Raw genomic sequence first — 288,358 nt, 5'->3', positions numbered from 1 at the left:
GTTGCGATTCCCAGTGAGAAATCTTCTCCCCAGTCATGCCTGCTGCATCTATTCAGTTTTAACTTCCTGTGATTCAGAAAGGCGCATGGGATCCAAGGTCATAGCCTGGAGCCCCCTCAGAAAATGAACACACTGTGGTTTACGGATGGTCCATTCCAGAGGTACAGGGCACCTGGGGGCAGGTATAGAACTTGACATGGCTGGTCAGTCCTGGGAGGGCAGTGTCCTGGGTGGCTCGTGAAGAATAACGAGTAGCGAGGGGGACCTTCTATTCTGGGAAGATGGGTGAGGTAGACTTTTGAGGAACACATATCAAGGGTTAGGAGAGGAGTCTGGACAGTGGTCAACTTACCCTAGACGAGGAGCCGCGGGTAAGTTCTGAGAAGTTCAACCTCTCCGGCCACTTCCACTTTTTGGAGGTCAACAGTTATCCTCCTGAGAAGGCGTACAAATGAAGCCAAATATTCTTGCAGCTGCCCTGATCACCTGTCATGAAAAACAAGAGGGTGGCATGGGCTTGAAGAGCACAGAAGCGCTTCAGTTTCAGCTTGCGCTGCTAGAATACAAAAGCAGAGGCCAGGTGACTTAAAAACAGCAGACATTTATTCTTCACAGCTCTGCAGCCTGAGAAGTCCCAAGTCAAGGTGATGATAGATTTGGTTTCTGATGTGGGTGCACTTCCTAGTTTGCAGGCTGTATTCTCACAGGGTGGAGAGACAGCAAGCTCTCTGGTCTCTTCGGCACTAATTCCATCATGAAGCCCCATCCTCACGGCTGTCTAAACCCAACTACCTCCCAAGACCCCATCTTCAAACACCATCACCCCGGGTGGGGGTAAGGCTTCACCCTTCAGATTTGGGTGGAGTACATAAGTCAATCTAGAGCAGGTGGGCAGAAGAACAGCCTTTCCAAAGACGTCCGTGTCCTTATCCCGAGAAGCTGCAAATATGTTACCTTACAGAGCAAGAGGGGCTTTGCTGGCAAGGTTAAATTTAAGGACGCTGAGCTGGGGAGATTATTCTGGATTATTGGGGTGAGCCCAGTTTATCTGTGTGCATCTTGAAAAGTTGAGAACCTTTCCTGGTTCTCAGTCAGAAAATTCAACGTGGCTACAGAAGAGTAGTTGCAGACGTGAAACATTGCCAGCTTTTGAGTTAAAGGAAGGAGACCATGACCCAAGGAATATAGAGAGACGGGAGAAGCTAGAAAAGGCAAGTAAACAGACTGCGCGATGGAACTTCCAGAAGAGAACATATCCCCAATGATATCTTTGTGTTTGTTTTCGTTTGTTGTTTCGGCAGCCCCTTTGACATGCCAGGGATGAACCTGCACCACAGCTGGGACCAGAGACTCAGCAGTGACAACGCCAGATCCTTAATCCTCTGAGCCACGAGGGGAACCCCACCCCCGCCACGACACCTTGATTTTTAACCTGGTAAGTGAGATCATGGTGGATTTCTAACCCACATAACTGCAATAAACCAAATTTGTGTTCTGCTCTGTTTTGCTTTTCGCTTTTTAGGGCCACACTCAAGGCATATGGAGATTCCCAGGCTAGGGGGCAAATTGGAGGTATAGCTGCCGGCCTACACCACAGCCACAGCCATGCAGGATCCAAGCCATGTCTTTGACCTACACCACAGCTCACAGCAACAAGGGATCCTTAACCCACTGAGCGAGGCCAGGGATCGAACCCACCTCCTCATGGATACTAACTGGGTTCATTACCACTGAGCCACAGCTCCCAAATGTGTGTTGTTTTAAGCCACTAAAGTTGTGGTAAATTGCTCCATCAGCAATAGAATAAAAATACAAGAGAATTTATGGGAGTCCAGAGTCTTAATATTTCAAGAGAATTTTGGGGGCTCCAGGAACTCATCCAACCCCATTCACCCAGAGCTGTTTTTAAAGGCCTTGTATTTTGGTGGGTGGGGACACGGAAATGGAAAGAGTGGTTTGTTTTAACGCTGATGTCATGATAAGGCATTATTCCTGCTAACATGGCCAGGATCCGGGAATTTAACACAGGAGCTTGGCCAGGGAAGGAAAGCAGCTACGATTCAGGAACTCCTTGCTAGGAAGGGACTAAAGAATTTATCCTTACACTTATACCCAAACCTTCAGAGGAGAGTGTGTAGAGACCCCCTTCCAGGCTCCCCTAACATGAATAGCTGGACCTTGGCAACTGGGGAGAGTTGATGGGGGTTGAAAATGAAAGACAATCTATTCTCCTGTGGAGACTACAGTGACACTGGGCAGACCAGCCACAAACACCAGAGAAATCTGAATTCAATTTGAATTCCCAGTTTGGCTCATGACAGTCAGCATTTCTCAAGTGCTTCTTAGTCAGGTACATAGTTAGTTTGAAAAGTATCCATTAGGGGAGTTCCTGTTGGGGCTCAGCCAGTAACAAACCTGACTAGTATCTACAAGGATGAGGGTTAGATCCTGGCCTCATTCAGTGGGTTAAGGATCTGGAGTTGCCATGAGCTGTGGTGTAGGTCGAAGACTCAGCTCGGATCCAGCATTTCGGGGCTATGGTGTAGGCTGGCAGCTACAGCTCCATTTCGACCCCTGGCCTGGGAACTTCCATATGGTGCACGTGCGGTCCTAAAAAAAAAAGTATCCATTAATATCCTTTGCCCATTTTTACCAGGTTATAGTCCTTACTGAGTTTAAGAGTTCTGTTCACGTATTCTTTGTTGGAGAACTTTAGACGTTTTAATAGATGTGCAGTGCTATTTCACTGTAATTTTCAATTGCATTTCTCCAATGATTAATGATGTTGATTATCTTGTATGTGCTTATTTACCATATACACATTTTGGTAAAATTTGTCAATTCCTATGTATCCTCTGTGTGTGTGTGTGTGTGTGTGTGTGTGTTATTTACTTTCATTTTTGTGGAGTATTTTGAAATCTAATTCTTTTGTTTTTACCTGATTGAAGCACTCAATGAAAAAAAAGTTTCCACCCTAAGAAAAGTTTTCTTCTATATTTTCATCTAGAAATTTTACAATTCTAGCTTTTATGCTTAGGTGATTGACACATTTTACATTAATTAATTGTACGGTGTTAATTTAGGGTTGAGTATTTTTTATGTGAATATTTATTGTTCCAACTCTATTTGTTAGCAAGACTATCATTTCCCTCAATGAATTATCTTGTCATTTTTGTTGCATCATAGAGGCAGGGGTGGGGAATGGACTCTCTACTCTGTTCATTGATCTATGTATAAACTTTCTCACTATCATATGTATTTTTTCAATATAACCTAATCATGGGATTATTAAAACTGCTAGTGTACGTCTCCCATCATTTTCTAAATGTGTTAATCATCCAGGACCAGATGGCTTCACAGGCGAATTCTACCAAACATTTAGAGAAGGGCTAACACCTATCCTTCTGAAACTACTTCAAACAATTGCAGAGGAAGGGATACTCCCAAACTCATTCTATGAGACCACCATCACCCTGATACCAAAACCAGACAAAGATTCCACAAAAAAAGAAAACTACAGGCCAATTTCACTGATGAACATCAATGCAAAAATGCTCAACAAAATACTAGCAAACCGCATCCAACAATACATTAAAAGGATTGTACATCATGATCAAGTGGCATTTATCCCAGGGATGCAAGGGTTCTTCAATATCCACAAATCCATCAGTGTGATACACCACATTAACAAACTGAAGAATAAAAACCATATGATCCTCTTAATAGATGTGGAAAAAGCCTTTGAAAAATCCAACACCCATTTCTGATAAAAACTCTTCAGAAAGTGGGCAGAGAGGGAACCTACCTCAACATGATAAAAGCCATGTACGACCAACCCACAGCGAACATCATTCTCAATGGTGAAAAGATGAAAGAATTCCCGCTGAGATCAGGAACAAGACAAGGATGTCCGCTCTCACCACTACTCTTCAACATAGTTCTGGAAGTCCTAGCCACAGCAATCAGAGAAGTAAAAGAGATAAAAGGAATCCAGATTGGAAAGGAAGAAGTAAAACTATCCCTATTTGCAGATGACATGATACTATACCTAGAGAATCGTAAAGACTCTACCAGAAAACTATTAGAGCTTATCCACGAATTTGACAAAGTCACAAGATACAAAATTAATACACAGAAATCAACGGCATTTCCATACATTAACAATGAAAGATCATAAAGAGAAATTAGGGAAGCAATCCCATTTACCATCACATCTAAAAGAATAAAATACCTAGGAGTAAACCTACCTAAAGAGACAAAAGACCTGTACTCTGAAAACTATAAGACACTGATGAAAGAAATCAAAGATGACACAAATAGATGGAAAGATAAACCATGCTTGTGGATTGGAAGAGTTAATATTATCAAAATTACTATACTACCTAAAGCAATCTACAGATTCAATGCAATCCCTATCAAATTACCAAGGACATTTTTCACAGAACTCAAACAAAATATTTTAAAGTTTGTTTGGAAGCACAAAGACCCAGAATAGCCAAAGACATCCTGAAAAACAAAAACGGAGCTGGAGGAATCAGACTCCCAGACTTCAGACTATACTACAAAGCAACAATCATCAAAACCACATGGTACTGGCCAAAGACAGAAATATAGATCAGTGGAACATGATAGAAAGCCCAGAATTAAACCCACGCACCTACTGTCAACTAATCTATGACAAAGGAGACAAGAATATACAATGGAGAAAAGCCAGCCTCTTCAACAAGTGGTGCTGGGAAAACTGGACAGCCGCATGGAAAAGAATGAAATTAGAACACTCCCTAACACCATACACAAACATCAACTCAAAATGGATTAAAGACATAGATATAAGACCAGACACTATAAAACTCTTAGAGGAAAACATAGGCCAAACACTCTCTGACATAAACAACAGCAACAACTTCTCAGATCCACCTATCAGAGTATTGACAATAAAAACAAAAATAAACAAATGGGATCTAATCAAACTTAAGTTTCTGCACAGCAAAGGAAACCCTAAACAACACGAAAAGACAACCCACAGAATGGGAGAAAATCTTTGCAAATGAATCGACTTACAAGGGATTAATCTCCAAAATTTATAAACACCTTCTGCAGCTCAATACCAAAAAAACAAACAACCCCATCAAAAAATGGGCAGAAGATCTAAACAGACAGTTCTCCAAAGAAGACATACAGATGGCCGAGAAACACATGAAAAGATGTTCAGCGTCACTCATTATTAGAGACATGCAAATCAAAACCACGATGAGGTACCACCTTACACCAGCCAGAATGGCCATCATCAAAAAGTCTACAAACAGTAAGTGCTGGAGAGGGTGTGGAGAAAAAGGAACCCTAGTACACTGTTGGTGGGATTGTCAATTGATGCAACCACTGTGGAAAACAGTATGGCGATGCCTCAGAAAACTAAACATAGAACTACCATTTGTACCATTTGATCCAGCAATCCCACTCCTGGGCATCTATCCAGAGAAAACCATGACTTGCAAAGACACAGGTACTCCAATGTTCATTGCAGCACTATTTACAATAGCCAAAACATGGAAACAAGCTAAATGTCCATCGACAGAGGAGTGGATCAAGAAGACGTGGTACATATACACAATGGAATATTACTCAGCCATTAAAAAGAATGAAATACCGGCATTTTTAGCAACATGGATGGACCCAGAAACTATCATGCTAAGTGAAGTCAGCCATACAATGAGACACCAACATCAAATGCTTTCACTAACATGTGGAATCTGAAAAAAGAACAGACTGAACTTCTTTGCAGAACAGATGCTGACTCACAGACTTTGAAAAACTTATGGTCTCTGGAGGAGACAGTTTGGGGGATGGGGGGATGTGCTTGGGCTGAGGGATGGAAATCCTGTGAAATCAGATTGTTATGATCATTATACAACTACAGATGTGATAAATTCATTTGAGTAATTTAAAATAAATAAATAAATGAAAAAAAAAATGCCCTTTAGAAAAACAAAGTCTATTCAGCAAGCATTGCTGGGAAACCTGGACAGCTGCATGCAAAGCAATGAAACTAGAACACACCCTCACACCATGCACAAAAATAAACTCAAAATGGCTGAAAGACTTAAATATACGACAGGACACCATCAAACTCCTAGAAGAAAACATAGGCAAAACACTCTCTGACATCAACATCATGAATATTTTCTCAGGGCAGTCTCCCAAAGCAATCGAAATTAGAGCAAAAATAAACCCATGGGACCTCATCAAACTGAAAAGCTTTTGCACAGCAAAGGAAACCCAAAAGAAAACAAAAAGACAACTTACAGAATGGGAGAAAATAGTTTCAAATGATGCAACCGACAAGGGCTTAATCTCTAGAATATATAAGCAACTTATACAACTCAACAGCAAAAAAACCAATCAATCAATGGAAAAATGGGCAAAAGACCTGAATAGACATTTCTCCAAAGAAGATATACAGATGGCCAACAAACACATGAAAAAATGCTCAACATCGCTGATTATAAGAGAAATGCAAATCAAAACTACCATGAGATATCACCTCACACCAGTCAGAATGGCCATCATTAATAAATCCACAAATAACAAGTGCTGGAGGGGCTATGGAGAAAAGGGAACCCTCCTGCACTGTTGGTGGGAATGTAAACTGGTACAGCCACTATGGAGACCAGTTTGGAGATAACCTTAGAAATCTATACATAGAACTTCCATATGACCCCGCAATCCCACTCTTGGGCATCTATCCGGACAAAACTCTCCTTAAAAGAGACACGTGCACCCGCATGTTCGTTGCAGCACTAGTCACAATAGCCAGGACATGGAAACAACCCAAATGTCCATCGACAGATGATTGGATTCGGAAGAGGTGGTATATATACACAATGGAATACTACTCAGCCATAAAAAAGAATGACATCATGCCACTTGCAGCAACATGGATGGAACTAGAGAATCTCATACTGAGTGAAATGAGCCAGAAAGACAAAGACAAATACCATATGATATCACTTATAACTGGAATCTAATATCCAGCACAAATGAACATCTCCTCAGAAAAGAAAATCATGGACTTGGAGAAGAGACTTGTGGCTGCCTGATGGGAGGGGGAGGGAGTGGGAGGGATCGGGAGCTTGGGCTTATCAGACACAACTTAGAATAGATTTACAAGGAGATCCTGCTGAATAGCATTGAGAACTTTGTCTAGATACTCATGTTGCAACAGAAGGGTGGGGGAAAAAATGTAATTGTAATGTATACATGTAAGGATAACTTGATCCCCTTGCTGTACAGTGGGAAAAAAAAAAATTATTAAAAAAAAAAGTTAAATATAAAATTATATGATCTAGCAAAAAAAAAAAAAAAAAATGCCTTTAAAGGTTTTAATCTATTGTCTGTCAAGCTAAAATTTCATATGTCTGTTATTGATTTTTGTGAATGGCTCGAGGTAAGGGATTCAAATTTTACTTTTTTCATCTTAATAATCAATCCCCCAATACTGTTTTTCAAGTAATTCATGCATAAATTCACAAATGACCTGTAATGCCACCTTTAATATACATTAATTTTTCTAGTATGCATGATTAAATGTGAATTAGTACTTTCTTCCTAAAAATAAATAAATAAATGTCTTAATCAAAGTATTCACATTATCATGTAAATATTAACATAACCTCATAAGTTTCCTCAAAAATTCATGGTAGGGTTTTCATTACTATTATATTAAAATATGAACCTTTTGTGGAATTTGCCAATCAATGATAGCATACATTCCAATTTATTTAAATCGACTTGGTTTCTTGCAACAAAATTTTGTAGGTACATGGATATAGGTCTTGCACATATTCTTGCTAAAATGCCCACTAACTGTTTTGTGGTTTGGATAATATTTTTGTTTTTGGTTTTTTTTTTTTTGAGGCTGTACCCATGGCATAGAGAAGGTCCAGGGCCAGGAACTGAATCTGAACCCCAGCTGGATCATTTAACCCACTGCTCAGGGATCAAACCTGCACCTCCACAGCAACCCAAGCTGCTGTAGTTGGATTCTTAACCCGCTGAGCCACAGTGGGAACTTAAATATTTTTATTCTCTTTGATCTTTAAAATTTCATTACTTTTTTTATGTTAGACATTTTATTAAGTATGCAGTGGTATCTTTTTCTTTTTTTAGCTTTTTAGGGCCGCACTTTCTGCATATGGAGGTTCCCAGGCTAGGGGGTCAAAGCAGAGCTGTAGCTGCTGGCCTACACCACAGTCACAGCAATGCCAGATCTGAGCCTCATCTGCAACATACACCACAGTTCATGGCAATGCCAGATCCTTACTTAAACAACTGAGCAAGGCCAGGGACTGAATTTGCATTTTTATGGATACTAGTCAGATTCATTTCCTCAGTGCCTCAACCTAAACTTCCCTCTTTGTGCTTTTAATTTGCATTTCTCCAAGGACGAATTAGTTAAGCCCTTTTTACATGCTTATTTACCGTATGCAGAATTTCTTTTGTAAAGTAGATGTTCAATCTTTTTGCCAATTTTGGAATTGGTTACCCATTTTCTTGTTGAAATTTCAGAGTTCTTTATGTATTCAAGATATAGTTCTTTAATAGCTATGTGATCTTCCTGTAATCTGTGGCTTGCCCTTTTTGTTTTTAATTGTAACACCCCCTTTTATTTTTATTTATTTATTTATTTCGCCATGCCTGTGACATGCAGAAGTTCACAGGCCAAATCTCAAACCTAAGCCACAGCAGTGAAAGTTCTTAACCAGCAGACAACATCTAGTCCTTAACAGGGAACTCCTAAAAGCAAGTTCTTTTTTTTTTTTTAAATGGCCACAGGGATTGAATCTGAGCCACAGCAGCTGCTGGAACACTCAATCTTTTAACCCATTGGGCTGGCAGGGGATCGAACCGTGCCTCCACTACAGTCAGATTCTTAACTCACTGCATCATAGCAGGAACTCCTGCAGCTTGCCTTTTGTTCGTTTAACAGTGTCTTTCAAATAGCGTAATTTAAAATTTAATGAAGTCCAATGTTTCAAAGAGATCTTTGGGATTTTTTTTTTTTTTTTTTTGGCTTTGGTGCCTGTGGCTCAGGGTGAAAGGCTAGGATCAAGGTGCAAACCTGAACTACAGTCATCGCAAGACTCAACTGTGAGACGGTATGCCTCCAGCTAACGTACCTGGCTCTTGGCAGATTTCAGTGTTTTGCCTGGAGACCCTCTTCGCCTGCCTCACAGCGCGGCAGCTGGCTTCCCCTAGAACAAGAGAGCTAGCGGGGGTCAAACGTTTGCCCAAGAAGGTAGATGCAGTCTTTAGCACCTAATCACAGCAAATGGCATCCCATTACTCTGAGACATTTTACGCCTCAGGACTGCGTCATTAAATCCAGTGCACACTTACATGGAAGAGTATACACATACGCATGCGCACCAAGAGGCAGGAAAAGATGGAGGATATCTTAGAAGCTGTTTACTGCAGTTAGGCCCCTGGCACCTAAAATTCACAATTCTTCCAAAGACAAAATAGTCTCATCCCCTCCCAAGGTCTCCCAAACTCTCGTCTCATTAAAGGAGCTCAGAAATCCAGAATCTTATCATCTAGATCAGGCCCAGGTATGGAGGAAGCATCTCTGGGGGAGTTCCTTTTTGTTGTTCTTATGGCCACACCTGCATTATATGAAAGTCCTCAGGGTGGGAGTCATTCAGAGCTGCAGCTGCTGGCCTATGCCACAGCCACGGCAACACTGGATCTGAGCAGTATCTGCAGCCGCCGCAGCATGCGGCAAAGCCATTTCCTTGAGCCACTGAGCAGGCCAGGGATTGAACCTGCACCCTCATAGAGATGTCAGGTCTTTAACGCATTGAGCCACAAGGGGAGCTCCTGGTGCAGTTCCTTTTGCAAATCACTAGAATCATCCCATTTCATGGAGGGAGCAGAGATCCCAACTACCTGTAGAGCCCTGCATCAGGTCCTGGGAAGGCTCTGGCTAAGTCCTGTGGAAGGTCCCACAAATATCTAATGCCAGTTAGGAAGCTCCCAGGTCCTAGATGAGGCCAATTTTATGCAACATTAATGGCTTCATCTCCATCCTAAGAACGTCCAGGACCTTTCAGACCCTCATTGGAAGATCATGCACAGGTCAATGATCAATGCTCAGGGCTCCCACCCCAAACCACAGGGTTGGCCACGCCCAAGGTATTACCAAAGCCAATCCATGCCTCATTATAGGATGAGGAGAGAAACAGGCTTCCACTTATCTAAGTCTTCGAGGCCTCAACTAGCTCCTCTGGTCTGCACTACAGCTTGTTGACTTTCTAAAAGGCCTCAGGTCTCCTTGACCCCTGGAGACCGTGTGTGCAGGAGTCATAAGAGAGCACAAGTCAAGGAAGGAAATGTGCAGATTGAATCAAGGACTTCATGAGAGGGCAATTACGGGTCAGGAAGAAGCCGCCATGCCTTCAGACTCTGGATACACATTGGTCTATAATCGGAACATCAGCTTCTTCCCAGTCCTGGGAAGGCCCAAGGCCAAGCAGTCACTTGGCCAGAGGGCAGTCAGGTCAGGCACTGGTGCCCCTGTTCTCCTCCAGGGCTCTCCTCTGTGACCCCAGGCCATAACATTCCCCAAGCCCTTCTCTGTACACAGCAGGAGATCACTCACTTCGGAATTAAATCCACTGCATCAGGCACACTTCTGGAACCCTCAAAGTCCCCAGGGTATTTTGGAGATAGGGTTTGGCAGGTTGGGCCTTGACTAGCTCATCTAATTTACCATGATGACTCCTGAACTCCCAAAGTGAGTGCTTCCGGCCTCAAGCTATATAGTCCCCCAAAGGCCCTCTGAGAACAGGAGACCAAGAAGAGGGATACTGGGCCATTGGGATTCAGAGGAAAACCAGGTCCGAGGCAACACAGGAAGCTCTCTCCCTGCCCTGCTCCACAGACCTGACGATTACCCCATGAGCCACAGCCCTGTCCCTGCTTTGGACCAGGAGGCAGGCTTATAGGCTCACCAGAGAAAAAGTGTCAAGCTTCCAATGGCATCCATGAGGCAAGACTCTATTCTTTAAACTGCACCCACATTTCAAGACCATCTCCCTTATGTGGCTAAGACCTCGTGGGATTTAGGTGTCAAACGTAACAGTTAACCCTCCAAACAGGCCAGAGCTTCTCCCCATCTCCCGATCCCAGACGGCTCATGGGTTCCACAATCTTGAGAGATTCACAAGATCCAAATTTCCTTTCCCCAGAGCAGGCTGGATCTGGCACCTAGTCTAGCTTGAGGTTTTATACTCTCAGAGGGGTAAAGACACGGAACGTACTTGAGAATGAGGGGGGAAAAAGAGCCGAAGTGTGACTTGCAGGTGAAGAAGAATTCAAGAGGTAGAGCAAATGGAACAAAGAGGCAGAGAGGAGATTAACTTGGTTATTCTTTTATTCTATTGTATTGATGAGTGAACATCCTAAATGCACTACTCTGTGAAATGACACAAAACAAAGCAAATGCCCAAAGGCTGATAAGAATTCAGGTGCTTAGTGAGCTCCGACAGCTGGAGGAGGAATGGTGGGATTAGCAAGAATGGTGTGTTTGCAATGACTAGTGGGCCTGGGAGTCTTAAGGTATTTGGGGATGATGGGCTTGGGGGAGTTTTATGAGCCTGGAGACTAGGACAACGCACCAGCTGGGTGAGGTGGGGTGAAATGCAAGAGGCTCTCGTTTATGTAGTTTCACTGACACAGACCAGGTAGAGAGGGCAGTAGGAGCCAGTCCTGGACAAGTGATTGAACTCAATGTTTTTGGGCAAATGGGGCTTCCTCGTGGGGCAGGAATTCAGAAAAGCAGCAACTTGTGTTTGTTTTGAAATCTACCTACAAAGTAGAGTTCAAAGTACAGCTAAGTCAGTCCCCAACTGCTCTCCATTAGGGCAGTTTACCCCAATCAGAGAAGAGAAGCAAGGAGTTCCCACCATGGCACAGTGAATTAAGAATCCAACTGCAGCAGCTCAGGCCGCTGCAGAGATGCAGGTTTCATCTTCGGCCCGGTGCAGTGGGTTAAAGGATTCCATATTGCTGCAGCTGCAGTAATATATACCAGCTGCGACTCTATTCAGTCCCTGGCCCCAAACCTTCCATATGCCATGGGTGCAGCCAAAAAATTAAAAGATAGAGAAGAGACTATTTGAGAAGAGGAAACAGAATCTTAGTCAATCCATGGAGCCAAGAGATGGAAACGTGTTGAAAGGGAGGTGGCAGGGAACAGGGAAAAAAAACAGATCGTGCAGACAACAGCAATGGAATCAGAAAGGGGGGTACGGGGAACATGGTAAAGGAATTGGGAACAGTGATGGGCACTTGGGAGGGGCGTGCAGAGTCTGTGAGGGAAGGCAGGGAGGGAGAAGAGAAGCAGAGAGCAAGGCACACGGAGGAGCCCGTAGGCAACATGGAGAGGAAATAAGCCATAGTCCTGGAGCTGCAGGGTCAGCTTTGGGGGCTGCTCCTGGTGCAAGTTCATGCCACCTGTCATCAACCATGAAGCTCAGTTTTGCTATAAAAGCAGCACCTGCCAGGAATCCATATGGCAAGTATTGAGATTCAGGTAACTTGAAATACAGATAACTTTGAGGGAACACACGGTACAACATTAGAACCAGAACAATGAGTCCAGACAGCCTGTAAAAGAACACAGTGTGGGTCACAGGGCTCCGTTCCAGAAGCTCAGGGCCCACTGAGGCAGGTAAAGAATCCTCAAGGACCTCCCACTGTAGAGCACAGCAGAAGACCTTATGTGAGAGACAATGTGTGACCAGACCCACATAGGGGAACCAGTTAGAGGGATTCAGGCAGGACAAGGAGCCTGGCATGTGTCACGTAGCCCACATGAAGAAAACTTTGCTGGGGATTCCTGCCTCAAGGCTGGTCTCACGCAGAATCAGTGATGTAGCTAATGAGAAGACAGCAAATGTCCTCACGAAGCTTCTGATCGTCTGTGACAGAGAAGGCATGAAATGGGACAGAAAAGTTTCTGTGTGATGCGGGGGGTGGGGGTGAGGGGGCGAGTCTTGGAGGCCTGAGTCCCACCTGGCTCCCTCAACCACAGGAGAAGGGGATAAGGTGTGTGTATGGAAAGGGGGGTGGGTTTACAAGTAGGAGGAAGCACTGAAGACTATACCTTCCTGATGATGAACGCATGAAAGAGCGAGTCAGGGACCCCGCTGACACCCCCACCCACACCGTGTCCAGAAAATGGGAAAGACACACAGATCCTAGACGCCTGCAACAAGTTTCCACAAGGCATCAAAGAGAATGCAGCCAAACTCAAACTAAGATCAAATCCAGGACATGCTCTTCCCACCTCGGACGCCTCCAGGCAGGACCTTCCTCTCCGCCCACCCCACCCCCCTCTAGGTCAAGTGCCCCAGCTTTACCTCACCTGCCCAGCTTTACCTCTGGTCCTCAGCTTTGCGCCACAGGCCCAGCCTCACCCCAACTTTACTTCACGTGCCCAGCCAAAAGCAGGACCCTCACCCGCAGCCCAGCCCCCCGCTTTACCTCGCAAGAACCCTGCTTTGTGGCCCTTTCCCAGTCTGGCTCACAGCAGTTTCCCAGTCTTTACGTCACCTGACCCTGCTTTACGGCACTTTTCCGGGCTTCGTTTACATCCGGTTCACAAATTGAATGTCACCTGGCCCTGCTTTCTGTCGGCTCCCCAGGCTCTATGACACGTGATTCGGTTTTATGTTACCGTCCCCAGACTTTTTGTCACGTGATCCTTCTTTTTTTTTTTTTTTTTTTCTGTCTTTTTTGTTGTTGTTGTTATTGTTGCCATCTCTTGGGCCGCTCCCGCAGCATATGGAGGTTCCCAGGCTAGGGGTTGAATCGGAGCTGTAGCCACCGGCCTACACCAGAGCCACAGCAACGCGGGATCCGGGCCGCGTCTGCAACCCACACCACAGCTCATGGCAACGCCGGATCGCTAACCCACTGAGCAAGGGCAGGGATCGAACCCGCAACCTCATGGTTCCTAGTCGGATTCGTTAACCACTGCGCCACAACGGGAACTCCCACGTGATCCTTCTTTACCTCATCCTGCTTTAGGTCCGACCTTGCTTTAAGTTAGTGCCCCCACGTTTTTCTTTTCTTTTTTTTTCCTTTTTTTAAAGCTTCATTGAAGTATAGTTGATTCACAACGTCGTGCCACCCCAGGCCTTTTTTTACGTCAGTCACCTGCTTGGCCTTACCTCAGGTTTGCAGGCCTTTCATCATGCGATCTGGTTTTAACATCAGGTCCTTAAATAGGGAGAAACCTAATCTGACTTCATATTTATTACATGTCATCTTTCGCTTTAACTTTTTATGACAAGTTAATCACTAAAGGGATGTTGCCTGTAGCCTAAAATATATACGCTGGCCCATCTGCAGGAACCTGCCCACCCCATGCCTGAATGTCAAACTAAAATACCTTTTTTCAGCTCACAGGAAACATTCTGAGCCAGCCCACCTGTGTTTGGGAGTCTGGCCGAAATGAAGACAACTTCGCAAAACTCATGGTATTTTTTATTTTACTTCCTCAACTCCCTTTTTCTTTGTTCTCTAAAAGAAACTAATGGAGTTCCCTTCGTGGCTCAGAGGTAAGGATCTGGCACTGCTGTGGCTGTGGTGTAGGCAGGCAGATGTAGCTGGGATTCTACCCCTAGCCTAGGAACTTCCATATGCTGCAGATGTGGCAAAGAAAGAAAGAAGGAGGGAAGGAAGAGGGGGGAGGGAGGCAAAGAAAGGAAGGAAGAAAGAAAGAGAGAGAAAGAAACTATTCTCCAAACCCCAGTAAGATGGTTCTCTAGGACACTGGCCCATCATCTTCAACTCCCACTTTCTGAATAAAGTCATTATTCCTTACCCCAACACCTCAACTCCCAATTTATCAGCCTGTCAGCAAGTAGAACACGTTTGAACCGGGTACCAAGCCTATGACTAAGAAACAGATGAGGGAGTTCCCTTCGTGGCGCAGTGGTTAACGAATCCGACTAGGAACCATGAGGTTGCGGGTTCGATCCCTGCCCTTGCTCAGTGGGTTAACGATCCGGCGTTGCCGTGAGCTGTGGTGTAGGTTGCAGACGCGGTTCGGATCCCGCGTTGCTGTGGCTCTGGCGTAGGCCGGTGGCTACAGCTCCGATTCAACCCCTGGCCTGGGAACCTCCATATGCCCTGGGAGCGGCCCAAGAAATAGCAGCAACAACAACAAAAGACAAAAAAAAAAAAAAGAAACAGACGATATTCTATTGTAATAGTGTGTGGCCATAATATATGTTAGGAGCAGAAGACAGATGATCCTTTCTGAATTGTGCACTCAACTATTCCACAACCTTGCAATTAGAATTGTTTTGTGAGGAGTTCCTTTGTGGCTCAGTGGGTTATGAACCCGACTAGTATCCATGAAGATGTTGGGTTCGATCCCTGGCCTCACTCAATGGGTTAAGGGTCCGGCGTTGCCGTGTGCTGTGGTATAGGTCGCAGATATGGCTCAGATCCCATGGGCGTAGGTCAGCAGCTGAAGTTCCAGTTCGACCCCTAGCCTGGGGCTTACATACAGAGGTGCAACTCTAAAAAGAAAAAAAAAAAAAGAGAATTGTTCTGTGAAAGAGCAGGGAAAAATATGAAATTCCAGGAGTAACAGGAGTCAGAGGGGAGCTGCCTTATGGGGCAGCAGTCTAAAAGGAAACCCGGGGAAAACCTGTTCTACAGGAGGGAGAGGGAGAAAAGAATAGTGGAAACATGTTATTTCAAGATTGAAACATCTCCCCCCAGCATATCAGCCTCTCCCACCAGCAGAGCAGGCTTTACCAGCTGTTCTGACCACCTTCATGCCGCCACCTGCTGTTTCCCCTACATATGGGCCTTAAGCAGAAGTTTCTATGTTAACACCCAGGGCACAGAGACCTGGTTTGGCATCACCATCTATGACCTGACGGGGCACTCAATTTGGACCAAGAGCAACTTCGGAGTTGCACATTTTCCTTGTGCTGATGTCCCATAGGAGGCCTTAATGCAAACGGCTAACCAGCTGAGTTTCTGTGGATGCACAATCCAGTCTCAACTTCCGACTTGCTTAACTGGAAATACCATAACCTTGCTTCCTGAGAAGACCCCCTCTGAATGACTAAACTTTTTACTTCTATCTTTGCCAACAACCATTCCGTTTGAGCAGATGCTCACATTCCTATGAATACACTGCTTACTGGGGATGAAAGGTGGATGGTCACTGCCAAGACCAGAGAGGAAGCACACTGGCTCCACCTAGTGGATCCAGTGGATCTCCAGAAGCGAATCTGGCAGTTTCTACTGCAGTGTCTAACGGGGATCCTAATAATGGAGGCATGCCACATCTTGAGCCTTACAGAAAGTGTGCCTGAGTCTGTCTTCAAAAGGGGGTACCTAGGCAAAAGAATTTAAACAAAATTCAAGAGATAGAACAAAAACACCCAGTGAGGATCCAAAAGAGGCTCTAGAAAGAATGTATCAAGCTCATAGGCCCTTCAGGGATGCAGAGCCTCAGGCCCCTGGGAATATAAGATGGTAAATATGACTTTCCTTTGGCAAAGTGTCCCTGATATAAGAAGAAAATTATAAAAGTTAGATGGTGCATTGAGAATCATCCCTTCTCTATTTGTAGCTGTTGTTTTTATTTTATTTTATTTTATTTTGATGGCATCCACAGCATGTGGAAGTTCTCAGGCCAGGAATCAAACCCATGCCACAGCAGGGACAACACCTGATCCTCAACCCACTGAGCAACCAGAGAACTGCAGTAGATGTTGCTTTGAAAGTGTTCAACAACCGGGAACCATGCATGACAGGAGAACGAAGATGCGAAACAGAATGCGCCTTTTCCGGCAGCAGCACTGGACTCCCGACTCCCGGAAGGCAAGTAACCGGAAGAGACGGAAGAGACGTGAGCCACCACTGGGGAGGGAGCAATGTGCTTATGTAAGAAGGCAGGGGACTGGAAAAAAGACTGCCCTAGGCTAAAACACAGGAAGGAAAACAATAAACAAGCTGGGAGATTCTCCGTATAAAAGAAAGAGAGGAACAAGAACACTCCGATGGGAAATGAAGAGGCCTGTGGGCTCCCTTGGACTTGAGGCGTCCAGTTCCAGTTTCCCCACAGGAGCCCCGGGGCAACTGTGACAGTGGGGAGCAAGTTGGTTGACTTTCTAATAGATACGCGTGCAACATGTTCTGTGGTAAACACCAAGGTGGCACAGAAAACATCCCCGTCCAGCCTAGTTATGGGACTCTGGAGAAGTGTAAAATTCTTTGGTCTTAACCAACACAAGAATGCCAACTAGAGGACCTCACCTTGAAACACAGTTTCTTACATATGCCAGAGTGTCCAATCCCTCTTTGGGGATGGGACTTCCTTTGTAAATTAAATGCTCAAGTAACATTTTTGTTGGGGGGGAGCTTACCTGTGGGAGTCAAGTGGAGGGCGGGGCAGCACGTTGGACTGGAGGGTGAAGACAGAAAGGACGGGGCGGGGGGGGGGGAGCATTAAGGGGGGGCCAGGCTATGGGGCCTGGGTTCCCTCCCCAGAGTCCCCTCCTTGAGACACCTTGGGCCCTGGAGGCACTGATTTCCTGAGGAGGGGCAGGTTCGGGAAATTTCAACTATAAATTATAAATCCTAAGTATAAACATCATAAATGTATATATAAATCAACTACACTTTCAATAAAAAATAAAAATTTTAAAGAAGCCAATTTGATACAGGCACTGACAGATGATTCACCCTGTAAACAGATGATGTAAACTAACCGTATCAGTAAATGCAGTACCAGTATGTAAATGTATTTCCTTTTCCTTTTTTGAGTTTCCTAGTAACATTTTCTTTTCTCTAGCTTATAAAAATACAATATATAATACATATAACATGCAAGATACTTATTAGTCACATGTTTATGTTAAAAATAAGGATTCTAGACAACAGTAGGCTATTAGAAATTAAGGTGGTTTTTTGTGCTTTTTTTGTTTTGCTTTTTTTAGGGCTGCATCCATGGCATATGGAGGTTCCCAGGCTAGGAGTTGAATCGGAGCTGTAGCCGCTGGCCTACACCACAGCCACAGCAATGTGGGATCCAAGCTGCATCTGGGACCTCTACCTCAGCTCATGGCAACGCCAGATCCTTAACCCACCAAGCGAGCCCAGGGATGGAACCTTCAACCATATGGTTCCTAGTTGGATTCATTTCCGCTGCGCCATGACGGGAACTCCAGGCATTAAGTTTTTGTGGAGACAAAAGTTATGTGATTTTCAATGGCAGGGGAAGCCGTGGAGCCACTAATCCTGAGTTGTTCAAGAGTCAACTGCCTTGTTTTCACCTATAGTGGGTAATTACCTAGTGCAGGGAGAGGAGAAATATACATGTTTATTGTCTCATAAAATGATTTTTGTCTAAAACCTCACCATCCCAGCACCCTCACTAGACTGTCTCAGGGGCTCAGAGCACAAAGCATAACAACACAATAGACGGTCAAAAGGGACATGAAAAGATGCACAACATCACTAATAATTAGAGAAAGGCAGATCAACATTGCAGGGAGGTAACACCTCACACCAGTCAGAATGGGCAAATCATCAAAACGTCTACAGGAGTTCCCCGGTGGCTCAGCAGGTTAAGGACCCAGTGTTGTCACTACTCTGGCATGGGTTTGATCCTTGGCCCCCAAGGTGGGTGTGGCCAAAACAAACAAAAAACAGATTCAAGTGTTCCCGCCATGGCTCAGCAGAAACGAATCTGACTGGCATCCATGAGAACGAAGGTTCTATCCCTGGCTTTGCTCAGTGGATTAAGGATCCTGCCCCTTGCCATGAGCTGTGGTGTAGGTAGCAGAAGCAGCTTGGATCTCACGTTGCTGTGGCTGTGGCTTAGGCGAGCAGCTACAGCTCCGATTCTAACGCCAGCCTGGGAACCTCCATATGCCCGGAATTCGGCCCTAAAAAAGACAACAAATAAACAAACCAAAATTCCTAAATTTAAATGGGAATCCTGCAGTGGATGTAGCTGGAGGGGGGGGGGTCCAACTACACCAATCCTCGGGGGTTTGCCCTGCTGGGCCCCTCTGGCTGACAGAGGGAAAGGGTGAGAAGCTACAGACCAAGAGAGAGCAAAGTGGGAGCGACACAGATGGGAGAGGGAGAAAAAGGGAGATACCTAAGGAGAGAAAGCTAAAGAACGATTGAGAGAGACAAATGCCTAGAGAAAAAGACACAGACGAAAAGAGCTGACGAGATAAGGACGGAGAGCACACAGATTCAGAGAGGGAGAGACAGAGGTGGAGACAGCAAAGAGGCATCCAAACACAGGGGGAGAAAGAGACCCAGAGACAGGGAGTCGCAGGTAGAGGCATTCCGAGCAAAGGAGAATCCAGGGCATGTGCGTCCACACCTGCGCTCCCCCCCACACTAAAATTGTCAGCGAGGACCACCTCATGGCATTCAGGTTAAGAAGATCCATTCCAGTTCCCATTTGGGCGCAGCGGAAACGAATCCCACTAGGAACCCTGAGGTTGCGGTTCCACCCCTGGCCTCGCTTAGTGGGTTAAGGATCCGGGATGCAGTGAGCTGTGGTGTAGGTCGCAGACGCTCTGGGATTCCACGTTGCTGTGGCTGTGGTGTAGGGCCGGCAGCTGTAGCTCCGATTCAACCCCTAGCCTGGGAAGCTCCATACGCCGTAAAAAGAAAAAAAAGAAGAAGATCCATCCTGCCCCTGCATTTCTCTTTCCAAGCTAGTATCTCCAGGGGGGGCGGGAACCGGCGGGCTTCGCGCTCTACCCATGCGCAGCCAATGATGGTGAGCTGGGGAGGGAGGGGCATTTTCCTCAACCAACGAGTAATCAGCAGCGTCCCAAAGCCACGCCCCTCAAGCACCCCACAGAGGCGGGTGCTCTGGATCACATAGCTCCGCCCACAGAGTCCTAGCTTCGGAAATGAGGTCAGCTAGGCCTTTTGCCCTGGTCAGCCTACACATGGCCTTCGCAAACTCACCGCTCCGCGCCATGAGCATGTCCACGGCTCGCGCTTCCCTTTTCCCGGAGGACGCCAAGTCGAACACCCAGACACCCACGAATACTTCCTACTTCTGAGAGGCCCGCCTCTCGCCCTAGCAGCTGAGTCCCATAGGCTAGCCGGCCTGCGCACGGCACTCCGATTGGAAAAGGCGACTACCCGCCGAGCACTTTCTCTCTGTTCAGAATCCACTCCACCCTCATCGCCCTGCCTTTCCTGGTGGATAAGGGAGGGTGAAGTTGACTAGATACTGGCACATCTATAGATCCGGTGCGGGTACCTACCGTGACTTAGGCTGAAAACCTCCTCCAGTGAGGAGAGGAATAGGTTCGAGCCTTCGATTGGGTCCTGAGGAATGTCAGTCAAAGGATAGGCGGGTGCAATAGCAATCTGAGGCACAGTATTGGTGGAGATACGAGACGGACAACCTGAGAGCGGAACAGGGGGAGGGGTCCGGCTTTTCTTGATTGGGCCATAAAGGAGGCAGTGCCACCCTGGGTACTCCGGATTGGCTGAGCATGAACCGCGCCCCCTTCTCGCCTGAAGCCTTCAGTACGAGAAGAGGGCCCGGCTCGCCCCAGTTGGCTGCCCGTGCCAGTGGGGTGAGAACGAGTGCAGACCGGGCTCTGGGGTCCCGGCCAGAGACAACGTAGATCCAGGAGTGGCGCGCGCCATCTCAACGGTGAGGGAACACGAGTGGGAGACGAGAGAGAGAGAGGGGTCGGGAGCCCCAGGGAGCAAATAAACCTTCGCGACCGGAAGTGCCTTCCGAGCGCAGGCGGACCCGGAAGTGTGGCAAGACTGCAGCCACACCCGGAAGTGTGATTCTCCCGCAGCTACGGGAAGTAATGATACCTGGCCAATTGAGATACGGAGTTAAAACAGGTGTTTCTGTATCTTTATTTCCTAAGGCTCGGTAGAGCCTCCCTATTCGGAAAGTGTTGGAGGTTGCAAGAATGTGGTCATGTGTTTGAAATTCTCATCCTGTTAAAAGCCAGGGGAAAACGAACCCCAGGAGTGTGTGCAAGGGGGCCGGGCTCAGTAAAAGCTTTTTAGAAGTTTCTTTTGATGCAGGTTACCCTCCATTCCCCTCCCCAACAGGGATGTTCAGATGGAGGCCGGAGGAGACATTGCTGCCCCAGCCCCCGGGGACGCGGAGGACTTGGAGGACACGCGGTTCCCCAGTGAGGAAGCTAGAGATGGTGGAGGGGTTCAAGAGGACCCGCCCGATCCTGGAGATGGAAGCGTGGAGGAAACAGGTATGCATTCCCTTCATTAGGGTCATGGAAGGAATCCCTAGGGGGTGTTTTCGTTGGGGGAGACCTACAGGGGATCAGAAAGGAGGAGTCTTTTGGGACCCAGGGGAGTAGTTTAAACCATACCTTAGGTCAGCGGGAAGTCATTGCGGACTCACGTTGTGGTTTAAATCATTGAGTAAAGAGGAAATCATTGGGTATCAATGGATGTTCACTGGGGAGCCGGTGTAAATTTAGATCATTGAAAAATCAGAAAGGAATCATTTGGGGCCAGAGCGGGCCACTGGGGATATAGGATGTTTAAGTCAGTGAGTGACCAAAATAAAGTTAATAGACTCAAAGGGGAACTATTTAGAAATCAATGTTTTGGGAGGTTAGGGTGTTTTTAAAGTCGTTGAGGTGGGGAGTTCCCGTCGTGGCTCAGCGTTAAAGAACCTGACTAGTATCCATGAGGACACAGGTTCAATCCATCCCAGGCCCGCTCAGTGGGTTAGGGATCTGGTGTTTCTGTGAGCTGTGGTGTAGGTCGCAGATGAGGCTCAGATCCGGTGTTTCTGTGGCGTAGGCTGGCAGCTGCAGCTCCAATTCAACCCCTGTCCTGGGAACTTCGATATGTAATGGGTGTGGCCCTGAAAAACTGAAGAAATAAATAAAGCCACTGAGGTGGGAAGGAGGATCAGTGGGGGAGCCAATGAGTACTCAGAGTATTTATGTCATTGAGGAGTTGGTAGTAGTTGTTGAAGGGAGTCTTTAAAGAACCAGACCTTAGTTGATGTTAACAGTGATCAGTGGACATCAGTGAAATTATTTGAAGGAGTTCCCGTCGTGGCGCAGTGGTTAACGAATCCGACTAGAAACCATGAGGTTGCGGGTTGGTCCCTGCCCTTGCTCAGTGAGTTAACGATCCGGCGTTGCCGTGAGCTGTGGTGTAGGTTGCAGATGCAGCTCGGATCCCGCGTTGCTGTGGCTCTGGCGTAGGTTAGTGGCTACAGCTCCGATTCGACCCCTTGCCTGGGAACCTCCATATGCCGCGGGAGCGGCCCTAGAAAAGGCAAAAAAAAAAAAAGACAAAAAAAGAAATTATTTGAAGAGTGAGAGGACCAAGAGGAAGATCCTGGAAGACCCTGTTGTATGTGTAAAGATACAGACTAGAGGATCATCTGGGGTCATTGGGGCGTGAGTGCTCCCTGACCATCTTAGAATTAGTGGATGTTCGTGGGGTCATTGGGAAAGATCAGTGGACATCACTGAAAATTAATCATTGGGGGGGCATCTTTGAGAACTTGGGAGGTATCGGCAAATATTGGAGAAGGTAATCGGAACTGTCAATGAGAGACTATGAGGTCTTTGGAATTTTGTGGGAAAACTGTTGATACATAGTTGCCAATGGATAATGATGGTTATCATTGGGAATATGTGGACATCAACTAAAATGGGAGGGTAGTCAGTAGAGGGCAGCAAAATTGTGGATTTCATTGGTGAATGGCTCAGATTTGATCCCTGGCTGGGGAACTTCCATATGCTGTAGATGTGGCTGAAAAAAGAAAAAGAAAAAAAAAGTGAAGGTCATGTAAGAACAGGATATTTAACGTGAGGTCACTGGAATGTTAGTGAACATCAGTGAGAGTGAATAGGGGATTAAGATGTGAGTGTTAGTGGATAATCAAGATAAAGATGCTGATAATCATGCAGAGGTATTGGGATGCTTTGAAGGCTTGGGAATGGCAGTTATTGAAAGGGAAATAATTGGTCTGTAGGGATAGAGAGGGTTAGATAATGACAGGGAGATGGGATTATTGGGGTGTTGGGGATCATTGAAACCTAAGTGTTACTGGGCATCATTGAGGAGTAGAGGAGACCCAGGAAGTCTGGGTCAGTGCCACGGGTCTTGGCAGGACCAGAGGGATTTGGTAGGTGTGCGGATACAGGAATGGGAATCCACAGGCAGATGACTTACCAGGGGCTCCCTTTCAGGATCCGAGACCAAGGACCAGCCACCCAGCCTGCCGCTCCCGTCAGAGGCTCCATCATGCCCCTATGGGTTCTGGGGTCCTGCAGCCTCTGAGAGTTGTCCCATGGGTGGCCCTGAGAGTGGCTCAGGGGCCCAGGGCGGGGACCCCAGTGACGAGGACTGGCGCAGCAAGAGGAAGCACGTGTTTGTGCTGAGTGAAGCCGGGAAGCCCATCTACTCTCGGTACGGTAGCGTGGAGGCACTGTCAACAACCATGGGCGTGATGACAGCCCTCGTGTCTTTTGTGCAGAGTGCAGGAGATGCCATTCGTGCCATCTATGCTGGTGAGCAAAGGGGAGGAAGCAGAACAGGTGATGGTGCCTGGGAGTGTGGCTGGCTGTCTGGCAGTGGGTCTCTCTGGGCTGCCCCGGGGGCCTATCCACCTAGTTAGGAATGAATGATTCAGTGTGTGTAGATGCTGGCCAGATGTCAGTCTGTCCAAGAGGTACATTGTCTGTTTCCCCTGCTGCGTTCTGAGGATTAACTGACTGGAATCTAAGTAACTGCTTGCTTGTTGCCTCAGAGCGTGCCTTTCGGGGTTGGGTGGCTCAGATGGCTGTCTTTCTAGCTCTGTTGGTCCATGCTCTATCTTCCTCATTCCATGCTGGATGCCTGATTCCTTGACGGTCCCATCATGTCTCTGCGAATGTCCAAACTCGCCCAGCATGTCCTCATTCTAGTCCTGGTGTCCCTAGAGTGACTGTGTGGTCTTGGACCAGGAGTGTGTGCCTTTCAGGGGAAGCAGGGAGGAGCACCACCTGACCCCCTCCTGCCACCATTGACCCGTCTCTACCCCCGCCCCATCCTTTCCCTCCCCCAGAGGACCACAAGCTGGTGTTCCTACAGCAGGGCCCACTGCTGCTGGTGGCAGTGTCAAGGACTCCTCAGTCAGCCGCCCAGCTGCGGGGGGAGCTGCTGGCGGTGCACGCACAGATCGTGAGCACTCTGACACGCGCCAGCGTGGCCCGCATCTTCGCGCGCAAGCAGAACTACGACCTGCGCCGCCTGCTGGCCGGCTCCGAGCGCACCCTGGACCGGCTTCTGGACAGTGTGGAGCGAGACCCCGGTGCGCTGCTCCTGGGCGCCGTGCGCTGCGTGCCTCTGGCTCGCCCGCTGCGGGATGCTCTGGGCGCGCTGCTCCGACGTTGCACAGCTCCTGGCCTGGCGCTCTCGGTGCTGGCGGTTGGCGGTCGCCTGGTGACCGCAGCCCAGGAGCGGACTGTGCTGGCCGAGTGCCGGCTGGACCCAGCTGACCTGCAGTTGCTGCTGGACTGGGTGGGGGCCCCGGCCTTTGCTGCAGGCGAGGCATGGGCACCGGTGTGCCTGCCCCGCTTCAATCCCGATGGTTTCTTCTATGCCTACGTGGCCCGTCTCGACGCCATGCCTGTCTGCCTGCTGCTGCTTGGCACCGACCCTGAGGCCTTCCATGACATGGCCACCTGCCGGCGCCTGGTTGAAGATGGCATGCACTCCCTTGGGGCCATGCGTGCCCTCCGGGAGGCTGCCAGCTTCTCCGATGCCCCATCAGCCAATGCCTCTGCCTACAGTGTGCAGGCTGTGGGGGCACCTGGCCTCCGGCACTTCCTCTATAAGCCGCTGGACATCCCCGACCATCACCGCCAGCTGCCCCAGTTTACCAGGTGAGCCCCGACCCTGTGGGCAAGTGGCCGGGTGGGAAGGTTTATCTAACGGGAGAGTTCAGCGACTCCTAGACATGATTCTGGGGAGAGAGCCAGCCAGGCTCTAGAAAGATGCGGTAGAATGGGTCTCTGCCAGATGGAGAAAGCTCAGCCATCAACCTCAAGACATCCTCTGTTCTAATGGGGAGGTTAGACCCTGGCAGTCCTCCAGGCTAATGGAGGAGGCTCAACTCCCTAACTTCACTGAACTCCCTAGACCAAGGGTAGATAGGCCAGCCAAGAAAGCCCTAGACTGACCTTGTCCCCACCTGCATCCATCACTGCAGTCCTGAGCTAGAAGCCCCGTACAGCAGAGAGGAAGAGCGCCAGCGCCTGTCGGACCTGTACCACCGCCTGCACGCCCGCCTCCATAACACCTCCCGGCCTCTGCGCCTCATTTACCACGTGGCAGAGAAGGAGACGCTGCTGGCCTGGGTGAGTTGGGTAGGGCTCTGAGGGGAGTTAATCCTCTACTTCTAGCCTTCTTTCCCTCCCTGTATGCCCTCTAGCCACAACAGCCTCCTTTAAGCACACCGTGCCTTTTGCCTGGCTGTGGCTTTGCCTCCAACAGTGGCCCTGCCACGCCACTTGTCTTTGAAACCCATTAAGTGGTAAAACCTTTAAGTCCCATCATTCTGTTGACTGTTCTCTCAGGAGCCACCAGTAGAGTGTCTTTGACCTTTGTGAGGTCCCATTAACAGCCATCAGGATGCCTGCAGATTTCCCATGAGCCCTGCCCGCATGTGGGCAGGTACCAGTTGACCTTTGATTCTGTGAGTCCCCAGCACTCTTGCGCACTACAGGCTTGGTCCCGTACTGTGCCTTCCACCTGGTGTGTCCTTCCTTGGGGTCTCTTCAGGGCTCCTGTCCACATTTCCCATGGCTCTATTGAAAGGCCAGCAGCAGTTCAGGGAGTTTGTTCATAGTAACTCCACTGCAAGGGGCATCTTCCCCTAGATTCTGTCATTTAGAGCACTTTTATTAAATCATTTATTACATATCTGTTATGCATCAGACATTGTTCTAGACTGAGAATTGTATTTAATTTAAAAAGTCTTCTAGGAGTTCCTGCTGTGGTGCAAGGAGATTGGTGATGTCTCTGCAGCGCTGGGATGCTGGTTCCATCCCCAGCTGACACTGGGTTGAGGACTGTGTTGCCACAGCTGCAGCATAGGTCGCAACTGTGGCTCAGATCTGATCCTTGGCCAGGGAACTCCACTTGCCATGGGGCAGCCAAAAAAAAAATTTTTTTTAACTTTCATTCACAAACAATTTTAGACTTAGAAAGAAGTTGCAAAAAATTGTTTTAAATAGGTGTTTCACCCAGTTTCTCCAGATGTTAACGTGACCACAGGAACTCATCAAAATCAGGGAATTAACATAAGTGTAATTATGTCTTATCCACAGAGTTCATTCTAACTTCAACAGTTGTCCCACCGATGTCCTTTTTCTGGCCCAGAATCCAGTCCAGGATCACACGTTAGATTTATTTACTGTGTCTCCCTTGTCTCCTTTATTCTGGAACATTTCCTCATGACTCATGAGTCTTTTTTTTGTCTTTCATGATGCTGGCAATTCTAGAAAGCACCAGCCAGTTAGCTTGTAGAGTGTCTCTCAAGTTGGGTTTTTTGAATATTTTATCAGGACTAAATTGAGGTCATGCATTTTGGGCAGATGTATCATGGATGTATCCTTTTCTTCTTCGTATAAGAAGGACCCCTTTTTTTTTGCTGCTCCCATAGCATGCCAAAGTTCCTGGCCAGGGATCAAACCCTAGCCACAGCTGTAACCAGAGCTACAGCGGTGACAACAGCGGATCCTTAACCCACTGAGCCTTCAGGAAACTCCTGTGTCCCGCTGTTGTGAACTTTAATCATTAACGTGCTATCTGCCAGGTTACTTCACTTTAGTCTTTTCGTCCTTTGTAATCAATAAATAGCTTGTGGTCATTATGTCAGGTTCTCTTTTTCACCGTATTTTCATGCGCTAATTTCAATATCCATTAATGATTCTTACCTACAACAGTTGTTTCTCTGGTATTTACCAGATGTTGATCTAACATCATTGTAACGTCTCCATTGATTAGTTGAGATTCCACTGTGTGGAAGAACTTTTTCTGCTATTTGTTGAATTTCAAATTTTATAGCCTCGCCTGAACTTTTCTTGAATTCAGTGGGCTAAATTCTTTTCCTGTCATTTATTTTTGTGCTCAGATTGTCTCTGATTTCGCCAGTGGGAGCTGTGATTTAGCCGTACTGGCCCCTGTGTCTTTTTGACGCATCCACATGCCTACGTGAGCGCTTCTTACTTTCTGGCACCAGATCTTCCAAGCTCAGATTCTTCTTTCTCTGTGCCAGTCCTGAAATTGACCATCTGTCCAATGAGCCCTTGGACCGTGTAGTGGAGGGTGGTCTTGCACAACCAAGATAGGGTAGGCCCAGGATCTTAAATCGGGTGATCAGGAGATGGAAGGGAAGGTTGCAGGCCATGTGGGTATCTGGAGGAAGAGTATATGCCTGGCAGAGGGAAAGGACTGTGCAGATGCCATGAAGTGAGGCTGAGCCTGCTTTTATTGAAGCACAGTGGGGATAGGCTAGAATGGCTGGAACAGAGGGAGCAAGGAGAGCAGAAAGAGGTAGTGTGGAAAGATGCTGGTGACCTAGTCAGGTTAAGCCTCTCAGGTTGGTATAAAGATTAAATTGAATTAATCCTCATAGTATGTCTAGGCTACAGATGATAAAAAGCAAAGGTGTGTGGAGCCTAGAACAGGACTTTGTACACAACAATTGCTCATTAAATGTTGAGCATTGTAGGAATTTCCTGGTGGCTTAATGGGTAAAGGATCTGATGCTGTCGTTGCTGTGGCTCGGGTTCAGTTCCTAGCCTGGGAACTCCTGCATGCCTCGGACACGCCCGCTCCTCCCCCCAAAATGTGAAGCATTGTTGTTGTTATCCCCCGTCCACAGATGAGCAAACTGAGGTTCAGAATGTGTGTTCACACACACCACCAGCATCACCCAATTGAAGCCATTAGAGCTAACTGATCCCTTGAGCCACTCATGATAACAGTCATACAGCTTACCTGCTTTTTAGCCCAGTGACCAGGCAGCACCAGGTAGGAGCTGCTGCCAGGTGAATCTTCCAAACTGGAGACAGGTGTGGGGCTAGCGTTGGGTGGACAGCCTTGGGCATGGCCAGCTCCAGCCCCACTGACTCTGTCTCCTCTTAATCCCCCAGGTGACCTCCAAATTTGAGTTGTATACCTGCCTCAGCCCCCTGGTGACCAAGGCGGGTGCCATCCTCGTAGTGACCAAACTCCTGCGTTGGGTGAAGAAAGAGGAGGATCGGCTCTTCATTCGTTACCCACCCAAGTACTCGACACCCCCAGCAGCCCCAGCTGCCTCTACAGACCAAGCTTCCCATAACGGCTTGTTCACTGGACCTTGAGAGGCAGAGCTCCCAGACTGGGCCGTGTGGGGAACCACCACCTTCGGCTTTTACCTTATCTCCAAGGAGCAGGGTGTGGGGGTTAGTGGTGGTGGTGTGTCCCCGTCTTCCTGGGCAATGGAGCAAGATCCGAAGGGCTGCCCGCAAATGATGGGTGGCAGCCTGACTGCACACAGGCGAGAGGCTGCTTCCTCAGCCCCCTCACGCCCTTCCACCTCTGGGAGACTCCTAAGCCTCCCTCTTCCCCTCCCTCTGCCTTGCCTCACCGCATCCACTTGATGTTGCAGCCTCTGTCAGGGAAGAAAAACTGCACCTAACGGGCCCCAAACCCACGCCCACAAGGACATCCCTTTGCCTTTCATGTACTTCGTTTTTACCCAGTCAAAAACGACCCCATCAGTGTTGGCTGCAGCTGCTGTGATGAGAGGTGGCTGAGATCCAGAATTTTTACACAGGGACACTTAGCTTCCACAGCTCATTCTACTCATGCGTATCATGGAGATAACCTCTCAGAGGCTGTTACAGGAGGATGTGTGAGAGAGCAGGGACTTGAACCCTTGTAGAACACCACACAGCACATGCCCGTTTGTGCCAGACTTTCACAACCGGCACAACACAAGCAACCTAGAGAGGGAGACCGCCCCCTGGTTTCTCTGGGGGCGCACAGCCCTTGCTCCGCAACCATGAAGATGCTAGCTCAGCCCTTCTCTTCGCGCACCTGAAGTCAGGGGCCTCGTGGGGGAACGTGCGCTGTAAGGTGCACTCTACGCATGCGCACTAACTGCCACTCAAGCTCAGTGCGGACCACTTCCGGGAGCTGAAACCTTGCGCCGCAACCTGGTCAACCAATGAGCAGAGGCGCACTGGACGCATGCGCGCTGTACAACTTTCCCACTGCCCTTCTGTGTGTTTTTGTTTTTTTAAAACCAATCCTCACCCAAAGCGCAGGCGCACCAGCCTTGCCCTAGAAATGGCCATGGCCGGGGAGTTGGAGCATGTGGACCTGGGGCCGCCAGAAGTCGTGGAGGAGGTTGAGGAGGCTGAAGGTACTGGGGGCACTTGGGCGTCTGGCGGCCAGGGCGGAAGGGAAGGAGCTTTGTCTCCTTAAAATAATGAAATATTGATCGCAGTACCGAAAAAAAGTACAATTGTAAGCCTTTTATAGAAAAAAAATGCTGTTTGAAAAAGTGAAGATAACGTGTTTTCTCACCATCTAGATTAACTGTTGGAAGTTTTTTGGCTCTATTGTTTACATATTTTAAAGTAAACAGTAGACTAAACACTTAAGTCTGCATCCCTTCAAACAGAAAAGGGGTGGATGTTCTCACAAAATCCACTCAGCTGCTGCCACATCTAAGAAAATTAACGTAATTCCCTAACCGCATTTCACACGCAACTCGCAACTCGTATCACACTTTGCATGGACTCTTAGATCTCAGTCGTGAATGGCCACTCCCACAGGAACCTTCTTTGCTCCAAGGTATTTTTGTTGATATTGATACACCACACCCCAGTGAGAGGAAAAATAAAAGTTGGAAATTACAGTCTAGCCGAAAGAAGAAAATCTCCCAAGCCAGTGACCCACTGCTATGCCACTAGAGTTGTGGGGGTCTTTTGTTTTTGTTTCTGTTTTGCTTTTTAGGGCTGCACCTTCCACATATGGAAGTTCCTAGGCTAGGGGTTAATTGGAACTTCACCTGCTGGCCTACGCTAGAGCCACAGCAACGCCAGATCTCAGCCACGTGTGTGACCTTCACCACAGCTCATGGCAACACTGGATCCTTAACCCACTGAGGGAGGCCAGGGATTGAACCTGCGTTCTCATGGATACTAGTCAAGTTTGTTTCCACTGAGTCACAATGGGTACTCCCTAACATTGTTAATTTTAGAAAATTTCAGAATATACCAAAGCACAGAAAAGAGCATGATGAATGCCCATGTACCCATCACTCTGCTTCAACAGTTGTTGACTCTGCCCTCCTTTTCTCTCCCTCTGACCCCCCCTACTTCACACTTATTCATAAATGCACTGAATTGCATCATTCCAGATAATTATAGTTATATATTTGTGTATTGTCTGTCCTAGGATGTGAGCTTCAGGCGGGCAGATCATCGATTGCCATTTTCCCAGCACCTAAAACAATGCCCGGTTGGCATATAGTAGATGCTCAGTAATTTTCTTTTTTTATTGTATGAATAATGAGATAACTAACACTGAGAGCTCTCCTAGATTATGGCTTCACATTAAGTGCCAGCTTTCAACAAGAAATAAGAAAGATGCCAATAGAACTCCTTTAATAAACTATACTATAGGTACCATTTTGCTGAGAAAGAAAAAAAGAAAAGAAAAACCTTATTATCAGTTTTTTTTTTTTTTTTTTAAGAAGTTATGATTTACTTCACCAGCAATGGAGACAATTGAAAAGCATATCAGGTTACCGTTTCTAAACCTTTGAGGAGTTCCCTTCGTGGCTCAGCGGTTAACGAACCCGACTAGGATCCATGAGGATGTAGGTTCGATCCCTGGCCTTGCTCAGTGGGTTAAGGATCCAGCAGTGAGCTGTGGTGTAGGTTGCAGATGCAGCTCAGATCCCACATGGCTGTGGCTGTGGTGTAGGCTGGTGGCTACAGCTCCAATTGGACCCCTAGCCTGGGAACCTCTATATGTGGTGGGTATGGCTTTAAAATAGCTAAAAAAATAATCATAATTAAAATAAAATAAATCTTTGAAATTGGCCTTAGAAAGGAAGGGGTATCTGCTACTGATTACTCACAGAACAAACTTATTTTGCCTCAACAGCAGAAGTGGCTAGGAAAGGCTTTACTAAAGGAAGTTTTGCAGATTTTTTTTCTTTTTTTCCCAAGCTAGGGTTCAAATGGGAGCTGCAGCTGCCGGCCTGCACCACAGACAGCCACAGCAACCGCAGCCTCATGGATACTAGTCCCGTTCATTGCTGCTGAGCCATGATGGGCACTCCCATGGCAGAATACTTTTCACATCTCAAATGCTATTTCATATCTTTAGTCACCATACTTGGTAATCAGAATACACAGATTTGTGATCCAGGCATCGGCATTGGAATGTTGACCTAAGCAAAACACAGGAGCAGTCCCAGAAGTGGCGAAATTTAGGTATATCCACGCACTTTGAAATGCCTGTGTAGTGGACATTTGCTTTTCTTAAGAGGCAGGAAGAAATAATTATTTTACTTTAATTAGCTAAAATTAATTTTAAAAGGCTAAGATCGGGATTCATTGACACAGTACGCTTTAAGAGATAATATTCTTAGGAGAGACCAGCAAGTTGGGGTTAAAGAAAGAGGCAGTTCGACTGTGATCCTGAATGTGTTGCACAGAAAAACGTCTGAAGTCTCAGAGGCCCGTCTGGTGACTCTAAACAAGGGACTTGGATTTGGGGGACTGAGCAGAGGTGGAAGCATTTTTTAAAAGGAAAATGTAAGTAGTACGAAATAACTAAAAAATAAGAGGAAAAAATATTGAATGGCATCCGAGGATCATACATGAATATTGGTCAGTATTAACATCTCGGGAGTTCCCAGGTGGCTCAGCAGGTTCAGAACCTGGTGTTTTCACTGCTGTGGCTCAGGTTCCATCCCTGGCCTGGGAATTTTTGTATGCAGCCAAAAGAAGAAAAAAATTAACATCTCGATTTTGATGGTTATCCAGCAGTTACCTGGTAGAGTCCCCTCATAAATAGGAACTATACATTGGAATATTAGTAAATAATGGATCATGATGCCTGTGATTTATGTGCAGAAATGTTCATTAATTGGAATTCTGGTACAAGGGCAAATAGTACTGTGGCCTATTTCTACAACTTTTATGTACACCTGAAATTATTTCACAATAAAATGTTTCAAAGGGGCTCATGCTCTATAGTCTGTTTTGTCATGCTGATTTTTTTTAAACATTTTGTCAAGATGTTAGTTGGACTATTTAAAAGATTTACTACAGAGCTAAAGACAGAGCCTCGATTCAAAATGAGACCTATCTGTTCCAAAACACAGTATTTTGTGTCATTAATTCCAAAATTAAAGTGTCTTCATAATCTAAAGTTTGTACTATACTCCTATATTTGAGCATATAAGAAAGTTATATAATTTATAAGCATTTTCTCTTTTTTTTGCTTTTTTTTTTTTTTCTTTTTAGGGCCATACCCTCGGCAAATGGAGGTTCCCAGGCTAGGGGTTGAATCAGAGCTACAGCTGCCAGTCTACACCACAGCCACAGCAGTGCCAGGTCTGAGCCACGTCTGTGACCTATACCACAGTTCACAGCAACGCTGGATCCGTAACCCACTGAGCAAGGCCAGGGATCACAGGTTCATCTTTTGGATGCTAGTCAGATTCGTTAACCACTGAGCCACGATGGGAACTCCAGCATTTTCTAAATATTGTTTATAACGTTCTCGCAGAGAAAGCCTGCCATTTATAATTGATTTATACTTGTGTAGGTTTAGCTTTATCGAAATTGCTCAAAATTAGAAGATTGACTGATCACTCATGATCTTAACCTTGTGACTGGGACTAGAAATGCGGTAGGGAGGGAAAACGCAGGTGGAATTTTCGCAGAATGGTTACACAAGCCAGCTGTAAGACATTTGGGGACAATTGGGAAACCACACTTACGCTATATTTGATGATATGAATGATGCAGTGATTAGTGATGATTGCTAATTTTGTTGGCGTGACTGCGGATTTGAGTCATCTAAGAAAATGTCCTCTAGTAGTTGAGACTCTGAATGAAGTATCTAGGGATGAAATGTCATGAAGTCTGGGGCTTGCTTGAAAATATTTGAGCACAATGAAAATAGAGGAAGCAAATACAAATGGATATTAATGATTGTCAAATCTGGGCAATGAGCAAGCAAGAGTTCATCAGGTGTCCTCTCTACTGTCATGTGCATTTGGAAATTTTCATAACATTAAAAACAAAACAAGTGATCACAGACACCTCCCTTTGTTATGAGATTTAATTTTTTTTTTGTTCCGTTCCAAATATCCAGAGTACTAGATATTTGTATTTTAAAGACTTTAAGCCTCCAGAGGAGACGTACAAATCTATTACTGATGATACTAGAGAAAGGTAGTGTGATTTAGAGTCAAGGAGAGAAGGGAAAATTTCTTTTGCTTCTTTTTTTTTTCTATTTTGGCCACATGCATGGCGTATGGAAGTTCCCAGGCCAGGGATCGAATCCTTTCTGCCCCAAAGACCAACGAATCCTTAACCTGCTGACCCATGAGGGAACACCAGAAGTTTCATTTTAGCCTCACATATTTCTGCAGTGTTTGAATGTTTGTAGAATGTTACTTGAGTAAGTGAAAATTAAAGTAATCCATGAGATCATTTTACCAAGTTCTCCGTGCCTTCACCAAGCTTGGATGAGGGGCTGTTGGTAAGAAGAGACTTTTACTTTTTTATTCCATGTTCTTCTACATTTGTTTACTAAGTAATTTAGAAATGCAAAGACAGAATTAAATTAATACATACTAATTTGTAAAAAGGTCTCAGGCAAAACAAAAAGGTGTAAATAAAGTGAATATGCCACCAAACATTTCAACAAAATTTAATAAGCCCAGATTAAGAACCCCCAACTTACAACATGAGTTTTAATGGCTGCAAAGATTTTACCTATGAATGTGCTGTAATCAACGAAGGCATCTTTAAATTGCTTCCATTTTTTACGATTATGAACAATGAAACAATCTTGCCTACCATCCTTGTTTCCTTAAAATCGATGCCCAGAGGTGGAATTTCTGATCTAGAGAGGTTGAGTACATTTTTGATACTTACTATCAGAAGGTTTGAAATGAGGTAGTGTTTTTGCCTATCAGATTGGCAAAAGTGACAAAACATATTTGGCTGGTAGGAGTCTGAGGAAGGAGTCTCTTGTGGGCCTTTTAGGAATTCATTCTAATATATTCCTGTGCATGCACGAAGAAGACTGTACGAGGATGTTCCCTGGGTCGAACTGTGTTCCCCCAAAATTCATGTGTACCAGAACCTCAAAATATGACCTTATTTAAAAATAGAGTCTTTTAAACAAAACCGGTTAAGATTAGGTTGTCCTGAATAAGGGTATACCCTAAGCGAATGACTGGGGTCCATATAAGAGGGGAATTTGGACATGCAAGGATAAAATTGCAGGTGAAGCACCGACACGCAACAGAAGGACCCAGTTGGTGATACTTTGTTATGGCTTCTCAAGAAAACCAATAGAGATGATCACTGTGGCATTGTTTGTAACAGTAAAAGAAGGAAAGAAAGGAAGCAACCTAAAAATCCATCAGTAGGGGACTGCTTAAAAGGGTTATTAGTCCCGGAGTTCCCGTGGCGATGCAGCAGAAACAAATCCAGCTACTGTCCATGAGACTATGGGTTTGATCCCGGGCCTCACTCAGTAGGTTAAGGATCTGGCATTGCTTTGAGCTGTGGTGTAGGTCGCAGACATGGCTCACATCCCTTGTTGCTCTGGCTGTGGTGTAGACAGGCAGCTGTAGCTCTGATTCAATCCCTTGTCTGGGAACTTCCATGTGCCATTAGGGCGGCCCTAAAAAAAAAAAAAGGAAAAAAAAAAAAGGATTATTTGTCTGTATCGTAAAGTGAAACGTACAAGCTGTGAAATGCCATTTAGGACATGACACCACTCATGTGCGAACTGGATGATCCGCACGTGGACACAAATAGCTTGTAACCTTGCAGAGGGGGATTAAGGAGCATAGTCTACCTGGACACAAATAGCTTGTAACCTTGCAGAGGGGCATTAAGGAGCATAGTCTCCGGGAGGGGCTTTCCTCTGTATGTACAGTGGGTAAGCATTTCTCAACTTACTTTTTTTTTTTTTTTTTTTTTTTGTCTTTTGTCTTTTTGTTGTTGTTGCTATTTCTTGGGCCGCTCCCGCGGCATATGGAGGTTCCCAGGCAAGGGGTCAAATCGGAGCTGTAGCCACTGGCCTACGCCAGAGACACAGCAACGCGGGATCCGAGCTGCATCTGCAACCTACACCACAGCTCACGGCAACGCCGGATCGTTAACCCACTGAGCAAGGGCAGGGACCGAACCCGCAACCTCATGGTTCCTAGTCGGATTCGTTAACCACTGCGCCACGACGGGAACTCCTCAACTTACTTTTTGTCTGTCCTATGTGTTTTGTGAACTGCCTTTTATTTTCGCTTAGTTTTTCTTGGAGAGCAATGGGTCACTGCGCGTTGCCCCTTTATCGTTGATTTCAAGAGTTTAAGATGTTGGCATTTTCCCTGTGATTTTGTTGTTGTTATAATTTCAAAAGTTAACACAGGATCATGCTAGAGAGTACATAGACGTGGAGTTCCCACTGTGCCACAGTAGGATCAGCCGCATCTCTGGAGCCCTGGGATGCAAGTTTGATCCTAAGCCCAGCCCAGAGGGTTAAGGATCCAGCATTGCCACAGCTGCAGTGTAGGTCTCAACTGTGGCTTGGATCTGAATTCCATATGCCTCAGGGCAGCCAAAAAAGGAGAAAAAAAAAAAAGTACAAAATGGTATATGTGACAAAATTGTGTTTGAATCAAGATCCAAATAAGGTCTCTTGCTACAATTAATTGTTATATGTCTCAAGTCTCTTTCTTTTTAAAATAAATTTTATTGTAGTTGACTTACAAAGTTGTGTTAGTTTCAGGGGTACATCAAAGTAAATCAGTTATACCTATATCCATTCCTTTTCAGATTCTTTTCCCAGGTAGGTTATTACACATATGGTAGTATGTATATGTCAATCCCAGCCACCTCATGTATCACCCCACGTTTCTCCTTTGGTAACCAAAAATTTGTTTTCAAAATCTTTGAGTCTCTTTCTATTTTATACATTCTTTTGTATCATTTTTTGTTAAATTCCACATATTAGGGATTTCATGTGATATTTGTCTTTCTCTTTCTGACTTACTCCATTAAGTATGATAATTTCTGGGTCTCTCCATGTTGCTGCAAACGCCGTTATTTCGTTCTTTTTTATGGTTAAAGTAATATTCCATTGTGTATATGTACCACATCTTCTTTATCCACTCCTCTGTTGGTGGACATCTGGGTTGCTTCCATGCCTTGGCTATTGTAAATTGTGCTGCCGTGAACATTGGGGTGCTTGTATCTTTTCAAATTATAGTTTCCTCCAGATAGATGCCCAGGAAGCCATATGGTGCATCATATGTTCTATATTTAATTTTTTAAGGAACCTCCACACTGTTCCCTTAGTGGTTGTACCAATTTACATTCCCACCAACAGTGTAAGAGCGTTCCCTTTTCTCCACGTCCTCTCCAGCATTTATTGTTTGTAGACTTTTTGATGATGCCCATTCTGACTGGTGTGAGGTGATAGTTTTTATTTGCATTTCTCTAATAATTAGTGATGTTGAGCATCTTTTTATGCCCTTTCTAGTCATCTGTCTGTCTGTCTTCAGAGAAGTGTCTGTTTAGATCTTCTGACCATTTTTAAATTTTTTTAATATTGAGCTGCATGAGATGTTTGAATAATTCATAGATTAATCCCTCATTGGTCACTTCATTTACAAAGATTTTCTTCCCTTCTGTGAGTTGTCTTTTCATTTGTTTATGGTTCCCTTGCTGTGCAAAAGATTTTAAGCTTAATTAGGTCCTGTTTTTTTATTTTTGGTTTTATGTTTTTATTTTATTTTTGTCTTTTTAGGGCCAGACCCACAGCATATGGAGGTTCCCAGGCTATGTGTCCAATTGGAGCCATAGCTGCCGGCCTACACCACAGCCACAGCAATGTCAGATCCTTAACCCACCGAGCGAGGCCAGGGATCGAACCCACAACCCCATGGTTCCTAGTCGGATTCATTTCCACTGTGCCATGATGGGAACTCCCTATTTTTGCTTTTATTTTTATTATTCTAGGAGGTGGGTCAAAAGATATTGCTTTTATTTAGTCATAGAGTGTTCTGCCTATGTTTTCCTTTAAGAGTTTTACAGTATCTGTCTTATGTTCAGGTCTTTAATCCATTTGGAGTTTATTTTTGTGTTTGGTGTTAGAGAGTGTTCTAATTTCATCCTCTTGCATGTAGCTGTCCAGTTTTCCCAGCAGCACTTATTGAAGAGACTGTCTTTTCTCCATTGTATATTCTTGGCTCCCTTGCTGTAGATTAATTGACCATAAGTGTGTGTATTTGTCTGGGCTGTGTATGCTCTTCCACTGATGTATATGTCTGTTTTTGTGCCAGTACCATGCCATTTTGATGACTAGCTTTGTGGTATAGTCTGAAGTGCCTCAAATCTCTTTTAATCTGTAGAGTTTCCTCTCTCTCTCTTTTCCTTCTTTGCAATTTATTTGTCAAAGAAACCAAGTTGTCCCACGCTGTCACCTGGAGTCTGGAGGATGCTGATTTCATTCTCACGGTGTCATTTAACATGTTTTCCTGTCTCGTATGGTTCCTCTGAATTGGTGTTTAGATATGGAAACCTGATTACTTGATAAGAGTCCCCACCCTTTTTGGGGTGTTGGGGTGAGGGAGTAAAATCCTTCACAGGTTGTGTTGTGTTCTTCCATCAGGAGACTCCGAATATCCAGTTGTCTTGTGTGGATGTTAGCAGCCATTAGTGAACCATTTCCTAGACCCTTCAGTTCTTTAAGAATTTGCACATTGTGGCCTATCATGATTTTAAAGAAATTCATATGATATCGTTCTGTCCTAGTGCATTGGTTAAAACTTCGTGCTGATTTTGAACAGCAGCAGCAAAAGAACATCCCCTTCTCTCACCTTGGGATTTCGTTAAGGGGATGACTGTGGTGTTCCATGACCTTTCAGGGAAAACTGACCTGTAGGAGTTCTTGATTCATCGGGCACACACCATCAGGGGTCCTGCTTGGACCCTGCTCTGGCTGGAAATCTGCCCCCCAGCCTATCCTTGGCTCAGCCCAGGGGTGTCCTCAGAACCCACTGAGGCTTTTTCCCTCCGTTCCCAGAAAAGTTTGGACCTTTCCTCAGTCCCGTCTCACTCTCATGGCATGCTGTAATTCTGGTTTTCATCTCCACAGGTCAGACCAAGTCTTTAAAGAAGACCGAAGACTTACTGGAAATGGTGAAAAAGCTGCAGAAAGGTCACGTGTCTCCTTATGTCTGAGGCTTAGCCTGAGGTTTGGGATACAGGAAGATGTTCAAACTTAGCCCCCTCAACTCACAACCTTGGGAAATTATCCCATTGTGCTTTTTCCCTCTTATACAATTTAATTCTTTAAACACAAAACACAGCTTCAAAATTCAAGAAGTATAAGAGGATGGAAACCCAATTCTCCAGTATCATTATGCATATATGTGCACACGCATGCACACACACACACACACAAATCATTCATTCCCTGATCTACAGGCCAGCAGCAACTATTTTTAAATTCTTAGGTATTTTTATAGAGATTAAAAAAAATACATTCTTGAGTATCTATTCTTTGTCCCCCCCACCCCACTTTTTTAGGGTTGCACTCATGGCATATGGAGGTTCCCAGGCTGGGGGTCGAATCGGAGCCACAGCTGTCAGCCTATGCCACAACCACAGCAACACCGCTGGATTCTTAACCCACTGAGCAAGGCTAGGGATTGAGCCCTCATCTTCATTGAGCTTAAGCAGGTTCTTTAACCTCTGAGCCATGAAGGCAACTCCTGTCTCCTCTTTTATATACAGAAGGCAGATGGCAATGCAAACAGCTTTGCACTTTGCTTTGTTTATTGATGGGAGACTGGGAGCCTGCCTGCATCCAATGCCCACAGCAGGGCTGGGGCAGAATACCAGCTAGATTTGAGGTTGGATCCCCACTCCCCGCCCCAGTCCATCATTTATTATTTATTATTTGCAAATAAATAGGAATTTCCCCTTCCCCCAACTCTGTGGTCACATACAAAAGTGTATTGGACCAGCTGCATAGGCTAAACTGGGTAGAGAAATTGCAAGATTAAAAATGCAGAGCGACCCTGACCAGCTCCAGTAAAACAGACCCCAGGGATTTGTGTCATAATCAGCACCTTGGAGAGTACCTAGTCTCCTGGAAGTCACCAGAACTGGAGTTGGCAGCCTCTGAAAATCCAGAATTTGAGCTTAACTCTGGAATGCCTTAGTGGTTGGTGGTGAGGGCAGGGTTGGGAGGGTCTCACTCTGTGCTTCCAGCCTTGAAGAGAGACGAGGGGAAGGCTTCCCCATACAGAGCACTGAAATTTGGACTGTGAGAAGTTAGAGACGACACCCTAAAGAGACAGTGATCATTGGAAACGGTGATGGCTGTCAAAATGAAAGTGGCACTTCCCCATATCTCACATGAGGCCAACACAGAGTCCAGGTAGACAGATGGGACAACCCAGCCTGCCAGGCTTTTCATAGGATGGGGCAGGCAGAAGATCTCCCACCGCATTCAGAATTATGTGTAGAAGCCTGAGCGATCTGCCACCCCTGCTTCCCCACATTACCTACTGCTCCTCTCCACTAGATCACTAGACACACGCCAGCCCTACCAGACCCCTTAACCGCATATTTTGGGCATGTGCCTTACTCACTCCCACTGCAGGGGCTTTATACTCATTGTCCTTCTGGCTGGCATGTCCCCCCATCCCACCCCACAGAGCAATAGGTCTCCCTTCCCTCCCTTGGTTTGGGGCCTCTCCACATCTCAAGAAGCACCTTCTACCCTTTCATTCTTCAGCCCTTGCTTCACATTATTTTCCTCCATAGCATGTACTGCTACCAGCATTGACATCGGGAATCTCTGTTCAATGTCCTTGTCTCCCAGGCAGAATACACGCCCTGCCAGGGTTTCTTACAGAACCTGGCACACAGCCCACACTCAATACATGCTGACTGATAGCAACAGTCACAGTGCCCACACCCACCTGCCTCCTTCTGCCTTGGACAGCCAGGCAGGTGCCTTCTTTGCCTCAATCTTTCTTTCTTTCTGCAGAGGGAAGCCTGGAGCCACAAATTGAAGACCTGATTAACCGGATTAATGAGCTTCAACAAGGTAAAGTTTGGGACCTAAGATGGCCAGCTGGCCAAGAAGGACCTGGGCTTTGAAAGCCTCCACTTCCTCATCTGTAAGACCCAGGCCCCTGCAGGGTGTCCGACGATGAGTGTGCAGTGTCACGGTCTGTGCAGGAATAGCAATCCTAGAGGCTGCCCTCACAGTGTGTCTTCTTCCCTTCTTTGGCCCAGCAAAGAAGAAATCCAGCGAGGAACTAGGAGAAGCCCACGCTGTCTGGAAGGCCCTGCATAGGGAACTGGACTCCCGTAAGTGGGACCAGAAGAGGGACCCAGAGATCTCATGCCCAAGTGTTGACGGTCCTGTGCGCAGCCCAGGGTCTTTGTTCCCTCCACCTGCGAGGCCCATAATCCCCTTCGCCTCTTGCTCTCTCAGTGACCTTTCAGCTCTCAGCTGAAACTTGACCCAAACAGGTCTGCCTTGATGGACCCCTTTAAAAATAGTACACCCGCTTCTCTCCCTGGCTCGATTCATTTTTTTCACAGCCTTAATTTCTACTTGACGTGGTATGTCTCCTAGTCTCCACCCTCAGTATAAACCCTGCGAGTTCTAACAAGGGAGCCCTGCAGTCTTTCACTCCTTCAGCACTTGGAGGGCATGTGGGCCCCGAGGGGGAGAAGCTGGATCAGGAGGGGCCCCAGCGGGAGATGGGTGCAGGGTTGATGAGAAGATGCTTCCCCTCCCCTGAGGCTGTACCATACCATCTTTGGGACCATGGGCCTTGCCTTTGCATCAAGTTGCAGTCAGGGCACAGGATAAGGCCCCTGGAGGCTCAAAATGTCACTATGTTTTCCAGTGAATGGAGAGAAAGTGCATCTAGAGGAGATTTTGAGCAAAAAGCAAGGTATTTACCAGCTGCTTCATCTTCTTTATTCTACCCCATCACCCCACGAAAGCCTGAAGTTCCCAGCCAGCCAGAGGAATCTCCCTGAAACCTGAGTCAGGGCGCTCCCCTCTCTGCTCAGCTCTCTGCCTTGGCTGCCATCTGACTTGGAGTAAACACTCGTGTGCCCTCGGTGCCCGCCAGCGCCCCGTGTGATATGGGCCCTGGCTTCCACCCAGCCCTGACTCCTCAAGAGCGCTCACAAAGCCCCTTGGTTCCTCTCCCTGCAGAGGCGCTGCGGATCCTGCAGCTGCACTGCCAAAGGAAGGAAGGTGAGGCTCAGAGGTAAGAGGTCCTGCCCAGCTCTTCCTCGCCTTCTTCCCCAGGCTGAAGGAAGAGGAGGCAAGAGTTAAGGAAAATAAATCTTGGACACACGCTCCTCATTCCCCCTTTCTATAAACATCAGGTAGCTAGACGCAGACATTCTTGTGCATCTTTGATATCAAGTGGTGGTGTTAAGATGAACTCATTTAATCATTCATCGCCGATTTCTTTACCAAATAAATTTCATCCACTGGTTTTAGTCTATGTCTTCCAGCTCTTCAACCATCCATTCATTTGTTTATCTGCCTGTTTATTTATGCCCCCAGCCACCCATTTACCCACCCATCCATCTACCCACTCATCCACCCACTCTCCCATTCATCCAGCCATACATCTGTGCAACTGTCTTAACTCTTCAGACAGCCATTATCTGTCCAGCCTTCCATCGAATCACCTTCCACCCATCCAATCATTTGTTCCATCTTCTGCCTTTCCCGTCACCCATTTAACCATTCATTTCTTTATCCAACCATCCTTCTAGACAGCTATCTACCCTTCTGACAATATTGCCTTTATTTCTCCATCCGTCCATCATTTCTCCACTTTTCATTTCTCTAATCAGACATCATCTCTCCAGTCTACCACTCACCCATCCAATTCACTATCCATCCAGCCATCTATGTCTTCATCCTTTGAACCTTTACTTAACACTTTCTTGTGACCAGTGGTCTCAAGACTTTAATAATGTGGGAGGGAGTTCCTGATGTGCCTCAGCGGAAACAAATCTGAAATCTGAAACAAATCTCAGGTTCGATCCTTGGCCTCGCTCAGGGGTTAAGGATCCAGCATTGCCCTGAGCTGTGGTGTAGGTCACAGATGCAGCTTGGAACTGGTGTTGCTGTGGCTGTGGTGTAGGCCAACGGCTACAGCTCTGATATAACCCCTAGCCTGGGAACCTCCATATGCCTCGAGTGCAGCCCTAAAAAGACAAAAGAAAAAAAAAAAGCAAAGCAAAGAAAATGTGGGGAAACCTGATGATAGTTAACGTGTATATATGCTTGATAACACTCCCACCACTGTGTGATGAGCAGTTTCTGTTCAGTGATCACCTAATCCTCACAATGGCAATACCACCATTTTACATATGAGGAAACTGAGACCCAGGGAGGTTAAATAAGCGTGTCCATGATCACAGAGGAATAGCAGCTCCACGCTTCAGCCCGGGAATTAGAATGTATGATGCTAAACTACTGTACCTTCACACAGGTTCCTTGGGGAGGCATGGTTTGATGGGGGACAGAGTGGACAGGGTGGAGTATCAGAGAGGCCTATGAAGGTTCACGCTTGGTCGAAAGAAAGGAGGATGATGAGGCTGTGCACAGACTCCCAGCCCCACTCGTGTTGGAAGGAGTGGTGGCTCCTTCAGAGCATTTAACTGAGTGAGGCTTTCTTTCCTTTCCCAGGAAGTACATGTTGGCGGAGCACGCAGATCAAATTTCTATCCATAACTCTCAGATCGCAGAGAGTCAAGGACAGAGGAAGCTGGGGTAACCCTGGGGTCAAGGGCATGGAGTAGCATGCTGTGGGGAATGGGAGTGGGGCTGGCATGAGGGAGAGTTTGTTGGAAAGGGAGCTGTTGGAAGCACGGCTTAGAGGATAAAGCCCCTAAAGGGACTTCTGGCAGAGGGAGCACCAGGCAGAGATCTGAAGGCCTGGGTGTGAGCAACCTCCAGCCTGGGCCTGGCTGGTGTCCATCCTAGCACGTGTTTTCTCATTCCTGGATATTGGCCCCTAGGTGGCACGTGGAACTGCTGGAGGCTTCGAGAGGCCAGCACAAGGACCTCTGGGAATTCCACGTGAGCCATTATCATTGCCTCAACCAAAGCCACACCTCCCCTCCCCAACCAGAGCCAGGGTCTCTGTCGACTGGCCAGGGTCCACCTACTGCTCAGGCCCAGGGCCAAGGGGTAGTCCTTGACTCTCTTCCTCTCACCCCTTCAACTCAGTCCTTCAGCTTCTACCTTAAACCTGGCCACCTCTACCCACCCCACCCACTACCACCCCCAGCATCTGTTACCCAGACTGTTACAGCTGCCATCGCAGGTCTTACTTACCTCCTGCTCGCCTAGAGAGTGCTCATCTTCCAGTGGCAAATGGGTTCTCTCAACCAAACATGGTCAGGTCATTCTTCTGTTCAATCAATGTCTCTGAATGTGTCCAGCAGCATTCCACACTGGCCAAGTGTCTTCTGTCCCCAAGCTGATTGGGGGCAGGGGGAGGCATACCCCGACTAAACAGGAACATAAGTAGGTAGAACATGTAATGCCAGTGGGAAAGTCCTCTCTGAGCAGGTGACATCTGAACACGGACACGAAGGACGTAAGTGAGGGAGCCGTGCAGGTGTATCTGAGTGCAAATGTCTCTGGGGGGCTGACCTGTGCCTGGAGTATTTGAGAAGGAGCAAATGGTGGGGCTGGGGCAGGCAGGGGGTGTGAGAAGGAGGGAAAAGATGAGGTTTTAGAGGTACACGGGGATGTGAGGTGTGATTGAGGGGCAAGCAGCTCTGCCGGAGCCAAGCCACAGCAGAAGCTGCACACTGAATTGATGGATAGCTGAATTAATGAACACCCTAATTCAGATGAGAACTTTCGGAGAGGCGCAAAGGAGGAGAGGCCCCCAGGAGGCATCTGAACGAACAGGGCTCCTCTCTTTCCTCGCAGATGCTGAAGCAGCGATTGGCCTGGGAGATCCGTGCCCTGCAGAGCAGCAAGGAGCAGCTGCTCACCGAAGGTGGGAGTCCCGCGCGCGTTGCGGCGGAGCTGGGGTGCCCGCGGGATCTCCCGGCCCCGCCCCTGACGCCCCGCCCACCCACAGAGAGGCAGGCGCGGGCGAAGCTGGAGGAGGTGGAGCAGCGGCTGCGCTCGCCGCCCGAGGTCCCGGGCGCCTCGGCAGAGAAGGACGGGTGAGACTGGAAACCAAGAGGGGAAGAACCCGAAGTGCCCCAGGCCCAGCACCTCCCAGAGAGGCGGGGTCAAGCGGGGGGGAGGAGTCCCTGTGGGCGGGGCTCTCGCCTCCTGGGCCTCCCTGGAGTGGCTTCCTCTCTGCCCCGCACCACACTCCCGCTCTCCCCTCCTCTACTCCTTCTCCGCAGGCTGAAGGCGGAGCTGGAGAAACTCGGGGGCAGGTCCCCGCCCAGGCCCAGAGCACCCCAGAAGTCGGAGCCAGCAAATGAAAGGTAGAGCTCAGGATGCTGGCAGGACAGGCCGCGAAGAGCGGGCGGGATGTCCCCGGAATCCCTCAGGGGGTGGGGGGTGGTGAGCAGGTGCGGGGCGTCCTCGGGGGGTGGGGACAGGGAAAAGGCGGCACGGGGCAGCGTGGACGGGCACCAGGGTCCCGCAGCCTGATTTCCGGCCCCTACAGGCCGGCCGGCAATTCCCCAGTGGGAGCGACCTGGCACTACCGGCGGAGCTGGCCCTGACGCCCCCCTAGGTCAGTAGGACCCACCGGCCCTCCCTTTCTTCAAGGCCCGCCCGGAAATAAAGGCGACGTTTACGGACTGCCCTGCACCTCTCCGGCTGAGTCTGTGCTCCGGGAACCATCGGGGACCGCCGGGAACCATCGGGGACCGGGTGGTTCCTTTCCGCTCTCCCAGGGAAGGGGTGGGGCCTCGGCGGACTCCGCCCACTAGTCCCTCGGCGATCTCAAAGTTTCTGGCCGTTCAATGACTGGGTGTCAAAGCCACCGCATCTCCATGGCCTCATCTCGGGTTCCTGGGCCATATATTTTCCCCTCCAGTAAGGGCCGGAGGGGTATGTTAAAAACCCGCTGCAGGTGCTGTCAGTTTCCTGTGGTCGGAAGTAAAATCTCAGGCTTCCAGAGCCCTTGAAGTCTCTGCAGACTCCCTCAGAGGGCAGCCTACCTGGCCCACCCCGCACTCCCTCACACGTTTGCTTTGTTAGCTTCTAGCCTCGCGGCTGATTTTCCACCCTTGTCCAAACACCTTGTCATCTCAGGTGCTCTGTCCTCCTCAAGGGTGCCCTTACCCTAGCCTCCTCCGACTGCAGGTCTGTTGTTAAATCAGTCAGCTGCTCAAGACGCTGGCTTGGGGCACCCCATTCCAAAGAGTGTCTTGCTGCTTACTAAGGCTTTACAAGCATCTGCTGAATGTCTGCTTCAATACCAGGCACTGTTGGAGGCCTTGCATTTTAAATAGCACAGTCAGGGAAGATAAAGCGGAGGCCAAGGTGCCTGAGCAGGAAAGTGAGGGGGCAGGTGAGGGACCTACCAGGTAGTAACCATGTAGGTATATGGTGGAAGGTGTCCTGGGCAGAGGGAACGGTGCATGCAAAGGCTCTGAGGGGGGCCGAGTTTGCTATGTTTGAAGAGCATCTGCAGGAGGCCAGAGGAGTGGAGCAGAGTGAGGTGAAGAGGGATGGGAGATAATATCAGAGAATGCCTTGGGGACACAATCAAGATGGTCCTTGTCTATCTAGTCTGTTCTCCTAAGAACAGGATCTGGCACACACCGAGCACTCAGCAAATGTCAGCTCTTGGTTATTCTGATGATGATGCGTTATTGTTCCCAATCCATCTGTGAAGGAAACTCAGGTGTGTGAATCACTTTATAATCTGTCAAGTATTTCATAAATGGTTTATATCATTTATTATTATTATTCCCGGGCCTCAGATGAGGAATACCAGGGTATATATTTCTCTTAGAACAGAGAGTTTTGTGCAGTAAATGCTAGCTATCATTTATTATCCTCATGACTCTTCTTGTTATTCCCAATTTAGAGATGAGGAAAATTGAGGCAGTGAAAGTATACAGGAAGCCTACAATAAATGTTGGGTCTCATCATTGTTGCTCTTATTATCCCAAGTCCACAGGCAAGGCCCAGGAAGCTTTATTCCCTGGGCCATGGCTCCTACCAGATTCAGTTGACCCCAGGCCTGGGTCCCCACCGCACTGACACTGCCTGTGTGCCTTAGACCAGCCCCCAGGGATCTTTATGAAACTTAAATATCTTCTTCTCTGTATCACACAAATGGGGACAGCCTGGATATTCCACTGACATCGCTTTTCTCCCAAGATTTAAATCCTGGCTTCCCTGCATATTGTGTGACCTCGGGCAAGTTGCTTAACGTCTCCAAAACTCAATTACGTGATTTGCAAAATGGTGACGCCAACTGCACAGAACCTCTTATAAATCTGGCCAGCTCTTCACTCCTTTCTGAAACCTCTGACCCTTGCCTAAGCCGAATTGTCCCTCATGTGAACACAGTGCTGTACACAAAGAGATGGTTGATACACAGGACTGCTCTCCCAGACTGACCCAACCTACTTTGTATCCCTGGGTTCTAGAGAAAGGCCTGAAAGCAAACACTTTGTTTCCACTTAGGTAATTTTGCACGTGTGTGAAATCACCCAGAAATGCCTTCAATCTGAAGGCTACTGCTGATTAATTCATTGTTTCCCTGTGCTGATCATTCTTATTCTTTTTAAAACTTTTTTTTGGCCAGGCATGCAGCGTGTGAAAGCTCCTGGGCCAGGGATAGAACCTTCACCACAGCAGCAGCCTAAGCCACATCAGTGACAACACCAGGTCCTTAACGTGCTGGGTCACTAGGGAACTCTGTGACTCTGATTGTTCTTTTTTTAAAGCCACACCTGCAGCATATGGAGGTTCACAAGCCAGTTAGTTCCTGACAGAGTCTGGGAGAATCCTACCCTGTGCTACAGTGGATATATTAAAAACGGTCCGTTTGAGGATGCCTCGTGCATTAATAGATAGTGATATAGTATTGGGGGAGGCAAGGGACTTTTCTAGATGGAGGGAGACTGCAGAACAGCCAAATAATATATTGAATTTAAAAAAATGAGTCCTTAAGGATACTCATATAGAAAGGAAAGAGGAAAAGGAATATGCTCTTTTTTTTTTTTTTTTTTTTTTTTTTTTTTTGGTTTTTCGGGCCGCACACAAGGCATGTGGAGGTTCCCAGGCTAGGGGTCAAATTGGAGCTACAGCTGCTGGCCTTCACTACAGCCACGTCAGATCCGAGCCACATCTGCGACCTACACCACAGCTCGTGGCAATGCCAGATCCTTAACCCACTGAGCAAGGCCAGGGATCAAACCCACAACCTCATGGTTCCTACTCGGATTCATTGCTGTTGCGCCATGACCAGAACTCCAAGCTCTTTTATTTTATTTTTTTTTTTACTGGAGAAGGACTGAATAAATGAGGAGACACAGAAAGTAATGCTAAAGAAGGGTGTGCCTTTATAATTACGAGATCAAAAGGCGACCACCTGAGTCCTTGGCCCCCTCCCGCCGCCCCATGTTTCTCTACAGCATCTTGTAAATGGATAGCTTACCAAAGTTAAAAGTCCACCATGGCCACTCTAATTCAAGGTTATATTGATAAGTTTAACCTGCTATTTCATCCTTAAAGTGAAATTGTATTCACCTGAGGCCTCGCAGGGGCTCTGCTCCAGCTTAAGTCAGATCCACTCTTGACCCCAGACTAGATCCTGACAATGTCAGATGTGAGCAGTTTTTCAGAGGCAGGCCAGCAAAAACAATGCTCACAGGGTCAGAAAGCTCATAAGGCAAAAACTTTGGACCCAGGACCCAAGACCGAGAGGACCAGCCCAGTGCCTCCAGAGGCAGCAGGAGAAGCGCGAGGACAAGGGACTCAGCAGGTACCTTTCCTGGTTGCTCAGGCTCTTGGGGGCTGTGGAGTCTCTTTCCAGTCCCCCTCTGACACCAGAGCTGTTCAAAGATTAAACCGGTGTGTATTAAAAATTCTAAGAACAAAAGTTGATTGGAATCAGGGAGCATTCAGTGTATCAGGGGGAGAGAAACTCTGAGAAGCTGCACAAAATGAAGGACTTTTGTGAGCAGGAGGGAGCGGGAGCAAGGGAGTTTTCTTAGTCGAAAGGCATGGTTTTTGCAGAGTTACTTTCCTGGAGGGGCGGCAGGACCATCAGGGGCTTCTGATAGACTTATTTAAGGTTCCACTTCTGGGAGAACTGCTGCTGTTTGTCTCGGTTTGGTGACGTGGGGCTTAGGATAAGCTCCTGTGTTTTGGGGTCTGTGTCTTGTTTTTACCAAGGGCTGAGGCCCTGTCTTTATCTTTGTTGGAAAGAGAGGGTGGAGGTGACATTCCGGGCACTGAAATGGCAGATGCAAACTTTGTTTTCATGTCCGTGTGTGCTCAGACCTTGTGAGAAGTACAGCTGGTCGATGTTTGCTTTTTTCCTGCACCCGAAGTAAGTTCGTGTTAACCATCAATACTGAAAACACTGCTTTTGGTTCAAAGGCGCCCAGGAGTTCCTGTCGTAGCTCAGAGGGAACAAACCCGACTAATATCCATGAGGGCGTGGGTTCGATCCCTGGCCACCCCCTCAGTGGGTTAAGGATCCTGCACGGCCCTGAGCTGTGGTGTAGGTCGCAGTCTCTGTCTGGATCTGGTGTTGCCGTGGCAAAGGCTGGCAGCTACAGCTCCTATCAGACTGCTAACCTGGGAACTTCCACATACCTCTGGTTGGGCACTAAAAAGACAAACAAAACAACAAATCAAATGTTGTAACTTTTTTTTTTTAAGAAATATGTGGGCATATATAAATAAATATTTCTTGAACAGTGCACCAATCAAAAGAGTATTATCACATGTGAAGGATATCTTAATTTCCTCAAGCTGCTGTCCCACAAGCTGGGTTGCTGTAAACTACAGACATTTACTCTTCAGGTTTCAGGAAGTAGGAAGGAGAGAGCTCTCTCTGAAGAGAATCTGTTCCATGCTTGTCTTTTAGCCTCTGGAGTTAAGATAGGTTCCTGGGCGCATCGTGCTAAAAGGCTGGGCTCAGCTGGGAGTGAGAATCTGTTAATTTACCTCCTCATTTCCTTAAACAAATTTAGGAGTCGCTTTTGAATGGATACGTGGCAGCAGATGCATGTTAGATGAAATTTTTAGAAACTGACATTATTTTCTTTGGTCAACTTCCTGTTAACTCTGGATGGCTTTGTTCTTATGCACATTGTTTAGTGAAAGAATAGAGGGAAAGAAGGAAAGGGGAGGGGTGGGAGAGGGGCAGGCAAAGGCAGGCGGAGAAATCTTGAGTTTTCCTTCCCAAAGGAAGGATTAGTCCGTAAGCAGTGAGCTGGGTCCACAGATCAGGGAGGGGCCCTGGCTTACTCAGGTTCTCTGACCCCATCCACCCTATGCCTGGACTTAAGAAGCTCTTCGGGGGAACTTGGAGGACGTTACAAAACCAGAGCAGGTCGGAGTTGCACCTCCACCCTGGGTTCTGAACTAGGAACTGGGAAGGAGCTCAGTCTTATCAAATGTTCAGATACAAGGATTTGAGGAAGGATAGAGGAAGGAAGAATAACTTGTAAATTTTTGCAGAGCATTTTTTAACACGGTGGAGTTTACATGGTAATAAAGTGCTTTTATGCAGTCATGAACTCAGTAAATTCCCCATACTAATGTCAATTAAAGAGGTAGGTGTGGCACAAACAATGAGCTTCCCCTTGTAGTGGCAGGATCCAGCGATCCCAGGCCAGTGGCTTCTTGTTTGGGGGCAGGGCCTGTCGCCATAGAGACAGATAGATGGGCTGCCACCTGGTGGTGCGAGTGTGCGATGTGGCACAGCTGACTTCCAGGGAGGGCTCGTTTCCTCTGAGCAGTGAGAGCAGTGAGGGAAGGGCCATTTACAGTGAGATGGGCCACAGGCTGAGCTGTGATAGGTTAGTATAGTAATAAGATGATACATTTGGACAAAGCAGAGTGAGAAAAAAATTCCTCTAGACCAAGGAAACTGGGTGCTCAAGAACGGGAAAAATGAAAGTGTGATTTGGGGCAGATTTCAAAAACGTAAAATACAATGCAGAAATGAAGGCAGAATAGAGGGGAAATCAGTGTGTTTCTCTCCTCTTGAGTCAAGGTCATGACCCTGCTGTCCCCAGTCTGACACCCGTGCTGTTTTCATAGCGAGTGTGGTAATTCATTTGAGTTGTTGCGAGGGCTAGATAGTTGAGCTAAACACACACGTCCTAACCCAATTAGACCAAAGCTCCAACGTTCTCATCCTTCTGGGTCATTTTATCTCACTGAGATGTGTGCATGGCTCATTTGGCTGCTCAATATCCAAGTCAGGTTTGTACTTGCATTTATTCAAGAGCCCCCATTGCCCCCTCAGCACAGGCTCCTGACAAGGAGTCCCTGGAGGGTCCTGGGGCCGAGGTGGGGGAGGGGGTGACATGGAAATGGCTCAATCGGTGGCTCTTTGGTGGGAGCAGGAAGGGAGCGTTGAGCACAGTGGGAAGCAGGGCCCAGGAGGCCAGGTTGTTTGTATTTTATCATCTCCTCGCGAGTCTCTGGAGCAGAGGAGTGGTCGTGAGCAGAACCACTTTGAAAAGTTCGCCTGAGCAGCAGCCGAAAGGAGGAAAGTTGGTATCAGAAGCGAATCTGATAGTTTAGGAGGAGGCAGCAGGTGCCTGACCCAGGGAGCAGGAAGAGGAGGAAAGAGGTGACAGTATTGAGATGTAAAGAACAGGGGGTGGCAGGTCAATTCGAACCCCTCCTTTGAGACGCTGTGAAGTGCAAACATCTAGTCATTGCGTTACTTTCGTGGTTGGCGTCCGGAAAGAACGTGCTGTTCCCCTTTGGGGGAAGAGTGTTGGGGTGGCTGTTGCTGTCGTGCCCTTGGTCTGGTGGGGCATTCACAGCGCCTGACCCAGCTGGTATTTGGGAGAGTGTAGCCCCTGCAGAGGGATGGGCTCAAGCCCTTGCCTTCCCACCTGTACCTGGGGCTTCACAGCGCACCCTCCTGGTCCCCTGATGCGAGTGCACAGGAGGATGGCAGTGCTGAGTGGGCGCGGCCTCCGTGGGGATTAAGGGGTTTCTGAGAAGCACCCAGCACAGTGTCTGACCCACGGGAAGGGCTCCTGCTTACTGGCTCCTGTGCACACTGGTCAAGGCACACGTTTCCTAAGCTCTGATCCCCAAGCTCGGTGAGCACGGCAAGGGGTGTGCGTCCTGCTGGCCAGGGTCTGCCTGAGGGTATCATGTTCTTAAATATTGGGCTCGCGATTATTTTTACAATGGGACCTATTAAGTTTGTTTTCTTAAGAACTAAATCGGTATGCATTGCCCCTTTTCAGCGAATAAAAAATTCGCTTTGAACTGTGTTTTGAGTAAAAGGAAATCTTCCACACAATGGACTATAAGTTGAAGTGATAGAACACACTTCAGAATTTATACTAGATAGCAGGCGTGTTCTTCGGCTTTCTGAAGGTGTGAAATTGCAGTTAATTGCTTTGTTCTCAGTTTTAAAGAGCAAAAGAGTTCATAAAAATTAGACTCAAGTGGCAGTTTGCGAAGGCTCTAAAACCTCTCAATGTATTTTTCATTGCCAGGATGTAGTTCTTTTGAATGTTGATTATTCCCATGAATTTTAAAATATTTTCAAATGCCCTACAGGCACTAAACAGATGAAAATTATCTCTGAATTCTCTTTGAGTAGAGCTGTGTCAATGAGAAGGCTAGTATCTTTGGTTTCCTATAGCACATGCATCCTTTATCTAGATAGATTGCTTAAAAATAGAGGGTTTTGCAATGAAAATGTAAATAATGAAGTTATTACATCCTAACTATATGTAATAAGTAAATTGTCAAAAATTTCATCACATACTATGTCTATGTGTATGTTTGTATATATATATATGGGTATATACCTATTTATGGAGAGAAAGTCTGTTCTCTTCATATCTGGCAGCTATTTGTTCATTAGAAATATCAATCATTAAGAGACAGCATGATCTACTTGTGTATGTGTTTAGTACTCTACTGTCGTTCAAGTAAGAATACAGTAAATATGCTGGAATTCCCCTGGAATTCCCTTGGGGCACAGTGGTTAAAGATCTGGCATTGTCACTGCAGCGGCTTGGATCAGTGCTGTGTCTGGAGTTTAATCCCTGGCCTGGGAACTTCCACATGCTGCAAGCATGACCAAAAAAAAAAAAAAAAAAAAAAAGATACAATAAATAAGCATCACTTTTGTCCTTGCCACCAAAACCCAACACTAATAACCCAATGAAAACCACAATTATCTGAGATAAATATAATTCTTTGGGACAACCCAGCACCAAAAAATTAAGATTTTTCAAGGCACTAACTCAATCTTACCATGTTTTATTGTCATCATTTTTAATTTTTTTTTTTTAATTTTTTTTTTTGTCTTTTCTAGGGCCGCTCCCGCGGCATATGGGGTTCCCAGGCTAGGGGTCAAATTGGAGCTGCAGCTGCTGGCCTACACCACAGCCACAGCCACACCAGATCTGAGCCACATCTGCAACCTACACCACAGCTCACGGCACCGCTGGATCCTTAACCCACTGATCGAGGCCAGGGATCGAACCCACACCCTCATGGTTCCTGGTCGGATTCATTAACCACTGAGCCACGATGGGAACTCCTGTCATCATTTTTTTAGACAGGCTTTTTTTCTGTTAAGAGCATTTATGTTTAACAGTATGATCAGATTCCTTGTTTTAATGGCCACAAGTTCAGCAGATAATAGGAGCAAAGCTACCCAATCAAGGCATGAATAGAGCAGTTGTACTAACTCAGTCCCAATCCTGTGCCCTGGGAGGCCGTGGGGCAGGTATTAAATTTTGTTTCAATTGTTACCAAGAATCCCGTTTTCCTCTGGGCACCTCAAATCTCACCATCTCCTACCCAAGCAATTAGAAATCATCCTTGAAAGCACACTTTGGAGAAAAGAAAATCCATTGCATAGTTTGTTTCTGAAGCTTAATGTAATTTAAGCTTAGGTTTTGTCTTTGGAAAATTACACCAGGAAAACATGTATTTCAGATGACCTTGAACATTCTAATGTCTGTGCCACGACAACTAGGACTTTGCACCGGGAAGGGACCAGGACTTGGGTTCTGAACATGGCCTTGGAGTTCCAGCGTGACTGGGAAGACAGCTACCTTGCTGGGCTGCTCTGTGTTCTTTTCATGAGGTTTCCTTGGCAAATAAATGGCTGGAGAAAATGGTTTGTAAATTTAGAATACTCTGCAAGGAGTAGTAATTTGCATAATTTCAAACTCTTGGAGGAGACATCTTGTAAACTGCACCTAAGTGTGATCCATCATCATCTATTTATCGTGTCAGTACTAAAATGATGAATGATGCTTGCTGGTGTAGATGTAAAAATGAACCTTTCCATCACAGAGCAGACATATCTGAAAGTACAGCGGGAGTCATCACTGTTGGATGAGACCCTTTTTATTTTTTATTATCTTATTTTTGTCTTTTTAGGGCTGCACCCACGGCATATAGAGGCTCCCAGGCTAGGGGTCCAATTGGAGGTATAGCTGCTGGCCTGCACCACAGCCACAGCCATGCCAGATCCAAGCCATGTGTGCAACTTACACTGCAGCTCATGGCAATGCAGGATCCTTAACCCATGGAGCGAGGCCAGGGATGGGACATCGTGCATCCTCATGGATGCTAGTCAGATTCCTTTGTGCTGAGCCATGGTGGGAACTCGATGAGATTCTTTGTAGAAGCCAGGTTGAGACAGCTGGTTTTCTTTTCCTGTAATTCCTTGCTTTTGGGTTTAAAGTAAATGACCCTTTAGAGGATACACTGTATACAGGAAAATCAAAAGACGGTTGTATTACGTGATCCCTAAAATCCTTCAAAAGAAAGTTCTTTGTAACAAAATACCTTCCCCGTCGAAAAATACCTTCCGCATCAACCTCCAGAGTTTCTACGTGTAGTGAATGCGTGTAGTGTCATATTCTTTATCTTCTTGGACTTGTAACATCTAAGTGACTGTGTGGCCTCCTAAATAATTGAACTGCTCGCTTTTCGCACTTTCAGGGACTGGGTGGCTGACGTGTGTGAGAGCTGTGCCCTTTTCTGATTTTCATCAGATTCTTGGCAAAACAACTTTATTTTACTCCACCCTCATATTTTTATTGCGTCCATCATCCAAAACAAAAACTACTTAAATGAAAACTCTGTACTTGAAAGGTTCTGTTCTTTCTCAGTATAGTATCTAAAACTATTCCATTTCCTTAAATCAAAATATATAAATGTATATGATATAAATGCTTAGGATAAGGAAGGAAGAAAGAAGGATGGTGAAATAAATAGGACAGCTCTCAGGTTTCCCTGACACCAGAAACACCTGTCTTACTTGCTAATGTGCACAGATAGGTTTGGTCCAGCTTCATCTGCCATCCTCTGCCCCACGGCAGCCAAGATGATGTGTGATCCTTCCTGAGAATAAGAACTGGGACCCATGGTGGGGTGAGCGTAAAGGGGTGGGATATCCCCCCTGTTTTAATAAGGTAGGAATGGCTTGTGACCTCTCCTCCTATTCCCTAAAACCTCATGTTGAACCACTGAGGACGCAGGAAAGTTGTTTCTTTTAATTAATTAACTTATTTATTTTTGTCAATTTATTGTCAAATTTATTGTCCTCACCCGTGGCATATGGAGGTTCCAAGGCTAGGGGTTGAATCAGAGCTGTAGCCACCAGTCTATACCACAGCCACAGCAATGCCAGATCTGAGCCATGCCTGCGACCTTCACCACAGCTCACAGCAATGCGAGATCCTTAACCCACTGAGTGAGGCCAGGGATTGAACCGGCAACCTCATGGTTCCTAGTTGGATTCATTTCTGCTGTGCCATGATGGGAACTCGGGAAAGGTGCCTTAATCAGAAAGGCTGGCAATCTGGGGAGAAGGTGGACTCATGTCCAGAGAACTCTGAAGATTCCACTGAACCATATGGTAATTTTTAAATGGAAAAGGGGAAAGAATCTCAGTGAATCATCAGTTGTTGGCTTCTGCATCATCCCTTTTTTTTTCTTGCTTTTTAGGGCCTCATACAAGGCATATGGAAGTTCCCAGCCTAGGGGTCAAATCAGAGCTGTAGCTGCCAGCCTACGCCACAGCCACAGCAACGTGGGATCTGAACTGCGTCTGTGACCTACACCACAGCTCACGGCACTGTCAGAGCCTTAATCCCCTGAGCAAGGCCAGAGATTGAACCCTAGTCCTCATGGATGCCAGTCGGATTCATATCCATTGTGTCACAACAGGAGCTCCTTCTGCATCATTGTTGATTGTTTGCAGTCTTGCCGACTTTTCAGATATTATCTTGCCTGTATGATCTCTGTCCACCTGCCGGATAGGATTGGCTAAGGGAGCTGTGGAGAGTAGAGAGCTAGTCATTCTTCAATTATTTAATTTTTCATTCTTATTTTTTCTGTCTAGGAAAAGAATCAACAGGTTAGGCAAGGTTGTGCGTTCAGGAGAGCCTAAGTCTGGAGTTAGGATAAACTGCCTAGGGATCTCATTCCTATCATTTCATTCTTGTAAAGTTAGAGGGGAAGAGAAATGGGCCAACAGGAAGCGTGTAAAAGAGCTGCTTTGAATTGCCCACTGTCAAACATCATTGCATTTTTCCCTGGGATTCGGGGTGAAGGTCCCTCTTAAGTACCTTCTTCAGGATGTTGGAGGGCACCATATTTTCAGCGTGGAAGATGTCGCCGTGGCTCCGGTAGCATTTCTTTCCTGACATTTTTAGTTGTCTGCCTACATACACGGGCAGAACCAAGCTACAACTATTTTCATGCTCACAAAGATACAGATTATTATGGGCAATGATGTTAATCTCCTTCTCCTGGGGCCACTTCTTGGAATTGTGCCGGCCATAGCATCCTCCAGCGCGTGTCAAGGCCACCGGTCATCATCCAGTTAGCTTTTTTCCCTCTGGGGGTAGTTAGAGTATCTGTAAAACAAGCCAGGAATGTGAATCAGACACGGAGTCTGCGATTCCATTGTCCTAATCCTTAACTGCTCTTCTGTGACTCTGCGAGGCCTGAGAGACTTGAGCTTTTCTATACAAAAGAGGCAGGAGACAGAGAAAGGCTGTTGTCCTTGGGGACCCTGCAGGGTTCTGCTTGGTTTGGTTATCAAATCCAAGTGTGTGTGCTGGACACACAATGAGGCCAAACTGAAATGTCAGAGTTTGGAAGAGAGAAAGGTTTATTGAAGGGCCAAGCAAGGAGAGTCTGTGGCTGGTGCTGGAGCGTCCTGCCCTTTTCCACCTTTCTCTGTCTGCTTCCAGGGCACTTAGCACCCCAAAATGTGTGGTTTCCTGTCATTCTGGAGGTTCATCTGCCCATGGACCCCACTGTGAATGCAGTACATGGTTTTCTGCCATCTGGCCCCACCTCCCCTTTCTCTGCTCATACCTAGCTAGCTATCGGCTCTTACACACTTAATTGACTTTTAGTTAAACTAGGTAGAATAAAAGTATTATATTGAAGGCTGATAATCCTAAAGACATGCATATTTTAATCAAATCAAGAAACTTAAAACTACCTTTTACTTAAGATTGTCTTAAGTCATCTGAGTTTCTAAAACATTTGGGTTAGTTTCTGTATTTTGGGGAGAATACTTGATTTATATAGACAATCGTTTATCTTTTATCCAATTAAATGGAGCCCTTTACAAGTTAATTTTAGTAACACCATCCAGAGGTGCAAAAAAAAAAAATCACCCATTTTGTAACATACACACATAAACATAGATGAAAACATATCTCCTACAGCTTTTGTTGGAAAATTTTAGCCATAAGGCAGATATAATAACGCAAAACTGACTATTTTTTAAAAAGTTTTGTTGTAAATTGTTTCTGGCAGATGGAATGAGTTAAGGTTATCTGCTCAGATGGCTAAAGCTTTTTATTAATACTTGTTGAATAGAAACTTTTTTTGTCACTTAATCTTCAAATAGCCTCCCCCCCACTTTTTTTCATTCTGATAAGCGTTAACTTCCTGAAGTTTGCATTTCAAAGAGTTGACCTAGATAAGGGCAATTGGAGAAAGAATGCTAAATCCTCCAAACAGGACATTTCCCCCCTAAGGCCAGAATTTTTACAATATCTACAAGCCTTTGCGATGATTAAGGCCAGTTTGGGGATTAGTAAAAAGACAGATGGGCATTGAATTGCTCCCAGAGCTTGCATTTCTGTTATTGTAAACACACTGTCAGGCAAAGACAGCTGCTTTTAATTCTTGGGTTGCAACCTGGAGGACTTCAAAAGCCCCACCCTTCCCATTCCAACTATATCGTCTTCAAGTTGCTTCTCGTATCTTCAAAAGGTTCCCAAGTTCGGAGTTCTCACTGTGTGCAGTGGGTTAATGACCTGGCTTGTGTCTGTGTAGGTCACAACTCCAGCTGGGATTTGATCCCTGACCGGGAAATTTCCATATGCTGTGGGTACGGCTGAAAAAGAAAGAAAGAAAGAAAGAAAGGAAAAAAAGATTCCCACATTCTAGATTTAGAGCTTATCTTTGGAATTTCCCCCCTGCTTCCCATACATTTAGCCTATGAGATTCCATCAGGCCCTTCTGCCAGTTTTCCTAGGATCACATCTGCAGGCTCCAGAGTGAGTAGGGTGTAAAGTAGCTCTGATGTCTTTTAGAATTTGCCAAGGCTTTCCATTAATTTTAATTTTAGTCTCCCCTCTGGTAACAGTTTACCAGAGAATTCCTTGGAGTCCCGTCAATTCTGAGTGGCCCATACGGTATCATGGGGCTGTGCATGTGGGTTGGAAAAAGAATGTTCCGGCACAGCCAGGTGAAGGAAAAAAGTGGTTTCTTGAGATAAGAGATGCTGCTAGCACATCAGGATGACTTCCTGATATTTAGGGAGAGCTGACCCCAAGCATCTGATCCTGTCTGTTTTTATAGCCCAGGGAGAGTGGAGAGGGCTCAGGATACACCTGCTGACCTGCTGATTGGTTGGGGAAAGAGGGGTCTTACGATACACTTGCTGGTTGGTTGGGGGCATGTAAGGGCCTATAGGGGCAGGGTGAGGAGTGGCCACATAGGGTTCCTAGTAGGGAGCAGGAAGGAGTAGGCCAGGCAGCTCAAGGTGGGGGAAGGGGACAGGACAGTGAGATGGGTGGGGCAATGGTAAGGGTCTGATAATTCTTGTCTTGGCCAGAGGCTTTGATTTTTATCTCCTTGAAGGGGCCTTGAAGTCCCATAAGTGGGAGCCCTCCTGTGAGGGCAGATACAGGGTTGTATGTAAGGCTACCAACTTGGTGGACTTTTGTTTACGGTCTTACAGTTTCTTCAAAGTGGAGAAGCCATTCAGATGGAGGATTCCTTGACTCTGAGTCCTCAGGTAAAGGAGGATAGAGGAGTATAATCGGAGTCATGTAAGTCTTTGTCTTTTAAGCACCTCTCGTGTCTTGAGTTTTTACTGGCCTTTTTGCAGTGAATCTTTTTTTCTTTTTGTCTTTTCAGGGCCGCACTCGTGGCATGTAGAGGTTTGCCTCTTCACTGTTTGACTAACTTGACATCGTATAATAATTTCTAGGTCCGTCCATGTTGCTGCGAATGCCATTATTTCATTCTTTTTTACGACCAATATTCCATTGTTTACATATACCACATCTTCTTGATCCACTCCTCTGTCGATGGACATTTAGGTTGCTTCCATGTCTTGGTTCTTGTATAGAGTGCTGCAATAAACATTGGGGTATATATATTTTTTGAGTCATGGTTGTTTAGATAGATGCTCAGGAGTGGGATGTTGGGATTATACGGTAGTTCTATTTTTAGTTTTTTGAGAAACCTCCATACTGTTTTCCATAGTGGTTGCGCTAATTTACATTCCCACCAACGGTATAAGAGGGTTCCCTTTTTGCCTCACCTCCAGCATTTATTGAGCAAGGCATTTTTAAAAGCCAGGTGAGGGGAGTTCCTGCTGTAGTACAGTGGGATCAGTGGCATTTCTGGAGCACTGGGACATAGGTTCAATCCCTGGCCCAGTACAGTGTTAAGGATCTGGCATTGTTGCGGCTGTGGCAGAGGGTGCAACTGCAGCTCAGATCTGATCCCTGGCCCTGGAAGTCCATATGCTTGTGGGGTGGCCAATAAATAAAAAAGCAAAAAAGAAGAACCACCACAAAAAGCTAGGTGTGGAGGAGGGGGGGTTGCTAGATAGGTGATCAGCTTGTGCACAATTTGCTGATTGGCCGATGGTACATTAACAGGACAGTATGACAGGGGTTAGTTAGCATTATCAGTCCTTGGGCTCTTGGTCATCAAATAGTTAACATCTTCCATTTGGTGGGCAGGGCAGTTCACATTTGTAAAACAACTCAGGAAATGTATACCTGTTGTCTAGGTACTTCAGAGAGAAGCTAAAGCAGAACATACAGGGCAAAGGACCTGCCCCAGGAAGGGCCCATAGGCTCCTGCTTGGTTACGCTTCTAGGACCACAGTTCTTAGATATAAAAGAAGCAGTTGTGCCAGATGTGTTCCATTCTTCGGAACTTGAGGATCCTGTTTTTTCTTTGAAGCTTAAGTCTCTTCTAAGACAAATGAATACCCAAGAGGGATACGCCTCTGAGTTGGGAATTGTGGGGGCTTGTCACTGTACCTCATGGCATGGAAGTTTTCATGAGGCTGGCCAGTAACCTAGTCTGAATCCAACCCATTCCATGACTGACTTGTGGCAACTGCTATAAGAGCTGTTCGGTGCTTGATCCATGCCCACGAGTTTTGTGGCTTGGCCTTCCAAGAGTCCCACTGACGATAGATTTCCTATTCCTATAGCTCATGTGCACACAAACAGAAATCAACAGTAACCAAGGAAACAGAACAGTGGACACCAGCAATAATGAAGGAGATGGTACTATGGACTGGCCAAGAGGGGTCCCACGTGCTCACCACCAGAGGTTCCCAAAGTGGAAGCATTGACTCAATCAGCAGAAGCCAACACACAAGGACTGTGGACCAACCAAAGGCTGGGGATGTTGCCGACACTTGGCCTCAGTCCCCCAGTGCCAAATAGAAATGCAGAGACAGGATTTGGGGTGAATTAGAAAAGAATAGCTTTTATTGCTTTGCCAGGCCGAGGAGGCCACAGCAGGCTCATGCCCTTAAGACTCTGCCCTCCTTTGGGAGAAAACAGAAAAGGATCTTATAGTTTGGAAGTGGAAAATAGGGCTACAGATAAGGATCAGGATAGATGCGAAGTTGTATTCTTCTTCAAAGACGTCAGGTGGTCCCAGGAAGGGTTCTGGTGGTACATGAGGTTAATGGTACCTTGATCTCTTCTCTGGAATGAAGACTACGGCATAAAGTTGTTCACATTTTCCATCTGTTGGAGGTATTGGTTCTGCAGAAGAGCTCAAAAGTACTGTTAGGTGTATCCCCTGAGGTGGAACCAGGACCCCCAAGGCTGCATTACTGTTTCCTGACTGCTCGTTCCTTGTCTCTGCATCTCCTCCCTTCCCCCATTAGCCATCATTTGAACCTGCCCTTTGGAATTCAGGGAAGGCCATGGAGGCGGAATGAAGCCAATTTCTCATCAACAAGAAAGGGAGGACACAAAAAGGATTTTGTTCCCAGGAACCCCACAGATTCCTGCCGGGTTTCAGGACTTGAGTTCTGGGTACCACTCTCTGCCAGCGCCCGCTGACCTGCTAAGCACTGGACTAGGATTGCATACTCACTGAGGGATAAGGACTGGTGCTATGTTGAGTCACCTGTCAATCTAGACTGCCCCTTAACCCTGGACTGTAAAGTGAAATCAGCAACTCAACACACCAAGAGCGGAGCTCAGCTCAGAGAACATACCTGCAGCCCTTGAAGGCTGCAAAAAAGATGGAGCGTTCAAAAGGCTCACTGGGACCAATGTCTGTATTTCTTATTGCTGTCAAAAACATGGGCAGTCTCCAGATCCATCACTGCTGCTAAACTGTTAAAAAACAATTCAAATGAATATGTTTAAAGATCTTATTGGGAGTTCCCATTGCGGTTCAGTGGGGTTAAGAACCTGACACAGTGTCCGTGAGGATGGAGGTTTGAGCCCTGGCCTCTCTCATTGGGTTAAGGGTCCGGCATTGCCAAAAGTTATGGCATAGGTCACAAATGTGGCTCGTATTTGGCACTGCTGTGGCTGTGGTGTAGGCAGGCACCTGCAACTGTGATTTGACCCCTAGCCTGGTAACTTCCGTATGTCATGGGTGCAGCCATTTAAAAAAAAAAAAAGAAAAAAAGGATCTTACTGACTTAATTCAGTGATTCTTGAGTCAAGTTACATCTAGTCTAACAGATAGAAAGGAGCTGTACAAAATGAGAGACATTTATGGGCGGAAGGGAGTGGGAACAACGTAGTTATACTAGACAAAAAGGCTGATGGATAATCTCAAGGTTATTTTGCTTTAGGGGATGGCAGAGGTGTCTCAGTGATTACCTAACCAGTTGCTTATCAGGCAATTCCTGATTGACTGGTTCAAGGGTCCATTTCTGGGAGAGCTAAAACTGTAATTAAATTTCAGTTGGGTGATGTGGGGCTTAGGGTGGGCAACTCTCAGCTTGTTGTCTTATTTTTACAATCGTGTGGTGAGTAAGGATCACGGTCCATTTGACTTAACTCTTCCAAGTTCAGTGATTCACCTTGCATTTGCACATTATTAGTCACTGGGAAATAACAGAAAACGTTTTAGACAGACTGGAGGGAAACAAGACCTAACACAGCCCACAGTAGCAAACACAAAACAGACACTTGTGGGGCAGGAAGGATAATTTTTCTTTTACTCTAGTTTCTTTGCTGAGATACCCCCTGTAATAAAAGATGAGAAAAACAAGGAGAAGCTTAATAACTTGTACGCCTCCCTCATGCATGGGGGATAAACTGAGTAATTCCTCAAAATGGCCCAGGCCACCACCTGAAATAGCATCTCCAGCTAAAGGCAAAAGAGGAGGAGGCCGGTTATGGGAGAGGACCAGGAGAAGCACAGTAAACAAGAGTGAGGTTGTGCAGACTTAAGTCCTTGCCTTCTGCACTGATGAGAGTTTGTAGACATGTAGAGTCATTGTTCTCTTCCTGGTACAGAGAGGGGTGTATCTCACGTGTACAAATGGAGATGTCCCTTATACATGTAAACGCGTCTGACAAAAGGATACGTTCTACTCAGTTTTTAGAGCATCTCCTATGGCTGCCATTTCTTAAAAAAAAAAAAAAAAAACAGCCAGTTGATAAAGGATCCGACATTGTCACTGCTGTAGCTCAGGTCACTGCTATGGCATGGGTTTGATCCCTGGCCTGGGAACTTCTGAATGCCTTGGGGTGAACATTAAAAAAATAGCTGAAAATAATCAACAGGCCAAAGACGCATATTTTTGAGGTGGTATGTTTTGTTCCACTTCACTCTCAGGAGGAAGTGGTGCTGATGGGAAGAGTATCTGGCGAGGAATCAGGTGTTTCCTTTTCTAACTCACTCAGTCCTGGTTCATGGGGTGACCTTGACCGGGAGAGATGAGTAAAACAAGATCTTCTGCCAACCTGGAAAACCTCTCCACAAAAAATAGAAGAGGAAGACAGATTTATTATTAAATAAGCATTAAACTAGAATGTAATGGAGTTCCTGTTCTGGCTCGGATATTAACTAATCTGACTAGCATCCATGAGGACGCAGGTTTGATCCCTGGCCTTGCACAGTAGGTTAAGGATCTGGTGTTGCCACGAGCAGTGCTATAGGTCAAAGACGTGGCTTGGATTCTGTGTTGCTGTGGCTGTGGCGTAGGTCAGCAGCTACAGCTCCGATTCGACCCCTAGCCTGGGAACCTCCATATGCCGTGGGTGTGGCCCTAAAGGGCAAAAAATAAACACACAAACTGCAATGTGATGACCATCCCAGGCAATCTGCTGAAGGACAGATAAAAGTGGATAGACAGTAACTTGTCCTCAGTGGCAGGTTTGGCAGCACCCTGTGTCCCACAGAGGTCATCCTAAATTCATTTGGTAATTGGAGTGATCATCTGTGTTAGCTGATTGGATTTATGCAAAGGAGAATCAAATTATGGTTGGTCATTCTGGAACAAGACACCTGCCAAATCAGTAAAAAAAAGTTTATTCTTTTGAGTGGGTTCTACACAGTTCTGATCAATGAAGGATGTGTCTTAAAAGCACTATTTCCTAAAGAAAATCATGGACTTGGAGAAGAGACTTGTGGCTGCCTGATGGGAGGGGGACGGAGTGGGAGGGATCGGGAGCTTGGGCTTATCAGACACAACTTAGAATAGATTTACAAGGAGATCCTGCTGAATAGCATTGAGAACTTTGTCTAGATACTCATGTTGCAACAGAAGAAAGGGTGGGGGAAAAAATGTAATTGTAATGTATACATGTAAGGATAACCTGACCCCCTTTCTGTACAGTGGGAAAATAAAAAAAATATATTAAAGAAAAAATGCAAAAAAAAAAAAAAGCACTATTTCCTGTACTTCACGGGTGGAAAACAGAAACCACAGCGTTAAAGTGTCATAATCAGAGGAAGATGAGTATATGAAAACTCTGAAAACAGAAGCCACAACCAACCCTATCATAACATAACTGTGAATAATATATATTCTGGCTGAAAGACCAGAGTCAGCATATAGAAAATTTAGAAGTTCCTGTGAAAGGGATCTGGATGACACTGTATAACAACTTTTATTAACCCTTTAAAACCATACATGTGCTTCTTTAAACATATTGCATGACTCCGGTGTACAGAACAAGGAGCTCATGATTCTGCTGGTTTACTGCTGCTCGAGGCATTTTGCAAAACGCGGATAAACTCAGTTCAAGATGGACACTAACAAAATGAAGTCTATCCAATTAAGGAGAAGTGTGATGAAGATTTTGAAATCTCTGTCGTGAGACCTGAGGCTGAAGAACCTAAGAATTTACTCTGAAGAACATGGACACCTAAATCCTGAAAGTTTATTCTGAAGACAGGCCATGTAAAAAAGGAACCAGTGCCAGAAATGAGGTCTTGCTGACGAATACCGTCCAACAGTAGAATCGGCAGAAACCTTGGTTAGTGACGGCTCCCTCATCAGAAGTAATCAAACAGGTTAGGCAGTCGGTGATGAGCATGCCGATTTGTGCAGTGGTTGGGAGGTTAAGGTAAAAGACCAGCTTGGGGTGTGGAGGACTGGAGGTAGAAGGTGGAAAGGGGGTTAATAAGTGAAAAATACCTGGTATGTTATCGGCTATTTTGGATCGTCTGTTTCAGTGTTTAAAGAACTTTAAAAACTTTCTTCTCAAAGTGTAGAGCGGCTTCATTGCCATCCCCAACAACAGCAAAGTACTCGCATAACCCTAACGTTTCAGAATCATGCCTCTTCCACACAGCCTTCAAAGTCCAGAAGGAAAGCTAGGAACACATGCCAATTTGCAAAGGGCATTGGCAGAGCTCTTCTAGGGGAAGAGGTGCCCAAGAGCATGTTTTGAAGAAATTTGGGGTTCCTCTGCCGGCCAGATGGCTTTTCCTTTTTGTTTTCACGCCCTCTAAAAGCCCGCTTTGGGGCTCCCGGTGAAAAGACCCAGGCCTTGTAATTTCCAGCTTAGAACTTTGAACACAGTAGATGTGCAAAATGTGACTCGAGCCAGGAGATGGCAGCATCCACCTAGAGATGCATTAACCATCCACGTTGCGCTCACAACACTTGGAATGCATATAATGAACACTAGAGGGCGCTATGCTCCCACCGCCAGTCGGAGACCGGTCCTCCCAAGCTTCCACCCCACAATGGCCTCACTTCCCCTCCGCTGTCTAGAGAGAGAGACACCCCCTCCCACACACACACATTTCTAAGCTGAGACAGGACTAGTAAATTACCAAATCTCAGTGTTCAGAGGGAGCTGTCATCTCTCGTTCACCTATTCTTTTACACTTTGGCAATTACAGGAAGTGTTCTACAGTGAACACCGGTTTCAGTGGCAGGATTTATTAGGCTCCAGGGTCAACAAGGGCACCAGATGGAAACAACAGCAATAAAGAACTTGGACTAACTGTATGCCTTTGTGTGGCGACTGTATTTATCAAATGGGATTTTGGATATATACACAGTTTAATTGGGGGAGTAAAGCAGCTTTATCTCTTTTTAAACTCTGGACAGCTGATTCTCGGTGTTGATTCTTAGTCACTTCTGCATTGTCGTAAACTCCCTAGTGTCGGAAAAGAGATTCGATCCCCACTTTACCCGATGGCGATCACTCTGTTTTTTCCTACTGCTTTCCTACAACACTGGACCAGCAAGACATTCTCAGAGCTCTATGCAAAGAATTGAGTGTCATTTGTCCCTTTTCCAAAGACAGTTCGGTTAAATTTCAACAAAGACGTTTGCCAAGTGCTAAATAGAAAGTTTCTGCCAAAGGGAAGTTCTCGTTCAGTGGAATGTCGTGTGGGATTCTGGCTTCACATGATCATTCAGGAGTGTGGCCTCATACACAGTGTCCTGTGATCACAATATCACCTGAAAGGCCCAATTACCTTTAAGTTTTTGTCTTTTTTTTTTTTTTTTGCTATTTCTTGGGCCGCTCCTGCGGCATATGGAGGTTCCCAGGCGAAGGGTTGAATCGGAGCTGTAGCCTCCAGCCTACGCCAGAGCCACAGCAATGCCGGATCCGAGCCGCGTCTGCAACCTACACCACAGCTTACGGCAACGCCGGATCCTTAACCCACTGAGCAAGGGCAGGGACCGAACCCGCGACCTCATGGTTTCTAGTTGGATTCGTCAACCACTGCGCCACGACGGGAACTCCCCCATTTTAAGTTTTAAAACAAGGCTAAAAGAAAATTGCTTTGCTTGTGTACTAAAATGTTGACCAATGAAAGCAACTCCATATTCTCAAGTCAAGGTGAGTTGTGAATGAACACTGACCCAGATGTATTTTCCACTAAGGCTACTAAGCAGGGCAAGGTCATTATAATCCCCACAATGCATCCATTCGGTAAATCAGTAGTACTATAACACGGCATTAATAAAAGAATAACATTCTTTCTTTCTTTTTTTGTCTTTTTAAGACCGCACCTGTGTGGCATGTGGAGGTTCCCAGCCAGGCTAGCGATGGGAGCTGTCGTCGATGGTCTACACCACAGCCACAGCAATGCCAGATCTGAGCCACATCCGTGACCTGTACGACAGTTCATGGCAATGCTGGATCATTTAACCCACTGAGCAAGGCCAGGAATCAAGCCTGCGTCCTCATGGATACTAGTCAGATTCATTTCCGCTGAGCCACAGTGGGAACTCCCAAGAATAACATTGTAAGCAATGGATGCAGTTAATTTTCCTCTACTTTGCCTTGGTCACACCACTCCTGGTGGTGCCAAGTTCTTGTTGGAACATTGTGGCCAGAGGGAAAGTACCAAGAGAAGAGAGGCTATAGAGTTCTCTGGGCCAGACCCACCTAGGTCCTCAGCTATTTCTTCTAATGTAGGCTGAGGAAGAGATGCTGAATGCAGCATAGCACCTGTACTCAAATATGCAAACATGAAGGGCGTGTTTTGGGAGCTCTTGGTGAGCAGATGTAAGCCCACATACAGAAGAGGGACACAGAGCAAAGTGTAACCCTTTTGCAGAACCCTGTCAGGAGTTGCCTGGTGATCTAAAGGTTAGGATTTGAGGCTTTCACTGCTCCGGCCCAGAATCCATCCCTGGTCTGGGAACTGTGATCCTACATCAAGCTGCTGCACAGGGCAGCCAAAAGGAAAGAAAAAACAAACAAAAAAACCCACCACCGTCACACCTATCACCTGCACTGTTGTGCAGTGGTCTAGGTGGTCTGGTGATGGCATCAGGAAACACTTGATGGAGTGATGAGACACACAGCAGAAAATTCTTTCCACACATGGCATGTGCTAAACCCAAGCTCAGAGCCAGGCAATCGCTGAGGCAGGCTCTGTGCTCGCCTCGTCAGCCTTCAGTCTGATGCAAACATAGGCATTACAACCATAAAGATGGGAAATGTGGAGTTCCCATTGTGGCGCAGTGGTTAATGAATCCGACTAGGAACCATGAGGTTGCGAGTTCGGTTCCTGCCCTTGCTCAGTGGGTTAGGATCCGGCGTTGCCGTGAGCTGTGGTGTAGGTTGCAGACGCAGCTTGGATCCCGCGTTGCTGTGGCTCTGGCGTAGGCCGGCAGCTACAGCTCCGATTAGACCCCTAGCCTGGGAACCCCATATGCTGCGGGAGCGGCCCAAGAAATAGCAAAAAGACAAAAAAAAAAAAAAAAAAAGATGGGAAATGTACTGTAATAGAGGGAAGAACAGGATGCTGAGGACCCCTCAGAGAAACACCTAACCCCATCTCGGGCAGCTGGAGATAGGTTGTCTACTTAGAGACCTGAATAGTAAATAAGAGTTATTTGGATAAAGAGAGTGGGAAAAAGAGGGGAATTTCCCATGGAAATAATCCAACTTCCACGGAATTTCCTATGGCTTTCTATAGGTGTGTGAACCTTTCCAAGTCACCAAGGAAAAGGTCTTATTTTGTCTCTTGTAACCGAACAAACCACCTCAAGATGTTGTGTCTTGAAACATGCCCGTTTACCTGCTCCTTGTTGTGCAGTTCGGGCTGGGCTCAGAGGGATGGTTCTTTTCCTGGCTTGTCTGGGACCGAAAGGGGGCTGCTGTCATCTGTTAGCTCGGCTGGGGTGGGTGGTCCAGGGATAGTTGGTGCCGGTAGTCTCTGGGGAGCGCTTGCGGCTTGAGGTCTTCTCCATGTGGCTCCACTGCCTTCAGGAGGACCGACTGAGCTGCTTATATGGTGAGCTCAGGCCGGCATTTTCCAGGGAGCACAAGAGGTCATTCCGAAGCATCTTGGAAACTGGGTTGTAGAATTCACATAGTGTTACTTCCACCACATTCTACTGGCTGAAGCCAATTGTGAGGCTAAAGAAGGAGCCAGAATTCTACTTTTGATGGGAGTCATTGTAAAATACTGACCATGTTTTTCTTAGAGTTGATTGATCCTGTTGTGCCAATTTCTGCTGTACAGCAAAGTGACCAGTTGTACATACATACACACACACGTATACATAATACACACACACACACACACATTCTTTTTCACATAGTATCTTCCATCATGTAGACCATTTTAGATTTTTTTTAATTTTTAAATTTTTTATTAATTTTTGGCCGCCCCGTGGCATATGGAGCGCCCAGGTCAGGGATCAGATCCGAGTTAAGCTGCAGCTGCGGCAGTGCCAGATCTTTAACCCACTGTGCCACATCCCAGCCCTCCCAAGACGATCCTGTTTCACCGCAGCAGGAGCTGCATGTTGACCGTGTTTTTAACTGACCACCTTCATAGTGAGAAAACCCAAACCAGAGTTGATTAACGGTGACTGCAGAAGGGTGAAATTTGAGCTCTGTCTTTAAGGATGAGTAGGATTTTATGGAGCAGAGGAGAGGCGAGCACAGCGTGGCAGGGATAGCTGGAAAAGGAGCATGGCTGGACTGTTGGGAGAGGTTCACAGGGTTGGGCGTCAGACTCAGGGGAGCAACTTCGGGAACAGCCCCAGCAGGGGAGTTGTGCTGTGTCCCACAAGGCACTGGGTTACCTGCGGAGTGATCAATAAATATTGATCCTATTGGGAGGGGCCTGAGATCATGAAGGGCCTTGTCTGATCAGTGTGGGAGCTCAGCTAGGTAACGTTTACATCAGGAGACTTAGACAGTCTTGTTTTGTACGGTCTGCAGTATCCAGTGACAGACACTGTGAAGCAGCCTCAGAATGACTTCATTCCTATCCATTTGGGCAGAACCTTGAGGACTAATACTTGCTGTGTCTCCTGGTTGGATGATTTCTGTGAGTCCTGCGTCCTTGTTTTGGTCACGTGACTCCACTAGGTGTAGAGGAGAGAGGCTCTTTTCTCACCTGCCTGCAAAACCTCCACTGGATTCCTCATGGACACTGACACCATTGCCTCTGGTGACCATCACGAAAGTGCGTGGACTTCAGTCCATGAGGGTAGCAGCCATCTCCACCAACACACACCTGCTGACACTTGGCTCTCCACAGGATTTCTTCTCTCCTGTTTATCTTTAGTTGGTCAGGAGAAGGTGTTTTATTGCTGAACAGCCAGTGAGAGGAAGAATTGAAGTGCAGTCAACTTTTTGGCAAGGCCAACAAGAGAGGTGACTCAGATCAGCGGAGGTCATGCAATAGCCAAAGGATCTAAGCCCCCGGGGATGGATTGCCAGCATTTCCTCACATTTTTGGTTGCTCTGTGGGCAGGAACAAAGTGTGATTTAAAATTCAAGGGCAAGGTTTGAGCAAACCCTTCTGTCATTTTGAGGTGGGCTGGCAACCACCTAGCCTTTATGCTCAGAAAGTCTTTTGAAAATCAAGCAGAGGCATGTTTTCGAAGCAGTGTCAGGCATAAGCAGTATCTTCCGTTTCCTAAGTATACCCTTTTGTCCCCTTAAACCCTAAGGGGCATCTTTAGAAATACAACCTTGAGAATCCAGCTGTACTCCACAGTTATCAGTTGGAATTTATGTTTGATCAACCTCAGTGCTGGCAAAAACTACTCCTTTGTTTTGCTTTGGGGAGAAGTAGAGTCTCTTCGAGGTGGGAGGAGTAAAAAACCTGTTGATTCAACGCATTTTGTGTTAGATTAGTTAGACTCTATAAAATGACATGCCCCCGAGTTGCAGGTTGCCTATGTTTTGCTAAGATAGGAAGGATTCCCCAAGGGACAGCCAGGCCTGGGGTTAATTATGCTGAAGGGTGAATTCATCACTAAATCTTTTTTTTTTTTTTTTTTAACCAACAAAGACAAATTACCTCATATGTTTTAAAAGGCACTAAAAAAAATTAGGTGAGTGAATTTAACATCCAGCCAACACATGAACCCAGAGTCAGCAAATGGCAGCCTGCCAGAGAGACTCCTCACTGTTGGTTTGTACGGACAAAGATGAGAACAGACAGCCATCATCGGGCACACCGTTCACCAGAGCTTTCACATACGATCATCTCCGCTGCAGTCATTCAGGGGGAGGTGGTATTTTTACCTTCATGGGGAAGCGCGGACATGATGAGCCTCAGAACCGAGGCAGCGAGAGAGCGTGGGTCTTACAGTCATGCGGCTCTTCGTTCTGATCCCGTCTCTACCTCCCATTCGCTGCAAGCATGACATTGAGCAGATCTTCAAATGTCTTGGGTACTGAGTTTCATCTTTTATCTTTTTCATTTTTTTCAAAGTTTCATTGACGTTAAGGTGGTTTACAAAGGTGTGATAATTTCTGGAGTACAACAAGGTGATTCCGTTATACACACACAGGAGTTTCCGTCATGGCTCAGTGACCTGGACAAGGATCCATGAGGACGTGGGTTCCATCCGTAGTCTCGCTCAGGGGGTTAAGAATCCAGTGTTGCCATGAGCTGTGGTGTAGTTCGCAGATGTGGCTTGGATCTGGCATGGCTGTGGCTGTGGTGTAGGCTGCAGCTCTGATTCGACCCCTAGCCTGGGAAGTTCCATATGCCATGAGTGTTGCCCTAAAAAGACAAAAAAAAAAAAAAAAAAGAAAAGTTACACATGTGCACCTATCCATTCTTTTTAGGATTCTTTTCCCACGTAGATGATCACAGAATACTGAGTAGAGTCCCCTGCGCAATACAACAGGTCCCTGTTGACCAGTCCGTATGCAATCATGTGCATCGGCTGATCTCACACCCTCCATCCGTCTCCCTGTACCTTTCCCCTTCGGTAGCCGTCAAGTTTGTTTTCAAAGTCTGTGAGTCCGTTTTGTCAGTAAGTTCATTTGTATCATTATTTTAGATTCCACATAGAAGTGATAGCATCTGATGTTTGTCTTTCTCTGCCTGGCTTAGTTCGCTTAGTACGAGACTCTCTATGTCCATCCTTATCATTACAATGGGGATGTTAATACCGACCTCACAGGGTTGTGACAGAATTCAGTCACCTTACCTGCTCACACACACAGCACACACAGCTCAAAAGTGTCTGTCAAGTGGTTAATAAACAGTGGACCCTGGGGGCTCTTTGTGTTCAAATGCAAGCTCTGTTCTCTACCAAAGGGCATAGATTGATGAAGGAGTTTAGCTTTTCTGGGCCATATTTCCTTATTTAAAAAACGTGGGCGGGAGTTCCCGTCGTGGCGCAGTGGTTAACGAATCCGACTAGGAACCATGAGGTTGCGGGTTCGGTCCCTGCCCTTGCTCAGTGGGTTAAGGATCCGGTGTTGCCGTGAGCTGTGGTGTAGGTTGCAGACGCGGCTCAGATCCCGCGTTGCTGTGGCTCTGGTGTAGGCTGGTGGCTACAGCTCTGATTCAACCCCTAGCCTGGGAACCTCCATATGCCTCGGGAGCGGCCCAAGAAATAGCAACAACAACAACAACAACAACAACAACAAAAAGACCAAAGACAAAAAATAAAAAAATAAAAAAATAAAAAACGTGGGCGGTCAGAACAACTGTCCCACCATGGTTTGTTGAGATGCTCAAAGCTGATGCTAGTAGGTCAGTGCAATAATAATCATCCAGATGACGAAGGTGATGAAGATCATGGTGGTGGCTCTCACGGCCCTCACGCGATTTGTCCAGAGTCCAATAGCGCGCAGCTCCAGAGCCAGAGCCCCCCCTTAGGCATCGCGCCTTCAGGGTTTAAGTTCTTCTGTTGGGAGACGGGAACACCAAATTCAGGACCAGGATGGGAAACGGTTTGAAATCCCAAGAGAAGAGATTTCTTGGTGGTAGAAGAGAGTTGAGCACCTTTGAGGAGACAGCGAAAGTGTGGAAGGGCTGGGCTAATGCTCTCCTTATGGCCAGGCTGGGCGCTCTCTGGCTTTGGTTACGCAGGCCCAGTGATGAGGTTACGTTGCTAGCCCTATATCGCCTCTGTAGCCTGTGTAAAGTTTGTGTTGGTCGTGGGACTGCATGACGGAGCTCCTGGATCTGGGGTGGGGTCTTCAGCTCAAGTCCGACAGAAGGATCTCTCCCGTGGTCATGAGGAAACCATAATTCTTTTATTATTCCTCCCTTGGCCCCTATGGCTTCCTCCTTCCAGGGAAGTATCTGAGGGTAGAATTTTATAACTGCGGTAAAATGTCTCATCCAGTATCACTCAGTCATTCGCTCACTTTCTGTGTATTGCTACTTGCCTGAGGTCACACAGCCAGTACATTAGCTTTTCCGACTTTGGTAATCATTTCACTCTGCCAACATCAGCTGCATTTGATGTTTCTTTAGTTTCAGCTCAGGTACAAATGGGGGTGCTCTCTTTGTGGATTTGGGGTCCCATATGTCAATCCCAAACCATGTGTAATAGACACCCGAGGAGTCTATTCTTCCAGAGCTGCATGAGTAAAATACCCACCCATCCGTGCCTGCGCCAAGAGGATGATAACGTGAAAAATCTAAAAATGCATTTTACCACGTCCTATTGATCCACACCTATTGGGTTATTATTTTTAATTTTTTTTTCACTGTTCCCTGGGCAGCCTTTTCTTTTGAACTCTGTCCCATTTGTCTCACCCAAATGGAAAGAAAAACTTGGAACCAGATACCTTTCATTGCCTTCTGGGTAGCTGAGCCAAATCAGAGTGTTGGTCTGGAAATCAGAAAGTTTGGATTCTGGAGTTCTCTTTGTGGCTCAGCGGGTTAAGCGGGTTAACCCCACATAGGAGTTCCCCTCATGGCGCAGTGGTTAACGAATCCGACTAGGAACCATGAGGTTGCAGGTTCGCTCCCTGGCCTTGCTCAGTGGGTTAACGATCCGGCGTTGCCGTGAGCTGTGGTGTAGGTTGCAGACGCGGCTCGGATCCCGCGTTGCTGTGGCTCTGGTGTAGGCCGGTGGCTACAGCTCCGATTAGACCCCTAGCCTGGGAACCTCCATATTGCTGCGGAAGCGGCCCAAAGAAATAGCAATAAGACAAAAAACAAACAAACAAACAAAAAAACCAAAAAAAAAAAAAAAAGAACCCCACATAGTGTTCATGAGGATGTGGGTTTGATCCCTGGCCTCGCTCATTGGGTTAAGGATCTGGCATTGCCATGGCTATGGCATAGGCCTCAGACATAGCTCTGATTTGACCCCTAGCCTGGGAACTGCCACATCCTGCAAGTGTGGCCATTAAAAAAAAAAAAATTTTTTTTGGATTCCAATTCTGCCTGTGCCAGGAACTTGACCCTGATGTAGGGCAAGTCACCTGTCCACTCAAATCCTGAAGTTCTCCATCTTGAAGGTGGAGGGAGTTGAGCTAGATTAGAGTGGTCTCTGTTTTCTCACCGCATGAAATGTATGTTTTCCCCTAGAGATACAGTATATCTGAAACCCGCTTTTTTTTTTTTTTTTCTTCTGGCCATGCTCACAGTATATGGAAATACCATAGCTGGGGATTGAACTCGTGGCGCAGCTGTGACCATGCCGGATCTTTAACTGCTAGGCGACCAGGGAACTCCTAAAGCTTACTTTTGATCCAGCAGTCCCAGTTTGTCTCTGCAGCCTTCTGCAGTAACTGTCTGATCCTGTATGGTTTGCATTAGGCTCCCTGCACCAAAAAGCATTAGCCGGGATGGGAACGGCGCAAGACGCTCTGGCTCCTTTAAAAAGGAGCTGCAACGATGTCATCTTTATTCTTGGAGAAAATGCTCTCTCTGTCTCTTAGGACAGCCTGTGTCCACTAGATCAATCGCCTGGAATAGGGCTGGAAGTGTTTCTTTTCTCTTTTTCATATTACAACAAGTGCAGTAATACAAACCCTAATTTCAGTTATGTGAAGGATTTTACTTAAATCCACAAAAGCAATGAGAACCAGACCTGGGCTTGCCAGGAGGGCCAGACACAACGGCTTAGATCAAGGCATGAGGATAAGCTTCAGTTTTGAGACTAAAGATTGTTCTTTCTTTTGTGGCTCTGTCAGGCTCTTAACATCACTTAAGCATAATTAAATGGGGGGGACTGATTCCTGTGAACATGCACCCGGGCTTCAATTTCTCCAAAACTGTGCTTTCAAGGAGCTCAGATTCCCTGAACTATTGAGCACGAAATTGTTTCCCCAGAAAAGGCCTCGTGTGCTGATTCCGAGGTTACTTACTCTGTCCCCTCCCTGCTCCAGAGGCCATCAGCTAATTAAGACCTGGTTATGACTTGTCTGGATCACCCCAGTAACTGCCAGTGGGAGGTCTTTGTACACTTTCAAGTAATGGAGCATCAAAAAACCAGGGCTATGTCTCGATGGCCCTGTGACTTTCCTGCCCTGTGACCACAGGCCAAGCGTCTAACTTCTCTGGGCTCTGCTCAGGCTCCTTTTCTGTCCACTGGGGGGGAATGATCCCTGCAAAGAACCCCTCCAAGGGGCAGCTGGGCTGGGAACTTCTTCCTCCTTCCCTAGTTTGCTCTCTAATCGCTGTGGGACATCTTGACTTTTTCTCGCTGTCCATTGTCCTCCGGTGTCTTAGAGACCTGGCAAAGGCCACCCCCTCTGCTGGCAACACCCTTGCTCTTCTGCTTGGCAAACATGCAGTCGTCCTTCCAGACTCAAATCAGGTGTGTTTTTCTCCCCAGGTCGTTTTTCTTGACATTCCGGATGAGGTTTCCCTTCTCCGTGATCCCCTCTGACATTTTGTATTTACGTTTGTTGCAGCCCTTAGGAAACCCAAAGGCCCCACCCCAGGATGCTCACAGACCTGTGCCAGGTGTGTCATGCTCTTCCACAGTTGTGTGTTTCCAGCATCCCAAACTCCTTGGGGGCAGTTAATGCTATTCTGGGCATTTCATAGTTGGTGCATGCAAGTGAGAAATAGATCTCCTTTTTACAGAGCAGGGCTGGAGAAGGTCTTACTAGAAGGTTGAGTGAAGGAAAAAATCTTGGTGATGTTCTGCCATGAGCCAGGATACTCGACATACTCTCCTTCATGCGGCCTCTTTGAATTCTGGTGATATGCCAACAGTATAATTTGAAAGAGGAAAAAATGGAATCTCAGAGAGTTTAAGTGACTTACTCTGTCAGTTGGATCCTTTGGGAAGGAGACACTGAGGTGGAATGAGTAGTTCAAATGGTTCAGTGTGTGTGTGTGTGTGTCTGTGTGATGTATGTGAAAGAGAGAGTTGGGGTGGGCAGGGGCTTTGACAAAGTGTGGGCCAATTCAACAGGCAGCGCCAGAGAAGTGATGGCTCATCAGAGATGCCCCACGTTGAGCAGAAATTGTCATCCTTCAGTATCCCCACTGTGCTCAGACGCTGCTGTTAGTAACGAGGGTCCTGCCGCTGGAAGTGCTCAGCTAACTTTGCTCCCTGACATATTGAGTCTAGATGTCCCAGCAAAGCCATCATCTGAAAGTGGGTCATTCTGAACTTTTTTTTTTTTTTTTAACTACACCACTCTTTTGAAATTTAAGGGGCCTCCTATTATATATCCTGAAATAAAGTTTCAAAAATCAACTGTATAGCCAAGATCAGCACAATACTAACATAAATACGACACTGGAGTTTAAAATCCTATGTAAAACAAGATACAAGATGACCTGCTCTTTGATAATCTTGCTTCCACTGCTCTGTTTCCTCTTTCTTCAAACTGTCTTGGCAAGACCTACAGGGATCATATAATATACAGAATGATTAAAAGTTATTAAAACTCCAGATGTTTGAACCTACTGATTAAGCAACTGTGTGGATATCCAAGTCACTTCACAGGGCTCTGATGGCCGCCAAGTGTTGTAACCCTGGGCTGCAAAGGAAAGGGATTTATACATGCTGGAATGCGTTTCGTGCTTCCTCTACCAGGGCTCGATTGAAGCCAAGTCTTGATTTAACCATGACCTCATCTTCATCACAAACATCCTGGGACTGCAAGCTTCCCACCACCTCTATCCATGGCCACTGGAGGGCCATCAAAATGTACTGGCATGTGACCCATTACAGTATGAACTCTCTGGAGTATTCAGAAATACAAATCAATTCAAAGCCTTCCTCTAATCCACTGTTCTAAAAGAGCTGCAGAATATGGTGGCAACTAGAGAGAGTGAGATGGGTTCAGCTTTCCCTCGGATGATTCTGTTACTCAGTATGGTAAAGCCAGGTCTGGAGATGGCACTGATGGTGATGTCTCAATCACTCTACTTCTCAGAACCCAACCTAGAGTGAGTAAGTACCTTTGTGGGCGGAGGCCAGAATCATTACGTTATGACGGATCTGCCTGAGGTCATCCCAAGAGAACGAGCATATTAGTGGAAGACCCTAGAATCTTGAACCCCATCCAAGTCTACACTGACCTTAAAACCTCGTCCTAAGGTCGTCAGTTGTTTAGTGGGCAAGACAAGCCTAAAACCCAGTCCAATAGTCCATTACTGGGAGTCAGGGAACTCTTCAAATCAACATGCTGGTGGCTAGCTCACCTGGTGGTGAGCTTTCCTTCCCTGAAGACAGTCAAGCAGAAGAAGGAAGGTGATGAGTCAAGTAGGCTGTAGATAAGAGTCTTGAAGAGGGAAGGACGTGGGAATCCGTAGATTTTCTTGCAACGCATTTGAAAGCCAACCTCTCATAAAGGGAGACACAGACAATCCAGTAGGAAAAAAAAAAACCCACTATAGTTCAAGGCTAATATCATATCTGCCAACACCTTTCTTCAGATCATGCTCTAGCATCTAGGCATTTATGTTCTAACTCACAGATCCCTTCATTGATAAAATCCCCTCATTGATATAATCAGCAACAATTTTCTGGTTCTCTGTGAGCCACCCTAACTACACAATTTTTTCAATCAGCTTGTCCCCTTCCCCTTTGGATCCCATCCCTTCCCATTCCCCTTCTTAGCTCAGAGCATGACATAAACTTGGATGTCAGCAATATTAACTGTTTATTACAGCATAACAAATCACCCTGCCCCCCCCTCAACACTGAGGCTAACAATCGTATGCATGTATTACCCCACAGGAATTCAGAAGTGGTGAGCTGTGTGGTTCTGGTTCGAGGTCTCTGATGAGGTTACAGGGCAGGTCTCAGTAATCTCAACGCTGGCATGGGCTGAGAAACCTGCTTCCAGGATGGCTCATTCACAGGGTTATGTTCGGTGTCAGGAGGCCTCTGGCAGTCGTTACGGGGCTTCTCCATGGGCTGCTTGAATATCACTACAACCTGGTGAGGGACTTTCTCAGAGCATGAACTCCAAGAGGGACCAGGACAGACAGATGAGATATTATATGGCCCAGCCTTGGAAGCACACATGATCATTTGGGAAGCATGTCAAAGGTTACACAGGTTGGTTCTTTTGGGTAGGAGAGGGGACTACAGTAGGGCATGGATACCAGGGGATTGAGATCACTGGGGGCTTTCTTGGAGGCTGGCTGCCCCTCTCATAACTGAACATGCTGCTGCTTTTGCCTCGGTGGCCTTCGCTTCTTCCCTACCTGGTCCTCTTCTAACCGTCCTTCTAAAGCAGCTCAAACCCCATCACATTTGAGGAGTCTTCTCAGAATCCATTATACTCAACGACAGTTTTTCTTTTCTCTTTTCCCATAGCACTTGGTATGTGCTGCTATGATATCTCCTAAAAAGATGCATTTTATTGTAAAGCACAACTTTCTCTCTCCATGAAGAGATGTAGAAAGGATAGGGCCAAGAGGTAGGAAAAGAAAGGGCCCTATCTTATCCAGTGTTTCTAATATCAAATTAACTTTTGGCACATAATAGGTATTTATGGACTATGTCAATGAATTAATACCATTTTCTTTATCTTATCATCTGTAACCTACGTTCAGGGGCCCAAATTAATATTAATGACTGTAAAGTACAAAATATCACCTAAGACAGAGTAAAAGGCACCAAGTGTTATTTTTTTAATTTAATCCTAAACCTAAGTATAATTTTAATAAGAAACAACTTTCTGTAGGGGAAAGTTGAGATACAGTGGAAGTCAACTTTTAAAGAAGAAAAAATTTTAAGATTCCATTGTCCAAATGTCTCCTTCTGCAAATGGGAGACATTGAGGCCTGGTTTTAAAACATATTTTTCATGGCAGAAACTAGAAAAGAGGGAGGGCTAACCTTGATCAAAATGGAATTAAATCATTTGAGTAGATTTGGTCAAGAGGGACAAGAAAGAGCAGATATTAACTTCCAAATGTTAAGACTCAGGTAATGTGTATGTATGTGTGTGTATTTATAGGTATATATACATATATATACATATACATATATGTGAATCATTTTGCTGTATAGCAGAAAGTAACACATTGTAAATCAACTATACTTGAATTAAAAAAATTTTACTGTCCTACTTTCAAAGATATGAAAATTCAAGCAACATCAATATATAATTTATCATTTCCCTCATTTAATTTTTTTGAAAAAACTTTAATGGCTTCATAGTATTTAATCAAATAAATATATCTTACTTTGTTTAATCATCCTTTTAATGGTAAACATTTAAATAAGAAAGAACAAACAAACCAACAAACCAAAGACTCAGGCATTTCGTGCCAGGCGTAGATATAGACAGAGAAATCTTGGAGGAGCCCACACCACCTCTCCTCTGAGCTCCAGTGTTCTCCGTTCTTGAGGCAGAATCCTCACTTCCAGATGGAGGTGGTTTTCCTGTGAAGGAAGAAAAGTAAAAGCAGTGGCAGAGGCTTGCTTAGCAAGTACCGAAGGTCAATATTGAAGCCAATATCGATGTGAGCTTTCAGATGTTTTGGGGTGAGAAGAAGGAGAACAGGTATTTGTGGAGCCAGAGAACTCTAGTGTGTTGTCATACCAAACCCACCAATCAGGTGTAGGCAGGCCATTTGCTGCTAGCATGATAGCAACAGTGACGTGCATACATGCAGAAAGTTTTCGGTATGAGTTTTCCAACAAGCTCCCCGAGGACCACTTTTCCCATCCTCATTGTGTCCCCTGTCACCGCAGCCATTAATATTCAGCACAGATGTTTTCAATCTTTGCTTGTTGAACCCACCCAGAGCAGATAAATAAATTTCTTCAGCAATCACACTTTCTCCCCACTTACACAATAGGCTGAAGTCATTCTTAGATTTTCAGTGAGAATGGAAACCATCAAAAAATTATGGAAGATTCAAGGGCTTGGAAGAGGCCTTACATGACTCATCTACAATATTGTTGGAGTTGGATCAGTGGTTCCCAGCCCTGCTGCATGTAAAAATAACGTGGGTCACTTAGAGCTCTATCCCAAATCATTAGAATCAGAATCTCTGGAGGTGAGGACTGCACATAATCTTTTTTTTAAAATTTTTTCCTTCATTTTCATCCGCATTAATTAATGTACATTCAAAGTTGTGTTCTCAAGACCTAATGATATCCTGGGTTCAGGAAGGTATGAGAATAAATGAAGTTCATGCAGAATTAATGCAGAGTAAACCTAAACCTCAGATTTCTTGGCTTCCAGTGTAGTCTTTTGGTGTACCATAGCATGCACGTATTAATTAATGCACTTGGTAATGTCTACTTATCCAATTCAGGGAATAGAGATGGTAAATCTTGAGATCTCTTTCTTTAACTAAAGCTCACACCTTCAAAATCCTTAGAACTTCTTTGCAGAACAGATACTGACTCAGAGACTTTGAAAAACCTAATGGTTTCCAAATGAGACAGGTTGGGGGGTGGGGGGATGCGCTGGGGCTTTGGGATGGAAATGCTATAAAATTGGGTTGTGATGATTGTTGTACAACTATAAATGGAAAAAAATTCATTGAGTAATTTAAAAAAATGTCTGTTGCTCAAAGTGGTCTATAGATTTATTGCAACCCCTGTCCAAACTCAGAACTCTATTTCCCCCCATGGAAATAGAAAAAAAAATCCTAATATTCCTATGGATGACTGAAACCCCCAAAGAACCAAATCAATCTTGAGGAAAAAGAACAAAGCTGGTGTCATCAGTTTCTGACTTCAAATCTCAAAACCATAGTAATCTCCACTGGTCAAGTTCAAATTTGCTGCTTCTTACATTTGCCTTCTCAAACGGGCTTCTTAAATCCCTCTAGCAAGTTTTTTTTCCATTTCAGTTAGTGAACTTTTTAAACTTCAGAAGTTTTGTTTTTTAAATAATTTCCATCTCTTTATTCACTTTCTGTGTTGGGCACATTGTTCACACACTTTACCATGACTGTTAAACTTTTCTTCAGTTTATACATGATTTTCTTTGATTTTTAAAATATTTGAAATAGCTGATGTAACGGTTTCCTAAGGCTAATATCCAAGCTTCCTCATGGAAAGGAAAGGGAAAGAAAGGAAAAGAAAAGAAACTTCCCTCTTTGATATTTGTTTCTCTACCCTTGCTTCCCTTCAACAATGCGTCTATTCATGTTTACTCTCAAGATTGTTAGGCAGGTGTTTTTCCTATTTTATCCAATATTCATCTAACTGAGAGTTTGTTTTTTTTCCTTTTGTCTTTTTTAAGACTGCACCTGCCGCATATGGAGGTTCCCAGGCTAGGGGTCTTGTCGGAGTTGTTGGTGCTGGCCTGCGCCAGAGCCACAGCAATGCCAGAGCCAAGCCTTATCTGTGGCATACACCACAACTCACAGCAACGTCAGATCCTTAACCCACTGAGCGAGGTCAGGGATCGAACCCGAAACCTCATGGTTCCTAGTCGGATTCATTTCCACTGCACCACAACGGGAACTCCAAGAGTTGGTCTTGAGGAGACTTATACCATCATCCTGTTAAGTGGAAGTCACAGGGCAATTTTTAAACAAATCTTATTACTGGCTTTTTTTTTTTTTCAGGCCCTTATCTTTCCTAAGTGAAAAGATTGTATTACCTGCGACAGACCTGTATTCTAAAGCCAGTAATATCATGTTTTGCTCTGTGGTCTTAAGAGAATTATTTACCTTTTTTTTTTTCGGTCTTTTTGCCTTTTCTAGGGCTGCACCCACAGCATATGGAGGTTCCCAGGCTAGGGGTTTAATCAGAGCTGTAGCCACCGGCCTACGCCAGAGCCACAGCAACGTGGGATCCGAGCCACATCTGTGACCTGCACCACAGCTCATGGCAACGCTGGATCCTTAACCCACTGAGCAAGGCCAGGGATCGAACCCTCAACCTCATGGTTCCTAGTCGGATTCGTTAACCACTGAGCCATGACGGGAACTCAGAATTATTTACCTTTATTGAACCTCAGTTTCCTCATCCTTAAAAGGGAGGAAAGGGTAACAAGGGATCTGATGTGAGAATTAAAGGAGAGGTTGCAGAAACAGAGCCTAGAACAATACCTGACACACAATTGGGGCTTAGTAATTATCAGTCTATTTGCCTCTGTGCAGCAGTAAAGGCTTTGGAAAGGAATTGAGCTAACTGGTGATGATGATCTGGCTACTGAAATTGAAGGCAGTAAAACCAATATCTGAATTAACTGGGCTGATAAGATTATCTAGATCACTGCCAAAGCTCCCTGCACATTTGTACTGGGAACACTGAGACACCTAAACCTGGAACATGATCTTCCAAAGAGCAGTTCTATACAGGGAAACTCTGAAAGACTCTTTGTGCTCGGAAACAATACCCAGAGTGTGCCTTCCAGATTGACAGTGTGGTAAAGAAACACATTAATCTTCCCCCCAATCCTATTTCACGTCTTCCGGACATTGCAGAGGGGAGATGGGTGGAAACAATTGATCCATTGAGACTTGCAGGCTGACCTCCAACTCAGACCTCTACCTGGGTGAGGAAATTTGGATGGAGAACAAGTGTTTTGGCTTCAGCCAAAGGTGGTTTCCTGCTCCCTGACTGAGCCTGGCTGTGGTTCAGTTATGAGATCTGGCGAGCAAGGCTGTCACTGGAAAAGACGTTAAAAGTGCCCACCCAGTCAGGATTTAATTAATAATCACACAGGAACCAACTTCCTCCCACTCTGGGAAAAGGAGGAGTTGGGCAGCTGGCCATTCCCAGGCTGCCAGCCTTCAGTCTTTTGAGAGCCTCGGCCGTGCACCTGTGCCAGGAGGCTGGCAGCAGAGGGTCAGATGATCGAGGGCCCCAAGAAAACTCGGCCATGGATAAGCCTGCTTCTCAAATTATTTCCTGGAAAGCTCCAAAATCATAAAACTCTGCTTTCACCCTTCAAATCTCCTTTGCTCTTGCACAAGATTCTTTTGCCGTCTTTCACTGTTCTGCCTTCCTTTTCTTGTCGTTTTTATAGGTACCATTTGTTGAGTATTGCAATGGGCCAGGCACTCCTATTTAGTGTATAATACTTGTTAAGCATTCAAACAATTCTAGTTACTGTAGTCACTTCTGACTAGGTCAGTTGCTAATGAATGAAAGACGTATGGCTTGAGGGTCTGCATGTGGTTGCGTGGGGGAGTAAATTTCTAATGGTTTTCTGTGCTTGCAGGCAAATTGGGTGATGGCAGCAAGCACATGACCTTAAGAAAAGAAATGTGGGTTCTGGCTTTGGGAGTAAAATCATATCACAGACTGGTAGACAAGAAACTGACTAAGAGTTCCAAGCATTTATGGATAGAACACCATGGAGCTTCCACTAAGATGATACACTTTTTTCTGCTCAGTGCTCATTACGGTTGTGATTTTGTGCTTGTTGATGAGATGTTTGGTTAATAGCTTTCCTATCTGTGAGTATTAGCCCAAAGAGTGCAGAAATCTTTTTCTCTACAACCTTGCAGTATCCAGCACTACTAATTTTGTTGAATAAATGATTCGTTCCCTGTTCCTGGATGATGAAATGAAGGCTCCAAGAACTAAAGTGACATTGCCACTAACCAGAGGAATCCTTAGAGGGAATTCAGGTTGTGGAATTTAACTTTTGTGTGCATGCAGATTCTTTGCTCTTAATCAATGTAATAGTGTCTCTACAAAGCTAATGCTATCATACAAAATGTCTTTGAGACTTGGCTTGTTATTAAAAAGTAAGAGTTAATAATGCTTTCACATGTTATTTTAAGATTCAGATAACTACAGGAATTCAGGTTAATATACAGAACATACCAAGTATGTCCCTTGCACACAGCAAATGGGCATTAATGTTATTATTGCCGTTGTGATCACATCATCATTGCTTCTCCCTGCTGCTCCTACTCAAGCATCTACTTACATTGTTCTTTTTGGTTTTCCAAGGAGGTCCCAGGAAAATTTTATGAAAATCAACCCAACATTTAAATTTCATCAAATCACTCTTAAAACATTTTTTCAAAATCTGTTTTATAGAACTCACATGACATTAAAGAACACTGTCTCAAGTACCTTTCCCCATATGTACCTTTTTTTAAATGTGTGGGGCAGAAAGAAGGGAGTACAATCAAATTAATTTTCCTTCCCTCCACCCTCTCCAGCTCCATCCTTATCATTTTTTTTTTGGTCCCTTTGAGATGGAGGTGGGTAGTAATGCCAGATGGAGTTGTTCCTGCCAACCTCTTAAGGAGCAGAATGAAGAAATAAGGCAAAATGCCAGTGGTAGCCCCATCTCCCCTGTTTTCTGCAATCAGATTTCAGAACTTTAACAGTGCTTCCCACCTTACTCTTGCCAAACAGAATCAGACTAGCTCCTGATGGGTCCTTATCCTCCAGTGACCTCACAATAAAATGAAGGGTTTACTTCCAATCCACTTAATTTCCCCATATGTTCCGGTCAGGGGCCAGGAGGGTTTAACTCTGATTGTTTCAATTGTTCTATGTTCATTAACAGATCAAACACAGTAAATCAAACTACTCTTTCAGTTGAGCATATATGGCTGTGTTAAATATATTTATTCATGATATCTTTCAGGTCAAAATGTGCTTACTATCTGTGTCGTAAATATTGGTACCATGAACGTTTCTCCTTTTTGAAAGTGTATAGGGAATCCACTTAGGAAATCTTTAAAACAAATGTTAGTGTTGAGCTTATCCTTTTCATCTCCATCAAGTTAAATAATCGCAAATGAAAAACTTTAGCAACAACTGATCGAATGCTCTCTTTCTGGCCCCACAGAGTTCTCTTTTGTAGATGATTTAAATTCTGTAGTGAAAGTGCTATTTAGTTTTCTGAATCCCTAACTAGACTGCAAGTTTAAAGAGGCAGGGACTGTGTCTGTCCTGTTTCTCTGTGTATCCATGCAAGAAATGGTGGGTAATGATAATACCCTATTAAATAAGATGAAAAAAATCTCCCTACAGTGGGAAAATAATAAAAAAAAATAAATAAAAGTAATAGAGTAAAAAAAAAAAAAAAATCTCCCTACCCACATGGACCTTACATTCTAATTGTATCTTCAGTACCAAGGACAGTGGCTGAAAATTACCATTCTATGGTTGCGTGAGATAGGAAATGGATGATTGAAGTTGCCCTTTCTGTAATCAAATTTGTTTGGGGGGCATTGCTGAACCAAGCAAATTTCCCCAATGTGGGTATGAACAGTGCAAGAAGCATTAGGGCCACACAGAAAAGTTCTAATGTGACCATATGTGTGAGCAAAGACAGCCCTCATTTTAAGCATGTTCTTGTTTAAACAGAATTTTCTATCTCAGTAAAGAGATAGAATCTACATGCCATAAAGTTGATCCATTCAAAGGGTCCAATCCAATGCATTTCTGTACACTTATGAAGTTTTGGGACCTTCAACTTCCTTCATAACTCATGCATTCATTCCTCAATTTCACATTCATCCCACTCAACATTTGATAATGCTGAGTTTCAGCCTGTATTATTGTCAGTGTCATACAATGCAAAGTAGGGTCATGAAGATTGAAGATGTGGGGGGGTCCCCTTCTAAAGTAATATAGTCACCCAATTCTCATTAAGCAGAGAGGAGCCCACTTGCAAATTAATGCATAGAAATTATGAACTGGAAGAGAACTTAGTTATTTCATTCTTCTTCCTCACAAATGTAGAAACTGAAACCGAAATGCTAATGTAAGGGCCTTTCCTAAAATTACCCAGCGACTTAATGATTTAGTCCAGGTTAAACGCAGATGCCAAATTTTCATTTAAGTATTCTTTTCACCGTATTATAAATATTTTATTTTTCCATTGATAAGCAAATGCTTTTATTGATATTTACTCTGGAGACTCTAGACGATTTTATTGAGTATTGTATTTCAAATAGAAACCAAAAAAGAAACAATGCTGAGTTCATACAATATCTATGATACGAACTTAAGTCCCCCTTCCCCAAAAGAAGAATCCTGGGACCAGAAGAACCATAAAAATGTTGTCATACTTCCTCTACCTATGACAAAGGAGACCCCATTGAAAGTACCAAATTTTAAAAATACCTGACCCACTTCCTTTTCTTTTTTCTTTTTTTTTTTTTTTGCTATTTCTTTGGGCCGCTCCCATGGCATATGGAGGTTCCCAGGCTAGGGGTCTAATCGGAGCTGTAGCCACCAGCCTACGCCAGAGCCACAGCAACTCGGGATCCGAGCCGCCTCTGCAACCTACACCACAGCTCATGGCAACGCCGGATCGTTAACCCACTGAGCAAGGGCAGGGACCGAACCCGCAACCTCATGGTTCCTAGTCGGATTCGTTAACCACTGCGCCGCGACGGGAACTCCCGCCCACTTTCTTTTCAAAACACTGGTATTTTCAGGGTTGGGAATCAAACCTGTGCTGGATCCTTAACTAAGCTGCTGCACCACAGCAGGAACTCCAAGAACTCCATGTCTTTTTAGGGCCACACCCACGGCATTTGGAGGTTCCCAGGCTAGGGATCCAACTGGAGCTGTAGCCATCGGGTTATGCCAGAGCCACAGAACCTAGCCACACCTGTGACCTACACCACAGCTCAGGGCAATGCTGAATCCCTAACCTACTGAGCAAGGCCAGGGATCGAACCCACATCCCCATGGTCACTAGTCAGGTTTGTTAACTGCTGAGCCATGACAGGAACTCCAGAATGAATATATTTTAGATAGCAAAGATGGAGGGAAAAAAATGTTGGTTTAGGCAGAGCACACTACAAGAGGGTACATGTGTGACTGTACGTCAGAGAGACTTTTAGTGTGAAAACAAATACTAACCTCCATGAAAATGTGAAAAGTTTGCTTCCTCAGCAGGCCTATCTGCAAGTAATAACAGCTCTGGACAATGTGGGCATCATAACAAAGGCAGATGTTTGCTGAATACAATAACAATTATTCCTTCATTGTTGTAAAATGATGCAAATATATAAATAGACATGTTCCTTTTTAATATCTGGAACCAGTCTTAAGAACAAAAACCTGTAAATTAATAAAAACTAGCCCTTAAACAAGAAAAATCAGAAGCCCAGAATAGCACAAACCATGAAATTAACTTGTTTCTTCTTTAGCATGGCTCCAAAGCATCCTTCTAATAGCTCTTCCCTCTATTATCAAAGATGTTGTCTGTTTTGCCTTCTTTTGGGCAGAAGCTAAAGTTACCATTTTCACTCAGTTAACTCTGCCAATGCATTTCTGAAAATGTGTAAGGAAGTGAGAATTGGGGTAATTCATAAAAATGATTGATTCACCTTTTGGCACCTATGACTGGGTGGGAAAGAGGACAGAAGGCTTCATTCCGTCTTGGTTCTGGATCTCAGGAATACCACTCTTTTCCTGCACTGTGGGTTTCTTTACACACAAACACACAAAAGAAGCCTCAGTTAGTAGATGCAAGTTACTACTTTTAGAATGGATAAGCAATGAGGTCCTACTGTACAGCCCAGGGAACTCTATCCAGTCCCTTTAGAGCAAGGTGGAAGACAATGAGAAAAAGAATGTCTATATACATATATGACTGGGTCACTATGCTGTACAGCAGAAATTGACACAACACTGTAAATTGACTGTACTTTAATAGAAATAAAAATAAAATAGAAGCCTCAGGAATGATTTGCCAGAAGACATTTTCTGATGGGGATTTCACTGGCTTCTCTACTGTATGCCCTCCCACTTATAAAGAATTAAAAAGCAGTACACTAGCTCTTGCATGTGGGTACATGACTGAGAGAAATGGTCAACCTCTCTCTATCCTACTGTTCCATTGCCCACCAAACCCCTCTGTACGCTACTGACATGCTTGGCAATGAATGAGAAGAGAAAGGTGAGCAGGGAACTTGTCCCTGCTCGTGTATCCTTTTCTTGACCCATCAAGGACTGTCACAAGAATTTCCCAGGTGAAATACACATGCAAGGAGTGAGAGTAAGCCAGTGGCCCTCCATTCTTAGCTGAGTTTGGCCCAGAACATTGCAGAGCTGTGCCAGAGGGCATGGTACCTAGGGGCTTCCTTTGCCTGCACAAGACAGACAGACACAAGGCACTTCTTTATTTGACCAGTGGTTCCCAAACCAGCTGTCCTTAAACTTGAAGGCCTTTTAAAATAGAAATGTCCAGGTCTTACCTCCAGGTTACTTAAATTCCTAGAATAGGACCTGGGAAGTTTATGTGTAAGATATCCTTAGGTGATGATAATGTTGCCGATTATTTAGAGACTAGTATCCCAAGAATTAGTCTAGATACAACTTGCCTTTCAAAGGGAATGGGGCAGGGGATGGAGGACCTTCTTTCTAAGAGATGGGAGATACTAGGCTCGCTTCTAGCATGTGAAGCAGGAGTCTGCAAGAATGGTAGACTCCCTAGGCCTTCTGCCAAGACGGGGCCGCTCCATCCTTCCTGTGTTCCGGCCACAGGAAAGAAGAGAAGGGAGGAATCAGGAAGAGAAAAACAAGTCTGGGCTTTGTCCTCAGCAGGAACAGCTCCTGGCCCTGGGTCATCATCAAAGACCGTCTCCTCCAGGGCTCTGACTGTCAACACAGCAAAAGTGCCACTCTTTGAACTGCACACCAGTTTCAGAAAGTCCGTTAGTCACAGGGATGGAGGATTCTAGGGTACCACATGCTGATGCAAAGTAGTGCTTTCCAACACCAGGTAATGGCAGGTGATGGCCTCACCTGTATGGGGCAGGGAAGGCTAAATCAGGAGGCCCAGGCCATGTAAGGAAGAAGAGGGGGGGGGGTAGAAAGAAACAGGGGAGCTAAGGGGAAATGCCCTATAGGATTTCTTTTTCCTAGAGCTTGGTGCCTCTTTCTCTTCCCAGTTAGCATGCTGGGAACAATCAGTGGGCATCCCTGGTCCTTGCCACCAACCACCAATTGCTCACATTACTTCTCACTACCCGATGATCTGGTTATGAACTCACCCGTTTCCGTTAGGAAACAAGAGTTGAGGAAAACACTTCGAAATACTTTACAAGGATCTCTCATAATGTTCAAAGAGAATGCCAGTTGTGTGCATGGGTGAGGCAGTTGGCTCTTGCTTTGCAGAAACTAACAAATAACTGGCTGCATTTAGAAAAACACGTTCTGGATATTTCTCCTAATGGCTTCTCTCTACACAAAAATTTGTTGAACAGAAGTCACTTAGGACTCTCACTGTCTAACCTCATCAGCACAGGTACAATTAAATGGATATAATTTGCCTTTGTTATGTATAGATATGAATCGGCATTCAAGACAAAAATAATCCTATTGACAGAAAATTTTATCTTAGGCTTAGTGATGCTGAACTGAGTATTCCTGAGGAATGAGGAACAGCTTATTCTCATTGAAAATTTTATTTATTTATTTATTTATTTATTTATTCTTTCTATGGCTGCCCCTGTGGCATATGGAAGTTTCTACAGCTAGGGGTCAAATTGAAGCTGCAGTTACTGGCCTACACCACGGCCACAGCAACACCAAATCCCAGCCACATCTTCGACCTACACTGCAGCTTGTGGCAATGCTTAACCCCCTGAATGAGGCCAGGAATGGAACCAACATCTTCATGGGAGACCACGTGGGTCCTTAATTTGCTGAGCCACAATCGGAACTCCTTTACTGACCCCCCCGCCCCACCACCTTGGGCTGTGTCCACAGCCCATGGAAGTTCCTGGGCTGGGGAACGAATTCATGCCATAGCAGTGACAGTGTTGGATCTTTAACCTGCCACCAGGGAAATCATATATATATATATGTTTGTTTTGTTTTGTTTTTGCTTTTTTTAGGGCTATACCCGCAGCACATGGAGGTTGCCAAGCCAGGGGTCTAATCAGAGCTGTAGCTGCCGGCCTACGCCACGGCCACGGCAGTGCCAGATCTGAGCCGCATCTGCAGCCTACACCACAGCTGACGGCAACGCCGGATCCTTAACCCACTGAGCAAGGCTAGGGATCAAACCCGCAACCTCATGGTTCCCAGTTGGATTCATTTTCGCTGTGCCACAATGGGAACTCGTATATTTTATTTTTAAAGTTAATTTTTTGGTGTCTTTTTATACTTGTCTGTACTTTTTATTTTTTATTATAGTTGATTTATAATGTTATGCTGATTTCTGCTGTATAGCAAAATGACTCCGTTATTCATATAAATAAATTCTTTTAAAAATATTCTTTTCTATCATGATTTATCCCAGGAGAATCAATATAGTTTCCTGTGCCATACAGTATGAATTTGCTGTTGATTCATTCTAAATGTAATAGCTTGCATCTACTAACCCCAAATGCCCAGTCTGCCCCTTCCTTCTTCCTCCCCTTTGGCAACCACAAGTCTGTTCTCTTTGTCTCTGAATCTGTCTTCATTTTGTTGATAGGTTCATTCGTGTTGTAGTTTAGATTCCACATATAAGTGATATCATATGATATTTATCTTTCCTTTTCTGACTTCATTTAGTATAATAATCTCTCATTGCATCTGTGTTGCTGCAAATGGCATTATTTCATTCATTTTTATGGCTAAGTAATATTTCATTGTATATATGGACAACGTGTTCTTAATTCATTCATCTGTTAATGGCCGGTTAAGTTGGTTCCATGTCTTGGCTTTTGTGAATAGTGCTGCTATGAACATAGGGGTGCGTATACCTTTTAGAATTACAGTTTTGTCTGGATATCTGCTCAGGAGTGGGATTATTGGATCATATCATAATTCTGTTTTTAGTTCCTTTTTCTCCAAACACTCTCTAGCATTTGTTATTTGTAGACTTATTAATGATGGCCATTCTGATCAGTGTGAGGTGAAACCTCATTGTAATTTTTTATTTGCATGGCTCTAATAATAGTGATGCTTAGCTTCTTTTCATGTGCCTACTGACCATCCATATGTCTTTGGAGAAATGTTTATTTAGGTCTTGTGCCCTTTTTGGATGGGGTTTTTTTTTCTTCTGTTGCTACAATTTATTTAAATGTTAATCCTATTTAGTAGGCTTTTATTTGCTTTGTTTTTGGGAAATAATACATATTTTCTAGTTACCAGAGTTATAACAAGTTTACTTTTTAATCAGTATTTTCTTTAGATTACATCATTTTTAGTTGAAAGATACATTTATTTTTTATTTTTTGAATAGATACATTTAAATCAATTTGTTTTTTTGTTTGTTTGTTTTTGCCTCAGCATCAGTTGCAACTTAAGATCTTATGGAAAAGATAAGGTAAGGCAGACAAAACATGGAATCTACATAATTTTTTTTTTTTTTTTTTTTTTTTGCTTTATAGGGCTGCATTTGCAGCATATGGAGGTTCCCAAGCTAGGGGTCAAATCGGAGCTACAGATGCCGGCCTACACCACAGCCACAGCCACAGTCACGCCGGATCCCAGCTGTGTCTGCAGCCTACACCACAGCTCACGGCAACACCAGATCCTTCGCCCACTGAGCAAGGCCAGGGATGGAATATGCAGCCTCATGCTTCCTCATGATTCATTTCTGCTGCGCCACAGTGGGAACTCCCCTGCATAAATATTTTTTTGGTCTCTAAAATAAACCCATGTAGGACGTTAGCAAGAAGACTTCTACATTGCTTTTGGCAATAATGGCTTTTATATGCTGTTAATTCCATAAACCATTTATTTCTTTTCTTTTTTGGCCATGCCTGAGGCATATGAAAGTTCCCAGGCCAGGGATCAAACCTATGTCACAGCAGTGACCTGAGCCACAGCAATGAAAATGTCAAGTCCTTGACTGCTGGGTTACCAGGGAACTCCCCATAAACCATTTCTTTCTTTCTTTCTTTCTTTTTTTTTTTTTTTTTTGGTCTTTTTTCTAGGGCTGTACCTGCAGCATATGGAGATTCCCAGGCTAGGGGTTGAATTGGAGCTGTAGCCACCAGCCTACGCCAGAGCCACAGCAATGCGGGATCCAAGCCACATCTGCAACCTACACCACAGCTCACGGCAACGCCGGATCCTTAACCCACTGAGCGAGGCCAGGGATCTAACCCGCAACCTCATGGTTCCTAGTCGGATTTGTTAACCACTGAACCACAATGGGAACTCTTCCCATAAACCATTTCTTAAATGATACACGCTACTGTGACATTATCCTTTTCCACAGCTGGTAATACAGCATCCATGCCAAGTGCTGTTTGTCACTCTCTCTCTTCATCCTCACGGACTTGGCATTGTTGGCTCCCGACACTGAGGTCTGTTGCCCAGGAGACAGTACCCTCCCCGAGAGAGGCAGTTATTGGAGAATAAAGACAGTATGCAACAAGTGTTAAAGTATTTTCTATTGAAAAGACGGGCTAAACGGGAATGTACTGCCTCCCGTCCCAGTTCCCCACCTTAAATTATCCCGGCTCTGCCCTCAATTCTTCGTTAATTCATTTACTGTCAGACTCTCTTCTTATGCAGCTCAGGGGCCTTAATAGAATTCTGAGGCCTAGATGGCCTTCTCTCTCTTTAAAAAATCGTTCCCAGGTGATAATAACTTTTAAAGCCCGACAGACCTGGCTTGGAGTCCTCTTCCGTCGCTAATGTTCATGTGCTCTTGGGCCAAATATGCGGATCTCTGTGAATCCAGTCCTCACGTGCAAAGGGATGATAATAGCATCTTCCTAACTAGGCTGCTGTGAGGATTAGCTGCGATAACGTATGGCTGCTTTTATTAATAACACTTTATTCCCAAAAGGTCGAAAGTAGAAAGGTCCCTCTTCTGCCATCTACTCCATTTTCCATTATTAACCATAATTTCTTTGTTATGTCTGCCAAATAGCAATCGTTTACTTAAAAGTTCTCCTCGACATATTTTAAAGTTATGCTGACACACACATAACATATGCAGAAAAAAATACTGATTATTGTTTATTTGGACTTATGTTGACCAGGCAGTTTTATTTTCCTCTGGTCTGAAGATTCAAAATTTGGAAAAGCTAAGAACAATTCTCTCTTTAATTTATTAGTTTCTTTTCCTTCCCCCTCTCCTTTCCCTCCCCACTTTTTTTTTTCCTGCAAAAAGATTTTCAAGGAGGAAAAAACGGAAAGAGATAGAAAACCAATTACATTTATAGTGGGTTTATCTAAATAACTTGGATGACTGTCATAAATAAATGATTACATGACCACTGAGAGTAGAAAAAAATAATTCAGTGTCTTCATAAAATGATAAATGTCATGTATTTCATCCCAGAATTTGGTGGTTTATAATTTTCTTCTAAATAAGAAAAATTATTAATATATTTCCCCAAACCTTTCTCAACTTTTTGAGAAATTACTCTGAGATTCTGTATTTTTTTTTTTTTTTTCTTTTTTAGGGCCACACTTACGGCATATGGAGGTTCCCAGGCTATGGGTCGAATCGGAGCTATAGCTGCTGGCCTTTGCCATAGCCACACCAATGTGGGATCTGAGCCGAGTCTGTGACCTGCGCCACAGCTCATGGCAAAACTGGATCCCCAACCCACTGATTGAGGCTAGACATCGAACCCTCATCCTCATGGATACTGGTCAGTTTCATTTCCGCTGAGCCATGACGGGAACTCCACTCTTTGAGATTCCTTTTTTTTTTTCCTTTTTGTCTTTATGTCTTTTGAGGGCCATACCAGCTGCATATGGAGGTTCCCAGGCTAAGGGTCTAATTGGAGCTCTAGCCACCAGCCTATACCACAGCCACAGCAACGCCTTGTCTTCAACTGACACCATAGCTCATGGCAACACCGGATCCTTAACCCACCGTTCGAGGCCAGGAATCGAACCTGCAACCTTATAGTTCCTAGTCAGATTCATTAACCACTGTGCCATGATGGGAACTCCCTCTTTAAGATGCCTAATCAACATTTATATACACTTTAATCCACTGGGTAATAGCTAGCTTCTCACTGATTTATTCAAGAACTTAACAAGTTTCAAAGACAAAGAAACAGCATTTTATTATAAAACTTATAAAATAATTAAATATTACACATATATTTTGACTTTTCTCTATAATCCATGGTTTTATTCAACATTTTCCTCAGAATTAATATCACTTAGGGAAGCAAGTGAAACACATAAGAATAGGCTATTAATTAATAAATTAATTTTTCCATAAAATAATAAAATGATAATTATATAAGGAAACAAAGAACTTGCAATTTATCAGAGGGACAAAGGGACGTGATGCAGAACTTTTTTTTTTTTTAAATGACAATTTGGCCACTACTCTAGGCCAAGCCAAGGAGACAGAGAGAATATTCTAATCATTATTTCTGAGATTTGAGAATGCATGATTTCAGTTAGTATGGAACAAAGGATGCTCTAAATTTAACCAACCACTGTCTCGTTGGTTGTGCTGAGCTGGCAAATCCCTGTTTGAATTGAGACTTTTAAAGTAGTAAAATTGGGTTACATTCATCAAAGAAATTGAGGAATAGAGTAGAATTATATAAATATGCCCTTTATAACCACATTTCACAAAAACTACAGAAGGACACAGTCTTGCAAGTTACTTTGGTTTTGGCAAAATAGTGTGGTGTTTTTCCAATTGAGAACAATTTTAAGCTCATTAGTGCCTACCAGCAGCTGGCTTCTGAGGACTGAAAATACCATCTGAAAGATCATAAAGCACTCTTACTGCTTAAAGGGTTGAGGCATATTATGATTTATTAATATTCACATAGTAAGAAAACATGAATTTTTCTACTACCACTGATTCTTTTCTTATTAACTAAATCTTAGGGCAAATTTAAACATGTCAGCTGGTAGCAGAAAACCACAAGTGGCCTTTAATTTTCCAAGCATCTCTGATAATATGTGGGGAGCCTTATAAATGCTGGTCTCCTCTCTTTCAAAACAAGGCTATTCTGCTATTTAGCTCCTCTTGGATTTTTACTGGAAATGAACATCTCCCAAATTCCGATTCCCAAAGAAGGGACTTGAGGCTCCTGTGTACTTGTTCAGCTAGCACCAAAAATTATGAGGTCGATTCCTGTGTAGGGCACCAATGTTTGCCTTCCATATGAGTTTTGTATTTTGTTTCTTTTCTCCAGAATGTGAATTGCAATTAAATAGATGTCTTAACTAGACTGTGTTGCCCTGTTTTCAGAATATTCCTTGGAACACTTTTCCAATTGTGAATTTTGGTCTTGGAGACTCTCTATAAGCAGAATATACTTTAAACAAAATAATACAGAACACACGCACGCACACACACACACACACACACCCAAATAAACAGGACATGAAGCTTGCTAGTCCAGCAGCAAGCACAGTCACGAGCACCATTTGGCATCTGTATAACTCCTGGTTTGCAGTGTCCACAGTTTTTGGTCAAACTGTGAGCTCCAAGGAACAGTTAGGCAGCATGTTTGATCCACATTTCATTGCTCCAAGTCTCAGTCTTTGACTTGAAGTCTTAAATGACCTTTTCAAAACAGATGTGGTGGTCATAGAACCCTCTGACGTTTTCAGGGGGAGGGTCCGTCCCGGCGTTGACCAGAGTCTCACTTTGTCAAAACTGAAATTTGTTTTGTCTCATCGCGAGTCATCACTTCTTTCATGTAACAGTGCAAATCAAAGCTGTTGCCTTTTTGTTTTATGTTTTTGTGAGTCAGATGTGTCATCGCTTCTTGTTTTCAAGTGCTTCTGAGTACCATGTGCTTTGGGGGCCTGACAGCCGGGCGCTTCTGACACTGCGGTCTGCTCATGAGTGCTGTGCAGAGTGCAGCTCTTGATGGAAAGGTGGCTGGTGCCTCTGGAGACTGAGAGGTAAGACCCTGGCCCTTTTGGGGCTGGGAGGGAGTCAAGATCAGCTCTTCCTCGTGCATGACTTGCAGCACTGTTTACCGTAAAATTTGTGGTTGCAGACACCATGCTGAGGAACGAGATGGCACCAGGTGAAGAAATCTACACAGGATGGATCCTCTAAGGGTGAGAGAACATATTCAGCACGTTAGGATAGGTCCTCAGCCTTCTTCTTAAGGTGAGGGCCTACTTAGAACAAAGACTTTGTTGGGTTACCTTGCCTTATGCTCCTGAGTGGATCTTATCGTTATACACTAGGACTTTGGTAGGAGGGTCAGGAAAGCAGGATTGAGACACCAAAAGGGACTATGACCATTAACAAAATGGAAAGAGGTGTTGGGGGAGTGGAGAACTTGGATGCTTAAAAAAAAAAAGTCATATCCAGCCTGAGATTAATGCCAGAATCTCTCCCGTATCCCAGGAGTTACTATTTTGTCCCCAAGGCAAGTACCCTAGACCAGCACATTAGGAATCCCATGAGGATCTTGTTAAACCACTGGTTCTGTTTCAGAAGATCTGGGGTGGGGGCTGAGATTATTTCTAACGAGCACCCCAAGGCTGCTGCTGCTGGTCCAGGCATGCTACTTTGGGGAGCAAGGAACTTAATACACTGGGAGTCAGGACACCTGGATTGAAGGCCCTGCTTCAACATTCTGTGTGGGTTTAAATAAAATCTCATGGCAAATTTGCAAATACATAAATTTAAGTCCACATCAATCTTTTTTTTCTCCTTACTTCTTTAGTTGTTGAAGATAACAGATGCAATTATCTACTGGAAGCAGAACACAGGGCAACAGAGATTTTTACCCAGAAGGGCCTCAGGTGGTAAAGACAGCACAGGAGTTGGTAAGTAAATTTTTCTTTATATAAACATAAATGCCTGTTTTAGGAGTAAGGGCCCAGTCATTTCACTGGATTCTCAAGGATTTCTCTTCAAATGATATTTAAGGTCTACCCCACAGGGGAACAAATGTTCATACTTGGAGCTTTGTTCCCTTCCTCTGTGAAAGCCTTCAGTCACCGTCACCCTCAACACATCCCACACCCCACACCACCCACGGCACCCAATCAATTCCCTTCTGAATTCATCCCTCAGTGACTCCCCTCTGTGCCTTTGGACAGGGCACTCGAGGGTCTTGCTTTTTGGCTTTTTTTCCTGCTGCTCCCAATTTGTAGCCCATCTTTTTATGATTCAGAAGTGCCCACACTTCCTTCCTTAAGCTTTGCTTCTTCTGCCCAAACCTCCCTTTTATACAAACTCAGTCTCTTAGGAGCCCCAATGATCCTTTCAAAATAGAAGCTTATTCATGTCGTGTCTCTGCCCCCAACTCTCCCATTGGATGCCATACACCCAGAGGGAAAGATAGGGTCCTTAAAATGACCAAGGCCCTGGGATCTGGTTCCCCCAAGATATCTGGGTCACTTCCTCTTCATTTACCTTAGGTTTCTGCTCAAAGGTCACCTACCAAGAAAAGCCTTCTCTGACCCCTCTATGAAAATAGCAAGCTCCTTGGTCTCCCAGGAAGGACTCCCTATTCCCTCCCTTGCTTTATTTTTTTACATTGGATTTATTGCTACCCATCTTATTATGTGAATACCTACTGTCTGGGCCCCCTCTAGAGGGCAAAAACCCTTGGGCAGAGATTTTCATCTCCATTTTTCATTGCTTTGTTCCCAACATCCAGTACCTGCCACAAAGTAGCTACTCAAGAAGTATTTGTTGAAAAACGGAATTCCCTGTACCCAACTCAAACCACTGGGGATAAGGATGAAATGGAGATGTTACTTCTTTTTTTTTTTTTCTTTTTACAGCTGTACCTGTGTCATATGGAAGTTCCTAGGCTAGGGGTCGAATTGGAGCTGGAGCTGAGGCCTATGCCACAGCCATGGCAATGCAGGACCCGAGCTGTATCTGATACCTACACTGCGGCTCATGGCAACACTGGGTCTGTAACCCACTGAGCTGGGCCAGGGATTGAACCTGCATCTTCCTAGATACTCTTCAGGAGTGTCTACTCAACGGGAACTCCTGGAGTTATTTTCTTTCCAAAAAGTCCTGGATATATTTGGGAGGTAGAGTCTAGGGGATTTACTGACAGGCTGGTAAAAGGTATGAGAGAAAAAGAAGAAGCAAGAGTAATTACAGGCTTTTGACCCAAGCATCTAGAAGAATGGAGTTACCTAATGGGGACCTCTACAGGGGTGGAGGTGGGCCCCAAGAGACCAGTGTAGGATGTATTAGAGATACAAGCCAGACATGAAATGAAGAGTCTCTTTGTCTACATAGGTATGTATCTTCAAGTTCGATTCTTTTTATTTATTTATTTTTGGCCACACTTGTGGCTGGCTCGTGGAAGTTCCTCAACCAGGGATTGACCCTGAGGCACGGCGGTAACAATACTGGATTCTTAGCTGGCTGTACCACCAGGGAACTCCAATTATTTTTAATATATATTTGTACACAGTCTTACACCTCAGTCCCTTAGCATGTGCCCTGATCCATCAGAATGTATGTCTGGATTAATGTCTATTTAGATGGCAGAGATTATCCTATGGATGCCGGGAAAATACTACAGGATAAAAACAGACCACTAAAAGCACGAGCCTAACTATACTGTTGATCAACACTTAACCCTTTTGAGATAAGAATGGAATTTCAGCAGGTGTCTGCAGCTTATAAGCTAAACGTAAGTTGGGAAGCAGATGTGAGATGTCTCATGCTGATATCAGTGTAAGTTCTGTGTTTGGTTATGGTCATAATAATGACGACTCAAAGCTGGTTCTTTGGCTCCTATTCTGAGTCAGGTATTTTATTTACACTATTAGGGATGACCCTCGAGTGAGCTCCACGTCCTGTGGAGCAAACAACTGACAAATAGTATCGGCTTGATCTTCAAAATCCACCCAGCACCCAACCACTCCAGCATGGCCGTTGTCCTAGTGGAATCTCGTCCCCTCACTGGACTGTTGGAGTTGCCTCCTCTGAGGAGTAGACAAGTCATTGTTCTGCTCTAGGTCCCTGGTCCTCTTCTCCCTGTAACCGCCAGTGACCCTCCTACAAGTCAGGTCCTCCTGCACCGCTGCTCCAAGTTCTCCATTGACTTCTGTCGCACTCACTTGCATCTCACATTCTTACAGTGACTAGCAAGGCCTCCAGGACCCCTTTCAGCTCACTGCCTAACCCGTTTTCACTGTATTCACTCCATTCCAGTTGTCCAGCTCTCTTGCTGTCATCAGATTTACCTATTCCTGTCTCAAGGCCTTTGCATTTGCTGTTCCCTCTGCCAGGAACAGTCTGCTTCTAGATAAAGACATAGCTCACCTTCCCTTATGTCACATTTAGGCCTCTTTTCAAATATCGCATAGTCACAGTGGCCTGGCCTGACAATTCTATCTAAGCGGGTTTTCCCACCTCTTCCTCACCCCCAATCATTCTCTTTCCATGTACTCTTTTTATTCTTTTATTTTATTGTCTGACATTGTATATGCATTGGTTGGTTCATTGTTTGTTTCCAGACAGGAGGGTGGAAATGCCCACCGTTCTACCTACAATCAGACAGCAGAACAGTTTCTGGTTCACAGTAAGCACTAAAAAGGTAAGCATTAAGAATGGAATTCCCTTATTTAATTCTCAGTAACCTTTTATGGACTGGGAGTTTGAGGTTAGTAGATGCACACTGTTACATTTAGAATGGATAGGCAATGAGGTCCCTATTGTACAGCACAGGGAACTATATCCAGTCTCCTGGGATAGAAGCTGATGGAAGATATGTATATGGGTCACTTTGCTACACAGCAGAAATTGGCTCAACATTGTGAATCAACTACATTTTAATAAAAAAAATTTTAAGCTAAGTGTTATTTTTCTATTTTATAAATAGTTCAGAAAGTTTAAAAGCTTGCCCACATCCACATAATAAGTGGCATAATGCAGACTCAAATCCATTTTTATGAATTCAGAGTCCTTGCTCTGTACATTCATTGTACAGTGAATGCTGTCCACCCATCCCCCTCTTTAAGACATGAGATTCCATGAGGAGTAGCCTGTCAATAATTGAGAGTCTACTTGTCTCCAACTACATCCCACTAGTCTCAAGTCCAAGCATCTTGCAGTCTGTGTTACCAGTTACAGTGCAGTGTGACCAAGAAGTCTCTGGGTGTTACTGCCCAGGGCTTCCCTCTTTCCTGAATAAGTTTTACACGTAAAATACGTGTAATGCCAAGTTTCAGGGGTGGTCCCCAAAGTGGAGATCCAAAGAAGACCTCTAGGTAGAGCATCCCACAGTGACGATGGTATAAAGTGAATGCCTTATACTGGCTGCAGCATGGGTGGGCGTGTGGGAGATGGCACACCTTGCCTGGCTGTACTGGAAGACAGGATGATGCCAACGTGGGCAGATGCCATCTCTAGGGTCCAGTCTGAATTACTACAATGCCTCGACACTTCCACGTGACTCTAAGTTCCTTGAGGGCAAGGCTGCATCTCTGAAACTCTCACAGTGCCTGGCCATGGGGTCTCAGAGTATTTAGAGAATTGAAACCATTTCCCTGTGTACCATGAGAGCACTTACTGCCCATTCATGTTTCCTGAAGACTCAGGTCCAAGAAATACTCTCAAATCCCTTCCACCAGTAGGCATCGGGCCAGCAACGTAAGAGGGGGCGCCTGTGGGGGCAGCAGTGTGGGTACACCACTCTCCTTACATTCGGGATGGGAATGGGGGAACTGAGAGGAAATCTTAGTGTAAAACTTTAGGCCAAATTTTTGACCAGAGAGAAACACTTGGACTTGTGTCTCCCTATTTGCTTTCTCGTTTTACTCCTCTTCATAAAAGAGACCTGACTTAGTCAAGAGGTGTGGAGAGAAGTCCCTCTTCTAGGAAGCCTTCTCCCATATCCTCTTTTTTTTTTTTTTTTTTTTTTAACCTCGCAGCATCCCTGCAAACCAGCTAGAACTGCCCACCATTATAACACTGCTGACATGCCACCTCTTCTATTTGCTGTTGTGTCTTCCTCCTTCTTTGAGACACTGTGCTTTCCGTAGCTTAAGAATAGGACCCTGCCGTGTTCTTTTATTCATAGAAAGTTCTAGGGATAAAAGAAGAGTACTTAACACACAATCTTTTATTTATTTATACATTCCTGCATTTGTTCATTTGACATATGATGAATGCCACAAAGTGCCATGTGTGGTGCTGGGTGCACAAAATAATAACTAACAACAAAGGCCTCCCCACTGCTTTAGCCTAACGTGGCCCTTGACTCTCCCCACACCACACTCCTGCCAGGAAGTACATACTGTTGAGCAATTTTCATAATTGGCCATTGGCCTGTCTGAAATACTGGGGGGGGGGCACACCCTTTATGTGTGGCCTTCCATAGTGAGTCTTTGTATGTGTGGGTTTGTCTGTGGCTGTACAGTAAAGGGTGGAAATGAAATACCACTGATGGTGAGGAAAAGAGGAGTCAGTCTGAGAATATATGACTACTTGCTTCTTTCCCTGTAAGGTTTCTGCTAAGGAAGACTGTATGCTTGTAGAATTCTGGCATTGCCTTAGAGGTGATCTTGCTCTGAGCAAGTGCTATATTACTAGTTTTGTTGTGTTGTCTAAATCTCAGACAAGAAAGGAGAAACAGCAGAGGAGAGAAAATTGATGCCTGGACCTAAGGCTCTAAGAAGGAGATAAACAACAACATCAATTGAGAGATGGAAGTGATATGGACAGTGGGGAGGAAATAACAGGCCTGAGTCAGATTCACCATAAATTGGAAAACATGGGGTAAGAGACTGGACAGTTTTCAAAATGCTGTGATTGGATAAAAAGAAAAATCAGCAGGTACATGATGGAAAATGATTCTTTGGCACAAAGAAGTCTGATTAAGCTGAAGACATATTTCCTGGTGTTTGTCAGATTACGTTAAAATAAGTTGGACTAGTAAAGAGCAGTATGGTTCACTCAGATAACTGAATTTCCCATTTTCCCATCAGCACGTGTTGTACTTCATTTGACCTAGTGTGAGCTAAGAAAACATTCAAGATGTAGTTCTAGGATAATGCATATTCACTGTAATTGTGATTTAGTTCTTGCCTCAATTAAAATGTGAGCTCCTTGAGGGCAATTCTTATTTATTCTTGCATCCCCATGGGGTAGCATAATCTCTGCCACATGGTGGTTACTTTATTCAGCTTAGTGTTAAAAAGGGGACTTGCAAGATTACCGTCTCATCCTTTCAAAGTAAGATTGATCAAAAAGCCTTATTATAGAATTAAACATTCCTTGCATGTCCATGCAAACAAGATGATTTTGAGCAGGAACTGCCTTGGATTTGTGCCTTGTGCACTTCTCTGTAGCGCTTTTCACGTAGACGTTGATGTGAATGGCACCCCCTAGCGTTGTGCAAGGCATAAGCTGCACAATCAAATACAGTGGGTTTTTGAAAAGCACTCTGTATGGTACTAAAATCGACTGGTGCATGGGGCCCTTTACCTCGCTTTTCAGGAGCTGGACAAAAGTTTGTATTACAGGCTCGTAGCACTGGAGGTTTCTGCCGGAGCAGGCAACTTGAGGAAGGTCGGCCCTGCTGAATACAGTGGACTGATCGGGTTTGGACCCCTCCTCCACAGGTCACGGTGCACTACAGAAGAGGGAAAAGGGGAACGAGGTCAGGAACGATCCAGGGATGGTGTCCTTTCTGAGGTCAGTGACAGCAGATGAAAGGAATCTCCGTGCTTCATGACATTTCCCAGATGCCTGTCAATAAAACAGGGATTGTCTAGAGCCAGCCACATGTGCCCGTGGTCTACTGAGTCTCTTCCAGAACTTGGGAGCCTTTTGATCTGATTAGAAGGGTCTTAAGCAAATGCTTTCTATCTCCCCCAAGTGTATGTGTCTCCCTGTTAAGACACTCATAAAGAAGAGAGCTTCCAGAAATACAGAAGCTGCCATAAGAATGCAAAAACAAGTACAGGCACATTTAGGCAATTCATCACAGTATTTAAAGAATTTCAGGCAATCTCTGCAGATATAATTGTGGAGGGGATAGTTCAAAATTTGGACAGCAAAAGAAATAATACTATGAGACAGCCTTGGAATTAATGTCCTCAGGTGCCCAGCCAAATTCTGAGTTAGCATGGTGGATATGATGTTTCCTAAAAGTCAATCATTTCACTGCAAAATTAAAGTTAAAAAAAAAAAAAAGAACTGTCAAGTTATTATTTTTCAGGCACATGTATCAAGATACTTCATAACATAAGAATAAACAGAAAATATTAGGAAAAAGCCCTTTAAATTGATTTTCTATATATGTTTTGCTTTAAAAAATTCACTGCATTATCCTTATTATTTTTCTATTTTATTGTGGACAGGTAAGGACTTCATCTTGGACAGGCATCACCACATGGATCGATATTTGGGAGGAAGAAAATACACTGAGGTAAAAGACTGTGAGTTTTGGAATTAGCCCCAAATTCACATACAGCTGTATCATATCAAGTGATCTGAACGAAACGTTGGCAAACTTTTTCTGTAAAGAGCAAGACAGTAAATATTTTTATTCTTTAATCTTTTTATTGAGCTATAGTTGATTTACAATATTATATTAGTCTCAGGTGTACAACACAGTGATTTAAAATTTTTATAGATTATATTCCCTTTACAGTTATTATAAAATATTGGTTTTATCCCCTGTGCTGTACAATATATCCTTGCAGCTTGTTTGTTATATATAGTAGTTTGCATTGCTTCAAGCCCCTTTTCCCTCTGGTAATCACTGGTTGTCTATATTTTTTTATATTCCACATATAAGGGATTATAAATAGTATTTGTCTTGTTCTAACTTCATTAAGCATAATAACTCTTGGGGTCCATTGATGTTGCTACAAATGGCAAAATTTCATTCTTTTTTATAGCTGAGTAGTATTCCTATTTATACCACATCTTCTTTATCTATTCATCTGTTGATGGATACTTAAGTTACTTCCATATCTTTGCTATTGTAAATAATGTTGTGATGAACATGGGGATGCATGTATCTTTCTGAATTAGTGCTTTTGTTTTCTTTGGATACATACCCAGGAGTGGAATTGCTGGGTCATGTGGTAGTTCTATTTTTAGTTTTGGGGGGAATGTCCATACTGTTTTCCACAGTACGTGCTCTAATTTAAATTCCCATCAACAGTGTACAAGGGTTTCTTTTTCTCTAAATCCTCACCAACATTTGTTATTTGTGTTCTTTTTGATGATAGCCATGGAGAGGTATGAAGTGATATCTCACTGTGGTTTTGATTTTCAGTTTCTCTGATGATTAGTGATGTTGAGCATCTTTTCTTTTTCCTTTTTTTAATGTAGAATTTTTTTTATAATGATTTGTATTTTTTTCATTATAGCTTATTTACAGTGTTCTGTCAATTTTCTACTTTACAGCATGGTGACCCAGTTACATGTATATGTATACATTCTTTTTTCCATAGTATCATGCTCCATCATAAGTGACTAGACATAGTTCCCAGTGCTACACAGCAGGATCTCATTGCTAATCCATTCCAAAGGCAATAGTCTTCATCTACTAACCCCAAGCTCCCAGTCCACCCCAGTCCCTCCCCTCCTCTAGGCAACCACAAGTCTGTTCTCCACATCCATGATTTTCTTTTCTGTGGAAAGGTTCATTTATGCCATATATTAGATTCCAAATATAAGTGATATCATATGGTATTTGTTTTTCTCTTTCTGACTTACTTCACTCAGTACAAGAGTCTCCAGTTCCACCCATGTTGCTGCAAATGGCATTATTTCATTATGGCTGAGTAGTATTCCATTGTGTATATACACCATATCTTCCTAATCCAATCATCTGCTGATGGACATTTGGGTTGTTTCCATGTCTTGGCTATTGTGAATAGTGCTGCAATGAACATGCAAGTGCATGTGTATTTTTCAAGGAAAGTTTTTTCTGGATATATGCCTAAGAGTGGAATTGCTGGGTCATATGGTAGTTCTATGTATAGATTTCTAAGGTACCTCCATACTGTTTTCCATAGTGGTTGAACCAACTTACCTTCCCACCAACAGTGCAGGAGGGTTCCCCTTTCTCCACACCCTCTCCAGCATTTGTTATTTGTGGACTTATTAATGATGTTCATTCTGACTGGTGTGAGGTGGTATCTCATGGTAGTTTTGATTTGCATTTCTCTAATAATCAGTGATGTTGAGTACATTTTCATGTGCTTTTTGGCCATCTGCATGTTCTCCTGGAAGAAAGTTTATTCACTTCTGCCCATTTTTTGATTAGGCTGTTTGCTCTTTTTAATGTTGTATTTTATGAGCTGTTTATATATTTTGGTTATTATCCCCTTATTAGTCATACCATTTGCAAATATTTTCTTCCATTCAGTAGGCTGTCATTTTATTTTGTCAGTGGTTTCCCTTTCTGTGAAAAAGCTTTTATTAGATGCCATTTACTTATTTTTGTTTTAACTTCCTTTGCCTGATGAGGCAGATGGAAAAGAATATTTCTACAATTTATGTCAAAAACAATGTTCTACCTATGTTTTCTTCAGGAGTTTTATGTTTTCCAGGATTTAGAGTTAAGTCTTTGATCCATTTTGAGTTTATTTTTTGTGTATGGTATGAGAAAACGTAGTAATTTCATTCTTTTATATATAATGGTCCAGTTTTCCTAGCACCACTAATTGAAGAGACTTTTCTCTACTGTATATTCTTGTCTCCTTTAATTCTGGCCTCTCTAGTCTATTTCATTAGCCTATGTGTCTGTTTTTGTGCCAGTACCATACTGTTGTGATTATTTTGTAACTTTGTAGTATATTCAGAAGTCAGGGAGCATGATACTTTCCATTCTGTTCTTGTTTCTCAAGACTGTTTTTGCTATTCAGGGTCTTTTGTGTTCTAAACAAATTTTTAAGAGTATTTGTTTAGTTCTGTGAAAAATGCTATTAGTACTTTAATAGGGATTCTCTGAATCTGTAGATTGCCTTGGGTAGTATGATCATTTTAACAGTATTAATTCTTCCAATCCATGAACACAGTATCCAATCCATGAACACAGTATCCAATCCATGAACACAGTATGTCTTTCCATCTGTTTATGATCTCTGTTATTTCTTTTATCAGTATCTTAGAGTTTCATCAATATGGGTCTTTTACCTCCTTAAGTAGGTTATTCCTAGATATTTTATTCTTTTTGATGTAATTGTAAATGGATTATTCCTTAATTTCTCAGTTTGTTGTTAATATATAGAATGCAACAGATTCTTGCTATTAATTTTGTATCCTGAAACATTACCAAATTAATTGATGAGCTGTAGTAGTTTTTTGGTGTGTCTGTAAGATTTTCTATGTATAGTATAATGTTGTATACAGTGATAGTTTTACCGTATCTTCCAGTTTGGATCCTTTCATTGCTTTTTCTTAAGAGATTGCTGTGGCTAGAACTTCCAATATTATATTGAATAAAACTGGTGAGAGTGAGCACACCAGCTTTTAGTTTGTTTCCTGATCTTAGGGAAAATGCTTTCAGCTTTTCACTGTTGAATATGATGTTACTGTGGGCTTATCATATATGGCCTTTATTAAGTTGAGGTATGTTCTATCTATACCACATTGCAGAGTTTTTAATCATGAACAGATGTTGAATTTTGTCCAGAGCTTTTCCTGAATCTATTGAGATGAGCATATGGTTTTTACTTTTCAGTTTTTTAAATGTGGTCTATCATATTGATGGATTTGCAGATATTGAAACATCCTTGTACCCCTGAGATAAGTTATGTGTTCATGGTGTAAGATCCTATTGGATTGGTTTGCTGATATCTTGTTGAAAATTTTTGCATCTATTTCCATCTGTGATATTAGCCTGTAATTTTGTCTGTGTTATTGTTGTCTAGTTCTGGTATCAGGGTGATGCCGGCTTTGTAGAATGAGTTCAGAGGCATTCCTTTCTCTGAGATTTTTTTTTGAATAGTTTGATAAGGATAGTTAAGTTTTCTCTCAGTATTTGTAAAATTCACCTGTGATGCTATGGGGTCCTGGACTTTTGTTTGTTGAGAGTTTTTTTTTTTAAATTAATTACTGATTCATTTTCATTGTTTGTAAATGGTCTTTATATTTTCTGTTTCTTCCTGGCTCAGACTTGTGTGTTTGTACATTTCTAGGAATTTGTCCTTCTTCTATATCTTCCATTTTATTGGCATGCAGTTGTTTATAGTGATCTCTCGTCGTTTGTGTTTCTGTGCTGTTTTTCTTTTTCATTTTATTGATTTGGGCCCTCTCTCTTTCTTGATAACTTTGGCTACAGGTGTATACATTTTGCTTATCTTTTCAGAGAACCAGCTTTTAGTTTCGTTGGTATTTTCTATTTTTAAAAATTTCTTTCACTTATTTCTCCTCTGTTAGGATTACTTCTACAAACTTTGGATTTTTGTTTATTCTTTTTTCTTTAGTTGCTTTAGATGTTAGGTTGGCTTGCATGAGATTTTTCTTGTTTCCTGAGTTAAGCTTGTATCACTATAAACTTTGATCTTAGAGCTGCTTTTGCTGTGTCCCATAGGTTTTGGATCATAGTGTTTTTGTTATCATATGTCTCTAGGTGTTTTTATATTTCCTCTTTAATTTTTCCAGTGATACACTGTTTATTATATATATACACACACACACACACACATATATACATGTTATTTATTTATTTATTTTATTTTTTCCCCATTTTAGGGCCACACCTGCAGCATATGGAGGTTCCAAGCTAGGGGTTGAATCAGAGCTATAGCTGGCAACCCATGCCACAGCCATAACTACACAGGATCCAAGCTGTGTCTGCGACCTACTCCACAGCTCATGGCAATGCTGGATCCTTAACCCACTGAGTGAGGCCAGGGATGGAACCTGCATCCTTATGGATCCTAATAAGGTTCATTAACAACCGAGCCACAAAGGGAACTCCTATCATATTGTTTATCCTCCAAATGTTTACATTTTTTGCGGTTTGTTTTTTGTAGTTAAGTTCTTGTCTCATAGAATTGTGGTCAGAAAAGATGCCTGATATGATTTCAGTTTTCTTAAATTTACTGATACTTGTTTTTTGGCCCAGTGTGTGATCCATCCTGGAACAGTCCATGTGCCCTTGAAAAGAATATGTATTCTGCTGCTTTTGGATTAAATAGTCTATATATATCTATTAAGTTGGTCTTATAAATGTGTCATTTAGGGCCACTGTTTCTTTATTGATTTTCTGTCTAGATGATCTCTCTACTGATGTAAGTGGCGTGTTTAAATCCCCCACTATTATTTTGTTACTGTCATTTCTCTCTTTATGTCTGTTAATATTTATTCCTATCTTTCTTTTGATTTCCATTTACATGGAATAACTTTTTCCATCCTCTCACTTTTAGTTTGTATGTGTCTTTAGATATGAAATGAGTCTCTTATAGGCAGAATGTATACAGGCCTTGTTTTTGTATCCATTCATCTACTTTATATTTCTTTTAATTAGAGCATTTAGACCATTACATTTTAAGTAATTACTGATAAGAATGTACCTATTGGCATTTAAAAATTTTTTTTGGTACTTTTTTGTTCTTTAATTACTACTAAGTGTTATGTTTGGATTTCTTTCTCTTTTTTGTTATCTTTATCTTTTTAAGGCTGCATCCGTGGCATATGGAGGCTCCCAGGCTAGGGGTTGAATTGGACCTATAGCTGCTGACCTATGCCCCAGCCACAGCAATGCCAGATCCAAGCCGTGTCTGTGACCTACACCACAGCTCATGGTAATGCCAGATCCTTAACCCACTGAGTGAGGCCAGGGATTGAATGTACTCCTCATGGAAGCCAGTCAGATTCGTTTCTGCTGAGCCACAAAAGGAACTCCTTCTTTCTCTTTTTTAATGTATCTATTATGGTTACAATGAGAGATATATACATAGTGATATATGTATATGTGTATATATGCACATATATGTATATGTGTGTGCATGTGTAACACATATACATATATACGATTATTTTAAGTTGCTAACCTCTTAATTTCAATGACTTTTATAAATCTTGTATTTTTTATAATTCTTGTATATTTCTTACATTCCTGTATTTTTATTCCCCTCCTCACTCATGAGTGTGTTGACATTTTGTTTTATATCTATTTGCCTTGTGTATCCCTTAACTGCTTATTGTGGATCTAGATGATTTTATTGCTTTGTCTTTTAACCTTCCTACTAGCTTCATATACGGTTGATTTACTATCTTTACTGAATAGTTGCCTTTACCAATGAGATTTTTCCTTTCATAATTTTCGTATTTCTAGTTGTGGCCTTTTCTTTTTTGCTTAGAGATTCCATTTAACATTTCTCTATTAAAGCTGGTGTGATAGTGCTTAATGCTTTAGCTTTTGCTTGTCTGTAACCCTTTTTTTAATTACTCACTGAATTTCATTACATTTATAGTTGTACAATAATCATCACAACCAAATTGTATAGCATTTCCATCCAAAACCCTCAGTGGATCCTCCCACCCCCCAACCTGTCTCATTTGGAAACCATAAGTTCTCTAAATCTGTGAGTCAGTATCTGTTCTGCAAAGAAGTTCATTGTGTCCTTTTTTTAGATTCCACATGTAAGTGATAGCATTTGATGGTGTCTCATTGTCTGACTGACTTCACTTAGCACGATCATTTCTAGGTCCATCTATGCTGCTGCAAATGCCAATATTTCTTTCCTTTTAATGGCCAAGTAACATTCCATTGTATGTACCACATCTTCTTGATCCACTCCTCTGTCGATGAACATTTAGGTTGTTTCCATGTCTTGGCTATTGTAAATAGTGCTGCAATGAACACTGGAGTACCTGTGTCTTTGCGAGTCATGGTTTTCTCTGGATAGATGCCCAGGAGTGGGATTGCTGGATCAAATGGTAATGCTATTTTTAGTTTTCTGAGGAATCGCCCTACTGTTTTCCACAGTGGTTGCACCAATTTACATTCCCACCAACAGTGTAATAGGGTTACTTTTTCTCCACAGCCTCTCCAGCATTTATTGTTTGTAGACTTTTTGATGATGGCCATTTTGGCTGGTGTAAGGGGGTACCTCAGAGTGGTTTTGATTAGCATTTCTCTAACAATGAGTGATTTTGAACATCTTTTCATGTGTTTTTTGGCTATCTGTATGTCTTCTTTGGAGAACTGTCTGTTTAGATCTTCTGCCCATTTTTTGATGGGGTTGTCTGTTTTTCTGGGGATTGAGCTGCAGAAGGTGTTTATAAATTTTGGAGATTGATCCCTTGTCAGTTGCTTCATTTGCAAATATTTTCTCCCAATCTGTGGGTTGTCTTTTTGTTTTGTTTAGTGTTTGCTGTGCAGAAACTTTTAAGTTTAATTAAGTCCCATTTGTTTAGGCTTGTCTATAAAACTTTTGATATCTCTATCAAATGTGAACGACAGCCTTGCTGGGTAGTATTTTTGTTTGTTGGTTTTTCTCTTTCATCATTTAAAATATATCACGGCACTTCCATCTGGCCTACAGAGTTTCTGCTGAGAAGTCAGCTGATAGACTTTTTGGGAGTTACCTTTTGTGAACCTTGTTGCTTTTCCCTCGCTGCCTTTAAAATTTTCTCTTTACACTTCAATTTTGCCTTTTTAATTACAAGCTGTCTTAGTGTGGTCCTCTTTGGATTGATCTTGTTTGGGACTCTGTGCTTTCTGGATTTCAATATCTCTTTCTTTTCCCAACTTAAGGAAGATTTCAGCTATTATGCTTTCAAGTATGATCTCTGCCCATTTCTATCTCTTCTCCTTTTCGGATCTCTATACAGTAAATGTTAGTATGTCTGATGTTATCTCAAAGGTCTCTTAAACTGTCCTCCTCTCTGTACACCGTTTTCCTGTTCAGCTTCAGGGATCTCCATGACTGACTTCCAGTTCAGGGATACATTCCTTGTTATCATTTGGTCTACTCTTGATTCTTCTAGTGTATTTCATTTCTGTTATGTTTTCTTCATCTCGGTTTGGTTATCTTTATATTTTCAGCTCTTTGTTAAAAACGTCTAACTTCTTAACCCTTGGCGTGCCTTCTTCTCCCAAGTTCTTTGATCATCTTTACAATCCTGACTTTGTACCTATCTCTACTTCACTTAGTTCTGCTGGGGTTTTGTCTTGTTCCTTTGTTTGGAGTGTATTTGTCTGTTGCCTAATTTTGCCTAAGTTGCATTTTTAATTCTATGTATCCTCATATGTTGGTTGCATTTCCTGCCCTTGAAGAGGTGGCCTTGTGTAGTCCCAGCAGTGCACTACTCTCTGGTCACCAGAGTTACATGCTCTAGGGGTCCCCCTAAGTGGGCTGCATGGGTCCTTCAGTTGTGGAAGTCTGACCACTCTGGGTGACCTGGCATGTGTGGCTGACCTCTGTTTAGATGGTTACCAGGCCCTGCCTCATTCAGAAGCCTGGGTTTAATGGTAGTTAGTGTGTGGATGGAGTGAGGGTCCAGTTGATCCCAGGGCTGATGCTTGCCTACTAGTGCATGCAGCCAGGTCCTGGTGCTAATGCCAGCCCAGTGGCAGGCAAAGACTACTGCTACAGAGCTCAGCAGTCCCAGAGGTGGAATTCGAGCATTGGTGGGTAGGGTCATTTTCTGACACTGCTGGCTGTCAGGTCTGGCATGTCTCAAAGCTTGTGTTGGCCTGCTGGTGAGTGGGAGTGGATCCCAGGGCAGCTGGCAGCCAAAATGTCTCAGAGCTGGTGTTGGACTGCTCATCAGTGGGCTGGGTCCTGCCACAGAAGAGTATGGGGCTGTGGTTGTCCTGAGGCTGGTGTCCTCTGTCTGGTGGGAGAGGCTGGTTCTGAGGCTAGAGCAGGCTCACTGGTAGGTTGAGCTTGGGCCCAGGGGATTCTGGGGCTGGTGCTTACGTACTGGTGAGTGGATCTGGGTCCTGGGTTCTATGGTTGCAGGGCTCTGGGGGTCCTGGATCTACTGCCTGCACACTGGTTTGTGGGGCTGGGTCCTAGGCTTTCTGGTGGGCAGAACTGTGTCCAGAGGCAGCTGTGGGATCAGGGAATCTTAAGGCAGCCTCTCTGCTGGTGGGTAGGGTTAATTGCTGGGCCAAGCACCCAGTTAATTGCTTGGCCTAGAGGCGTCCCAGTACTGGTGCCTTCAGGCTGGCAGGCAGGGATGGAGCCCTAGGCTGATAAGCTAGAGGGAGGATTACAAAATGGTGCTTACCAGCACCAATGTCCATGTGGTAGAACCAGCTCCCCCCAAATTTGATGCCAGCATCTCTGTCCACAGGGTGAACTCCAGTGGCCTCCTCCTTCTCCAGGAGACTCTCTAACATAAGCAGGTTGGTCTGACCCAGGCTCCCTTCAAATGACTGCTTCTGCCCTAGGTCGCAGTGCACCTGAGATTTTGTGTGCACCCTTTAAGAGTGGAGTCTCTGTTCCCACAGCCCCCTGGAACTCCTGAAAGTGAGCTCCACTGGCCTTCAAAGCCTGGCATTCTGAGGGCTTGTCTTCCTGCTGCAGACCCCTTACTTATTGGGAGAAGCTCTGAAAATTGTAGTTGTTGTCCCATTTGTGAGCTGCCCACCTGGGGATATACTGCAACTGTGCCTCCTCATTTCTCATTGTGGTTCATTCTTGATACCTTGAGTTGTAGAAGATCTTCTCTGGTAAGTTATGGCCTTTGGTGCCAACTGTTCTGTAAAGAGTTGCTTTTTGGGGGTGCCTGTGAGAGAAGGTGAGCTCCTACTCTGCCATCTGGGGACCTCTCCTCCCACAATAGTAAATAATTTAGGCTTGATGGGCTATATGATCTTTGTTGTAGCTCCTCAGCTCTGCCTCTGTAGCACTAAAGCAGCCACAGACAATAACTAAACAAATGAGCATGGCTGTGTCCTAATAAAAATTTTTGCAGCTGTTGGGGGAGAAGATGTAGCCCCCTGGGAATTATTTGCTGATCCCCCTGATCTAAATAATTTTAGACAAATCAATTTCAAATCTGTTAAATGAGTAAAATCATGATAAAAATTTCAAAAGAAATACCTAACCAAAGGCATAGCACCTGGTACAGTGCCTAGCCAATTACAGATACACAATTTTATGCTAATGTCCTGTCCTTTCCTCCATGCTTTAGTTCCAGATCCTCCCAAATACACACACACATAGACATAGTTACACACTGCTGCTCACACACACCCACCTGGCCCCTGTGATTCACGATGAGGTAGGTAGCACCTCTGAAGCCAATGGGTTCTTTGAAGAGCCAGTAACACCTGTTGGATGGAACACTGCAGGGACCAAAACACAGCTTTGGATTCCTGAAGGACGTACTGTTCTCTCCAACTTAGCCTCACACACCAGTCCTAACTCAGAAGAACCAAACCAACATATCTAAAGTTGCTTCCAAGTGTTTTCAGGGTAAGGGTGCCTCTAAAATCTGATTAGCTTAATAGCTGTGTGTCCTAGACTGAACTGCCTCTCTGAGCTTTACGTGCCTCATCCACAAAATAGGGACAATAATACCCACTCACAAGACTGTTTCCAGGAGGAAAGGAGGGAACAGAGGATGAGTAGCATATGGTGGACAGATATGGTCTCACAAATGTTAGCTGTACTTACATTATTCAGAAACATGACATAAAACCCGCATGAGTCTAGACTCTGTGCAGCATTGCCAAAATAGAGGAGGCTCTAGTGGAGGTTTTAATAGCAATAACCATGAATATTAGCCCAGGGCTGTCACATAGTGCTAAGTGCTTTATATTATTTACTCAGAAAAAAAAAACTAGCTCTTAAAGACACTCTCAAAAAAAAAAAAAATTTGGAGTTCCCGTCGTGGCGCAGTGGTTAACAAATCCGACTAGGAACCATGAGGTTGCGGGTTTGGTCCCTGCCCTTGCTCAGTGGGTTAAGGATCCGGCGTTGCCGTGAGCTGTGGTGTAGGTTGCAGACAAGGCTCAGATCCCACGTTGCTGTGGCTCTGGTGTAGGCCGGTGGCTACAGCTCCGATTCGAACCCTAGCCTGGGAATCTCCATGTGCCGCAGGAGCGGCCCAAGAAATGGCAAAAAGACAAAAAAAAAAAAAAAAAAAAAAAAAAAAAAGACACTATCATCTTAATTTTCTCCATGTGAAAATGGAGGCTTACAGATGATGGAACCTGCCCAGTACCACACAGGTGGTAGAACTGGCCAAGGAACTCAGGATCTTGTTTTGTTTGCTTGAACAGGTCTCCAACAGCAGCAGTTGCGAACTGCTCCCTGCTTTGAATCTCACTTACACCCCCCCCCCCGTCTGTATGCACTCACCGGTTGCCATGGCGATGAGTACCACCCAGCCGCCATGTTGTACACTGGACGGGCTGGACACGCCCCTCTGTTGCAGGTTTCTTCCAAGTCCAGGCTTGGTTTCTTAATGTTGCGGCACCTTCGCTCGGGGAAAGTTATCAGCTTGCCCTGGAAGGCCTTCTCGCTGCATTTCATTTCCCTCTTCCTCACACCCAAACCACAGCTGGCAGAACACTAGGGGCCAAGAAAGGAGGCGTCAGGGTGCAGGCTCCACCATCAAGTCAGCTGAGCAGACTTGTGCTCTGACCTAAGGATGCACCATCCGTGTGAATTCATAGGGATGGACTCGGAAGGTCAACCACATGAACACAAGGATTCTAAAACCACCACACTGGGTCCTTAGTGCTACAGAGGCCAGAGAATTGCAGTCACTTGCCCAGAGTCAGACAGTTCATCAGCACCATGAAACCAAAGGAGGCTCTGCCCAGGGGGACCACGAGACGCCACGTGGAGGCGAGTGAGAGAAACTCCCAAGAAAAGACCAGATGAGCAGAGGACGAGGTCAGGGTCTCTATGTACTTTGGGGGTCAACAGCTGTGGGTACGGGTCTACCCGAGGCCTCTCTGAGGATCTGGGAGTTTGGCCCAAGGAGGCAGGGCACAGAGATTGGGGTTAGGGGCAGCTGAGTAGGAAGAACTGCCCTATAATAACGATCCTTAATTTTTACCCTGCCTCTCTCTTGGCTGAGAAGGAACCTTAAGATGTGTTATGGCACAAAACCGCAAAAGAGGTTTTCTCATATTAATTTCATCAGCCTCCGTCCTTCTCTTTTTGAGTTTTTTTTTTTTTTTTTTTTTTTTTTTTTTTTTTTTTTTGCTATTTCTTTGGGCCGCTTCCGCAGCATATGGAGGTTCCCAGGCTGGGGGTCTAGTCGAGCTGTAGCCACCGGCCTACGCCAGAGCCACAGCAACACAGGATCCAAGCTGCCTCTGCAACCTACACCACAGCTCATGGCAACGCCAGATCGTTAACCCACTGAGCAGGGGCAGGGACCAAACCCGCAACCTCATGGTTCCTAGTCGGATTCGTTAACCACTGCGCCACAACGGGAACTCCTCTTTTTGAGTCTTTTAAACAAGTATGAGGCCTTGATGAACTGATTAAATCAGTAAGAACCACCATCACTGCCACTATCCTAAACAATTAAGGATAATGCTGAGCTCCATACTTAGAGCACCTCTACGAGGGAGGTGGAAGTGTTGGCTCCACTGCACATGAAATTATGTGCTTGAAATGAGGAAAGTGGGGCTTAGCCCAATGGTCACATCCATAGGAAACACGGAAGGCTGCTTTCAAGTGGCTTTTAAAACTGATTCAAGCCGAAGCCTTGAGCCATGAGGTTGTAATATCTCTTCAAGAAAATGAGTGAAGAGAAAGGTGGACACACTGCTCTCTACTTAGCATCTACACAGAAGAAAAAGGCCTTGATGGAAAAGACCCAGAGGCGTTGGGATAGAAGCCTCTTCCCTACTGGACCTCACCATCCCTCCTAGTGACCTTTCCTCTGTCCTGGCCTCGGTCACACTCACCAGACTCTAGACTCCATGAGAGCAGAGACCTCGTCTCACAGGTTACCAACCTACACTTCTGGTTTGGCTTCTTTCCTGATGTTTCCTAGGCCTGTGAACATGAAAGTTTCCCAAGCTAGAACTCTAGGAGGCATCTTCAAGTGTCCCTGCCCAACAGGTGCCTGAAGGTACTGGCTGGCCGCTTTAGGAACTCTCAAAGACCCTGCTTCCCTCCATCCCTGAAGCTCTTTCAGCTTCATCATCGCCATGTCCATGCAAGCACTTTTCCTGGATTTACAATTTTAATTAGCTCCCCAGCATTTATAGCATACCCTTCTTGTCTGCCACCCCAGGCCCTCACCATCTGTGCCTGATAAAGCTTTCAGCTTCTAACCCCCCACTCCGCCCCTCCTGATGCATCGGTGTTCCATTCGTACTGGGTGTGTTATGTGTTCCTGTCTCTCACACAGAGAGGGTACACCTTCTGTCTGAACAGCCCTCACCCCCTCTTTGCCCTGATTCCTGCCCATTCCTCAGGCTCACGTTCCCTGGAAAGTCTCTTCGCCAAGGTTTCCTCCTGATGTCAGGGTTGTGTGGACCTCAAGGTCCCCCGTGGAATCACAGACCCCAACACAGCACCCATCACACTTCACCTGTGTTGTTTTCACATGGGTGCCTCATGAGGTTTTGTTATGGCCACTGCTTAGGCATGGTCCAATCAGTGTGATGGGTGCACTGGCAATATTTGATGAAGTGACCCACAGGAGGAAGGGACAATGAGTAGCCCCCGGCATATGTGTGTGGAACAAAAAGGAGGGGCTGTGAGAGGCTGGAGGCTGCTGGATGAGCTGAGCATTCCCAAAAACCCCAACCGTACAGCTAAACTCATACCTCACTCCACGAAGAGACGACCCACTGGAGCCGGGTGTTCTTGGGGCATCTTCCCAGGACGCAGCCCTCCTGCGATTCTGGTCTTGGGGTGCTGGCGCACAGGCTCTCAGGGGCACCCTCTGCCGTGGCGGGACTTTTACACAAGACTTCACGCTTCCTTACCCCTCGCCCACAAGTCTTAGAACACTTGAGATGAAAAAATTTAAAAAGCCATTTACATACTAGTCTCCAATGATTGTCTTTGGTGAATGCTGAGAAAGCATTAATGAAGTGCTTACAAAGCTAATTTTTAAAAATATTTTTTATGGCCACTCCTGCAGCACATGGAAGTTCCTGGGCCAGGGATTGAACCCGCGCCTCTGCAGTGAACTGAGCCACTGCAGTTGGACTCTTAACCCTCCAGGTCATGATGGGAACTCCAACCACCTCTATTTTTGTCACCTTCCTTTTGCAAGGTGAACGAGCCTGCTGACCCCAAGCCTTTCCAAGTTACCTGAGACCAGGGCCCAAGGCTCCATTCTGGAGGGCAGGCATGGCTGTTGCAGGCTTGGACCTGAGTGGGTGTGCTCACTGGGCAGAGAGAATGGAGTACCGCTTCCTCCTTCTGGAAGGGCTTCTTCTGGACACACTGGACCTTCGGCTCTGCTGACCCCCGGCACATGACCGGCTGCACACACTCCATTCGCCTGGCTTCCAGCTGTCAGAGGAGAATAGAATGACGTCCAATGAAGCAGAGACTTTGGACAGCGCTTCCAAAGTACGTACTGTGAAGATGAGCCACCTGATGAAAGCCTTAGCTCACCTGTACAACCAATAAGGATAATTCAGACTGATTCTTCCTTTATAGATTTTTCAGGGCTACACAAACATGGCCCAGTGCTAGGGCTTCACATTTAACTGCCACCTAGTTCTGGGGAAAAATACATCCCTGCCCTCTGCAGGTGAAGAAACACGTGCCATTTGGAAATCCGGGTGATTGATTCATTTAGGCGAATTGATTGGGAGCTTAAATCTGTGCCAGGGACTTGCCTAGGTATTAGGCTTCGGAAAAATGGATGAAGCAGTGCTCTTCCCATTAAGGAGCCTGTGGAAGAGGCGGACATGTGAACAAGTGAAAATAATACTTTCTAATAATAACGTCAGCCGACGTTCATATAAAGGACAATAATGAGATGAATGAAGTGACAGATGAGCAGAGGAGGGAGGAGCATGTGTGCCTGTGCAAGAGAGGGGGGCGCATTCGGAGGCCTTAAAAGAATTTCTAAGGCAGTTCCCCAGCTACTTTGCTAGCTAGCCTTTTTTTTTTTTCCTTTGGTAAAATATTTTCTTTCTCATTTTATTTCATTTTGTATTGAGTATGTCAAAACTATAAACACCTAAAGATGGTCATATTTTTAAAAATCTATAGGCCCATCACCCCAAATGAATAAATATTAACATTTGATCATTACCCAAGGCAAGTACAGATTTGATGCAATCCCTATCAAATTACCAATGGCATTTTTCATAGAACTAAACATTTTAAAATTTGTTTTGGAAACAAAATACGCTGAATAGCCAAAGCAATAATGAGAAAGAAAATTGGAACTGGAAGAATAGGGCTTCCTGACTTCAGACTGCGCTACAAAACTAAAGTCAATGGCTTAAAGACTTAAATATAAGACACCATCAAACTCCTGGAAGAGAACATAGGCAAAACATTCTCTGACATCAACCTTATGAATATTTTCTCAGGTCAGTCTCCCAAAGCAATAGAAATAAAAGCAAAAATAAACCAATGGGACTTAATCAAACTGACAAGCTTCTGCACAGCAAAGGAAACCAAAAAGACAACTCACAGAATGGGAGAAAATAGTTTCAAATGATGCAACTGACAAGGGCTTAATCTCTAGAATATACAAGCAACTTATGCAACTCAACAGCAAAAAAGCCAACAACCCAATTGAAAGATGGGCAAAAGACCTGTATAGACCTTCTTCCAGGGAAGACATACAGATGGCCAACAAGCACATGAAAAAATGCTCAACATCAGTGATTATTAGAGAAATGCAAATCAAAAGTACCATGAGATACCACCTCACACCAGTCAGAATGAACATCATTAATAAGTCCACAAATAACAAATGCTGGAGAGGGTGTGGAGAAAGGGGAACCCTCCTGCACTGTTGGTGGGAAGGTAAGTTGGTACAACCACTATGAAAAACAGTATGGAGGTACCTTAGAAATCTATACATAGAACTACCATATGACCCAGCAATTCCACTCTTGGGCATACATCTAGAAAAAAACTTTTCTTAAAAAATACACATGCACTTGCATGTTCATTGCAGCACTATTCACAATAGCCAAGACATGGAAACAACCCAAATGTCCATCAGCAGATGATTGGATTAGGAAGATATGGTGGTATATATACACAATGGAATACTACTCAGCCATAATGAAATAATGCCATTTGCAGCAACATGGGTGGAACTGGATACTCTCATACTGAGTGAAGTAAGTCAGAAAGAGAAAGACAAATACCATATGATATCACTTATATCTGGAATCTAATATACGGCACAAATGAACTTTTCCACAGAAAAGAAAATCATGGACTTGGAGAATAGACTTGTAGTTGCCGAGGGGGAGGGAGTAGGGTGGATTGGGAGCTTGGGGTTAACAGATACAAACTATTGCCTTTGGAATGGATTAGCAATGAGATCCTGCTGTGTAACACTGGGAACTATGTCTAGTCACCTATGATGGAGCCTGATAATGTGAGAAAAAAAGAATGTATACATGTATGTGTAACTGGGCCACCATGCTGTACAATAGGAAAAAAATTGTATTGAGGAAATAACAATTAAAAAATTTTTTAAAATTAAAAACTAAAGTCATCAAAACAGTATAGTACTGGCACAAAAAAAACCCCAGAAATATAGATCAAAGGAACAGGATAGAAAACTCAGAAGTAAACTCATGAATCTATGGTCAACTAATCTATGACAAAGGAGGCAAGAATATACAATGGAGAAAGGACAGTTCCTTCAATAAGTGGTGCTGGGAAAACTGGACAGCTATATGCAAAAGAATGAAATTAGAACACGCCCTAACACCACATACAAAAATAAACTCAAAGTGAATTAAAGACATAAATACAAGATCAGATACTGTAAAAGTCAGAGAAAGACATAGGCCAAACACTCTGACATAAACCACAGCTATATCTTCTCAGATCCACCTCCTAGAGTAATGACAATAAAAACAAAAACAAATGGGACCTAATTAAACTTAAAAAGTTTTCACACAGCAAAGGAAACCCTAAACAAAATGAAAACACAACCCACAGAATGGAAGGAAGTATCTGGCCAGCCTTAAAATGCACTGATAAGAGATATAACCTTCAGTTCTTTAAAATAAAGATTGCCAGGTCACTTTATTTCACACCTATCCGAGACTTGGTGTACATTAAAGAGTGATCAATGAAACAATGAATCCTTTTCAACAATTGATTTTTTTGGGGGGGGGGTGCTGGGCCCAAGTCATGCAGAAGTTCCCAGGCCAGGGATTAAGCCCAAGCCACAGCAGTGACAATGCCGAGTCCTTAATCCCCTAAGTCACCAGGGAACTCCCAGTAACTGCTTTTGATTAACTGAAATTCTATGATTTGAAGGCCTACTATAAAAAAAGATCCACCAGATCATGATACATTTTCAAGTAGCAATGTCTAAAACTGATCTTGGTTTACAAATACTCTAAGTGTCATTTTTAAGACATAAAACATTACTAAGACCAAATATGTTTCTGTTACACCTCTGCATTCCTGCGTTTTCCCAGTCCTGTGATTTTTGCTCTGGTTTCCCCTACAAGACCTTTCCTGTACTCAAGAGAGTTTAGCACATGAGCTGTAGGATTATATGTATTTTAAAGCATTGAAAACACCATGCTATCATATTCAGTTAATGAAAGATATCAGGTAAAATAATTCCATGTATTTGTCCAGTCATTTCATCTTATAATAAGATGCAAAGAAAACATTATGAGATATGATTCATTTCAGCATTTGCTCATACAGGTGGCATTTTTTGGTCCACCAAATTGACGATTCTTTCCTTATGTGGCAAATATGCTGTGTGTGTAAAAGTACTAGAAAGAACACAACACAAATGGACTGTGTGTGACCTTCATGCGTCTCCACACTCAGGGCCCTGGCTCGCTCTCCGGCTGTAACCTTCCTCCCCATCAACCTCAGAGTGCAGATTCCTCCACTGTCCAGCTTCTCCCGTACTGCTTTTTTATGCAGAATGTTTTCATAGCAGGTATCTCACTGCATCTCCATTATCTGTCTGCGCATCCACCTCTTCTATTCAATGATTCACTGATGGCAGGAACTGCAAGCCACTCATCTCTGTCTACCAGGTCTCAGCTCAGGACCTGGTACACAGTAAGTGCCTATAACATGGTCATTACGTGGGAAAGAAATGGCGCGAGACCAGATGAACGCCTTCAACCTGAGACCTCTAATAGTCTATGCCCTTATTTCTAGTACATCTCCAGGGAAGAGTCGTCTCGGGGAGGTCCCATTATTCAATAGGAAATATAACATAAATAGTAAGGCAGCAAAAGAGAGAAAAGAAGCAAAAAGATCCTGTCCATTTCACTACTCCCAACTCTGTAGGGTCATGGCAGGGGCTGTTCTGCTTTTAAACAGCCAGAAAACTTGTTAGTGCATAGAATTATTTCTGTATGTTGTAGTTTCAGGAACTAAACAGGACCAACGCTCTCTCCCTTGTCATGGATGTACGTATGAATGGGGTCTCTCTCTCTCTCTTTTTTTTTTTTAGGGCTGCACCCGCAGCATACAGAAGTTCCCACGCTAGGGGTCAAATTGGAGCTACAGCTACCAGCCTACACCACAGCCACAGCAACATGGGATATGAGCCACGTCTGTGACCTACACCACAGCTCATGGCAACACCAGATCCTTAACCCACTGAGCGAGGCCAGGGATTGAATGGCATCCTCATGGGTACCAGTCAGATTCTTTTCTGCTGCACCACAACAGGGACTCCCAGGATCCCTTTCTTTACTTGGCAGGAATAACCAATGATGGAAAGGAGGCTTAAAATAGAAAATACTAGCTTGGCATTTAAATATACTAATGATCCCTACATGGACGTAAACACACACACACACACACACACACACACACCCTTCATCTAAAGGAGAGATTATTCCACAAGGGCAGCAACACTGTCTTAAAGCCACTGGATATACATACATATATGTGTGTGTGTGTGTGTGTGTGTGTGTGTGTATATATATATATATAAATTAAGTGCTGCACCTATAGCATATGGAAGTTCCCGGGTATCCGAGGCCTGTGCCACAGCCATGGCAACACCAGATCTGAACCACATCTACAACCTGCACCACAGCCCACGGCAACACCGAATCCTTAACCCACTGAGCAAGGTCAGGGTTTGAACCTGCATCCTCATATAGACAGTGCCAGGTTCTTAACCTGCTAAGCCATCATGGAAACTCCCAACTGGATATTTTTAGAACCAGACATTTCTTGGCAAAAGAGAAAAATCCTCTTCATCCCCCCGCCACCCTGCCCCCAATTTCTTTTTCCTTTTTGTGTTTAGGATACAGTAGGTTCCCAAATCTGAGAGAAAAACTGGGTGGACAATGGGGCAGAGGGGATGAGTGGATAGCTGAAGCCCCACATGGGACAAATACTCTATTTACAAGGTAAAAATATATGTATTGAAAAAGATTGTGCAATATAATTGCATCACCACAAAGCAAACAGTACTTATAAGATGATCTGAAACATCCGTGAACACAACCTCGCCTTGGAAGGAACTCTGTCAGCTCTATCTAAATACATTTGGCAGGAGATCAATCACACAAGAAGAGGCTCCATTTGGCCGGGCACGTTACTGAAAATGAGTGTTCAAACAATAGCGCGGCTAAAATCAATCCAGACACAAACCCACTGGGCTCCCCGGGGTATCTCCTCCTCCTCCAAAACAGGGCGACCACTTGGCCTCTGTTCCTTCCTTTTGACTTGGTGTCTTGCTACCGTGTAATTTGCATTTGGGGTTTCATGGGTTGCTTAGTATGTTGCTTTTTAAATTCTTGGGCAGCGATGTAAAAGTTAAGCACACAACCACATAGAAATTTAACTAATAGAGGATTCTGTATTATTTAAATATCTGTTTGATTTAGTTCAGAGAAGAGGGGTCTCTATGCAAAGGTTTTTTGTTTTTTTTTTTAAACATGCCTTTATGCCTTTTTTTAAATCCTAAATTTAAGTTGGCCTAGCCAGAGTCTGAGTGTCTCTGAAGCAAATTTGTGTTTTTCAAGTTACGTATTTTAACTGCAACTACTGTTTTGTCTCTTGCCTTTTTTTCCGGGGGGTGGGGGTGGGCAGGGTGTTACAGGGCATCTTCTGTCTTTGAATTACTTTTTTTTTTTTTTTTTTGGCCATGACCTCAACATGTGGAAGTTCCCCGGGCTAGGGATTAAACCCGCGCCACAGCAGTGGCAATGTTGGACCCTCAACCGCTAGACCACCAGGGAACTCCTATCTCTGACTCACTGCTGATCAGAAGCATTGACAGTGGCTTTAATGATCTCATATCAACAATAAAGAGCACAAAGGCAACTAGAAAGACACTTTCAGATGACTTACTAGGCAGGGCAGGAAAAAGCATTGCACATTTGGGGTTCAGTTGCTGGCTTGGCTCTTGCATTGCAGAATGAGGAATTGACTGGAGTGTTTTGATCGCGTAAGCAAATGGCCTTGACACTTATGTAACCTAAGAAGATATCAAAAGTGACAAAGTCAAAATTACATAACCATTTCCACTTACTTTCCAGGTTTAGCTTCAGATTTACCAGGGTTTCTGATATTTTATCAAAGATACAGGATCCAAATATTTTGTGAAAAACACTTCCTTCCCATAAAATCTACAACTCAGATGAATCTCACTCCCTACCCCTCACCTCCCCCTGAGATAAAAATTTTCATATTTAATACTTTAAAATTTTTATTTATTTATCAGTCATGTCTGTGGGCATGTGGAAGTTCCTGGGCCAGGGGTCAAACCCGAGTCACAGCATACAGCATTGACAATGCTGGATCCTTAACCCACTGAGCCACCAGGGAACTCCTCTTGATACTTTTTAACATGTAACTTCTTAGTTTTCAAGATTGCTGTGGATTTTAGAACCATAGAGTGACAAAGGCAACCTTTTGAAAAAAGGGCAGCTGTCAAGAGAAACATCCCCCAAGCATTAACTCAACCTGCACACATCTAGTGGGAAATGTTCTTTGGAGGAAAATCATTGGTGCATCATGTGTGGAAACTCTATCGGAAGCATCTTCTACTTCCATAATAGTATGGTGCATATATACTCAAAAATGTTGAACTCACTGAACGTGTATTCATACCTGACTGCTAGGACTCCGTTTTTTTAGTCTGTTCAACCCACTGCCTTGCTTTCAATGTTCATTTCAGGACCTCTCCTCCGAGGCATACATTTGTGTGTGTGTGTGTGTGTGTGAAGCTGTGTTTGTAGGCTCCCCACATAGGAACGCCGCCTCCTCTTTCAATTGTTTTTATTTACAGGGACTTGTCCTTAAAACAGAATCTGAGCAACAATGAAGTCAGTCCTGCTAGAATGATAAGGTTGAAGTTGGTTTACTTTCAAGAGGAACTGATCAAACCTCTGGGATTCTCTAAAGTTAAGCGTTTGCTTCTGAAGGACTCATTCTTTTGGGTTCTCCCTCCTGTGCCTCGGACACACCATGGTCCGTGGGTCATGTAAAGGGATTGCCAAGTCGGGCCAGGGAGAATCCCACAATGCACTTGTCCAACATCATCCCCTTGGGAGCTTTTATTTCCTGTAAATGGATCACCATCTCTCTTTTCCTAAGGAACTGTGCTCTCTCTGGAATACCAGGAAGTGAGGATAAACGATCTCAAAGAACATTTGATACAGGAATAACTGCCTGAGCTTGCAGATGATATGAAAAACACCATAAAGATATGTCTACAGTATGGTTTCTACTCCTTTAAAAAAAATGATACCTGTGGCATATGTCTGAGTATGTCAAACACGTTTTTCTATATGCATAAGAATAGAATGATATAAATCAAAGTGTTAACATTGGCTGTTCCTGATTAAGGATTATAGGAGATTATTTTTCTTCTTTATAGTATATTGCCTTTATTTATTTATTTTGCATTTCAGCGCTGCACCCATGGCATATGGAAGTTCTAGGCTAGGGGTCAAATCAGAACTACAGCTGTCAACCTATAGCACAGCCACAGCAATGCAGGATCTAAGCCACGTTTACAACCTACACCACAGCTCATGGCAACGCCAGATCCTTAACCACTGAGTGAGGCCAGGGATTGAATCTGCATCCTCATGGATACTAGTTGGGTTTGTTACCGCTGAGCCACAACAAGAATGCCCTATGTTGCCTTTAAAATGTTCATTAAGAAAAGTATATTCTCTTCTAATTAATTGTTTTTTAATAAGAAGCATTTCCTCACATTTAACTAGCATGGGAAGCTGAAGAAGAGGCCACAGAGATAGAAGAATTTCTTCATTTTCTCTGTTTCTGCTTTGTCTCTGGTTCTAAGATGCACTACGTTACTTTGTGGGATGGACACCTCAAGAGGACCCTCTGTCACCAGGCGCTCCGAGAATGAGGAAATGAGTGAATAATGCTCATGCTTTGATTTCATGGACTTAGTCCTCAGCCTTCATTCTTCTCTAAGAAGCAAGCATGACAAAGAATGACTTCCAGATAAATATCTGATATTTGGGGATCTAAATAAAACGCCTCCCTTCTACGCACTGGGAGGATGGCTTTTGTTGTTCCATCCTTACAGGGGTTATTTATCAGATTGAATCCATTTCCCTGCAGAGAAAGATGGCATGACACAGTCTCCTGGTGGCAGATCGCTATCACATGAGCTCTGTCCTGCCTCTCCCTCTCTTCGTCCCAGTGGGAGGTTTACAGCAACGCAAACGTCAGGGCAGAAAAACAAAACTGTAAGCTGAAAAATCAATACATCAAGATAGCCTTGTATTTATAAATAAATAGATAGACATTTTGTATTTTTTTCTCCTTTACGTTTCAGATGCTTAACTTTTGAATTCTGGTTGTGGTTGACTTGAGTTTTGTAAGGGTTAGTTCCTTCCTACATAAGAAAATCCCCAGAGAGAACAAATAATATTTGCTTTTTTACAGTGACGGTTCTCCTAAAGATAGTTCTTTTGTTGCTTCTTTAAACCGTATAGTTGAAAGAGGCCTGGGGTGAAGGAACCTGTTTGAAGAGGAGACTTGAAAAACAGAATTCGGAAATCTACCTCCACCGCAGGTGACGGAACAATCGGAATACACGGTGCTCCAGGCATGGATGTGTCTTTTGGAGGCTGGCTGAGTTCCATTCATGACCTTGGGAAGTGCATACTTCCAAGCTATCCCAGGATTTTTGCCTTGCATCAGAATCTGGACAGTGTAAGACACAAAAATCAGAGATCAAGATACAGGTCAGTATCTTGATGTGCACAGGCATTCCAGAAATCTCACCGAAGCTTTTAAAGACATTTGTATGACCTTGTGACCTCAAAGTTGGTTCACATCATTGTTCCCAAATATGTTTTATGTTGATTTATAGTTTTCCCATGAGGCTTTGAAATGTGGTCCTCTCATCATCAAAACTGTGATTTAGGTAGATAGAGGGAAATAACACACTTGCTATAAGCCCACTCCCCTCAATTCTAGGTATACCCAATCAATAAAGCAAGAATACATATTTTTTACATTATGTTGAAGGAAAGGTTATGCTATGAGGTCTCAACCTTCACATTGAACTTGAATGCCTACCATGGTATTAACACACAGTGCTGCTCCACAGATAGTGCTCAAAACTGAATCTACGTGCACATATATATGGATTCTTATGATTTATCCTGGCCCACAACTTACAAACCCTCTCCTGGATGCCAGGGGATGCTGGTCACAAGGAAAATACTCATAAAACCTTAGAGTTGCCCACCATCCACTTTAAAATCCAGGCAGATTTCCAATAGGATTTCCAAAGAGAATTTGCCCAAAGAATATGTGTCTGTTAACCATGTACCAGGATGAGCAGAGAGGACAAAAGAAACATGACCAGAAGGAGGGGTTGGTAATATACATACTAAAATGGATTTGACCGCAAAAGGGCAAAAGAGGGGGGATAAATCTGATCCTACCACATCTGACTACTAACATAAGAGCGATCATGTGCTGGCACTTCCCAGGTGTCAAGACATTCTGCTGGCCTTCTGCTACGAATTACCTCAAATGGTCCTCTGACAACTCCATAATGTAGCTATTTTTTCATTTAAAAAAAAAAGTGAGGAGAAAGAACTTTTGCAGGATCACATAGATGACTGGTGGATGGGTTTAAAAGAGAACTTAAGACCTCCAACAATATGTACCTAAAGACTGCAAGACATCACCTTATTTTTTGTGTTTTGTTTTGTTTTGAACTGAATGCAGTTGATTTACAATGTTGTGTCAGCTTCAGGTGTACAGCAAAGTGATTCATTTATACATATATGCACACATATGTGTGTGCATATATGTGTGTGTATATATATATATTTCAGATTCTTTTCCATTATAGGTTATTACAAAATATTGACTATAGTTTCCCACACTATACAGTATGTCTTTGTTCATCTATTTTATATGCAATAGTGTGTATATGTTAAGCTGAAACTCCCAGTTTGTCTCTCCCCCCACTTTCCCCTTCGGGAACCACAAGTTTGTTTCTGCATCTAGATATCACCTTGTTTTTGATGTGGGTGAGCACATTATTTGCCTGCCTCCCTTCCTGAGTCTCTCTTTCCTTAACCACTCTTTTTTTTTTTTTTTCTGTCAAGCTCAAAGGATGAATATAAATAGCTGGTTTTCTCCGCCCCATGAGTTTTGTGGAAAATTTGTTACCACCAGAACTGGGCATTCATGCCCAAGAAGCAGCATGGGTTTTCCAGTTAAAAATAGGAACCCCTGGCTCTATCTATGTCTGGTGGGATCCCAGTTAAAGTTGGGTGGGTGGCAGCTGTTCAAGGACCTCCATTATCCCAGACCACTCGTGAGGATACTACAGAACGGTTTCTGCTTCTGTGCTATTAGCTTAAATGTCTCCACAAGTATTAAGGCTTACTCTTAAGATTCCATGGTCTAGTCTTCATGTGTCAGCCAAAAAAACAAAGCTTGGTGTCTCCCAGAAACAGCCCAAACAGAGACAGTTAATAGAGGGGGCTTTGTCCCCCTCACCCCCATCCAAAACAAAAACCAAACAAGACACAACAGGTAGTGCCATTAAAATCGACAAATGCCAAATTCTCATTAATCACCAATGGAAACCTCAAAATCAAGGTCCTAGGAGTCTTTTAGCTCTGAGGATCGTTTTGGTTTTTGCTTTTCTTACTTTTCGCAGCTCAGTCATGCACACTGTTCTTGGAAACATTTGTTCAATGATGTTACAACATTTCCTATATTTTGAATAAATACTATGCTTCCTTATTTGAGACTTTTGCAGTGTTTCTGTTAATGTCTTCATGTGATATGATATAAACACAGAAACTTTCGGGTTTTATTAACCATCAATCTAGACTTTTGAAAGCAGTTTTACATTCAGAAGATAATTCTGACACTCACTGATAGTTCAACTCAGTTTTACCTTCAGCTAAATAGTATCTCAAATGTAACACCCATGATTGCTACGTTCTTTGTGAAATAGCAATGCAGAGATACTATAGGGGAGAAAATACTGTAGTACACCACACGTGCATGATGGCTGCAATACAGGTGAAATGTTAAGCTGAAACTCCCAGTTTATCTCTCCCCCCTCACAATTACAGTGAGCTAAGGCTCATGCGGCAAGATCACATCACAATACAGTGGAGTGGTATCACACATGCACATGACATAGACAAATTCAAGTGCAAGTGCTGTAGAGAGATCCACTCACTTATCTTCACTTCCTAGGACCACTCCATTCCAACCTGCATTCAAACTAGATCCTGGTTCCTACTGTCATGGGGGAAAGGAATTTCCAATGGAAATGCAAAGAAAATAGAACATTAATTCTTGCCTTTTGAGTGTGAAGGACTTATGTTCTGGTGATTAAAGAGTGGTTGAACACCTTTTCAATGAGCATTTAAAATTCATTCTCCTTTCACCTTTTAGACTCTACAACCTTGGTCATGCACGGCATGTGATTTCACTGTAAAATATTTTAAAACATTGCTGGGACTAGCAGGATGCGTTTAAGAAAGAGAGAAACAAAAAACACTATGAAGATCAAAGGGTCATCACTATTAAGCAAATGAAACCAAGACGTCAAGTTTGCCCCAGGCCTCCAGGAGAGCTATCTATAAAATATTATCAGTGCTTCCATCAAGAAGAGGATTATACGGTCTTTATCAAACCTGTTTCTGCATCTTGCATCTGGACCCACCCACTCCTCCTCTCCCTCTGTTACCCAGGATGTCCTGCCCTGGCTCCTGGCTCTGTCCAGGTAGTCCACCATTGCTCTAGATCCACCTTCCTTCACCTAAGGATGTGACATCACTGCTATAGCTGTCCCCTCTCTCCTAAGCTTTACCGAAACTTCCCATCAGCACATGAACATGCTATTGTATCTCTCATCTCAAGAAAAAAAAAAAAAATCTTTCGATATCCCTCCAGCTCAGGTCCCATTACACTGCATCCCTTTATAGCAAATCTCTCTCCAAGAGTTGCCTTTATTCTGGGTCTCCACATGTCCCCTCCTTCACCCATGGTCCTTTTCTCTCAGGTCTCCCTCCCCACCGAATCACCGGAAGTGCTCTTTCAAAGGCACCTTGTCATTTCCAACAGTCAACCACCTCGTCTTATTCAATCACCAGCACTGGACATAGCTGACCACTCCCTCCTTTTTTCACCACTAGAAAGCCCGTCCTTTCAGTTATTTTCACGCCTCACTGATCTTATTCCTGCCCTCCTTGGCTAACTCCTCATTTCCTAATGATTCAATGTCCAAGTGACCTCCAACCACTGCCCTCTTCTGTATTTAATCACCCTTCTAGGTGATCTCATGCAGTCCTGTGGTTTTATGTGTAACCTGTATGTGTGGCCACTTCCAAATTGATAACTCTACAGCACTGCTTTCCAATAGAACTTTCTGCAAGGATGATAATGGCTATGATCATGGCAGCCACAAGCCACATGCAGCCCCTGAGTATGCTCGTGTGAGTGAAGAATAAAACTTTACATTTAATTTAATCTAAATCTACTCTACAGCACAGGGAACTGTATCCTATCTCTTGGGATAGAACATGATGGAAGATAGGATGAGAAAAAGAATGTGTGTATGCATGGGTCACTGTGCTGTACAGTAGAAACTAGCACATTGTAAATCAACTATACTTTAATAAACGCATTTAATCTAAATCTAAAAGAACCCCACGTGAACAGTGGCTACCATACTGGACAGCACAGCCATAGACGAAACCTCTCTGACTGCCACATTCACAGAGTTAATAGCCTATTGAGCATCTCTCCTTGAAAGTTTGACAGGGACATCAATGCCCAACACTGAGCTCATGCTTTTCCTTCCCATCCCCTGAAAGGCTGTTCTTCCCAGTCTAATAAAATGGAAACCCAATCCTTCTAATTGTTTAGGTCAACATAAAAAGTTGGATCTCTCTTCTTTTCCTCACACCCCACACCTAGTAAAGCAGGAAACGGTGTTATATTTCCTTTCAATGTGACTCAAATCTGACTATGTCCCGCCTTGTCTATTGCGACCGCTGCTTCCCTGGTCATGGCCCTCTAGAGGAGGAGATGAGCCGAGCCCACAAACAGAAATACTACAGGGTCAAAACAAAACGCCATATGATCTGCAAAGGGAAATCGAATGCTGCCGTGAACTTGGGGGAGGAGGATCACATGACCATCTAAGGAAGCTCTGTAGCTGTAACTCAGTTATTTAAGTATTTTGGCGATGATTTCCACCAGAAAGCCACAAAAGAGTAAAAGACAACTTTTCCTTGAGGATTCTATTCCCCCAGAGGGACCAACTTTTTTTTTTTTGGCCAAAGCTACAATAATGCGGAAGCTTACAGGCCAGGGATCAAATCTGTACCCAAGCAGCAACCTGAGCCACTGCAGTGACAGGGCCAGATCCTTAACCCACTGAGCCACATGGGAACTCCCAAGACCAACTTTTATATTGAGTTTTCAACCCTCCTTTCCCTTACAGGTGAAATAAAAATATGTAAAGATCCTTTGAAAAGTAAAACACTTCAGCTAAAAAGTTAGAATGGCAGCAGACTATTTCGTAGCAAGAAGGCAACCAATCCATTTTGTATTATCAGGGTAATAAGCTTACTTACGCAGGCAAATCAAGAAGAGAAATAACTCCCACAATTTACAGTAAATGTTCATAAGATTATGCAATTTAAATTTCTAACTCGTAACACACACAGGAGCTGGTTACTGTTGCATCACTACTGTAGTTCTGCAGCCAATGGCACAGGACATATTGCTTATATTTTTTGTTGGACATAAACACATTAATACAGTCATTGAATGCGTAACTGAATAAGACTCTTAACTTAAAAAAAATCAAATGACTCAAGGCCTAACTATAGCGTCTGTGTATGTATAAGTTCACATGAGAGTTGTATGTGTAATCACGGAGCCTAAAATCACAGAGCTGGTTTATCTGTATAAACCAGCAGAAAGCTGCCTTTAGAATTTAACATCAGTTCATAAAGGACTCTTCAAGAAAGTAATTATTTACACTAATAGATGCCAAGATCAAATATATATAAAAGATGAGAATCTGTCAATGACATTATTTGCTTCTCAATGATAATCAAGGCATTCTCTGCCCTGTCTTTATCCTGTATGAGGAATGAAGTAACTAAGCCTGGAACACACAGCCGTCATCTTATCTTTTTCTGTCTGATGCCTGTGAGAGCCAGTCCTTTGGAAACAGACTGTCTGGCTAATAGAATCTCTGTGAGCCCTTCTTTCACCCTGTTCTAAAAAAAAGATCAGACTTCATTAAAAAAAAAAATTCAATCCTACCGTTTGGGATGGCTACCTAATTTGTGGGGCCCAGAGCAAAATGGCAATGCAAGGGCCCAGCTCCTTTAAAAAATGATTAAGGATTTCAAGTTGTTACCAACAGAGCACTAAACCAAACATAGGGCCCTTCTGAGCCCAAGGTCCCCTGTGACTCTGTGGGTTGCACATCCATGAAGCTGGCTCTGCCCTACCTGAAGGCTGAGGTTTTCTCACCTGCATCAGTTTTGAGACAATTAAAAACATTCCTAATTCGAAATGGCCCTGTGGGCTAGTAATGACTTTGCCCACTTTTCTCAGATAGAGACAATAGCCACTAATTTGGGAGGCCTGTCTCTATATAAGTACCTCAGTGGGACCACGACCATCATCTTGATCTCAGACAGTGTCCTACTTAAAGCGTGGAAGCAGGAGGACCTTGGGACAGCATGTGATAACCACAGAGCTAAGATTCTACCTACCTCTGTGGATGCCGAGGAATGAACACATCTGAAACAACATCATTTGAAAATGGTAATTCCCATCACTCATGTCTGTTTTAAAACTCTTGTGGAGTTCCTGCTGTGGCTCAGTGGTAATGAACCCAACTAGTATCTATGAGGACGTGGGTTCAATCCTTGGCTTCACTGAGTGGGTTAAGGATCTGGCGTTGCTGTGAGCTGTGGTGTAAGGCTGGCAGCTTCAGCTCCATTTTGACCCCTAGCCTAGGAACTTCCATATGCTGTGGGTGTAGCCATTAAAAAAAAAAAATAAAAGGACCAAAAACCCCACTTCTAGTCACCCTGTCAAGTGCAGTCAATAGCTTTCTTTAGCACTCATGGAGAACACAAAAGCTCTCTGGGTTACAGGAATGTCACATCCTTCCTCTGCCCCCATCAGAGGACAACATCAAAACAACACCCAGTGCTGAAGGTCGGACTGTATAGCCAAGCTGGGAAATGCACAAATTTGGAAAGCCCGCCGGCGATGCAGTCTACTTAACTGGACTCAGTCCAGAGAATTTCCCCGCCAACTGGCATTGGGTCTCTAATTTACAGCTGGCAAGCAACCTTCTTAAATGCTTCCAGGGCTTCAGGAAAACTGTTTAATGTCTACCTTTAACACACAAACCACCTGACTTCAGACACAACACTCAGCAGCTTTGACCACAGGGTGCAGAGTTATAAAATTTACAGCTTCTTAAGTTGGAAAACCACAGACGGGGCTGGACCCTACCAACTGCCCTCTGTAGGAGGGGGATGCAGGTTCTGCTTGGGGCATACAACGTTAAAACAAGCAATGCATTGAATCATCTTTGGTAAACAGCCTTCTCTCTTTTACTTCCATTTTTAATTTTTAATTTGAAAACTATAAGTGCCTTCCACTGGCTTTGTCTTTGTTTCATTATTTAAAGCTCCCCCCTTTTTTTCTTTTAAGGAAGTTGTCCTAATTCTCCCATGAAACTAAAGAGTTACGGATAGGTTTTATAGACTGGCTTTTTATTGAATGCATGCTTAGAATCTTGTTTTTTGGCTTCAATAATGTATTGATTGCTTTAAAAAAATAACAATAGCAGTACCTATTGTGCTTATGCCAGGCAAAGCACTGTACCTGCATTATCTCATCTAAAGTTGATAATGACATTGTGAGGAAGGCATGGTACTGTTAGTATCCCAGTACTGTGGGAGTTCTCACTATGGCTCAGCAGGTTAAGAACCTAACATAGTGTCTGTGAAGATGTGGGTTCGATCCCTGGCCTCACTCAGTAGGTTATATATCTGGGGTTGTCACAAGCTCTGACACAGGCTCCAGATGTGGCTTGGATCTGGTGTTGCTCTGTCTGTGATGTAGGCCTGCAGCTGCATCTCCAATTCCACCTCTAGCCTGGAAACTTCCATATGGTGCAGGTGTGGCCAGAAACAAACAAACACCCAGTACTGTGGATAAATGCACCAATAAACAAGGTCACATAGCTAGTAAGTAACAACACTGGGACCTGGAGTATCCGATATTGTCTGACTCCCAAACTTGACCGTTTAAGTCTCAGGACACTGCATCTAAAGCTGTGAAATGCCATGTCTAGAATTCTGATTTAAAGTTCTGAAAACTGGAGGAACTGTTGAAAAGACATTATCACAGAACTTCAACAGCATGCTATAACATTTCCGTTGACTACTGGGTTCTGACCTGAAAATGCTGTTTCTTGAACATGCTCATATCATTTAAGAATGCATGATCTTTCATCTCCTCAATCCATTTTCCCCAGTGTTTATGAATGTTTGATTTAACCATTCTTTTAGCAACTGAAATACAACTCGTGTTATAGGTTGCCTCCTTCCAATAAACAGTGAATTTCATCATACATTACACGGTGACCAAATCAAGGAAGGGATAGTTTTGAGGTGAGAATTCATGTTTTTGTACATTCCTGTGATTCTTGGAAGCCGTTTGATACGAAAAATCAGCCAGTTGTCTTTGCCTTCTTGTTTGCTTCAAAGCTTGAAGAACACGACCAGGTATCATCACAGCTATTAGGTGTGAGTGAGTTGGATTTGACAAGATGCAGCACCACAAAGACCCTGAACCGGGCCTTGGAAGGGCATCTGTTAGGCAGCTTCAAAGGTGTGGGCTGACACATTGAACCGCGACTACAGTTCTAATTCAACTCATCAACATTCCTCCGAGTTTAGCGAAGAGAAATAGCGTTCTCCGACCTGTCACAGAAGTATTTGCCGTGAATTAACTGGAGGCCTGCACTTCAAACAGCAAATGGCAATCTCTAGACAAATGATGTGGCATCGCAGAAGCACATCTGAGTCGTCCTCTGGAGCCTGGAGTTTCCTATCATCTGGTCTGAATTAATTCTCCATTCCCTCTTCACTTCTTTTGAATTTTGTGTCTTCGCTCCATCCATGCTCCCTGGCTAATCTCCTTTCCCTTACACTGATTTTATCTTGAGACACATCTTTACTCATTTCAGCCCCTTCCCCTTGAGGGGGTGGGGGCAGGATTCAGACAGCAGGGTCATGAAAAAGGAGCTGGATGAGAAGGTAATACCCCATCAGAGGTGCTCACACACTGTCAAGTCAGTGATCAACGTGCCGGTCCACCTGGCCCCCTGCCACCCCGTCATCTTTTGCCAAAGAGTGAAGGAAGTTGTTTATTATAGTAATTTTCTCTAGGTGTCTTTTTCTGCCTTGAAACTGGCCTGTGGTTAACTCATTTCTCACTGTCATTACAAAAAAGGCTGCTACATTTTTCAGCTTGAGGATTCTCTCTTACGCTATGAATTGGGACTGGGCTTTCAAAGGGTTAAACACCCCCTTTGGCTTCTTAATAGAAGCCTTAACATAAAGGGGAGCTTTTATTTTAAAGACTTTTTTTTTTTAAAGGAATGCTGTAAAAACACAGGTGATCATATTTCAGTCCTACACTAGTAACCTGTGTTATCATGTCCTCCTGATCACTCTTTATCAGGCAGAGATGAAGTTACTTTATAATGAAACACTCATGATGAATTTCCTCACCTTCCCTCCAACTGCACGACAGGTTGATGGAGAATACGACTCATTTGTTGCTTTGTGTGTGTGTGCAAGAAAGACAGACAGAGACAGAGAGAAAGAAAGATAGAGAATAAAAGAGAGGAAGAAGTAAAGGGAGGAGGGGAGGGATGGAAGGGGGAGAAGTGGGAAGAGAGGTAGAGAGATAGAGCGGGTACATTTGCATCAGTTAGCAAAAAAAGCTGATCTTTGGTCACTTCAAAAGAATGTGTGGACACTTTAGCTTATCACGGAAAAAAAAAAAGAATGTTGGTGTTCTTAATTCTCCTTGCCAAGGCCCTCTAAAATTGTATATTAAACGTGCCTTTTGCACTGTACTTAGAGCACAAATCAGTGACCTTACTCTCAATCAGTGACCTATATCTCAATCTCAAAATGGAAATACATCAAATTTTCAGCCATACTCGAAAAACCCAGCATATACATGTCTACTTCAGATTAAACGATGATGTTTCAACAAAGGCACATGTAAAATTCAACTCTCATCTTCAGTTTTCATATTTTTCCTACTTCAAAACTTAATTCCTGGGAGTTCCCACTGTGGTACAGTGGGTTAAGAATCTGACTTCAGTGGCTCAGGTCACTGAGGAGGTGCAGGTTTGATCCCCAGCCAGCACAGTGGGTTAAAGGATCTGATGTTGCCGCAGCTGTAGCTTAGATTCGACCCCTGGCCTGGGAACTTCCATATGCTACAGGTGCAGTATAAAAACAAAAAACAACCCAAAAAACCACCTAAATTCTTTACAAAAGACACACATACACACTCACTAAATTTAGCTGTGTATGGTGCAGAAATAACTTAGATTTAGTTTTTCTTGTGTCCCCAAACCCAATACAATAAATATAATAGTCTACACATAATATCCTGAAGACTCTTGACATTTAAGCTGTCTTTTACAGTTTTCAGATGACTAATGAGTACACTAGTTCAATGAGAAATTCCTTAGACTTTGTGCCAGACCCATGTTGTGGGGGATACGTTGAAATAAAGAAATACGTGGCGATTATCTAGTTTATAATCACTGTGTCTGTAGTGATCTCAGAAGGTGTAGGGTTGCCAAATCAATATTGATTTCTTTTTGTGCTGGGGTGTGCAGATATATATGTAGTTTTCCCCTAGGTGATACAGAAATATGATATGGGGTCATGAACACTAGCTCTGTTTTCCAAGCCATTTACATGTATCTATGTACTTCAAAATTATAAGGTGAACGATGGACTTAAATAATGCCTAAAGTATCTGAGACCTCAGGCAGTCATTTAAATCTTTGATTACCCTTAGGAATTGGCCTTGGCCACTGAGGAAATCAACAGGGCCAGCTCGGTTTAAACTGACATCCACCTGTTGCTAATGTTGGACCATTTACAATCGAGGTTCCCAGGAGAATTAAGGTCTATAACAGAGACGGCATTTGAAAGCTGGGCGAGCATTTGACTCAGTGATAAAAGTGAAAGTCTGTTTTCCATTTAAGTTGAGCTTCCCTATGAAGACATTCTATAAAATTTTGACATATAAAAATAACCAGAAGCAGAAGACACTTTTATTTGGTGTCAGGCCATGTACTTATTTCTTGGGGTTAACTGACAGCAGTCAGTTTTTTGGCAGGATTGCATTACTCCTGCCTCGCACTGTTGAACACCCAGATACAAGCGAAAGGATCTGGTAAGTTGCTCTTCTTCGAGATTAAGGTAAGTCAACTGTGAGCTAACTGGTGAGCAAGTTCTTATGTGTAAATTACTCACACTGGGAAAGGCAGGTCTTTGAGAAAGCACATTGATCGCTCAAATGCAATTTAGGAGATGATATTTCAATTCTTTAAATGCCTTTCATTGTACTTAACTTTCAACTGTACAGTTCTAAGACTAGTCCTCAAAGATGCTGAAGTCCAGTGGTTTTAAAAATGTGTACCCCAGAAGCCTAAGCCTTCTAGAGATCTTCGATCATGACCGTGGTTTGGGACCGAAGGCCAGAAATGAAGGACAGCCTGGTCTCTGGGCTTGTCCGTCCCGACTTTGGTCAGAGAAAGTCTCCTTTCACTTAATTTATTTATTGTCTCCATGCAGGATTGCTGTAGGATTGTGCACTTGGAAGAAGATGCTACTCTTTAAATGAATGAATGAATTTTATCATCAGATGTCATTCATTTAATAAAAAATTTTTTGAGCATCTTCAATGTTCCAGATCCTGTACCAGGTGTGGAATCTACAAAGCCAAGTAAGTCATCTTTCAGCCATAGAGGGTTTCAGGTGCTTCAAAGAGCTTCAGGACAGTGTTATAGGAGAGAGAAGAAGACAGTAGTTTTTAGCCTGGGGAAATCATTCTCAAGGAGAAGATGGGATTCAGTTTAAGTGGTTTATGCAAAGTGACCTAGTGGTGTCTAAGTAATCCATATCACCCACTGTTTATGCAGATGATCCCTGTTCTAACCCATGTTGCTACCGAAAAGAATGAGGTCCATATACCGAAATTCACTCTTCACATTCCTTAAAGACCTGAGACTGTAATGATGTAGTGACAGGATTTAAGTCCTAACCATCTGTGTATGTTCAATGTCTATATAGAGCTGGGCATTGCATGGACTTTCAGTAAAAGTTTAATTTTCACTTATCGGACAATGAGAAGACATAGAAGAATACTGCTTTGAAGGTAGCTACTTAAATCAAGACACGCCAAGGTGAAGATAAGACGTAGCTAAGGTATTGGGAGGATCCGATTAACACAAATGGATGCTGTAGAGAGGGACATTATCTTACACTGCCATCCTAATGTACTTTGGCAAATACACTTCTGTTGAATTTTAACTATAATAAGAGCTCAGTGAACATGCAGTCATTTCAAGTGGCCAAGAGAGAAAGTGCTTTCGTTCACAGACTTATTTGTATTTTCTGTAGATGGAAGAGCATTTTCCATTTTGGTAGGTTCCCACACTTTGATTTCAGTATCTCACAGGATTGTAAAAGACATTCACCGTTTCATATTGGAATGAACATATTTTTGGCTCCAAAAGTATTCATTTTGGTGCCATTCATCACTGTAGGGAAAAGCATATGAACTTGATTTAACTTCCTTTAAAGACTATGGCCTTGGATTATTTGGATACTGATACATAGCCTCATTCTGGTAAATGTAATTTTTTTGCTTATTGTGATTTTAAGTTTTTTGAATCATTACCTTCTATAGATTTTGGCATAAGCATGTGATAAAAACGGACCTGAATTTTGATGATGTTTTCCTGATGGTAATAAAATATAATTTAAATGTTAAAGTCATTAACCCACTTTTTTTTTTTTTTTTTTTGCTTTTTAGGGCTGCTCCCATGGCATATGGAGGTTCCCAGGCTAGGGGTCCAATCGAAGCTGTAGCTGCCGGCCTACGCCAGAGCCACAGCAACGCAGGATCCAGCCATATCTACAACCTACACCACAGGTCAAGGCAATGCCGGATTCTTAACCCACTGAGCGAGGCCAGGGAATGAACCTGTAATCTCATGGGTCCTAGTCAGATTTGTTTCCGCTGCACCACGTCGGGAACTCCCCAAATTCTTTTAAAAGAAAAAATAGATATAATACTAGGTTACTGGATTTGATTTTTTTTTTCATCTCCTAACTTAGTTGCAAGTTTTGAATGAAACCATAACTCCTTTACAAAATACAAGCAAGGCATGTCCAATTAATCATACAGTTTTCCCTCTAGATTCTTTTCAGACAAGTCACATTCCAAGGAAATTAATTTAAGCTTTCACCAAATCTATAAGTAGTACATAAAGTAAGATGCTGTAAAAACAATAGCTAAGCAAATGTGACCTACTCCATGGTAGTGAAACTATACTTTGTATTAACAGAGATATTATTATAGTTTTTATCCTTTTTATAGAGTCGTAAAAATTATTTTTAAAAACCCTACACATACAATTGAACATAGGGAAACTTTATAATTTATCCATCTACCCAATGTTTCTCCATACCTTTTTATTGCTTTTTTTTTTAAAGAGCTGTCTGCATTTGCAAGGAGATAGATGATGAACCTGACCAATTTCTTCTTTAAAAAGGAAAGCATTAATAGAATTAAACAAGAACACATAGTAAACATCCTCAGGAGAGCTGGAAACTTTCCTAATATGATAAAGGGTTTCAGCATAAAGGCATGAGATAACATGATTCCTCATAGTTAAGAAACTGTTAAACACTGAGTTGGGAAAAAGACAAAGATATTTACTTTTTTGTGCCTGGCTTCATTCATTTGGCATAATGTTTTCGAGATTTAGGTACATTGTTTTATGTGTAAATAACTCATTTCTTTATTGGTGAATGTGAGCTCATGGGTGAAACGGCATCATTAGATTATATATTCACCAGTTGATGGACCTCTGGTGAACCTAACCAATTTTGGAGAATGCCATCACCAATCGAAGCCATCCCTCCATTTCTCAAAAATAGCTCCTAATCATCAGGAAAATGTTTGGACCCAGTAAATATTCCAGAGATTTAGTTTTAGTCAGCACTCAATAATATAAATGAAAGAGATCAGAAGTTATGCTTAGATTAGGCAAAGCACAAATAAAAAGTCTTAGCTCGAGGCTGACATAATATTCAGTGACAACGCGTCAATCATCTGGTTAATTTGATCAACACAGATAAAGATGGGCTAGTTCAGGTTCTGAAGAGGAAATTCAGGAGGAACTGTTATTCTGCTTTGCACTTTCTTTGCACTTGGCTTTGCACTTCTTGTCTTACTCTTCGCTGTGGTTTTCCTGCAGATAACGTATGTTGAATGGCAAACTTTAAATTATAAACAGAACTGTGAAAACCTACCGGAACGGCTTTGTGATTATGAACAAAATTGAAAGAAACAACAACAACAACAACAAATGGTTGCTTGTCATGAAGCAATAAAGCACACATTTCTCATGAGGAATGATTTGAACTTGGTTTTGGCTGCCTGTGCCTGAAGCTGTGAGAGGCACCCACCTTCTGATTTGCTTATTTTCCAGCCAAAGAACTTGGTCTGTGTGCATTTGCTTAGAGATGGATCAAAGGCCTCTTGGCAAAACTAATGATGCCACGTTGCTCTAAAACTGATCCCTTGCAAGGTAAATATACATTTCTAAAGAAAATATACCTTTCCTAAAGAAAGGGAAAAGATGTTTGCTGCTCAGATGCTAGAAAAGAAATAAAACAAACATCTACATCTAAAACATTAGGATTGAATAAAAAGATCCAGAAATCTTTAACCAGAAAGTTGAATTCTTATGCCTTAGGTGTAAGCAGACTGTAATTTCAGGGACTGCATTCATTATCGAGCTCCAAACTACCCTCACTTTAGTTTTATTTGGGGTTCCTAACCTCATCTTCTGAAATAAAAGACTCAGAGAGGGTTGGAAGAATATTTCCTAAAAACAGCTGCTCTCAGAGAAAATGTGAAATCTTCATGACAGAGGTGATGGGAGCCTAGTGTCAAGCTCACAAGATAAGGGGAAGTTAACTCATGGCCAAGTTCTAGGACCTGGGTTGCAAATTCAAATATCTAAGGGGCCAGAAGTTCCTTTTTCATAAGAGTTGTCAAAATCTCTATTTTATAAGAAATAACCTGATATTTAATCACTGACCCATTTTTTTTTTAAAGCATGAAGATCTGGGAGCTGCTTTTAGCCTATGGTCAACAGACTACTAATCATGGTCTCAGGTTGAGATTTAAAAAAAAAATCTGTAATAAGCTCAGAAGACAAGGGGATGGTCATGATTACAAACTCTATGTGCCAAGGACTCTGTCAGCCTTGAACTTCTCTTGAATTCTTCCAATGGCCCTAGCAGCCAGCTGGTATCATTTGCCTATTTTTATTAGTGTGGATGTTAAGTGACACAGAGGCTGAGATACTTAGTTACAAGCTAGTTATCCAAGTTACATAGCTAGTTAGGAGCCTGTACTCTTAACTGTACAATGGTTACATCATCTGACTTAGAATTCTAAACTACATGTCGTATTTTTAAACTATGCTCTTCCCCTTCTTTTTAAAAATTTGACATGTTTAGTAGCATGGGAAATAATCTCAAGCCAGAGTTGCATAAGAGTACATTTTTTTCATGTTCCCCATGTTTCAAGAGTACAAATTTTCCAAGATCCTTTAGTACACTTTCTCCATTTAATTTTGCAAGTATGCATTATATGCAATCATTTCACCTTCTGGAGGATGCGATATCAGAATTATTATCCATTTAAAAATTGCAAATCTAGTTAAACTATCTTCTTCAATTTATCTTCCTTGGTAAATCTTTAAGGCTAGTGCCTATAATAATAATAATAATAATAATTAGTTGAATTAAGTGTATGTTTCTTGATTCAAGAAGAGAAGTTTGATTAGACTGAGAGCAGGTGTCCTATTTGTAGGTGGAAAAGACTTGGACTCCAGTTCAACTCTGCTTTTTTTTTTTCCTAGCTATGAGAGTTAGGCAAGTCTTTTAACATTTCTTCATGCTTCACTGCTTATTTTTCTGGCACGTCAGTGAGGCAGGTTTTCTATCCCAGTTTTGCAGGTGAGACACTGAACCTCAAAGTGGATAACACAAGTGCCTGGTTACGTCAGTTCTCTGTACGCGGTAGCCAGTGTGACTTCTACACAACCTCAAGCAAATCCTGTGCTTCTGAAAGCAAATGACTAGCCCGTTGTGCAAACCAGAAAAAGCAAACCCAGAGACGTTGGGAGGACCAAAGATAATGTACCCGGGATAATTGTGTTATGGAGTCATTTGCAGATAGGGTGGCTGTTTTTTATTTTCCTTATTATTGCCTATTAACACTTTGTCTTTTCTTACCTCTAGGAAAATGATGACTTACAAAAGGAGGGTAGTTTGCTATGCTGAAAACTTTCTCGACACCAAAGTGTTCTTTCCACTGCATCACTCTGCCTCCTAGGTCAATGGGTCTATGCTGCGAAGAGCTACAATGGACTATCCAAATGGCAGACACAGACAAACTGGAACAATGCAAGAAGCATTCTTCCTGTATCCCCCAGCATTCAGAACAGCCACGTGTACTGGGGAAAGGTTGGTTTCTAAACATGAAAATCAACACATTCTCTCAGAGATCCACTGGATCGCTGCCCTCTTCTACCAAAAGGACTTTCTGTCTTTCCTCCTTGGCCCTTTGACATTCAGCCCAGTAGCAAACAAAATTGAACTACAAGGACTGGATGGAGTTCATTATGCTACATCAAACGGGGGTCCTCACTATAAATTCAGCAAGAGGCAGTGAGAACTAAGTATATAGCAGGTACTTACTTCAAAGACCAGCGTCTCATTGGTGGGTCCCTGTGCAGACAGGCGTTCGGGGCGGTTGAAGGCGCGCTGGTACTCAAACAGGGTCCCTGCAAAGGCGAACTCCCCTGGCCAGTCGATGCTCCAGCCCCCTGTGAGGTAATACTTGTGACTGAGACTTCGGACGGCGAGGTAACTGGAGGAAATCTGCAGTTCCTGGATTTCGATGCTGCGGGCGCCCGCTGGGATGGTGACGACCGGGTAATATTCTAAGTGGAAAGACCAGAACATTTCTGTCATCTGCATCAGGCAGTGGAGACAAGCTCAGAGACAGGTCGTGGCTGTTTTTAAAGAGGGGGAGGGTTTCTGAATCAACGCCATTCATATCCACTCTTACGAGGTGAAAATGCTCAGTGATTTCATTTTCCAAGTGGTAGGAACACCAGAGAGAAAAAAATGCAAGTACTTTTCCCAAGCACATGAATGTGGACAGAAAACACTCTTCTCCTTTCCAGAACAAAGACCCTGAAACCCAAGAATGCTTTCTAGGGAGTTCCCATGGTGGCTCAGCAGTTAACGAACCCAACTAGCATCCATGAGGATGCGGGTTCAATCCCCGACCTCACTCAGTGGCTTAAGGATCTGGCAGTGCCGTGAGCTGTGTAAGTGTAGGTCACAGATGCGGCTTGGATCCCGTGTTGCTGGGGCTCTGGTGTAGGCCGGTGACTACAGCTCCGATTGGATCTACCCTGGGAATCTCCATATGCCATGGATGCAGCCCTAAAAAGACAAAAAGACCAGAAAAAAAAATGCTTTTTGGTTTTAATCTACCTGGAAGAAACTTGGAGCCATCTTTTCTCAACAGTGAGCCCAGTGCAGAAGACAGGGCTCAGTCCTACTCAAGATGCTCAGTTAATTGCTTCAAATATTCATCTAGCATAGTAAGTGTGGACTATCTAGATTCTGTAATAGTTCTTTGTTTAACAAATACAAGTGGGGCATAAAGCAGCCTGGTCAACATACTGAAACTGTGTGAAAGGCATGTGTTGAACACATTTCTGGAATGTATGTATTGATGAAACTGCTCACACCAAAACCCACCTATCCTCCCTTGATCTTGCCTAAGCATCAAAAGCCAACATCATCTTTGTGTCAAGTGAGGGAGTAAAAGCCTCAACCATATTTAGCACGACTCAGACTTCTTCAGCAGCAAAAGATGGGTCCCAATGAATCTGCAGTATCACTTACCATTTGCTTTATGCTGGTTGAGGTACAGGCCTTTATAAAACTTGCAGGTTGAATTATCACCTTTGCAAACACCACATGCGTCTGAGACTGCTTTAGAACCAAGTTCATGATCGCATCCCACTGGCTGTGACCAAAAAAAAAAAAAAAAAAAAAAAAAAGTTGGGTGGAGGAAGAGAAAATGAAACATCATAGAAGCCAGTGGCTTAGAATAACCAAGAGGGACATGGTTTTCCAAACTTACTATTAGGAAGGTAGTGCAGTTCTATGGAAAAAGCAGAGTCTCAAGTTGGACTGACTAGGGGTTCAAACCCTTCCTTTGCCATTAAGAGATGTATGATTAGTAAGTTACATAACTTATCAACGGCTTTGATCCCTGGAGTTCCCATTGTGGCTCAGCAGAAACAAAGCTGACTAGCATTCATGAGGACACAGGTTTGATCCCTGGCTCCGCTCAGTGGGTTAAGGATCTGGCATTTCTGTGAGCTGTGGTGTAGGTCACATATGCAGCTCGGATCCTGCATTGCGGTGGCTGTCTGTAGGCCAGCAGCTACAGCTCTGATTGGACCCCCAGCCTGGGAACCTCCATATTCTGTGGGTGCAGTCCTAAAAAGAAAAGAAAAAAGAAAAAAAAAGAAGGCTTCAAGTCCTCCTCCAGAAAATGGGATGAAAAGTTACCATCATTACTAATGGCAGGTGAACATATTCAGATCAGCTCTACCAATGAAACATAAAACTCCTAGACACACACACACACACACACACACACACACACACACACACACAAGATCACAACCAAATTAAAACAAAAAAGAAAGTGGATACCTGAAGAGAAAGAAAAACTAACCTGAAATAAATAGAAGTGTTATTTCCAAACACAGTTATGAAGTTCTAATCACATAGGGAATGCACTTAGTGAACACACAAGAAAAGTTTACTGCTACAATCATTTACATTCTTATTTAATTTTTATCACTACTATGGACAGGAGGATATATCATCCTCTCCATATGTGGCAACAGAGTGAAAGAGAAACCAAACACACCAGATGTGAATCATGCAGGAAGGGAAAGGGAATTCGGAGACTGAGCACACATCCAACTGGAAAATGCTATTCTTTCCCCCATGCCACCTGCTTTTCTCCACATACAAGAATCCTGTGCAATACTTCTCATGCTATGCCTTTGTTAAGAGACAACACCAGCATGGCCATACACCCCAAAGCAGAAATGTTCTCTTACTTCACAAATCCCATCAATACAAACATCATTTTTGTCTGAGGAGCAAGGAGTTCCATCTTTCACCTTGCTGGACATGGCAAAGAAGAATTCAAAGTTCTCGGCCTGGCAGTACAGTTTACATCGATCTTCCTCTAGAAGCAAAGAGATCGAAAGAGGTCACGGTCAAGAGGAAATCACAAGAAAATGACACGACGACCAAAAGGAAGAGTTAAATTTATTTAGAAAAGTATCATGATCGAGATGGAAAGGTTATGCACCGGTCGGTGCCTGCACGCTGTGTGTGTGTGTGTGGGGGGTGCGCACTTGAATGAGGGCAGATGTGCGTGGCTTTTAAAAATATGGAGTTCCCTGCATCCTAGTGGGTAAGGATCCAACATCATCACTGCAGTGGTGTGGGTTTGATCCCTGACCTAGGAATTTCTGTATGCTGAGGGTACAGCCAAATTTTTTTTTTTTAAAGGGAGGTCCTGTTGTGGCTCAGTGGAAATGAATCTGACTAGTATCCATGAAGATGCAGGTTCGATCCCTGACCTCTCTCAGGGGGCTAAGGATCCGGCGTTGCCGTGAGCTGTAGTGTAGGTTGCAGACACATCTTGGATCCCACGTTGCTGTGGCTGTGGTGTAGGCTGGCAGCTGAAGCTCTGATTAGACCCCTAGCCTGGGAACTTCCATATGCCATGGGTGCAGCCCTAGAAAGACAAAAGTAAAAATAAAATAAATTAAAAAATAAAATATCTTTATAGAGCTCTTGTTATCAGACAGCAGTTATTGTGCCAATTTCTTCAATAGAAAGAGGGTTTTTTTTTTGGATAAGAATTCCACATGACATGTCTCACATGAGACCCGATGTGGGTGACACTGCAATTGCCTTGCCAACAGTTTTACAACAAACGTGTAAACAGTGTGCAAATGGCTGTGCTTTGTGAAACTTCTCAATACAAGACAAAGTCAAAACTATGATGAAAGCTAAATGATCCTGGTCCAAATATGAGGATAGATTCCATTTTTTCCCTCACCTAGGAATTTTCTCTAAGAGCAGTTTTATTTCACACCTGCTACTCTGTGCATGCATATGAGATTAAGAAGCTGGAACACATATAGACCCTCTCTTTTCTCCATCATTCCCAGGAATGAACGAGTTCTAGAAAGTTCAGTTTTTCCAATACAGGTTCCTGAGAATGTTTAGGAACTAGTCTATTAGAAACACAGAAGAAGCTTGGGGAGGAGGGAGATAAATTAGGAGTTTGGGAATACATACATCCACATAATTATATATAAAGTAGGTACATAACAGGTCATACTGGATAGTACAGGGAACTATATTCAGTATCTTGTAAAAACCTATAATGGAAAAGAATCTGAAAAAGAACAGATATATGTATTACTGCATCACTTTGCTGTACACCTAAAACGAATACGACATTGTGAATCAACTCCGCTTCAGTTTAATAAAAAAAAAGAAACACAGAAGAAGAGAACTCATGACTATAAGACAACCTACATTTATGAATAAAATCTTATTCTTCTTTCCAAACTGCATGAATGTCACAGACCTTCAAATCATGGTCAGTCTTTTCTGATATGTGTCAAAAGGAGAAGAGGCGAAGAGGCATTAGGTTGTGAGGCCCAAAGGCTGGGGTTTCTGTTTTATTTGATGTACTTGCCTTGCATCTGGCAGAGTGTCTCCAATGCAGTAAGTACTCAGTAATCATCTGGTGAGTGAATGAGTGAAATGGCAGGCTCCCTACTTAGTAAAAACTGCAATAAAATTAGTGAAAGAAATTGGCAACCAGAAACATCTTCTAAGTTACAAAATTTACCTGCTTAACTTTCTCCTTATGGATTCAACATGGAACTTACCTAAAGGATGATAACAAGGGATTCCATAAACATTATACTTAGAGGAAGATGTGGGAAAGGCCAAGGATTCCAAGAAGACAGGGCAAAGGAAGGACAAGAGAGTCTTGGAGAAAGAACCATAGATGAGAAAGAACCATAGATGAGAAAGATGGAATTATAGAATACCAAGAGAAAATAAGTCTTTAAGTGTCAGACCTGAAAGCAACTGCAGCTATTCTAAGTGTCCACTGGAGCCTGCTGTATGGTATCCTTCCTGCATAATTTCTGAGTTCCTGATAGAATGCCTCTAGTGATGGAGAGCCTCCTGCTCATAAATGGACTCACTTCCATTAAGGACAGCTAATATTTACTTATTCATTTGTTCCAAAACTTATAAGTATATTCTGAGTGCTGCTCTTAGATGCTAGGTACACAAGCGTACTCAAAACAGACAAGCCTTCGTCCCTGGAGAACCTGATCATTCCGGTGGAGAGAAAGCTCATGGATAAATGCCAATGCAATTTCAATTCATGCCCTGTTAAGAGCAGTGAAGAATAAAGCAGGGCAAAGAGCCCTACAGTAAATGTCTGCCCTTCCCTCACGGCTTCTTCCTAAGACCTAGATTTCAGAATTTTCATGTCTGTCTCAATTGATGCTTTTGGATGAACAGCTTTTATACCCACAGCAGGTCCATGCTCCTACAATGGAAGGCTGGTATTGAGCAAAATTGCAGTACCACCTCCTCTGAGATGGAGGCGCTGCTTATAATAATGACATCTCTGATCACATTAGCTCCTTGGCTCCTTGATGATATGGGTTCATGCTGAGCTTTTGTGTAGCAACAGCCTCCTCCCTTATTTCCCAGAAATTATCAAATTTGGTCTCTTCCCATCCTACACATGTAAAACTGGGATTCACATTTATTCCTCTAAGGGAGAATGGATGAGATTTGATAAAGCAAGTGAATGGGAAAAAAAATGGAAAGGAAATAACCAGAATAGCGACAGCTTATTCTGCATAGGGAACAAAAAGTACATTTGGTACCTGTCCTCTGTATGCTTGTTACAACATATTTTGACTCTGAGCTAAAGTAAAAACAAATCAATGCAAAAGGTAAAACACAAACCATTACATTAAGTTGTAATAAGTATCAAGAACCTAGGATAGAGACTTTTTTTTTATTCATGGCAGGTATGTGTGTGTACTCTGCAAATAGGCTTCCCATGCTTATAAATCATCTACCATGTCAGTTACCGAGGATGGTGTCTCTAAGGGGCACAAATGGTTTCACAAGATTTTGGTCTGGGCAATTCACACCAATTTCAATTAATATCCCGAGGAAACTTAATTGCTAAAATGTCAAAGGTAAGTTTAGAAACACAAGTACATTCCAAACACATGAAGTTTTTGGCTTACAGATGTGGGAGGCAAGGGGGTGTGTTGTGAGAAAGAAAAGTGTGGAAAAATAAACAAAACCTACGAAACTGAAGGAAAAACTGGGCTAAGATGGATCTGGGGAATGAAAGGTAAACACCGAGACACTTTAACAGGGGCAGCAATTTCTTCTCCGTTGTTCATTCGCATGACTCTTCGCAAAGAGACATAGTTGCAGCTCGATTATTATTTTCATCAACAGACATATTTGATTGAGATTCATAGAGACCAAATTACCTTCCACTTTTGTATAGGGTTTCCATTGGTAGAACCATCCACGGAAAGGTTTGCTGTTATATTCTGCACACTGCTGAGCTCGAAAATCCAAGCTATTTTCATTACAAGGGTTAATGTTGCAGAGCTGATATACACGGCTAGAACCAGGACAGAACTTGCCACCATACTGAGGCCTAAAAATAAAATGAAAGAAATTTAATACTAGCAATCAAAGAGCTCACTACTGGTCACAGGCAATACAAATTAAGGAGGGATGATCGATACTCATTGTCATAGTGTATGCAGTGTATACAGTTAATTACCAGGGAATGGAAATAAGTAGCATATAACATGCTACAATCCTTCTTGCACCCATGGCAGACAGAACTAATCAATCAAGGATTTTCTTTTTCTTTTTCTTTTTCTTTTCAAGAGTAGTGGTCGTTGGGGAGTCACTACCACTACCCATCAATTGCCATGTTAGATCAAACTTATTTGCCTTCTCTGATCCAATTTTTACATTCTGGCAATTTCCACAAAGACTGATGAAAGTGTACACTTGACACCTATCATGTTCCCTCATGGGGCAGGAAATCTGTAAATACACCTAAGGGTTCTTGTTAATGTACTCGTGTGCTTGGGTGCCACCCATGCCAACACACATGCCCCATTTGTGGGCATCAAAGCTCTTCATACACAGACCGCGCCTCCTCCCCTGCTTGTCTTCCACCATCTTCCTACAGTTTGCAATGTACCTGCTGTTATACAGAAGGCCAGTCAGTCATGAGGACCCTATGTGGCACATGCGCCAAGCCAGCTCTGCCAGTCCCTGAACTGGTAGTTTGATGATGTCAGACTCATGTGTGCTTTACTCTGATTCTAAACCCCAAGGGAAAACATGTCCTTATTTTCACCTGCATCATCACTTTTTAACATTGCAGGTGGCCTGCTCCTTTCCTGCCGAGCATCGTGAGAAATAGGTTTCCAGAGTAGGGAATCCCAGTAGAACATAAATAATTATGACCTAATAGCAAGCGCTTTAAGATCTTGCGGGGCAGACTGCAAAAATCAGAAAGCAAAACAATGGGAAAAAAAAGGAGCATCGCCCACACTGAAAGTTACCAATGATGTCTTATCCAGCTTACTCCAGGCACAAGGCAACTGCTGCTGTTTTGTAGTTTTTCTCCCAAGGCTAAAACCCAACTAGAGATCATCTGGTACCAAAGCTCAATGCAAACATGTAACATGAAAGAAGGCTCCAAGTTAATAAATTTATGTGATTAAAATTCCTCGTCTCTTTAGGAAGCACAAGAATGCTATAAAATACCCCTGGATTTGCTTCAGCATATTTTATCAAATCCTCCTTTGCGAAAATGGATTCAACAGAAATGGGAAGTGTCGGAGCGCCAGAGGGAGATTTTTATGCTATTTCAAAACATCCTGGAACAACTACTAAAACATTCAGCAGTCATGGTGCGAGATCCAGTCCCTGAAGACTTCTTAAATCATTATCCGAAAGGCATTTTGAAAAAACCTTAAAATGCGGTAAGATAGGCTTACTGTATTCTTGGTCATCTTCACCAGGCCTAATTAAAACTTCCTCAGTGGAAGACTTTCTTCTCTGAGGTTTTACAAATAAACTTCATTTAGACTACTCAAATTCAATAAAGATGACCACATGCTATTCTTCCAGCTCAGAAACTGTAACATGGAAAAGACCTCAACATTCACGTAGACATCTCCTCAATTTTCTTTCTTTCCTCTCTTTTTCTCTTTCTTTTCTTTTCTTCCTTCCTTTCTTTCTTTTCATCCTTTCTTTGTTTCTTTCTTTTTCTGGCTGTGCCCACGATGTACAGAAGTTCCCAGGCCAGGGACTGAACCTGTGCCACGGCAGTGACCTGAACCACAGCAGTGACAATGCCAGATTCCTTAATCCACTGAGCCACCAGGGAACTCCTAGCCATCCTCCCTTTCATAGACAAAGTGAGAAATAACTGACAGAGCTTCCAAAATGTGCTGAGTGAAAGTCACGTGGCTGAAAAGAGAATGAGGACAGAGCATGTCATGCCTTTGGACTCTCCTGGATGCTGCTTTCTGCTCTGCTCTGCCTGCATTAACTGAGTTAGGCAAGAGGGACGGGGCCTGGGAAGAGAGTGAAGCCCAGTGGTGAGGGAGCTGGCCTTGGACTGTGAAGCAGGTCTGAATGGAAACATTCTTTGCTTCTTCCTAGCTGATCTTCAGGCAATTTGAGTGAACTTCCTAACCTGTACAATGAGGACAGTTATGATGTTACCTGAGAAAACATCTGCCAAGAAGGTAGGGCCCAGGTCTGGGGCGGGGCTAGCACAGAGCAACTGTCACTCTTTTTAAGTGCTTTCTACTTTGAATGACTGGCAAGAAACTGGACGCTGCCATCAAATTCGCAATTACAGATACATTTTTTTTCCCCTGCAGCTTTGAACATAATCATTAAGGGAAAATTCTACCATGATGTCATTCTGCCATGTTCATATAGAAGTTAGTGATTAAAAATAATACTATAAACAGACAGAAAACAATTATCGAGGCACATGACTTTGTTTTTATATTAGACTACTATAAAGCATAGCCATATATGCTTCTGCAGAATTTATCAAGTGCTGACTGGAATGGTTATACTGTTGGCAAACTGGCTAATCATTATAATCAGTTGGAAAACTCTGTTTAAAAAAATACATATATACAATATCTATATAAATATATATATACAATACCACAAATAGAAAATAAATACACACAGGCATGCATACACACACACACACATACATATATATGTATAAATATATATAAATATTCCTGGGCCCCTCCACAGCCTTTCCAAATAAGAATATGTAATGAGGAATATCAAGAAATCAGTGGTTTTTTAAAGCACACTTGGTGATTTTGATAACCAGTTGAGCCTGGGATTTTCTGGTCAGAAAATGGGCCAGAGATATGACTCAAGGATTATTCTGGAGCTGGGCATATCATTTTCTCTCAAATTGACTCCTGTTTTAGGAAACTTCTAGAATGCCTTAGCATATTCACTTACTACTATTTTAATTTTCACTATGAACTGTCTTCGCCAGCATTTATAGGAATGTCACCAGGCTCTCTTACAGGGAACCCGAAAACATGTCAAAGCACTAAGATGGTGGGATCTTGGTCTGGCTCCCGGACGACCAGCTTGATGACCCCAGCAAGGGGCTACTCTGCTTCCCCTGGCTATTCATTTGCAAAATAACTAGACTGAACAACAGGTCAGCTCTCCGGCATCTGTTCTGACCAGACTGGGGGCAAAAGCCTGGAGAAGGCTCCTGAGGCACAGTAGGACTCAGTGGAAGTAGGGCTTCCATCAGTTTAATAGGTCGGCCAGAGACATGGGACAAAGAAAAAGGGCCATATGTGCCAGGTGGTCCTAGCCATTCCAGAGCCAGGTAATCTTTCAATTCTTTTGAACCTGGAAAGTAGGGTAAATACATGAATCAGCCACAAATAATTCCTTTCTTTTTTTTTTTAAATGACCACACCCAAAGCATATGGAAGGTCCCAGGCCAGGGACTAAATTCGAGCCACAGCTGTGACCTATGCTGCAGCTGTGGCAACACCACATCCTTAACCCGACGTGCCAGGAGGAGGATTAAACCTGTCCCTCGGCAGCAACCTGAAATGCTGCAGCCAGATTCTTAACCCACCGTGCCACAGCAGGAACCCCCCTCATTTTTTCTATGAAACAAAATATCTTCTGGGAAAACTATCATGTGAAATGAGACGTCCACATTGCTCTTCATGTGAAAAAATGAAAGGGGTTAGGCTAAGTGATCTGCACAGACCAAATATTTAAACTGAAGCAAGAAAGAAATCAGTAACTTGAAACAGGGAGAGAAAACAGCTTTTCTACAACAACGTGATATAAGAAGGGGGAACGAATTCAATTGCCTTGAGATAATGGATCATTTACTTGATTTGTGACGGTGTGCATAATTAAAGTACACAGAATCCTGATTCATCTGAATCTTGTTTAAAATGATAAAACTCCACCCAGTGGAACTCCTCGAGTGATTAATTCTTTTATTAGGCATCTCTAAAACTACAGTATGCTATTTCCATGAACAATGCCCTGTTATAATGAGGGTTCGCAAGCCCGCAGACATGAGAGAGGTTTTAATTTAAATCTCAGGGGCGTCATTCATGCACTTCACCAGCAGAGCAATTAAATTAGGTAATCTCTTTCTTGGGAAAAGATCGAGATTGTAAAGTGCTGTGATGTATGAAAACCAGATCCATGAAATACACTGCAAAAATGAAAAGTAATATAATGATTTTAACAATTCTGTCCAAGACACGGGCCACATTCAAAGTATGAAGAGGGTGGGTTTAATAACCTGATATAAACTGTACATGCATCTCAAGTCTTCCTACCATGAGGCCTAATTCCTGGATCTGATGAGAACAGACCTCCTCAACTGAGGATGACTCTGCCCCCTACAGGACACCTGCCCTTGTCTGGAGACATTTTCCATTGTCACAACTTGGAAGCTGGGAGAAGGAAAGGGGGAGTCCTCTTATTGGTGTTGAATAGGCAGAGGCCAGGTAGCTACTGAACACGCTGTCTTGTATAGAACACGCCCCCCCCCCCAACAAAAACATCTTTCAGCCCACAATGTTAATAGCGTCAAAGTTGAAAAATCCTAGATCAGTCTGAGATATTCCAACTGCACCTAACAAACCATCTCCAAACCCGCCCTTCTCTTTTGGAACACGCTGGCCCTGGCCACTTGATCCAGCCCAGATGATGTATGGTTTGTCTTTTTAAACATTTCCTTTGGCTCTAGTTTCATTCTGTACTTAAATTCTCAATCTACGAAGCATGTCTGCAATGCTTTCCCCGTGCCAGGCACTTTTTGAAAGCCACTTTGTAAATACCAACTCGGGTGGGGTAGTATTTATGCTTATGCATCATGACCCCATTTTTACAAAGGATGGAGCTGGAGCAAGGAGAGTAGATTGTCATGGCCACCTACCTAGGAAGTGGTGGACCTGGAGGCAAACTTCAGGTGACTGGGCTCAAGAGTCTGTTCTCAACCTCCACACTATGTCACCACTCAAATCGAGTTGTAAAATTAAATCCACTATTTTTCCAAGGTCCCAACACTTTCTCCTCACTTCATCACCTTATCCAAAGGTCAGTTTCCCCAGGAAGGCCTCTCCCCACCACTTCTGAGGGCTGACCTTGTTATCTGAGTCCCTAGTGAGTTTCAGGACCTTGTTATCTGAGTCCCTAGTGAGTTTCAGGATGAAGACCCTATGGACCCAGAACCTTTCATTGAATGCCCATCGAGTGCTCCCCAGGGGGCCAGGCATTCTACAGAGGCAATTTCTAACCCACCAAACCATCTGAGATGGGAGTTACTGTCCCCATTTTATTTATTTATGCCCTTTTAGGGCCGTGTCTGTGGCACATGAAGGTTCCCAGGCTAGGGGTTGAAGTGGAGCTGTAGCTGCCACCCTACACCACAGCCACAGCAACACCAGATCCGAGCCACATCTGCAACCTAAACCACAGCTCACAGAAACGCTGGATCCTTAACCCACTGAGTGAGGCCAGGGATCAAACCCACGTTCTCACAGATACGAGTCAAGTTCATTTCCACTGAGCCACAGCTGGAACTTCTGGAGTCACATTTTTCTATCTTTAAGGTCTGGGCTCTTTCTACATCACCATGCCAGTTGGGAAATATACATCTCACATGTGTTTCATGTGGGACTTAAAGCAGATACAAGTAAGGTAAAACCCCCTTCAATTTCACAGAACACAGATGACAGGTCTGAACCCCAGTACCACCAGATCAGACGGTGCCTACAGGTGCCCATAAGTCAATGTCAACCCGGAGGTGCTCTGATTAGTCATCCCAGCATCTTCTTTTTCTAAAGAAAATTGAATTTGTTGTCAACATTTTAAAAACTGGGAAATTTCACACACAACATTTTTTCGGATTTCTGCTTTTTCTTGAAAAGTCAGGCAGATCTGTCAACACGTGTTGATGTACATTCCTGCAAGGCAAAAATCAGCATACTTTCTCCAGTTCATCAGTTTGAAACACACACACAGACACACACACGGTCTACCAGCCAAGCTTCTCGGCTCTACAATACCCCAGGCATGTGACTGAGTGAATGGCTGGCTCTAATTTAGATGCAGAAAGTAACTCCCGCCATTACTGGAATCCTTGATCATCAGAGTCATCCAGAGAATAACTCCTTTGCTGTTTTGAGGTTTCTGTCCACCACTACCTTCCCCCCGCCACCCCAGTGTATACAGCCTTTATATGCAAACAGTAAAACCCTCATTGATCGCTATTCACCAGATGGAAGAAAAGTGCACTGAAACTCAGTTGGAAGCCAAACAAAGATGCAACATGGAATGGGCTGAAAGTACCTGCCTTACACATACTGATTTTCGGTCGGGGTCTTACTTGGGGTTATTGCAGTGTCTCTCTTGATACCTGACGCCTCCACCGCACGTTCGGGAACATTCTGACCACTTCGACCAGGCAGACCACTGGCCGTGGACAGGCCGAGGCCCGTGCTCCCCAAACTTGACACACTGACCTTGCCGACACCACTGTGAAAAGAATGTGCGACATTCAGAGACCACCTGGGCAAGCATGTGGAGGTGCAGACACCTGCAGGGTAACAGGAAGAACGAGTCTGGTGGCAAATGGGAGCCTGCAGGTGCCTGGGGTACACCCCTTGGCTAGCTGCCTGTGCTCACTTGGTACTCTGCCTTGGCTGTGTGCGTGTTCAAAGGCGGACATCTAGGGAGAAGGGGCAAAGGTCACCAACAGGCTGCAGGTGACAGGCTTTGTGAGCTGTCCAGGTGACAGGTTCCGTATGATTCCACCATCCAGCAGCCAAGGGAGGCAGTGCAGACAAAGGCAGCGCATAGAGCCTCTCCTGACATCTGGAAACAACGCTGCTTGGAGGATTCCTAGGCTTGCTCCCCCCACGAGGACCAGCGTTTCAGATGTGAACACAGAAGCGATCATTCAAAAGATGATCACAACAGAAAGACATAGAATCAAGCTGCTTTTTTTTTTTTTTTTTTTTTTTTTTTTAAATGGCCAAACCTGCAGCATATGGAAGTTCCTGGGCTAGGGCATGAATCTGAGCTGCAGCTGTGATGGTATGCTGAATCCTTTAATCCACTGCGCCAGGCCGGGGACAGAATCCACGTCTCCTAAGCAACCTGAGCTGTTGTTTTCAGGTTCTTAACTCACTGTGTCACAGTGGGAACTCATCAATGATGCATACAGTTTAATTCCAAACCTTCTCTATGGAGCATACCTTATGATACCAAGTAGTTATGTGAACTGTGTGTTTAGATAACACCCTTTGCCCTTCAGTCTTATGATGGTCCCAGGATTGGACCCTCTGAGGACTTTGAGCTGATTGTCTTTTCTAAATTGGTGTTGGGTCCCATGTGCTGGTGCTCTGCTCAAGCCCAGCTTGCGCTGACTTTTCCATCTGAATTCTCCTTGGTGATCCAGTCCAGCTTTGCGAGTCACCCCTGTCCTTGGGGACTGCATTCACCGCTGGGAGTGGGGTTGCCCCCCGCCCCGTGGTACTTTTATTATGAGCAAGTTTTGCATGGATTAGCCTAACTGCACACTTTCCGAAAAGCCTCTGCAATTAGATCCACAGGATTGGGGTTTGGTCCGTGCCAGGTTCTGACAAGGAGTGGGGTTCGGTTACAGAATTATGGGGAACTTGTTTTCGCTTTCAAATCTGCACTGTTCCCCTGTGATACACTTGGCTTCGTGGCTGTTTATTGTGAGGTTTGGTTGCTAGTGCACTTTGCTTAGATCAAGAGATCGCTTCCTTTATTCAAATTCTTGCTATGTGCTGATTAATTCTTCTGCTTTCCATTTTTCCTTTGCTTGGATTAACTGCCACTCTGGAGTTTGTATGAAATCATACAACAATGTTGAAAACTTTGAAGGCGGGGAAGCGATTGGTCATTTGAGGATTTTGTCAACCGCAAGCCGGAATCGCAATCCTCCTCGGCAGGAATGGCTGGGTCTCTCCAGGACTGAGCTCAGCGGCTGTGACAAAGTAACAGCCAACAACAACAAGAGAAGCAGCTACAGTTTATTAAGTTGCTTCCATGTGTCCACAATGGTGCCTGGCGGGAGGATGGGGGAGCCTGTCCTAGGCAGCATTTAAGAGGACCCTCACAAAGCGTGTGGCGGTTAATAACTATTTCCTGAGTGAGAGGAATTCCGAAAAGAAAGGCTAACTTGCTCAAACTACCAGCTAGTGACACAACTAGCTGCGACTGGATTTCAACCCAGTAGCTTAAGCTCCTGATCAGGACATGGTCACATCTCACCAGGGAAGCAAATTACCAATGCATTGTTTTCTTCTCTTTGTGTGTGTGTGTGTGTGGGGGGAATACATGGTTTTTATTATTTATTATATTTATCTATTTATTGGCTGTTCCTGCAACATGCAGAAGTTCCCAGGCCAGGGATGGAACCTATGCCACAGCAGTGACAACGCCAGATCTTTAACCCACTGTGCCACAAGGGAACGCTAGAAATACGGTTTTTAGCTCTGTCTCAATCCTACAGTTAATTGGCCTTTTTTAAAATTTCAGTATTCATCCTAGTATTGAGTTCAGGGAGTGGTTCTCCTCTGGGGTTTTAGATCAGCAGAGAAATCAGGAATATACGAACATACACCCATATGCGCATGGATCTGCATGTACACGTAAAACTCTACATATACAATGTAATACATCAAATATATACATATGTAGTTATATGGATCCCTCCATATATACTTCTATCTCTACTTCTAATTTCAAATTAAATGGCTACAACTTGGGCAAATACTTTTTATGATGGACAGCAAGCAAACCTTTCATTCCTTGTACACATAATCTAGATAAAAGTATATGACTTATACATGCTCACATGTGTGTCACTGGGCAGAAATATTACCAGAGGACCAGAGAGAAGGAGGCAGGAACGATTCAACTGGGTTCATTTATAAAGAAAGAAACAACTAAAATATGGGGTGACTGCTATTCTGCGGGACACTCAGGATAAAAACAAGTAAAACTAGGCCATGGCCTCATGGAGTTTACAGTCTAATAAATACTAGTTACGTCCCCTCGGGAAGGAAGGCTCCAAGGACTGTATACACGAATGCAGAGTGATTTTACTAGAGTGATGATGGGTGGAATTTACCAGAATGCTATGGTGCTTTAAAATAATGAGTTAGGAAATAGAATATTAGAACATCTATTTTTTAATTTCTAGCCTGGTTTATCTCATGTCATATTAAGTGAAGTTTCATTCAGAGGCATTTTAGTCCCTGTCAAACTAGATCTTGTGTGTTATTTACCTAACAGACCTTATACCTATGCCATTTATCACTTATTTTCCCCATTTACTATATAATTTTTTTTCTCCTCCATCTCTCTTATGTCCAACATTGTTGCTTTCTGAATGAAAGAATGCCCATTAACCCTCAGGTTGCAAGATCTACATTTTAAGGCTTTAAAAATAAAAATAGTAGTTCCCATTACGGCTCATCAGGTTAAGAATGCAAGTGTCCATGAGAATGTGGGTTTGATCCCTGGCCTCACTCAGTGGGTTAAGGATCTGGCATTGCTGCAAGCTGTGGCATAGGCCACAGATGTGCCTCGGATTTGGTGTTGCTGTGGCTGTGGTGTATGCCTGCAGCTACAGCTCCAACTCCACCCCAAGCCTGAGAACTTCCTTATGCCATGGGAGTGGCCCTAAAAATAAAAATAAAAAAAAAGCAAAACATAAATATGACTCGGGCAGTACTTATATGTTCATTCATTCAATGAATTTGTTGTTTTGTATCATCATAGATAAAACACCCTTCTGCACATTTTCATCAAGACTCCAGTGGGATTTCCTAACACTGGGACATCTGATTAAAAATGGCACATAATGCTTCCATTTTTTAAAATGCTAATTTTCTTTAAAATGGTTAAAAAGAACAAATCTTTTACGAGGTGTTAAACTTAAATATCAGGGAGCCTTTTCTGAACATTCACTCATTTCGTGTTTTCTGTCTTTGCCTTTATTGTTGGTCTCTCTCTAAAAGTGTCTCTTTCATCCAACTAAAGAACTTCAAATTCAAATTCCAAGATCTGTCCTGGGGCACCTGCTCCTCATCGTTTATTTTAGTGCCTGAGTAATTTTGACCGGGATTCACTTCTCACTCATTCAGACCTCATTACCAACTATGTGCTTCAGGAAGGGATGTTTAAAAAGAATGTTAAAGCCATCGGCTTCGGCACAGATTTGCCCACTGGACTGTAAATGTCTGAAGACATAAAATGGAGTTTTATTTATCCCGGATCCTCCTTTCACCAAAATCAAGTCATCAGAAAATTATGCTGGAATTGAATTCACTTGAAATGGCCAATTCTTCTCTACCAGCTTGGCTGCCTCAAGAAAGCCAATGGCAGAGGTCAAAAACCCTGTCATATCTCAGGCTCTCTCATTGGGCACAGCTTCTCTGTCACAGTCTTTCAAAGTTACATCCCTGATCTGGATCATTTATTGGTACCTCAAGTGTACCTTCCCCTCCAGACTCTACTGGGATGGCAGAAGGAAAATTGAAACTAAAATATGAGGGTCCTTCATTCAAAACACAGAAATTTCCCATAATCTCCTATAATGGAAATGGCTCTTAGGGTTGAAGATGCTTGCTGGTGAAAAGACAACCTGATGTCACTCTAAGGGATGGGATGCTATTGGACATGTCTCAAGTGCCATGATGGGTCCTGTGGGGGCAAGGATGAAAAGCTTTATATGGAGGGACAGTCCTTTCTTTGCTACAAAGGAAACATCTGCTGCCTGAGGCTTGTCTATACTGCATCGAATTAAAAAGGCAAACGATAGAGAATGAAATGCTCTGGCTCATTGAAATAGAAATGTTTTGGAGTTCCTGTTGTGGCTCAGTGAGGTTAGAATCTGACTAGTACTCATGAGGATGTGGGTTCGATCCCTGGCCCTGCTCAATGGGTTAAGGATGCAGCATTGCCTCAAGCTGTGGTGTAGTTCGCAGGTGCAGCTCAGATCTGGTGTTGCTGTGGCTGTGGTGTAGGCTGGCAGCTGCAGCTCCAATTCAGTCCTAGCCTAGGAACTTCCATGTGCTGCAGGTGCAGCCATAAAAATAAAATTTAAAAAGGAAATATTTTGACTCAAGCCTCCATCTAAAAATGGAAAACAAAGGCAAAAGGAAAAAAATCTGCTTAGACAATGGAGACAACTAGATTACACTAGCATTGAGTTTTAGAATAGCTACTAAAGAATGCTGGTTAATTTAAAGCAAAGTTGGAAAGTAAATGCAGCCAAAGCATTCCATTCTGAGATCACGGTTACAAACAGTTTGGGTTCTATGCTTTGTCAAGTCTCTAGAACTAAAAACTAACAAGTATGCAGTTTACCATACTCAAGCCACAAACGGTCCCTTCCGCTGCAGGCATGAACTTGGTCTCACACCTGTGGCCCACTCGGTGGCACCAAAGTGATTTGCAAATGTCCTGAAAGGAAAGAAGGAGCTGGTAAGGGTGATGAAAGAATTAAAACAAAAGCATCCAAAGCTATTGTATACAATACCCTATTTTGAAGTGGCTGAATTGGGACATTATCCAGAAAGGAGAGGCAAGTGAAGTTAGTAGCAGCGGGGCAACCAGTAATATGTTCTACCAAACATCTAAGCAGTAAATTCCTACACTACCTGTGTATTCATGTATATTTAGTAAAGACTGGGTGGTAACAATAGTTAATTTAGAGACTTTTAAGTAAAAGACCTGGTTGCTAATCATCAATATCACTATTATGACCATTGTCATCATTACCATCATCATCATCACCATCATCACCACCATCATCATCACCATCATCATCACCATCAACATCATCACCATCATCAACATCATCATTACCATCATCACCACCATCATCATCATCATCATTACCATCACCATCATCATTACCATCATTATCACCATCATCATCACCATCATCATTACCATAATTATCACCATCATCACCATCATCACCATCATCACCATCATCATCATCACCACTATCATCACCATCATCATCATTACCACCATCATCAGCACCATCATCATCAGCACCATCATCATCATCACCACTATCATCACCATCATCATCATTACCACCATCATCATCACCACCACCACCACCATCACCATCACCACCACCACCACCACCACCACCATCACCACCATCATCACCACCATCATCATCACCATTATCATCACCATTATCATCACCACCACCATCATCATCATCATCATCACCATCATCATCACCATCATCACCATTATCATCATCATCACCATCAACATCATCACCATCATCATCAACATCATCATTACCATCATCACCACCACCATCATCACCATCATCACCATTATCATCATCACCATCAACATCATCACCATCATCATTACCATCATCACCACCATCATCATCACCATCATCATTACCATAATTATCACCATCATCACCATTATCATCATCACCATCATCATCACCATCTCACCATCATCATCACCACTATCATCACCATCATCATCATTACCACCATCATCAGCACCATCATCATCAGCACCATCATCATCATCACCACTATCATCACCAACATCATCATTACCACCATTATCATCATCATCACCATCAACATCACCATCATCATCAACATCATCATTACCATCATCACCACCATCATCATCACCATCATCATTACCATAATTATCACCATCATCACCATTATCATCATCACCATCATCATCACCATCTCACCATCATCATCACCACTATCATCACCATCATCATCATTACCACCATCATCAGCACCATCATCATCAGCACCATCATCATCATCACCACTATCATCACCAACATCATCATTACCACCATCATCATCACCATCATCACCATTATCATCATCACCACCATCAACATCATCACCATCATCACCATCATCATCACCACTATCATCACCATCATCATCATTACCACCATCATCAGCACCATCATCAGCACCATCATCATCATCACCACTATCATCACCATCATCATCATTACCACCATCATCAGCACCATCATCATCACCATCATCATCACCACCATCATCATCATCACCATCATCATTACCATCATCACCACCATCATCATCACATCATCATTACCATCATTATCACCATCATCATCACCATCATCATTACCATAATTATCACCATCATCATCACCACCATCAACATCATCATCATAATTGAAGCAGAACTGGCCAAGACTGGAATAATCAAGTCTGATTCAAATCTTTGTCCTGTACATCTAAGTTTCATGACCTATTGACATGTTACAGAAGACCTTTAAGTTGCAGTTTCCTCACCTGTGAATAAGTGCTCTGGACCTGGATTTACCATCCTTGGATGCTAGAAAGCTCTCAACTTCTCCTGGCCTCAGTTGCCTATCTATAAAGTAAGGGGACTAAACCAGATGCCTTCCAGAGCAAACAGGTGAGGTTGCTCTTCAGAATTACATCGCTAAGGCAATGTCAAAATCACGAATCGACAAAGTCATTCCATTTTGTTCGCCACATTCTATTAACTGAGAAATGTAACACATCCATTTGCAGGAAAATATTAACAATGAGAGAAGAAACTAGATGGTCAGTGTGGTCACCTCTGGTAACTGTGAAAATTCATTTAACTAGGCACTCGCTTCTCCAAGCATTCTGGTTAATCCAGATTTCATGGTCAGAAAATATGGCAAGAACATGCTTAGAAAGATTTCATAAAAAAGTCTTCCACAGGACTGAGACAGGAAAACACAGGGAAACTAGAGACGTGCAGTGAACCTGGTCTTGTGGACCATAAAATCGTGCCCCTGCAAAGAGAAGGGAGGGGCTTTTAGGATACTTCTCGACAACATCTTCATCAGTAATGGCTCCAGACATGCGCCACATGTATTATTTCCAAATCTCAAAACAGCTCGTAAGACACAATGTGGAAATGTTACCCATGGAAATGAACTTGCTACCGACATTAGTAGAAAGCATAAGGCAGGCTTCCAACAAAGAAAACCAGGTCCATCTTCTCTGTGTGCTCCCATAGTGGGTCGGCTGGGGTCCGAGGGGGACAGGTTAAGTGGGGGAAAGGACATTCTACATCAAAATGGAGGAGTGGGAGGTAACCACTGACACAATTAAAGCCAGAGTTTGAAAGGCTTTGAGGATTAAATTGTTTTCCCTCTTACAGCCAGAGGAAAGCCATAACCCACACCCAGAGCCTACGTGGCAGCCACCAACACGACCCCAAGGCCGAGCAAAGCAAAGAAGACCCAGATTCCACAGCCAAAGCCAAGCCACGGGGCTAAGGAAAAGGGGGCAGCTGGAGAAGACCAGGAAAATAAAGCAAAACACAAAAACCCAGGGATTCCAGAGTGAAATACGACAGGCTGTATGAACATGTTATTTCTTCTGCGGTGAAGTACAGAAGTCAAACGTAATTATAGCCAACTACATGCTCCAATGACCCAAGAACCCTCTGAGGCAGCTCCCTTTCAAAGTAAACAGAAATGAGAGTTTGCACGTTTTTTTCCCCCTTGTTCTTCCCTCTTTTTTGCCCCCAGCAAAGTCATCTAACTTTTCCTTATCTACAATTCCCTAGACTTAGGTCATAATTTAAGGGAAAAAGGAAAATAACCATGGAGACTCCAAGGTCTCGTGTTGCCTGGATATGATTTTTAAAGGAAAGCAACTCAAGGCTATATGTTGTTCTGTCCTGTCCCCAGTTGGCCATGTTCTCCTGTTGTATTCTCAAGAATGGATGCCCCTTCAAGTGAAATGTCACACACTCAAAATGTTAATGGTCTTTGTAAATCAAACTTTAGAAAGCACCTCACACTTAACACACCCAAAATAAAATTCCCCATCTGTCCTCTAAAGCCTGTTCCATGTTCAGCCTTCTTTAAAAAAATTTTTTTTTAACTACATTTATAGTTGTACAACGATCATCACAACCCAATTTTATATCGTTTCCATCCCAAACCCCTAGCCCATGCCTCCCACCCCCCAACCTGTCTCCTTTGGAAACCGTAATTTTTTCAAAGTCTGTGAGTCATTATCTGTTCTGCAAACAAGTTCATTGTATCTTTTTTTTAGACTCCACATATAAGTGATAGCATGTGATGTTGGTATCTCACTGTTTAACTTCACTTGGCATGATAATTTATAGGTCCAATCATGTTGCTGCAAATGCCATTATTTCTTTCTTTTTAATGGCTGAGTAATATTCCATTGTGTATATATACCACATTTCCTTGATCCACTCCTCTGTCAGTGGACATTTAGGTTGTTTCCATGTCTTGGGCTATTGAATATAGTGTTGCAATGAACATGTTCAGCTTCTCCAGCTCACTTTATTACATACTTCTAGCTTCTCAAGCCCCAAATCCCAGAATCTTCTCTTACTCCTTTTTTTCTTCCAGAGAAATCACTCTTTCTTCCTTGAGGGGGGTGACAATGGGATGGTGGCAAAATCTCCATTTTATGAAAATGAAGTGCTAAACCCCTATATTCAGAGCAGCACTATTCATAATACCCAAGACATGGAAACAACCTAAATGTCCATCAATAGATGAATAGATACAGAAGATGTGGTACATATATACAATGGAATACTACTCAGCCACAAAAAGAGTAAAATAATGCTACTTGCAGCAACATGGATGAAGCTAGAGATTCTCATGCTTAGTGAAGTAAGTCAGAAAGAAAAAGACAAATACCATATGATATTATTTGTACATGGACTCTAAAATATGGTACAAATGAACCTATCTACAGAACAGAAACTCATAGACAAAGAGCACAGACTTGTGGTTGCCAAGGGGAAGGGGGAGGGAGTGGGATAGAAAGGGAGTTTGAAATTGGTAGATGTGAACTATTACATTTAGAATGGATAAGCAATGAGGTCCTACTTTACAGCACGTGGAACTATATCCAGTCACTTGGGATAGAAAATGATAGAAGATAGTATGAGAAAAATAATGTATATATGTGTGTGTGTGTGTGTGTATGACTGAGTCACTTTGCTGTACGGCAGAAATTGCCACAACACTGTAAATCAACTATACTTTACAAAAAGTTAAAAAAGGGAAATGGTAGTGCTAAAAACACATGACCTTTGGTTATCATACTAAATCCAATAATTACGGAGCATCTGTTCACATATCAGGGACATCCCAGGCATTGATGATACTCTCCATCTACTGAGGCAAGAGAGTGACAGACACAGTTAAAATATAGTATCACCAGTTCATGAAGGTGACATAGAGGGTGAGGATAGAGCTCAGGGAAAGGAAAATACAAATTTCCTTGGAGAAGAAAAGGAGGTAACATTTGAGCGGAATCTTCACAACAATAAAAAATGATAGATATCTGTCACATGGATGGCCATGCAGAATTTCAGGATGGGAAACATACAGACAAAGGCTCAAAGACATGAAAGAAGGAAACATATGAAAACCATAAAAGGACATCAATAGAGTTGGAATAAAGTCCATGGGAAAAGTTAATTGAAGTTGAAATGTGATACAATAAATTTAGTAAATTAAAAAATAGCTGTGAAGAGTTCACTGGTGGCACAGTGGGTTAAGGATATGGAATTGTCACTTAGTAACTGGGGCTACTGTTGTGGCGCAGGTTCAATCCCTGGCCCAGGAACTTCTATATACTTGCTGCGGGCGCAGCCAAAAAAAAAAAACAAACAAAAAAGTAGCTGTGATATAGATACTAGGAATTTTCTCTTTATTCTTTTATCCCAATGTCAAATTCTTTCTTTAAATAATTTTATTAGGGTATAATTGCTATATAGCTTTAGTTTCAGGTGTGCAACATAATGATTTGATGCTGTATGTACTGCGAAGTCATCACCGCAATAAATCTAGTTAACATCTGTTAGCATATATAGTTATAATTTTTTTCTCTTGTTATGGGGCCTTTAAAATCTGCTCTCTAACTTTCAAACACGCAATTCAGTATTTTTAAAAAATCACCATACTGTAGATTATATCCTTGTGACGTATTTATTCCATAACTGAACATTTGTACCTTTTGGTTCCCTTCACTCACTGCAATTTTCTATTCTTTTTTTTTTCTTTTTTAGGGCCACACCCATGGCATATGGAAATTCCCAGGCTAGGGGTCAAATCCGAGCTACAGCTGCTGGCCTACACCACAGCCACAGCAATATGGGATCCAAGCTGCGTCTGCAACCTACACACAGCAATGCTGGATCCTTAGTCCACTGAGCGAGGCCAGGGATTGAACCCACATCCTCATGGATATGAGTTGGATTCATTTCCACGGTGCCAAAACGGGAACTCCCTACAATGTCAAATTCTTGATAGAAGAAATACATGCCCATCCTTCTATACTGGGTATGCCTTTTAAATGAACATTTGCTGAGCTTCTGCTCTGTGGCAGTGCCTGCCGGCTACTGAAGTGCAGAGTATGGGTTACTCATTTCTAACTTGGTAAACTAACCAGCAGGGGAAGCACTGATGAGAATGCAGTGCTTGGGGCATCCCGGTAAATAGTACTGATTGACTAACCAAGTCAGTACCATTTAGTAAGTGCAAAATCATCAAATGCATGTTCTTGCCATGGAGGTAATAACCCTTCTTTAGGTCTGTCCTCATAACATGAAACAATTAACCCAACTAAAAACTCACTTTTTCTTTGGTTGCACCTGTGGGATGTGTAAGTTCCCAGGCCAGGGATGGAACCTGCGCAACAGCAGTGACCCAAGGTGCAGCAGTGACAATGCCAAGTCCTTAACCACTGGGCCACCAGGGAACTCCAACAGTTCACTTTCCTGAACACAATGAATGTAAAAGAGTTGAAGCTTGATGTGCCAAAGACACAGACAAGTGAGGAGTGGGAGAGGAGGGAAGGGGGGCAAGTGGTCAAACAGCTAGCTCCAGGCCAACAGACAAGCCAGCTGCTGGGTGAGAACAGCCAGTGTGATGGTAAAGATGCTGATGAAGATACTCCAGGAGGACAACAAGAATGAAACCTTCATTATTTATCAAACGGGGCAAATGTCCCAGGAGACTCAGCCTCACAATGACCAGGGAAGAGCTATCGTTATCCTCACCTTACAGAAGTGGACCCAAAGCTGGGAGAGGTTGTCAGGTACCCAGAGTTCTAGAATCATGGAATAAGGTGTTAGACCCAGGTCTTCCTAACTCCCAAAGCCAGAGGGGTGTGCCCATGTGCATGTGCACATACGCTTAAAATTAAAGACTGTCTGGTTCAGTAGCTGTCCATCTTTTTTCCTTTCTTCTTTTTTGGCCACCCTGTGGTGTATGGAGTTCCCAGACTAGGGATCAGATCCAAGCCATAGTTACAACCTACACCACAGCTTTGGCAATACCAGATCTTTAAGCCACTGTGCTGGGCCAGGAACCAGCATCCTGGCACTGCAGAGATGCTGCTGATCCCATTGTGCCACAGCAGGGAATCCAAGTAGCTGTCAATCTTCTTTAAAAATGAATTTTATTACACTTATAGTTGTACCAAAATCTTCACAACCCAATCTTATATCATTTCCATCTCAACCCCCCAGCACATCACCCCACCCCCCAACCTGTCTCATTTGGAAGCCATAAGTTTTCTAAGTCTGTGAATCAGTATCTGTTCTGCAAAGGAGTTCAGTCTGTCCTTTTTTCAGATTCCACATGTGAGTGATAGCATTTGATGTTGGTATCTCACTATCTGACTAACTTCACTTAGCATGATAATTTCTAGGTCCATCCATGTTGCTGCAAATACCGTTATTTCTTTCCTTTTATTGGCTGAGTAATATTCCATTGTGCATATGTACCACATCTTCTTGATACACTCCTCTGTCAATGGACATTTAGGTTGCTTCCATGTCTTGCCTATTGTATAGAGTGCTACAATGAACACTGGAGTACATGTGTCTTTGCAAGTCATGGTTTTCTCTGGATAGATTCCCAGGAGTGGGATTGCTGGATCAAATGGTAGTTCTCTGTTTAGTTTTCTGAGGCATCGCCATACTGTTTTCCACAGTGGTTGCATCAATTTACATTCCCACCAACAGTGTAATAGGGTTCCCTTTTCTCCATGCCCTCTCCAGCATTTATTGTTTGTAGACTTTTGGATGATGGCCATTCTGGCTGGTGTAAGGTGGTACCTCATAGAGGTTTTGATTTGCATTTCTCTAATAATTAGCGATGCTGAACATCTTTTCATGTGTTTTTTGACCACATGTATGTCTTCTTTGGAGAATTGTCTGTTTAGATCTTCTGCCCATTTTTTGATGGGGTTGTTTTGGTTTTTTTTTTGGTATTGAGTTGCAGGAGGTGTTTATAAATTTTGGAGATTAATCCCTTGTCAGTTGCTTCATTTGCAAATATTTTCTCTCAATCTGTGGGTTGTCTTTTTGTTTTGTTTAGGGTTCCCTTTGCTGTGCAGAAACTTTTAACTTTAATTAAGTCCCGTTTGTTTATTTCTGTTTTTATTGTCATTATTCTGGGAGGTGGATCTGAGAAGTATTGCTCTGGTTTATGTCGGAGAGTGTTTGGCCTATGTTCTCCTCTGAGAGTTTTATAGTGTCTGGGCTTATATCTAGGTCTTTAATCCATCCTGAGTTTATTTGTGCGAATGGTGTTAGGGATGGCGGTCTCGGCGGTGGCGATGGCGGCACTGGTGATAACGTGGTGGTCGGTGACAGTGATGGAGAAAAGGAAGAGAGAAAAGAAAGGAGATGAAGGAATAGGAGGAGAGATGAGAAGAGGAGTAATAGGTCTCCTTAATTCCCATGCATCCAGATACCTAGAGTTTCCATGTTTCTCTTTGGACACTAGAAAAAAATCATCTTAAAAATGACTCTCTTTTCAGTGCTCCTGAGATCGGTGGTGATGCAGCGGCTGACCCACTGTTTCTCCCATTTCTGCATCATGGACTTTCCTTTTTCCCATATATCTTTTGCCCAAAAGGTAAGTCTTTCCTGAATGAAAGACTTGACATAAAAACCGTATTAGGATTATTTGAGATATACCTTGGATTTTTACCTGCCCCCCCCACCAAAAGCTGACTGCCAATAACAGTGTTCATACTGCTGTAAAAGGCATCTGTATGTTTTTGAGGGGGTGATGATCTTACATGTACTACATTAAAAGGGAGAATGAAACAACGATAACAAAAACAGTTATGAGCAATGGGTAAAAGCTATCGTATCCAGATTTACTACTTGTGATAAAATCTCCCTCTAGAGTGGAGGAATTTTCTTCCAAGGATGCAATCCGATGGTATTTAAACCGGCCACGGTCTATGTGGGATAAGCCTGGATAATTCATTGACAGTAAAATTACCACTTAATTATCTGGCCAAACAGCTGACATTTGAGAGATAACCCAGATTCTAACCCTTGCCCTTAGCAAACCAAATGTTTATACTTCTGTTAGGTACACAGACACATTATAGAATCTTAATGTAAGTTTGAAATCACAAGCAAACATACCTTCACAAAACCAAGGCTGCATAACTTGGCTTTTGCTCCAAACTGCCACTTGCACTGTGTGTCAGCATCATAAATCTGTCCTGGCAGTTTGTCCGGATATTTATACTGTCCTGTTTGCTTGGGCTCATCCACCAGACACCCAGCCTGAGGGGTACTGCAGTGATAACATATCCTTATTAGTTACCATGGTTACCTGTGATCCTGCCTCATAAAACAATTACCTCTGAATGGATTCATGCGAAGAAGAATATAACACGGTTCAAGAAGTAGCTATATGCTTAAAGTTAAGAGAGAAAGTCCTGTCCTGTCCTAAGAAGATGGAATTTCCACAGCCACAGGGGGTTTTACTAGATGTTAGAACCACTCCTCGTGATTGGGCTTGGCCTGTAGGAGATGGGCAAAGTCAATCTCTTTGAAAACCCAGCCTCATTCAACAATACTCAACAAACTTTTATTTTTTTAATTTTTTTGTCTTTTTTTACTATTTTCTTGGGCCGCTTTTGTGGCATATGGAGGTTCCCAGGCTAGGGGTCGAATCGGAGCTGTAGCCACCGGCCTATGCCAAAGCCACAGCAACGCGGGATCCAAGCCGCATCTGCAACCTACACCACAGCTCGCGGCAACGCCGGATCGTTAACCCACTGAGCAAGGGCAGGGACCGAACTCGCAACCCCATGGTTCCTAGTCGGATTCGTTAACCACTGCGCCATGACGGGAACTCCCTCAACAAACTTTTAATGAGTGCCTGTCCTTTGGTGAGTGTGAAAAGGTACAAAATAAACTAGACAGGGGCAGTTGCCTATCTTCATAGAGTTCAAAGTCAGGCTGTAGTTCTTACAGATAATGGGGCAATGGCTAAAGATGTAGTTTACATCAAATGGTCTTTATAAGCAAAAAATGAGTAGGGTTTTTGAAAGAAATCAGGAGAAAGGCTACACTGGGACATAAGGTAGAACAATTGCCCTAAGGTATGTTTAACTGGAATGTGTTAAGAAAAAAAAAATTCAGTCTTGATGGTATAGGGATTCTTGGAAAGCACTTTATCTCCATTCACTTAAATAATTAAACTAGGATGTCAGTTAGAGATAAAACAGCATGGTGGTTGTGTATGACTTTGGAGTCAGATACAGAGATCCTAGTCAACCAGGTAATCTACACATCTCATTACAGATATAATCTGACTTCCATAAGAGTTGTTAATAGATCAAGCATGGCAATGTTAACAGGCTCAACAGAGCACAGTAAGCATTCAAAGTCAGCTTTTGCTGTTGTTATCATCCAAAAGCATTTAACTCTATCATATTAATGATGGAAATTCAATCTACACTAAGTTGCCTTTGATTTATAATATTTATTGATGCCATCCTCACATGAGATAGAAAGGATCATTTCAGACCCTGGACCCTAACTTTAATAAGAAAATCTTTTATGTGACAAAGTCACATAGCAAAAGTGTCAATTTTACTATCCTTTGATGCAGCATTTGGTTAGACATCCTTCCATTGTATCAGCCTTGCCGAGCATATTGCTAATTCTATAAACATCTGCAAATAATATGCAGTGGTACTGGATAAAAAAGAGTATCAGAAATATTAATTCCTGGAGTTCCTACTGTAGCACAACCGGATCAGCAGCATCTCTGCAATGCCAGGATGCAGGTACAAGGGGTTAAAGGATCTGGTCACAGCTAAGGTGTAGGCCACAAGTGCAGCTTGGATCTCATCCCTGGCCTGGGAACGCCACATGCCACCTGGCAGCCAATGAAATAAAATAGTTCTTTGTTTGTTTGGCTGGTAGGTTTCTTTTTTTTTTTTGCTTTTTAGGGCCACACCTATGGCATTTGGAAGTTCCCAAGCTAAGGACTGAATCAGAGCTACAGCTGCTGGCCTATACCACAGCAACTCAGGATCTGAGCCATATGTGTGACCTACACCACATCTCAAGGCAACACGGGATCCTTAAACCACTCAGCAAGGCCAGGGATCAAACGGCTCCTTATGGACACTAGTCGGGTTCACTATCACTACACCATGATGAGAACTCCTAAAATAAGACAGTTTTTATGTATGTATGTATGTATTTACGTATTTATTTGTCTTTTCTAGGGCCACACCTGTGGCATATGGAGGTTCCCAGGCTAGGGGTCTAATCAGAGCTACAGCTGCCAGCCTAAGCCACAGCCACAGCAACTCAGGATCCAAGCTGCGTCTGCAACCTACACCACAGCTCACAGCAACACCAGATCCTCAACCCACTGAGCAAGGCCAGGGATTGAACCTGCAACCTCATGGTTCCTAGTCAGATTCGTTAACCACTGAGCCATGACGGGAACTCCATAAAACAGTTTTTAAAAAAAGAACATTAATTCCCAAATAAATGGTTAATTTTGCTAATATGCGGTCAAAGGGAAATGTGATCAGAACCTGAGGGTTCTGTGAGTCAACGCAGATTAATAAGACATATCTATAAACGTATAAAATGATATATATACATACATATTTAACAACAACTCTTAGTGCTGTATGATGGCCAAAGAGTCAAATGTTATAGCCAAATAAAGCCAAAGGAAACTTCCAAGAATTTCAACTTTGGGAATAGGAATCAAAGAGTGCTACCTTCCTACCTCCCATTTCATTAATGAGGTCTAGGAGTTCTGAGTTATTTAGGAGATTTTATATAGCTGTCATCACTCCCTTCGGATGTCTGTGGACGTGGACCTAGCTTGTGGTCATTCCAAATCAAATAGCCTATCAACGCAATGCTTCATTCATTGTAAAACAAGCACATGATTTTAGCATTTTTAATACTCTTAAGAGTGAATTGACTGATTAGATGAAAAACATTAGAGTAAAAAGATAATATATACAGCAACCTCTAGAGGTCTTAGAGGAGAGAGTCTAAGCACAGACCTAAGTGTGATTCTTACGTGGACAGCTTACCAGCTGTAGAACTTGAAGCAACACAATCACTTTCCTTAAGACTCAATTTTCTCGACTTTAGAATGAGGATCATGATAGGATGTAGGGACTGAATGAGGCAAGATGCAGACAGCATGTAGCATGGTATTTGGTATTAGACCTTCAATGTATTTTTTTTCCCAATAACAATCATGACAATATCACCATCATCACTGATCCACTGATCACATCTTCTGTTTCACACCTACGATTCACTGTAACTACTCCAAACCCTAGAACACCCCTAGCTCTGGCTGGTCTTACCTAAGGAATTTCTTGAGATACTGCCGGCTGCAGGAAGACCAGGAAAACACCCCATTGTTCCCTGTTAGCGTGGGAGACATGATATTGCCTTCAGCTTTCCTGCAGGGGTTGCCCTCTCCATCGTGAATCATGCCGAAACTAAAGCAGAAAGAAGGAAACAAAAAACTTTCTGAGAAGCCATTTTCCAACTTATCACTAGAGGAAGCAAAAGAGGTATTAAGAAGCAAGAAACCCAAGCGAGGGACAGAGTTACTGAGCATGTAAGAAAAGAGAAAGACAAAAATGAGTTATAGGAGTTCCCTTGTGGTGCAGCTGGTCAAGGGTCTGGTATTGTCATGGCAGTGGCTTGGGTGGCTGCTATGGCGTGGGGTGGATCTCTGTGGCCCAGGAACTTCCATATGCCATGGGCACAGCCATTGGGAAAAAAACATCTTCACTGCAGCCAAATTTGAAAGAAAACGAACACACGCTTAAGAGAGCAAAGGATTCATTAAGTAACTTGAAATCCACAATGTAATATTGAGTAGGTATTAAACATTGTTTAAAAAGAGCCTCAACAACGAGGGGCCTTTATCTGAGCCCTTCATATAATCAAGCCCTATTCTAAGCTCTAAGCTTTATGTAAGGTTTATCCCATTTATTGCAGACCAGTAATAACCATTAGAGGAATGCCAATGAATCACCCAACTAGTTTTCCTATAAAGTGGTGCATCACAAGTCCCCTGGTGGGCTAACAGTTAAAGATCCAGGACTGTCATTGCTGGGGCAAGGGTTCAGTCCCTGGTTTAGGAATTCCCACGTGCCACAGGCACAGTCAAAAAAAAAAGTGGTGCCTCAGACGGTCACTTACTTGTGCCCTGACTCATGAGCAATGGTGAAGGCCAGGCCAAGCCCTGTATCTTCATTGATGGTACAACTTCGGTACTTACTGCACATTCCACTGATGGGAGCAAACCCTGTTGAAAGAGCAATTTCAAATGTTAACTCAAAGGGAACCCACACAGATACCTGGTCATTTTTTATGTCCTTAAAATGTTCTGCACAGTGTTAGTTTGAGGGATTAATGTATTTTAAACATTTCTTTTTAGGTAAACACTAAAGTATATGACGCTCTGTCCTGTCTAAATAGATGAGTAGTATTTAACACCGTCTTGCTTTTTAAAGATAATGTCTTTCAAGGACCCTCTTAACAACCCCCCGTGAAGGAGGTATAAGTACTGTAGTACCCATTTGATGTACAGGAGAGCAAGTCCCAGGACATTTATACGCCTGATCGAGGCTCTTTATCTGGGTTAGAGCAAGTGCTGAAACGAGAGCTAGACCAGTGCAAACTACTGACTTAACAGTAATATAACCATCAAAGCGCAAGGTTGATTTTCTACGAGAAAACACTCATCCTCATCTCCTCCTAAAGCAGGTAACACGGAAGGGCCTCAACAGTGTGAGCAGATTAAATTTATGTTTCTCCTCTTCGTTATAACGTGATCAATGTTCCCGTTCCCTAAAACTACTTCCTTCCAAAAGCAGGTATACAATCATTCCAGCAAGTGCCTCACTGTCTCTTCAACGATGTGAGAATGTCGAACGCCTTTCTTCCCATCCGTGGGTCCTCATAACAGCAGAAGAAGGTCGGGCACCCAGTCGTAGGAAATACATGCTTCTGAACTGACGGCACCCACCTCGCTGCGATGACGTAGGTGAGGTCGTCGGGTAAACCCAATGCAAAGGCACATGTCGTGGGTGGAACCCTCACCATCAACCCCAAATAAATGGCAGATACCGCCCACTGTCCTATATGCCTCATATGTCTACAAGAGTGTTTAATTAAAGATTAGGAAACTGAGGCTCAGAAAGGTGACTTCATTTGCTCAAGATCTCACAGTCATAAATTCCAACTCAGGACTTAAGCACAGACGGATTTGGACTCAATGCCCATGCTCTTTGCATCAGGACACGTTGTTTTAAGTAAATGATTTATAGACCAGTTGTTAGGGTTCCTGGTGTTTTATTTGTTTCTCTGTGGCATTCCTTCTATTTTGGTCTCTGGGTGGCTGATAAAACTATCTCCTTCTCAGAATCTCTCTTCAAAAAAGCGACAATGCATGGAGCTATCAAATGTCACTTTGCAAACTCAGACTATAAATGAATAGATACCATCCCCCATTATAAAAATGCATTTTATGGAACAATCCCCCAAAAGGTTGATTCTCAGTCGTGCATTGTTTTTTGAAGACTGTGATTAATAATGAGTTTTTATTATTATTTTGTCTTTTTAGGGCAGCACCAGCAGCATATGGAAGTTCCCAGGCTGGGGGTCAAATGAGAGCTGTAGCTGCCAGCCACAGCCACAGCAATGTGGGATCCAAGCTGCGTCTGAGACCTACACCACAGCTCACAGCAACGCCAGATCCTTAACCCACTGAGTGAGGCCAGGGATCAAACCCGCATTCTCATGGATACTAGTTGAATTTGTCACCGCTGAGCCATGAAGGGAACTCTGTAATGATGAATTATTAAAATCAACTTCTTTATAGGACATGAGAGACATTATAGTGAATTTTTTTCATTTTTTTTAGTTTTATTGAAGTAAAGTTGATTTACAATGTAGTATCAATTTCTGCGGTACAGTAAAGTGATTCAGTTATACATATACACATATCCATTCTTTTTCAGAATTTTTTCCCATACAGATGATCACGGAATATTGGGTAGACTCCCCTATGCTATCCAGCAGGTCCCTGTTGGCCACTCATTCCCCATACCACAAAAATAAAATTGTTATAAAGTTTAATCTACCTTTATTTTTAACGTATTATGAAGAATTACAAAGCACTTTGAGGCAAAAATATATTTTGAGGAAAAAAATGGGGTAAGTCATATCAATGTTCCCCAGCTCCCCCAGATTTTACATCAGTCTAGTTGTAAACTAGACTGATTAGCTGTGTCTGAAAATCATGGCTCCCACCGTCTGTTTTAGTAAAGGAAGTTTTACTGGAGCACAGCCATGCCCACTTGTTTACATATTATCTTTTGCACTAACACAGCTGAACAGTCAACAGAACTTGTACGATGTGCAAAGCCTAACATATTCACCGTCCTGCCCTTTGCAGGAAAGCTTCTCCCACCCCGATCTAGATGATCCACAGTTCATTAAAAAACGTTGAATGCCTGCTAGTGCAATAGCATATACTATAAAATACAGCCCAGCTGTGAAAGATAGAGTTCTTAGACACTCTCTTGTTCAAATATGGAAGAGCCGAGTCCTTCCCAGGTCAAGTAACTTTCCAGGTTTGCAGTCATGATGCTCACAGAAGAACCCAAAACCTGTCTCGTTGGACAACAATTTAGCTCCTGCCTGAAGGATCATCAAAAGTTTTAATAAAGAAAAACACAACAAGAAGAAAGTTAAGGGGTCCCCATCCCACAGTGAGTTCAGTTAAATAGAACACTATTCCCCAGAGGGTATAAAGAGGCTACTCCACCACTCAGATCATCCTTATTGAGAATCCTAAAGGCCACCCACCCGAGAGAAACTTTCCAGACTGTGTTTTCAGTTTGCACGGGTGTGCAGAAAGCAGCTGCTTAAACCATACCTAGAGTGTCACAGGGTTCATTCTTCCAGGAACAGATATCATATCCCGTGAGTAAGATGGCGTGGTCATGCCTCTTGCCGTTCTTTCCAACGAGGGCAGACTGCCACTGACAAAAACTATTCAGAGACTGGTCTGCATGATGATTGATCAATAATCCTCCCTAGGGGGAAACCCACACAAAGAGAAGAGGCAGTGGGTCACAGGGAGAGGGACGAATCATTCCATCTGCACAGACACGTTTCTAGGGGGAAAGGTCAGCGAAACACCTGAACTAAGGCTGGGGACAACCAGTGCTGAAGCAAAACCAAACTAAACCCAAACCAAGAAACCTAAGACTGTTGTGGGTAAATGCTCGCAATATTTGACGTAACTACAGAGTTTCAGTCAAGTAGTATTTCGACAACAAGTAACCTGACATCAGAAGCCCCTTCATTCACCTCATGCTGGTAGCATCTTTATAGAACTGTTCCAACTTTTAGAACATAATTATTAATTAATGGGGATAAATGGCTTCTTCAGTAGAGCATGAAGACAGTGGTGACAATAGCTTATTTACCTGTATGTCAAAGTTTCCAACAACGTTGCCTTGGCATAGCATTAGTATAAATACGTAGGCAGATGGGTAGATAGATAGAGAGATAGATATATGCTCAACCAATAAATAAAATGACTGGATAAAAAATATTTTCAAGATTCTAAATGGTAGGAAACGGCCTACTCTTGAAGGATTTATGAAAATGTTTGCTTAGAACTCTTGACTTGGGTTAAGTTGAAGGTTTTTAGACAAGATCTTTAATTATCTGTGAATTATGATGCTGCCGGCTTTGAGGTCCCAGGGCAAAGTCTTAAGTGGTTAAATGAAACAGAAGTGTCTTCGCAAAACACACTCTGTCCTTCTAAAATTCTAAGAATAATTTTTAAAATGTAATTGTTTTTATTTTTTAAAGTTTTACTGGAAGTATACTTGATGTACAATGTTGTGCTAATTTCTGCTCTAAATTCTAAGAATAATTTGATACGTTGTTAACCTCTGTAGCTCTCCAGACCTGGATGATCAGATTAATTTGTGTCTGGTCTCTGACTCTTTGCTTTGTACATTCATTACTGGGATTAGAGATGAAGAGAAAAGGCCGCAGGGAATTTAAAAAATAGACTGCCTGGTAATTCCCACCTCAGAAAATATAGTTTCAACATCAAAACACTACAAAGCAGTAGGTACCATGCAAGTGAATGCTTTATTATACATTCTGTCTTGCATCTCACTGTAATCAACTCAAGGGGCAGTTAAATATTCCTTGTTTATTTCCTGAGGTATCTACGATGGTGCTAGGAGGCAGTAGGTTTACCACTAGAATTTCTGGATGACTTATTTTCAGTATACTTTTAAAATAATCTTTTGCATTTTCCCAGCATCTCCAGCTTGCAAGATTCAATTAACTTTTTTTTTTTTTTTGTCTTTTTGCTATTTCTTGGGCCGCCCCTGCGGCATATGGAGGTTCCCAGGCTAGGGGTCGAATCGGAGCCATAGCCACCGGCCTACACCAGAGCCACAGCAACACGGGATCCGAGCCGCGTCTGCAACCTACACCACAGCTCACGGCAACGCCGGATCGTTAACCCACTGAGCAAGGGCAGGGACCGAACCCGCAACCTCATGGTTCCTAGTCGGATTCGTTAACCACTGCGCCACGACGGGAACTCCAACTTTTTTTTTTTTAATTTTAATTTTTGGACCATGCTCATAGCATGTGGAAGCTGAACCTGTGCCACAGTAGTGACATAATAGATCCTTAACCTCCTGAGCACCAGGGAACTCCTCAACTAACTTTTAGATCACTTACCAAATGTGCTTTCCTTGTGAAGCCTACATAACACTTATAAAGTGGAATATCTATATTTGAATTTTGTCTTCATATTATATATGCATATTTAATATTCTCTTTTTCTTTTCTTCTTTTTTTTGGGGGGTCTTTTTAGGGTTGCACCCATGGTACATGGAAGTTCACAGGCTTAGGGGTCAAATGGGAGCTGCAGGTGCAGCCTACACTGAGCTGCGTTTGTGACTACACTACAGCTCATGGCAATGCTGGATCCTTAACCCACTGAGCAAGGCCAGAGATCAAACTCACATCCTCATGGATACTAGTCAGGTTCGTTACTGCTGAGCCACGACGGGAACTCCCATATTTAATATTTTCTATCATTGTATATTACACACATATGTTTTATAGGTTTGTATATACAAATAATTATTTTGTGATGTTTTAGTATTTAAATACACAACCCCCTGAGACTGAACGTTCCTTGAGGGTAGGGTCAGCCTATTTTCAAATTTCAATTTCTAGTGGCTATAGCACATGGGCTGGCACACAGTAGGTGTTCAATAAGTGCATCCTGAATGGCGGAATGAATGAAGAAATACATGCAGCTTTCCACTTACAGGTTCTTCTTCCAGAAGAATGAGGCTCACCACAACAATGTTTATATCACTTCCAATGGTCCCATCTTTGAAGAGGCTGGAAACCTGTTGCAACAAGTGAAATCCAACAAAAATAAACAAACCCTGAAAACTTCCAAAATCGCCAGGGGCGATCAAGCAGATGTATTAATCAGTACATAGGCTTTGATTTTTACCAAACATATGTACATATGAAGCCAATTTCCTCCAAACTTAATTTTTTTCATTCACATCATGGGGCTACCTCTGCGGATCAACCCATGCGAGGGAATTCCCTGTTTTTTTGCCATCTCGGAGAGGCAGAGGGTCGGCGTCCTGACAGCTTCCCTTACCATGTTCATGACCGTGAGAATGTACGTGGTGACATTGGCCTTGCCGTGCTTTTCCACCATTTTCTTGTCTGCTACCACAAGGGTTTCCACGTTTAGGCCTTTCTGCGACTTTCCAGCTGATCTTCGGGGCCGTCCCGCGCTCCCATATTCATCAAACCTGAGATAGGTGTCCTTGGTGGGCGGTTGAGGGGTGTCTACGAGGAACAGAAGAGCGTTTGGAAGGGCCATCAGCAGAGAACATGTGGGTGAGAGAGGCAGAAGTCTAAAGAAGGGATGGAGAGAGACCCTGGAATCAATACCTCACTTGTTTACTGATAAATGATGCCACTGGTACCTGTCCTGGGGCTTTGTACCTACTCTGTGGTCAAGAGAGATTCTGGCTGCCTGGACAGTTCGATGAATGGATTTGGTAATTCAAAAACATTCTTCTGGAGTTCCCGTCGTGACGCAGCAGAAATCGATCTGACTGGGAACCATGAGGTTGCAGGTTCGATTCCTGGCCTCGCTCAGTGGGTTAAGGATCTGGCATTGCCGTGAGCTGTGGTGTAGGTCGCAGACACGGCTTGGATCTGGTGTTGCTGTGGCTGTGGTGTAGGGCAGCAGCAACAGCTCCGATTGGACCCCTAGCCTGGGAACCTCTGTATGCTGCAGGTGCAGCCCTAAAAAGACAAAAAGACAAAACAAACAAACAAAAAACCCCCACTCTTCTAAAGAGCAAAAGAAAACAAGCTACAATTCTAGTGGGTAGAGCGAGGCAAGAAAAACCAGGATTGTGGAAGAATCTTTAAAAACAGAAAATGCTCATTGTATTTTACTGCTTAAAAACTGCAGAAACAGACATTATCTTTTGCTTCGGAATTCATGAGAGCGCTCTGTACATTATTTTCTAAACCAAATTTAGAAATACATATCCTGAAGAACTTTGCCCATGTCTCACACCTTGTTTCCTCAATACCAAATTTACGGTAGAACCAAATAAGTGGTCGGTGATGACCCACTGACCTGATACTGACTTAGTTATTGGGGAAACAGCATAGTCAGGAGTGATACTTAAAATTACATCCACTACTTCATAGTAGCTAAGGGGCAGGCACCACTTAACAGAGTGGATACTGGCCACAGTCTTTGAGCAGAGACCTGGACGTTCCCGTTGGGTTAGAGACGACCCCGTTAGTTAATGGATGGTGACAGATTCAAGGCTTGCTGGGAAAGAGAGGGACTGGGAAATCTCAAGACAGTAATTATGTCCTACTTATATGGATATTATAATACCAATACCTTAACAACCGGTACAGTCATAATAGAGACGTCAGCACTCCACAGACTGAAGTGAAAAGATCAACTCCTTTAGAGTTAGATTGAAAACTTCCAGCTGGCCCTTTTGATAAGTGATTCTGAGTTTGTTTCCTCATCGATGAAGGAATCAATAATAGCCAAGCATAAGGTTGCTCTAAAGATTACGTTTTATATCTCATATCAAAGATGTATGATAGCCGCCATGAATATCACTGCTAGTATTAATACCACTATTATTATAAGTCCATGCCAAATAGATGTTCCTTAAAAAGGACATTTCAATAACACCCAAACTCCCCAAACCAATTAAAGTGGCAGAAACTGTCTTGCATTATTGCTCCTGATCAATATCTCAGGGATATCAATTCTGCTTCTCCATGGATAACATCTGGCTGCTGGTCCAACTATAGAGTCATGTGTTACTCAAGGCACCTGAGGCTGCAATGGGGCTGGTGCCACTGAAGGAACTGAATTTTTATTAATTTTATTTTACATTTAAAAAGTAATACTTGATTCAGCTATTAAAGTATGTTCGTTACAATTTGGGTATGTAAGTCTACTTTTCTTTTTCTTTTTTTGGCTGCCCTGAGGCACATGGAGTTCCTGGGCCAGGGAGCAGATCCCAAGTCTGCAGTCGCACCCTAAGTCGTAACTACAGCAATGCTGGATCTTTTAACCCACTGCGCCAGGCCAGGGACAGAACCCATGTCTTGGTGCTGCAGAGACACCATTGATCCCATTTTGCCACAGTGGGAACTCCTGTCTACCTTTCAATTTTATTTTTATTTATTTATTTTTTTAAATTTTATTTATTTAGATTTAAAGTAATTTTTTTTTTTTTCCCGGTCTTTCTAGGGCCTCATCCACGGCATGTGGAGGTTCCCAGGCTAGGGGTCAAATTGGAGCTGTCCGAGCTGCATCTGCGACCTACACCACAGCTCACAGAAACACTGGATCCTTAACCCACTGACCAAGGCCAGGGATTGAACTTGCATCCTCATGGATGCTAGTCAGATTCGTTTCTGCTGAGCCACGACAGGAACTCCTACCTTTCAATTTTAAATTTTACAAAATCTAGATACAGATTAGTATCTATTTCTTTTTCTTCTTTCTTTCTTTCTTTGGCCACACCCATGGCATGCAGAAGTTCCTGGGCCAGGGATTGAACCTGTGCCACAGCAGCAACCTGAGCCACTGCAATGACAATGCCAGGTCCTTAACCCGCTGAACCACAAGGAAACTCCCCAGATGTAAGTATTTTTATGAGAATTCGTTGGATTTGAAACTCTTCTCTATGTGTAAAAAAATCGATTTCCAAAATGTAATATGAAAAGAGAATATAAAATACTTCATTTTAACTTCTTTCTTTTTATTTCTTTTTTATATTGATGATATGTTGAGATGACATTATATATATTGGGTTAAAAATATATTATTAATATAAATGTACCTATTTAAAATTTTATAATGCAGCTATTAGAAAATCTAAAATTACATTTGGGGCTGGTGTTCTGCTTCTAGTGGGCCCTGCTGGTCTGGAAATGAGGAAGGTTGTGCTTGGCTCACAAACCATGTCCAAGTCTTTGTGGTTCACTGCCACCTCCACGCAGGTGCCAATGTCCTGGTTACCTGGGAAGACATTCTGCCAAGTTCTCGAAAGGAATGCCCAACCCCCCCTGGGAATTCATCTCTGATTTCCTGCATCATTTGGAAGACTGTGTACTTTTCTCATGGCCACAGAAATTAAAATAATATTGGGACTTTTGACCAAAACGTAGCCGATGTTAAGGGGGGGTGGTGGTGGAATCTTCCCTGTTTAACACAGAAAAAATGATCACCCCGTTTTGGCCTGATAAGGATGATGATGGGTCTATCTTCAAGGCTAATTTCAGTGGGGGCTTAGTGGAGCCCCACGTTAACCTGTAAGGTCAGCACACCCAGCGGCACTTGAGAAAATGTGTTGAGGGCCCAGAGAGGCACAGGACAAGAAAAAAGTTTCCTTACATACATTTCTTGCGTCGTCCACAAAAATGCTGCTTTTGCAACCTTCCAGGTTGATGCTCTCCTTCCGGCCCCCGGGATGGATGGGGAGTGTGACTTGGGGGCTGTCCAGCATAGTTCCGGCTGGAGCTCAGGTAGCCATGGCAACGCTGGACCTCCTCCTCAGCCGTCCTTTTGTACAGCACGTGAGGATGGTGGCCAGCGGGGGAGCTGTAGTTGTGTTCCCGGGCCAGGAGCTGAGGTAATGGTGAGATGAGGAATTCATTTTTTCGTGTCCTTATTAGACCTGACTAAAAAGCCAAACACAAAGGAGACATTAATGATTCCATGCATTCTCTCTTTGATGGGCTGATTTGCAGCAATCGCGTTTCGGCTACAGGCCGTGTGCAGGCCCTGTGCTGAATGCTTGGCATGGATCGTGTCATTTTACCTGCACCACTAGCAGGTGCAAATAGTATCATCCCATTTTACAGATGAGAAAACCAAGGCTAAGCTAGTAAGTAGGACAGGGAGTATGGGCATCCAGAAGTCTCTACCTTCAGAGGCAGTGCTTGCTGTTAACTACTATTTTGGACTGCCAGTCTTGATGTTGGGACTGAAAGGCTGACATTCTGGGAGTCACCACGTGGAGGACACGGCAGACACCATGGTAAACACTGGACAGGATGAAGAATTTAAAGCCAGCCCCACTCTCAAAGAGCTTATAGAGTAGGTAGTAGATGAAAGACATTCCATCTTGATTTCAGGAAAGAACTGGCAAGGATGGCAGAGTGGGTGATGATTGGTTATCTACAATCAGGGGCCTGGGGAATCCTATGGCAGCACCATGACAAAAAGACATAGGTGCTAAATGGGGAAGAAAGAGGGGACTGGGTTCAGCCTATCCAAGTGCAATGTCGCTTTCCAAGTTCATGGCCCAGTACGTCTATCTTTGTACTTGATATTTGTTTCCTTTTCTCTCTTTCCTTCTTTCCTACCTTTTTGTTTGTTTGTTTTTTAGGGCCCCACCTGAGGTATATGAAAGTTTCCAGGCTAGGGGCTGAATCAGAGCTATGCCACAGCCACAGCAACGTGTTCTCGCCTCTCTGCATTTGGCCCAGAATTTCCCTGATATCCAGGCCCTGCTGCACAAAGTGTGGTCTGTGGACTAGCAGCTTAGGCTGGAAATGCAGACTCTCCCCAGACCAGCTGACTCAGAATCTGCAGTTTAAGTGGATCCCTGAGTGATCTGTCTGCCCATTAACATTTCAGAAGCACGGACATAGGCCAACGATTCTTTTTTTCAGCCAAGGGGTGCAGCCGCTGGTTGTGAGATCTCAGACCCAAACCAGGGTTTGAATCTGGGCCACAGTCATGAAATCACCAAGTCTGAAACACTAGGCCACCAGGGAACTCCCCCTTTTTTTTCCTTTTTTCTTTTTTCCAGAAATTCTAACCTTTGCTGAACATAGGAATAGCTGCAGATCTTAAACACACACAGTCAGTCACTCCCAGGCAGAATCCCATACCATCAAAAACCAAATCTCCTGTGACTGATGCATCAGAATTTTCTGTAACCACCCGAAGGAGTCTTCCGATGTCCATGCAGGTTTGTGAGCCGCTGCTCTAGGCCTCACCTTCCTCAGGTGCAACACAGGGAGAATGCTTCCTGCCCTGACCACCTTACAAGGGGAGCTTGAGTAACTCTTGTGGGAGCCTTCCATGCTCTTGATTCCAGCAGTTCAGATGATGGACAGTGAGGGGTGACTGAACCCACCCACATTCACTGTGCACCAGTGAGGTGCCAGGCACTCAGGGAAGTGTGAGCACACACCTGGGCAGGAAATACACACATACAGCATGTGGGTTACTGGGGAGCCAGGCACACACACAGTCAAGCATGCAAGGGAGTGGCGGAGCCAGGGCAAGTTACCAGGGGAGCAAAAGACCTTAGCACCTAACCCACCTGGGGCACCAGACGGGCTGTCCCCAGACCCTATTTTAATTCCATGTCACAATTCAGTGTCTCACTCCTACAAGGAATTCCAGAATGTGTGACTTGGTCTTGGTTTTCCTTCCATTTCAGGAAGTCTGCTGCCTTCTTCAAAACTGTCTTTTGTCAGGAATTCCCATCGTGGCTCAGTGGAAAAGTATCCAACTAGTATCCATGAGGATGCGGGTTCAACTCTTGGCCTGGTGCAGTGGGTCAGGGGACCCAGCGTTGCCGTAAGCTGTGGTGAGGTCACAGATGGGGTTCAGATCCTGCATTGCTGTGGCTGTGGGTAGGCCAGCAGTTGTAGCTCCGATTTGACCCCTAGCCTGGGAACTTCCATATGCCGCAGGTGTAGCCCTAAAAAGCAAAACAAACAAACAAACAAAAACTGCCTTTTGTCTGGAGCACCAGCGTGATATGAGAATGCAGACAGAAAGAAAGATGCTTTCCTTCCTCCAGCAAACACACCGAGAACGTCTAATTCATAGCCCTGTTCTAGGGGGTGGAAGAAAGAAAGAGGCATAAAGTAATGGAACAGTTCACACACATGCCCTCAGGGAGATGATGGGAGAATCAACTGGCAACAAAACCTTAAAGAAGTAAAATCTTAGGACCCTGGAAGCCCTGGCTCCTGTGTCTTCAGGCTGCAGCTCAGAACGTCCTGCCTTCGCTGCCCAGCACAGTGCCAGGCTGGCAGACACTTTCATCCATTATTAGGATGCTTCTCTGGAATCTTCCAAAGCCCCTCTCCTCTTCAGTATGGTCTCCCCACATGAGCCAGTGTCCCCAGCCAGCCAACATAACCCAGCTCACTTCAGGCACCCTGCTATTCATCTCAAATCCGAATCCCTTTTCTAGCCGACAGATCCCTCCAGGTAACCTGCTCCCTTTGGAGCCTGGCAGCTTTGCTTTATCTGTCACATCTGCTTCACACTGTTCTGAAAAGGATTCTTCCTTCAGTTCCTAAATGGAGCAAATTCTTGCACTGGAAGAGGAGCAGAATTCACCACCTCAAAATACACCTCTTTGGCATATGGATTATCATGAACTGGTTATTTTCAAGAAACAGTAGGGAAAGAAAGAAAGAAAGAGAGAGAGAGAGAGAGAGAGAGAGAAAGAAAGAGAGAGAGAGAGAGAAAGAGAGAGAGAGAGAAAGACAGACAGACAGAAAGAAAGAAAGAGAGAGAGAGAGGGAGAGAGAGAAAGAAAGAAAGAAAGAAAGAGAGAGAGAGAAAGAAAGACAGACAGAAAGAAAGAAAGAAAGAGAGCGAGAGAAAGAGAGAGAGAGAGGGAGAGAGAGAGAGAGAGAGAGGGAGAGAGAAAGAAAGAAAGAAAGAAAGACAGACAGACAGAAAGAAAGAAAGAAAGAAAAGAAAGAAAAGACAGACAGACAGACAGACAGACAGAAAGAAAGAAAGAGCAGACACGGAGCAGCGCTGAAACCGAAGTTCCCCCTTTTGGAAAAGCATTTCCTTTTATAAGGGAAATCTCCATTTCTCAGGGAACCTCCCTCTTCGTACCAGGAAGGAGAGGTTGACTAAAACTCTAGAAATTCTTTTCAACTGAGAAGGGTCCGCTTTAAATCTGAGTAACAATCATGCCCTTGTTTATTGGCCTTTGCCTGAGAGGCTCCCAGAACTGCCCCACCCCAACCCTTTCTTTTGTCCTTAGGTAGAAGACGGTATTTAAGGGGGGGATGGCTTGAGCCTCTGTGGGGAGTTGCTCAGTTTTCCCGGGTTTTGCCCACGTACACAGGGGGGATACATGCTATTGAAGGTCTGTTTTCTCCTGTGAATCTCTTCTTTGTTAAGTGGGGGGTGGTCTCTGCCAAGAACCTAGAGGAGGAAAGGGAAAATTCTTTTTCCTTGCCTACATACCTGACACACTCGTACCTGAGTGTGCACGTACCTTTTCTTTCACCCACCATCTGCTGTCCCCACAGACTTGTGGGACTTCAAGGCCTCTTCAAGGAGATAGAACTCAAAGCCTCTGGCCAATACAAGAATGACTGAACCCTTATCATCGCCCCACCTGTCACATTGTAATGCTTCCTCCCCCATCTTGAGCAACCTGGCTACTCCTTCCTGCCCCCTAGTTGGAAAGGTATATAGCTCACTCCTCACCCACCTCTCTAGGGGCCTTCTGTGCCCCCAACCAAGCAGCAAGTGTATCATACACCCTCCCTTTCCCCAACCAATTAGCAAGTTAGCTGGTGTATCCTGAGCCCTCTCCTCTCTTCCCCTGGGCTATAAACGCAGACACAACTGCACAGGTTCTGGGTTGGGTCTCCCTATGAGCAGGAAGTCAGCCCACTGTGTTAATAGCATTTCTGTCCTCAATAAACTTGTCTTTTCTTTACCCTGCTCTGAATCTGGAAAATTACTTTTCTTTTTTCTTTTTTTCTTTTTCGGGCTGCACCCGTGGCACATGGAAGCCCCCACATTAAGGGTCACATTGGAGCTGTAGCCTCTGGCCTACACCACAGCCACAGCAATGCCAGATCCGAGCTGTGTCTGCGACCTATACCACAGCTCACGGCAGTGCTGGATCCCTAACCCACTGATCGAGGCCAGGGATCGAACCCGAGTCCTCATGGATCCTAGTCCCATTCATTACTGCTGAGCCACGATGGGAACTCCTGGAAAATTCTTTTTCTAACCTGCGGCCACGGATCATGACAAAACTCACTTGCTTGGCTTTGTGGTGCTCTTTGCTTTTGTCTCGGGGGAAACATCCCCTCCTCAGAGAGACGGTACTCAGGACTGTGTTGAAAACTGCCTTCTCCCACTCCCAGGTCTTTCAGGCTGCAGTTTATTGGCTGCCTGTCCATCTTCAGAAAAGGAAATTCACACGTCATCAACCAATAAACATCGCACTGGGAGCCTACAGATACCAGTAGAATAAGTGAACCGAAGAACCTCAGGGTGGAGGGGAGGCAGGGGGCATCCTGGCAGCGCCCCCTCCCTTTCCAGCTGGGGAAACCTGACCTGGGGAGTGACATGTTCACATTCATACAAACCATGAACTCTTTCTATAGTACAGATTTTATTAGCAGATATGTTAGGAGGTTCCCTGGAGAACGAGAATCAGGAATGGCATTCTTGACACAAGCGAGAAACCATTTCGGCTGAAGCCACTCTCAGGTCTAAGCCTGGCTACCATGTCCTTGAACAGGTCTCCGCCATCAATGATCTTCGGAAGAGAGTTCTGCAGGAACAGAGAAAAGGCTGTGCACTGATAAAGCAGACTCCTGGTTCCTCCTCAAGGGATATTTGTAACAATACACCTTTGAGTTCTGCAGGAACTAAGGCCCCACCCAGGTGGGGGATGGAATGATGGCATTGACCCTAATGACTTCAATCAACTGAACTTGAACTCGGTCCACCTTGGCCATAAGTCTATGCTGATTCTCCTCTGCTCAAGCCCCTTCATGAACATGCATGTAATCCTTAGCTTAAACCTCCCGAAATTTTGCTGTTCACGAGACAGTGCTTGGGAAAGATCCCGGGTGTTCTCCTTACTTGCTCCAAGTAATAAAGCCTTTCTTCTCCCCATCCTTGGCTTGGTTGTGTCAACTGGCTCAACACCCACCAAGATGCAAACCCAGTTTTCAGTAACAGGGTAAAGCCAGGAGCAGTCTCCGTAATGCCTTATTTATACCTCGGGGCCACCTTGTGAGGGAATCTCAGCTGGGAGCCCAGGTAGAACTCAGCACCCCCACCCCTGCCATCTAAGCTCAGGCCTCCCAGCACCCTCACCTCTCCAAGCTGCAGGAAGACAAAGACCCTTTTTAGAGTCCCCAAGACCCAGAAGGAACAGTAAAACAGTGAATTATCTATGAAAGCCCTCCGGCCTTACTAACTTCCTAACTTGGTTAAACTAATATCAAAGGCTTAAGACACTGAGGTGCCTTAACTGGACTAACCGGTTGGGAAGCTTTCTCTTCTCTCCTGTTTCTTGAGAACGGTTAAGGCAACACAAAAGCAGAGTGACAATTTCTGCACTCAGAAAGCTGTAAAAAAAAACTGGCGTCCTATATCAGGACAACCACACTGGGCCCACACAGCCCAGTGTTTCAGTGTAGGGCGACAAGGACAAAAACCCAGAACAATTCTTTGTAGCAATGAAAGGATTTTTGCCAGGCTGGATATTAAGGAAGAAAACACTCTTGGGGGGGGGGGGAGTGTGTGTGGGGGTTTGGTTTGATGGAAAACAATGGAGTCTAAGGAAATAAATACATTTTATGGTTTAAAAATATAAACCCAGTACCTCCACAAGGAGCCATCTGTCTAACTGTAGGATGTGTGAAGCATTTTGAGTGACTAAACATGTGTGATATTCTGACACAATGTGGCAAGGAAGACCCATCTGCCAGTGGCTTCCAATTAAATCGGGGGAAGCAGGGACTTATCAAGTTAAGATCACTAATGGGTGAAATAGTCCTTTGTGTCAAGTTGGAAGGAAAAAAGCGGGGTTCTCTGAGGGAGAATAATAACTGGGAAGGGGTGATGCTGGCCAGGCAGAGGAGGTGGTGGAGACCTGGGAGGCCCCCTCGGCGGGGGCTGGAGCCTGAGGGAACCTTAGTTGTCCCTAGGCTAGAAAGACAGGAAAGGCCCCAGGTCCAGGTCCGTGGAGATAGGTATGTGATAAGCTGAGAGTTCACCCCAACTTCCCACCCAAGGGGCCGCCTTTCCTTTGGAAGACTAAGGGAGCCAGAGAGAAAGGGCTAGCAGCGCCCCCTTCTGGACAGAATACTGTTCCCACATGTTCCCTTTTCTCAATTCATACGGCTCAATTTTTTCTCATTTTGGATTTTATCCTCTCCTTCCCCTCCCTCCCCCTCCTTCCCTGGCTGCTCCCCTGGCATATGGAGGTCCCTGGGCCAGGGACCGAATCTGAGCCACAGCTGTGAACTCTGCCACAGCTGCGGCAATGCCCGATCCTTAACCTGCTGCCCTGGGCTGGGGACTAAATCCGCAGCAACCTGAATCCACAGCAGCCTGAGCAGCTGCAGTCAGATTCTTAACTCACTGTGCCACGGTGGGAACGCCTCTTCCAGTTTTAAAGACCTAGAAAGTCAGTCCCATAGGTGAGCTGCTATGTTTAAAAATGCAATGGATACGGAGTCCCCGCCTGGCTCAGCAGGTTAAGGATCCAGTGTGGTCAGTAGTGTAGCTGTGCTTTAAACCTGACCGAAAAAAAAAAAAAAAAATGCAATGGCTACTGACCAAGAGTCAATACTCTATTAAAATCAGATTTTTACCAGTTTACACTTTAAAACAGGGGATACTGTAAGAGAGAATAAGTTTTATTTGTTAGCAGTTATTTCCTATTTTATATTTCAAAGGCCAAAAGCTTTCTCAAAGGACAGATCAGATATACAGCCTACTCTCAGGATTTTTCCTCTATTTCCATTTAAAATACTCTCTCTAGAGGTCATATGTGAACTCTGTCAAAGTTTAGATTTAACAGAAAAGGGGAGACCAGATTCCAGAATTAGTTGATGAATTAGGTGGTGGTATGAAGACACACCTTTTGCCTATGGAGGGTCCCAGGCTAGGGATTGAATCAGAGCTGCAGCTGCCGGCCTACGCCACAGCCACAGCAATGCAGGATCCAAGCCGCGTCTGTGACCTGCAATGCTGGATCGTTAACCTACTTAGTGGGGCCAGGAATCAAACCCCTAGAAGGAGGATGTTTTAGGATTTTGTGAAGAAGTAAAAAATATTATTAAGATAAAATGGAATGGTACCATAACAAGGAATTAAGGGAACCCTTCAATATAAAAATGAAAGAGTTGAGAGGTAAAATTTAAGTTCTGCTGCTTAGTAGCTGGGCAGAGGCATCCTGAACTTACTTCTCTTTGCTTTCCCCCTTCCTCCCCCTGTCTATGAAATGGGAATAAGAGTATCCCTAAGTTGGGGTTTCTCATTGATTAAATAAGTGAACATTTATCAGGCACTGCAGTAACCTGTGAACTGCTCAGTACATGTTACCATAAAAACTAGAGCCATCTCTGTATGTGGATGAGCAATGAGGTCCTACAGTACCACACAGGGAACTATATCCATCTCTTGGGATAGAATATGATGGAAGAGAGTGGGAGAAAAAGAATATATTTATATGTATGACGGGGTCAGTATGCTGTACAGTAGAAACTGACACAATACTCTAAATCAACCCTACTTCAATAAAAATAAAACAAAAATAAATAAATAAAATTAAAAAAAAAAAATTCGAGCCATGATGACTTTTAAAAGGAAAATTAAGGACTTGGAAGTATATTTAAATTAAAAAAACAGTGCCAGGTGAAATACGTGGAAGCATTTCTGGTCCAACGATCAGAGACGAGACAAAATCTGACGATATTATTTGTCAGACACTAACTGCATCCTCAGTTCTCTAGAGAGTCCCTAATGATAAGAAATCGAAACAGAATTTTTTGCCATCTGCATTGACACATGTGGAGATGATTTAACAGACAAGCGGGACAGGCCCTCACATGTGGACACACACTTTGAAAAAATAATGAGTGTTCACGATTCCCTATTACAGTCAAAGGGTGGGAAAAAAATCTCACATCCTTTGGGAGAAAAAAACCAAAAATAGGTTTATCCACAAAAATCTAGCATTTCTCATCCATTCACTGATATCAATACAATCATCTCCTCAATGGGACTCACAAAGCAATTGATTTTTTTTATTTTTAATTTTTTTGTGTATGTTTTTAGGGCTGCACCCGTGGCATATGGAGATTCCCAGGCTAAGGGCCGAATCGGAGTTGTAGCCACCAGCCTACGCCACAGCCACAGCAGTGCCAGATCCCAGCTGCATCTGCAACCTACACCACAGCTCACGGCAACACCAGATCCTTAACCCACTGAGCGAGGCCAAGGATCGAACCTGTGTCCTCCTGGATGCTAGTCAGATTCGTTTCTGCTGAGCCATGATAGGAACTCCACAATGCAATTTAGAAGGGGATTTAATACACGGGCATCTTTAAAAAACTGTAAAGTCCAGTCCATCAAAACTTAATCAGATTCTGGTGGCTCTAATGGCTCATAGCCTGGTGAGAGAAGGGGCTCAGGAAGCTAATAAAAATCACAACATATTTTTAGTTCTGTGATGGTTAAGTGCCCCCTTCAGCCTCTCTCTTATCTTCTGGGGAAGTGGACACACCTCGAAGGTACAAACCTCTCATTTTACAAGTCCCTGATTTGCAAAATGAGAATAATAACAGCATTTCCCCTTAGAGGGTTTTTACAGGATTAAATGAGTTAAGACTTTTAAAGTGCTAAGAACACTGCTTGGCACAGAAAACACTCAAGAAGTGTTAATTGTCTTTATAATTATTATATTTGGATATTTGAAGGAACAGAGCAGAGAAGCTGGGCTTTTTTCTAACAGCGTGTATTATAATTTCCCTCTTCAACTGGACTTGAAATTTTGGGAGGTGGCCTCAGTGTTTTGCTACTGAGGAAAATAATGAAAGGACTAAAAGAGGCTCAAAGACCTCAAAAGAGACATATTCGTGAAATTCTTTCAAATGTAACTGAAGATAGATAATATATACATAATTTTATGGCCACACTTGTGGCAACGTCGGGTCCTTTAACTCACAGCACTGGCCTGGGGCTCAAACCCACATCTCTGCAGCTACCCAAGCTTCTGCAGTCAGATTCTTAACCCTTTGTGCCATGGCAGTCACTCCAAAAGTAACTGAAGATATTTAAAGGCAGGGGGAAAATCACGACTTCTTCTGCCTTGGAGAGTAGCTGGAATTCTAGGTTTGAGTTTTGATTCGTTTGTTGGTTTTGACAGGGATGGCAAAGAGAAAAGGGACATGAAATCCTGGCCTGCTCTTCTCTGTGATTCTTTTTGGATCCATCAACTTCTTATCCATATTTGTGTGTGTGTGGTGTGTGTTTGTCTTTTTGGGGCTGCACCTGTGGCATATGGAAGTTCCCAGCCGAGGGGTCAAATTGGAGCTGCAGTTGCTGGCCTTCACCACAGCCACAGAAACTTGGGATCTGAGCCTCATCTTTGACCTACACAACAGCTCGCAGCAATGCTGGATCCTTAACCCTCTGAGCAAGGCCAGGGATTGAACCCGAATCCTCATGGATACTAGTCGTGTTTGTTACTGCTGAGCTACAACCGAAACTTCTGCCATAATTTTCCTTGTTAAATTAAGCCTATCGTAGTCCCTTCTGAAAACCCAGCCTCTTAAACACCTGCCCTCTTCATAAAGTGAAAGCATCATGGGGAAGAAGATGCTTGCGATCAGTCTGAAAGAACAGATGGACGTTACTGCTGGAAGAAAAAAAAAAAAAAGGAAAAGTAGGGTTTCTGGAGAATATGGTGGAATGTACCATAATCGTGGATTAGAGCTTTCAAGTTACACATGGCCACCTGTTCAGATGGGACAGGTAAAGACCCACCTCCTGCCAGTGAACACCTGAGTAGATCACTCCCAGGCTATTCAACAGATGCTCACTGAGCCCCTGCCCATGGTACATGCAGCTGCATCACTGGGCAAAGATGATTTATCCAGGTAACCCCTGACCTCAGCTAGCCAGGTGGCACCTGCATGCGCTCTCAGTCCCTATGGCTTTCTCAGTCACACTGATAAAGACGCATTTGAAAAAAGATCCAAAAATCTTGGTTTAGGAAGTCTTAGAAACATGGCATTTTTCTGTTTCCTAGCCAGCGTTAAGCTACTGCTTCCAAAACTAAAATGGGCTTGAAATGAATGATCCTTTTCTTTCTTACACTAACCAGATCTGGCTCCCAAACAACATTAACTGAGACGGCGCTGACCGTCTGCAACGGTTTATGCCACAGACACAAAGAAGAACTGACTTAGCCCCTTTCTTCAGAGCAGTTCAACCATGACCCGTCTATGCTGGAAAAGACGATGCCATTTAAGCAGCTCTAAAGAGATATTCATAACATGCTGATGAAACCTATTTATTTCATGAACTAACAATATTCCCACTGAAAAGAAACAATGTCTTGGACAACCCAAATCTTGTGAGACCAGAAAACTGGTTCACAACTCAACACGAGGGTGGGAGGTGTGGCCAGTTCTGTCCAACTCATGGCTGTGCCCATTCTCAGAGGGGCAAATATCTCTACGAAACTATTTTTTTTTAAAGCAATGTATTGAAATGGTTGACATGTTTACCCTGGCCTACTGTATAAATTTTAGTATTAATTTCAAAAGAAATGCACACTTGCTCAAAAATGCGCCAAGTTTTTATAAGCAGTCATGATCTGTGTTTTCACATTTATAAATGAATCCAAGCAATTCAGTCATGACCAGTAGACTCAAAGGAGTCTTTCGTCCTCCTCCTCCTGCCGCCTTCCTCTTCTGCCACATCTGAAGGAACAGTTCACTATTTCCTACATACCAGACACCACGTAAAGCATTCTATATGCAAAAATCTCACCTTACTCTCACAACAGTTCTATTTGATGGATGATTTTATTTATCCCTCTGTAGCCCAGGACTCTCTAAGCACACAGCTTTCTCTCTTTCTCTCTCTCTCTCTTTTTTTTTTGTCTTTTTAGAGCTGCATCCTCAGCACATGGACGTTCCCAGGCCAGGGTTGAATCTGAGCTGCAGCTGCCAGCCTACGCCACCGCCACAGCAGTGCAGGATCCAAGCTGTGTCTGTAACCTACACCACAGCTCACAGCAAAGCTGGACCCGTGGCCCACTGATTGAGGCCCGGATCTCACCTGCATCCTCATGGATCCTAGGTGGGGTCGTTACCGCTTAGCCATGATGGGAACTCCCATTCCTCACTCTTAAACACACATCTTATTAGGATTCAAGAAGTTTCAGAGAACTGTAATTGAAATTTGCTAAGACAATAGAATTGAATGTTCTCTCTCTCTCTCTCTCTCTCTCCCTGACACGCGTGCGCACACACGTAATATATAAAGTGATGGATGTGTTAACTCAGTGGGGGAATCCTTTCATAACGAAATATATATCAAATCATCACATTCTATGCCTTAAATATTCTAACAATTTTATTTGTCAATTGCACCTCAATACATCCTAAAAGAAAAATGGAAAAGAAAGAGTCCATAGAAGATCTGACTTTCTGCAGGGGTAGGGTAGCAGCCCAAACAACTGACTCTTAGGAACAGAACACCTCTGCATTGGCTCAACTTAGGTCTCAACTTCCTGAAAACTACTTTTTACTTCTGCTTCCGAGGGATCTGAAGGACACAGACCCAAATCTTCCAGAAATGAAGGCCTTTTGGCCTCTCCTTTCCATTTTCACTCCAATGACAGGGTCCTGAAATCACTCAGCGTCACTGAGAAAGTGTCTCCATGGACCTGGACATAACTGGCTTACCTTCCAAGTGTGGCCTGACTGGACATGACTGATCGTTCCCCATTTCACCCTGCATTGCTCTGCTTTTTCTCCCTTCCAGTGCATTGCAAGTACTTTCAGAGCAGGACTGGGATACTCTGCTTTGAAACAGCTACGGCAAGTCCCAGATGTCGGAGGCACCCCACTCATCTTTGGAAGATACAGGCCCAGGGTAATAAGGAAGAGAAACCACATCTATCCAGCCCCAGACAGCCAACTATGCCATGACAATCAACAAGAAGGACAGCCGTCAAAGCTGCACGACCCCTACAAGCAGTGTGGTCATGAACACTTCCTCATCTAGGGAACACTAAGGTAGGTGGCACTGGACAGCCTTGTGTCACATGACCTCTGCTCCAGCCCCTTCATGAGAATCAGATCATTTCAAAGGCAGCTTAAGAAGATGTCATTTGGAAAACACATGACTCCCGGAATGGCTGTTGGTTAATTGTGAGACCAAGTGGAGATAGCTAGCATGTCTGGATTTAATAGAAACCAGACTTCCCATGAACTTCACAGGAGACCCCGAAGCCAGGCTTTCCCCCACATCATTGGAGGCTTTGATACCGTGTCTACTAATACCAGTCTTTCTTCCTTCCTGCATCATGTCAGCATCCTCTGGAAAGAGAGGCGTGTGTGCTGAATGTCTGGGAGGAGATGTTCAGACCCAATATCCATCAAAGTTGTGTTTTTTTCCTCTTTTTTAAGTTACTCAATAAATTTTACTCCATTTATAGTTGTTTGGTTTTTGGCATTGAGTTGCAGAAGTATTTAAAAATTTTGGAGATTAATCCCTTGTCAGTCGCTTCATTTGCAAAGATTTTCTCTCATTCTGTGGGTTGTCTTTTAGTTTTGTTTAGGGTTTCCTTTGCTGTGCAGAAACTTTTAAGGTTAATTAAATCCATTTATTTATTTGTTTTTATTTATTTTTTCCACCGTACAGCATGGGGACCAAGTTACACATACATGTATACATAATTTTTCCTCCCATTGTTGTGTTTCGATGTAAGTGTCTAGACATAGTTCTCAATGCTACACAGCAGGATCTTATTTTAAATCCATTCCAAGAGCAATAGATTGCATCCGTTAACCCCAAGCTCCTGATCCCTCCCCCCCCCACCGCCCCCTGGGGCAGCCACAAGTCTATTCTCCAAGTCTATGATTTTCTTTTCTGTTAAACATTCATTTGTGCTGTATATTAGATTCCAGTTACAAGTGATATCATATGGTATTTGCCTTTCTCTTTCTGACTTATTTCACTCAGTATGAGAGTCTTTAGTCCATCCATGTTGCTGCAAATGATATTATGTCATTCTTTTTATGGCTGAGTAGTATTCCATTGTGTATATATACCACATCAACCCTCCTGCACTGTTGGTGAGAATGTAAGCTGCTACAGCCACTATGGAGAACAATATGGAGTTACTTTAGAAATCTATACATAGAACTACCATATGACCCAGCAATCCCACTCTTGGGCATATATCCGGACAAAACTTTCCTTAAAAAAACACATGCAACTGCATGTTCATTGCAGCACTATTCACAATAGCCAACACATGGAAACAACCCAAATGTCCATCGACAGAGGATTGGATTAGGAAGATATTTTTGTTTTTATTGTCATTATTCTGGGAAGTGGATCTGAGAAGATACTGCTCTGGTTTATGTCAGAGAGTGTTTGGCCTATGTTTTCCTCTAAGAGTTTTATAGTGTCTGGTCTTTAATCCATTCTGAGTTTGTTTTTGTGCATGGTGTTAGGGAGTGTTCTAATTTCATTCTTTTACATGTGGCTGTCCAGTTTTCCTAGCACCACTTCTCTAAGGGGCTGTCTTTTCTCCATTGTACATTCTTGCCTACTTTGTCATAGATTAGTTGACTGTAGGTGTGTGGGTTTAATTCTGGGCTTTCTATCATGTTCTACTGATATATATTTCTGTCTTTGTGTCAGTGCCATATGGTTTTTATAACTGTAGCTTTGCAGCGTAGCCTGAAGTCAGGGAGCCTGATTCTCCCAGCTCCATTTTTTGAAAGTTGTATTTTTCAATGTCAATTTCAGAATCCAAATTTGAACTCCCAACCTCAAGTTCCCATTTCTTCCAAACAGTGTCCCACTGAAGGCAGCATCAGGCAGCTGAGAATACTGACAATGGTAGTGCATGATTGACCTCTGAGGTCATAGCTCTGCCCATGTGAATTTACTTTTCGAACAGGTCACATTCATGCTGTATTATTACAAGATGAATGCCAGAACAATAAAAATGGTTTTCCAAACCATCCAGTCAAATCTAAATACAGCCACCAATAGCCTCCCTATCCATCTTCTAACCCTCTTTTACTGAATTCCAGGTATGCTGGTTCCACCACTGTTCTATCAACAAGACACCCAAGCCCCCACCCCAAGACCTTAGTGATAGCTGCTCTGTGTGTTCAGAATGTTATTTCCCCAAATACTTCACTTCATTAAATCCTTGCCCAAAGGCTACCTCTTCAAACCATCCTATAAAACAAAGCAGACCTTGTCATTCTTCATCTTGGTCAGCTGTATTTTTCTGTACAGTCATTATCATTACTTGATGGTCCATCATGGAGCTGACTGCTTATGTGTTTATTGGCCATTGTTCCTATTAGCTCCTTAAAGCCTAGGGCCTGTGTCTTTCTTGCTCAGTTTCATATGTGTGGTAATGGACATGTGATATAGGTGCTTTATAAATATCTGTGGAATTATGAGCTAGAAACAAGGCAGCATACTTGGTATAAAAAGAAAACACAAGCAAGACTTAAGGACGCTTCTACTACAGGAGACAAATAACCAGTTAAGCAGATATATCCTTTTCCTGATTCATCCTCTGATTGACCTGCTCCTCCAGCAGGCTTCTCCACCATCCTGCAATGAAATGTGGCAATACACAAAATTCTGTGGGAGTGTAATCCCAGGGCATGCCGCCTCTGAGGATAATGTTCAAACTCTGGTACAGTGGGGCATGGCTGAAGGTTTTGAAGGAAAAAGCCCTAAAAGCCAACCTATGGGAGAGAAAACTGTCTGGACCTAAGTTTTATTCTTGCCTCCTGGAAGAGTCAAGAATAAACTAAATTGATACTTGGTACTCTGCCTCGCATTACTGTGAAATATGCCAAAAATTTAGACAAGAACAGAAAATTTTATAATGAGCATACATTAGCTGACATCCAGTTTGTCAATTCCATCATCTTTGCTTCAGATAGCTTTTTAAAAAGAGCCTAAATACTACAGGTACAAGTATTCAAGGACTGAAATCTAAACTCTCAGTATCAGTTAAGATGAGTATTTCATGCAAGGTTAGTATCGCTTTTTATCAAAACTCTGACTCCGCACTATCTGAAAATAAGAAATGCATTATTGGTATCTCTTGCTATACAAATTCTCATTCTTCAAAGTGGTTAGGTTTCAGAGTCTGGAGTGTGAGGTGTTTATGTAGTTGGTGCTTCTTATGTGTTTGCTGAAAATAGTGATTTTCCTAAAAGGAACAGCTGACACGGATCCTCTGACTCAACTGGAGCTGCATAAATAGTGTCTGCTGCATTTGCAAGACAGTGGAGCAACCATTTTTGGAATAAGTGATGCTCCTCCATTCCCAAGGCTGCCGCCTGCTGATACAGAGCATCAGGAAGACACATGTTTTTACTTGTTTCTGTAGTGGTGATGGGTTATGTCAAGCTCTCCACCCTACCTTGCGCCCTGCCTCCCTCGAAACTGACAGCATTCATTTGTTTAAAAAAAAAAGACAGCTGGAGCTGGAAGCCATGCCAGTAACCAGCTGTTAGAGATGTGATGAAGCACGCCACGTGGCGGCGCCCCATTGGGCAGCTGCACAGAGGGGCTGGATGATTGACTGGGCTTCCCAAGTCCTCCCAGGGGTGGTGTGTGAGAGCCGGAGAGAGGCACCATGTTGGAAATGCCTGGCCCCAGTTTTTCTCAGTTATTTATCTTTTCCAGCTGCTCCTTGCCCCCTACCTTAAGGTAAAACCAAAGAAAATAATCATGGGATTATGGCATGTTAGCAATCATGTACTTCAGCTCCCTGACTTTACAGGCAAAGGAAACGGGATCCAAGGAGAACAAAGAAAGTACTCCAGGTCTCACAGCTGATGAGCAGCAGATTACTGTGCTTCTCAGTCCACTTAGTGAAGAGATGGGACGTGATGATTTAAGGGCCGTTCACATCTGGAATTCTATTCTTTTTATTAGTTGGCATGACATGCAGGTAACTTGCGGGACTACAGAATACAATTCCTTCATGGGTCAGCAAACTCGCCCAGAGCCTGAGACACACATTGCAATGAACATGTTTGCGGATGGTGCCTCGAAGTCCTGGAGCGCATTTAAAACTCTGTGATCCCATGGACCATCCAGCTCCTGTCCCCAGCCCAGCCCTTCAGAGTCTGCATATCTAGGGTTTGGGTTTGGAAACCAATATTCTAGAACAGAGAACTGATGCCAGCAAGCCCAACCTGGCCCTCAGTAGGTTCCTCTGCCTCCACCCTGGCTGATTTATTGAGGTATAATTGACAAATAAAAACTGCATGTATTTAAGCTGTACAATATGATGTTTTGATATACGTACACTGTGAAATAATTACCAAAATCAAGCTAAAATCTGTCACTTCCCACAGTTCCCATATATTGTGTGTATGGGCGAAGGATGCTTAAGATGCACTCTCAACCAACTGTGGGTTGACAATGTATATTATTATTATTATTATTATTTTGTCTTTTTGCTATTTCTTTGGGCCGCTCCCGCAGCACATGGAGGTTCCCAGGCTAGGGGTCAAATTGGAGCTGCAGCCCCCGGCCTATGCCAGAGCCACAGCAACTCGGGATGCGAGCCACGTCTGCGACCTACACCACAGCTCACGGCAACGCCGGATCGTTAACCCACTGAGCAAGGGCAGGGACCGAACCCGCAACATCATGGTTCCTAGTCGGATTCGTTAACCACTGCGCCACGACGGGAACTCCCACAATATAGTAGTATTAACTATAGTCACCATGCTGTCCACTAGGTCCCCAGAACTTAAACTCATTTTGCCTAAGTGCCCCTATGACCAGGATCTTTCCATTTACCCCACCGTCCTGTCCCTGACAATTACTGCTCTATTCTCTGATTCTGTGAGTGTGATGTTTTCAGATTCCACTTATCAATGAGATCATGCAGTATTTGTTCTTCTGCGCCTGCCTTATTTCATTTGGCATAATTTCTTCCAGGTTCATCCACACTGTCACAAATGACAAGCTTGCCCTTCCTTTTATGGCAAGTAATATTCCATTGTGTGTGTGTGTCTCTCTGTGTGTATAAGCTGTGTCTTATTTTCTGGGGCATTTCTTTTTCCTTATTTCACATCAACCAGATCACTTAGCACAATGCTAACTCCACATACTTGTCACACACAAACCACACGCCTAATTATTCAGGAAAACATTTGCAGTTATGAATGAAGAGTCTATATTCAGCCAAAAGAAAAAGAGCTGGGATTTTGAGTATGGACTTAGATTCAAGCTCGGACTCCACACATAAAATCTTGGCAACCTTGGATCATTTACATGACCTACCTTAGTCTTAGTTTTCTCATCTATAAAATGAGACTAAGACAGAATTCTGTTTTTTTAGCTTTGTGTGGGGTTACAACAGGAAAAACCTGGAAAGGACATGGCTTGGTGACAGACATTCATTAAGAGATCAATGCATGGTCCCTGCTTGCATGAGGCAGGTAGATAAACACAGCTTTCTTAGAAGGTTAGAAAAGAGACCTAGTTTATTTACCTTGTGAGGTCTGTGAGTTTGCAAATACGCGGTGCGTCATGCAGAAACAAACTCCAGAAGCCTGCAATTGGGTAAACATTTCTGCTCTCTGAACCAAACTAGCCTTCTGTAGCATCCAAATCACTTCTCTAAACAGATGCTGGGGATGGAGGAAGGAGCCTGGGGGCAAAAATAACAAAGGACTGTGTGCTTTGAATTAAACGAATACCCTCCATTGAGATTCAGCTTCAGAAAGACATCACTAGGGTCAGAAGAAAGGCAAACACATATGCTGTTAACTCATTAACATATAAACCAAGGGATGAATGACATGTGTGCTGTGACTTCCAAGTTTCTCCCCACGCTCATTTCCGTGGCTTATCCAACCATCAGGCAAGTTCTCTTCCGGTTACAAGCACAGATCCACAGGAAGTCGGCAAGTGGTTTTCTTGCCCAAATGCTGGGTCACTTCCATCTGCTGTCAGTAGTCACATGTTAGTCTGCCACGAGTCATGGATCAGTTTACACAGTTATTCAAAATGTCAGATGGCTCAGGCCACCCTTGAACCATGATAACGCGTATTTCCATAAACCAAGTGTGTACAGGCTTTCAGATTACTGACAAGAAGGGACAGCTAGGTTCTTGGAAGCCATCGCAAAAGGCACTATTCAAGCGTGTACACACCAAGTCTGCTCTCTCCTACTCAGCTGCCTGTGCATTACACACTGCTATTTACTCCATAGCCTGTTCTTTTATTTTATTGTGAAGCATCGTAAAGTGAATTGCTTCTGCCGTCACGTCTCTCCTTTAATCAGAGATTGCAGACTGTGCATCAGTGGTTGACCAGGATCGCATTAAGAAAACCATCTACAGGATATGGAGTTCTTTATCTTCTGCCAAAACAGTCTTATTTGATTCTCCAACCATAGCCAAGATAACATGTAAACTGAGATTACAGCTAACGTCTTGCATTTATCCATCAACATCCAAGACGGTGAGTAGAATTGTAACTGTGCTCTCCAGCAGTCTGTCTATTTACCTGATGGCCACTGCCCTCATCTGGGTGCTGCAAACTCAACTACACAGCTGGGGTGAGAAAGACGGCGCCTGCTCTTGGATTCTTTCCAACTTTATCTCTCACCACTACACCTCCCCTAGTCTCCCCCCTCATCCTTAAAGCAGTATTAAAGCAGGTGGGCCTTTCTGCTATTCTTTCAACTTGCCAAAACCATTTCAGGCTTTTCTCCAATAAGAACACAGTAGCCCCAAGCTCCCTGTATTGTTGGATTCACCTTCTCAGAAAATCCTCCCTGACCATCTAATCGAAACCAGCCCTCCTGACATCGGGATTGTGGGCATCGTAGTGCTTACGCCACAGACTGGAAAAAAATGTTTGAGTCCGAGTTCTGGCTCTACTGCTTGTAAGACCTGTGACCTAGGCTGAGCTCTGTGACTCCTTTTGCCTCATTTTCTTGAGGACAAATGAAGGATGCTTGCTCTGAGCACCAAAGTTGTTAACATAGGGAAACCACTTGGCACAAGGTGTGACAGACAGTGAGTGCCTGGCTGACCTATATCAGTTGCTGCTTTGCTGCCTCAAAGTATTGTGTTTCTCGATAGACTTTCCCACTAGCATGTGGGGTCGCAGAGAAAGGGACCTTGTAAGTTCTTGTCCAGTTTTTCATCCCTAAGCTTCCCAGACTAAGAGTAGTGTCTGATACATGAATGCAACCTAAGTGTCCATTAATGGATGAATGGATACAGAAGCTGTGGTACATATGTACAAGGAATACTACTCAGCCACAAAAAGAATGAAATTTTATCATGTGTATCAACATGAATGGATGTGAAGAGTATTATGCTTAATGAAACAGGTCAGAGAGAAAGACACATACTATATGTCACTTATATATGTAATCTAAAATACAAAAAAAACTAGCACATATCACAAAAAAGAAGCAGACACACAGAAATAAAGAACAAACTAGGGTTACCAGTGGGGAGAGGGAAGTGGAGGGGCAATAGGGGATAGGGGAGTAACAGATACAAACTACTAGTATGAGATAAACTATAAGGACACATTGGAAAACATGGGGAATAGAGCGGTATTTTATAATAACTATAAATGGAGTATAATCTTTAAAAATTATGACTCACTAAACTGTGCACTTGTAACTTATATAATATAGTACAGAAACTACACTTAAATTTTAAAAAAGATGTGTCTGGCAGATTCTGAATAAGTATATTTCATCTGAATGAATGATGTCTTTTGCAGCGGCCACTAATTAAGTTGGCAGCAGTCAACTAAGGAGTCATTAGGTAGAGAACTGGGGATATGATTCAACAATAAATAAAAACAAAGATATATCAAATTTTGTATTAGCCAGTTCCATGAAATGTATATAAGGCTATAGCCTATATGAGAAATGGGGTTTCATTTTCTTTGTTACTTTTGCAGAAGATAGGGGTCTGGAAAATTCCCCACGTGACAGCATGTGACTGTCAATTCATTTATTCAACAAATATTATTTACAGTGAGCTAGGTGGTGACTGAGGCCTCAGGGTAGGACAGGAAACAGGTCTGGCCCCTGCCCCAGGTGTTCAGATTCTGACCAGGGAGACTAACAGTTAAACAGACATTACAGCACCATCTCCTTCTGCCCTATCCCTTATCCCCCAAGTTGCTTGGGAGACCACAGGAGGGACACCCAACAAATTCTTAGAAAGGCTTTTTAGAAGAAAGGGTATCTAAGCTTCGTCTTTAATCTTTAGGGAAGCCAGGTGAATGGGGGGGGGTTGGGGGAGGATACCCAAGTGAGGGAGCAGAGGTGAAAAGGGGGTGTCTCAGTTGCCTAAAGCTATTTGATTCTTCAAGCATTGAGCAGTCGCATGCACTGGCATGCATATGCTTTTGCAAGTGGAAAGTGGCAGATGTTTTAAAGCTCTCAACATGAAAAACATAATGTGCACCCATGCACTTCCAAAGAAAAACATTATTAGGAAAACTTACATTCAGCTGACAGAGAAAATAGAATTCTACAGCTTGAGAAGCAAAAGAGCCATTTTGTTCATTCAAGCTAAGGATGGTAAAACTAAGCTTTATCCTGAGAAAAGCAGAGAGTAGGGATTTAATCCTTAAGAGAGTTAATATGGCTGCAACATGATGGATGGATTGAAATGACGGTATGAATCGAGCCCAAGGAATCAGAGGCTGCTGCCTGGGATTTTGCAAGAGAAAATGGCAATAGAAATTAAGTAATGATGGTAAAGATGGAATAAAGAAGATAATTAAAAAAAAAGAATGCAGACTTACAAGGGTTTAATAACTGGGAATGGAAGTTAGGGAAGGTACTCAGATCCCTTTTGCAGGCAAATGGGCAGATCAAAGGTAAAAAGAGCCTTTGGTCTCAAGTTTTAGAGTCACCCAGCCCTGCTGCCTTCTTGCAGACAACCCTACAATCCATCAAATCCTTATTATTCAATATGGCAGCCATAAGCTACAGGGGGCTATTTAAATTTAATTCATTAAAATGAAACAAAGGTGCAGTTTCTCAGTCACACCAGCCGCATTTTAAGTGCCCACTAACCACGTGTGGCAGTGGCTACCATCTTGGATGGCATAGAAACTTATACAGGATGTTCCATGTCACCCACCTTCCATCAGTCTTATCCAATAAATTGTCCACGATACCACACGCTTCTATTTTGTCTCCATCTTTAATATAAAAGAAGTCAACCTACTTCTAAAGATAGGAATTCTGTCTATCTATAGGTATACATTAAATGCCACCACCTACGTGCATTTGGAAGAGAAAAAGGGCAGGATTAGAAATCAACCTTCATGTTTCCTCTGTCTTAGAGGAGATGACAACAGCAAACAATCTGGGACCTAGTAATGTGAAATAACAAGTAATTCTGGGGGTGTTCCCGATAAAGTACCAGTTGCCAGGGGGAGGGGGAGCCATGAGCAATAAGACTCCACAAATTTCCCTTTTATTTTATTATTATTTTTAATGGCCATACCAGTGGCATATGAAAATTCCAGGCCAGGGACGGAATGGGAGCTGCAATTATAACTTATGCTCCAGCTCTGGTAACACGAAATCCTTTAAGCCATTGTGTTGGGCTGGGGATTGAACCCGTGCCTCCACAGTGACCCAAGTCACTGCAGTCGGATTCTTAACGCACTGCAGTACAGGGGGAGCTCCTCAATTTCCTTTTAATATTCACGAAGACCAAATATTAAAGGTTCCAATAGCCTTATGAACAACCTATAAGCTGCTGGAGTTGGAAATAATGCATATGATAATATGTGAAAACAGTAACAAAAATTACAACAACTGTATGTGTTTCAAGTTGGACAGAAAGAAAAGGTATTGCTTTCTTCGTGCAGAGGGAGGCAAGGGGACCCAAGAGATCATTTCAGATCAAGTGACATTTCAACTCTGAGTTTCCAAATAGCCTCACAAAAGGATCTATCACAGGAAGGTGGCTTGGTGAACTGGACGAAGGTGCCTTGGCTTTGAAAAGTGTAATTCATACTGCTATTAACTAAGAAAGTAGGTGCATTGCCAACGTGCGTAGACACTTCAGTACTAGAACAGTAGTCCTTCCCACAAGGAAGATATCCAGTCATGGTACAGGAAACTGAGCAAAAATACTGAGAGTCAATCCCATTGCTGGCTGGATACCACCTGCCAGGCACCACTGGTCATGTTTGGGGAAATGAGACAATCAAGGTCACGTGGCACCGCGTCACTGCTCTGCTCGAAACTCCGGGGTGGTTCCCGCCAGCTGGGAGCGAAAGTCAAAGCACTCATAATGGGCTATGTGAGGGTGTCATGTTAATTTCATGGTTTTCATGATAGAAACTCATCTATTCTTTTTTAAAGTATAGATAATTTACTGCATTGTGTTAATTTTCCCTGTACAGCATAGGGATCCAGCCATATATATATATAATACATTTTTTTCTCACATTCTTTTTCTCATCTTACTTCATGTTCTATCCCAAGAGATTAGAAGTAGTTCCCCGTGTTGTATGGTAGGACCCCATTGCTTATCCATTCTAAATGTAGTAGTTTCTACCTACCAACCCCAAACTCCCAGTCCATTCCACTCCCTCCCTCCCCTTGGCCACAAGTCTGCTCTCTATGTCTGTGAGTCTGTTTCTGCTTTGTAGATAGGCTCAGTTTGGCTCAGGTTTGATCTCTGCTCCAGGAACTTCTGCAGGGAGGTACAACCATGAATAAATGAATGAATAAGTTAAATATATTTACTGTTCTTTGACTCCATTTCCTAAGACTTGTCCTTCAATAACTGAGCACCCACCATACTGGCCTGAAGACTGATCCTGAAATAAGCCAAGTATAATGCTCCTGTGTAGGGACGTGTTAAGTCCTGTTTATTCTGCCCAGAACACTCTCCTGGACGGGCTCATACCCTCATTTCCTTCCTGCTCACGTGTCAACTTCAGCAAGACCTTCCCTGACCACCGTGCATGAAGTTCCCACCCTTCTCCCTGTGCCCACCCCCTCTTCCTCACTTGACCTTCTGATAGATTATAAACGGACCTCTTTGCTTAGGGTCCATTTCCTCTCACTAGAGTTTAGGCTCTAGGAGGGCAGGGGCTTCTGTTTACTTACTGCTGTATTCCCAGTGCCTAGGCCAGCTCCTGGCATCAAAAATATTTGTTCAATGAATGAGTGCTTCTATCTTTATGGAATTTACAGTCCTTGTGCAAAATACCATAAAGGACTAAAATCACATCCTTGTGATGTAACAGGAATGGAGTATCTCACTTACGATTAAGTTTAATCAGGCACTCAATCAGAAAGTATAAATGGCAACCATCAAATCCTTTCCTATGCTGACCTGATGAGTGGACTGGCAGAGGGAAATTTCAGACAGGATGGAAGTTCATGGTATCTAAAGGAGCAGGGTAAGGCAGGTATTAAAGGAGGAAAAAGACCAACAGTCAGAAATCAACAGGTACCATAAAAGGGGAGAGAAGATGACAACGTCACCAAAATGCAGCCACACTTTTTTTTTTTTTAATGGCTGCACCTGTGGCATATGGAAGTTCCCGGACTAGTAGTCGAATTGGAGCTACAGCTGCCAGTCTACACCACAGCCATAATAACACTGAATCCAAGCTGCATCTCTAACCTATGCCACGGTGTGAAGCAACACCAGGTGCTTAACCCACTGAGCAAGGCCAGGATCAAACCCATATCCTCATAGACACTACATCAGGTTTTTAACCTACTGAGCCACAATGGGAACTCACTTTCAAATGGAAAGGGCTCCCAGGCACCATCTGGTTACCATGGAGATGAAAGGGATGTCCAGAGGAGGGTGTGGCTGGGGAGGTCCTAGAGTTCCCATGCTCTGCCTAGAACCCAATGTGCAGCCCTTTCAAGTCAGTCACCTGGTTCAACACAGTCTCCATTGCCCACGGGCTGAATGCAGGCGTCTCAAAAACCAAAGGTTGCTTGGGGATTGCAGTCCACCCTGAATGGGGAGCTACGTAGGTCTGAGACAGCAGGGGCCAGGCAGCTTGCACTGAGATCATGTGGAGCCCAGCAAATAGCCATCTAAACCCTGAGCTGCCGTACAAACCAGCCTAAGTAACCCCTCCATGAGCTGTACCTGTTACGGTCCAGCAGCCTCTCATGCGACTCTCACTCCAGGTCTGCTCTTTCTTCGAGTATCTCTGGCAAATGTAAACCACACATGGAGACATAGCCATCCAGCTGGATTCATTGAGACCAGGTTTGCGCCATTTCAGCTGGTCCTGGCTCTAAACCCTGCACGGAGCCCAGGGCAGTCATTGCCGCCAAGGTATCTGATTCACGTGAACAGGGCTCCAGGAAATTGATGATGATTTTGTTTTGTAAAGACAATTAGCTTCATTATAAAGATTTATCCCCTCATACTCAGTAAACTTAATATCACTACATATTAAAATACACTCCTAGCAGCCCTTTGCATGGAACGTGAGTTGGGGGAGGAAACCCATCTCACTCCTTCGAGGTCGTTCACGTTGCACACAGGGCCCTATGCATTTAAGGGTTTGTTTACAGACTATGAATTGCTTCCTATGTGGAGACAGTCCACAGTGATGGAATTGGCAAGGAGTTATTTAAACTACTGTTTAAGTTCCAGACACTAACTCACCCTTTTCAGATTGTTAACCTCTCTGAGCTTAAAGGGTCTCCACTAAATGATGAGAAAACAATAGCTTTATTTGGGGGCTGATGTGGTATTGTGTACTAATACCTGGTACATAAAGAAAGGTCAGTCATGAGTGTTACTTCAAGAAGAAAGTTTTAGGAGAAAGCAAATGTCATGTAGGCTCTAGGAATCTGTGTCAAAAGAACTGGCGGGTATTTTAAGATTCCTTAATAAATAGAAAGGAGGAAGAAAGAATGATCTGAGATTGAGATAAACCACTTGATTGAGATAAATAAAAATAAAGTAACATTCCCTCCCCAACAAGACAAGGAATAAGTTTTATCAAGGATGTAGAGAAACTGGAATCCTTGAGCACTGCTGGTGGCGATCTAAATGGGAAACAGTATGGCGGTTCCTCAAAACATTAAAACTAGAACCACCATATGATCCCGCAATTCCACTTCGGAGTATGTATCCGAAGAACATGAAAACACAATTTGAAACGATATATGCACCCCTGTGTTCATTACAGCATTATTTACAATAGCCAACATACAGAAGCCACCAAAGTGTCCACAGACAGAAACACGGAGAAAGAAAACAGGAGCACACACACATGCGTGTGTGCACGTGAATACTGCTCAGCCACAAGAAAGAATGAAATCCTGCCATGTGCAACAACATGGAAAGATCTCGAGGATATTATGCTAAATGAAATAAGACAGAGAAAGACAAGTATCATATAATCTCACCTCTGTGAAATCTGGGGGAAAAGCCCCACCGAGCTCATAAATACAGAGAACAGACAGGTGGTTGCCAGAGGTGAGGGGTATGAGTGAGTGAAATGGATGAAGGGCTCAAAAGATACAAACTCTAGTTATAAAATAAGTCATGGGGATGAAAGGTACAGCACGGCAACTAGAGTTAATAATACTACGGAACATATTCGGATATTGCTAAGAGAGGAAAGCTTAAAATCTTTCATCACAAGAAAAACATTTTTTATTTTTTAAATGTATTTATTTGTCTGTCTGTCTGTCTATCTATCTATCTATCTTCTTTTTAGGGCTGCACCCCTGGCATTTGGAGGTCCCAGGCCAGGAGTCAAATTGGAACTGCAGCCTCCAGCGCACACCACAGCCATAGGAGCACGGGACCCAAGCCATGCCCATGACCTACACCACAGCTCATGGCAACGCCAGATCTTTAACCCACTGAGCAAGGCCAGGGATCAAACCCACATCTTCAGGGATGTTAATTGGGTTCATTACTGCTGAGCCACGATGGGAATTCCAAGAAAAACATTTTGAAACTAAGTATGGGGGTAGATGTTAACTAGACTTCTTGTACTGAACCTTTTCACAATACATACACATAACAAATCCCTACGGTGTACACCTGGAACTAATATGTCAATTACACCTCAATAAAAAAAAAAATCAACAGAAGTCCCTTCCATGGCGCAGTGGTTAACGAATGCGACTAGGAACCATGAGGTTGCAGGTTCCATCCCTGGCCTTACTCAATGGGTTAAGGATCCGGCGTTGCCATGAGCTGTGGTGTATGACGCAGACGTGGCTTGGATCCCGAGTTGCTGTGGCTCTGGCGTAGGCCGGCGCTACAGCTCAGATTAGACCCCTAGCCTGGGAACTTCCATGTTCTGCGGAGTGGCCCTAGAAAAGGCAAAAAGACCAAAAAAAAAAAAAAAAATCAATAAAAATTCTACTGCTAAAAAAGATATTTCCACCCAAAGTGTGATTTATAAGGACATGTTCAAGAAAATAGATAGCATGAAGAGCAGGGAGTTCTTATACAGACTTTTGGAATTCTTGGACTTAGAAACTGTAGTTGATTGATGCTTACATGGGATTTCTGGCTTTATTCCCCGAACCATATTTTTATTAACATTATTTCATGCATATATGCACACACATATATACAAGTTAAGAAACAATGCATATATATTTTTATTCTCTTCATTGAAAACCAACCTTGACTTTTGGGAATTAATAATACAATAGAGGTCTCTGGCTTAAAAGTCTAAACACACAAAAGCGCAGTAAGTGCCTTTGGACAATATGCCTCGGAATCATCTGAGAGCGTGGGATGAATATCACTGCACAGGCCCCACCATAATAAACTTGGATCCATCAAGTCTTGGATGGTCCTTTAACATCTGTGCTTTCATAAGCTCCACAGGTGAACCAGTTCAGTCCTTCTCCCACTTGAGTGGGCAGCCAAGCTTTAGGATAACATCACCATTTGCAGATGAGTTACAAACCCATGGTCCTCCCAGTGGGTCAGTCTGGACTCTCCCTGGGCAGAAAATCACAGAGAGATGAAGGCTACCGGTGGGCAGTGAGAACACTGGTAATCTTCTCTCATTGGTAGAGCTTCATGACAATCTTATTTCTGGTCCAGGTAGGTCTGAAGAAATACAGGTGAGCCACAGTGCTGGAGGAGCCCTCAGGAAGGCTGGTGACATTTAGCCTTGGGGAAACTCGAAACCATATCCACATCTTTGCAATTCTATCATTAGTGATTTGAGATGGGGTTAGAAGGTAGGCAAGGGAGAGGGTATGGCAGGGAGCAGGCCAAGTCCTCTGAAAGTTCATTACGGCCCTTGGCATCTGGCCCCTGCCTACCTCTGCAGCTTCATCCAGCTGCCCATCCAGCATGGCCCACTACGGTGGCCTCACTCATTCCTCACCCCAGCTATGCTTCCTCCCCCTACAGAACATGACACAGCCACGTGCAATACTTGTGAGGTCTATCCTTCACCTAGTTAAGGTGTTTTCCACAACCTCTCATCTTAACCCCTGTTTTCTTCCTGGCTGCCTCCTCTTCATCCCTTTCCACATATATGACTTCATGGCACCAGGTGCCTTTCTCTTGAAGCACATACCAAAGTTATAAATGCACATTTCTATGACTATACACATACACACACTTTTTAGGGCTGTACCCGAGGCATATGAAATTCCCAGGGTAGGGGGTGAGTCGGAGCAACAGCTGCCAGCCTATGCCATGGCCACAGCAACATGGAATCCAAGCCACATCTGCAACCTACACCACAGCTCATGGCAATGCCAGATCCTTAACCCACTGAGTGGGGCTAGGGATCAAATCTGCATCCTGCATTCTCATTATCACTGAGCCACAGCAGGAAGTCCCTCCATGATTCCTTCATGGACGTATCCACTCTGACCATGTTACAAGCTCTCAAGTCCACAAGGGCAGGAACATACCTTTGGAAAAGGCAATCGTTCCATCTCTAGCACCTACCAAAGGCCCTGCCATTGAAGGTGAGTTAATAACAAAATTAATGAGTGGAATAATGAATGGACAATGGTAAAGAGGACGCTGGAGAAAGCCAAGGTGGAAAAGCCTTTAGGCATGTTCAGAAGAACTCTAGAGAAATGTGATGGACAGACTCAGTATCCTCCTTCTGTGGGTACAAGTACCAGGGCCAGTAGGAGTACTTTCCCATGTGTATGAAGCACTTATTACTAGGAGCTGGGCAGGGTGCCAAGCTGCTTAATCTCATTCAGTTCTCTGAACAGCAGTCTCGGGTGGGAAAAATACCATTAATATTTTGTTGATGAGAAAACCGAGCCTCAGAAAAAGTTAAGTGGTTTGCTCAGGGCCACCCAGCTGGGAGCGGGTGCCAGGAGTTATGGCAGCCATTGGACTCCCCAGCCGGAACCTAAAATACAACCGTCTCGAACTCTCCACCACACACTACCTAGTTTCTAGAGAATCAAAGAATTTTAATCTCTAGACATTCCCAGTGGGTAAATAAAGCTATTGCCACTTGACAGCAAGGGAAGCCAAGAGGTTAATCGACTTACTGTGTCTGCCATAAAGAGAAATTTAAAATATCCAGCAGGAAAAAAAAAAAAAAAGTACCAATATGGCTTCAAACGGCAGCAAATTAAAACCAGATCACTGCCATTTTGCAAAAATATGATGATACTTCAGCATAAAGTCATTTAACAATAACTATTTCCAGACGCCATATGGGTTATGTACCAGTTTCACATGATTAGTGTAATTTTTGAAGGAAGTTGTTATCAGAACCACAAGGTTGAAAAATCATTTTAGACCAAAACCGCAGGAAATCGTCAAAGGTAAAAATCTTAATGGAAAAACAAATGCTGAAGGTAAGGTCAAGAGAAAACCTGCAAAGAGTCAGGTCTCCATTCCAGCGCATGGGGGGAATCTGGATTCTGAGAAGGCGTGGAAGAAAGGGGGCTTGGTTTGTTTTGTAAACCAAAGTGACAGACCAGGTGAGTGCCAAAAACATTACTGTGTTCAGGAGGTTGTACATGAAAGGACCCTCTAGCTTTGTTGACTAACATGTGCCCATTGGCATTGCTTTTTAAGATATTCGCATTATTCCAAATCTCATCCTCTTACTTCTACTGGTAAAGAGGGAAAAGTTGTTCTGCAATCTGTTTTAGACATGGGAAAGAAGACAAATCAACTGTGTGGAAAGGAGGAACCTTCTGTGTTAATTTATTCCCTTGTAAGTGATCATACATGCCCGGATCTTCATTTTTCCAGTTTTCCTAAGTACCAATATAAAAGTATGTCGGACTTAGACTTCACAAGTGCTGTGGCTGGAATATTAGCACTTCATGTGAACTCTTCTTCTCTGTTGTCATTTTCATCACACCAGACCCGGCGGATTCTACCTTCCCAGGAATGCACAATGCCCTCCATTCCAAAGAGCACCCTTGCGTTCACGAGCTCAGTGGCATCACCTTGACTAGATATGCAGACCTTGTAGAACTGGGAGTCATTAGATTACTGAGGTTAATCAATTCCAAGAAACTGGGCATGTCTGCCACTACATAAAGCATGAGAAGCAAACGGAGTTTATTCTGAAAACTTCCCCAGGAAATTCTGATATTGAAGACAGACTGGTTATGCATGAATAACATAGACCAAGTGCTCACACCAAACATGGGAAGGCTTTTTTTTTTTTAATTTAATTTAATTTTTATTATTTATTTATTTTTTTGTCTTTTTGCTATTTCTTTGGGCTGCTCCCACAGCATGTGGAGGTTCCCAGGCTAGGGGTCAAATCGGAGCTGTAGCCACTGGCCTACGCCAGAGCCACAGCAACGCAGGATCCGAGCCGCGTCTGCAACCTACACCACAGCTCACGGCAACACCGGATCGTTAACCCACTGAGCAAGGGCAGGGACCGAACCCGCAACCTCATGGTTCCTAGTCGGATTCGTTAACCACTACGCCACGACGGGAACTCCGGGAAGGCTTTTTATTATTATTACTATTTTTTGCTTTTTAGGGTCACACCTGCAGCATATGGAGGTTCCCAGGCTAGGGGTCGAATCGGAGCTGTAGCTGCCGGTCTACACCACAGGCACAGCAACATGGGATCCAAGCTGTGTCTGCCACCTATACCACAGCTCACAGCAACGCCGGATCCTTAACTCACTGAGGTCAGGGATCGAACCCGCAACCTCATGGTTACTAGTCAGATTCATTTCTGCTGTGCCACAATAGGAACTCCTAAGTATGGGAAGATTTCACACACCATCCAGACGTCTGGCTTGTCTGGGAAACTCAAGGAAGCTGGCAACACTGGGCCTCATTCCTGAGAAATGGGAGGTGACAAGGAGCGCCCCTCTTTAGCTGGGGCCCCTGTCCCTCTTTGCCACAGGCTCCCCTGGGGCCTCCTTCGTGCACTGATACATTGGAATCACCTTACTTATTCGCGTATCCTGCCTGGCCCCAGGTTTTGAGTTTGGGTCACCTGATATAAAGAATGATAAGGGTAAGAAACGAGGAAGAACACTCAAAAGAATAGCAGGGAACCCAGGGGGAGGGGTGCCACCAGAATTCTAGTGGGCTGGGGCTAGGAATGCAGTTAAACACCCTACGGTGCCCAGGACAGGCCCACCCCCACCCCCCACCAGAAAGTCTAACCTGGCACCAAAACATCCACAATGAAGAGGCTGAGAAACCAAGATCTAATCCATGCCTTAAACTATGTCTAAAACATGTTTTCTGTGTCTCACACAGATTCAAAAACTATTTTTTTCTTCTTTACTGGTGGAAATGATAGTATTCGATTTGGAATAACAGGTCTTAAAAAGCCACGGAGATTGGCAGGTGTTTAGTGGCAATCACATGCTCCAAGGAAAAGGAGGGTTTCGAGAAGGCCATGGTCAAGGTTTCCCAATGCTTCAGAGAAGCTGAATAACCTAAGGGCTGAGAGCAATGAGCCAGCTTCAGCAACAAGGAGGATGGGATAGCTTAGGTCACAAGTTGCTTTTTAAACTGAAGTGTAGTTGATTTACAATGTTGTGTTAGTTGTTGGTGTACACCACAGTGATTCAGTTTTTTACATATACATACAATATATATGTATATTTATATATAATATATGATACTACCTATTTATATAACATATATATAATATTATATATAACTGAATCACTGTGCTGCCCAAATACATATATGTTTGCCGTATTATGTATATTCTTTTTCAGGTTCTTTTCCATACAGGTTATTACAAGATATTGAATGTAGTTCCCTTTGTTACACAGTGTTTATCAATTTTATATATGGTTGTGGTCACAACAGTTTTAAGGAACTGATCTAGATCTCGGGTCCTCAGTCATAATTTACTGAAATCTTGGACCAAGTCAAACTTGTCGGGAGCTGCCCTGTGTGTTGTAGGATGTTTAGCCCCACCTTGGACTTAGACCACATGATTCTAATAGTACCCCCTTCCCCAGATGGGACAACCCAAATCGTCTCTAGACACTATCAAATGTCTCCTGGATGGGGGGGGGGCAAAAAGTGCCCATGGTTGATAACCACTCTAGGTAGGAAACAGATGGAAATGGGCTAAGAAGTGGAAATTCAAGACTGAAAAGAGGGAGGATTCAAAATATGTTTCCTGGAGTTCCCTGGTGGCCTCTCAGGTTAAGGATCTGGTGTTGCCACTGTGGTGGCTTGGGTTGTTGCTGTGGCATGAGTTCGACCTCCAGCCCAGGAACTTTTGCATGCCGTGGGTGCAGCCAAAATTTTTTTTAAATAAATAAATAAAATGAAAATATGACTCTACAAGTTTGGGTTATGTATCTAGAAGAAAAAAAACAGGCATAGAATGATGGCCTCAGGGAAATGCAGAACATACAAAATGATAACTTACGTATGTACGGATGTAAAAATATAGATGCCATAAGCCTAGGTAGAAGCCACCGGTATTCTGACCTGCCTGGTGACCCTTCTTCTGGGCCAGAAGCCACATCTCTTCTAGGGAAAATACATTCCACCTCCTGGCCATTCCGTGGTCAGGGGCAGGTGGACCAATCACTGGTTTTGGGGACTACCACTCTACTTGGGTTCTGAGATGAGCCCATCTGGATCCTGGTCATGGAGAGTCAGCCCTGTGCACAGAGATGGATTTTGTGGGAACAAGCCTACCTTTAGTCCGAGGTCATTAAACCAGTAGAAGGGGAGCCCAGGACTGTTCTGGCCAACCTAGCCACCGCTTAGGATGTCTCAAGTTCTGCTTTAAGGGAGACCAGATTAAGATGGAGACAAGGAGACAAGGCACAATAATGCAAGACAATACCACTAACATGTTGACTATCTTCCGAGCACCACTGCTAGGGCATTACTTCAGTCTGTTCACCAGTCCTTTGAAGCGTGTGATAGCGCTGACTGTGATAAGAGATGTGGAAGCTGAGGAACGGAGTAAATTCCAGAGTAATTTGCTACCAAATTACTAAGGTTTGAACCTGCTCTGGTTCCAGACCCCTCATCACCGTGCCCTACTGTCCCATTAGACATTAGAATTCACAAACTCCGTTTCTTTCTAGAAGAACTGAAAAATGTGATATCAAATGGCATTTGTCTTTCTCTTTCTGACTTACTTCACTTAGTATGAGAGTCTCTAGTTCCATTCATGTTGCTGCAAATGGTATTATTGTGTTCTTTTTTATGGCTGAGTAGTATTCCATTTTGTACATATACCACATCTTCCTAATCCAAACATCAGTCAATGGACATTTGGGTTGTTTCCATGTCTTGGCTACTGTGACTAGTGCTGCAATAAACATGCGGGTGCATATGTCTTTCTCAAGGAACGTTTTGTCCAGATAGATGCCCAAGAGTGAGACTGCTGGGTCATATGGCAAAAAAAGAATCTATATATGTATGTGTAACTGGGTCACAATGCTGTACAGTAGAAAATTGACAGAACACTATAAACCAGCTATAATGGAAAAAATCATTATATATTTAAAAAAAGAATTGAAAAACATGAGCTCTAATCACACAGAATTGAAAAAACACAGGTAGAGAGGAACTTTCGTCAGGGCATGAGATACTTAATCTCCTACGTTCCCTGTTACAGCACAGAACATGACCCATCACAGGCTTCCCACCCAAAGAGCGGGCTATTCCACCAGGAGAGGCCCAGGGTCTCCACCTCTGATCACCCCTGTCCTCTTCCTGGAGGCAGGCTCAGGGCCAGCAGCACTCATTACTCTGACAGTCCTGGGAGCACCTTTCTAAAGACAGGTTCTAGTGCCAAGGGGGCTCTTCAAGGCTCCAGGAAATTCCAGAATGCAGCCTGGAGCCCTGGAGCATGGGAAGCAGAAAATGGAGCCCACGTTTCAGTGCTGGCTGAGATTACTAATGGGGCTTTCAAATTTCAAGTCCCAGATTTTGGCAGAATGTAAACAACTTAAAAAATGAAGCTTGAGGAGGAGAATGTTTATATGCCTTTTCATGCCCTTGATACACGAACCTGCATTTGATCAACATGGAGAATTAATCCTAAGACTAAATAGAAAATACATCTTTACAAGACAAAGGAAGGAAGGCTAGATTAGCGCTGTTGCCCCCACCATCACCTCTTCCCAAATAAAACTTTAACTTTCCAGTACTTATTCTTACAAAGTTATTCTAACTTGCTGCTGTTTTAAGAGATGTCTGGCTCAAGACCAAGAGCTCTAGCCATGGTTGAATGCCCTGAATTCTTTACCTGTGCATTTGGCTTCCTCATGGGAAATACCCCATGATGCCATAAAAACACAATCTTCATTAAATGTACAGGAAGCAATTGCTGGACAATGGTCCCAGGGTGGTACATTATGAATATTTTTAATCATCATTTCTATTAATTGCAACAAATAAAGCTAATATGGTAATGACTTTTGATGAGCCAAGTGCTATTTAAACTTCTCTACAAGCATTAACCCAGTTTCATGTTCAATATACATAGGACATAGACAGTAATAATGTCAACTTTATAGTTAAGGCAACTGATGCCCCCTCCAATCACATAGATGAAGAGAAGAAAGTAGAGGAGTTTATCATTAAGGGGTGTTGTTACCCTCAAGACATGGAATGGTCAAAAAAATCTGGACAGACTTTATACCTGGGCTAAGATTGGATATGATTAGGAATAATAATGCAAGCATTTATTGAGTGTGCTTTCTCTGACTCACCTCATTTAATCCATATGATGATATCTAGATGGAAAGAGAATTTTATCCACATTTGGAGGGGGCATGTGAAGAAATAAAGGTCTCAGCAATTTTCCCAATGTCACAGTTCTATGAAGTATCAGAGACAGGACTGAACTTGACATTGTCTAAGGTTAGAGCCTATGCTTTCAACCAACTACATCACATTACATCTGACATATGAGGCTGGGAAATGAGGGTGGGAAGTACTGGGGACCAATATGGTTGGAAGACAACAGTTCTTTTGCTTCTGGATATCCGGATCCCTCTACTTGGAATATAAGCTACTGCCACCTGAGCTGGTCCTCTGAACAACACCCAAACAATCAGGTCTCAGCCAGGTCATTATCTATTACAGGACACAAAATCATTCACTTCATTCAAAATATGTATGTGGGGTGCTTCACACATCAGATACCATGAGAAAAATCAGACACAATTCTGCCTCACAGTTCTTGATGTCCAGAGGAAGAGAGAAACAACAGCCAAAGAATCACATAACAAAGTGTCTTCTGATGACAAATGTAGATCAGAACTTGGAAAGAAAGAGACAGGTGATGTGAAGGCGTAAACAAAGGGACTTGTTGGGAAGTGGGCTTTCCTAAGAGTGGGACTGGATCAGAGGTCTGAAGGAGAACTGCAGTTGCATTTAGAGCAAGTTTTCTTCAGGGTAAGTTCTCTGAGAATGCTTCAGATACTGGTTTGTGACTCGAAAGCCTGGGTCTTTAAGAACACCGTGTCTCCCTGAAGGAGGAGGAGGAAGGAAGGAGAGGAGGGAAGGGCTAGGAAGGAAGGAATCAAGAGCTTGAATAGAGTTCTGCATTCCTGTACACCCATCATAAAACTCCACGAGACAATGTTTGTCTGTGATCAAGGAGGAGGTGCTTCTCAGAGAGCTGGTGAACGGAGATTTGGTGACAAGGTTTCAAGGCCACGAAAAATTAGGTTTGAGAGAACATGAAGTTTGAGGGTGAATTTCAGTTACATCCTACCATATAATCACATGGATCCAGGGCTTCTCTGTAAGTAAATAACTGAACCCGTAACAGCAACATAATTATAAGACGAGAAGAAATAAAACCATAGAAAATTCACAATAAATACCAAGGCTAACTATTGTTTCAAAGTCAACATGAGAAACAATAGTCATTCTGATCTGACTCTCAAATACACGGAGATGGGGTAGTTAATAATGCTGGAGTTTTCTGTTTGTTCTGTGTGTATAATGAAAAGCTATAAATCCACAAAGCTCACTTCAGGTCATTCTGTCCATCCACTTTTCTATGTCTTCTGTACACAGTTTGCACTGGGATCCTTTGTATCTAAAATGACTGATTCTATGCCAGGTTCTAAGACTGCAGAGATTATGATCTGGTCTCTTTCCTTAAGGAGTTACCTATCTAGGCAAGGAGACAGCTAAGTAAACAGGTAATTGCAACAGAGCGTGATGATAAAGGTAAGCTCCCAAAACACAGAGCGTGAGTCCCAACTCAGTGTGGAAGCACCAGAGATTTCCTGATGAAAAGGATGTCTGAACAAAAATGAAAGAACAAGGCCAGAGCCTCCAGAAAAGTATTTTTTTAGCACTGCTGTTAATTACCTTGGCCATTTGTGAGGAAAAATTCCAACTGATTTTGGGCAGATCAGCTCTGACTAAAAGTGATGCTGAAGTCCAGACAAGGGGGAATGCAATAGAGAGACTTCATTTAAGACTTCGTCTTGAAGCAGCATTTGGCCACCCCTGTGCTGGAACTGGAAGAGAAAATCTGGGCACCCCAGTGATGTGTTGACAGATAAGTGGACTGAAATTCATGTCCAGACAAGCAGCTCTTGGTCAAATGCATTCAAAAGTGTTCAATCCTGAATGAAAACCAAAATGAAACAATGGAATTCTTTCAGCATCCTGAGTACCTCTCCAACCCACATGGGAGAACATCCTACAGTGTCCGATCCATCGTCCAATGCGGCTCCGATTTCAATCATCAACAGAACAGATTCATTTTAGTGCTTTAAATGAACAGATAGACGATGGCCAGGTTTCAACTCCACTTAAATCTCGAAGTGCATTGCCTAGGAAATGAACTCTCCCAGTGCGTTATTAACAAGACACCCGTATTACTCCTACAAAGGTTATTTCCCTGCCTCAGTAGATGAGAAATTTATGTCATTAACATCCTAGGTAAGTCTTCTCTGGCTGCTGAAATAAAGAACCATAGACGGGGCAGCTTAAACAATAGACATTTATCTTTTCACAGTTCTGGAAGCTGCCAGCCTGAGATCAGGTGTCAGCCAGTTCACTTCCTGGTGAGAGCTCTCCTCCTGGCTTGCAGACAACCACCTTCTTGCTGTGTCCTCATATGGTAGAGAACAAAAGCCTGGGGTCTCCTCCTCTTTGTATAAGGGCACTATGCCTACCAGATTAGGGCCCCTCTTAGGGCATCCTTTAACCTCGGCCACTTCCTACCTCCAAACACAATCACTTTGGGGAAGAGCTTCAGCATATGAATTCAGGGATGCAGGGAGACACAAGCATTCAGTCCATGACACCTCTCTAACACTTGATTTCTTCTGTAAAATGGTGCTAATAATGCAATCTCTGTAATGGGGTTATTATAAGACTTGAATGACAAAGAAAAGTACTTCGGATATATTTAAAAAAAAAAAAAAGAGGGATTGGGAGTTCCCATCATGGCTCAGTGGTTAATGAACTAGGATCCATGAGGATGCAGGTTCAATCCCTGGCCTCGCTCAGTGGGTTAAGGATCTGGTGTTGCCGTGAGCTGTGGTGTAGGTTGCAGACGTGGCTTGGATATGGCATTGTTGCTGGCATAGGCTAGCAGCTGTAGCTCCAATGGACCCCTAGTCTGGAAACCTCCATGTGCCAATAGTGCGGTTCTAAAAAGCAAAAAAAAAAAAAAAAAAAAAAAAAGAGAGAGAGAGAGTTCCCACTTTGGTACAGTAGGTTAAGAATCTGGCATTGTTTCTGTGGTGGCTCAGGTTGTTGCTGAGGCTTGGATTCCATTCCTGGCCTGGCCTGGCCTAGTGGGTTAAAGATCTGGCGTTACACAGCTGTGGTATAGGTCACAGCTGTAGCTCAGATTCAATTTCTGATCCAGGAATTTCCATAAAAACAATACATAAGGAAAAACTATTATTATAAATTGAAAGGTAGTACAGTACAATGCTTAAAATCTTAGACCCTGGACCAAGAAAAACACTTTTTAATTACTAGCTATATATAGAAGGAATTCTAATAAGGAAAAGTTCCATTACCTTAAGTACATCTTCATTAAAATTTTTTTTAAATAGCATTACATGCAAAATGATTACTTTTTCAATATCTATGTGGCATTCTGTCTCTTAGTTACCCCAATAGCCAGCCACAGAATACGTATACAATAAAAGTTTGTTGGCTGTTTCCATCATTCCCAAATTTTATTTTTCTCTCTTCCCTACAGTGTCCTCAACAACGCAATGGTAAGACAATAAAGACATAACTGAGATTATTTTGTATCATACCATCCTTTCCATTAAGAAGTACTAGATAAGCTTTATAAGATGTCTACTTCTTTAATATTTGAAGATATTAAGTAACTATAATATCAAAAGGATCAAAAGTATAAAGACCCCAGAGGAAGGGAAAGAACAATAAGTGATCTGGGCATTCCATGTTATTTTCCTCTCAAAGAATTCGATGAAGAGGCTGAAAAGACTAATTTAAAGCAAGTGGTAAGAGGCAGAAACCACAGCCTACTGTGCTGCTGATTCAACAAACTAGAAAGACTGAAACTTGTGTTTGGGGCTATCAAAACGTCCAGAACTTGAAGAGCCAACATTCCATAGAGAAGAGAAAGCACAAAGAAGTGAACTCGATTTCCAGAAATTCTTATCTCTTTGAGAATTTTTCCGCTTTATAAATAGCGATGATTCAGAGACGCCGAAAAGAAAATGATAACTCAAAGTTTGAGGGACCCAAACCAAGGTCTTGGTAGTTTTCATGGGGAGATAAAAAGAAAATTGAGCTCATTAACCACCAAGGGAGAATGGTAAATATATACAGTCTTCAGGTGAAACACATGGAGGTATATATCCTAGGAAAGCTGGAAGTAGAGCAGACTTAAAAAGACTGCAGTTCGCCCTCAAAACAAGTTGATTGGATTAAAATGATAATAGTCATACCTCACTGCTTCAAGAAACTAACAGCTCCTGACCCATCTCTACAATTGTTCATATATATATTTACCATTTAATTAAAATGACAAGGCATTGCAAGAACAGGACCAAAGGGTGAAAAACCCCAGTTGGAAAGGGGTTTTTAAAATGTGGAAAACAGCTAAGTGGAAAATGTGTAATATACATGTTAATGGTATAGTTTGTGATACATATACACTTGGAATCTCAGAAGAGGTGAGACAACATAACACAGATGAAATATTTGAAAATATAATGGTCAAGAATTGTCCAAACCTTAAAATGACTTGAGCCACATATCCAAGAAGCATTATAAGGCTCAAGAAGTTTAAATAAAACAGAAAAATATATCAAGGCACATCATTATAATATTGCTGTGCACCAAAGCTATAAAAACATTAAAATCACTCAGAAAAAGAAAAAATTAAGATATATTACCTTAAAAAAGCTACAGTAAGAATGACAGCAGATGACTTGACAGAAACAGTAGAAGTGAGGAGATAATAGATTAGCATCTTTAAAGAACTGAAGGAAAACAAAGACCAACCTAGAATTCTAAACCCAGTGAAGACAAGAAAAGTCAAAGATCTCTGCAGAAAAATGAACACAGTCGTTTTTGTATTTGTCACCATCAGATGTATTAATAACATTTCTTCAGGCAAAATACAGACGAATGAATACACACTCACATGACACTAACACAAACACCTTCATTCCCAAGTGTAAGAAGGAAAATAAAAGAGAGAATGAATAACAAAGGGAAGTGGGTCAATGTGGTAAATCTAAATGGATATTAATCTTATAAGCAGTAGTGATAATATCTTGTTGGATTTAAATTATATGTAAGATTAAAATATTTGACCATAATAACCTAGCAGAGGACAGGTGGATATCAAAAGTTCTAATTTTACTATCATGTAACAGAAGTGGTAAAGTGTTCATTTATGTTAGGTCTAAAAAAATCAAAGATACTTGGGAAATCTTTCAGATAATCATAAGAATTAAAAAATAATTCACAACTAATAAGATGAGAAGGAAAATAGTAGTGATAAAAATAAAGATTAATCCAAAAGAAGGCAAGAAAGGAGAAAAAACAAAGCAGAGCGAGTAGGACAGTTTGAAAACAAATTGCTAGCAAATGTAATAACAATATATAAGTAATCATCCATCTAAAATGCAAAAAAAATGTCAGAATGGGTTTTTAAAACTCCACTATGTGCTGTTTTTAAATGACTCAGATCTATAGATGCAAACTTCCAGTTATCAAATAAATAACTCACAGGGATGAAATGTACAGTATACGGAATATAGTCAGTAATATTGTGATGATTCTGTATGGTGACATATGGTAACTAGACTTATCATGGCGATAATTTCATAATGTATAAAAATATCAAATCACTATGTTATATACTGAAACTAATAAAATATTGCAAGTAAATTATACTTTAATTAAAATTAATTAATCAATTATATCTCACCTTAAAACTAAGCGCAAAAATGTATAAAGTGAGACAAAGTTACACCACAAAACATCAACCAGAATAAAACTGTTGCTACTACTAATAAAAGCAGACTTTTAGGAAAGAAGCATTACTATAAAGAGAAACTTTTCATATTTTAAAGGGGGTTAATTAACCAAGAAGAAGTCAATAATTTAAATCTGTATAATCTGAAACCATTAACTCAAAATAAAGACAATTTTATGAAACTAGTAAAAAATAGATAACTTCAGAATATTAATGAGAGACTTTAACATAAATCTCTCAAAATCTGATAGATTAAGCAGCCAGAAAAATCAGTAATGACAAAAGTGATCGGAATAGCTCAGTTCATATACTTGACAAAATTATGTATAAAACACTGTAAAATGAGTGGATTCACATTCATTCTAAGTACATAGGGGACATTTATCTTGAACCTAAAAATGACCACATCCTGGACTATAAAACAAGACTCAATAAATTCCAAAGGGTTGGGAAGTAGATGTTCTAAAACCCCTGTGAATTAAACTAGATATCATTAATGAAAAGATAACTGGAATGTCCCTAAATGTTTGCAAATTAATCATTTCCCTTCTAAACAATCTTTGCATTAAAAGCAATAATAAAATATTTTAAATAAATAATAATAAAGATTTAACATATTAATTTTGTGATATGTAGCTAAAATAATGCTTCTGTGGAAATGTTTAGTCCTAAAAGCATATATTAGAAAAAAGAGATTGAAAAGCAATGATCTAAGAAAGACTCCGTGTTTTGTTTGTTTCGTTTTTTTTTTGGGGGGGGGGGGGAGGGCATGCCTGCAGCATGCTGAAGTTCCCTGGCCAGGCATCAAACCCATGCCACAGCAGCAGCTTGAGCCACAGCAGTGACAATACCAGATCCTTAACCTGCTGAGACACCAGGGAACTCCTAAGACTCCATATTTTAAAATATGAAAGGAATGGTAAATTAAACCCAAGGAAAGTGGTAGGAAAAAATTTTTTGTCAATTCATTTTATGAAGCCAGCCTAACTGATACCCAAACCTGACAAGGGTGTAATTTTAAAACAATTACAGACTAATTTTTCTCACAAATACCCATGGAAAAACCTAAACAAATATTTTTAGATCATATTCAGCAATAACTTAAAGTGATAGTTCACCATGACCAATTAAGGTTTATTCCAGAAAGGCAAGGTTGGCTCAATATTTGAAAAAAAATGAACATATTTAATGAAAAAAGTAGAAGAATCATATGATCTCAACAGATGCTAAAAATTATTTTAAATAAAATTTATTTATAGCCTATAAATTGATTTAGAGCAAACTATAAATCAAAGGAATATTACCAATCTGATGAAGTACATCTACCAAGAAACCTATACTTCACATCATACTAAATGGCGAAAGAGTAAAAACATGTCCCCCAAGATCAGAACTGAAACAAAGACGTTTATTTAATGTTATCACTTCTGCCCTTCGCCATATATAACGTCCTGACTTTGCAAGAGGCAAAATAATAATAAATAATAATAATAATAATAACAATAATAAGTTCATAAAGACGGGGAGAAAAACTGTCATTCAAAGATATGATTCTATACAGAGAAATCAAAAATTTGTAAGTAAATTTCTCAAATTGATAAGTGAGGAGTTCCTGCTGTGGCTCAGCAGTAATGAACCCGATTAGTATCCATAAGGATGCGGGTTTGATCCCCTGCCCCACTCAGTGGGTTAAGGATCTGCACTGCCATGAGTGTGGTGTAGGTCATAGAAATCCCGAGTTGCTGTGGCTGTGGGGTAGGCAGAAAGCGCCGGCTCTGATTTGACACCTGGGCTGGGAATTTCCATATGCTACACCTGCAGCCCTAAAAAGACCAAAAAAAATTTTTTTTTTTGATTAAGTGAAGGACTTTGAGATAAAACTGTGTATATAAAAGTCAATTTCATTTCTACTTATCAGAAGCAAAATCAAACATGAAATAAATACAATTATTCCATTTTAAGTAGTGTGGAAAACATCGGTCAAGAAAAAGAATCTGATACCTCTATAATGAAAACTAAAAACATCACGGAAAGAACTTAAAAGATTTAAACAAATGAGATATACCATACTCATGCATTGAAAAATAATGTTGTAAAGATTAATGTATAAACTCAATGCAGTCCAAGTAAATATCCTAGCAGCATTTTGATGGGAATTGGCAAACTGATCCTAAAGGCTATATGAAAATGCAAACAACCCAATACGGTAAAGTCGATTTTGAAGTACAAAAATGTACAACTTACACTACTAGGTATCAAGACAATTTACAAAGCCTTAGTAAGTAAGAAAGTGTGGGACTGGAAAAAGACTTTTTAAATAGGATAAAATAGAGAAATCAGGAACAGAACAACACACACACCATCACATGACTCATGAGAAAGATACTACTGCAGTGTAGTGTGCTTTGAAGAATCATGTTTGAGAGTTCCCATAGTGGCTCAGTGAAAAGGAATATGACTAACATCCATGAGGACGCAGGTTCCATCCTTACCCTTGCTCATGGGTAAAGGATCCAGCATGCTGTGAGCTGTGGTGTAGGTCGCAGACACAGCTCGGATCCTGCAATGCTGTGGCTCTGGTGCTGGCCAGTGGCTACAGCTCCGATTCTACCCCTAACCTGGAATCTCTATATGCCACGGGAGCAGCCATAAAAAGACAGACAAAAAGAAAGAAAGAAAGAATCATTTTGGAAATGAGTAGTGCTCTATCAACTGGCTATCTAATTGAGAAAAAAAGGTATCTTGTCCTACCCCTCATACCCTTCACAAAAATTAATTCCAAGTAGATTATAGACTAAGTGTGAAGGTAAATAAACAAATGAAGATTCTAGAAGTTTACACTGGAAGACATCTTTATGATTTGGGTGTAGGAGAGAGTTTTAATATAGGCTGCCAAAGACTGAGAAATTGGGAGAAGTACCATAAGAATGTGGGGGGGGGGGGGGGGGGGGGGGGGGGGGGGGGGGGGGGGGGGGGGGGGGGGGGGGGGGGGGGAGAAGTACCACTAAGAATGTTGTTTCTCAAAAGACACCATTAGCAGGGTGAAGAGATGAGGCAAAGTGGGGAAAAATACATTTATCGAAAATAGATCCAGTCTCTAGATAAACCAATAGAAAAATGGCCAAAAAAGCTCCAATCCTTCTGATAAAAGAGAACATTAAACAGTCCATTAAAAACATGGGCCATTGTTCCACTTCTTTAGTCATCAGGGAAACTCAAAATCCCAATATGATATACTCCATACATTCCAGATGTGCTAAAATGAAAACAGACGGAAAAATCCTCAAGCGTTGGCAAAGATGAGCAACAGGTGCAACTCATATACAGCTTGTGGAAATTGGTAGAACCACTAAGAAAATGGACCGTTTTTAGTGAAGCTGAATTTGCACAGGTTTGTGACCCAGAAATTCCATTTCTAGATACCCAACAGAAATGACTCATCTTTGAACCACAAGAAGAATACTGCAAAAGAATACTGCTAGCAGCATTATTTGTATAGCCCAAAGCCAGGAACAATCCACATGTCCATAACAATGGGACAGTTCAAGTGTGGCAATGAACACAATGGCATATGCAGGAGCAATGAAAGTGAACAGACTATAGCTAGGTGCCACAGGATGGGTGGCAACCATAACATGCTCTCGAACAAAGGAGGCTAGTCAAATAAAAACATCCCAGGGATGGCATTTAAGCAGAGTTCAAACCGGCAAGGGAATGTGTGTGACACAAGTCATAATGATGATTGTGTTTGAGAGGTAAGGCCATTAGGAACAGAGAGAAGAAATTCTGGGAGGCCAGCAATAGTCTATATGCTGATGTAGTTGACAGTTACATGAGGGACCACTCTGTAAAATTTAATTGAATCGTATACTCATTATGTGTACCTCTTTCTAGATTTATGCTCTTTCAAATCTTTTTTTGTAAAGGAGAAAAGAAAACATTCTCGAAAGGAGAGAAGTGGTATGTATGATTTCAGTATCACCTTATAAATGGAGGGGCATCATTTTTTTGTCAAAAAAAAAAAAACACGCATGCGTGTGCATGCACACACACACACACACACACCTCTCTGCTAAAGCTCCATCGCCTGAAGCTCTGTCCTATTAAAACAGACAGTAGAAGAAAGCAGAGATAAGAACTGCATTAGAGTCAAAAGTAGCATTTAATGGGGACTGGTTTATTCCCCAGAGAGTGACAAAAAACTGTTCACCTAAGCTGATATGACAGGATAAATAGCCCCAGACATTCTGCTCTCAGTAGCTGACTCAACAGCCGAGGCTGACAGATTTACAATGGAGAACTGAATCCTCAGATCAAAAAACCATGTGCTCTGTTTGGGGTTTGATGACCTACAGAATACACTGAAACCCTTAAATCAACACATTTATGGCATTTACAGCAAAGCACTCCGACAGGTCTTACCTTGTCAAACAAGCCTCATCTTGAATGGGAGCTCAGCTAAAAACTGGGCTAATGAAAGGCCAGCATTTGCTAACAGGAGGAAGAACACTCCATTTCTGTTCAACTGCTTAATGGAAATCTTTCTTGTACTTTGGGGGTAAAGAAAAAAATGGCATAAATATATGGAGATGTATATAATCTTTAAGACCTATCGGTGCTAAAAAAAGACAGTTATTCAATGACGATAAAGCTAATGCTACCATGGCATTATCACAGCACAATTCTTGGTGTTTGTCTGGATTGGATCTAAGTGGCTCACATAAAAGCACTTCCTTGAGGGATAATTACACAGATCATAGCCATTAAATATGGATGCTCTATTACAAAGTCTTTTAAACCACTTTGACTAAAAGCCATGTCTAAAAAATTAGCATACACATCATGCACACTTTATAACCTGACTCAGTGAATGCACACATACACTGTGCAAAATTTCAACTACCCTTCCTAGATATTACATAATGTGTATTGTCTAATCCACCTTTATAGTATTATTGTGCAGTATTTCCTTTCTTACTCATGTTTGCCATAATAACTAAAGTGATTCATGACAAATTGATCACACCCCAAAGTCTGAAAAAAACTATTTTCTCGAAGGAATTAACAATTTTTTCCCAAATGTGTGAACCAGGCAAGCTTTTTCCAAACTGAAAAACAATTGACAAAGAACCTTGTATTAGTTCAGCTATGTAACATCATGATTCAATTCATGGATATATTACCAAATGATCACCACAACACATGTATTCAACATCTAGCATCACACACAATTACATTTTTCTTCCCTGTGACGAGATCTTTTAAGATTTAAACAACTCTCAGCAACATTCCAATGTACAATCCATATTATTAACTAGAGTCACCGTACTGTACTTTACACCCCCCGGCTCTCTTGTGTTTTATTTCACTAACTCTCAAAATGCAGTGAGCATGAGAATGATTGAAAGTGCAGATTACAGGGATCTCAGCCTCAGAGATTCTAGTCCAAGAGATTGGAGTGGGACCTGGGAATCTGAATTTTTACCAAGTATGCCAAAGGACACCTAGGCAAGTAAACTGAAGACAACAGCTCAGAAATCCTTCTCTAATTCCATCCATCCATTTTGAGAAGAGGAAATCCAGGCCCAAAGAAGGAAAATGATTCACACAAGGTCGCAGAGTCAGTGAAGAAGAGTCTTGAGACTAGGACCATGTGTCTTAGTTCCTGGACCATCTTATTAGCAGGTGGCTGATAATTTTTCCCTTTGTTTTAACCCTTATGGAGAAGGTGAACAAGAAAAGTGAGCACTGACAGTTAAAAATGCTGGAGGTCCCTCTTTATGAGTTAGCGAGAACCAAACCCAGGACTGAGCACAAGAAGCTGACAGCATCTTCTTCTTCCCAATAACTATGGCAACAAGATGTGTTCAGCACAGTAGAGTCTTTCCAAAAAATTTCCTTATTGCTCTCAAACTTCATAGTGTGGCCAGAAAGATCATATTCTAGCCTTCCTGATTATCTAGAACTCTTAGAAGACCCTCAAATGGCTTCAAATTGGCCCATTTATTCCAACTGGAACTATTTTCTGCAAAGTGCCGGTACGGCATGAATATACACTATCTACCGGTTTGAGGTGAAGAGAAGAGTGTGTCAGCAATGATTCATTGCAATGAAGGAAGCCTACTGAGTACCTGGGGCTCCTGGAACACATCACTTAATCCCATCCACCTCGGGGCATTCACACCCATTGTCTCTTCCCCAGCATGGTCACCACTGGCCCCTTCGCAACCTCAGGTCTCTGTGAAACTCATCAGTGAGACCTTTCCTGACCCCCCAGTAGGGGAGAGTAAATGCCGGGTTCTCCAGCCTTCCATCCCATCTGCCTCACCCACTGTGCAGCACTCTGACCTGATTTATTATGTGTGTTCACTATCCCACGAAGACAGGGACTTTTTCTCTAGTCTCTGCTCTATCCCCAGCATCTAGAACACATTCCGAGATGGAAGTACTCAGAAATTACACACTCAGTGATGAAGAAACAGATGCTTGTCCTCCCTGAGGCACTGTGAGATCTATTTTGCATGAAGGAAGGAAGACAACACAACCGTAAGAGGTAGGGGATCTCTTCCACGTGTTTTTAATGCCTGCTCAGCTCACGGGCACATATACTAGGATTCACAGTGTGGTTGGTCTAAAACTAACATCTCCCTTCAGGACTGCTAGGCCATTCTGCCTTCTGGACACTTCCGGGGTGGGCCTGGTTTGCATTCAATACATATTTGATGAGCGAATAAATTAATTTGGATATATATATATATATATATTTTTTTCTTTTTTAAGGCTGCACCTGCAGCATATGGAAGTTTCCAGGCTAGGGGCGAATCGGAGCCACAGCTGAGGCCTACGCCACAGCCATATCAACACCAGATCCCAGCCTCATCTGTGACCTACACCACAGCTTGCGGCAATGCCAGATCCTTAACCCACTGAATAAGGCCAGGGATCAAACCCGCATCTTCACGGAGACTATGCTGGGTTCTTACTTGCTGAGCCACACTGGGAACTCCAGGGTGTATTTTTAATACTTCAAATATTATTTGATTACATTAATGCATTATGAATGTGGAAATACATATTTGTAACTATTATACTCGAATACATACAGTTGAAAAGAGAGTGTGAGCACCACACCCTGTAACAGATCCCTGAGCTACAAAGATGAGAAAAAGATTTTGAAGGCAGAGGAGACAGACGTTATAGAAACAAACATACTCCTAAGAGTAAACGCACACCAGGAGAACACTATGAGAAGAGGAGGTGTAAAGCCAACTTTGCCAAAGGACGGGGAAAAGACCAAGGGATGGTGAACTTGACATGTCAGTCTGCCTGGGCCATGGGGGCCCAGACAGCTGGTGACACATGACTCTGGGTGGGTCTGTGAGGGTGTTTCTAGATGACATGAACATTTGAAGCAGCAGACTGAGTAAAGCAGATCGCCTTCCCCAACCGGGGTGGGCCTCAGCCAACTCCTCAAGGTCGAGGAAGGACCTGCTCTCTCTGTCTCTGAGCTGGGACATCACTTTATGCTTTCAGGCTTAGACTGGGACTCACACAGGCTCCCCAGGTCCCCAGCTTCCTAGCTGCAGATCTGGGGACTTCTCAGTATCTATAATGCATGAGTCAATTCCTTGCATACATATACATGAGACAGTCCCTTATACATCTCTACATAATAATGTATGAGTCAATTCCTTACAAGTACATAATAATGCATCAGTTAGTTCCTTACATATATAATAATGCATCAGTCATTTCCTTACGGGTATGTAATAATGCATGAGTCAATTCTTTACATATATAATAATGTATGAGTTAATTCCTCATACACGTACATATACTTACATAAATATATACGAACACACATATATACACACATATAATGTTATATATGATATGTATTAATGTATTAATAAAATATGTTATGAGTATATACTAATATATATATACCCTATATATCTCACACATACACACATTCTGTTTCTCTGTAGAGCCCTGACAAATAGAGGCTACTCACGCCCAGCCTATCACCAAGAACAGAGGGAGGCTACTCCCTGGATTGAGATTGTCACCTGTCTTTCTGCAAAATAAAGGCCACCTGGCTCCTCATTTCAAATGCTCCTAAGGAATCCTCTTCCACTGCTCCAGGCTGAGGCAGGCAGGACTCAGCAAGGGCTTAGACCCTTAGCACCAGGTCAGGCAGTTGTAACTCTCCACTGGGGAGGAAACCACTGCTGGGCAGGCTCAGGAGAGGCCCTGCCATCCACTGATGCCTCCTGCCTCTCTGTGGAAAGTGCTAGCTTCAAGAAGCATTGCCACCAGCCATGAAAATATGCTCAGATGAGCAGAAATACAATAGCATAACTAAATTTTCTGATACATTAAATATGGTCCTAAATCAGGTACAATGTATTTTATTTTTTTGGGGTTTTTTTTTTGTTTTTTTTTTTCATTTTTTTTATTACTCAAATGAATTTATCACATCTGTAGTAGGTACAACATATTTTAATACAAGAGTTTATTATCTTATTTATTTAAAAATTTTGGGGGGAGTTCCCGTTGTGGCGCAGTGGTTAACGAATCTGACTAGGAACCATGAGGTTGCGGGTTCGGTCCCTGCCCTTGCTCAGTGGGTTAATGATCCGGCGTTGCCGTGAGCTGTGGTGTAGGTTGCAGACGCGGCTCGGATCCCACGTTGCTGTGGCTCTGGCGTAGGCCGGGGGCTACAGCTCCGATTCGACCCCTAGCCTGGGAACCTCCATATGCCGCGGGAGCGGCCCAAAGAAATAGCAAAAAGACAAAAATAAATTAAAAAAATTAAAAAAAATAAAAATTTTGGGGCCACATGGCATGCAGTGACAATGTGGGATCTCAGTTCCCAGACAGGGACTGAACCCGGGCGATTACAGTGAATGTGCTGAGTTCTAACCACTAGACCACCAGGTAACTCCCCACAATGTATTTTTGAATCGTCACTAATCTGGATTATTAGTTCCCTTGTGGAGGGGAACCTTATAATGTAATATTAGCTTTTAATGTCCTGACCATGGATGTTTTAAAATTTCTATTTTACTTTGGCTTCTAAGCAGGTTAATTAGTATAACTGAGAAAGTTATAATGAAAACAAACTAGAAAGATGAGACTTAAGAAAGAGGTTTCCATTTTTTTTTAAAAAAGAGCAAACGTTAATTAAACTAGCAAGTTTTGACCAAATGTAATTAGAAGAAAATACACGTGTACCTTCTGAAGTTTTTCAAAACACAGTCTCTTTTACTTATCTTCAAGAGAAATATTTAATCCAGCCACCACATTTCAAATCAGACTGTACTATCAGAATTGTGCAGTTCTCTAGGTAACTACATAAGGGAGGCTCCGAGCCACAGTATCAACCCGTCTACACCAGAGAATATGTAAATAAAGACTACAGATGCTGTACAAGTCCTGCATGGAAAATTTTTTTTTTAACAGCCGCACCTGAAGCTTATGGAAGTTCCCAGGCTAGAGGTCAAATCAGAGCTGCAGCTGTAAGCCTATACCACAGCCACAGCAACACCAGATGCAAGCTGCATCTGCAACCTACACTGCAGCCTGTGGCAACACCGGATCCTTAACAACTCACTGATCTACTAACCTAGGGATCAAACCTGCATCCTGACAGACACTATGTTGGGTTCTTAACCTATTGAGCCACAGTGGGAACTCCCTCTGTGGAATTTCAGCCAACAAGTCAATAGAAAGGGAGCCTTTCCACCTGTCTGCTTTTGTTGTACATGTAAGGAAACCCCAAGATAGGAGGTATTTGTCCACTACTGTAGCTATTACTGGGCACTTGAAACATGGCTGGTCTGAACTGAAAGTGCAGGTAATTTTAGGTGAAGGTAATTGTAAAACGCAACCTGGATTTTCAAGACTTGTGTGTAAAATCAACGTATGTTATAATTTTCGTGTCGATTATATTTTAAAATCACTTTTTTGATATACTGGATTAAATACAACATAATATCAGCACAAATTTCACCCACTTCTCTTACTTTCTTAAGAATACAACTCCTAGAAATTTTTTTTGTCTTTTTTTTTTTAGGGCCACACTCGCAGCATATGGAAATTCCCAGGCTAGGGGTCAAATCAGAGCTGCAGCTGCCAGCCCACAGCCACAGCCACAGCCACAACCACAACCACACCAGCTCTGAGCTGTATCTGTGACCCATACCACAGGTCATGGCAACACTGGATTCTTAACCCACTGAGCAAGGCCTGGGATTGAACCTCTGTCCTGATGGATACTAGTCAGGTTTGTTACCACTGAGGCACAACGGGAACTCCTCCCAGAAAAGTTTAAATGACATATGTTGGCTTGCATTATATTCTACTGAACAGCGCTGGGCGAAAGCCAAGAGGAGATGGAATTCCACGCATCATAAAAAAAGAAATAGAAGATTTTTTTTTTCTAGAGGATACACTTTTGTTGCCATCTTTACAGAATAAAAAAATCCACCACACACTAAAATTAGATTCATTAAAATAAACAGCTTCAAAGACACAAATGAACTGCATATGAACGTTAGGCAATGCCATCCATCACTAAGGATTCTTAGCTTACAACATTGCCCATGTGTCATCGTCCAAAGCAATCAATTAAAAGCAGTTGCAGGAGTTCCTGTCATGGCTCAGTGGAAATGACTCCACCTAGGAACCATGACGTTGTGGGTTCAATCCCTGGCCTCGCTCTGTGGGTTAAGGATCTGGCATTGTTGTGAGCTGTGGTGTAGGTCGCAGACGCGGCTCGGATCCTGTGTTGCTGTTGCTGTGGCGTAGGCCGGCAGTTACAGCTCTGATTCGACCCCTAGCCTGGGAGCCTCCATATGCCACGGGTGCAGCTGTAAAAAGCCAAAAAAGTGCGTGAAGTCATCCTCTAAGCCAACTGTGTAGGCTCCATCTCCCTCTAACTGCTCACCCACAAACATATGATGTATTCACTCGCACTCTCTGCTTTAAAGCCATGTGCATATATGGTTGGCAGACATGGAGAGGTGTGTAGTAACAAGATAACTGACATATAAAGCAGTGAATCAACAAGCTAGAAAATGCATCCAAGATGCACTGTTAAGAATAAATACTGACAATTCTAGATGCAGTCAGAATCTGTGGCGCGGGCATTGCAACCAATAACTGCTGGTCAGGAAACGTGTGGGTAACTTGTCCACTGCCTTTATCTGCTGGTGACTCCATGCTAACGGCCTGGTTGCCTTATGCTTGTTTCCTCTGGGAGACTGTGAGCTCTTTGCGGGAAGCGTCTCTAACTGTTCATTCCTATCATAATGAGGACTTTCATTGCTAAGTGCAAAAAACCTAAAGTTAAACTAGATTAATCCCCAAAAGGGGTGGGGGTTGGGGTGTGGTTCATGGAAACCAAAAGGCCAACCTACTTTAACTTCAGGCATAATTGGACATCAAGGCTGTGATGAGCCTGTTTCAAACAACAGGATGGTTACAACTCTAGACTTAAATTCCATTCTCTTTGCTTCCCCCAGGTGTCCCTGAATTTATTTTATTGGCTCTGATCTTCTTACATGTTAATCCCTGAACCAGTCAAGGATAGCTGATGATTTGACTGGTCATCAAACATGGAAAACATGTCACCTTCACCCAAATTCTAAGGATTTGAGGCACAGATGGGGAAGGTATGTCCCCAAGGAAAAGGTCAGTATTTTTACCCAAAGACTGGGGAAACAGATGCTAGGCAGGGGCCACTGCTATTGCTGCATCTCCTTATCTAACCTGCACATAAAAGATACACAATTCATGAATTTTTTCAATGTATGCCTAAGAAATACCCAATTCACAGTGTACACCAAACACAGAAATGATATATCTATCTCTAAGCTAATACCAGCGTATTAGTTACATACATTCAAATGTTTATCAAATGTCAATTGTTTGCCAGGGATTATTCTAGCCACTCGAGAGCACAGCTGTGAACGGTAGAGATGAAACTCCAGCCCTCATGAAGCAAATATTAAAGAGGGGAGGCAACCTATGAAAGATGATAAACAAGTTAGTAATAAATGATAAATAGTAAGAATAAAAATAAAGCCAGACTAGGGTAGGGTGAGGGACAGGGTGTCAGGGCTGAACGTTCTGCAGTGATGACATCTGCACAGAGAACTGAAGGGCCAGGAAGTGACAGAAGCAGCTAGGTGAGTATCTGGGGGAGAGCATTCAAAGTGCAGTCAGAGGACCAGGGGCATCTGGGAATGTTAAAGGCAGGAGGGCTGGGGTTTGGAGTCTACGATGGGAGGAGAGAGAGGAAATTAGGCCAGCAGAGTCAGATCACAGAGGCCCTCGCAGCCCATGGCGAGAAATTCGGGTTACAGAGAAATAGGAAAGCCAGAGGTGAGAAATTTGGATTACATACACATGGAAAGCCATTAGCTGGGGGGAAAAGAGGCAGGTGAAATGAACTTAGCTGCTCAAGAAGAATAGTTTATAGGGACAGGAGATAAAAAGAATCCTCAGAAAGGAAGCTGCTGTGGGAATGCAGGTGAGATACTAGCATGGCTTCCAAGACATGGAAGCAACCTAATGTCCATTGACACAGGAATGGATAAAGAAGATGTGGTACATATACAGTGGAACTACTACTCAGCTATAAAAGAGAAGGAAATAATGCCATTTGCAGCAACATGGATGGACCTAGAGATTATCATACTAAGTGAACTCAGATCACTAATATATGGAATATAACCGAAAATGATACAAAAGAACTTACAAAACAGAAATAGACTCAAAGATTCTGAAACCAAATTTATGGTTATCAAAGGGGACGCATGGGGTGGGAGGGATAAATCATGGGGTTGGGATTGACCTATACTCACTATTATATATAAAATATATAGTATCAAAGATGTATTATATAGCACAGAGTAATCTATTCAATACTGTCTAATAACTTCCTTGAGAAAAGAATCTGAAAAGGAACGGACATAAGATATGTAGAACTGATTTACTTTGCTGTACACCTGAAACTAACACAATTTTCTAAGTCAACCATACCCCAATAAAATTTACTTTAAAAAATAAAATACAAAAAAAATAAAAATAAAAGAAATTAGAATGGCTTAAATTATCACAGCGGTGGCAGAGAAGGTGGAAAGAATTGCTTGGAATTGGGTATATTTTGAACTGACCTGTGAGCAATGACTTTTACACAGATGTATATATAAATCACCTGGTATTTACACAGCTTCATGGGCTAATGAAATTATTTAAATTCCCTGTCCATCAAATTAAAAATTAATCTCATCACTTTGCTTGTGCTCTCACAGTTCTTTAGACATACCTTGGCAATGATGCTAATTTTGTTGCACTGTCCTTATGTGTTTATATTCCCATCACCAATACTACCCATCTTCGCCCTGGAATATCCCAGAATTTAAGAACCATATTATCATTTCTGTATTACCATAGCCTATGATAGCACTTAGACACATAATAAGCTGAGAATAAATGTTCTGGGTTAGAAGGATGGGTAGATGAATGGTAAAGAGAAAGGAACAGATGGAAAAGAAAGATGTGTAGCAATTAGTTACTGAGAGTTAGGAATACAAGCCCCAAAGTGACCTTGATTTGCCTACCTGGTGAAAGCAGAGGTTGAGTAATTTAAACAATGTTGCAAATTATGCAGGACCACTATATAATTTGGACCACTCCCAGATGATGTGCCTATTCAAGGAAGGGATAATAGAAAGAGGTTCATTGACCAGGTCAGCTGGTGAGTCTATTTGAGAATCAGGTTCCTTCTCTAGCATTCCAGTTAAAACAGAGCTCCTTGCCTGTCCAAGTAGAAAGAAGTTAATGTATAATAAATTGCCCAACTCCATGCAGCAGATAGAAACAACTACTATATCTTTGTAAGGTTTTCTGGCTTGAGCACACATTCGCACAACAGAGAACATTTTCACTCCATTCCCAGAACTTACCACTGCTCCCACTCCTATATGTCAAGAGAACATGCAGGATATTTAACTCTTCTCTAAGCTTAGCTGAGAATCCAGAAATAGAATCAACATTTCTTTTCTTTCTTTCCTTTCCTCTTCTCCTTCCTTCCTTCCTCCTTTCCTTCCTCGTCTTTTTAGGGCCACACCCATGGCATATGGAGACTCCCAGGCTAGGGGTCGAATCAAGCTGTAGCTGCAGCCTACACCACAGCCACAGCAATGCCAGATCCAAGCTGCATCTGTGACCTACACCACAGCTCATGACAACCCCAGATCCGTAACCCACTGAGAGAGGCCAGGGATCGAACCTGCGTCCTCATGGATACTAGTCAGACTTGTTTCCGCTAAGCCACGGCAGGAACTCCCAAAATCCACATTTCTAATCTACATCCACATGGTTAGGCTCCCTCCCACAAAAGAATGCAAGAATAAATTTTCCTATAAACAGATCTCTATGCCTTCAGAGATAGAATTTTTTCAGCAGAAATTTAAAGGCAAATACACATCTTTTATGCTCAATATCAATAATTATTAGAGAAATGTAAATCAAAACTATAAGGAGGTATTACCTCAAATAGGTCACATTAGCCATCATTAAAAAGTCTACAAATAACAAATGCTGGAGAGGGTGTGGAGAAAAGGGAACTCTCCTACACTGTTGGTAGGAATGTAAATTAGTGCAACCACTATGGAAAACAGTATGGAGGTTCCTCAGAAAACTAAGGATAGAGTTACCTTATGATCCAGCAATCCCATGCCTGGGCATATATCCAGACAAAACTAAAATTCAAAAAGATACATGCATCCCTATGTTCACAGCAGCACTATTCACAATAGCCAAGACACGGAAGTAACCTAAATGCCATCAACAGTGGGATGGATAAAGAGGATGTGGTACATATACACAATGGAATACTACTCAGCCATTAAAAAAGAATGAAACAATGTTATTTTTACCAACATGGGTAGGTCTACAGATTCTCATACTAAGTGAAGTAAGCCAAAAAGAGAAAGACAAATACCATATGGTATCACTTATTTGTGGAATCTAAAATACAGCACAACAGCACAAATGAATCTATCTACAAAACAGAAAAAGACTCATAGGCAAGGAGAACAGATTTGTAGTTGCCAAGGGGGAGGGGGGAGAGGGGAGGATGCGGGATAGGCTGGGAGTTTGGGGATAGGAGATGCAAACTAATACATTTAGAATGGATAAGCAATGAGGTCCTAGTGTATAGCACAGGAAACTGTATCTAGTCTCCTGGGATAAACCATACTGGAGAGGAACATTAAAAAAAGAGTATACATACATATGTGCGTGTGTGATGAATTCACTTTGCTGTACAGCAGAAATTAGCACTTTGCTGTACAGCAGAAATTAGCACATTCATAATGTGCTAATTTATATACATCTTTGAATATATTTCCAGACAGCTTTTCTTTAGCCAGCCAATCCACCCCTTTGCCCCCATGTACTGGTCATCAGTCTCCCCAGCTCAATTCCTCAAAAGGAAGTGCAGTGCCTGAAATCATTATTTTTTTAACATTTAAAGTTATTTTTTTAGCCACACCCACAACATGTAGAAGTTCCCACATCAAGGCTTGAGTCCATGCCATAGCAGCAATTCAAGCCGCTGCAGTGACAACACCAGATCCTTAACCCACTATGCCACAAGGGAACTCTTTTTTTAAAAAACATTTATTTATTTGCTGAAATCATTATTTTTTTTTCTTCCGTCTTTTTGCCTTTTCTAGGGCCGCTCCCACGGCACATAGAGGTTCCCAGGCTAGGGGTCGAATCGGAGCTGTAGCCGCTGGCCTACACCAGAGCCACAGCAATGCAGGATCCGAGCCACGTCTGCAACCTACACCACAGATCACGGCAATGTCGGATCCTTAACCCACTGAGCAAGGCCAGGGAGCGAACCCTCAACCTCGTGGTTCCTAGTTGGATTCGTTAACCACTGAGCCAAAACAGGAACCCCAAAATCATTATTCTTAATGACACTGAAATCAAGAGCAAATATATGCTGCAAAAAAAAAAAAAAAAACTTCCATAAATGCATGCTATTAAAGAGGCCAGTTGGTGATTGTGCTGTATCGATGGTTCTCAGCTGGAGACATTTCCTATGCCTTGGAAATATTTTTAGACACACCTAGGGGGTGCTACTGGCACAAAGGTAGAGGGTATTTCATGCACGAGAAGCGCCCTGCCCTGCAAGTCCATCCATACTGTCAACAGTGCCCTGTTGAACGATCCTGGCCTAAACATCCCCATTCCGCGTGTGATTGGAAACTGACTACCCAAGGAAGCTTGCTGCTTCCTCTCGCACCCACTGTCCCACCTGCCCCATGAGGCGGCACCAAAAGTAGATGGATGATCTCAGGTGACCGTGATCCTGCAAAGGGAAGCTGCCCACTCTGTGTTCACACCAGCTGCAGAATTAAGTACTCGAGAACTTGTCTACGTTTGGGTTTTACTGCTATATAACAAATTACCACATACTTAACAGTTTAAAAATAACCTCCATTTATGAGCTCACAGTTCTGCAAGTCAGAAGTCTGGGCAGAGCGTGGGTGGGTTCTCTGCTCAGGGTTTCTGCCTGGGCCAGGCTGCATTTCTCTCTGGAGGGTCCGGGAAGAATCCACTTCCAAGTTCATTTAGGTGATTGGCTGCGATCAGCGCCTTCTGGTTGTAGGACTGAGGCCCCATTTCCCTGCTGGCCATCAGCTTGAGGCCACCTGTATATCTTGCCACAGGGCCCCCTTCTTTACAAAGTCAGCAACAGAGCACTGCTCACACGTCAAACCCCTCTAGCTATGAACCTCTCTGACTTGCCTGATTCTGTTGGATCACAAGATAGATCAAACCTACCTGGATAATCTTCCCATCTTAAGGTCAAGTCATCTGAAGTCTTCGTTACACATCTGCAAAGTCCCTTCCCAGGAGCTCTTAAGTTTGCAACAGATGGAATCACGGCAGAAGGTGTGTGTACACCAGGGGCTGGGGAGCTCAGGGGTCAACTTAGAATTCTCCCTCCCACAATCTTTACATGTTATCATTATCTCATAACTCTTGGAAGTGTTTTTTTGTTTGTTGTTTTTGTTTTTGATTTTTTCAATCTCTGTTTTACAGACAAGGAAACCAGATCCTCAGATCATTTGTAAGGTCCCAAAACTGGTTGAAGGGTCCATGGGAACTCTCTGTGTTATCTTTGTAACTATTTGTAACTCTAAAATTCTTCAAAAATAAAATTTCTTGATAATCAAATAGGCTCAAACACACTCTAGAAAAAAAGAGTCCACATTTTCTTACTTTCTTTTCCCACATGTTATGATTTTGGTATCTTTTTAAAAACATCTTTATCATTTTCTTGTTCCTTGTATTTATCACTGCTTTTACGATAGGTTTTTTTTTTTTTTTTTTCCTTTTAGTTCTGTATACTGGCTTACTTAAGCGATTACTTTCCTCCATCCCATTTCTTACTTCTTTTTGATTTACAGGAGCCCTTTCAGTATTTTTTTTTTTTTTTTTAGAATGGGTTAATATTGCTGTACTCTTTCAGTTTTTGTTTGCTGGAGAAATTCTTTATTTCTCCTATTTTAAATGATATCCTTGCACTGGGAGTTTGGGGTTAGTAGATGCAAACTCTTGCATTTGGAATGGATAAGCAATGTGATCCTGTGTATAACACAGGGAACTATGTCTAATCACTTGTGATGGAACATGAGGAGGATAATGTGAAAAAAAGAACGTATATAAATGTATGCTGGGTCACTCTGCGGCCCAGAAGAAACTGACAGGACACTGTAAATCAACTATAATAAAAAATGTAAAAAACAAAATAAAATGTCTTGGTAAAAAGAATAATTTTACCAAGATCACGTAACGAGTAAGTGAAAGAGGTGAACTTCCAAAACCCAATGCATTTTAACACACCATCCTGCCTTCTTAAACTCTTGCAAGAAGGCATTTCTAAGGTGACAGTGCCTCCAAGACCCCTGGCCTTTATCTGGAGCAGGGGCTCGCAAACTGGACTGTGCGTGACAATCAACTGGGGAGTCTCTTAAAAACACAGATGCCTGGACCCCATCCTCAGCCATTCTGCTTTCCCTGGCCTGGGGTGGGATTCAGGAATCTGCATTTTCTAGAGCTCTGTATGCTAAGAATCACTGATCTCGATATTATTGGATCATAAAGGACAGCATTAAATAAATAACATTAAACAGAAATTAGCATTTGCCTTTCAAACCAAAGGAATCTCTTACAGAGCCTGGAATTCCTCTTCCTTCGATGTGGCTTCCTGGAAAACAATGACTGTCAAACCCTGAGATAAGACCAGCCTTAGGAAAACACAGGAGCCTATTTAAAGATTGAGAACACACTGAACCAAGGTTTTCTTTTGGCTGTGTCTCTGTGCTGCCTACGACAGACCTAGATAATCAAGGTGGAAATAAAAATTGTGTTCACCACGAAATTCACCTGGGGGACCTCTTCCCTTGCCCACAGAGAAATGTATGAAAGGCAGTGGAGGAACTGTAAGGTCACAGAACGAAGCCACAGACACTAACACAGCACTCTGCTGTGGGAGAGCTCAGTAAATCATCAGAAAGATAATCTCCTTTGACGAGCTTATCTCAATCCCTTTCAAGTGCTGGTTTGGAAAGAGGGGCGGGCACATAGCTGACTCCTGGTAAATTACTGATGTGCACTTTATAATTTATATTGGGAAGCATGCCCCCTTGACTTGCAGTGGGAATAAGGGCAGATAAAATATCCCAAAGCTCAGTGGCATGAATAAGCAATCAAAAGAATTCGGGTGAACATGAAATCCTTCGATACATCAAAGGCACTCCTTCAGGAGAGGTGAACTTGTAGCCGAGACCGAACACTCTCACCAGACTTGTATTATGGTATTTGAGTGTGTGCTGCCCTGTAATTGGATAGAAACACCGTGGGAACAGGCTTCCATGAGAATAACTTGATATAACTGAGGAAGGACTCCTGTGTTTGCGGACAGAAACGTGTAGAAAGCCAGGCAAATATTTTTGGTCCTGGGAGCCTTCATGTGCTCTGTTAACATTAGTCCTGCTTATACTTGGACGTCAGGAGTTAAATCAGTACCATCTTCTCTTAAATTGTGTACAGCACACACTTCACTAGAGAGAACTAGTTTTCTAAGCAAGCGACTTGGGCTCGTGGAAAAGAATGATGAAGTGAGGGCTCAGCAACTTTGCATGTTATACAAATAAGGTGATAGTGACCAGGATATTGGGTGGCTAATGGTTGTATCTGTAAGTCAATCTCTGGCCAGAGCTGATGTCCCCGTATGGGTTTGGCATCTCAGCTATTCATAGGTAGGTCTTTCTGCTTCTCTCTCTCTCATAAAATACAGAATTGCAGAGTTCTCATCGTGGCTCAGTGGTTAATGAATCCAACTAGGAACCATGAGGTTGCGGGTTCAATCCCCGGCCTTGCTCAGTGGGTTAAGGATCCGCGTTGCCATGAGCTGTGGCGTAGGTTGCAGATGCGACTCGGATCCCGTGTTGCTGTGGCTCTGGCATAGGCCGGCAGCTACAGCTCCAATTCGACCCCTAGCCTGGGAACCTCCATGTGCTGCAGGAAAGCCCCAAGAAATAGCAAAAAGACACACAAAAAAAATTGCATGCAACTAAATGACCCATATATATGCACACACCTTCAGCAACAGCAAAACAAAACAAAACAAAAACAAAAAACACCTGGAAACAAACATATTAACTGGAAGGGAATGATCAAACATGCAACAGTTAAGGCAATTTGATGCTTATGTAGTGACAAAGAAGGAACTTCAAGATATACATTCTATTTAAGCACTCCCTCTTCCCAAAAAACAAAATAAAACAAAAAAACAAACTTGGACTTCCCTTGTGGCACAGTGGGTTAAGGATCGGGCACTGTCTGTGCAGCAGTTCGAGTTGCTGCTAAGGCATGGGTTCAATTCCTGGCCCAGGAACCTCCACATGTTGCAGGCATAGCCACAACACTACCACCAACAACAAAAAACAATTTCAGGAAAAGTATCAGCTAACACAATTTATGTACATTATAAGTGCGTGCTCTCTCACACACACATACACACACATACATGCACAATAGAAAGAATAAACTCTGGTTTTAAGGAAAACTTCAGTCTGCTGGGTAACTAACTGTGGCGCCCTCGGCTTGCTGTACATGACCCCAGACTCCTCCTGTGCATGAATGCCCATAGCAGTGCATAAACCAAACTACAGCTTAGTCTTGTTCAGACACACCGATGATCTGAGCAAGGCCTTCTGAGGTTTATGATCAGTGAGAGAGCAAATAAAGCCCAGAGCCCCACCCACGAGTTCACACACAAGATATAGGTTACAGCTGCTGTGATACTGCCGAGCAGCATGAGGCACCCAAAGCAACGTTCAAATTGTCTTCGGAATCCGAGAGGTCCTGCCTGCAGAAGGACCACAAATGGGATTCAAAAGAGCTGAAAGACAGAGCAAGAGGAGGACTGTGATGCTGCCAGTGGAGGGCTTTGGGTCCAGCCTTGCTGCAAGCTAGTCATCCTAGGGTAGGGTGGCAGGGAAGAAGATGGAGTAGGGGGTGGAGAGAGAGAGACGGAGAGAGAAGGAGGAATTATAAAGATTATCCCAGAGCCAACAAATGTACTTTCTTATGCTTAACCGAGTTCAAGATGAGGCCTCCTACCTGCCACTGCAAAGCCCTGTAATACAGAAACAAGAACTACCTGTACATTTGTTTTCACATTGGTCACCCTTGCCTGCCCTGCTCAGCATACACATTGGCTAAGGCTAGTCAGATCAATAACACACTTACAAGGTGTGATGCATTTCATAAGCAAAAACAATTCTCCTAAGGCATGTTCCACAAATCCTCCATTTCCCCCGAGAAGGTTCTTTGCAGACTCCTCAAGCACGCTGACAGGATTTTTCTTTCCTTTATTCAAATGAAAACCCAGGCTCTACCCAGGACCTACAGAATTTTCAGAGGTGCAGCCTAACTATAGGTAGTTTTGGGGGGTTTTCCCCCCCTCAAAGTGCCCAGGTATTTTTGACAGGCATGGAAAAAAATTGCTACTTTAGGCCCTGAATACGGAAACGCCGACTGATGCTTAAATATCATCAAGACCTCAGTCTGTTTTAGCTGAATCTTCCTCTTCCTCTCCACGGCCCCAGTTTTGACTTTTTCATTTTCTGGTGGTGTTTTGTTTTTTTTTTGCACTCGTGGTATATGGACGTTCCCAGTTCAGGGATAGAATCTGAGCCACAGCTCCCACCTATGCCACAGCTCCTGCAACACCATATCCTTAACCCACTGCATCAGTCCAGGAATCGAATCCACACCTTCACATTGACCTAAACCACTGCAGTTAGATTCCTAACCCACTCTCCCACAGCAGGAACTCCTAGTTTTAATAACTTGATAGGTGCTCAATCGATATACACTGTTATTTTTTTCTTTCTTTTTTCTTAAGGGCCACACCTGTGGCATATGGAAGTTCCCAGGCTAGGGGTCAAATCAGAGCTGCAGCTTCAGGCCTATGTCACAGCCATAGCACAAGCCAAGCCACATTTTCAACCTACACCACAGCCTGCCGCAACACTGGATCCTTAACCCAGTGAGCAAGGCCAGCGATCATGGATACTAGTCAGGTTCTTAACTAGAATGGCATTAGCCCATTCTGAAAACCCTTTATGGCAGAAGGTCTTCAACTGCAGTTACTACCTGATAGACCATGACTTCTACCAATAGTATTACTATGTGCCAAGCACTGATTTTAGCATTGTGTACAGAGCATTTATCTTTCAATTAGGCATTCATAAACCTCTTGGGGGAGCAACTGCCATTATCCTCTTCTTGCCAATGAAGAAATGAAGCCCAGAGAGGGTAAATAATTTGACCTGGGTCACACAGTAACGGCCAGAGCTGGGGCTTCAAAGTCTGAGCTCAAAGGCATTACATTGCCCAGGTTTATTACATGTGCCTTGATCCCCGCCTCCATCGATTTTTTTTTTGCTCCTTCTTTGACTCCTTATCTTTCTTGTATTTTATTTCTTCATACTTGATAAAGTATCGGTTACCCTCCGCCACAAAATCCCCATAAATTCTCACCAGGATGATGACCAAAATTCAAGGGCTCATTTCCTATTCTGATGGGCTTGAAAAGGTTCCAGGGCAGAGCTTCAATTACTTTTTCCCTCCCAGACCCCTTCGTAGTCCAAAGTCTAGAATAATTGAGGAACTACCATGTGACTCAGCAATTCCACTCCTGGGTATATATACACAAAGAAAATCAGAAACACTAATTCCCAAAGACACATGCACCCCAACATTGAGAGAAGCACTACTGAGAATGGCCAAGAGATGGAATCACCTACATATCCATCAACAGATAAATGGATAAAGAAGATGTGGTACACATGTACAATGGAATACTACTCATCCATCAAAAAGAACTCAACTTTGCCGTATGCAACAAGGTACTATGCTAAGTGAAATAAGTCAGAAAAAGGCAAATGCTGGATGATATCACTTATATGTGGAATCTAAAAACAAACAAACAAACAAACAAAAAAATGCACACAACAAACCAGTGAATATAACCAAAAAGAAGTAAACTCTCACAGAGAGAACAAACTGGAGGTTACCAGTGGGAAGAGGAAACACAGGGGCAGGGGACCAAGACGTACAAACTACTATGTATAAAATAAGCTCCAAGGATCTATTCTACAGCATGGAGAATACAGCCAGTATTTTATAGTAACTATAAATGGAGTATAACCTCTCAAATTGTGAATCACTGTACTGTAATATGCCCCTTTATGATCCTGTACTCCAACTATAACACAATAAAAGCAAACAACAACAACAACAAGAATTAAGGATGAAGTTCATCATAGATTGTCATCATCCTGCAAGAGGGAGACAGTTGCCACTGGCACTTTACAGATGGGAAAACTGAGGTGCAGAGCCCCTACTCACAATTCTGATGCTCGGGGAGACGGAGGATGGCCACTGAAGCATCCAAAAGGCAGAGAGCATTGGGAGGAAGGACCAGCCTCTCACCCTCCCCTGAGGGCACCCTTCCAAACAGTGTGGAGGTCCTCCTCTCTGACAAGAACCTGGGTGATGTGTTTCTTTTTTTTAAAGAGATTGGCTGGCATTTTGCTACAAGCATTGTTCTGAGCAAAGAGTTACCTTCCCGAATGGTGTCTGAAGAGGGCATCAAGGAAAGAGGCAAACAAGAAATCTTTTTATCCTTGATGAAACAAGTCATCCCTGAAGAAAACATCTCTGATTCGGATCAGCCTGTGTCTCAAAGCCTGTAAATGGAACCCAGGCTAATCCTTAATTTCACGTGATCCTCTCAAGTGACTGCAAAGTTCCAAAGGGTGTGTGTCACGCAGCAAAGGTCTGTTGGTTAACGAGGCTCCAAGAGGCAGCAGAGCCTGCTTTCTTTCTGCCTCTCAGGACTAAGGTCATTTAACTTGAGCCCTTTTATGAATGAAAATCAGCTTTCTAAAGACTACCAGGCAGCCAGTGACCAGCAACAGACAACTCAAGAGCTGAGCTTTCTGAGTCATAAAATACTTCTGAAAAAAAGGAGATCAAAGTGTCCCCACAGCCTATTGAAAGCCAAGTACTCCCAAAGCTCTTTGCAGGGACCCAAGCTCTCTGGAGAATGGGTTCCTGTGGTCACAGTCCAAAAAGGCCACCACTAAAAAAGACACAATGGGGACATTAGGGCAGCCAGCCATGGAGGAGAAACGCCACTTACAGTTTAATTGCTGGAGACAAAAGAAAAAAGAAAGGAAGAAAAGCCAAGTGACAAAATTGAACAGTGCACCAAGAATCATGGCTGGAGGGACCTGGTGGTGGCTCTTCCATTCTGAGCCCCTGATGTGGTGCTGAGGCTGGAGCCTAGCCAGAGACAAGACAGAAGATGCCAAAGGAACAGCAAAGCTCTCTACCACTCTCGCCAGCTGGGCCCTTACTGAGGTTATTAATGGGAGGTCACGTACCAGGGTACCACAGATCTGTGCGGAAATGCAGGTGAATGTTTTTGCATGCCTTTCAATCTTCACACTGTGTATGGAGCTGGGTGGCAAGAGTTTCTTAAGCAAGAGGTGTATTTTTTCCAACCGGAGGATGTGGTAATTGGGTTGACAAGGTACCAACAAAGTGCAGATAACCTTAGATCTAAGAATTGCTCCTTTATGGTGAACCACGGAGCCCTGGCCAAGTTACTGGTGGAAGCACGGCTTCAAAGAGAGGAGGGTAAGAGCCAAATACAATCACAAACCTCCCTCACATCTCCATTGGAGCAAACTGCTAGTAAGAAGGTGTTTTTTAGACAATTAGAGACATTTAGATTTATGCATATGACACACTATGAAAGAACTATTATTGATCTTGTTAGTAGTTCTATAATGCAATCTTCCTTTTTAAAACTGAAAAAAAAACCCACAGACAAAGAAAATAAACGTGGTTACCAAAGATGGGGAGGGATAAATTAGGAGTCCGGGATAAATGTATATATATTATTATATATAAAATAGATACCAACAGGAGCTACTGTATAGTCGCTCTAGTCAAAATTTTGTAATAACCCATCATAAATCAATATATATATTTATATATATACATATATTTATACACACACACTCACCTGAAACTAACACAACATTGTAAATTGACTAGATTTCAATTTTAAAAAGAACCAGAATGTGAGGGGCAAATAAAAGAAGAACCAAAATATGGCACAAAAAAGGGAGGTAGGGTTACAGGCAAGCAGTCGAATTAGTATCAAAATTTCACTTCTTGGAGCTTTACTGTGCATATGACCACATTAAAAGGTGTGAAATGTATTACAGAAAAGACATTTGCTTAATTGAATCTAATTTAATGAAGTCTCCCCAAATTCTATGGGAATATATGGCCATGAAACCACTTAGTCATGAAACCCTTCTATTCCTGGAACACCTCTTTACAGATAGAAATCAATATATAATATTGGAGTACCTCTTTTGGGAATCATCACTTTGGTGATTTTCCTGTCACTACCAGACAATGAAGAAAGGTTCCTTGAACAAAAGTTTCCAGGGCAAAAGTTAGAGACATTTTTAACCAGAGTTAAACAAACATCGTCTTCAATGCAGGACATTTCTGAATCATTAATATGCTAATCTAAAACCACACTCTGGGAGTTCCCGTCGTGGCTCAGTGGTTAACGAAATCCGACTAGGAACCATGGGGTTGCAGGTTCGATCCCTGGCCTTGCTCAGTGGGTTAAGGATCTGGCGTTGCCGTGAGCTGTGGTGTAGGTTGCAGATGCGGCTTGGATCCCACATTGCTGTGGCTCTGGAGTAGGCTAGTGGCTACAGCTCCGATTAGACCCCTAGCCTGGGAACCTCCATATGCCACGGGAGCGGCCCTAGAAAAGGCAAAAAGACAAAACAAAAAACAAAAACAAAAACACCCACCACACTCTGTGCACTCTTTCTTCCAGGGCTCTGTGGAACCATAGCTTGGTTCAAAATAAAACAGCCGTTTCTAGGTCTAATCACATCACCGCATCTCCCTTAGACCCAGGGCAGAACATTCACCTTGCCTGCAGGTTTCCCCACCATGCTCTGCACAGCCCGACCTATCAGAAGACCATGGAAAGGTGGATGACAGAATCATTCAGTGTGTCTTTCTGGCCAGCTCTCCAAATGTGACAGCTCTACTAAGTTTCAGAAATGAGCACCATCTGCCAGATCAACAGCAATTATGCAAACAATCTGCCCGTGTATTCAGTGTCTTAATCCAGGGGTTCTCTAATGTTAGTGCAGGAGAACCGTTTAGAGAATTAGAAATACACATTCCTGGGCCCAGCCTCCCTGACCTTCGGATGTGGGGAAAGAAATTAAAATTTCCCATACCTCAAGGGAAGCTAGTGCTGCTGATCATGCCCTGTAAAGTCGCCATCCTCACAAAAAAGGAGCACTGAGGTAGAACATTTGGGGGCAGAAGGGTTTTTAGATCTAGTACGTAGGAAGAGAGATACTGGTTTGTCCTATCATCCCAGAAAACAAAATTAAGACATACAGGGGAAAGTTATAAGAAGGTTGGTTGCAGTTCAACATCAAGATGAAGAGTGTGTTGGAGTTCCCGTCGTGGCGCAATGGTTAACGAATCCGACTAGGAACCATGATGTTGTGGGTTCGATCCCTGCCCTTGCTCAGTGGGTTAAGGATCCGGCGTTGCCATGAGCTGTGTGGTGTAGGTTGCAGACGCGGCTTGGATCCCACATTGCTGTGGCTCTGGCGTAGGCTGGCAGCTACAGCTCCAATTAGACCCCTAGCCTGGGAACCTCCATATGCTGCAGGAGCGGCCCAAGAAATGGCAAAAAAAAAAAGACAAAAAAAAAAAAAAAGATGAAGAGTGTGGGCTTCCTATGTAAGGACCGTCTCATCAACACAGTAACTGAGGATGAGCTACAGATAGTAGACAGAATGTGCATGGCAGAGAGCGATGAGGTCTGTTTAGCCGGCAGCCCTGAGATTCTGGAACCAAGTTCTGCAAACCCAGATGACTGTCACAGAGTGTACTGCAACCAGGTGGAGGGGCCCATGGTGAGCTGGAGAGCGCTTGCTCCAGGTGAAAGGCATTTACAATTGAAAACAATCACTGCCCACCGCCTACCACCCCCCAACATAACCACACGAAGGATTCGCTCATGGACATTTACGACCTCTGTTTGAAGACTTATTCCAAGTAATTAACTGATTACTTAATGCCTGAATAAAATGAGACCCATCATGGGAGGGGATGCATTTTTTAAGATTTTTTTTTTCTTTTTATGGCCCCATCTGTGGCACGCGGAACTTCCCAGGCCAAGGGTTGAATTGGAGTTGCAGTTGCAAGCCTATGCCACAGCCACATCAGCACTGGATTCGAGCCAGGTCTGTGACCTACACAGCACCTTGTGGCAATGCTGGATTCTTAACCCACTGAGAGAGGCCAAGGATCAAACCCACATCCTCGTGGATACTATGTTGGGTTCTTAATCCTCTAAGCTACAACAGGAACTCCAGTACTTTGTTATCTAAAGGTGACTTAATACTTTTTTTTTTTTTTTGTCTTTTTAGGGCTGCACCCAGGGCATATGGAAGTTCCCAGGCTAGAGGTCTAATCTGAGCTATAGCTGCCAGCCTATGCCACAGCCATAGCAATGCCAGATCCAAGCCGTGTCTGCAGACTACACTGAAGCTCATGGCAATGCTAGATCCTTAACCCACTGAGCAGGGCCAGGAATTGAACCTGCATCCTCATGGATACTAGTTGGGTTCATTACCACTGAGCCACAACTGGAACTCCCAATTTATTATCTTTTTAATACACATTGATACACACGAGGAGATTGCTAGAACTTCTCAAGTCTTTCTGATGCCAGATGTCCAGCTCCCCTCTTGGCGAAACACACATCTGGTAGAAGAAAATTCCTCTCTCACTTCCTTCCCCTGATGTTAGTGCCTATTTTCCTGGAAGAAAAATCATTTATCTCTTCAAACATGTGAACCTTGATGAGTCTTTTCACTAAGCATGTTTGAGACATGTCCTTTCCCTGAACCCTTGAAATATCTACTCTTCTGAATCCATGACAGTAGTGGCTAATTAACTTTAGAGAAGATATGAACCCCTTGTTGGACCAAAGAAGATGAGCAGTGCCAAGGGGTTCTGGGTAGCTCAGAGGATAAATTCTTTCTCTTGACCCTATTATCTCCCTCCCTCCTCATCTTTCCATGTGCCTCAGAAATTGATTCCTCCAAGTAGAGCCTCAAGTGATCTCTCAGGGCTCTATTGCTATTCAACAGTGTTTCATAAGCAGGTCAACACCATAGCCATGACATCAAAGATGCTAAGTTGGCACAGGTGTTTTTGCTCAGAATTCTTGTTTCTAGTTACAAAGAAAGGGAAAAGGACCTCAATTTGGCATTAAAATATTTACAGCAATTGCCCACTTTCAAAAAATTGCTTTTGAAAAGACCTACTATCTGTTTTAACCAGTCAAAAGAAATGCAAAGAAGATTTTCATTTTTATCAAAAACAAAAAAGCAAAGGCATAAATCGTGGTCAGGGTTGGTTTGGTGGTTTTGCTGTGAGCCTTTACAGAAACAGTGCTCACCCTAAGCAGGGAGAGTGGTACCTCCAAGCCCCTCTCCAGGAGCTGCACTCAGCATCTCTCCATCAAGCCACTGTAGTTTGAATTGTGTTTCTGAGCACCTGTGCTTTGTATCAATTTATTTTGTGCATTCATTACCAAGATGTGTCCTAAAGTAATTGCTTCTTTGCTTTTGCCCTTTTGGTTTACAAATGGTTTTACAGACATGCTCTACATTCAGAGAACAGTGAAAATCTGAATATTATGTCTTGTCCATATACAATACAGATCATAAAAGAGGGAATACAAATGGCTGATGAGCGTAAGAAAGGATGCTCAATTTCATTAACCATCAAATCAACGCAAACAAAACCTGTAAGTTACTATCACCTCAAGCTCATCAATCAGAGCGGCTAAAATGGAAGATTGACAATAGCAAGTGTTGATGAGGATGTGGAGCAACTGGAACTCTTATACATTGCTGATGGCAATGTACCTTACTGCAACCACTTTGAAAAGCTGTTTGGCAGAATCTAGGAAAACCGAATGTATATAAACCATATGATCCAGCAACTTCAGTCTCTGATATATTTCCAACAGGAGGTATCCATAACCTCACCAAAAGGCACAGACAAGACTGTAGAGCAGTCCTCCTCATAAAAGCTCCAAACTGGAAACAACGTGAATGGCCACCAACAATTAGATGGAAACAATGAGGTGGAATACTCATACGCAGGAATCTTGTATGATTCTCTCCTACTTAGTTACAACTTTAAAATAGGCAAAATTAAGCTATGTTAGAAATTGCAACAGTGGTCATCTATGGTCGATTGTGACCAGAAGTGTATGCCACTGGGGGGGCTGTCTTCTGAGACACTGGTAAATATCCTGTTTAACCTGATTGTTACAGGGGTGTGAATGCCGTGAAAAATCATTAAGCTGTACTCTACGGTTTTTGCACTTTTTTGGTATAATGTTATACTGCGATACCAAGTTATAAAAATAAATACAGAGTGGTGTCTCTTTTCCTCATTTATGGTTCTTCCTTGATTTATTTGTCTCATGGTTTAATTGAGGATGCGTTATGTGTTTGTGTTTTGCATTTGTTTGGCAGGGAGATGAGTATAATGTAATGGAGATCAAATTAACACTCTCCTGCCTCCACACCAAGTGGGGCCGAATGGGATCAACCAATTAGATAATTAGAGTCAGATGCCTAAAGATGGCAGTGGTCTTATCATTTTATTTATTTTTTATGGCTGCACCTGCAGCATATTGTAGCTCCCAGGCTAAGGATTAAATCTGAGCTGCAGCTGCAACCTGCAGCACAGCTGTTGCAATGCCCGATCCTTTAACCCACTGGCCTGGACGGGGGATTGAACCTGTGCCTCCACAGCAAGCTAAGCCGCTGCAGTTGGATTCTTCACCCACTTTCCCATGGCAGGAACCCCAGCAATCATTATATATGGGTTAGGAGAGGAAACTGAAGCCTAGAGCAGTAAAGTTAATTAAGTATATACAGCTGGCTTGTTGAAAAGCAGGAACAGAATGTTTCATGATTTCAACCTATACTGGCCTTATATACAGGAAGATTTGGTTGCCCGTGGCTTCTGTCATCTCCATCCCAAAGAGGAACAAATGTCACTTGCCGCGCTGTATGTGTTAAGTGGTCATCTGTGCCCCATTCAAAAGTAAATCTTCTTCTTAGGAGAAATAACCCAACATCTACTAATATGGGATAGGTGCTCAGATTTCCTATCACTCAAAGAGAAGCTGAGAGTCCTAAGCATGGGGAGACTGAGTTCCTTCCAGGAAGTGCTGTAGCATTTGCCCTGTAGGAAGTCACTTCATCCCCACAGCCCTGTGATGTAAACCCTCATACCCATTTTAGGGATTAAATGCATGAGGACACAGAGGTTAGTAACTTGTCCAAGGTCCTACTAAAAAGGGACAAGATTGCCCTTAAGCCCTGGGTTACGTGGGATGGAACAGTTCAAGCCACTCTGATGGAGTGTCTGACCTTCTGAAGACTTCAGGATACTGGAATAGACGGAAGAGAGGATGCCCTACAAATCGCAGGAGATTCATCACAACCAAACCCCAAGATCAAGATATACTCACGGGGGTCAGTGGAGGCGGGTAGCTATGGGTGTATAACAGTGTTAGAATATACAGGTCATCAGTAAGCTGTCTGGTTCATTTCAACAGACCCAGCTCAGCAGGGAATCATTAAATCTTTGCTTCACTCTACTTTTTTTTTTTTTTTTTTTTTTTTTTCTGGCAGCACCTGAGGCACGGAAGTTCCCAGGTCAGGGATCTAATCCCAGGCACAGCTGCGACCTGTGCCATGGCTGCGGTAATGCCAGATCTTTAACCCACCACACCACAGTGGGAATTCCCTCTACTTTACAAAGACGATCATAACTCGGCTTGTGAGGAAGGATTTTAGTTAAATTTCAAGCCACTATATGGAAAACAAAAGTTAAATAAGAAAGTATCAGGAGTTCCCGTTGTGGCTCAGTGGTTAACGAATCCGACTAGGAACCATGAGGTTGCGGGTTCGATCCCTGGCCTTGCTTTGTGGGTTAAGGATCTGGCATTGCAGTGAGCTGTGGTGTAGGTCGGAGGTGTGGCTCGGATCCCGAATTACTGTGGCTCTGGTTGCAGGCCGGTGGCTACAGCTCCGATTTGACCCCTAGCCTGGGAACCTCCACATGCGGTGGAATCGGCCCAAGAAATGGCAAAAAAACAAAGAGAAAGTATCAGCGAGCTAAAAACAGGAGGCTCCTCATTCATCAGCACCGAAGCCACGCCCTCTGGCTGTGTTGTGATGGACCATGTCCATTGCTAACCACACGGTCAGTTGTGCTTTCTCACATTCTCCTTTTCTCAGCCACACTGGACCACAACCATCGTGTGTCTCAACACACACCAATTCTTCTGTCAGCGCAAGACACTTTTCAGTTGCAACACAAGATGAAATCAACACCACATTCCACTTATTGCCTCATAGATGATTGAATCTTGACACAAGGATCATTCACACCAGTAATCTTGGTCTCAGCTCAAGACCTGAGGATTACACAGAGAAGAAATAACCCTTGTCCCCAGTGCTTTTAAGGGTTCTGCCTCCTGGATGCCACCCTTAATCCCGCCAGGTCTCAAACACACCACTTCACCCTCTCAAAGGACATCTTTCGCGAGCAGGACAATATCAACACATTAGTTACAGGAAAACAAGAGGCCTCCCTTCCACGGGGAATGGGGAGCTTCAAGGGCTGTGGAACGCAATTTTTGCATTAATACAGTTTTCTCGTTTCAAAGCAATGTCGAGGCATGCAGCTTGTTAGATTTATAGAAAGCCTGGTCTCTCAAGACTTTCCAAAGCGAATGGCATCCATCAAATTAATTTCCTTGGGGATTGTCGCAAACACGGAGAATAAAGAGGCCCAGACCATTAAACATCAAAAGAACGTTCTAAATGGTAATTAAAGTTCTATTATATTTTCTTTTTCTGGGAGCAGATTAGATTATCTCAATTGAGAATATTATACTATCAAAGCTGACAGTGTGAATGCGGGGAGCTGGCTGCGAGAGCACTGAATACTGCAGACAGCTGTTCATTCAAGTTCTACAAAACACAGGGAAGAGGGAGGTGACGGGGCTGAGGGGATGCTTACCAAGCCGGCACATGTAGACACAGCGACAGAGGACGAGCTGTCGTTTCTGATAAATCCCTGATAGAAACACCTGGGCACCGAGGGTTCCCGAGTCTCTGAAGCACCATCTTTTCCAAGTACCTGGACAATAAAGTGATTGCTCAAAATCGCCGAGGGCTGAAGTTCTAAGTGGAGTTCCTGTCCAAATGCTGAAAATCGGTAATGCAGGGAGCTGCTGGCACTCGGCGCCGCCCGCTTTCTCCTGCCGCTGTGCAAAATGTCGTGGGAAATATATGACCCGCCCGAGTCCACTTCTACCGGCGTGACAAAGACGTAATCTGCAATGGGAAAGGTTTGGCTGTCAGCACCCAGAGCCTACAACGCCGAAGGGTAGGGAGCAGGGCACAGTTTAAAAACATCTCTGTTTGTACTGCCATATCCCTGGACTACAGAGAATTGAGCCACTCCTGAAAAGGAGAATTTTATGGTCCTGACAGCTTTGCCGCAGCAATTCCTACAGAAACTAAAATCTCTCCAAAAGTCAAATACTAGAAGCCTCACTGTCTGCAGAGAGCGATGGACTTTGGAATCTATTAGTCATAGAGCCAGCCATACATAAAAATTGATTTGGTGGCAGACAGTATCAGTAACTATAAAACCATAGAGCAGAGAAAGAGATCTTTTTTGGGTTTTTTTTTTTTTCCCCAGGCGAGGATATCTTTGTGTTCAAACTATATTGGGAGTATTTGGGTGGGAGGGGCAAGATTCAATTTCAAATGATAACTCACAGGGCTGAGATGAACTTGAGATGACGTCTCAGATACTTAACAAGTAACGGCAGTATTGTATTTCCAATATTAATTATATGCGATAATAAAACTCCAGCACTTCCATCATTCAAGTTTTACTCTGAGCTTGCACTGGGACAATTCTGTTTAATCGTCAGCATAAAAGGGAGTGGCTACATAAAAATGCCTCGAAGTTGTCAGAACTTTCCTATACAGTCGGAGGTGGAAAACTGCTCAGACATGTTGGTGGGGGCGTGTCAGATCAGAGCACACCTGGAAAGACGTGTTTAGAAATACCTTCACCATTGCTCCCTAGAGCAGGGCTAATTGCTGCTTATCCCAGAGAGGGGGAACTCAACAATTTGCTGCTTGAAAAAAAAAAAAAAAAATGAGACCAGCACACTGTTTTCTATCACACAACATTGAAACTGAAAAGGAGCATCCCACAAAGTGACCGGGAATATGCCCTCTGCACATTAAAAACTGCTCTGCATTTCCACTTTCTAGGCACAGAATGGGAAACTAATTTGGATCATGTTTAGAAAGATTCCAAATAACGAAGAGGCGTGTTGTGTTTGAGTCACTGGGGTCCTTGGTGACTGGAGGAGGAAAAGAAAGAGGAATTTCCCTTTTCCCAAAATAGTCAACAACAAAAAAAAAAAAAAAAAAAAAGAAGAAGAAAAAAGGAATGAACAGAATCCCTGTAGCTAGCAGGGATCTATGAGTGATATTCTAATTGGTCCTACATTTAAAAAAAAATCCCAATATGACAATAATTTTCCACTGCCTTCTTCTGTTTAAGAACCATCTGTGACTCCCTCCCCCATTTTCTCCTTCACTCCTTTAACTAGAAATATTATCTCATTGACATGCATGTTAAAAAATAATTGAAAAAAAGTGTTTTTCTCTTAACCTTAAAAAAGTGAGCAGGATATATACGATTTCTCTTAAAAGTCTCTACTACATTGCTTTCCAGGGTTCTTAATTAAACGCAGCTTTTTCTTAGCAACAAACCACCTCCTTGTTTTGTATGGGAAACACCAAAACCTAACTGAGAAAACCATCCCGGACACATGCTCCTAATAGTCTCTGTAGTACGTGGATTCTTACCTCCTTGTCCCAAACCATGCACAACTCTGCCTGGTCTTAGTTGAAAGAACATGACGATGCCTTATCCGGCCAGCCTTCCACGGAATCAGCCTGCAAAGCCCCCCACCCAGACACCTGCTCCTCGTTTGTTTCCAAGCAGAGGATGACTGAGCAGCCTGATGCTAATAGTCAGTTCTTGATGGGCAAAGGCAGCCAGAGCCTCTGCAGTGAGTGATCTGATTAATCAGGCTCAGGGGCTGCCTAAAGATGAGGTCCTTACAGGTGGTAGCAGGAACAGAGGGGACCTCCAGCCATTCAGCCCTCATCAAACAATGAGGGGTTGTTTTAGAAACTGCAGCCAGCCTCTCCGGTTGGACAAAAGGTGAATTTCTCAAGGGCAAATTCCTCCCCCTCTCCTGTCCCCTCACTCCCCCACTCCCTGGTGCACAGGCTTTCCACCATGACTCTGCCATCCCCCCTTCTCCCCAACATGATCCTTGGTCCCCTGAGAGGCTAAAAGTGATAGAACCACAGCCAAACATCAAGGTCTTGCTATAGATACCACGGATCAGGGATCAGCTGGTCTCTGGTAGCTGATGGGAACAATGAAAATGAGGAATTTTTTTTTTTCCGGGCGCCAAGGAGACGTTAATAAATGACAGAAGTAGAGGGTATTCTGGAGATGTGCAGCGGGGGGGGGGGGCGCTCAAAAAAGAGACCCCTCCCACCCCGACCTCAAGCTACCTGTTTCCTCCCCCTAAAAGCAGTAGTTGGGAATCGATGACAGGAGGACAGAGAAAAAGAGAGAAGCGAGGAAAAGGGAGAAAGAGGCCAGGAGTGAAGAAGCTTGGGGAGGGAAGATGGGGGAGCAGAGCGATGGGGAAGAAGAGGGTAAGTTCTTCTTCCCCCACCAACAGTTCTTCCCTGCCGGCTTTCCAGGAAGAGCAAGGAAATGAGGGAAGGTGCCTTTTGATATCAGCCACCTGGTCAACGTCCGTTCACTTTCTAATTTCTCACTGCAGCAAAGATTTTTTTTTTTTTTTAAACCAGCCGTCTGTGAACGAGGGAAAGTATTGTTTTCTCATTTATGTGACTTGCAGCTCGAGGCACTGATTCTTTTGATAAGTTCAGAGTCCTGGCCACATCCCCCCTCTCCAAACAGGAACCATTCCCAGGTCGCGTGCACACCTGCCAGGTTGGGGGAGGGGTGAGCTCATCTACCTTTTCTCTCTTTGGGGGGGGGGGAAGAGAAGGGTCAAAGTGCCTGGAAAGGCCTTTCTAAGGGTGGAAGGCGAATACGAACCATGGTTTAATCCACTGCCGCCGCCGACCACGCTGCTGTCACCGGCTAAGGCTGAGGCGACCGACGCACAGCAGAGGCAGCACAGCTGGAGCGCCTGTAAGAGAAAAGGTGACACCTCGCGTGAGCGGCGCGGCGGGGCTGGCATCCCGGCCACCCGCTGTCTGCGCGCCCCTCGCCGGGCACCTGCCTGGGCCACGCGCCCTCGTCCCACGGGCCCCCAAGGCGGGCCCGAGCGGACGGCGGGGAGGGCGCACGCGAGCAGGAGGGCGCACTCCATGGTCAGGTGCGGGCGCGGCGGCTGCGGGCGGCGCGCATTCTCCCCGCCGCCCGGGAGCGCGGCGCTCCAGGTGCGGCGCCAGGTGGGAGCCGCCGCCGCCGCCGCTCACATCGCGGGCCGGGCGCGCCGGGGCCTCTCTGCTCCGGCCGCCTGCGCACCTCCCTCCCGCCGAGGGGCTTGCGCGGCGGCGCCTGCGGCTCCGGGGGGCGGGACGGGGGCGCCCCGGGCCGGGGCTGGCGCGCGCCTCGGAGCGCAGACGGCCGGGGCACTCTGTCCGCGCCCGCCCGCCCGCCCGCCACTCTGTGCGTCTGTCTGTGTCGGGGTGAGCGTCTGAGGCGCCCGGGGCCGGCAGCGCCAGCTGGCTCCCCCGGCGCGCCGGAGCCGAGCGCCCGCCTCTCCACCGCTCGGTGATTGGCGACCAGCGGCTCCCGGGCCGGTCCGAGCCCCCGGGCTGGTGCAAGGGCGTGGGATTCCCCGCTCCCGCTCCGAGGGAGGGGGCGCAGGGGGAGGGGAAGCCGGGGGAGAGGGAGAGGGAAGGGGAGGGAGGGACCGATCGCGGAGGGAGGGAGGGGAGCGCCCTGGGCCCGGCTGGGAGAGCGCCACTGCAGCGCACGGAGAGATGAGCTGAGCACAAGAAGCTCAGGTGAGGGGCGCGACTCCTTTCCCTGCCTGCGCAGACTTCGCTTTTACTTAAGTCTTCTGGCGAGACGGCCAGGTATTAAGCGTTCTCAGTATCTTCAAAGTGCCTGGCACCCTCGCCCGCTTTATCTCACTCACCTGGGGCCCCAGCCTTGCAAAGATGGAAACTCTTAACCCCTTATCCTGGATAAAGATGAGGAAACGACTCGGCTGGGCTCGAAGTGGCCTCTCTGCTTAAACAGTAATCCCGCTCACTTGGTCATTCGCAAATCTCAGGCGGCGTGGACAGCTGGAACCAGGAGTCTTGTTGCCGCCTCCAGCGTGTGAAAAACCAGGCTGGTTGGCGGGGGCCTCGCCTCTGCAAGTGACCATGTTTCCAATTCCTGACGATCATACCCTGGCCCCCAGACACAAAGACATACAGACACACACACACCGTCACCTGCGGAAATCAGCCCTAAGCAGTGCCGCCTTCACCATGAATGCACCCCGTCTGCCGCGCGCCTGCTCATTTACTCAACACGTTTATTTGATCATTTGATCCCTACTGTTTGTGCGGATGAACATAATATATTCTCCTCACAGGCTAAGGGAAAAGACCCTCAAGGGATAACTCAAGAACCCCAGAACCAAAATGATCACAAATACTGTCTAGGAAAGGAATGGGCTCCTGAAAATTAGGAGAACCGAGGAGTTCAGTTCCGTTAGGGAGGGGGGTGGATAAGAGTATGTGTATAACTTGTCTCTTAGGAGCTGACATTTCAAAAAAAAAAAAAAAAAGCCAGAGAGGAGTTTCCACTGTGGCTCAGCAGTAAGGAACCGGACTGGTATCCATAAGGATGAGGTTTGATCCCTGGCCTCGCTCAGTGGGTTTAGGATCCTGCATTGCCCTGAGGTGTGGTGTAGGTTGCAGACTTGGCTTGGACCCTGCATTGCGGTAGCTGTGGCATAGGCTGGCAGCTGTAGCTCTGATTGGATCCCTAGCCTGGGAAAGGCTTACAGGCCAGAGGGAGAGGCAGAAACAGCGATGGCCAGGTCAAAAGGACCTTGTAGGCTGGGGTAATACAGGTAAGAAACTTGGATTTAAAGTGTGTGTGTGGAATTCCTGTCATGGTTCAGTGGAAACAAATCTGACGAGCATCCATGAGGATGCAAGTTCAATCCCTGGCCCCACTCAGTGGATTAAGAATCCAGCATTGCTGTAAACTGTGGTGTAGGTCCCAGAAGCGGCTCAGATCCTGCTATGCTGTGGCTGTGGTGTAGGCCAGCAGCTACAACTCTGATTTGACCCCTAGCCTGGGAACCTCCATATACTGTGGGTGCAGCCCTAAAAAGATATAAGAAAAGGGTGTGAGTGGATGTGTGTGTTACATATGTGCATTTATGTATGTGTGTAAGAGGAAACACTGTTTTCATGTGTGGGTGTGGACTGGGGATGCTGAGGCAAGGCCAGAGGGCAGTAAGTCAGGAAGCTGTTGCTAGAATTGAGGTGAGAAATGACAATATCTTGGCCCAGGGTTGAGGCAGTGGAGGTGGTTGTCTACTTGCTTCCAAGGGTACCCAGGTGGCTAAGAGGAGGTCCACATCACAGCGTAGAACAAGCGAGAGCTCAGTGTACATTGTCTGTTTCATTGGGTGCAGCCATGAAGACGTAAATCTGGGGCTGTCGAAGCAGAGAATGTTGCACAGCTTCTGCCTGGGGGGATTATTTTGCAAAGGCCTCACAGCGAGAAAACCCAGGTTCAACAAATCTCTTGGGTTTCGCAACACAATCTCTTTAAGCTCCTGTGGCCTCTGTGTTAAAATCTGTGAAATAGGGATAAACACAGTCTATGAAAAGGATATCCCAAGGATTAAGTGAATGTTCTTCTGAGCGCTTTATAAGTGGGCTTTAAAAATAAGAACAGATGATAGCCTGTATTTCTGTTACGTCATCCTATATCAGACTTGAAGGCGCACCAAAATTGCCCATGATGCTGGCTCGAAATGCAGATGCTTGGGCCGCCAGCCATGGAAATTCTGAATCAGTAGGTTTGGCGTAGGGCCCAAATGTGCATTATAGCCAGTGCCTATGGGTGATTGTGACACAGGTGACTTCAGTGTTGTATATGATTTCAGTGAAGAGCTGTACACTGAAAAAAAGCTGGACATGAAGGACATGTTATAAGCTAGGCCACGAAGCAATGAACCAGATTAAAAAAAGGACAGTGGGCTGGATGGACATGATGGTCAGCCTTACTCTAAAGGAAGCTGGAGGGGCACAGAGTTTGTCCATACTCAGCAGGGAAAAAAAAGTGTCCCTCACCTACATTCTCCAGTGAGATGCCTGCTTCTAAAGTCATCCACAGCTCTTTGGTTTCCCTCTTTTGCACCCAGGAATAGAAATTCCTCAGAATGGCCAGGGTTTGAGTCTCAGAGAACAGGTCTTACCGGCCCCCTAGGCCAGACTGGTGCTGCTCACCCTCAGCACTATCGATCAGCACTCTGGTTCCACAGCCGCCACTGATTTTGCAGCGCTTCTCTTACTCCTCAGAAACCTTTGTACCCAGTATATCTGAGCTCTTGATAGTTTGGTACAGAAACCAAGACCTGTGTCTCACATAGTCCCATATGAGCCAAAATTCTCATTCTCTTCTTTTGCAGATGCCCAGGCCCAATTTCTCCAGGCCAGTACACAAACACTGACAAGCCATAACTTTGGGGATGATTTTCCACACTCAATATTCCGGGAACTAGCCCTGCAATATGTATAAATGGCCTCTAGATGGTGACAGAGAGTCAGGAGCACATGGTCCTCTCAGTTATGACTTGGAAAAGAGCACCTGCTTCTAAATTACTTGGAAATGTAAATATTAGCTGATTTTAAAATTATAAATCAAAGACACTATAAAAAATATCTAAAGTTCCTAGTAATCCATCTCAGTCCCATTTGAGCTGCTATAACAGGACACCATGACCTAGCTGACTTAGGAGCAATAAAAATGTATTACTTCCAGTTCTGGAGGCTGGGAGGTTCAAGATGAAGGCACCAGCAGATTCGGTTGGTGTCTCATGAAATCCTGCTTCCCGGTTCATAGGTGGTCTTTTTGCTATGTCCTCACATGGTGGCAGGGGTGAGGGATGTCTCTGGGGTCTCTTTTGTAAGGGAATGAACTCCTTTCCTGAGGACTTAGTCCTCACGACCTCATCACCTCCCAAAGGCCTCACTTCCAAATGAGAGCACCCTGGGGGTTAGGTTTCAGTATATGATTTGGGGGAGGGGGCATAAACATCGCATAAACCAATGGGAAAAAGAAAAGCAATCTCTATCATATTGTGTTCAGTCAAACTTAGCCCAGAGCCTTGGCACCCAAGCAGGCATTCAGTAAATCTTTGTAGGAAGGAAAGGAGGGAAGAAGGGAGGAAATGGTGGGGAAATTGAGAGATGGCACAGTTTCATTCTGACTTTCCCCCTTTTTCTGTCCTTTAAAATCACTGGTTCACTTCTAGGCATTGGTTTCTCATCATTTGACACTGATATAAATTGAATTTTTTTTTTAAAAAAGATGCTGTGCTCTAAATCATGTATCTCCTCCTGGCCAGAGCAAGAAATAAATGGCGATCCCCATTATTTATCCACTTTCCCCTTGATCTCTGCTGCATGAAGACACAAGGGCCTCTTCCACAGAAAGAAACATTTAGCGCCTCTCCCCCCACAGCTGACTTTCACAGAGGGATGTTGCCTCTGATGTTTTAAAGCTGTACTGAGTGGCTCGTCAGGATTCATTTAACAGATTCCTGATGGCTTCCTGTAGAAAGTAGCTCCATGTCCAGAGAGAAGATGTCCAAGGTCCTATATCCAAGCCTAGAACAGTATACAATAGAAACAGAAAGTAAGACTTGGAGTTCCCATTGTAGCTCAGCAGTATTGAACCTGACTAGTATCCATAAGGACGTGGGTTCAACCCCTGGCCTTGCTCAGTGGGTTAAGGATCTGGCATTGCCGTGAGCTGCAATGAAGGTCAAAGACAAGGCTTGGATCTGGTGTTGCTGTGACTAAGGCATAGGCTGGCAGGTGTAGCTTCCACTCAACCCCTAGCCTGGGAACTTCCATATGCTGCAGGTGCAGCCCTAAAAAACAAAACAAAACAAGACAAAACAAAAAAAGAAAAGAAAGGAAAGAAAGAAAATAAGACTTAACTTATTTCAACACAGTAGCCAAAAAGAAAAATAAAGAGATGGAAATGGATTTACATCCTTGAGCCCTGAGAGGCGAGGGCTGCCTTCTGGCCGATGTCTCAGAAACAAGGTGCAGCTGACAACACTGTCCTCAAAAACAGTGGGGAAAGTGGGATGGCGGAAGAGGATGACAACAAAGAAGCATCTTCCTTAGAGAGAACCATCCAGAAAGATAAGGCATTTGACACACAAACTAAAGACATGCAGGGACTGTGTTTTATAAGTGACCGCAGATTATCTGCCAACACAGTTTAGGAAGGCATCACCAACAGCTCCCCCTCCTCCAATTCGATTTAGGCTTGGATTACACCTTCCTGGGACACTGGCGTCGATTTCTTCTCTTGGCATCCTGTGCTTGTCTCTGAAAAGGCTTTCTCTCCTCATCTTCCCTCTGTTGATCCCTCTCTGTCTATACCCACTGCTTTCCTGCTCTGTGTTCAGTCTTTTCCCAAGCCCTACCACGAAAAGCAGCTCGCCTGCCCACAGCTGAGGAGGCAGCATTAGAATCAGACCCCTATGCCCACAACTGAACTCAAGGCCACGTTCTGCACTCAGCTGCAGAGCAGAACGGAGACTTTGCAAGAGCTCTGGAAAATATCAGGCTGCCTGGGAAAGGGAAATGACTCTTGTCTACCTCCTGCATTTGCTCACACTCCACCACCAGCTCTCATCACGCCCAGGTTTAGACATCTGCCCGGATGATTCTCAAACTCACATCTCCCCCACCAGCCAGTCCCCCCGAAGCCCGGGACAGCCAAGACTGGCAACGACGACTACAGCTAATCACAATCACCTGGCCAGTTGTTAGAACTGACGTTCTTGGGCATCCCTCTGAATATTCCAATTAAGTGGGTCTGGGACGAGGCCCAGACATCTGTCTTTGAACCGACACCTGCGTGTTGCTGATGTAACTAAATATATTACAAACCCGTAATTGTGGCCCACTGGACTTACACCTCCACGTGAACGCCAGCACTGCTTCCCGGCCAATAGGATTTAAAGCTTCTGGGCTGCCTTGGACTCATTTCTTATCCGTGGAGGAAGCAAAGTATAATAAAAAGGATAAAGGACGGGCTTGGGCTTGGATCCTGGGCATAGTGATGAGTGGGAAGTATTTGTTGTTTGATTAGCATTTGGGACTTTGGAGAGGAGATGTGAATTCTAAACATTTCCATCTCCCTGTTTTCTGGTTTAATTCAGAGCTGCCCAAACATACTAACACTTTCTTTTTGACAAAAAATTATTGGCCAAAGAGGTGGGCTCTGGATTCAAATGTGACCTGTTAGAATCACTCCCTGGTGTTGATCTACTTGGGTGAATGAACCCATCTTTCAGCCAAGGTTATCAGAGTACGCAATTAAAACCTAGATTCGTCAGCAGCCATCCTCCTGAGCTGCAAAAAATGAAATCCATCAAGTAGGAGGGAAAGAGGAAAATACACACGCCCCAGTTGGAGACCATGATTCCTGTACCATTTCATGTAGTCCTTGAAATCACTGCCATTTAAGCCAAGAAACTTCTCCCCAATTCCTTTCCCCTTAAAGTGGGTCTGGAATGGGTTTCTATCACTTTCAATGAAAAGAATCCTCATATTTTTGCTATGTGACATTGAATGCAAAAAGTCCTATGTGCCTATCTCTTGCTCAGGGTGAAGCATCCCTACTTCACATGTTTTTTTCATGAGGGTTGAATAAAACATAAACTATCTGATGCAGAACCCCAAATCACTGGTGCTTGCTTCTCCCCCGACCCACCTTTTCTTTTTTGAACTTCTTTGAACCTTATTCCATTTCCTGAGGCTGTGAACGGCTGCTCAGAGACAGAGTCCCTCAGAATCCTCTTTCATCCAAACTCCAGGGTGGAGCCCGGTATCTCTCATTCAATGTCAGGGCTGCAGCTCCAGGACACAGTGCCCGGGTGCACCTTTGAAAATGAGGTTCCCTTCTTCACTGAGGCTGGAAGGCAGCGGCCAGAAATTGGAAGCTGTGCAAATTAGGACAAGAGCGCTCCCTCTGGGTTCATGACTCCTTTGGGGACAGGATTTAAAAGCCGCAGACCTGCTGGATTTCATTTCAACTCAAGCCCAGACAGGACAGAGCTGTCCACGGGACGGCTGTCCACAGAGCTCAGGTTGGGGTGCAGTCTTTCCTTGCCAAACTGACTAGGAGAAACGCATCCCACCCATTGCTAGGCCCTGCATTACGATTTCTAAATTACCAATTTCATCACTTCCCCCATTTACTCAGCATCATCCCCACAGGTTCCCACTCTCTCCAGGTGATCTTCCGAAAGGCTGGACTGTGCAGGTGCAGGTAAATGCATTACGACCTGGGTCATTTACCCTTCACGTCCTCTGCCCCCAGCTTCCTGAAAACGTCCCCACCAAGGCCAGACTCCAAAGGATAATTTTGTAATCATGAAATGATAAAAGCTATTTAAAAGTACAGAAAATACAAAGAGGTAGACCCTGCTCCTTTTGCTCAGAGAGAGCCATTAAACATGCTTAAAAGAAACTGAGCCTTTGCTAGGGTATCATCTTTAAATTGTAGCATTTGAAACTCGTGATGGCTGCCTCCATTTCCAAAACCTCTCCCCTGCTAGGCTTCCAGTCATTACCTTGTCCTATTTTTTTCCTTTCTCATTTAATTACTTATCAAATAATTTCCCTCCTTTTTTTAAAAAATGGCTGCACCCACGGCATATGAAAGTTCCCGAGTCAAGGACTGAATCTGAGCTGCAGCTGCAGTTGCAGCAATGCTGGATCCTTAAGGCTGGAGACCGAACCTGAGCCTCTGCAGTGACCCAAGCTGTTGCAGTCAGATTCTGAATGCACGGTGCCACAGTGAGAACTCCCTCCCTGCCTTTTGATATCCCTTTAATGTTGGTCTCTGCAGATTTCCACTTCTGCCTCATCTGTTTTCAGGAGAGAATCTCTTTCGTTCCTGAAGGTTCAGGTCCATCTGATTTGCTGGTGTCTCCCAGGTCTTTTTCCAGCCCACGTCTCTGTTTGAAGCTCTAGACACACATTTCCAGCCACACACAGGGCATTTTTAACTGGATGCACCAGAAGCATCTAAACTCAATAAGGCACCAAGCATGAACTACTAGCTACTCTCCATCTGCCGCCACCAGGTACTCAGAATCTCAAACTGGGACGTTTGGGTGCCTACCCTGGAAGTGGGAAGAGGGAGATATTTGCTTTTCCAATGATCAGCTTTTTTATACAATATTTAAAAGCCACACTCCAGGGAGTCCCTGCTGTGGCTCAGCAGGTTATGAACCTGACTGGTATCCAAGAGGATGCAGGTTCAATTCCTGGCCTCACTCAGAGGGTTATGGATCCTGCATTCTGTGAGCTGTGGCATAGGTCACAGACATGGCTCAGATCCCGTATTGCTGTGTCTGTGATGTAGGCTAGCAGTTGAAGCACGGATTAGGCCCCTGGCCTGGGAACTTCTGTATGCCTCAGGTACAGCCCTAAAAAGTAAAAAACAAACAAACAAAAAACAAATCACACTCCATTTACAGTTATTACAAAGTATTGGCTCTACTCCCTTTGATGTACAATAATACATCCTTGAGCCTGTCTTACACCCAAGAGTTTGTACCTCTCCCTCCCAAACCCCTACTTGCCCCTCCCCCTCTTCCCACCAGTAACCAACTGGCTCATGCAACTGTGAGCCTACTTCTTTTCTGTTATATTCACTAGTTTTTGGTCTTTATTTATTTTTGATGGGCGGGGGAGATATTGGTCACCAAACCTGCTTTAGAAATGCCTCAGGACCAGTCCATCATCCAAATCATGCCTGCCTTAATCTACCCCTCAGCACCTGTCACCCCTTCGACTTAGAGAGGGGCGTCTCATCCAGGCCAGATTCCCCCCATCACCCTGGCTGGGTTGGGCTGGGTTAAATGCACCTCCTCATGTTGCCACATCACTATTCCCTGGGTCTCTGCTAGGTCGGTGAGACAAGTGCAGTGGAGGCCTTGACCCCACCCCAACTACCACGGGCTCCTTAGCTGCTAAGGGAAGGACCATGCCATTGTCATCTCTGTTCCTGGGACCAAGAACAGGGCTCGCTAAGAGTAATACTACGTCAAATCAAAACCTCCTGGGCTGGAAGGAAGATGACCCAGGCTGCTGAGACAGGCATTTGCTATCTATCACCTGCCCAGCCAGCCCTGACCAGGGAACCTGAATACCCCGTCTCCCATGAGGAACAAATTCCCTGACAGACTCCACAGCTGCCTGGGAACCAGCTCCAGCTGTTTTTACGGTTTTCACTCTCTCCCTTACTCCCCAGCATAGCTTCATTCCTTCTTCTTCCTGTACTCTCCAATACACAGTGGTCTTTCTTTTTTTTAACCCTCTCTTCCTAAGCAAACCTTATGTTTTTGTGGTTGTTGGAATAAGTCTAAGTGCCTTGAGGCTCACTCTGGTCAGTTTAGCCTTAGGGTTCCCCACCTCAGCTGATGTTCTCAATCTGGGTGCACAATGGCCAAGTCCCACCCCCCAGAGATTCTCAAAGAGTGGGTCTGAATGCTCATGGCGAGGGTTGTTTAAAGACCCCTGGCTCCTGGTGAATCTAATATGCAGCCAGCCAAGCCCCAACCATTGCCTGGAATCTCTGTATTCAGTGCGCCATCCCCAGACCAGCAGCATCCTCATCACCTGCAGCATCTTCAGACCCAGGCTTGGACCTGAATCATATTCTATGTTAATCAAGAACCCGCATGAGATCAAGGTCCCCAGGTGGTTGTACACACAGGAACATTTCAGAAGTGCTGCTTAGGTTCAAACAGATAGCATGTTAATACCCCTGGGCAATAGTCTGCTCTCTATAAGCCTCTGTTTCCCCATCTGTAAGACGGAGATAAAAATAGTACTGTCTCCCCAGATAAGTGGATTAATAAGATGTGGTACTTCTAGACAATGGAATACTATTCGGCCATAAAAAAGAATGAAGTAATGCTACTGCAGCAACATGACTGCAACTAAAAATTCTCATACTAAGTGAAATAAGTCAGAAAGAGAAAGACAAATACCATATGCTATCACTTATATGTGGAATCTAAAATATGGCACAAATGAACCTACTTACAGAATAGAAACAGACTCACGGACATAAAGACTTGTGGTTGCCAAGGGGGAGGGAGTTTGGAACGGACAGGGAGTTTGGGGTTGGTAGATGCAACTAGTACATTTAGCATGGATAAGGAATGAGGTCCTACTATATAGCACAGGGAACTATATCCAGTTCCTTATGATAGAACATGATAGAAGATAATATGAGAAAAAAACATGCATATAAATGTATGACTTGATCACTTTGCTGTGCAGCAGAAATTGAAAGACTATTGTAAGTCAACTATAATTAATTTAAAAAAGCTAAAAAAAGAATGGATAAGCAATGAGGTCCTACTGTATAGCACAAGAAACTATGTCCAATCTCAGACCCTGATGGAAAATAAGATCAGAAAGAGAATGTATGACTGGGTCACCTTACTGTGTAACAGAAAATGGCACAATATTGCAAATCAACTATATTTTAATAAAACATTAAAAATGAAAAAAAAAAAAAGTTCCGTCTCCCAAGGAGGGAGGGAGGGTGAAGGTGATTGTGACGATCGTCCGGTGAAGTGCTGGATAAGCCTCATTATCATTCATCCTCTGTCTCTCTCCATCCCTCCACCTGCTATGATTGGGGGTGGGCGAAGCAGGTACCCTTTTTGTTTCTAGGATGCTGGCTGTGTTATCCGGGGAAGCACAGCCAATAGGAGGCCAGCAGATGCCGTTTTCACATCCACACTGAACGTCTCCCGTTGTGAGCACACAGGGAGGGGCGGTTCCCTTGATTTATCTGCATCCCCCGAAAGACCACCATGCTCTGGGCTTCTAGACACTCTACTGACCCAATTACACAATCACCAGCTCCCTGAGAGTGCTGTACGCAGCCCGCATCCCATTACATGGGCAGTCTGTTTCCAGAAGCTGCTCAGTGACGTGGCCCCACCATGACTGAGGCTGGCGTTTCCACAAGGCTGCAAGTCACAATTTCAAGAGGCAGATTATTTAACATCAGTTATTAGAACTCAACTGGCTTTGGCAAGGAATTAATTTAAGGAACCCAAGGTGCCAGAGGGGTAATCGTAAAACGGATGGCGGGGGAGGGGTTCTAATTTTTAAAGCAGTCTGGGATCTATTTAGAGAGGCTCCAAACATCAGGGGTTATGTCCAGACTGCAACCCAATCCTTTATATTGCTCTCTTTCTGAGAGTTCTAGCATCCCCCATGACTGGATGCAGTCTTTCTGGGGAAAGCTAACATTGAACTGGGACATAATAGCAGCCTCGGGACCTCAGAGCCCATGTGCCTGCCCTGAGTACTGGACGTTTTTATGTGCGTTGCATTAAGAGCCACCATCTCTTTGGACAAAGGGGGGAAGCGCTTCCATGGTGGGTGGCCCCAATTAAACCCTGTGCCTAGTGAGTTTCCGCCCAGGCTGACTGGAAGGCAGCCAGGGCTGATTAGAAAGCAGGTACCTCAAATGGCCCAGCGCTGCCATAATGAAAAGCCCTGGAAAACTGCTAAATGACACAGAGGAAAATCATTACAATTGAAAGCCCTCCCACCCCAATCCATGCTCCCTCATGCCTTAAAAAAAAAAAGCCATCTTCAGAATTGCCTAAATATTGCTTTGCCCAATGAGTCAACTGTACAGAAAATGAAAGATCTCTCACACACATGCGGCTTTGAACACACGGCTCTAATTAGGAAACACTTCTTTGGATTTAAAAGCACAGAAGGAGAATGCAGACAAAAACAAAACAAAAACAATCCCCCTCCTGCCAAGAAAAGAAGCAAATTGCCACATACACCATGGAGCTGACAAGGAGGCGTACTATGGAAGGTTTGCAGATAAGACTTAATTTAAAATAATATTTGTTTTCCTTTTGTGATGACAAAACCAATACAAGCTTTTTGAGAAAACCTTGAAAAATAAAATACAATGAGAGAATAAGACTGATTTATCGCCCACCCCTTCACAATGACCGTAGATAACACAGTATCTTTCTTCTGCAAGCACCGTTTTATATGGTTGCGTCTGCACCCTGAATACTTTGTGTCTGGGTTGTTTCACTAGTCTGAGATACAGAATATGTTGCAGGTATTAAAAGTCCCCCTACCATCGTTGTTAATGGCTAGAACATAATTCATCAGTGGCATGTAACATAACCCACTTAGCAAAACTCCGGAAGCTCCCTTGTCGTGGGACAGCTGAGTTTTAACAATAATGGCAGCAGCAGGGACATCTACACACACACCCCCCAATGGGGAAGAGACATGGGGACTCTCTTGAGTTACACTGGGCCAAACATTATGCCAGGGAATGTTCTGTAGGGTTCCTCATCAATGGCACTCTGAGAGTGTTATTCCAACCCCTTTTCACAGAGAAGGAAACTTGGGGTTCATTGATGGGTGAGGTCACCAGCCAAGGTTACCGAGTTAGGGGGCAGAGCCAGGGTGATGACCCAAGTCAAGATCATGACCCTTCATCCTTCCTCCTCAGCCATTTGCACAAAGCCGTGTACCCCAAAGAGCATGACTTGGGGGCCAAGCCCGGTTTGTCATGTACCATGCCAAAGATAAGCACGCAAGGACTACATGGTTCATAAATATCCTAATTCTACTTTGAATCTCACGAGTATTATCACTAAGAAACCCAGCAATTGCGTCCCCAAAATATGACATTTGTGAGGCCGTCTTTTCCTAAGAGGTACAAGGAAAATTTAATTTTAGGAGAGTTCGCACTGTGGCACAATGAGTTAAGGATCCAATGTTGCTGCAGCCATGGCTCAGATTTGATCCGTGGCCCAGAAACTTCCATATACCATAGGTATGGCTGAAAAAGAAAAAAAAATTTAGGTGTTCCCTCGTGGCCTAGTGGTTAAAGATCCAGTGTTGTAGCTGTTATAGCTCTGGTCACTGCTGTGGCTTGGGTTCCATCTGTGGCCTGGGAACGTTCACATGCCACAGGGATGGCCAAAAAAATTAAATTTAACACAAGAAGGATATTATAGGTATAGTTAATAATGTAGATATAGGGGAGTTCCTGTCGTGGCTCAGTGGTTAACAAACGACTAGCCTCCATGAAGACGCAGGTTCGATCCCTGGCCTCGCTCAGTGGGTTAAGGATCTGGCATTGCTGTGAGCTGTGGTGTAGGTCACAGACTCAGCTCAGCTCCTGAGTTGCTGTGGCTGTGGTGTAGACCAGCAGCTACAGCTCAGATTCAACCCTAGCCTGGGGACCTCCATACGCTGCCGGTGCACCCCTAAAAGACAAAAAAAATTTTTTTTTAATTAAAGAAAATAATGTAGAACTAGAAAAACAGAAGCACAAAGCATATGTAAGTTTCAGAAAGCTCCACCGTGGTAGACGGAGACTCTGGTTTGGTTGTGAAAGAAATAGTGATAAGAACAACAATAATAAAAGTTTCTCCCACTATTTAATTCCTTACTTGGTGGTAGGCCCAGCACCATTCACATTTAAAGAAAAGAAGTCTCAAAAGTGCTCTGCAGTATAGTTGCCTGATCTGGAAAATGAAAGTAAGAATGCACAAAGGAATTAAGTAATTTCCAGCTGACATAATCTGGCTAAGTGGCAGTGGTGGAATTTGAAAGCGGGTCTGCTCTTTTCCAGAAACACACATAAGATCCATCGCACCATCCTTTTATTGGGTAGCATGAAGTGTTGAGCCAGTGGGCACCATCCTTCCCACTCCCATCATGGAGACAGGAGTTTCCAGTTTCCAGGGAGTCTTAATGGAAGAAGATATTGCGCTTTTGGGGTCCAGTAGCTTCTGGGGTCCAGATGTCTGTGGAGTCATTCCTGAAGCCTTGGCCAGACCAGACCTCAGCTGGGAATAGGCAGCATTTGAAATTCATGCTTAACTTGCAGAGTTACACCACAAAGAACCTTCATTGTTGATCTGGGCTTTCCCTGGGTACCAGAATACTAACCCAGGCAAGTCATCAGTCTGATACAGATGGCATTTATATGCTCAAATGATAGGGGAAAGTATTTGAGAGAAGAAAAATCAGGGGCCTGCTGGAGGGAGGAGGAAAGTGAGGACAAAAAACTTAAGAGAACAAAAACCAAAGAAAATAACCATCAAATGGATGCAATATAATGCAAAGGTAGGTAAACCACTTAAGTGCAAAGGTGGTACTGAGCAAAAGGGTAGCCTCGCATATTAAAATTGGTGGGTATTACATTTTACAGCTATTTAATTTTGACCCTCACAACACCCCTGTGAGGCTGGTAATATAAATAGCAATTGAGAAACTCTAAGCTAGAACACAACATGTATTACAGACTTTAGCTTTTTGCTATTTCTTGGGCTGCTCCCGGGATCCGAGCCACGTCTGCGACCTACACCACAGCTCACGGCAACGCCAGATTGTTAACCCACTGAACAAGGGCAGGGACCGAACCCGCAACCTCACAGTTCCTAGTCGGATTTGTTAACCACTGCGCCACGACGGGAACTCCAGGAACTTTTTTCATTCCATCTTTATATTAAGCCAGGATGACTAACTTTACCCTGTCCCTCAAAACGTGACCACAAGTGGTGTGATCCCTAAATCCCTTGTGCTATTGGAAGGTAGTGGCTTGCCAGAATGGAAGTGACTTTCAGGATCTGCCTCTCACCTTTTTCCTGGACTCCCACCTCTGACCTCTCCACATCACTAGCTCTCATCTCATCCACTGTTCTCTCCTCTGTCCTGCATCAACCCAGACACAGAACATGGCACCTTCTGTTGCCCGAAACCACTCAAGAAAGGCATTCATGTCTATAGCAGTTGTCACTAAAGTTTGGGGACCCAAAAGCATTTTTTTTTTTTTTTTTTTTGCTTTTTAGGGCTGCACCAGAGGCATATGGAAGTTCCCAGCTAGGAGCTGAATCAGAGCTACAGCTACTGCCCTGTATCACAGCTACAGCATCACCAGATCCAATCCACATCTGTGACCTACAACCCAGCTCACAGCAATGCTGGATCCCAAACCAAATGAGTGAGGCCAGGGATCAAATCTGCATCCCCATGGATACTAGTTGGGCTCCTTACCATTGAGCCACAATGGGAACTTCCTGTTTTGTTTTATTTTTTTAATTATGAAAAAATACTGCCTTGGTCAGTGTTCTCCAAAGAAAGAGAAGCAAGAGGACATATGCAGATATGTTAGGGAACCATTGACGGAACCTGCCCACCTTGGCCAGGCACAGTAATAGCCACTTGCATGAGCTGTCTCACAACAGGAGGCCTAACAAGGAACATGATGCTGCCCTGAAAACTAACCAGGAGGATTTGGGAAGGACCAGTAGGAGGGAGGAGTTGACCAACCTCCCAGGATCCTTGGCGCTGGAATCCATCTTGGCCAAGAGATGTGTGCCACCAGGAAGGACCCCGAGCCAGACCCGGCATGGGTGAGGAAGACGACTGGCCAGAGACAACCTGGAAACTAACCCCATTCCCATAAAACCTGAGGCTGCAGCCACATGGCAGAGCAGTTCTCCTGGGTTCCTTCACCCCCCCTGCTGCCCTCCACCTGGACCCCCTTCCCAGTAAGGCCTTCTTCTTTGTCAGCACATATGTCTCCTCAGACAATTCATTTCTGAGGGTTAGACAAGAGCCCCCTCTCGGGCCCTGGAAGGGGTCCCCCTTCCCTCAGCAGACAGAGAGCAGGGCAGTTATTATGAGGGACGGGCTCCCTCAATTATGCAGGCTGGAAGTCCCACCATGGGCCACCTACAAGCTGGAGGCTCACAAAGACAGAGCCACAGTTCTAGTCCAGGCCCAAAGGCCTGAGCACTGGAGGGGGGCGGGGAGAGGGGCAGGCAGTGCTCTAAGTCCCGACCCAAAGGCCTGAAACCAGAAGCCAGGATGTCCAAGTGCAAGGGAAGGGGAATGTCCCAGGTCAGGCAGAGAGAACAAATTCTCCCTTCCTTCCACTTTGGGGACTTCTTGTTCTAGTTAGGCCCTCCGGGGACTGGATGATGGCTACAGACATGGGTGAGGGCTGATCTCTTAACCAAAGCTACCCACTCAAAACCTAATCTCTGCCAGAAACACCCTCACAGACACACCCAGAAATAATGTGTTCTGGGTTATCTGGGCATCCTTAGCCCAGTCAAGCTGACACATAACCTGAAGCACCACAAGTCCACATAACATGCAATTTACCATTTTAACCATTCCGAAGCGTAGCATGCAGTGGCATTAGTGCATCCACAATGCTGTACAATCATCCACCATTGGACGGGTTTACATCATGGAGGTCTAAACTGATTTAAAGTGATAGCAGATATTCTTTCCTCGTAAGTCATCTGGCCACCCATCAGGTTGTGTGAGATCTCCTTAAACCCAAAGACACCTCTCCCTGCCTCTCCGTTTCTCCCTGACCTCCAGTTCCAGGCCTATCTTAGCATACCAAGTAACTCCTTAATGTGCTCTTGCAGAAATAGAAGGTCATTCATTCTGTGCTTCACTTTTCAATTTAACAGGATAACAGAAGCACTGATGTCTCAGACCCTATCTCTACTCCCCAGCCTCCATAATTGAGGGAGCCCGTCCCTCATAATAACTGCCCTGCTCTCTGTCTGCTGAGGGAAGGGGGACCCCTTCCAGGGCCTGAGAGGGGGCTCTTGTCTAACCCTCAGAAATGAATTGTCTGAGGAGACATATGTGCTGACAAAGAAGAAGGCCTTACTGGGAAGGGGGTCCAGGTGGAGGGCAGCAGGGGGGGTGAAGGAACCCAGGAGAACTGCTCTGCCATGTGGCTGCAGCCTCAGGTTTTATGGGAATGGGGTTAGTTTCCAGGTTGTCTCTGGCCAGTCGTCTTCCTCACCCATGCCGGGTCTGGCTCGGGGTCCTTCCTGGTGGCACACATCTCTCGGCCAAGATGGATTCCAGCGCCAAGGATCCTGGGAGGTTGGCCAACTCCTCCCTCCTACTGGTCCTTCCCAAATCCTCCTGGTTAGTTTTCAGGGCAGCATCATGTTCCTTGTTAGGGCCTCCTGTTGTGAGACAGCTCATGCAAGCTGAAAAGATACTAATTTCATCATGGCTATGAGAATGCCGTTTCCATGGGAAAGAGGAAATACTAATTTCCGTTTAGGCTTAAGACAAAAAAATTGATGTTGTTGTCAACTTTTAAAATATAAAAGGTGGAATACATTCTCTCAACTATGGAGCTAGGAGGGAAACCAAGCCAGATCTTTCCATTGTTAATTCAGATTGACTGGATGGAGCCATTTATGAAGGTTGATCCAACAGGTTATAACTGGCATGAATCTAAGCTCAGATTTCTCAATGGGAAGCCTTTCAAACTATCCTCAGGCTCTCGCTTCTCTCTGACCTTTAAACACTCAGTATTGTTGTCAAACCAAATTCAGGTCCACTCACCCAAGTGCAGTAAAGCCAATCTACTGGTACCTGGTTGTAGTGAAGGAAAGTGTATCATTTATTGCAGGGCACCATGCAAGGAGAATGGGTGGCTTATGCTCAAAAATCCTGAACTCTCCAATGGGTTTCAGCAAAAGTATTTTTAGAAGTCCAATGCGCTATCCATTGTGCCACGGAGCCACCTAGCAAAAGTATTTCTGAAGGTCAGGTACAGGGGCATCCCAAGTTATGCGATCAGTTCGTGCACAATTCTTGGATTGGCTGATGGAGCGCTAATAGGGTGGTACCACAGGGGTTAATGGAATCAATCCTTAGGCACCAGTAGGTCTGGGGCTAGGTGCTCATGGTCATTAAGTAGTTAATTTCTCCCATTTGGTAGGGGTTTTAGCATCTGTCAAATAACTCAGGAGGTGTGCATCAGGAGTTAAAGCAGAGGGCAGGGTGGGGGTGGGGGCCTGTCTCAGGAAGGCCCCATAGGGTCTTGCTCTGTTATAGTATTTTGCTCTGTCACAGCAAAGAAAATTAAACCAAAACCTAAAATAAAGCGGGATGGCTTTAGTATTGGGCTTTGAGCCTCTGAGACCTAGGGGCTATGTTAATTGTTATCTTAAACAGTAATTTTCAACCCGGGACATTCCCTATACCCAGGGGACATTTGGCAACATCTGGAGACATTTAGGATTGTCATAACTGGGCTAGGGGTTGCTACCAGCATTTATCGTACAGAGGCCAGGATGTTGCTAAACATCCTACACTGCATAGAGCAGAACCTCCACAACAAAGATTTATCTGGTCCAAAATGCCAACAGCGCCAAAGTTGGGAAATCTGGATCTTAAAGGTTATTCATTTAGCAAACACATATTAAGCATAGTCTATGTATTATATCTTGTGCCAAGCATTGTAAAACTTGTGCCTGTTTCTCTACCATAACTTCTTTTTGTGACAATAATGATAAATATCCAATGAGCATTAAAGGGTACAGGGGCCCATATTAACTCCTCACATATCTAATTATTTCCTATCATCTTCATAATGTCATCATCTCAAATGATAAAGTGGAAGCTCAGAGAACTTCAGTAACTTTCCTAAGGCAACACAGCATTTGCCTTGGGTTTCCTGATTTGTAATAATCACACACAATTGCCTACCCAATAAAAAAACCACTGGGAATCCTAGAACATACCTCATAGGGCTGTTATAGAGATTATTTATGTTACTTCACTTTTTTGTATTTAATGCCTCCATGAATAGAGTAGGCTTTCACGCTAGAATCTTGAGAATGACTTTTGCTATGGTGGGTGGTTTGAAAGATGCTTGACTGTCGCTTGAGGTAAGAGAGGACAGGAAGTCTAAAAAGAGGCCATGATTGTAAGGGATCTTGAATGCCCAATTATCCTCCAGGAATGAAGCTTTGTTGAAGACCCACTATAGGAGAGCATGCGCATGTGCATGCGTGTGTGAGCGTGTGTGTGTGTGTGTGCGCGCACGCGCGCTGGGCAGGGGAGACAATGCATGCAAGCAGAGAGAGAATCCTGGTGGACAATATTGATAAGGAGGCCCTGGACCAACTGACAAAAGAAAATATCTCCATGTCTTAGAATCTCAATCCCCCCCTTTCAGTAAATGTTCCTATTTCCTCACCAGGTGAAGTGTACCCTCTCATTTTACCAGGATCCTCTGAGAAGGAGTAAGTGTGCAAGGATATTCGGGGTATGTTTGTAAGAAAAAACGGGGAGGATCCAGGAAGTCTTAGAAGCCCATCAGCCCACAATGTGGGTCTGACCTCAAGGGAAGAAGAGATGGAAGGATGACTGATGGGCAGCACCTTAGACTTCTGGGCCATCTAAGGAAGCTTCCAGAAGGCCACAGAAGAGGCCTCAAGCCAAACCTAGCCATCAGAGGCACTGTAATTCCTCAGGATGAGCCTGCCTTAGTATCACTGCAGCATTCACCCACTGGACAGGGCAACGCACTGGAAGTGTGGCCGGAACCCAAAGGCAGGAGGGAATTCAGTGCACAGTAGCTGAGCCCTTGGTCAGGTCAGATGCCTTCGCATGACCATGCAGTTACTTTTTAAATGTCTAATAAAACACATACAAATCCTCTGCCTTTGATTCAGCTAGACATGCAGGTACTCAAACACACGCCCTTTGGGTAAGCAGTGTGTCACCTGCCTGTCCTCTGGATCGTGCATCAGTTTGCGGCGCTAGCTTAAAACCAGTGAGCTCACCTGTTTGCAGGGCACATTATGCATGCCCCTCTCTGTGTGCAGGTGAACTCCACCCTACTTCTCCCCAGAACGTCCTATTATTCTGTTTCATTTCATAGTAAAACCATAGTATCTGGCCCTCCTGTTTCTTTCTGAAGCCACTAGGCCTAGGATCATAAGCTGTAAACTCTGTAATCGTGTGTCAACAATCCCTCCCTGAGATGAGCTCCAAGAAATCAGGCAGTCCAGTCATTATCCCGCTTCTGCTGGTCCTGCCCATCCTCCCCAGGGCAGCGTGGATGATGTGAGAGGCGACACTGAGCAGCTGGACCCTGGCCAGCCAGCTGGGAGTCCTTTGGTGGGACCTGAAATAGTGGAGCAGCAGGGCAGATGGAGGTGAGGGGCTTTTAAGATCCTACCTGAGTGCTCTGTAGGTGGCCCCAGGGCACTTGACTCAGATCCAAGAGAGGCACCTGGCTCCAAGCTGGCATGGAGCCAGCTTCAGAGGGTAAGCTTACTGTGAATGATGGTGTCTGGCTCAGAGCAGGCTTTATTGTTGTGTGCCCCTTTAAAATTAATTCCTCAGTGAAAGATGGCTGAAACTTAAGCCTCCCCAACCTCCCTCTCTGTTTTATTTTCAGTTGCAGGCACTTGTCCCTGTTGAGAATCAGGAGAGCTCTACTAATAAGCAAATCCTTGCTAGAAATTGAATCCCTGAGCCGCACCAGGCACAGCTGTTGAAATATGGAAGTTCTCCCAGGTCTAGAAATGACTGAGCAAAGAGCACACCTGTCCATTCTCCAGAGCATCCAAGGCTGTGCCTGGTGCAATAAATAAAGAAAGGAGGATGTCTCAAAAATGTTTGGAACAGACTGATATCAAAACTATCTTCCAAAAATGTATATGGGGTAGTGCCATGATTCTCAAATCATGGTCCTCAGACCAGCACCAGCAGCATCACCAGGAAACTCACTAGACATGAAAATTTTAGACACACCCACACCCACTGAATCAGAAGCTCTGCAGGTATGACCAAGCCCTCTGTCTTATCAAGATCTCTGGGGATCCGATCATCACTAATGTTTGAGAATCCCTGCTCTAGAGACAGATTATTTTTTTCACCAATAACCAGAACATAAGATAGTTTAATTGTGTAATAATTATCACAATGTATTTGTTCAAATGTTTATTGGGCTAGACTCTGGGCTCAGTGTGGGAAGGTATTATGGTAAATGAAGAGACATGGTCCTTGATCCCACAAGGTCATCTTTTTGCCCAGAGAACTAATATTAATCAAACACAGAAATAAATGTGTAAGCGCCAGTTATTTAAGGGGCTTTGTAGAAAACTGACAGACCTGATCTAGTCTGGTAGATAAAGAAAAGCTTCCGTGAGGAAGTGCTGCTCTTTGAGATGTAAAAGAAACACAGACATTATGTTGGCAAGCTTTGGAATAAGGTGGCTTTTCGGGCAAAGGAAACAGTACATGTCCAGACCCTGAAGCTTGGATGAAGTTGGCTTGTTTAAGGAACTGGTAGAGCATCAGGGTGGCCAGAATGGAGAGATCAAAGGGCAAAGAACTATGAGATGGGATGCCTCAAAGAGGTTTGGAACCATATTAAAATGGCTGTCTTTATGATGAACTCTGTGGCATCCAAGGAGAAGTCTGAAGATGGGACACCATGAGCAGATCAACACTGGGAGAAATCCCACTCAGGTTGGAGGGCGGAGACTGGGTTGGGAAGGGACAAGAGTGGAGGGAACAACGAGGAAAGCAGTGCAGTTGCTGAGGCCAGAGACGAGGTTGGGAGGCCAGTGTGGGGAAGGGAGGGATGAGAGACTTGGAAGGAACTGAGAGACACTTGGGAGGAGCGGATCCTGGGAGGAGGGAGACAAAGGGATTTAGAACGAGGGCTGTTTCTGGCTTCACAGCTAGAGGAAGGGGATAACTCTTCCATGAAGAGCACTGAGTCTGAGACCAATATTTTAAAGTATTAAGTGTAGGCTGTCCTTGAAACCTACAGGGATAGGCCTGGGGTAGGATCTCGGAGAAAAGATTAGGGCTGGAGCTGTCACAACGTGATGGGACCCACGCGCATGTGTCTCAGGGCTGAAGCACACGGAGCCTAGAATGAGAAGATAATAGGTCTCGGGATCTATCCTGGAGGAATGCCGACATGTGTGACTCATGTGTAGCAAGGGCTTGATAAATGCTTCCATCATAACATGAGGAAGAAAAGAGAGGAGGAGGAAAAAGGAGGGAAAAATAAGAGTATAACAGACTCGGGATGAAACTTGGGTTCTGCCCATCAGAACAAGTTACTTATTCCTTCCAAGACTCAGTTTCTCCATCTGTGAAATGGGTTTGGAAGGAGCAGTTCAAATCTCACATATGTCTAGTGAGGGTTATGTGATGTAACCTTAGCGATCACTGCCCTGAGCAACACATAGAAAAGACTCTTAATATCACTTATGGAATTATTAACAACATTTATGGAATATTATCCCTTTCTCAGAAATGATTTTGCTGAGATCCACTTTGTTGTAAAAGAGTGGGGGGGGGTTGTTGTGGGGAAAAGAGTGTGTCTAAGACCTGCATTCCATGCAGTAATCTTGGGCATTCACTTTGAGCCTCTATCTTCTTTGAAGAAATTGGGAAAAAAACTGAAGCTTGATTTTAACTTTGGCAAGTTTTTTTTTTTTTTAAAGACACATTAGATGGTCTTTGTTACAATGCCGTTCTCTAAGGAAGTATTACTCTGTAAAATGTGTATCAGAAGAGATTATGCCAGTTGCTGTGCATACCCTTATCATTGTAAAAATATCCGAGAAAGAAACCAAGGCACTGAGAGGTCATACCACCACCTGAGGTCATGGGACTGGTGAATGATGAAGCTTGTGTTGAGAAAAAGGCTTACTGGGCTCCAGACTAAGCGCTCTTTACATGAACCAGAGGCAATTTTGTAGGTCTCTCTCTTCTTTCAGTCAACAAATAATAACTCTTCCTGCTTGTTAGAAAAAAAAAAAAAAAGTCAAGGACGATCATGCAGGTGTATAGACAGATGTTGACAGACATGCAACTTTTGTGACTTTGAAGGAAAATAAAGTGTTAGGTGTCGTTGTTGTTAAGGACTAAGAACAGGAGTTCCCGTCGTGGCGCAGTGGTTAACGAATCCGACTAGGAACCATGAGGTTGCAGGTTCGGTCCCTGCCCTTGCTCGGTGGGTTAACGATCCGGCGTTGCCGTGAGCTGTGGTGTAGGTTGCAGACGCGGCTCGGATCACGCGTTGCTGTGGTTCTGGTGTTGCTGTGGTTCTGGTGTAGGCTGGTGGCTGCAGCTCCGATTCGACCCCTAGCCTGGGAACCTCCATATGCCGAGGGAACGGCCCAAGAAATAGCAACAACAACAACAACAACAAAAAAGACAAAAAGACAAAAAGACAAAAAAAAAAAAAAAAGAACTAAGAACAATGATATAAAGAGAAAAACTAGAATGGCAAAACTCTTGGAAAGTGAATCCGATTGTTCTGTGCCAACCTCGTAATTTTCCTTTCTTTTCTTTCTCCAAATCTGTATATCATTTGATCTATTTACCTATTTTTATGTAACTTGATTCACTTTACAATGATTGTGTGTCTTTCTGTACTGCAGTGGTTATCACCTCACACTTTACAATGATTTTATGTACCCTGATTCACTTTTAAATGATTCTATCTAATATGAATATGTTAATAGTTTAAAGTATCAAGCTATAAAAGTTTTTTTTAAAAAAATTCTGTGTGTCCCCAAGAACTCTCTGGAGTGCCAGCGATGGAATGCACTCCCCACACTGAAGACTCAGGTAGAAGGATGGGGAATGCAGGGATGAAGACAAAAGAAAGCAAACAATGGCTTCGAGACGCGGTGGCTCCAGACCTGTCATCTCCAACATCTTTTTTTCAGCTTCCCAAGGAACCCCCATGGGCTGTGATTCGGTTGCCTGGGAAACCATGGTCTGCATAACCTGACCACATGGCATCCTGTGACACATGGGAAGGCCCGCCAGCCACAACAAGGACCCGTCACAGACCTGTCATCCCGAGTCTGAACATTTCATCTATCTCGAGGTCGGCATCGAAAATTCAAAAAGTTAACCATCAGGAATAGAAGGTTCTATCACAAAATAAAACACAAAACATTCTCAATTCAACAGTGGATTTAGGACCATGTAACGCTGTGGTCTCATGTACACAGGCAAAAAAAATGCAGCAAAGCCCACATGTTTAGTTTCGAAAAAAAAGGAAACTTCTACTCAGTTCGGCTCCAGTGTCTTCTTTGTGGTCCAATTAATCAAATCAGAACAGACTCAAAACTGGTAGCCACTTACCAACCCTGCAAAAAAGAGTCTGATTCTGATTACTAAATAAACAACTCCCTCAAAAGGAAGTGCTATGGAGAAAGACAAACATTTTCTTCCCCGAACTGCAATGTTTTGAGCCCCTTCCACGTGCTGGTGGTAGGGAAAGACAAATTAGCTAGAAATTGAGGATCTATCAAATCATATTTTATTCCAAAGGTAAGACACCAAAATGGCTAAATTGCCTCTTAAAAATTTTTGTCTTACATTTTCAAGAAAATAATTATGACATGTTCTTGGATGATAAAGGCTTTGGTGCTACATAATATATATATACATTGTATATAATATCTATGTATATTAGAGAATACTCATGAATTCAATTTTGATTACACAAAGGTTTTGATGATTCTTTAGGCTGTAAGTCAGAAGGCTGGTGTAAACAATCTTAAGGTAGCCTTTGCTGGAATAAGAATCCAGGGATTTAGAGCTAAGTTCCAACCCTAATGGCTACTTACTATCTGTGGGAGAGTAGTTCACTCTCGTCTTCATGGCCATCATATGTGAAGTGGTGACTCTTCCTGAGTGTGGAGCATATAAATGAAATAGCGAAGCGGGAACTCTGTGGTAGCACAGGAAGAAAAATATGGACGGATAACACATCACTTTCTTCTTTTGGGTGCTTAGAGGTGTGTGCTGGGGATGAGGCTCAGTTCATGGCAGGATGGAGGACCCTCCTTCTCTAGTTTACCTACTTCCAAACTAGTCGAATGTGTTAAAGTGAACACACCTCACACAGAAACGTCAACGATCAAAGACATTGAAGAACAAAACAGACGTTGCTGTCGCGGCGCGGTGGAAACGAATCCGACTAGGAACCATGAGGTTGTGGGTTCGATCCCTGGCCTTGCTCAGTGGGTTAAGGATCTGACGTTGCTGTGAGCTGTGGTGTAGGTCACAGATGCGGCTCGGCTCTGGCACTGTTGTGGCTGTGGCGGAGGCTGGTGGCTACAGCTCCAATTAGACCCCTAGCCTGGAAACCTCATATGTCATGGGTGCGGCCCTAAAAAGACAAAAAAAGAACAAAACACAGGAAGGAGGTAAAAGGTGCCCACGGAAGGGGTTCTTGGTCCTTGATTCATATCCAGAAACCCAGTGGAATTCAATGTCTGGGTCCTTCCCCAGAATGCGGGGGGAGGGGACTCTGCCAGGGGCTGACTCAATCCTATGATAAAGTGCAGTTAAGTAATAGGAAAGGAAGCACCTTATATGGCCCATCTGAGCCTCAAATTGTCTCCTTGTGCAGCTTGACCTTCTCCCTTGAAGAGTTAAAAAAAAACACCACGGTTCTCTGCTTATCATAACTGTAGTCACAATGCTGTTATCTGTTGTTAAGCTTTACTGATATGGCAAATGAGAAATATTGCCTGCTAGGTCAGTAAATAAAGGATGTTGCAGCCATCAAGCCCACACATTATTGCCACCTGGATTCTAAGTCCCCAGGGGGAAAGCAGGATGGAGCTAAAAGAGTGCCAAACCCTCAGCCACTGCAATCACCCCCACCTGTGCACCCTGAGGAGACTCAGGATGGAGAAAACCAGGAAAAATATGGACGGATAACACATCACTTTCTTCTTTTGGATGCTTAGAGGTGTGTGCTGGGCATGAGGTGCGTATCAGAGGAATGGGTCCAGTGAGCCCAGACTCTTGCATTTTCCTCTACATAGAAAAGCACTAAATGTCTTAACCTGGGATATCTGGTTTTCTTTAATTAACAGTAATCTTTTGATGTTCTGACTACTTAGTCTTTGCTGCAAAAACTCCAGTATATCCTGGCTCCCTGCCTTGCTTCTTTGGGGGAGTCAATCAGAGTGAGCTGAGAGTTCTGTCTCCTGGGCTGGAGGTGCTCAGAAAGTCCACTGAATAAAACATAACTCTCAACTTTTAGGTTGTGTTTTTTTTTTTTTTTTTTTCTTCCCAGTTGGCACTATGGTCTGGGAATGGTGCTAAGCATTTTTTAAAAAGGAATGTCTCATTGGATGTTTGCACAATCATTTGAAGAAGGCACTATTATCATCCCCATTTGTACACAGGGAAAATGATGCTGAAAAGGTTATGGAGCCCTATCTATGGTTATAGGAGTAGCGAGTTGTAGAGCTGGAAACTAAATTCCAGCAATCTGGACTGTTATATGGGATTAAACAGCAGGAGGTCAAAAGTACTAAAGCAGAGAAGTTGGCAAATTGGTCCTTTCTGGATACAGTTGAATTTCTTGTGGGCTTGGCTTATTGACTCATAGAATTTTTCGTGTTGGAAAGGATGGTGCAGGTCTTTGAGCTCAAAAAGAGAGAAAGGAATCTTTTCCACATAGCTATGATAGATGACCTTTTATTCTTTGCTTAAATAGCCCCAGTAAAAGGAAATTCAAGATTTATGTGGACAGATCTTTGAATTGTTGGGTAATTCCTAGGTCCACTTTTTCCTTAAATTAAGCAGAAATTAATTGCTCTACGAAATTTCACCAGATGCCTTAGTTCTTACATCTGGAAACCCACGTAATTAAGCCCGTTTCCTCTTCCACACGTAATGCTTAAAATGTATAGACAATGCTTGTGTCCTTCATGAAAGTGGATGGCTTCTCTGGGAGAAGGCAGTTTAAATTGAGGCCCCTTCTGGTCCTAGATTCGAATCTCAGTGTGGCCCTTTGCTACTCTTTAAGCTTTGGACAGCTTCCTCCAATGGAGTCTTACTTTCCTCATCTATAAATTGATGAACGCATTGTCCATGTTATAGGGCTTGGGGGACTGAAATAGCAAATTTCCAGCACAGCCCAGTGCCAGGGACAGAAGAATGATCTAGTACCTAGTGCCGCTGGTTTTCTTTTCCTTTGCGCTGTTCTGTTGACTTGCCTCTGATTTCACTCTAGTTTTTTCATGAACCTCTTGAAACGTGAGGCTCCCATCTACATCCAGCACTCCAGGTGTGATGTAAGGGAAGACAGAGCCATCTGATGTCGTGACAGAAACACCCTGAGTTTTAAAACTTAAATGTCTTCATGATTTCAATGATCCCTATTTGCCTTGCGAATGAATGGAAATAAAATCAGACCTCTTTTCCCTGCTTTCTAACCAGGTCTCAGCTCTCCCATGGTGAACTTCTTGATTTCGCTATTAGCTCCCAAAACAAGATTTCCTCCCCGGCCCAATCCGCATCCCGTTTTTGAACCTTGTTCCCGCCCACTGGTTTCACTGCATCTGTGCTATGAGCAAGCCCTCCCCACAGTGTGGCAGCTGAAAATGTGATAAGCATACTTTCGACCCGAGGAACTGATAAAAAATGACAAACAGGACAGGGCCAGGGAGAGATCCTCGTGTCACTTGGCTGCAGACCTCCCAGCAAGCTGACAAGGAGTCGTTAATCACCAACCCAGTCAGCTCTGATTGTGTTCAGAGGTCCCACCATCTCGTTCCCATGTCATAATCTTGCACACAAAAGCATCAGGGAAACTTTAGCAAATCCTTCTTTGACACCAGGATGCATTTGTCCCCTGGTCCATCAGCCTCATAGGAAAACCACGGATACGTATACAGGGTTATTTTGGCACCAAAACCACGAACTGCCTTGGTATCAACACACATTTGTAAACGCTCATCAATTGCATAAAAGGCCCTCAGCTCTTGAGAGGAGATTGCTTCTCTCTAAAAAGATGAAGTCATTTCTTTGGTTTCCAGAAGTGACTTAAATAGTCTCTTTTTTTAAGAACATTTGGGTTTTTCTAATCTAATGGCATCTTTCCTAGTCTCTCAGAAGGTTACAGAAAATTACACTAATGAATTTTCAGACCCTAGGATTTTTTTTCACAAGCCCTGAGGAAGATATCTGCTTTTATGTGGGTGATCACTATCTTCTTTCCTATCTAGGAAAGTTTCCACTTTTCAAAAATGTATTTGACCTTTCCTTTGTGTCAAAAGACAGATCCATGGGGCTTCATTTCAGACCAGCATATTTTAGCTATTTGTAATCACTGATATACTTTTACATTTGCATTTTTAAACTAGTATCAAAATACACCCTAACTTGTGCTGCAACATATTCTAGTGATAAAATATATAAGCTAAGTTTAATATATCAGCTGCCTGGACTATGATCATGCAGATCATAAAACAGGGAAAGACCAATAATTATGTTGGGTTTTTTTCATCTTTTTTTTTTAGGGCTGTACCCGCAGCATATGGAGGTTCCCAGGCTAGGGACTGAATTGGAGCTGTAGCTCCACAGCTCACAGCAACGCCTGATCCTTAACCCACTGATCGGGGCCAGGGGTCAAACCTGTGTCCTCATGGATGCTAGTCAAATTCATTTCCACTGAGCCACGATGGGAACTCCCAACAACTAAGTAATTTTTTAATTTAATTTCTGTATAAACATGAAGAAAATCTTTTCAGTACTAGCAAAAGAATTGCCTTTTATCTAGCTGAATTATTTCCTTGATATTATTTCCCCTGAAACTGAGAACTGCATCAAAAGTGAATGAGTATTTTCATTCCTCTTAATATGTATTACTACCTATGTTTAAAATAATTTATGGTGCTACTGCTCACACACAAATATGTTGTTTAAAACCATACATGTGTTTTATATATAGCGTTCATTTTTCAAGGGTTCTGTCCTAAGAGAGACCCTTTTCTTTCTATTTGTCCGATTAAGCCTTCCACTTGTGGCTTGTAGCTGGTTAGATGCTACAGCAAATGGTGATATTTGTTATGTCATTTTTCCCAGTGGTAAATTAAAAAGAAAATTGTTCTACTTAGTTTTGTTCTTCTCCTTTAGAAATAGGATCGTTTGATTTTCTGATGTGAGAACCTTATATCATTTTCCCTAAGAGTGTCCACCTAGTACATTTATCAGAGAGTTGGTATATTACAGCTATGCCTAAATCCATCATGGTGGCTCCAAATTTTGTAAAAGTCAACTGTGAGACAGCTTGCAAAATTCCCTAAATTTGTCTGCCATAAAAAGAAAAAGATGATTTGAGAATGTATTTGTTCCAAGGACAGTACGTGCCGTGGTCAAGGCAAAGATGAGTAAGACATGGCCCTTATATTCAGAGACACGTAATTGAGGAGGAGTAATAAAGGGGAAGAAAAATCCCACAGGAATAGGCAGAATATGGAAAATGCCCTGAGTGTACATATGTGCAAAGGTTGGAGAAATGAATTTGGGATTAAAACACTCTGTCTGGAGCAAGAAGGGGTGGTGGAGTTCATACTGATTAAGACTTATCAAAAGCCTGAAGACACATTTGCTCTGCTGCTCAAGTTGCAAAAGAGCACCAGATAAAGCTGATTCCTAGGGAATCAGAAATAAACTCTCTCCCTAGAGAAGGGTCTTCTACTCTTTGTTTCGAAGCTGAGATTGTGCTGGGAAATGCGATGATCTGGGAACTGTGCTCTGGGACAAGACAGTGTGTTGAGGCAGATTTCCTTTGGCTGGTCTTTTCCCCAGGAGGAGAGTTTGGTCTGGGGTCCAGAAGGATTCTGAGAACTGGGCTGGGTCCCTTGCCATCCTGCGAAAGTGCAATGTGACTTTGGACACGGAGGCCCCACTGCATTTTGCCGCTTGGCCCTGGGGACTGTAAGAGCTCCTGTGTCATTTTGATACTCATTAGGCAACTTCACCAAAGGTCATGCATTTGTATCTTATTTTTCCCACAAGCCACCCAGAAATCCCACTGTGGCCAAGCCCTGGGTCTGGAGCCTGGAATGTATGCATTGCTTTCCTTTCCAGGACAGCTGATCAGGGTGCCTGCCACCTTCCCCAGCAAGGAATGTTATTTATTGATTTTAAGTCATTCTGGGAACCTACATTCCAGGGCAGCCTGTCAAAATACTGGTCAAGTTAATATGTCATTTGATTACCCCCTCATGACTGCCAAAGATTCCTTAAATTTGATACATAAATAAATACGTCACATCCCTTTTTACCCTTTACCTTTTCTCCCCCTAGTGATGAACTACTGAGTCATTCAACCTTGACTGTTTAAATCTCGAAATGCATCATACGATTTGTTTCAAAAGGAACTTGGGCGAGATGGGTGCATGTCTTGGCTCTGGTACTATGAGCAAGTGGTCTAGATTCAAGAGTGTGGTTTCCTAGGATGTAAGATTGGATTTTTATCCTAGGCCTTTCAATAGCAGGTCTTTTTGAAGCATCCAGGTGCCCATGGAAGTGTCCATTCCTCAGGGAGGGCTTCCCTGATCATTCAATTGAAGTGGCCTCAAAATCATGTATGTGTGGAAACTAATTTAAAAAATGATACAAAAAAATGGAGCTTATTTACAAAACAGAAACAGACTCAAAGATTTTGAAATCAAACTTTGTTACCAAAGGGGAAACTTGGTTGGGGGGTGTATGGCTAGGGGTAAATTAGGAGGTTGGAATAAACTTACATATCCTACTATGTATAAAATAGATAAATAACAAGGACCTACTGTATAGCACAGGGAACTCTACTCAAATACCCTGTTATAACCTCTATGGGAAAAGAATCCAAAAAAGAATAAATACATGTATAAGTGATTCACTTTGCTGTACATCTGAAACTAACAACTTTGTAAGTCGACTCCATTCCAATAAATTAAAAAAAATTAAGTGGCCTCTCCCTTAGTCATTCTCCATCCAATTATATTCTGGTATTTAATTTTAAAATTGTATATTTTGTATTCATCATAGGACTTGTTAGTATCAAATGTTATTTATATTTTTTGATGGGGTTGTTTGTTTTTTTGGTATTGAGCTGCAGAAGGTGTTTATAAATTTTGGAGATTAATCCCTTGTCAGTTGATTCACTTGCAAAGATTTTCTCCATTCTGTGGGTTGTCTTTTCATTTTGTTTAGGGTTTCCTTTGCTGTGCAGAAACTTTTAAGTTTAATTAGGTCCCATTTGTTTATTTTTGTTTTTACTGTCATTACTCTAAGAGGTGGATCTGAGGAGATGTTGAATGGGC

At 43.6% G+C, this 288,358-nt stretch overlaps 3 protein-coding genes and 2 long non-coding RNA genes across 7 annotated transcripts; 3 read left to right on the top strand and 2 right to left on the bottom strand.

The window, feature by feature from the left end:
- MON1B (MON1 homolog B, secretory trafficking associated) lies at positions 20,581–32,334 on the top strand. Of its 2 annotated transcripts, none has more exons than XM_005655760.3 (6): positions 20,581–20,737; positions 21,157–21,314; positions 23,286–23,606; positions 24,143–24,962; positions 25,289–25,436; positions 28,239–32,334. In XM_005655760.3, the coding sequence occupies exons 2-6, from the start codon at positions 21,167–21,169 to the stop codon at positions 28,446–28,448; spliced, it is 1,647 nt and encodes a 548-aa protein (XP_005655817.1). In that variant the 5' UTR covers positions 20,581–20,737; positions 21,157–21,166; the 3' UTR covers positions 28,449–32,334. The 2 variants fall into 2 exon arrangements, with proteins under 2 accessions (XP_005655817.1, XP_003126899.1); XM_003126851.4 differs by lacking the exon at positions 20,581–20,737 and adding an exon at positions 20,766–20,940.
- Positions 29,283–45,461, top strand: SYCE1L (synaptonemal complex central element protein 1 like). 2 transcript variants are annotated; one of them, XM_013988493.2, is made up of 12 exons: positions 29,283–29,494; positions 38,497–38,559; positions 40,402–40,461; positions 40,653–40,727; positions 41,276–41,323; positions 41,593–41,647; positions 43,090–43,173; positions 43,422–43,482; positions 44,347–44,416; positions 44,501–44,588; positions 44,778–44,861; positions 45,151–45,461. In XM_013988493.2, the coding sequence occupies exons 1-12, from the start codon at positions 29,320–29,322 to the stop codon at positions 45,164–45,166; spliced, it is 879 nt and encodes a 292-aa protein (XP_013843947.1). In that variant the 5' UTR covers positions 29,283–29,319; the 3' UTR covers positions 45,167–45,461. The 2 variants fall into 2 exon arrangements, with proteins under 2 accessions (XP_013843947.1, XP_005655816.1); XM_005655759.3 differs by having other exon boundaries at positions 45,047–45,461.
- Positions 37,506–45,286, bottom strand: LOC110261268. Its single transcript, XR_002345304.1, has 3 exons — positions 45,194–45,286; positions 43,741–43,916; positions 37,506–38,590 (listed from the first exon to the last, which is right to left on the bottom strand). It is a non-coding gene; the product is annotated as an uncharacterized LOC110261268 (long non-coding RNA).
- ADAMTS18 (ADAM metallopeptidase with thrombospondin type 1 motif 18) lies at positions 93,547–257,551 on the bottom strand. The gene is given in 24 exon segments (XM_021093765.1): positions 93,547–95,544; positions 101,912–102,059; positions 113,719–113,931; positions 116,157–116,342; positions 116,650–116,795; positions 116,798–116,853; positions 122,845–122,971; positions 125,541–125,682; positions 142,119–142,363; positions 143,343–143,466; positions 144,581–144,711; positions 148,091–148,263; positions 154,564–154,712; positions 159,585–159,680; positions 168,726–168,879; positions 171,947–172,084; positions 172,797–172,902; positions 175,540–175,699; positions 177,980–178,063; positions 178,330–178,523; positions 181,634–181,916; positions 254,047–254,363; positions 257,206–257,299; positions 257,393–257,551. Coding segments are annotated over 24 exon segments (3,672 nt in total). The 5' UTR covers positions 257,483–257,551; the 3' UTR covers positions 93,547–95,428.
- LOC110260911 lies at positions 95,551–101,905 on the top strand. The gene is made up of 3 exons (XR_002344488.1): positions 95,551–96,270; positions 98,941–99,020; positions 101,043–101,905. It is a non-coding gene; the product is annotated as an uncharacterized LOC110260911 (long non-coding RNA).

This window comes from Sus scrofa, chromosome 6, assembly GCF_000003025.6.
Source record: "Sus scrofa isolate TJ Tabasco breed Duroc chromosome 6, Sscrofa11.1, whole genome shotgun sequence".
NCBI lineage: Eukaryota > Metazoa > Chordata > Mammalia > Artiodactyla > Suidae > Sus > Sus scrofa.
This window is presented reverse-complemented; position numbering and strand designations above follow the sequence as displayed.

What these genes read in the sequence shown, in the direction of transcription:
- SYCE1L (XM_005655759.3), top strand. Translation starts at nt 29,320, where the DNA reads ATGCGCGCTGTACAACTTTCCCACTGCCCTTCTGTGTGTTTTTGTTTT. An exon ending in GATTAATGAGCTTCAACAAG is followed by an intron (nt 40,462 to 40,652) that starts GTAAAGTTTGGG and finishes TCTTTGGCCCAG; the next exon opens with CAAAGAAGAAATCCAGCGAG. An exon ending in GATTTTGAGCAAAAAGCAAG is followed by an intron (nt 41,324 to 41,592) that starts GTATTTACCAGC and finishes CTCTCCCTGCAG; the next exon opens with AGGCGCTGCGGATCCTGCAG.
- MON1B (XM_005655760.3), top strand. Translation starts at nt 21,167, where the DNA reads ATGGAGGCCGGAGGAGACATTGCTGCCCCAGCCCCCGGGGACGCGGAG. An exon ending in CAGCTGCCCCAGTTTACCAG is followed by an intron (nt 24,963 to 25,288) that starts GTGAGCCCCGAC and finishes CCATCACTGCAG; the next exon opens with TCCTGAGCTAGAAGCCCCGT. An exon ending in AGGAGACGCTGCTGGCCTGG is followed by an intron (nt 25,437 to 28,238) that starts GTGAGTTGGGTA and finishes TTAATCCCCCAG; the next exon opens with GTGACCTCCAAATTTGAGTT.